This window comes from Dipodomys merriami, unplaced genomic scaffold, assembly GCF_024711535.1.
Source record: "Dipodomys merriami isolate MVZ:Mamm:240054 unplaced genomic scaffold, mDipMer1.0.p SCAF_5, whole genome shotgun sequence".
Taxonomy (NCBI): domain Eukaryota; kingdom Metazoa; phylum Chordata; class Mammalia; order Rodentia; family Heteromyidae; genus Dipodomys; species Dipodomys merriami.
The window spans coordinates 75,633,539-75,867,794 of NW_027206068.1; the positions used below are offsets into that span (position 1 = coordinate 75,633,539).

Here is a 234,256-nt window from a genome sequence, read left to right on the forward strand (position 1 = left end):
CGTCTCCCATTGGGGGTGGCGAGGGGGCGGAGCTGGAGGCGGAGTTGCTCTCCGCGGAGCTAAAAATATTCCCGTCCGCGGTCGCACCTCCAGGTGCTGGCGACGTTTGAAGGCTGGGCGCTGTCGGCGGGTGGGTGCGGACGGGCGGGGGGGGGGGGGGGGGGGGAAGAAGCGGCCCCGTGATTGGTCGGGGCGGAGCGCGGGGCGGGGCTGGCGGAGGTGATTGGCGCGGTGATTGGCGGGCTGCGGGAGCGCTTGGCGGACTCGCGCCCATCGAGCCCTTAAAAGGCGCGAGGTGCGTGGCCGTCGCGGGCTGGCTGTGGGTTGGCTGGCACCTTTTTTCTTTCCTTTTCTTTTTTAATTACCGTCTTGCTATATTAGCATTAGTTAGTCTGGCCTTGATGTGGGTGGTGACTCAGCGCCATCCGTGGCTGAAGACTGTGGGAAGAACGGGGTTGGTGTTCATTTAAAATGCCTGGCATTCCTTTAAGCACGACGCGAGTTTCCGGGTTTTCCCGCGGGCCTCGTTGACGGCCCACGGCCACAGCCAGCGCGGTCGGGGAGGAGGCCGCGGAGGGCGGACGGGGAGCACTGGCAGGCCCCTCGCGGAGGCCGGGCCCGACGGCCGTCAGGGGGGAACACGCAGCGGGGCCCTGGAAGTCCCGCTGAAGGGGTCAAGCCTTCCCCTCCCCCCGTGTCCTTCAGGGTACACTTTGACCTTGAACAGACAGGAGCACACGGTGGTGGGAGGCGCGCCCCGGGAGCCCGGGCACAGGCCTCGCGCTCGCCCGCGTGAAGACGTGCAGGTCAACTGTGGCACTGGAACACTGAACCCGAGGAAGACGGCCTCCAGCGTCCTCCTACGAGCCCTACGGAAGTCTGTGCCTTCTGCCTCTTCATTCGTTTAAGTATTACTGTTTTATTTATGTTGTACCGAACTTGGCTTCGGGCTCTCACTCAGCTTTTTCTCTCTAGGTTGGTGCTGTACCACTAAGCCACAGCTCCATTTCCTTTGTGTGTGTGCGTACCAGTGCCAGTCCTGGGCCTTGAACTCAGGACCTGGGCACTGGCCATGAGCTTCTTTGCTCAAGGTTAGAACTCTACTACTTGAGCCACAGCTCCCCTTCTGGCTTTTTCTGTGTATGTCGACCACTAAGCCTCATTTCCAGGCCCCGCCCTCCCCGCCCCCTTTTTTTTGTAAACTGGTTAATTGGAAGTAGTCTTGGACTTTTCTGCCTGGACTGACTTTGAAGCACAGTCTTCATATTTCAACCTCGAGAGCTCTGATCATAGGCTGAGCCAGCCGTGCCTATTGTGGTCCTAGGGATGATTGAATCTAGTGCCTTATACTTGCTAGGCAGGCACTCTACTACTGAGCATTTAGCCCTATTTAAGTATGCAGTATTTGAACCTCAGGTCTTCAAATGGACTGTCCAGAGTAAGGGGAAAAGGGGAAGAGGTGACATCGTCCAAAAAGAAATGTACTCGTTACCTGAACATCAGCTCTATAAAAACCTTTCTTTTTTTGTCGGTCATGTGGCTTGAACTCTGGGCCTGGGCGCTGTCCCTCAGCTCTTCAGCTCAAGGCTAGAGCTCTACCACTTGAGCCACAGCACCACTTCTGGTTTTCTGGTGGCTAATTGGAGATGAGAGTCTCATGGACTTTCCTGCCTAGGCTGGCTTTGAACTGTTATCCTCAGATCTTAGCCTCCTGAGTAGCTAGGATTACAGGCATAAGCCACCAGCCCCCAGCTCTTTCTTTCTTGATAAGAAAAAGGGGTGGAAGTTGGTCTCGGGTGGCTCAAATCTGTAAACCTAGCTATTCAGAAGCCTGAGATCTGAAGATTGCAGTTCAAAGCCAGCCAGGGCAGGAAAGTCTTGTGAGACTCACCTCCAATTAACTAGAAAACCAGAAGTGGTGCTGTGGCTCAAAGTGGTAAAGTACTTGCCTTGAGTGGAAAAAGCTCAGGGACAGCGCCTAGGCCCAGAGTTCAAGCCCCGTGAATGACAAAAGGAGGGGAAGGAGGGTTTGAAACAGATTAGCCCTGAATTTTATTTACAGCAACACACACACACACCACTTTAGAATAAGCCAGAATAGAAATAGTATACACATTAAGGGTAAGGGTATGGATATTGTATGTATTTATAGATATGCTATATATATAGTTTAATAAAATCCATTAAAATCCACTTCTTACTGTGCATTGCCTCAGTTTTGAACACTGCCCTAGCCTGGAAATATTATCCCAATGGAGAAGCATAGTTGTAAAGGACAAATTCATTCAAACATTTTCTACTTGCTTTCAGCCCCAAGAATTAAGAAGATCCTTTTATTCTGATTTAAGACATGATTCTCGTTACCTAAAATAACAGAAATCGATGGTATGAATTCACATAAAAGTAATTGACTACCACCAGATAGGAATAAGATGGGAAGAAATAGACACACTTTTGTATCCAGATAGCTGTGCTGGTTGCATTAACTCTTCAACCTTTTAAAGAGCAGGAAGGCCTCCAGCCTCCAGTGCGTGAGCTTCTCCATGGTCTGCAGTTTAGGACTGCTGTCTTTATGACCAGAACCTTACTTCTGCTCTGTGTGCTCTTCCACTCTGTTCCTTCTCTCTTGTTGCACAGAACTTGAGGTCTTCTTTTTTAAATTCTCAGAGAGAAGCTGGAACCAGTGGCTCACACCTGTAATCCTAGCTACTCAGGAGGCTGAGATCTGAGGATCATGGTTCAAAGCCAGCCCAGGCAGCAAAGTCTTATCTCCTCCAATATACCACCAGAAAATCAGAAGTGGCTCTGTGGCTCAAGTGGTGGAGTGCTAGCCTTGAGCTGAAGAGCTGAGGGGCAGTGCCCAGGCCCAGAGTTCAAGCCCTACCACACACACACACCCAAAAACCTAAAATTTTTGCTTAGCTAAGATATATGATGGTGGTTATGTCACAGCTGGGCCGGGAGATACGCGGCAGTGTTGCTATCAGAGCAACACTCCACCTAATTTTAGGCTTTCTATCCTTGCTGGAGTCACAGACACGCACCCCTGCATCCGGCTTCCCTCTCCTGAGACAGAATCTGACTTTTCAGCCTGGGCTGGCCTGGATCATGATCTTACTCTCCTTAGAAGCTAGGATTAGGCGTGAGCCACCATGCCTGGCCTAGTTGCCTTTATTTTCTGATGGAAAGCAGCTATCATCTATTTTGTTGTAGTTGTCTTTGCTAGTTCTGAGTTTGAACTCAGGGCCTGGATGCTGTCCTAAGCTTTTGTGCTCAAGGCTGGTGCTCTGTTACTTTGAGCCACAGCTCCATTTCCTCTTTTTTGGTGGCTAACTGGAGCTGAGTGTCACGGAGTCTCCTGTCCAGGATGTCTTTGAACCCTGATCTTCAGATCCCAGTCTCCTGAACAGCTACGTGTGAGCCAGTGTGCTCGTGTTCCTTCCCCGTTTCCACATCTGCTTTCAGCATTTTCTCTGACTGGTGTCCAGCAGTTGCAGGTGTATCTCTGTATGGTTTCCTCTGCTTTTATGCATCTGAGACTTACTAAATTTGTGAGTTGCTAGTTTTGATCCCATTTGGAAAATTTTCAGGCACTATTGCTGCAACTGCTTTCTCTGCCCAGCTTTTCTTCCCTCACGTGACTCCAGTGTCATGTGTCTTAGACAGTTTGGCAGTTTCCAACCAGACATTAAGGTTCTTCTCAATATTTTTTTTTCACCTTTGCAGTTCAATAATTTCCCCCCCTGGTCCTGGGGCTTGAACTTGGGGTCTGAGTGATGTCCCTGACTGAGCCTCTTTGTACTCAAGGCTAGTGCTCTACCACTTGAGCCACAGTGCTTTCTGAGTAATTAGTTGGAGATAAAAGTCCAATGGACTTTGCTGCCCAGGCTGGCTTCCAACTGTAATCCTCAGATCTCAGCCTCCTCAGTAGCTAGGATTACAGGCATGAGCCACCAGTGCCCGCGCTCAAGAACTTTTCTGGTTGGTCTGTCTTCAAATCTCAATCCTCAGATCTCAGGAGACTATAGCATTTTAGCCCCCTGAGAGGCTATAATGGTGGGTAGGAGCCACCAGAGCCCTGCTGTATCTAATAATCTTAATGGATGATATTTTGTAGAAATTCTGAATTCTATACCTTCTAAAATCTGTTAAGGTTTATTGAAGGTTTTTTTGTGTGTTTGTTTTGTTCAACATGTGAACATCTATTTGTTCTTGCATTATTTGTTGAAAATATTCTGCCTTCTACATAACTGTATTTGCTTTGCATCTTTGTTAAAATTTGTTGAAATGCAGTTATTATTCTCCATGTACATTATATAACAATTGAACTATGCAACTTGAGAGAAGCGATGGGAGGAAGAAATGGGGGAGAAAGATGAAAGGGATGACACTGATCGAGAAGCATTGTCTGCATAATCTCACTTACGGAGTTGTAACTTCTTTGTATAACTACTTAAAAAAAAAATCTGCCAGGTGCTGGTGGCTCACACCTGTAACCCTAGCTACTCAGGAGGCTGAGGTCCAAGGCTCCTGTTCCAAAGCCAGTCCAGGGAAGAAAGCCCATGAGACTCTTCTCTCTCGAGTTAATTACCCAAGAACAACAATTGGAAGTAGAGCTATGGCTCAAAGTGGTAGAGTGCTAGCCTTGAACACAAAAGCTCAGGGATAGCAACCAAGCCTGAGTTCAAGCCCTAAAACTGACAAAAAATAAAATTAAATTGAAATTCATTTGCCCGAAGGCTGTGTTTTTGTGTAGGTCCTGGGACTTAAACTTAGGGCTTTGCCCTCTTGATTTTTTGCTTGAGGTCAGTGCTCTACCACTTGAGCCACAACTCTAACTTCTGGCTTTTTGATGGTTAATTGGCAAGAAGAGAAAACTGGGCTTTTTTGCCCAGTTTTGCTTTGAACTGCGATATTCAGATCCCAGCCTCCTGAGTGGTTAGGACTACAAGTGTGAGCCTACGGTGCCTGGCTCCTCATTATTCTTGTAGTATCTGTGAAATCTAGTTAGAGTAACCCTCTCCCCCTTAGTAATTTGGGTCCTGTCTACTTTTTTCCTGGTTAGACTGTGCTGTCTAAAATCAACCTTATTTCTCAAGCTTGTTATTGTATTGATTTTACTTTTTCTTGTTTCTGCACTACGCTTTTATTGCTTCCTAGATCTTATTTAGTTTGGCTTAATCTGTGCTCCTTTCCCACTTAGGTAGAAGCTGAGCTTACTGATCTCAGCCCTTTCTACTTTACAATGTGTGCGTTTAGTGCTAGAAACTCTCCTGAACATTGCTCTGGTGCTACCTCACAAATCCAGATAATTCTGCTCTCCTCTGCTTCCTTTTCACGCAATTTAGAATGCATTCTAATTTTTCATTTCTTTTTTTGACCATGGCTTGTTGGGAAGTGCTATTTACTTTGCATTTAGGTCCCCTATATTTATGACTTTTTTGTCTTTTCTTCAATGGTAGTTTATGAGTACAATACATCTTGATTAATGTCATCTCTTCCAACCCCACCCATCCCATGAACTATCTTAAGAGATAAGCACTTGGCGCGCGCGCATTCTCACACACACACACACACACACACACACACACACACACACACACACACACACACACACACACACACACACACACACACACGTCTGTATATGCAGCCATTGAAATGAAATCTTGAAGTAAACTAAATGTGGGCTGAATAGTAGACCTGACAGATGGAAATTTTGTTGGGTCTGGGCTGGAGTGAGATGAGGCATATTTGGCATAGGATGGTTTGAGAGAGAAGTTTTCAGGAACCAAGTAATAGGGTTGTAATTTACCATGTCATATTTTACATTGTAACATTCCCCAGTGAATCCTGACACAGATTTGCACCATTTTTACAAGCATGAAGAGGAGGATAGCCCTCGAACAGTCCTGAAATCTTATTTTATTGAGGAGGGGAGAGAGTGGTATTGGGTTTGAATTCAGGGTCTGGGCACTGTTCTTTAGCTTTGTTACTGGAACTCTACCACTTGAGCCACACCTCCACTTTTGCCTTTTTGGTAGTTAATTGGAGATAAGTCTTATGGACTTACTTGCCTGGGCTGGCTTTGAAATGAGATCCTCAGACTTCTCCTGAGTAGCTAGGATTACAGGTGTGAGCCACCAGTGCCTGGCTCAGATTATCTATCTAGAATTTAAAAATTTTAAAGGAAGCATATATATATATAGATATATTTTTTTCTTTTTTGGTCAGTCGTGAGGCCTGAACTCTCTCAGCTCTTCAGCTCAAGGCTAGCACTCTACCACTTGAGCCACAGCACCACTTCTGGCTTTTTCTGCTTATGTGGTGCTAAGGAATGGAACCCAGGGCCTCATGCATGCAAGGCAAGCACTCTACCACTGAGCCACCTTCCCAGCCCAAGACTTGAATAATTTTTAACCTACACTGTCAAGGAACTGCAAAGTTAGAAATTGCTAAATTAATAACCCAGGTAATTGTTTTCCCAGAAGAAATAACCAAAGTTCTTTCTCTGAAACAGTAATTTCATCAGTGGAAGTAACATAAAGGCATACTTTACCTTTCCATAGAGTTAATCATAAAAACAAATATAATTTGGACTGTGTCCATACCCAAATATTGCAGTTCATTCCAGGCGGGTGGTGGAGAAGGGATTCAGTCTCAAGGGTGGGGCTGCAGGAAAACCATTAGTGTCTGCTTAAGAGAGGCCAGAGTGCCATCTTTCCCCCTTCCTCCCATGGCTGCATAGAAAGAGAAGTTGGCCACTTGCCACCTGGAAGAGAACCCTCACCACAGCTGACCCCAGGGTTCCAGAAGATTCCACATTTCCTCCAATTTCTATTGTTTGTAAGTCGTCCATTCCATGGTACTTCGTCATTGTTTTCTAAGGGGGTGGGACTGCAGTCCTTTGCAGACACGGGCCCGAGAGCATCAGAGCTCCACATCCGTGTTTGGAGGCATCTAGCCCACGCCTACCTTCCTGTGCTCACCACACCAGGATCTTGATGCTCAGCAGGTTGAAGAGTGGGCATCTAGCCCTGGAAATATGGCTGGGGCGGGGTGGCAAGCTTGGAGACCCGATGCAGAGCCCAAGTTGAGCTTGAACTCAGAGAGGGCCTGAGCACTGTCCGTGGGCTTTTGTGCTCAATGCTGGCACTCTACCATTTGAGCCACAGCTCTACTTCCAGGTTTTTGATAGTGATTGGAGATCAGAGTCTCACAGACTTTCTTGCTTGGGCTGGCTTTGAGCCATGTTCCTCAGATTTCAGTCTCCTGAGTAGCTAGGATTAGAGGCATGAGTGAGCCTCTGGCGCCTGCTGGACGCTACCTTGTCGGAGCAGCTGTGGAGCAGGTGTGGCGAGCACTGAGGAGGCGACTTGTCCACCCGGTGCCCATCTCACTGCCATTGCCTGATCTGCCCCAAGGACAAGACATCATTGCCTTGTATTCTCAGACTTTAGACAGTTGGATGCAGGGCGCCCGTGGCTCACGCCTGTCATCCTAGCTACTGAGGATCATGGTTCAAAGTCAGTTTGGGCAGGAAAGTCTGCAAGACTCTCATCTCCCATAAACCACCAGAAAACCAGAAGTGGCGCTGTGGCTCAAGTGGTAGAATGCTCGCTTTGAACTGAACTGCTCAGGGACAGCGCCCAGATCCAGAGTTCAAGCCCCATGACCGACAAAAATAAAGAAAGAAGACTGCTTTATTACTGTGAACAACGAAAGGCCGGCCAGCGTACTGGTTCATCTCAGAGCTGGCTACTCATCAGGGCAATGACTTCGGTTTAGAAAGATTGCTTGGGCTCAAGTTCCTAACCATTCTCTAATAACTTGCACACACTTGGGCAAAATACCTCACTTTTCTGTGTCTCTAGAACATTCCACACATCCCCTTGTCCACATTCTGTGGCCTTGAGTCTTCTCTCTCCTGGGACTAGACTCTGACGGTGTCATTGTGGCTCCCCACCTCTGACAGGAAGCTGAGCCTGGCCTGCGGAGGCCAGCTGACAGCTAGCGTTCCCTTCATGCTTTCCTCACAGCAGTTTCTTGCTCGCTCCTTGTTCTTTAATGTGGTTTTGCTAAAGGTTTTCATTCTAAGTAAAGGAACAACTTCCTTTTGATTGTGATGGAGGAAAGGTTAGCTACTTCAATCTCTTGGAATTAAAGCAAACACCACGCACACACATGAGAGGAGGATCCGATGCTCCTCAAGCGGAGCGGGAGAGCTTCCATCTGGGCACCTCTCCCGCCGCCGCCGGCTTCTCATCACTCCTCAAGGAGGGAGCCGACTCCAGGAGCTGGCAGCAGAGGACGGAAGCCAAGGCGCCACCCGTGGCTGGAGGAGGAAAGAGGCTGGCTGCAGGCAGGCGGCACACAGCCCTGCTGTGGCCTGTGTGGAGCCCAGGGCTCTGTGTCTCCCTTGCAACCCGTCAGCACTGACCACATCCGGGGACAAACAGGGAACTTGCACAACAGCTTGGATGTTTCAAAAAAGATAACCTGGAGCCAGGCGCTAATGGCTCATGCCTTGCAATCCTAGCTACTGAAGAAGCGGAGATCTGAGGATTGCAGTTCAAAGCAGGAAAGTCCTTGAGACTATCTCCAATGAAAGGCCAAAAAGCCTGAAGCAGAGCTGTGGCTCGAGTGGTAGAGCTCTAGCCTTGAGCACAAACACTCAGGGACAGCGCCCAGGCTCTGAGTTCAAGCCCCAGAATTGGCACAAAAGGAAAATCAGTGAAAACAGGAAAGATTTGAACGAAATAACAAACTTGTTTGTGGCCACCGAAAGAACAATGGAGAGCAAGTGCAGAGCACACACTGCCAAGCAGATATGAAAAATGTATGAGCATCGACTGTGTGAGCCAGGCCGCACGTCTCAACCAAGTTGCAAGGATTTCTCCCATCCGCCACTTTCTTCCACCGTGTGCAATTAAGTTGGGAATCGATAACAAAAACATAGAAAGCGCACCCCGTCCTGCAAGCCGGGAAATGTGCTGCTGAATAATTCACAGGTCAAAAAAGAAATCATAAAGGAAATTGAGAATACTTAGACCTGAATGATAAGAAGAGGCTTCAAATAAGCACTGTGCAGTGGAGTTTATGGGATGTTACCCAGGGACAGGGCTGATCTCCAGTGCCAGCTTCCATTATGGGAAAACGGCTGACCCCTCGCGTCCACGACAAGATCAGCATGAAAGGAAAGCCAGAGATAAGGAATAAGAAAGAGCTAGAAGAAGAAAAAAGTAATACAGTTATTGTTGGTACTGTGGTTGTTGCTTTGACTTAAGGTCCCACTATGTACTCAGGCTGCCTTCACACTTGCCATCCTCCTGTCTTAACCTTCCACGTGTAGGATACAGGCATGTGCGGCCATGCCCTGCCTCACTATGGTCAATAAGACACGATGTTGGTTAGGGATGGGACTAAATGAAATGTGTGTGCCAGTCCCTGGCTGGTGGGCAGGTTTAGGAGAGTTCTGTGTCCATATGGAATGAGGAAGGTGTGAGGGTTCAGGAGGGACAGCCCCAAGGATGGACACTGCTTCACAGCTAACCTCCTCCTTCCTTCCTTCCTTCCTTTTTTTTCTTTCTTCTTTTCTTTCTTCCTTTCTTTCGCTTCCTCTATAGCCACATACATCATTGTGCATCGTGACCTACTGGGTACAAAAGTTTTCTTGGGGATCAGAGGGACCTGAGGAGGTTTGTGCAATGACTATGTCCCTGGTTAGTGTGTGTGTGTGTGTGTGTGTACGCACACATGCATGCATGCATGTATATGCACATGGTACTAGGGCTTGAACTCAGGGCCTGGGAGCAGTCCCTGAGCTGCTTTTTCTCAAGGCCAGCAGTCAGTCTACCACTTGAGCCACAGCATCACTTCTGACTTTTTCTGAGTAGTTCATGGGAGATAAGAGCCTCATGGCTTTTCCTGCCCTGGCTGGTTTTGAACTGCGATCCTCAGATCTCAGCCTCCGGACTACAGGTGTGAGCCACCGGTACCTGGCCATGACCCCGTCATTGAAACCGCCCTGGATGGCAGGGGCTCAAGGCCACTCACAGGCACCAGGAAGGACTCCGTCTCCAGCCTGGCACATTCCCCAGGTGCTGCGACTGTCATTTGAGTGTCACAAACAGAAGAATGGAGCGTTCTCCCTCAGAGACAATCTGTACACAGAAGAGAGAGCACCCTGCCCTCCTTGAAAAGAATGCTTACACTTCCTAAAAACTCCACTTCAATGGGAGAGCTTGCAGGTGGGTAGGTATCAAGACTTCAGTACCAGCTATTAAGATGTCAAGAATCTATCGTTATTTTTGAGAGCTCAACTTTCTGCTTATAATAGCAGCACACCCTACTTTTTAATTTTTTTTTATTGTTGTATAAAGGTGATGTATAAGGGCTGGGAAGGTAGCTTAGTGGTAGAGTGCTTGCCTAGCATGCATGAAGCCTTGGGTTCCATTCCTCAGTAGGACATAAAAAGAAAAGGCTGGAAGTAGCACTGTGGGTTAAGTGGTAGAGTGCTAGCCTTGAGCCAAAGAAGCTCAGGGACTGTGCCCAGGCCCTGAGTTCAAGCCCCAGGACTGGCAATAAATAAAGGTGATATACAGAGGAGTTACAGGGTCATGAGTCAGGCATGAGTGCATTTCCATTGTTAAAATCCTGAAGCTGCCATCCCATAATTCCTTGAAAATTTACATTCACAATCTCCCTTTGACCCTTGGCCTTTTCTTTTTCTTTTCTATTTTCTGCTAGTCATGGGGCTTGAACTCAGGGCCTGCGTACTGTCCCTGAGCCTTTTAGGTCAAGGCTGGTACTCTACCACTCAAGTCACAGCTCCACTTCTAGCTTTTTGGTGGTTAATTGGGAAAGAGAGTCTCATGGACTTTCCTTCCTGGGCTGGCTTTGAACGACGATTCTCAGATCTCAGCTGAGTAAAGGTCTGAGCCCCCAGTGTGTGACTCCTTTCCTTTTTCTTGATAAAACAATTAGGATGGATCAATCAAGTGATATGTAAATTCTGGGTCTGTTTTGATCTTTATTGACATCTGGCATGGGATCTGTTTCCAGGAGAGACAGAGGCCCCTGTGGGGAGAGGGGAGAGGCTCTCTAGTCATCAGCTAGATGTGCTTCCCAGGTCCTACTTCTCAGTTATAAAAGTGTAAGCTTTGTTCTGCTGGGCGCTGGCGGCTCACACCTGTAATCCTAGCTACTCAGGAGGCTGAAATCAGGATCGCAGTTCAAAGCCTGCCCAGGCAGGAAAGTCCGTGAGACTTTTACCTCCAATGAACCACCAGAAAACAGGAAGTGGTTCTGTGGCTCAAAAGGTAGAGCGCTCGCCTTGAGCTGAAGGACAGTGCCCAGGCCCAGAGTTCAAGCCCAACGACTGACAAAAAAAAAGTGTAAGCTTTGATCTCACTTAATGGTAGAAAACATAAGAACCTCAGATGCGTCAGAAATGTACAGAAGAAAGCAGGGATTGGGGTTCGCGCAGGCATGTCAGCTTCACCATGAGGAAATGTCACAAAGGATGGAGGCCGAGCACCTGGAATCCCGGTGCCGTGTCAGCTGTGGGTGAGGGTCTGCCCCTGGTCCTTAGCCGTCTTCGCGTTTCTCTTCTTGGGGTGGCATCCCGCCTGGCCCCACGCTATGTGAGAGTGTCCACGTTTCCCTCTTAGTAGAAGGACACGAGCTGTGAGCGCCGGCCTCACGCCTCATCCCAGTGTGGAAGTAAGGCCGCGGTCCCGGGTAGCCGGGCCTGAGGACACGCACAGTTGGGCCCGCCATGACCATTTGGAGCTGGGGTTCAGAGCACAGAACCGGGAATTAGACAGCTCTGAAGGCCTGGGAGTCCCAGTGTGATGAACTCGGCCAATGTGTTAACACTTCCGTGAGAGTAAAAGCCACAATGTGCCTGTGATCCTAGCTACGCAGGAGGCTGAGATCTGAGGATGGAGGTTAGAAGCCAGCTGGGGCAGGAAAGTCTGCAGCTCCTCGCCCGTTAACCATCAACCATGCTGAAAGTGAGCTGTGACTATGGTAGAGTGCTGGCTTGGCACACAGAAAACTTGATGACAGCACCCAGGCCCTGACAAGCACACAAAAACCAAAAATGGAAGGAAGATGGCTTAGGGCAACTTCGAGGGGCTGGTGGGTGCGTCAGGATTTTAACGAAGGTCAGGCTCAAGCTCGTGGCTCTTCCCTCCCCCCAGAGGCGAGGGCCTGTGTTGACCCTCACCCCTTTCCATTTTCTCCTCCACTTTCGGGGTGTAGCTTCCTTCCCGTGCACAGCTCGGTGGCCCCTTCTCTGCTGGGGAAGCGGAGCGCACTGCTGTCTGTCACACAGGCAATCTGTGTACAGATGTACAGATGGACGTACACTTGACCTCCGCCTTCTAACTGATGTGGATGGGAGGGACGTTACCTCGCCATGTGGCAACAGGGAGGGAAGAGCCTGTGTGCAGGCCGGCCACTGGTTCTAATCCCAGCTGATCACTGTCCCTCACTGAACAATGAGCACACACCAAGGGGGCAACACACACACACACACACACACAATGAGCACACACCAAGGGGGCAACACACACACACACACACACACACACACACACACACACACACACACACGAGTGACCAGGGACTTGTTTGGAGAAACACATTATTGATGATCTTGCCAGAGGGTAGACACCCTGGGGTACTTATAGAACCTAGACGCAGCGACAGACAAGGCCTCTGCACAACATGGTGTGGGTTCTACTATCCTGTTTCCAGCAGCAGCAGCAGACGCATTCTGGAGGCGTCACAGACAGCAGTGCACACGTCCATCACCAGACGCCCCTCTCACCCCGCCCCGCAGCAAGGCAGGGTCACAGATGCCAGCGACGTCGGGGAGGCGTTGCCCTATCATCTCACCACACTTGCCACATCACCATGGTTACTGCATCCCTAGGCACAAGGAACTGGCAGCTCTGTTCTCATCTTCTGTGACTATGGCTGTGGGTGTGGTCTGCTGGCGGCCACGCCCCTGTCACACATGGCTGTGTAGTAGGGCCCCCCCCCCTTTTTTTGGGTCTGGTCGTGGGGCCTGAACTCTGGGCCTGGGTGCTGTCCCTCAGCTCTTCAGCTCAAGGCAAGCGCTCTACCACTGAGCCACCTTCCCAGCCCATTCCCCCTCCTTTTTTTTTTTTTCTTTTTTATTGGTACTGGCAATGGATTCAGGGCCTTGTACTTGCTAGCGGGAGCTCTACCCATTGAACCATGTGCTTTGTTCCTATTAGTTTTTTCTTTTTCATTGTTATTATAAAGGTGTTATACAGGAGTTAGAGTTAACATAACTCAGGTAATGAGTACATTTTTAAAGACAATGTCATCCCTTCCCTTGCTCTATTATTATTACTATTATGTATGTGTTGGTCCTGGGGCTTGAACTCAGGGACTGGGTACTGACCATGAACTTTTTTTTTATTTTTTTAAAAGTTTTTATTTTATTTATTTATTGTAGGTCATGGGGCTTGAACTCTGGGTCTGGGCTCTGTCCCTCAGCTCTTCAGCTCAAGGCTAGTGATCTACCACTTGAGCCATAGCACCACTTCCGGCTTCTTCTGCTTACGTGGTGCTGAGGAATCGAACCCAGGGCCTCATGCATGCAAGGCAAGCACTCTACCGCTGAGCCACCTTCCCAGCCCCTGGCCATGAACTTTTTTGCTCCAGGCTAGCACTCTACCACTTGGGCCGCATCATCATTTCCAGCCTTTTCTGTGAGTGTGGTAGAGGAATTGCAGGGCTTCATGTGTATTAGGCAAGCACTCTACCACTAAGCCACATTCCAGCCCCCCAAGTTTTTTTTTGTTCAAGGCTAATACTCTACTTGAGTCACAACTCCATATCTGGCTTTTTAAGGGGTGGTTCACTGAAGATAAGTCTTCACAGACTTTCCTGCTAGGGTTGGCTTCAAACTGTAATCCTCACATCTCAGCCCCTTGAGTAGTTAGGATTACAGGGGTGAGCCCCTGGCACCTTTGTTATTTTTGTATATGTGCTGCCAAACCGAGCACAGTCCTTTGTTATTTTTGAAATACGGTCTTGCATGAAGTGGCGCTGTGGCTCAACTGGTAGAGTGCTAGTCTTGAGCTGAAGAGCTGAAGGACAGTGTCCAGGCCCAGAGTTCAAGCCCCATGACTGACAAAGAAAAAAAAAGTAACAATAGGAAATAGGGTCTTGCATATATGCTCAGCTTGGCTGGGACTGTGATCACCTATTCATGATTTTTTTTTCCATAGCAAGGGTGACAGGTGAATGCCATGGCATCCAGCTACCAAGAGTTTATTCAAGGCTTACCTTGAACTATGGTCCTCCTGATCTCTGCCTCCTGAGTAGCTAGAATTATATGTGTGAACCTCTGGTGACCGGCTTAATCAATCCCTTTCAGAAACTTTACACGGAGAGAGGCAGGCTGAACAAGGCTGTAGTCCCCTAGTCAGCTGCGAAGCTGGATTCACCACTATTCTTTCCTGGCTATGTTGGGGACAGTGAGCTGCTGGAGCCTGAAGAGGGCCCCCCAGGGGGTATAAAAGGCTTCAGAGCAGTGCAATGATGTGATTAGGAGTTCGGTTTAATTAGGATTTCAGCTTAAAGCTGCAGTCTAGGAGATTTGGAAATTGGAAGGAAAGCCTTTTAAGGCTGATTTTTTTTTTTTGTTTCAGTATGGATTTATTTTAGTATAGCAGGATAAAGCAGGAAGAAATAGAGAAACTATGAAGCTTTGGCTAGCCTCAAACTTAGAATCCTTCTATCTCAGCCTCCCATGTGCTGGGATTACAGGAATATACCACCATATCTGGCTTAAAGTTGATTGATTTGAAGACCATGGAAAGAAAGCTTTGCTAGAAATCCTGCCATTTAGTGCCATTTCAAAGGAAAACAAGAGAAGGATATTAAAAAATCATAGAAGGGGCTGGGAAAGTGGCTCAGTGGTAGAGCGCTTGCATTGCATGCCTGAGGCCCTGATTTCGATTCCCCAGCACCACATAAGCAAAAAGAAAAAAAAAAGCCGGAAGTGGCACTGTGGCTCAAGTGGTAGAGCGCTAGCCTTGAGCTGAAGAGCTGAGGGACAGAGCCCAGACCCAGAGTTCAGGCCCCACGACCGGACCCCCCCAAAAAAATAGAAAAAAAAAATAGAAGCCGGGCGCCAGTGGCTCACACCTATAATCCTAGCTACTCAGGAGGCTGAGATCTGAGGATGATGGTTCAAAGCCAGCTCAGGCAGGAAAGTCCACAAGACTCTTATCTCCAATAAAACCACTAGAAAACTGGAAGTGGTGCTGTGGCTCAAGTGGTAGAGCGCTTGCCTTGAGCTGAAGAGCTGAGGGACAGCGCCCAAGCCCAGAGTTCAAGCCCCACGACTGACCAAAAAAAAAAAAAAAAAAAATCACAGAAAACTTACGGTGCCAGTCTCTCCACTTTGTACCACTGGTGGGGGTGATAGGAGGTCATGTTTGAGGCACCTGTGCAGAAAACGAGATGCCTGCAGGCAGTGTTGTAATCCTAGCTACCCAGGAGACTGAGATCTGAGGACTGCAGTTAGAAGCCAGCCTGGGCAGAAAAGTCCACGATGTTTTATCTCCAATTAATCAGCAAAAAGCTAGAAGTGAAGGTGTGACTCAAGGACACACACACACACACACACACACACACACACACACACACACACACACACACACACACACACACACACACACACACACACACACACACACACACACACACACACACACACACACACACACACACACACACACACGGCTATGCCCCTTCAGCAAGCAGGACTGAAGCCACCTGGGGCTGCAGGCAGAAGGCAGGTGTGGAAGGCCACCGCTCCGTGCTCTTGTTCTGACTCGCACTGCCCATAGGCTTCCTGGCCCTCCTTGGCTGGGCCTGAAGCACTCACCTTTCCTCCTGAGGTAGAAGTGGCATCCCTCTGAGCCCAGGACTCTGCTCAGGCGCTGGTGCTTGCCCCACTGGCCGAGGGGCACCGTGGAGATGGGAGTGGCCCAGCAACACTGAAGGGCGGCCCTGAGGCAGCTCCAGGCGGGAAGGCGTCTGGCCCAGCGCTCGGGGGAAACAGAAACCGGGCAGTTTAAGTGAACTCACGCAGGTGGGACGACTGGATGCAGGTCCTGGTGGGGGGAGGGCGCGGCGCTGGTGTGGACGCCTCGGGGCAGGGGAGGTGACGGTGGCTGGGCTCACCCCTCTTTCTGTGTCCAGTGGTGAGAAGGAACAAATGTGGGGAGCCATTCGTTGGCAAAGCTGCCCCACGCCCTGTCCCCAGAGGCTTTGTTCGCTGACCGAGTCCAGGCCTGGGCCGTGCGCATGGGCATTGGTGCATCTGCGCAGCTGAGCAGAAACCAGGTGATTTTTGTTGCTTGTTTTGCCAGGGAGGAGAAAAATCACACCCGAGACTAGAGATGGGGTTGGGTGACTTCTCGGGTCCTGAGCTAGCGGTGTGGAAAGCTGAACTTTCTGTGAGTCTTGGGGACCTGGTTTTCTCCCAGAAATCCCTGCAGAGAGGAGCTGGAGAAGCCCCAGAGCTGACAAGGAGAGCCGCCACCGCCTTTGCCAAGCTAGGCGGTGTTTAGTGCGAGAGGATAGAGTCCAGGGAGAGAAAAGGGTGGAGACAGGGAAATGAGGTTATTTAAATAAATATAACAAGGGTTAGACTTCCAAGTGGAAAGCTTGCAAGCAACTAGCAGAGCAATTAAGCTTCCCTCCACTTAAATGTTACAAGGCTTACAGACCAGAAGTCTAGCTGTCCTTTGACATGGTAAAAACCTGGCAGCTCTCCTGCAGAGTGCACACAGCTGAGGGAATTCATCTGAGGAAACAGCACAGCAGCTTCCTAAGGTCCCTGTTTTGGGTAGGTCTGGAAACATCACATTTCATTGTTTGGTCCGTCTTAAGTCTTGAACTCTGGGCCTGGGCGCTGTCCCTCAGCTCTTCAGCTCAAGGCAGGTATTCTACCACTTGAGCCACAGCGCTACTTCCTGTTTTCTGGTGGTTCAATGAAGAGTTTCACAGACTTTCCTGCCCAGCCCAGCTTTGAACCGCAATCCTGATTTCAGCTTCCTAAGTAGTTAGGATGACAGGCCTGAGCCACCAACGCCTGGCTTGTTGCCCTATTTTAGAGTAGTTAACACCCAGCCCTACCCAGAACTGTTGTGTACGGGTTGAGGGCCACTAGATGTGATCACCCCTAGCTCAGAAGGAATAAGGGCAGCAGGTTGAAGAGCTGCCATTTTGAGTCTTTAACTCCACTTTCTGCCTGGAGAGCAGGAAATGTTTTTCTCCCTCTGTTAACTTTGGGATACTAAACCCTTGCTGAAACGTTCCCTGGTCACTCTCCCTTCTGCCAGACACCTGGCCTGCTCGTCACGCCTGGATCTCAAGGACCTGCGATGGTGGACGGTGGGAAGCGGAATGATACGGTCCACTTTCTCCTCCCTTGTCTCCTCTCCTGGGCTTTGCATTGATTGCTTAGTGGCTTATGCGTGAGCTGCTCCGGCTCTTTCCATTGGCTGAGTGGGCACCCAGGGCATTATGGGAAGCATTTGAGGGGGAAGAAGCAATGCTGTGATGGCCACGTTATGTCTGCCATTTTTTATCCCTATCTAAAAGGTCTCTCCTTCCCCTTGGCAATCTCTCATCCACTCTACACCTCAGTACCCGCTGAGGGATGCTAGAAGCCTTGAAGGCCATTTTATGTGAAAATTGAGTTTTGCAGCCTGTTCTGTATATACGCAAATACAACAACTGACTGAGTAAAATTCTTCCTGAGTATTCCTAACCAAGTCCCCGAGGGTACTATTAGCAAAGCAAAATGCCCTTCAGGGGGCAAATGCTTGAGGAGTCTGTGGCCAGGGCTGAAAGTTCATTTCCACTGCCTCTGCTCCCTTCCCATCCCACAAACACTGCTTTCCCACCAGACAGTTTGCCAGTGGCTCCAGGGCCGCCTCCAGCTCCACAGCTGTCGCAGTCCCCACTCTCTGTGGTGACAGCCAGTGCTGCCTGCAGACAGGGTATCTTCTGGCTGGAAGAGGTCTGTGGTTTGGATGTTTAGTAAAATGCTGTAAGAAACTGTATTCAGTAAAATTTATATCAGGTCCCTTTCTTTGATATTAGAATGCAAAATAGTGTCTCCCATTTCTGGAGCACGTTTGGTGGTACTGGGATGTGAACTTCAGAGCCTCCTGCTTGCTAGGCAGATGCTGTACTACTTGGGCCATGTCCCTGCTTCTTTTTACATCAGTGGTATTTGCTGGAGACCCTCCTACCTCTGCCTCCCACGCAGATGGGACGACAAACACTGCGCACTGTTCGTCGGGGTGGGCGGGCCTTGAACCAGGATGCTCTTGCCACTGCCTCTCAGCTATGATCTGGAAAAGTTAAATAGGTTCCAATTTAACCAGAGACAGTTAAGGAAAGGTGTTTTTGTTGACTTTATTCTTGCTAAACAAGCACTTTATTACCCCAGCCCCTTGGAAGCTTTTTCTGATAGTGGGGCAAAGGTGCTGAGAATTTAGTGTGTGTATATGTGCAAGTGCTGGTTACTGGGGCTTGAATTCAGGACCTGGATGCCGTCCATTAGCTCTTTTGATCCAGGATAGCACTCTACCAATTGAGCTACAATTCAACTTCCAGCTTTTTGGTAGTTAATTGGAATGAAGAGTCTTACAGACTTTCCTGCCTAGGCTAGCTTCAAACCATGATCCTCACATCCTAGCCTTCTGAGTTGCTAGGATAACAAGCATGCGCCACCAGCAGCTGGCTTCATTGTGTTTTTTTTTGGGGGGGGGGGGGAGAGAATCTAAGTCCATGCAGTGATTTGATGTATACATGCGGAAACACGGCATTTTAAAGAACTTCTTTAACAAGCTGGTAGGTAGCAGGATTCATTTTAATTTTCAATCTGAAAAAAAATCAAAAAAAAAATCCCCCCCAAACAACAAAAAAACAAAACCCCAAACTCTTCTTATATATATATATATGTGTATACATACATATGTACGTATATATACACATATACATACACACATACATATATATATAGATATATACAGTGTCCACATTTTCAGAGCACTTACATTAGGAAACATCATTTTGCTTCAAATGTGACAATACTGTGTGTGCCACAGTAAAATGTACAGACAATCTCAGCAGTCATACAGACATCATGATTTTACAGTTCAATACACAAGAAAAAAAAAACCAATTCTCTTCCTGGCCCTTCGTTCCCCGGCCCCGCTTCCTTCCTACTCGACCGTGGCTGTTTCGCAGGTCAAATCTTCTCCAGGTACAAATGTCAATAATGACAAGTTTGCCATTTTAAAGCCACTAAGACTTTATTATTAATGGATATGGGGAGGTTTACCCAAAAGGTGTAAAAAAAAATGCCATGAATGTAAAAAATAAAGCTGTTGGAAAGTCAGCTTTGTTCACTAGGAAGCTCATTTTCAATGTGTCACTGCAGGTTTTTTCTGTTTTTATGTGTTGTTTTTGTTTTTTGGTGCTGGTACTGGGACTTGAACTCAGGGCCTGGGAATTGTCCCTTAGCTATTTTGCTCAAGGCTGGTACTTTACCATTTGAGGCACAGCTCTAACTCTGGCTTTTTGATGGTTCACTGGAGATAAGAGTGTCTTGGACTTTTCCTGCCTGGGCTAGCTTCAAACTGATTCCCCTACCTCAGCTTCCTAAGGGGCTGGGATTACAGGGGTGGGCCCCAGGTACCCACAGCTCACTGAAAAAGGGACTGCTTCTATGCAAATGGCAACTGGTTGACCAGTGTAATGAGAACAAGCTGGCTTGGCGAGGGTCGAGGCTGTCCACACTGGAGCTCACGGGGACTGGAGGCGCGCGCTGGGGCGTGTGGCGGGCGCGGCGGCGGCAGGCTGGCATATTGCTGTGTCCCGACATAAGGCACTGTGATGTGAACATGCCGTGCGCTCACCGTATGCCCATCACCTGCTCCATGCCAGGGGGTTCTTTGAAATGAAAAATAATAAAAAATTCAGGACACAGTGCGCTTTAATGACATACAGCATTTAAAATCCTTCAGATGAAGGTCTGAAAACTGTCTTTTAATGCAAGCCTGAAAGCTGCAAGCACACAAAATCGTTCTTTTTTAAGCTGACATCACTGGAGAAAAAAATACCCATCACTAACCCCTGCTAATACATTCTTAGCCACTTTATTCTCTTCTATTGCAGCCAGTGTTCATGAGGCAAAACGTGACCCAGAAAAAGTGTGTTCAAGTTCTCCTAGGAGGGCGGACGCGCATGGTTCTCATTCCGTCTCCGGCTCCTTCTGTTTGGCACCTGGAGGCACATGGGAAATCAGGGTTCAAGGCTCATTCGAACCGCAGAGAGCTCCGCTCCAGTGCTTTCTTCCGAACCAGCAGGGGGCGTGGGAGGATGGCCAGAAAGCTGTGGAAGAGGCAGTTCCACGCCTCCCCTCCTCTTACATGACCCACCCCCCTGTCCACACTCCACGCCTCCCCTCCTCCCACGCTACCCACACTGTCCACACTCCACGCCTCCCCTCCTCCCACGCTACCCACACTGTCCACACTCCACGCCTCCCCTCCTCCCACGCTACCCACACTGTCCACACTCCACGCCTCCCCTCCTCCCACGCTACCCACACTGTCCACACTCCACGCCTCCCCTCCTCCCACGCTACCCCCCTGTCCACACTCCACGCCTCCCCTCCTCCCACGCTACCCACACTGTCCACACTCCACGCCTCACCTCCTCCCACACTACCCACACTGTCCACACTCCACGCCTCACCCTCCCACACTACCCACAGTGTCCACACTCCACGCCTCACCTCCTCCCACACTACCCACACTGTCCACACTCCACGCCTCACCTCCTCCCACACTACCCACACTGTCCACACTCCACGCCTCACCTCCTCCCACACTACCCACACTGTCCACACTCCACGCCTCACCCTCCCACACTACCCACAGTGTCCACACTCCACGCCTCACCTCCTCCCACACTGCCCACACTGTCCACACTCCACGCCTCACCTCCTCCCACACTACCCACACTGTCCACACTCCACGCCTCACCTCCTCCCACTACCCACACTGTCCACACTCCACGCCTCACCTCCTCCCACACTATCCAGTGTCCACACTCCATGCCTCACCTCCTCCCACACTACCCCCTGTCCACACTCCATGCCTCACCTCCTCTTACACTCCATGCCTCACCTCCTCCCACACTACCCCCTGTCCACACTCCATGCCTCACCTCCTCTTACACTCCATGCCTCACCCTCCTCCCACGCTACCCCCCTGTCCACACTCCACGCCTCCCCTCCTCCCACGCTACCCACACTCCACGCCTCCCCTCCTCCCACGCTACCCACACTGTCCACACTCCACGCCTCCCCTCCTCCCACGCTACCCACACTGTCCACACTCCACGCCTCCCCTCCTCCCACACTACCCACACTGTCCACACTCCACGCCTCCCCTCCTCCCACACTACCCACACTGTCCACACTCCACGCCTCCCCTCCTCCCACGCTACCCCCCTGTCCACACTCCACGCCTCCCCTCCTCCCACGCTACCCACACTGTCCACACTCCACGCCTCACCTCCTCCCACACTACCCACACTGTCCACACTCCACGCCTCACCCTCCCACACTACCCACAGTGTCCACACTCCACGCCTCACCTCCTCCCACACTACCCACACTGTCCACACTCCACGCCTCACCTCCTCCCACACTACCCACACTGTCCACACTCCACGCCTCACCTCCTCCCACACTACCCACACTGTCCACACTCCACGCCTCACCCTCCCACACTACCCACAGTGTCCACACTCCACGCCTCACCTCCTCCCACACTGCCCACACTGTCCACACTCCACGCCTCACCTCCTCCCACACTACCCACACTGTCCACACTCCACGCCTCACCTCCTCCCACTACCCACACTGTCCACACTCCACGCCTCACCTCCTCCCACACTATCCAGTGTCCACACTCCATGCCTCACCTCCTCCCACACTACCCCCTGTCCACACTCCATGCCTCACCTCCTCTTACACTCCACGCCTCACCTCCTCCCACACTACCCCCTGTCCACACTCCACGCCTCACCCTCCCACACTACCCCCTGTCCACACTCCACGCCTCACCCTCCCACACTACCCCCTGTCCACACTCCACGCCTCACCTCCTCTTACACTCCACGCCTCACCTCCTCCCACATTACCCACACTGTCCACACTCCACGCCTCACCTTCCCACACTACCCACACTCCACGCCTCACCTCCTCCCACACTACCCCCTGTCCACACTCCACGCCTCACCTCCTCCCACACTATCCCCTCTGTCCACGTTACTTGGAATTCTACATTTGTGGGTATGGAAGCTGATGCCTGGAATTCTAGCTATTGGGAGGCTAAGATCTGGAGGATCGTGGTTCAAGGGCAACCCAGGGAAAGTTTATGAGACCCTTTCTCAACTAATAGCTGGGCCCAGTGCTGTGTGCCGGTCAGCCCGGCGATGCGGGAGGCTGCAGTCTGAGGCCAGCACTGGTCAAAACTCCTCCAGATTCCATCTCAGCACGTGTCATCCCAGAAGAGTGAAATAGGAAGACTGAGGCTCTTTTTAAAAACAACTACTACAAGAAAGGACTGAAGGGATGGCTTAGCAGTAGCGTACCTGCCTGGCAAGCACAAAGCCTTGAGTTCAAATCCTAGTACTGAAAATAAATAAAACAAAACGCATACTGAAAAAGCCCCCGAGTGTGTTTGCTCCAGTGAAGGCTCGCAGCACCGCGCCTGTGCATGCTTCCAGCACGAGCGGTCTGAGGACGGCGCTTGCCGTGTGAGCAAGCAGAGCCAGGGTGTTTCTGCCCAGGCTGGCAGGGAAGGCCTCCCCCACAGCAGCTCCCTGCTCTCTCACTAGTGTGTGCGCGCCAGTGCTGGGGCTTGAACTTAGGGCCCTGAGTTCTTACTTGCTCTTTTCACTCACGGCTGGTGCTCTACCACTTGAATCCATCCCACTTTTATTGGAGGCTAGCTAATTGGACAGGACAATCTCTAGGATTTGTCTGCTTGGGCTGCCCTTGAACCTCTAGCCCTGATCTAGGCCTCCCAAATGAGGATTATAGGCGTGAGCTGCAGCCCAAGTGCACGCTGCACTTCCCTAGTTGACCTCACCTCACATCCTGACAGCTCGCATCGCAGTGGCTAAGTGGGACTTAGACCAACATGGCCTCCCATGGGCCACATGTGCAGCCCGTGTACCCTCCAGTAAGAGTAGACACCCTCTCTTTCAGGGAGGGTTTCTATGGTAACATACATCCCAAATTCCAGCTGTGAAGCTAACTGCTTCACTGTGCTAACAGAGGTGGGAGGTGTAAGAATGACTTACAACTTTTTTGTGTGTGCTGGTACTAGGGCTTTGAACTCAAGACCTTGGTGTGTGTGTGTGTGTGTGTGTGTGTGTGTGTGTGTGCGTGCGTGCGTGCGTGCGTGCGTGCGTGCGTGCGTTGGTCCTGGGGCTTGAACTCAGGGCCTGGGCACTGTCCCTGAGCTTTTGTGCTCAAGGCTGGTGTTCTACTACTTAAGCTCTACTTCCAGCTTATTTTGGTGTTTAAATGGAGATCAGTTTCATGGACTTTCCTGGCCAGGCTGCTTTAAACTGCGGTGCTTAGATCTCAGCCTTTAGTAGCTAGTATTATAGGCGTGAACCAGTGCCAGTCTGACTTACAACTTTTGAAATAACAAGTCTAGATGGAAATCCAAATTCTCCCCTCCCAGCTTCCTCCTGCCTGTGGCATACAGGCTGGTGGGGACTGGTGGTGGGATGGCAGAGTTTGTTATGCTCAGAGTCTTGGCAAAGGGATGGATGAACGCTGCCATTAAGGCAGACTCTGCTGGACTGTGCACGCTGGCGTGGGCAGGCTGGGAGGGAGGACCCTGTCCTGCGTGTCTTGCTGTCTACCTGTGTGGTGAGGTGGTCTTCATCTGCATGAGGGTGTCACAGTTAGCTAGCGTGGAGATTTACACAGGATCATGCAGCATGCATTAGCGTGACTTTCAGTGCTGCTTGTAAGACCCCGTAAAGTCGAAGGTGACTCTGTTCACTTTTGGTGATGTATAATATTCCACGGAAGGAATGTAAACCAATTTACCTTTCCTTTTTCAGAGAGATACTTGGGTTGCTTTCAAGTTTTAGGTACTACAGATAGCTCAGTGAACAACCTCACCTTCACTTCTATTACCGATGGCTTTTGACCTATGACCAGGAAGCACTGAGCTTCAAGCTCGCTTCCAGTGCAAGCCTGCAAAGGCCAGCCAGGACCCATTGGATGTGGCAGTGATTTCTGACTCAGTAACTGTGGTGTGGTCCCACACAGATGCCTCCAACCAGTTCCAGGGGATGTGGAGGCTGCTGCCCACCTGTGATAACCGCTCGTGGGTCACAGCTCTGCTGGGCACCCCCTCCAAACTGCAGATAGGACCTGGGCAGACGCAGGGGCTGCTTTGGGATGGGGATGTTCAAATTGTAGAATACTCATAAGAAGAGTTTTATCTGGGTTTGACTTTTGAACTAAAGACAAATCAATACAGCAGCAACTGCACCACTTAAGAGTTCAAAGCACAGGGCCCTCACGTCCGGGCCTTGTTCGGTGGCCCTCATAGGCCGGCTGGTTTCCTGGTGCTCGGCCAGGTGACAGAGGGGTAGGAAGAATAAGGCAGGAGGAAGGGAGCCCTAGTGGTTTGAAGACCCCGTCTGCCATTGAAGTATGTGGCACCTGAGGCATTAACCCTTCTGTCTATAGCTGTAGCTGGCAGCTCACCCCTGTAATCCTGACCACTCAGGAGGCTGACATCTAAGGACCATGGTTTGAAGCCAATTTGAGCAAGAGCAAAGTCTGCAAGACTCATCTCCGATTAACCACCAAAAAGCTGCAAATGGAGCTGCGGCTCAACTGGTAGAGATGTAAACTTAAGTTAAAAAAGCCAAGGGAGAGAGTGAGGCCCCGAGTTCAAACCCTGGACTGGCATGAAGCCCTCTCCTTTGCTCTGAATATTTTCTACTGACTTTTATCACCCAAATAGAACATTTCAACTTGTGAAGCCGGGTGCTGGTGCTCATGCTTGTCATCTTAGCTACTGAGGAGACTGAGATCTAAAGCCTGCCTGGACAATCTGTGAGGCTTTTTTTTTTGGCCAGTTCTGGGGCTTGAACTCAGGGCCTGGGCACTGTCACTGAACTTCTTTTTACTCAAGGCCAGCACTCTACCACTTGAGCCATAGTGCCACTTCTGGCTTTTTCTGTGGATGTGGTACTGAGGAATAGAACCCAGGGCTTCATGCATGCTGGGGAAGCAGTCTACCACTGAGCCACCTTCCCACCCCTGTGAGACTACTTTAAAAATCCAGAAGTAGAGCTGTGGAGTGGTAGAGTGCCCAGGCCCTGAGCTGAAGCCCCAGGAGAGGTACAGGACAAACACAAAAAGAACCCCAACCAAACAAAAACACCAAGTAGAACATTTCGTTTGAAACTGCGAAGGAAAGAGGTTCACAAAGCAGCGTGCGCGCCACCTCACAGTGGAGGAGAGTGAGGCAGACTCCAGGGCTGCACTCAGGGACCTGCCTGCCTGCCACTCTTCCTAGAGCCCCAGCGTTGGGAAATTGGCACGGTTACCTGCTGGCGTGAGGATCAGAGCCTGCAGAATGTCAGACAGGGAGATAATCCCCACAATGCTGTCTGCTTCATTTACCACCACCAGCCGATGCACCTGCACAGAGGAAAAAAGCAGGTCCTGTGTCAGAATTCACGTACAGCACTACAAAAATGTCGCTTGTGCTAATATAGTAGCTACGTCCCACTGTGCACAGAAAGGCTTTGCCTCTAACCTGAAAATGTAAAGCTGTTTTGCTTTGACTTCTCTTAGAAAAACGAGCTATGTCTTGCTGAGTTTTCAAATTTCAAAATATCTACATGTGAAAGATAAAACTCAGAACAGGTTAGCTTAGCACAGGGCTGTAATTCTAGCTATCTGGGAGATTGAGGTCAGTAAGATTGGGGTTCAAGGTCAGCCCAGACGAGAAAGTTTCTCAGACCTTCCCTTCCCCCTCTCCCCCCCCCCCCAATAGCTTGGTACAGTCATAAGCCTGTCATCCTAGCTACATGAAAGGCTGGGGCAGGAGTGTGATGCCAGGCCGGTCTTGGCAGAAAAGCCCTGAAGAAGCAGGGTGCCAGTGGCTCACGCCTGTCATCCTAGCTACTCAGGAGACTGAGATCTGAGGATTGTGGTTCAAAGCCAGCCTGGGCAGGAAAGTCCGGGAGACTCATCTCCAATTAATCACCAGAAAACCAGAAGTGGTGCTGTGGCTCAAGTGGCAGAGCACTCACCTTAGGTTGAAGAGCTGAGGGACAGCACCCAGGCCCAGAGTTCAAGCCCCACAATCAACACCTCCCCCCCCCCCCAAAAAAAAAAAGTTCTCAAGACTCTTTCTTAACTGAAGGTGCTAGGAAGCTTTGAAAACTAGGAGGATCATGGTCTATTTGGGCAGGAAGTGAGACCTATCTCAAAAATAACCAGGGCAGTCCAGGCACTGGTAATCCCACTACCTAGGAGGCTGAGATCTGAGTATCATGGTTTGAAGCCAGCCCAGAGAGAAAAATCTGTGATTCTAATCTTCAACTAATCAGCAAAAAAGGCAGAAGTGAAGGTATGGCTCAAGTGGTAGAATGCCAGCCTGAGCAAAAAAGCCAAGTGACAGCACAAGGCCCTGACCTGCACACAGACGGCTCTTGATACAGTATCTGATTCATGCTGAACTGTCAGAAATCAAGTTATGGTTGCCTGTCAGAGGCCAAACCCAATCAGGTTCTTCGCTCCTTGGTCTGTAGTTCTGCATTTGTATCAGCAAAGCACCATTATGGATTTAGGCTGTCTATCACAGTGGGTTGTTCTGGAAGGTACAGAATAGCACCTTCCGTTCTTCTGTCCCCAAGAATAGTACTTGATTGGGTGGAGGGAGGAGGAGGGGTGAGGGAGGGGGGAATAGCATGGAAGAATGGTAAATACAACAGATGAGAGAGATGGGGGGGGGTGGGAAGAGGGAGAGAGAGAGGGGAGAAAGGAAAGACTGTGGCTCAAGGCCAGTCTGGGCACAAAAAGTCTTGAAAATCTGGTAGGATGGTTCAAATGGAGAGTACCAGCCTAATAAGCACGAGGCCCTGTGTTCAAATCTCAGTACCACAAACAAACAAAAAAAACCCCTCCAAGCTGTTGGAGGTGTAGTTCAAGTGTAGAGCACTTGTGTAGTGCGGTGAGACCCTGAGTTTAACCTGTAGTACTGGAGAGAACAAAAGGGGCCGGCGTGTGTGAGGCCAGACTGGTGCACGAATTCCATAGGCTCCACAATGACCCCCTATTTCCTACAGGGAGTTGTGCAAAGCGAACCTGAAAACCCCAGGAGCAGCAGAGACAGGCCGGAGGCCAGGGGAGCAGCGCCCCCACCTCGTCCACCACCCATCTCCACTGGAAGAGATTGACTGGTGGTGAGAAAATAGGACTGGTTTTACTGCTTGATTGCTCATTCTGTTAAGACAGTATGCCTTTTCACTGAGTTCCCAGACACTTGCGGAACTTAAAATAGTTCTTGGGGCAATGTTTTCTCATGAATATGTTTTGCAAACTGTGAACATACCTTACCTGTATTTTCAATTCAACCAAGGGATCAGGACTCAGTTCAGCCCAATGTGATCTCACTCCACAACCCCTGAGCCTCTCCTGTGGCTCAGACCCCAAGGTGCCCGCTCTCCTCTGGGGCCCTTGGGGCCGTGTGGCGTGGGCTGGGAGGGTAGGCAGGGCCGGCGCCTGGGGGCTCACCTCAGCTCTGACTATCCTGTCCACGATGGTCTCCAGTGTCTCCAGCTTACTGCACTTCACGACCCCTTCAAAGTACTGCGATCGGTGCAGCAGTGCCTGAGTCACGGTCACGTCTAGGTTATTGTACGTTTTCTCAGCAGCGAGGTTCTGGAACAGTGATACAGAATACCTCACACCCTTCGTGATAACCAGTGTGTGGGACACAATTCGATTGTTAAAAAAACTTTAATGTCATGCTGGGCGCTGGTAGCTCACGCCAATAATCCTAGCTACTCAGAAGAGTGAGATCTGAGGATCGCGGTTTAAAAAGCCAGCCTAGGCAGCAAAGTCTGTGAGACTTTATTTCCAATAAACCACCAGAAAACCAGAAGTGGCGCTGTGGCTCAAGTGGTAGAGCACTCATCTTGAACTGAAGAGCTCAGGGAGGACAGTGCCCAGGCCCAGAGTTCAAGCCCCACAACCGACAAAAACAAAACAAAAACTTTAATGTCTAATTTGGGCCCCAGTGTACTCTTTCTAGCTTGCATTAGGCCACCTGTAAGGTTATTCATCAATTGCCATTCAGGATTTCCCACTGGACGTATACCTTAATTATGAAGCCATGCTGGCAAGTTTTGAAAGCCCATCCTGCCTACCAGAATTTTTTCCATTCACTTGAACTGAGAGTGACTGAGAGAATTTCCGTGTGGACGGGAGCAGGGGCGGTTCCTGCTGGGGGAGGGGGGCCATGACCCCTGCAGCCCCCCCCCAACCCCCAACATCAATGACGAACAGGGCTGGGAAGGCCCCTGCATGTGAGCGGTCTTGGGTTCTGGTTCATTTGCACGGCTCCCCTTCAACCACGAGTTTAAGGAACATTATTTCTTTGGTGGCATTGCTTATATTAAGAGTCAAGACAGCTACCTAAATTATCTAATAATGCATCTCTTCCCTTTCTCAGAAAGCAGTGTAAAACTATGTTTTTGGATGACTGAGGGAATCTATCCTAGGAAAAGATGTAGTGGCAATGCTGAATCTAGAGGGATTCATATATGAGGCTCATCTTCAACTCGACTGAATTTGTAACGCCCTGTGTGTGCCCATCTGTTGCGGCCTTCAGTAGCAAGAGTTGCATCTGACAAAGGGCCATGGCTGCCATGGAGACAGGGCCCTTTAAGACTTGTGCAAAGGCGGGACTTGTGGGGTGGGACAATACACTAGAATACTAGTGTACAATCATATGTAATTCATCGCTCAACACATGACTATGAATAGGATGAATGCTCTAAGACTTCATAGAGAAAGTAGCAATTAATAAACAAGAACACATACAAATGAACAGGTTGTGAAATGCATTCTGAAGTTAAAGTTAAAAAAAATTAAAAGTACTTACAATTACATCAAATTTGGAATAAATATCTACAACTTTTCCTAAAAATGAAAAAATACGTTAGAACAACATTTTAGGATGGAAAAAAAGAAACTCTTAAAATCAGTCTTAAGTAGATAACTACTGGGGATTCAACAGTAATAAAGAATTAAATGAACTTGTCTATGTGGAAATGGACATGGACTGGGATCTCAGGGGAAGATGCAGGAAGAGGTTTTCACGCACGTGTGCTCTGGGACTGGGCATATGCATGTGCGCGCGTGGCATCTCCCCCGATTCGTGGGCTTGGCTGCCGCTCAATTCACAGCCAGCTGCTTGGAGGGGAGGGGAGGGGAGGGGAGGGGAGGGTACACACACCTGACTCATCCACCACGGGCAAGGCCGATATCCGTCTCTCCACAAAGATGTTCAAGGCCTTGATGATGGGCGTGTCCGGGTGGATGAAGGCGATGTTGTGGTACGTGCCTATGCCAAGCTCGTCTAGGTTCTGCTTCATGAAGGAGGGCTTTGGCATGTCAGACATCTAAGCAGGAAGAGAAGCGCACGGCTCACCCTCAGCAAACCCTTTGATGGCTCAAAGGTCCAGAGTGCAGCAAAAACCCCAAACCCCTATGTCCAACCAATGATCAGAGCATGTCTCATACACTGAGAAAGTGACTCCACTTATTTAGCCGGATCGCACGTCCATGCGAGTCCTTTCCCAGTAAGCTACTTGGGGCATTAACAGTGCAGCTGCCTTTATCTCCCTTACTGAAACGGCCGGGAGGAGAAACACTAGGTCTGTTTGGGTGAATTAAACTCCTTATTCTTAATCATTCACCCAAGATTGGACTTGCTACCAAGTGACCTTAAGAAGAGCCACATGACCCCAAACCTGACTGATGCACCTGAGTGGGCCCTAGCCCGGCCTCCAGCAGCTTGTATGAATTCCACCCACCGCCACACCCCATTCTCCTTAGAGACTCCCAGCGCTGTCTCTGAGGAGCAAGGAACAAGGCTGCCAGACAGAAGGAAAAGAACCTTCTCACACTCCCTGTCACCCATTGCTCTAGCGGAGGAGGCTAGTGGAGGGTTCCACGTGCTTGGCTATAACATAATGAACTACAGTTTCAAAGATCCACCTCATTTTATAAGGGGCACAGGTGATTCCATCCTCCTGGTGTACCTTATAATTATCAGGAAAAGATGAACAGTTAGGAGAAACAAAACGTTCAAGTCAAAGAGTTCATCAATATTCAAATCATGAGAATCCTAGAAATTTAGAGAAAAAAAAAAAGAAAAGATCCCTATTAGGTCGTCCAGTCCACTCCCACACAGGACAGCCCTGCTCCGCACGCCGCGCCGCGCCGCGCCGCCTTTGCTCGCTCTCCGAGGGCAAAGCGAGTGATCGCACAGTGCAGTGAAGAGCAGGCCCTGGAGTTTCTTTATTTAAATCTGGGATTTTTATCTGAGAATGTCTAACTGAATATTCTAGTAGCATGACTCTCATCACCACACTGGCCCACATATCAGGTAGTGCTGGGCAGCAGCAGGCTCGGTCTTTTTATAGACAGGAGGCAGCTCAGGATGACGCCACTCTTCATGGCCCAGATGGGGGGGCTGCTGTGGCAGAGGCCAGCAGAGATGGGGTCTGGGCTTGGAAGTCAGAGATGCCAGGACTAGGCACCCTACCGCCCACACAGGGCTGCTCAGTGGGAGCACTGGGGTGGCTGAGGAGGGGAGGGTACAGTTTGGCAGCTGGGATCAGTGCTCTAGTCATGCTGTCAACATGGAGACTGACACATGGGGGCCCTGAGTGTGTCCCCCCTACCCCCCGTCCTCCATTCCTGTGAAGCCTGAGCAGCCAAGGCTGCCACCATCTCAGATTACACACTGACAAGCAATACTGCCACATGCCCTTCCTGCTCCCTTCCTGGATGCTTGCTTTAGGCTTGGGTTTGTATTCGGGGCCTCATGGCTTGCAACAGGCAGGCAATCTACCACTTAAGCCACAACCCCATCCCTGTTTGCTTTAGTTACTTTTTGGACAGGGCCTGGAGCTTTGTGCCTGGGACCACGTGCTACACTTCTGCCTCCCGCATAAACACACAGTTGGGATGCCAGACAAGCTGCCACACTTGGCTTCTTGGGGTTCCATTAACTTTTACCTAAACTGGTCTGGAACCTTGATCCTCCCAATCTCCACCTCCCAAGTAGCTGGGATTATAGGGGCATATTGTCATGCTTGGCCAAAACATTTTCTGTTGTTTTATTTTTTTGGTTGGTTGTGGGTTTTGAACTCAGGGCCTAGGTACTATCCCTCTGAGCCTCTTTGTGCTCAAGGCTAATGCTCTACCACTTGAGTCACCATGACACTTCTGGTTTTTGAGTGGTTTATTTTATTTTTAAAATTATTTTATTTTATTTTATTTAAAAAAAAATTTTTTTTTTGGTCCGGTCGTTGGGCCTGAACTCTGGGCCTGGGCGCTGTCCCTGATCTCTTTAGCTCAAGGCTAGCGCTTTACCACTTGGGCCACAGCACCACTTCCGGCTTTTTTCTTTTTGCTTATGTGGTGCTGAGGAATTGAACCCAGGGCCTCAGGCATGCAAGGCAAGAGCTCTACCACTGAGCCACCTTCCCAGCCCTTGAGTGGTTTCTTAGAGGTAAGAGTCTCATGAGGACTGTTTTGCCTGGGCTGGCTTTGAACCACGATCCTCAGATCTCAGCCTCCTGAGTAGCTGGGATTATAGGCCCAGCCACCTGAACCTTTTTTAAAATTGTTCTTTTTTTTTTTAAAGTCGGTTATGGGGCCTGAACTCTGGGACTGAGCGCTGTTCCTCAGCTCTTCAGCTCAAGGCTAGGGCTCTACCACTTGAGCCACAGTGCCACTTCTGGCTTTTTCTGCTTATGTGGTGCTGAGGAATCAAACCCAGGGCCTCACGCATGTGAGGCAAGTGCTCTACCACCAAGCCACCTTCCCAGCCCCCGTGTCTCTTAACATAGTATTGCTTACACATGTACACTATTAAAACACAGGACTAGTTTGATTGCAAGGTGTTTCTCAATAACTAGACCCTCTGTGCCTCTGCAGTAAGGGTCGTGCACATTACGCCAGCGTGCCATTGTGCTAGTTCTCTGTGAGCAGCTGCAGAGAGGAAACCTGGAAAGCTACTGTGAAGTGGACTCCACCTACTGCTTCCTATGGGAATAGGACTTTCAAATAGCCTCTGGTACACTCGGTTTCCTCAGAACTGCTTTTAATGCTGCTCACAAGAAAGGTTCCATGTTTGGGATGATTATGAAGCTGGCTCATGACACAGGTAGTTGAGAAAGTCTACAGACAACACAGGCTGGATATGGACAAAATGGGCTTTAGGGCTTTTCCATTACTGCTAAGTTTGAAATGAAAACTTCAGGGATAGTTTTTTTTTTTTTTTTTTTTTAATCATGTTTCTAAAACCATGACATCAAAAGACACAACATGAAGCTGTTTAAGTCTTTTGGTGGTACTGGGGTCAGCTCAGGGCTTTGTGCTTGCCAGGTAGGTACTCTACCATTTGAGCCATAGCTCAGTTCTTCTCTCCTTTTTGTTGTTGTTGTTGATCATAGGGCTTGAAGTCAGGGCCTAGGCACTGTCCCTGAGCTCTTTTGTTCAAGGCTAGTGTTCTACCACTATAAGCCACAGCTCCACTCCTGGTTTTTGAGTGGTTAATTGAAGAGTCTCATGGACATTCCTGCCTGGGCTGGCTTTGAACGGCAATCATCAGCTCTCAGCCTCCTGAGTAGCGAGGATTATCGGCATGAGCCTCTGGTGCCCGATTCTGCTTTATTTTTCAAGTAGTTTTGTATTTATTACAAGCTGCCTCAGACCATAATCCTCCTCCTAACACCTCGTGCATAAGCAGAGCTACAAGTGTGTGCCACCATGCTGAGCTTATTGTTGAGATGGAGTATCTCATTTTTTGTTTGGGCTGACTTCAAACTGCAATCCTGATCTCTGCCTCCCAAATAGCTAGGATTGCAGGCATGAGCCGTCCTGATAGGCTCATGAAGCAATTTCCCCCCTAACCTTTGGCTGAGTTTCCTTTGTACAGAGGTCCTAACCTCATTTACAGGCTGCTTTAGGTGGCAGTGTGACCATATTTAGATGGAGAATTCTGTTTTAATTATCTTGATACTGTGTTGAAAGGTGATTGCTTTTTGATTAGAATCACTGAGGATGTACAAGTCTAATAGCAGTAAATTGAGAAAATAAAGGTTAGACATGGGGATCTCACCACTGACAATTCCTTTTGCTGCGAGTTCCAGGAGCCAGTGTACTTGAGACAAACTAAAGTCAACACAACTGGGTCTTCAGAAATGCTAGGAACTACTTACAAAAAGCTGGAGGAACTTGAGGATTCTTTTGTGGGTAAGAATATAAAGTGCATTTCCACTGATAGGATCAATAACTGGCAATCTGTGGATTTTGTTTTTGATCAACGAGTATACAGCATCGAAGAGGCTGCGGGAAAATCCATTAAAGCTGTTAGGAGGCTTCCAAGGAAAATCAGCATACTTTGGACTGCCCAGCCTTCATGCACTTCTGGTGTGGACCACCCCGCCTCCACGCACTTCCTGTGTTTCACACTCCATAAGAGGAGGTTAATCCAGCTGGGCGCCTGGAGCTCAGACCTATAATCCTGGCTACTCAGGAGGCTGACATTTGAGGATCACAGTTTGAAGCAGCCAGGCAGGCAAGTCCGTGAGAGTTTTATCTCCAATTAACCAGCAAAAAGCCAGAAGTGGAGCTGTGGCTCAAGTGGGCAAAAAATGCTCGGGGACAGTGTCCAGGCCCTGAGTTCAAGCCACCTGCCCTCCCCCTCCTTCTCTCTCTCTCTTTTTTTTTTGTGATGGGACTAGGGGGCTTGATGGGGCCTTGTGCTGTCCCTTAGCTTTTCTGCTTTAGGTTGATGCTCTACTACTTGAGCCACATCTTCACTTCCAGCTTTTTGCTGGTTAAGTGGAAGTAAGAGTCTCTTGGACTTGTTTTCCTCAAACTGGTCTGAACTATGATCCTCAAATCTCAACTCAGGAGTAGCTAGGATTTTAAGTGTGAGCCACTGGCATCTTGCTTGGCTGTGATTTAAAAATTTTATTCTCTGGTGTGTGTGTGTGTGTGTGTGTAAAATGTGTGTGTGTGTGTAAAATGTGTGCGTGTGTCCCCGCTGTGTGTGTGTGTGTGTAAAATGTGTGTGTGTGTGTGTAAAATGTGTGTGTGTGTGTGTGTGTGTGTCCCCGCTGTCCCCGAGCTGTTCAGCTCAAGGTGAGTAAGCACTCTACCACTTGAGCCACAGTGCCACTTCCTTGGCTGTGATTTCTAATGTCCCTTAAGTTATTAAATTTAGTATCTGATGTTAAGGAATCTGGTCCATCTAGACTAGAGAACATGTTTGTCATTATGTATCTACTGTAGTAATAAAATGCATAAATTACAATGAATGTTTTCAAAGGAAAAAAATGTTCCGTTTACCTTGCATCTGGAGATATATTCACTAAAGGCTTAAATGTTTCTTGTAAATATAGCTCTGTATTTATGGAAAGAAAACATACAGTTAGTAACATATTGGCTGTTTGCAGTTACTACATAAATTCAAATGCCCTTCCATTTATGGATAATTAAAAAAATTAAAAAATCCCCTCCAAAATTAAATACTCAAAACTACTGTATTAATAAGTTAACCAATGCCTCCTGTTTTCAAGATGTTCTTTGAATAAAAGCTAAATATTTAAAAGATCAATATTTCAATGGTTGTTTATAACATTAGGAAAGTATGAAGATATTTGTTGAAATAACCAGCAGAGACTGCTACATTCTGGCATGTTAAAATTACTCTGAAGAAATGAAGCATTATGAAATTGTTTAAAAGAAATTTCATAAGCTGAAAGGTATAATCAGCTACAGTCAACTTTGTTCTTTACATGTTCTTTTTTTAACCAAATCAATGCTCCAAAACCTAGTGTGTCTTGGGACTCTTTCCAACATACAGAAACTTCCTTGGTAAAGATATCAAGTGTAATCAATCTGCTCTATCAGGGTCTGTGTATGGAGAGGAGCTGAGATTAGTCTAGTGTTATTATCACTCCCAAGCACCGTGGCCGCTGTGCAGAAGGATTGATAAGAAGGCTATGTCATGGTGTCATGTTATATAATCACTTCCTAATTCCAAGTTGACTTAATTCATTCAGCTTGGCTTGGTTGAAGCCAAAATAAATCAAATGAAAAAGCCCTAATAAATCAAATATATCCTTCAATGAAGCTCCTAAGTCTATGGAATTCAGAGCCCCTTTGCAACCTCTAACAGAGGCTCCAATTTCCTAGCTAGCTAAAAAGGTAGCGTATCCTATCCAGTTTCTTATTGGCCTCTGTGTGTGTGTGTTGTGTGGATTCTGGTACTGAACTCAGGGCTCTGCTTCTGGCTTCAAAATGGTTAACTGGAAATAAGAGTCTCACACACACTCTTGCCTGGGCTGGCTTTGAACTGTGATCCTCAGATCTCAACCTCTTGAGTAGCTAGTATTACAGGCGTGAGCCACCAGTGCCCAGCTAAAGACTCGAAGTTCAAGTGTGTAACTTCCCTTCCCTTGCTTGGTCCCTCCATTTCCATCTTGGCTCTCTGAGCACTGACAAGGGGTCTTCTACCCTATCCGTCCCTACCCGTGCCTTCTCTCCTAGAGTCATCCAGATGAATACCTTCACCATCATGACTGAAAGTTGGCTGAGCTCTGGGAAAGGACACTGTGCTTGTGAAATGTGAATTTCAATAAGACAGATTCTTGACGCTATTTCCTTGTTATTTGGTCCAACCAATCACCAATCCAGTTCAAGCTTTACTTGCCCCATGTATGGCCGAAACTCGTAAGGAAACCATAGTTAGAACAGTGCTTACTTCCCACAGGACAGATGTCTGAGGGTTTTTGGTGCCCACCTCACCCACATTATTAGCCCTCCAACCCCATCCCTGGGCACTGTGAACATGCCATCACACCAGTGGTGACGTGTATATTTGATATGCTAGAATCACAAAATGAAGGCAGAAACTAACAATGTTTTTAGCCACCATGTCATTCGGCAGAGAGAAAAGGACCTGCTGTATTAACACACCCTGTTTATACTATGTGTAACATTTCTTACATCAGGAGTGCTTACCCCTCCATGTTTCAATCTTATGCTCCTCTAATTCATAAATCTGTACCTGCAAATAAGGAAAATTCTTACTTATGGATGTTAACATATACAACAGATAAATTAACTGGGAACTAACATAAAACATCGCTTTACTATAGCATTTTTCTGTCTCTAATTAGAAAATATGAAGAAAATAAATAAATGTTCCTACACATTTTAAGAAGAAGTTGGGCCACAGAACATTTTTTTTTAAAGCAACTTTTGACTTAATAATCTACTATCGAGATTATATAGGACTTGTTTCTTTCTTTTTCTTTTTTTTTGCCAGCCTTAGGATTTGAACTCTAGGCCTGGAAGCTGTCCCTGAGCTCCTTTTGCTCAAGGCCAGTGTTCTACTCTTGAGTCACAGCACCACTTCTGGCTTTTTCTGTGATTAATTGGAGGTAAGAGTCTCATGGACTTTCCTGCGTAGACTGGCTTTGAACTGGGATCCTCAGTTCTGAGCCTTCTGAGTAACTAAGATTACAGACATGAGCCATGAGTGCCTGGCTAGGACTTGTTTCTTTTTATCAGAATTATCCATTTAAATCATACCTGAAAAGGACAGAGGCCAATATAAGGACACTGTTTTTTTTTGCATTTGTCTTATTTTAGAAATCAGACATATCACATGACGTAAGAGACCATTCACAGTCTTTAGTAAAACTTCCTTCTAAGAATATATGCTATGAAGAAATTCATTTCTGCATTGCTATGTTTATTTATTTAATTCTGGTCCTGGACCTTGAACTCAGGGCCTCGGCTCTGTCCCTGAGCTTTTGCACTCAAGACTAGTGTTACACTTGAGCCATATTTTACTTCTGGCTTTTCATGGTTAATTGGAATGCTGGTTAATAAAGAGTCTCACAGACCTTCGTGCCTGGGTTAGCTTTGAGCCATGATCCTCTGACTCAGCCTCTGAATGTCTAGGATTGAGCCACTAGAGCCACACACATTTTTTTATTTTATGTAGGAATTAATTCTAGTCATGTGCCACATTCTATCTCATTGGTCAAGAAGGGACCACACAGACATGACTTGCAGCACTGAAGTTGGGGCCGTCTTAGTTTGTGTAACAACACTCTGCTAGGCCTGCACGGCAGTGGGATAAAAGGATCATACACCTCACACTTGCTAAACACCACATTACCATGCCCTATACCAAACTGCCTGATACTCCTAAACATAGTATAGGATCAACTTCTGTCTTTTAGGTATTCTATACTGTAGATGTTAAATAAAGTCTACATCTTGTCCTCTTCCATCTTTGCAAACAAACAAAAACACCAAGGTGACAGAATCATTATGTATGGTGTTTGATAAAGGTCTGGGTTTCTGGGCCAGTGTAATTCCAGCTTGACAGGAGGTAGAGGCAGGAGGATCGTGGTCTGAGCCTGGTCCTGGCAAGAGCAAGACCCTAACTGAAAACCAAGTAAAGCAATAGGGGCTGGAGAGGTGTGATTCAAGGGATAGAGTGTTTGCCTAGTAGTGTTAGGCTCTAAATAATAATAATGAAATAATAATAAGAAAAATAATAATAAGAAACTGGGAGCTGATGGTTCACACCTATAATTCTAGCTACTCAGGAGGCTGAGATTTGAGGATCATGCTTCAAAGCTAGCCTGGGCAGGAAAGTCTGTGAGACTTTTTTTTTTTTTTTTGGGGGGGGGGTCTGGTCGTGGGGCCTGAACTCTGGGCCTGGGCGCTGTCCCTCAGCTCTTCAGCTCAAGGCTAGCACCCTACCACTTGAGCCACAGCGCCACTTCCGGCTTTTTTCTTTTTGCTTATGTGGTGTTGAGGAGTCGAACTCAGGGTCTCAGGCATGCAAGGTAAGTGCTCTACCACTGAGCCACCTTCCCAGCCCATGTGAGACTCTTATCTCCAATAAACCACCAGAAAAAAAAAAAAAACAACAAAAAAACAGAAGTAGCACTGTGGTTCAAGTGGTAGAGTGCTTGCCTTGAGCTGAATCGCTGAGGGACAGCGTCCAGGCCCAGAGTTCAAGCCACACAACCGACCGGGGGAAAAAAAAAAAAAAAAGGCAGTAGTCTCCAAACTCTGCTCCCTAGTTCAGCTGAACCAGGTACGGGGGGGGGGGGGGGGGGGGGAGGGTTCGGCTACCAACATCAGCCAAAGCAACCTTTTCTTAGTTGGCAGGAAAAAGCAAACCTCGTTTCTTCCATCTTAACTCTTATTTCTTTTAAAACAATCATTAAACAGTTATCAATTTGCTGGTGTGACAGAACCTGGTTATTCTCACACTGCCACCTGCCCACATGAAGTCCTGTGCCCACCTCATCTGCAGAGATCCTGCTGGGCCAAGCAACGGATGCAGGGATGTGGGGCAGGTGCTACTCTACTCTGCCGAGCCCTGAGCTGCCTGGCCGTCTCCCAGGATAAAGCAGCAGGAGCCTGGTGACACTCACTGAATGGCTAGGGAATAAACAGGAATTCTGACAACCTGAATAGACCACATGACCACCTGTTCTGGTTACTTTTCCTGAGAATACCTTAAGTTTCTAATATATGATGAGTTTTATTCTCAGTTGATAGGGCTAGTAGCTTTACACTGAATTTCCTTATATATAGCATAAATATAAATATGTATACACACATACTATATATATATGGAACATCAACCAGCTTGACCACCATCATGTACTTTACTCCCCCCTTCCCACATACTAGAGCATATAGCTCCAACTGCTAAAATAAAATGAACATTCCATCACTTACCATAGGTGATTTATAATATCTATGTAGTATATTTATGAAGTCTGTAATTGTTAGCATTCCTGGAACAACAAAGAATTCTATGTTAGAACAAAACTACAGATATATAAAAGGGAAATTTCAAATAACAGGTGAAGATGTAATAACTGAGTAGTAAAGCTAACTAAATAGAAAGATTTTAAACACTCTTTTCATTTATTATTTAAAACTTCTAGTATACTGTCTACACTGAGCTGGGCACAAAAACCTAGCTGGAAATAAACCTGATTTTAAGGATGAGATTAATAAAGAGTATCTGCAAGATTAATGACAGAAAACATCTATAAACCCAGCTATTCAGGAGGCTGAGATCTGAGGATCATGGTTCAAAGCCAGACCAGGGTGGGAGGATTTATGATTTTCTGATTTCTAATAAATCACCAAAAAGCTGGAAGTTCAGCTGTGGTTCAAGTTGCAGAATACCAGCCTTGAGCAAAAGAGCTCAGGGACAATGCCCAGGCCCTGAGTTCAAGCCCCAGGACTGGGACCAAAAAACAAAACAAAAAAATTGTGGCTATTTGTAAATAATAAAAAATACTTTAATGCACTAAGTCCATGGGAGACAATGCTTTCAGGTGTACTCTATCAGGAAGCACCTGTATAAATGGTCGGGGGGCACTTGTAGTGGTCGAGCATGATTTAGCAAGATGGTGGACTGTGGCTATCTCCTGATGCCGGGTGTCCTGTCACAGAGGTGATGAATGATGACCAGCATGAGCACCCCACTGCCTGGAGCCAGCATGGCCAGTGAGCCTGTCTATAGTAGCTCTGCGGATTTTGTTCCCTGGGCTGGGAGAGGCACAGAACTCCTTTGAAGTGCCAAAAAGCTGCTAAATTAAAAAACTAAAAACAACAACAACAACAAAAAAAACCCAACCCCCCCCTTTCCCCCCAAATCCAATCAAAGCACAGTAGTGCTGTAAATTTCCTGGCAACTTGGCCTTGACCAGTGTGCAAAAGCAACAATGGAGTTTAATTGATTACACTGTGGTCTGAACTCAGGGCCTGGGTGCTGTCCCTGAGCCTTTCGGCTCAAGGTTAGGTCTCCACCAGTTCAGACTTTTTGGGTAGTTAACTGGAGATAACAACCCTTCCCTGCTCGGACTGGCTTTGTTCACGATCCTCATATCTCAACCTCCTGAGTCGCTAAGATGACAGGTGTGAGCCACCAGTTCCTGGCCAGAATGGAGTTTAATTTGGCAACATGAAGAATCCCAAAGCAGCCCCACAAGGGCCTGTGTCCTGAGGTCTCCTCCCGCACAGACACTCCCATTCCAGAGCTCACCTACAAAACTCTGCTTTTTACTCTCCCACAGCGGTGCTGCGCGGACCCCGTTAGCTACCAAGGCAAAGAAGGCCTTTTTAACCTGGAGAGAAATCAGAGAAACAAAGCAGAGCTTTAACACTAGGGAGTAAAAGAACTTCAAAGACTTTTCAACTAGATCTTACCAGTTATCTCCCATGATTAAGCATGACACGCTAAAAACAAGCACCTGTTTATTACACTCCTGAGATTGGAGATTACTTTTTTCAAATCAGAACAATGCAATTAGTTTCCATTTATCTAAAGACTAAAAATTAGGAAGTGGCGCTGTGACTCAAGTGGTAGAGTGCTAGGCTTGAGCTGAAGAGCTGAGGGACAGCGCTCAGGCCCAGAGATCAAGCCCTACATTGAACAAAAAAACACAAAACACAATGAAGTAAATTCTTTATTAAAAAAGAAGACTAAAGGGCTGGGAAGGTGGCTCAGTGGTAGAGCGCTCGACTTGCATGCTCAAAGCCCTGGGTTCGATTCCTCAGCACCACATAAGCAAAAAGAAAAAAGCCGGAAGTGGCGCTGTGGCTCAAGTGGTAGAGCGCTAGCCTTGAGCTGAAGAGCTCAGGGACAGCGCCCAGGCCTTGAGTTCAGGCCCCATGACCGGACCCAAAAAAAAAAAAAAAGAAGACTAAAGACTTGTGTACATATATACTTTATATAATTAAAAAACTGTGTGCAGTAATTCAATGTCAGTTGAATTTCTCCAATTCATTTGAAAACATAGAAGCAAAGACTTCATCCAAAAACAGAACAAAGAGGTTATATATCAAATTGCAAAATGAAAATTTGAGTTGAATATGTTGAATAACAAATCAAGTGAATGTTCTCATTCACCAAGGGTGCCAAAAAAAGGTATGAAGAGGCATCAGACAGCCTCATGCTGTTAAGAGATGGATCACTCGTGTCCCCATCTCAGCAGCTAAAACTAAGCCCTCACAGGGGAAGGCCATGGTGCTAACTCAGACTACACTGGGTAACGCTTTTAACACTTTGTAAGTTATCATGTTTGAAGACTTATTAATAAATAACAGCTCAATGCTAAAAATGATCCTCCAGCAAACATGAATAGGGAAAATGGTTCAATCTTATTACCAATCCAAGAAGTGCAAATTAGAACAAATTGAAATAATCATTTATGGCAGCTGCTAGTTTGGCTCTTGGATGATCCCCAAAGGCCCATGTCTAGAAGGCTTCCTCCTCTGCTCATGGCTCTATGGGTAATGGTGGGATGTTTTAGGAGGTGGGGCCTAGTGATAGGAAGTTAGGCACTGGGGCAGGTCCTCGAAAGGGCTGCTGTTGCCTGGATACACTGGGCTTCTGCTGGCCCAAAGCAACAGGGCCATGAGACCATGGCCTGAAGCCTTAGAAGCCCCAAGTCACACTAAACCTTTCCTCCTGGGAAGTTGTTTATCTCAGGTATTCTGTCACAGAAATGGAGGGTTGACTAACTATACAATAAGCCAACATTTTTAAGTTCTAACTCCTTCTTTAAGTGCTATTTTAAAACTACAGTGCTATTTAAAACTAAATATTTTTTGGACCACAGCTTGTATCAAGAATCACGAAACAGATGGGTGCCGGTGGCTCATGCCTATAATCCTAGCTACCTAGGAGGCTGAGATCTGAGGATCTCGGTTCAAAGCCAGCCCAGGCAGGAACGTCTGTGAGACTCTTATCTCCAATAAACCACTAGAAAACCAGAAGTGGCACTGTAGCTCAAGCAGTAGAGTGCTTGCCTTTAGCTGAAGAACTGAGGAAAAGCGCCCACGCCTAGAGTTCAAGCCCCACGCCTAGAGTTCAAGCCCCACGACCGACCAAAAAAAAAAAAAATCATGAAACTACTCTTGCTGTTTTTGCTGTAGCTTTTTCTCTATTAAACTCTTTTTAGAAGGGGAAACTCCAGCCCCCTCCCCTCAAAAAATATGGATTAATAAATCTTAGCCTGGAGCAAGGTTTGATTGCATTCATCTATTTTTATTTTTTATTTTTTTCTGTTGGTCGTGGGGCCTGAACTGTGGGCCTGGGCGCTGTCCCTCAGCTCTTCAGCTCAAGTCTAGTGCTCTACCACTTGAGCCACAGCACCTCTTCCAACTTTTTCTGCTTCTGCTGAGGAATGGAACCCAGGGCCTCATGCATGCAAGGCAAGCGTTCTACCACTGAGCCACCTTCCCAGCCCTAATCCATATTCTCTGAAGGCCCACAAGGAGCCTCGAGTTCCTTTCACTGCACAGCCACGCCCTCTCACCTGTTAGGATATTACTTTGCAATCTTTGCCAGCTCTAGGTGAGATCCAGAGGGCTGTCAGTGCTTCACCACACGGGTGCAATAAGAGCCAAATCACAAAGCCAGCTGAAGCAACAGAGGCACCTGCTGGCTTGAGAATTCATGGGTTTTCGCTTATGTTACTTGAGGTCTCCATCTATTCTTTCCTTTGGCCTTGAGTCTCATCGCAGATCCATTGTCTCCAGCTTCTACAGCATCATGAACAGTTCAACAATCTCCTGGCTAAGACCCCTAGTAGTTCAACTTGCATTTGTGCAGTAGGGCATGTTCCTATACTCTCCAAACCATCTTGCGCTTCAATTTCCTCTATCACTACTTATGGTACCCTTTCCTATATGATGATCACTTTCCTTGAGAACAAAAGCAGCACAATTTGAGTGGAGGGGTTCAATTAATTCATTTTCTCTTTCCACTCCAGCAGCATCTGTCTTGAACAAGACCACTGGTTCTTTCTGTTTCTTTTTGCCTTGAAAATAATTAAGCACCACTTCCCTCTGTACATCTCAGGTAAAATCCCAAACTGTAAGCAAACTGTGGGCAGTGCTTTTCTAAGTTGTGCCCTCCTATATTGACCTTATACTCTCCATTCTGTATTTTCCACAAGTCCGTTTAAAAATATAATGTTCTATCAGATGTGGTGACTCATGCCTGTAATCCTAGTTACACAGGCAGTGGAGATGGGAGCATCATGGTTTGAGGCCATTCTGGGCACAAAGTTCATGAGACCCTCATCTTAATCAATAAAAAGCTGGGCATAGTGGTGTGCACCTGCCACCCAGCTACTCAGGAAGTGAAAGTATGAGCATCAAGTTCCAGGCTCACCTGGGCATAAAGGCAAAATCCTATCTCAAAAATAGCCAAAGCAAAAAGTGTTAGGGGACATGGCTCAAGTGGTAGAGTGCCAGCCTAGCAAGTATAAGACCTTGAGCTCAAGCTCAAGGTGAAAGGTACTTATTTGGGTACTTGCTTGTTTCCTCTGGCATTATTTACGAATCATATCACGAGGCACAATATAAATAACTAAACTCAAATAGCACCAAACTACATGTAAGTACTGCTTATGAATACATGAGTGGAGTGGGGGAGAAGATACATCAGTCTTGTAGAAGGCATTTTAGCTAAGGCCTGGAAATGCTCTGTACTCAAGTGTTCCCTGCATTCTACCAGAGACCAGCCTGCAGAGAGCAAGGCGCAGGATGGCCAGCCTCAGTGGGGGACACAGCACTACATTAGCTACATGATCCTGACTGAGTGGCGAGTCACGTGATGTCACAGCAAGCACTCACAAGAAGTGGTTTTCCTCCCCAAAATTTGTACTTTAATGGAATCCGGAGTAAAACACCAGATTCATCTCAACAGAGAACATTCTATAACACACCTGACCAAGACTCCTCAAAAGTACCACACTGCCCAAAACAAGTCCAACAGATGGTCACAGCCCATGTGAGCTCAAGGACACACAAGAACACACAAGGACCAAACGTGGCTGAGACACAGGGACGAGATGTCAGAGAAACTTAGATGGGGTCCTGAGCAGAAAAATGGCTCCAGGTAAAAACCAAGGGAACATGAGCGTCCTTTAGTTGATAAGTCAGTAGTAGCAGTAACTGGGACAAACACACTACACTGTGGAAAAGCAAACTGGACATAGGAATTCTTGCAAAATTAAAATTACTATAAAATAGAAAGCTTTTTTGGTTGGTCATAAGGTCTGGGCACTGTTCCTGAGCTCTTTTTGCTCAAGCCATTGTGCCACTTCTGGTTTTCTGGTGGTCAATTAAGAGATGAAAGTCTCACAGACTAGGCTGGCTTTGAACCATGATCCTTAGATCTCAGCCTCCTGAGTAGCCAAGATTATAGGTGTAAGTCAGCAGTACCTGGCAGAAAAAAAATGTTTATTAATGATAAGCTGTTATGTATAAAGCATTGCTAAAAATGGGTATTACGACTGGGAAGAAAGGATTATTTATTTATTTATTTTTGGGTCCGGTTGTGGGGCCTGAACTCTGGGCCTGGGCGCTGTCCCTCAGCTCTTCAGCTCAAGGCTAGCGCTCTACCAGTTGAGCCACAGCCCCACTTCCGGCTTTTTTCTTTTTACTTATGTGGTGCTGAGGAATCGAACCCAGGGCCTCAGGCACACAAGGCAAGGTTCTACCACTGAGCCACCTTCCCAGCCCAGGAAAGGATTATTTAATTCCCAATGCCCCCACTAATCCTGAAATAGGATTTGACTATGAGATCTGATTTGCTCACAACTAAGTGTCACCACTTAGTTTCACCGACCATTCCCTTCCCTCTGCACCACTGGGCTTGCTTGCAGGGGAAGGGCTAGGACATTGGTAGAGTGCATCGCCGTTCCAGTTACTAGTCTCAGTTCCAAACCAACACCTTGGACTCCCATTTGTGGTACTGGGAATATGTACACCAGATTTTTGCATCTTCAGCCCAAAAATAGAGGAGGTAGTAGTGAGGGCATCAAAGCAGGAGAAGGATGCCCACTGTTGGTGGGAATTCCACCCACAGGAGCCTGCCTCACCATAGCAGCAGCCGAGTCCAGCCGGTCACATTTTCATTAGAGAACGAGTTTCCTTAAGCCCTAATTCCCACCCAGATACATCCAGACCCAGTCGGAGCTGCGCCCTTCTAATGCACAGCCATGGTGCTGTGGTGTGGAAATGGGTTCACCGGCCCTTACTCTACAGTGTCTGATTCAGTATGTTTGGCACAGGTGCAACGTTCTGTGATTTTGAAGCTGGTAATGTGGAGAAAGCTGCCTCTCAGGTTTTTGTTTACCCTTTCCACTCACCCCCCCACCCCACAGTTACCTACACCCATTTATGTTTATGTTCTAATTCAAATAACCAATGCAGCTTCTGCCTCCTGACTGGCCTCCAATGAGCAGAAAAACCAGCACAAGATGGGAACTGGCGTCCTGTCCTTGGGCTCCAATACAGTATGCCGTGTGCCGTGTCAGTGGGAAGCCAGACTTGCTTTCTCCGGGCATGCTGTGGTGCTGTGACTAAATGAATCACCCAGTGACTGTGAAGATGCCACGTGGGGCCCAGGCAGCAATGGCTGCTGCACCAGCCTCTGTGGCAGAGCCAAGGCCCACAGTACTTGTGTGGGAGGGAGCACTGTGATTCATTTCTTGCAGACCTGCAGCCACCGTCAGCCTGAAAAGAATCTTGTAGCCATGGGCTAATGCTTACAAACAACACACAAACGTGGTTCTATGTGATGGGGACATACCAGCTGACATCCACGCCTCAACAGTTCTGCTATGAAGGCTGAGTGTTGGTGTGGGAAAAGCGGGAATTCTGTACCAGGTACAGGGACATATGAGTGTTCTCTGGGTTAGACAGAATACCTGACAGAAACAACTTAAGGGAAGAAAGATTCACTGTGCATAATTTCAGATGTTTCTGTCCACCATGGTGGGGCAGAGCTGTTTGCTTCATTGTGGACAGGAAGCAGAGTGCAGCACTAACAGGAAGAAGCCAAGGGCAAGATACAGCCCCAAGAACACACTCAGTGACCTTTCTCCAATCATGCCTTACCTTCCATAGTTCCACTACCTGCCAAGTATATTCAGATTTTTAACCCATCAATAGATTAAACCATTCATTAGATCCGAATACTCATAATCTAATTGTTAGAGACAGTTCTAAGTGTGCTTTACTATTTCCTAGGTTGTTTCTCAACCCACTCATGTTGACAATCAAGATTGGCCATCACTCTCTTAGACAAAGCCAAGACTCCTGGATCCTAGTTATTCTCCACCTCCAGGGCAATGGAAATGGCTGGCTTTCCAGTGTGTGATACTTTGTTCGCTTTAAAGCCTGGTTACAAGTTTTCCTTGGCAAACATCACACTTACTCAGGACCATCCCAGGCAGCCCTGGACACCCTTGCCCTGTAACTGGGACAGGTTTCAGCACACCCCAGAGCAACAAACAGCTTTCATGCAGGAAGAACTGTAGGATAGTGCTACTTATACCTGCAGATATCCCAGGAGCAAATGTGGAGACAGGTTTTGACAGTGTTAGGTGGCCAGAGGGGAAGAAACGAACACTGATTGTGCAGAATGTACTGCTGTAGGTGGACTCAGCACAAGTTGTTCAGTGAACATCTGTGCAGCTGGAAGTGGCTCTAACAGCTTCTTGGTTGTGTGGGTTGGTTGGGGGATTTCAGAATCCACAGCTCAGGCGATGGGAGCTGTGGCACAGGTTCTTCATGCCCAATCTGAGGACTTCCCCTTTCAGAGCCTTAGAGCAATGCACAACAAGGGAGTCCCTTCCCTCGAGAAGCTCCACATGGGCTATGCTCTGTGGGTCTGTACATGGACCGGGCCAGCCTCACTGATTTTGGTGTGAATGACATCCCCTGGTAGCAGAGGGTCATCTTTTTTTTTTTTTAAATTGATTGTGGGGCTTGAACTCAGGGCCTGGGAGCTGTCTCTGAGCTTCTTCATACCCAAGGCTAGCATTCTACCACTTGAGCCATAGAGCCACTTCTGGTTTTGGAGCAGTTAATTAGAGACTAAGAGTCTCATGGAGACTTTTCTGGCCAGGCTGGCTTCGAACAATGATCCTCAGATCTCAGCCTCCTAGTCATCCTAGTAGCTAGGGTTATAGGCATGAGCCACTGGCACCTGCCTGTAGAGGGTCATCATGTACCAATGATTATAGACAGCCTGGGTACCCATCAGGAGTGAAGTGACCAGGAAGGCATGACTATCAGGATGTTCCTAGAGATCTGCATCCCTAAGAATGGAAGATACTTGCAGCCTTCTAGGATGTTACCTGAGCTACATAACACGTTCATAAGCAATGTTGATTAAGATAATGATGACTATCATTGTGATGATTAAAAGTATTTTTTTTTTTTCAAAAAGAACCAAAAAATCTGTCTGAAGTCATCCCTGGGGGTCTGGTCCCCCCATCTACATCCAAGCCAGGGCTACGTGTGACCACAGACTCATAGCCTGGGGCACTGGCCTTCTCTACACCTGACCGAAGGACTTACGGAGACTGGTATTGGTTCCAGATGGCTGGTAACTGCTAACACATAAAAACATCACTCTGGTCTGCTGGTCAAGATTGGAATCTGGTCATCAGGTGACAGATGGCATCTGAGTCACCAGAGGTACAGCAGAGCTTGTAGCCATACTCAGGTTAGCTCCTCTGTTCCTAAACATGCGATTCTGACCACTGCCACAAACCCTCCAGGGCTGTTTGACGCTGAGAGCGAGGGGGGTAGGCTGGGCTCAGAACAATTTTTTGGAACCTCCTCTTGCTACCAACCTAGTGAACCAAGTGCCCAGGTCACCCTACCGAACGACCCTACATGCCACCACAGAATCCTGGGCAAACGCTCACCTTTGTATGAGCTACTCTGACACGTACCAAGAGACTAAAGCTGTTTGTCAGAGGGGACGGGCAGGATCAGGCTGTGCAGCAAGGCTGTTCCTCCTCACTGGCTTTAGGACAGCAAGGTCACGGCTGGGGGTGGGAGGCAGGGGGCGGTGAGGCCTCCATTCACAGGAACAGCATCCCAACAACACTGCAACTGCTCTACAGACACCTGTTTTCCAGGAAGCAGTTCCTCGCTCACTATGGTGCTGTGGTGGAACTGAACCCACCACGGGATGCTGAGCAGCCGGACAGACTGGGCTTGCACCATGACCTCGGTGTGTGCTGGCCCGTAAACTCACTACTGGTGCAGGGTACACCATGGCCCTCTGCCCTAAGGGGGTGGGGCACTCGCTCATGGGCCCAAAGTGCACTCTCCCCTCCACCACGGCTCACCACTGTCTGCAGAGTGGCTCCAGGACCAGGAGGATGCCACTCCCCAGCGGGCAGGACGACAAACTGATCATTTAATTTCTACTTCCATAAGCCTGACCATAAGGACAGACTGCCATGGATCCTTCACTTAATCCCAGGATTAAACAAAGGAGAATTTCACAGAACCCAGTTGTAGGAGGCCATGTTGGCCTCTCCAGAGAATGAAGCTGGAAACAGAAAAGTTGTGGGCAGAATGTGATTGCTCCCGAGCTGGGGCAGCTGGGCCTTCCCCTTTCCCACCGAGAAGACATGCTCTGTCCCACTTCTATTCTGCATTGTGCCATATCCTGCCTTGCCAAACCACCCTAATCCTCTTGCCTTCAAGTGTCGCCATTTCTAGCTTCTTTACACATGGCTGACTTCCATTATACATGCCATTCTGGAGCCTACATTTTCTTTTTTTAAAAAGGAAATACTCTCAGAAGCCTTTTGTTGTTGTTGTTGGTAGTGGGGCTTGAACTCTGGGCCTAGGCACTGTCCCTCAGCTCTTCAGCAAGGTGAGTGCTCTACCACTTGAACCATAAGCCCCACTTCCAGTTTTCTGGTGGTTTATTAGAGGTAAGAGTTTCGAGAACTTTCCTGCCTAGGCTGGCTTTGAACCATGATCCTCAGATCTCAGCCTCCTGAGTGGCTAGGATTATAGGTGTGAGCCACTGGCACCTGGCTTAGAAGCCAAATTTTTATTCTTCCTAATGGCTCTATGGTATTCTATGGTAGGCCTGCTCCAGAATTGATGGAACTGACCTCTATGGGAGAGCTGCTGCAGGAGTTGGGGCTCTGTGCATACATACCCCAGGTCTGATTTCTTAGCTCTGAAGGGCATGTAAATGACCACTGCTGCAGTCTGTATCCAGAAAATACTCAGATCTTCAGATAGAAGCACGCTTTGCATGGCAACCTAGCTCAAGCTTTGAAGGGAAAGTGGCTGGGAGGGGATGAAGACACAACTTCTATTAGCACCAGAAGTGATGTCACTGGATCAGGCCCTTGGCATTCAGTTTTTGGGTTTTTTTTTTTTTTTTTTACCGGTCATGGGGCCTGAACTCTGGGCCTGGACGCTGTTCCTCAGCCCTTCAGATCAAGGCTAGCACTCTACCACTTGAGCCACAGTATCACTTCCAGCCTTTTCTGCTTATGTAGTGCTGGGGAATGGAACCCAGGGCCTCATGCATGCAAGGCAAGCACTCTACCACTGAGCCACCTTCCCAGCCCTTATTATTATTATTATTAATTTTTTGTTGGTTGTAAGGCTTGAACTCTGGGCCTGGGCACTGTCCCTGCACTCTTCAGCTCTAGGGAGCGCTCTACTGCTTGAGCCACAGTACCACTTCTGGTTTTCTGGTGATTAATTGGAGATAAGAGTGTCACGGACTAGCCGGGAGCTGGTGGCTAGCTACTCAGGAGGCTGAGATCTGAGGATCACGGTTCAAAGCCAGCCCGGGCAGGAAAGACTGTGAGACTCCTATCTCCAATAAACCACCAGAAAACCGGAAGTGGCGCTGTAGCTCAAGTAGTAGAGCACTAGCCTTGAGCTGAAGAGCTGAAGGACAGCGCCCAGGCCCAGAGTTCAAGCCCCACGACCGAAAAAAAAAAAAAAAAAAGAGTGTCACGGACTTTCCTGCTGGGGCTGGCTTTGAACCATGATCCTCAGATCACAGCCTCCTGAGATTACAGGAGTGAGCCACCAGTTCCCGGTGTGTGGCTAATTCTTAATTCCAAAGAAAGACTCTGAATAGCAAGAGAAAAGCTGGGCAAAAGTCAAAAAGACTTTTTCTTGCTTTATTTTTTGTTTCTAAATTAAATGCAGGTGCACATATGGGTGCAATGCTGCCATTGAGCGGGAGGTGAGGTGAAGGATGGCAGGGGCCAGAATAGCTCTGTGTGTTGAATCAATGCTCCAGAATATGGACAGCCCTGGGTTCCCTAGGGCTCAGGCTGAGGCTGCCCTCCACAGGCCTGGATTGAAATCACACTCTGGTTGGGACTTCCTGTAGTTCCTTCATAGACTACTTACAAGTTATTGGCTTAGTGATTAATTCTGGGGAACAAAACTGAAGACCCTACTTGGTAAGGGTGTCTGTATGTATGTGAATTCACATGCATACACTTCATTACATTAATGTAATTTGGTAATAACAGTGAGTGCCTTATTTAAGGCTTTTTTACCTGCGATTAGAAGTCATACTGATACAAAATGAACCACAATAAACACAAGCTTAATAGGAAAATAATCAGGTTCAAATTTTCTGCTACTATAGATCAATGAAGTTCTCTATCAAGAGATTATCTACTTTAATCTTTTAACCAATCTTATTAACTTTTCTTAAATTCACTTCTTTTAAACTAGTCTAAGATTAACCAATCTTATTTTGAATACTTATATTTGAATACTTATATTTCCCTCGCTAAAAAGTCCATCTGGCTACTACGTGGGAGGCAGGACAGCGTGGCTCAAATGAACTTGGCTCCAGCACCAGCGGACAGGCCTGGCCTCCAATTTCAGACCCTTTAGCACACCAGCTGTAGAGTGTGTGAACCCGCTGGCTGATGTTCTCACACTAGAATCAGAGTTTCCTCATCTGTAGATAAGAGGAGAGTGACAGTGCATCCCTTCTGAGGCTGCCACAGAGATGAAGAACTCCACAAACCCTGGTTGCAGGGCCTGGTATGTGGAAGGGTCTCGGGAAATGTTTTCTGGCATGCCTAGTTTGAAATGACCATGTTGAGTAGCCATGGAGAGCACACTGCACAAGGTCAGGAGCAGGGTACACACCTGTAAGGTGGTGTCCAGAAGTGGGGTACTCATTTGTAAGGTAATGTCAGGAAGTGGGGTACTCACTTGTAAGGTGGTGTCAAAGACAACGAGCTTGGAGCTGGTCGGAACGATATCGTAGCACTTGTGGGACTTCATGAATCGCATGTAAACGCCACTTTCTGAGTCTTCTGCTAAAAGAAAGTCAAAGTATTAGTAATGATAAAGAACTCACTGGGATATGCTAAATTAGACAGGATTCCAGATACACACAGTGAGCTCCAAAGAGGATACTCGTAGGAGAGAAACACAGGGCACAAAGCCTATGTGCCGCTTCATGTTTACATTGAGAACTATATATATTAAAACAAACTCCAAGATATGGAAACAAGGTATCTTTTTTAAAAATTTTAATTTTTTGATGATTCTGCCTTTTCTTTATGTATAGTGTATCCCTTTGGGAGGGTGGAGGAGGGTACAGAACTCGAGGGAAAAAGAATGAAAAATGTGCAGCAGTGGAGCTCACTGGACACTGATGAGAGTAAACGAGTTGTATACAACTCGTGGGAGGAGATGGGAGGTAGGGACTGGGAGAGAGTAAGGGAACTAAAGACACTGTACGGAAGGAAATGCGCCATTGTCTGACACATGTAATTTTTTTGGGGGGGGGGGGTCCAGTCGTGGGGCCTGAACTCTGGGCCTGGGCGCTGTCTCTCAGCTCTTCAGCTCAAGGCTAACGCTCTACCACTTGAGCCACAGGGCCACTTCTGGCTTTTTTCTTTTTGCTTATGTGGTGCTGAGGAATCGAACTCAGGGCCTCATGCATGCAAGGCAAGCACTCTACCACTGAGCCACCTTCCCAGCCCCTGACACATGCAATTGTAATCCTTCGGTATATCACCTTTACAATAACAATACAGTAAATTAACTAAAAAATAAAATAAAGAACTCCCTCTCTCAACTGATGAAGAGCCCTGTGGAAACACCCTATACCAATTTGCTGGGAGAGTATGAAGCGGCCTCTCTGAAAGGGCAGGGCTGGGAGAGGACAGAGCTCTCACTGACTGTCCTATGTGGCAGTACAGGTCTCTGCTGGCGCAATGGGCCAGGGAGAAAAAGGAAGACTACGGGTACTCCATGTGCATGTGCCAGGGCTTCTGCAGAGGAAACTGGGAACAATCTGGGCATCATGGCAGGTGGCCATCCAGGTCCTCTGGGGGCAATGTTATTCCTAGGCATTACTGCTGGCTCTTCTACCCAGAAGCCTAGCTGTCCAATGACCCAACAGATGCCTAAATAGGAGAACACAGGTTAGAGCAAGAGGATTCGGGCGTGGCAGCACCGGCCCCTGCCCCACGGCTTCCCCTGTGTGTGGGGTGCTGTCCTCGCTGGAGACACTGACTCTACACTGTCACACAGCCACCAAGGACAAGAGCATGTGTGAGGCAGAGGTAGCGGAGGATGGATGGATGGAAGCTGAGGCATTTATTATCTCTCAGAAAATGGGAGTCCCACCAAGGAAGAGATGAAACACGGAAAGCCCTAAGAATATGGGGCCAGAAAGTTCTGAGCATTTCTGCCATGATTATTACCATGTACTTTCCCCATAGCTGGCTCTGTGGGGGATTTGTACGTACACATGTCAAAGATGAGAGCAGCCTAGTTCATATTGCACTAATATTTAAGATACTGCCTATATTCCATTCACCTATATTCCATTCATTCCAATGAATGAAACCAAGAGGAAATCTAACCATGGGAAAATGCAACAGCCTATCTCACAGAAAGGGAAAACAAAACCAGAAACAAAAAAACCCACTTCACAAGCCATTTTCTCCTTGTCAAAGATATCCCATATTATGGGTGTCCTTTCTACTCTAAGAATATCTGAGATAAAAAATTTAAATACTACAAAGTAGGAATATGTACATTTTCACAAAATTAGTCTTGTGTTAGATATATTTTAAAGCATACCACACCTGGGCTGGGAAGGTGGCTCAGTGGTAGAGCGCTTTGCCTTGCATGCTCGAGGCCCTGGGTTCGATTCCTCAGCACCACATAAGCAAAAAGAAAAAAGCCGGAAGTGGCGCTGTGGCTCAAGTGGTAGAGTGCTAGCCTTGAGCTGAAGAGCTGAGGGACAGCACCCAGGCCCAGAGTTCAGGCCCCATGACCAGACCCCCCCCCCCAAAGAAAAAAAAAGCATACCACACCTTAATTCCTCTCTTGCCTTAAAAATATTTAAAGAAACATTGTACTATGACTTACAGAAAAGTTGCAAAGATAAAACAGGCCCTATATACCACATGCTAGCTTTTCCTTAGATTGAACTTCCTTAATTTACTGGTTTAGACTTTTTTTTGGCTAGTTGTGGGGCTTGAACTCTGGGCCTGGGCACTGTTCCTCAGCTCTTCAACTCAAGGCTTTCACTCTACCACTTGAGCCACAGCGCCACTTCGGGCTTTTTCTGCTTATGTGATGCTGAGAAATCAAACCCAGTGCCTCATGCATGCAAGGTAAGCCCTCTACCACTGAGCCACCTTCCCAGCCCCTAGACTTTTTATCACTATGACAAAATCCCCAAGGAAACAACTTACAGCATCAGGCCTTCTCTCAGTGCAGTGTGGAGGTTTTGGCCCACGGCAGGCTGGGCCTATGTTTCTGGGCCCATGGCAAGACAGAGATTTACTCATCTCCTGGCAAGTATGTCTTAATTGAATCAAACTGATCACTGAGATTAACCACCAGAATCTTCCAGTCTACTTAACACTCAAATACATCCCTTTAATCCCTAATATACTCCTCAGCACCCCAAAGGCTGTATCCATTTCAAAGTGCAAAACATACCCAATCCAGCTCCAAGAATCTCCAAAGTTTAACATTGCCAGCATTGACCAGAAGTCCAAGTTTAAAGTCCTTTATTTGTAAGCACTTGTAAATTTTTAAAATAATTTTTATTGAGATTAAGTGATTACATAAATCTTACAAATGTCACAGTATTGTGGGATAGTGATACTTAAAGTCACAAACACACTTTAACCTTCACAAGGCAAACTGTCATTATCATGGATTATAAAGTTTGTTAAGCTTTGACAATACAACTATTTCTTCCACATGGGGTGATATGTACATTTCTTTCCTTTTGCTCAGTGTCAGCTGTTCCCTCTTTCCCGTTCACTCCCTCCCTCCCATCACTGCCCTGGAGTTGCTTAGTTCATTTTCATCCAGGTCCAGTGCAGATGATGGGCCCCTCTGTTGTTTATTTCCCTCTGATTCTGTGCCCTCCTCCTACCTTCCCTCAGATGTGCACATATATATACACCATATATGAGGTCAAGAACATGGAGTCATTTAGAAATTATATGACAAATTAAGTAGATGTCCTTTGTTTCTCGAGTCCTGTTTACTTTGTCATATCTCCTTGCATTTTGGATTTAACAACCACATATCAGGGAGACCATGTGCTGTTTGTCTCTCTGCTCTTGGCTTACCTCACTCAACATGATTTGTTCTAAGTTCTATCCATTTCCCTGTGAATGCCATTATTTTGTCCTTTCTAATGGTTTCGTAACATTCCATTGTATATAGGTACAATTTCTGGATCCATTCATCTGTCGTGGGGCATCTGAGTTGTTTCCATATCTTGGCTATTGTGAACAGCACTTCTAAAATTTAAATAGCAAGTTTCATACTTCCAATCAATATACAATGGCACAGAGGGGAGGAATAGAGGCATAGAAAGGAGGCATGGGACTGAACAAAGGCCCAAACACAGCAGGGCAAACAGTAAACCATGTGGGGCATCAGGAACATGGGGTTGTGACCAAGATCCAACCAGTGGGGAAGCCCCGCCCCTTGGGCCTTGTTGCGTGCAAACCTGGCTGACCTCCCCAGCCATCTTCACTGGCGGCAAATCTGACTCTCCCGGCTGTCCTCACTGGCTGCAGTTTTCCTTGGCAGATGCTGCACGCCCCTGGCATCTCTAAACTTCTGGCATCTCCACCGAATCTTCAGTTTCAATCTCAGAGACATCTCCTCTCAGAGGCTGCCTGCAGGGACTCTGACCTTGTTTTTTTTTTTGTTTTGTTTTTGTTGGTCGTGGGGCTTGAACTCTGGGCCTGGGCACTGTCCCTCAGCTCTTCAGCTCAAGGCGAGCGCTCTACCACTTGAGCTACGGCGCCACTTCCGGTTTTCTGGTGGTTTATTGGAGATAGGAGTCTCACGGTCTTTCCTGCCTGGGCTGGCTTTGAACCGCGATCCTCAGATCTCAGCCTCCTGAGTAGCTAGGATTACAGGCGTGAGCCACCAGCTCCCGGCTAGGGACTCTGACCTTGATACACCGTCAGGTGTCCCAGGCCTTCCTCTGAGATCTGGGCGGAAGGACTTGCAATTCTGAATGCCTGCAAAACCAGCATTGCATAGATGCCACTAAGGTCGACCACTGGTTCCGGTGGAAGTCAGGCCTCCTTGGCCCACGGCTGTGCCTGAATGGCTAGGTATGATATGGGGAAAGACTTCCCTGGGTGGTTCAGGGCAACAGGATGCCCAAGAGTTCTCTTCTGAAGGCAGAGTCTTTCCTCTTGAGATAGATGTGGTCCAAGCAATTCCAGACAAGTGCTTGAGGCATCTTGCTATGTGTGGCTTCTTTGTAATGGCCTGCATCTCTTTTTTTTTTTTTGGTCGGTCGTGGGGCTTGAACTCTGAGCCTAGGCGCTGTCCCTCAGCACTTACAGCTCAAGGAGAGCACTCTACTGCTTGAGCTACAGCGCCACTTCCAGTTTTCTAGTGGTTTATTGGAGATAAGAGTCTCATGGACTTTGCTGCCCAGACTGGCTCTGAACCGTGATCCTCAGATCTCAGCCTCCTGAGTAGCTAGAATTATGGGCATGAGCCACCGGCACCTGGTGCCTGCAACTCTTCAGCAACCACATTTCCCTTGGTTTCAACTTTATCCATGCTTTTTTTTTTTTGGTCGGTGGTAGGGCTTAAACTCTGGGCTTAGGCACTGTCCCTCAGCTCTTCAGCTCAAGGCAAGTGCTCTACCACTTGAGCCACAGCACTGCTTCTGGTTTTCTGAGTGGTCTATTGGAGATAAAGAGTCCCAGGGATGTTCCTGCCCAGGCTGGCTTTGAACTGTGATCCTCACATCTCAGCCTCCTGAGAAGCTACAATTACAGGCGTGAACCACGTATTTTTTGTTGTTGTTGTTGTTTTTTTTTGGGGGGGGGCAGTCCTGGGACTTGAATTCAGGGCCTGCACACTGTTCCTGAGCTTCTTTTGTTTAGGGCTAGTACTCTACCACTAGAGCCACAGCACCACTTCCAGCCTTTTCTGTTTATGTGGTACTGAGGAATCAAACCAGTGCATGATAGGCAAGCACTCTCCCACTAAGCCACATTCTCAGCCTTAAGTTTCACTGAAGTGTGAGGGGGTAGGACCACCCAAGAGTGGGAGTTTACTGAATTACCTTTCATCTCCAGGGCCTGGCTTACTGGCCAGGGTATGTAGGTTGAAGATCTGCAGTCTTAGGAGCTGTTAGTTGACCCAGGTTGAATAGAAAGGAGGCTCTGAATCCTTAGGTGGTAGAGTTCACAAAAGCCCGATCTACTGTCACTGCATGACCTCGGTGGGCCACACACGAGGGGAGACAAGCTTAATGACAAAGCTGCTCTTGGAGACCCTGTGACCCCCCTGCCTCACTTCAAGTTTCCTTTATGTTTCCCCATCTCATGGCTAGCTGCTGCCTGTCAGTGGGGTGGAAAGGGGTACTGGGGCAGAGCTATTCAAGGCAGGCAGAAATGAGGCCGGGGGTAGGGGGATGGGGGAGGTGAGGAGGACAAAAGGCTATGCTTGTGCCTCTTTGCCTTTCTGTTCCATTGGAGGCACCCCATCCAGGGGATGTGCCACCGACTTTCAGGGATAGTCTCCTCATAGTTAATCCTCTCTAGAAAAGTCCTGGCAGACACACCCAGAGGTGTGCTGCTCATTCAATCTAGTGGACAGTCCAATTAACCATCCGTTACCATGGCAGAGTTATCACAAATAACAAACCAACACAGATACAATACTATTCATGGAAGCTCCTGTCTGTGAGTAATCCCAGTTATTAGAAAAGCAGCCAATCAGGGAACCTCTAGAACTTGCAGATGGCAAGATTGACAATGAAATGATAGAGAATGAGGAAAGAAGGACGTGACAGTCAATCTCTGGTGTTACAACCTTACCAGAAACAGAAAGGAGGCCCACCAATCCAAAAGCCATCCAGTTCTCACTATTTCACCCAAGGCCAAGCTCTGTAATAAGAAAGACAGAGGAAGATGGCCAAAGATGGCCCAAGATGGCAGAGACAGGCTGAGGTGCCATCTTCTTCAAGGCCCGCCCATGCCATACCTCAATTATTCTCTTGCCAAACATAAAGGCTGAGTTTGTTTAGCTGTCCCAAACTTTCTAGTAACCTATTTGGTGTGCTGACAGGGCAGCTAGGGATTTCTGACTTGGGCTTGTTGAATGGTTACATCAGGATCTCCTTAGTTCTCCTTCGACCCTTCTCACCGGGATCACCCGTGGTAGCCCACTGGTCATCTTACCTGCTTAAGCGCCTCGGCCTCAGACAGCCGCTCGAGCTTCCTTCTCTCTGATGAAGGTTCTGGAGCAATGTGTGTGTGTATGATGGTATCCCTTCCTCACATCAGGGGTACATTCTGCCAACATGACTCCTCATGTTGTCAGGCTGCAGTCTTTTTGGAAGTAAGACTACTAGAGTCCACTCCCGGGGAAGAGGGAGGCTCTACCGCCTGCAGGGCTGAGCATCTATGTGAATCACTGGAATGATTCTCTCCAGGAGTGTTGATTCACCTAGCATTTACTCGTATCAGTTGGGATGCATGGGCATCCGTTGTTGGTTTTGCTTTTGTTTTGGCTGGTCCTGGGGCTTGATTCTGGGCCTGGGCACTGTCCCTGAGATCTTTTGCTCAAGGCTAGTGCTCTCCCACTTGAGCCACAACACCATTTCTAGCCTTTTCTGTGATTAATTAGAGATAAGAATTACATAGACTTTCCTGCCCAGGGTGGCTTTGAACTGTGATCCTCAGATCTCAGCCTCCTGAGTAGTTAGGATGACAGGTGTGAGTCACAGGCGCCTGACTGGGCATCCATTTTCTACTCCGGGTTATCACGCAGTTCTGCTAGGGTTGCTGGGAAGCTGTGCTCAGCCATCCGGCACCTGCGCTCTGTGTGGGTGGTGCAGCTCATTCTAGGTTCTGGACAGCCTTTGAGTCCGCCAGGACTGTGACTCTCGGCCAGGTCCTCCAGAGCTGCTCAGGCTGCAGTCCTGACTCACTCCTGACTCAGCCTGCCTGTGGGGAGCGATCCCCGTGGATCTCTGAGCTTCCCCATCACAAGGAGGTGCGGAGCCAGGCTCCTTCTGTGCAGACTCAGCCTCCTTGTCACATGAGCCCGCTCTTCGCTCCCTCCATTAATATCTGCAGAGTACGGTACACTGCTTACAGCTAATGAACCCATAAAGGAATAATGAAGAGATTATTAACCAGAGTCCTCACATTATCCCAATTTCTTTAGTTTCCCCTCAATGTCCTTTTTTTTTTTTTTTTTTTGTCCCAGGATCTTACCAGGGTCCCATGCTGCCCCCAGCCTGGTCTCTTCACACAGCTATTGATGGTTGTGAAGGCACTGCCAGGTCCGCCAGGTGCGATGGGAAGCTGTCTGATGGCTCCTCAGCTCACACAGAGCTCTGGAGGAGGATCTACTGCATTTTTTTTTAATACAATGGAAAACCTGACCCAGTGAAGTCAAATATTAAGTACATAGAACGAATTATTATGCTTGTTGATTTGGAACAGGGACAGATTGTTACTGATATAATGAAATAACATCAATAACAAAGAAAGTATTAGCATTTTAAGTGAATAAAGCAAAACAAAGTGTCCTTCCCTTCTTATATGTCTTTTCCACAGTGAGTATAAATTTTCTGATTATATGCTATCGGTACTATTTTCATTATGGCAAAGGCTCAAATTGTACTTAGAGAAAGAAAGGCACTACAATGCAGAGAAAATTAGTGTAATTTGGAGTTAAATACAGAAAAGAAAAGAAACCCAAAGCATTGAACAATTGGCTGTTTGGAATGCATGATTAAAATTCCTGAGAAAGCAGGAAGTGAAGATTCTGCACATCCAAAGGTGCCAGGGCCAGCTATTACCAGTGTTCTGCTCTTGCTTTTGTTAATTTGCACATTACCATAGAGAAGCATAATTAGGGAGCATGGCTGACACTTAAGGAACTGGCCCACATAGGAAGACACTTGCTGTGGGTGAGGTTCCCTTACCACCCTTTAACTAGTGAGTAACGCAGTATTCTTATTCAAGAAGCTGCTAAAGAGTAACATGGGGGAAGTGGCAAGTATCTATCAAAGTGTGTAGTTTATAAAGGCTAATACAAGTTTCAAAATGCAACACACATAAGTTTAAGTGTAAACAAATCTAAACATTAAATGAAAGCATGTACAAATAAATATTTCCCTCTCAAATCCCATGGTGAGGGCTGGGCATGTGATTTAGTGGTAGAGTGCTTACCTAGCACACATGAAGCCCTGGGTTCGATTCCTCCAGTACTACATAAACAGAAAAGGCTGGAAGTGGTGCTGTGGCTCAAGTGGTAGAGTGCTAGCCTTGAGCAAAAGAAGTGCAGGGACTGTGCCTAGACCCTGACTGGCAAAAATAAAATAAAAATCTCATGATGCAACACCTCAGCTCAATGACTTCACTAGCTCCCCCTTCCTCCCCACACCCACAGTAGACCCACTTCATTCAGGCCGCCAGAAGCCTAGCTCCCACCATCCTGTGCAGCCTCCTCTCCAGCCACATCTCCTTCTCAAACAAAAGAAGATCCTTACAGAAGGAAAGGGTCTCAAGCTGAGATGGGGGATAACCCCCTCCTAAAGCCAGTAACAAACGTCTTTAGAAGAGAGACCCAGAGGGGAATGTCAGTAGAAGGCAGAGCCCAGAGCAATGCAGCTTCCGGCTAAGGGATGCCCAGGATGCTGAGAGGCTGGGGGAGCCGGGGAAGCCGTACCTCAGCTTCCAAAGGCCTGGGACTTAGCCCAGACCTCAGAATGCTCAGGGTCAATTTCTGTTCTAGTTCAGTTCAAAGGTCACTGCCCTCACCACTTTCCTCAAAGGCCCTCAAGTTGGGCCTCCTGGCTCCAGTCCTGATACACCCCATGGTGTCACCACAAGCCATCCAATTTATAGTGAAGAGGCCTGAGTTGTTTTTTTTTTTTTTTGGTCGGTCGTGGGGTCTGAACTCTGGGCCTGGGCGCTGTCCCTCAGCTCTTCAGCTCAAGGCTAGCACCCTAACACTTGAGCCACAGCACCACTTCTAGCTTTTTTCTGCTTATGTGGTGCTGAGGAATCAAACCCAGAACCTCATGCATGCAAGGCAAGCGCTCTACCACTGAACCAACTTCCCAGCCCCCTGACTTCTTTATACCCCAGGACCACAGTGAGTTCCCTTCATGCATTAGGCACTAGCCAATGTTTGCCAATTTGTACGCCACTCAAAGGGGCAGAGGTCAGATGAAGAGGATCAAGAGCAGACCCGAGGTTTGTGCGATGGTTCTGTCAGGGAGAAAAATGATAAGAAACAAATACCATTCAAAGATTACCAGGGAACCGATTATGCAATTGGCACAATGCAAAGATTTTTTGGGGGGCGGGAGGGGGGGAGGTCAGATAAATACTGCCCCAATGGATGAGCTAACAACTATCACTAAAAACCAAGTAAAGCAACAACCATATATCCTGAAGCTTTAACTTACTATTTTTCTTTTGGGGTGTGTGTGTGTGTGCGTGCGTGCGTGTGCATGTATGTACATGTGTTGATACTGGGAATTGAACTCAGGGCCTGGGTACCGTCCCTTAGCTTTTTGCTCAAGGCTGGTTCTCTACTACTTGAGCTACAGCTCCATTTCCAGCATTTTTTCTGGTTAGCTAGAGATAAGAATCTCACAGACTTTCCTGCTCAGGCTGGTTTTGAACCTCAGTCCCCAGATCTCAGCCTTCTGAGTAGCTAGGATTACAGGTGCCTGACAGACTTAAATGTTTGCATTACCATATACATATTTCTAAAATAGCCTGGAAAAAAGAGCAAAGTAGACAATGTCGTGTTTCTGAGATAATCATTCATATCACAAATTATTTTTTCCAACATCCATTAACACATTTAGAAAGAGCTGATATACACACACACACACACACACACACAAAATCATGTAGACAAAAAAAAATGTAATATTATGTGGTCTTTTGGGTCTTAACTGTATGAAAATGGAGAGAAGAGATTATTGCTCTAATTTGCTAGGCAAAAATATTCAAAAGGTAACAGTACGAAATAGTTTTCTTAGTAAGTTTTGCCCAAACTATGCAGGCTGGCCCATGAGAGAATAGCTTGGAAACGGACTTCAGGAGGCCTTGCGCAGAAAAGATTGCTACCACCCACTAATGCGCTCCTCACATGACCATCATAGCCTCTCCACACTGGGGGCCTGGGTAGGCAGTGAGTGAAGCAGAGACTATAGAGCCTGGCCCAGTGCTCTGTTCTATGTTCATCCAGTACTTATGGTTTCACCCTGCTTTTCACATAGGGTCGACCTCCCCGCAAAAGGGAAGGCTTCTAGTGTGGAGGGAAAAAGAGTGGCCTGTGTAGAAGACACATGGTGGCTACTGAGCTCTTTGCCAAGCCCAGAGCCGCAGGCCTGCGCCAGCCATCTCGGAACCAATCCTACCTCACTGACCTGCTCCAACACCGGCTCCCAGGAGGGCAGAGAGCAGCAAGCCATCACCACCGTGATCGAGCTGATGTCCTACATTTAAACACTCATATCGTGTACTTTGATCAAAGTCATCTATTTACATTACTCTTTCCCAAGCCCCTTCCCTCCTCCATGTTGCTTTTAAACTGTTTTTGTGGGTCCTCACGCGTATGTATGATATACTTGGATCATCAGGGCCTCACGTGCTTTGTTTAACTCTCCAAGGCAGAGGAGGGACAGAGAAGCAGTGCCTGGAGCTTGGGAAGGAGGTCAGGATGTTGGCTGAGGGTGGCTGGTCACCCACGCCTCTACTCCAGTGCCAGCTTCCAGGTGCCCATGTGCCCTCACCTTGTCCCCTTGGATGCACATTCCCTATTTAGACCACTGGTGTGGGGGAAGCCGGTATTTCTTGGGGCCCCGTGTGCTGTGATCTTTCTCTGTGGTCCCACAAACCGCTCTGTGCTTGACTGTGGATGTCGTATCCCTCTCATTGCCCTGTGGCTGGGGAGGGACTGAGTATGGTGCTTAGCAGGCTGGTGCTATGCCACTGAGCCATGCAGCTCCAAGAATTTCCTTCTGTCCCTACTTCACTCCGGGTCTTTAGAAAGGGACACTGGTATAATTTTAGTAATGGCTATTTCAGTATCTACTGAGATGCTAGCAGGTCTTCTCACACTTCCAGATTCTCACCTCTCAGGATAAACCTTGCTTGATTACAATACATTAGGCTTCCAATGTGGTATGTGACTCATGTCTATTTATGGGTTTGCCCGTATTTTTTACATGTATGACTGACTGACTTTGATCTGTGTGCCACCTTTCTCTGCTACTGATGTCAGAATCAAGCCAGCTTTAGAATACCCATTCTGTCTATCCCCAAAATCACTTCACCAAGGACATTAATTACTGACTATCTGAATTCATGGAATTCATTCGCAAATAGGCTACTAGGCCTCTTTTTTAGAGAAACTGAGACCTTCTAATTACTCTTAAAAAGTTTTATTAATATGTAATTCATATCTACATAGATAATTCTGTTCAAAGGGCACAACTCAACCATTAGAATTTTTTCCCATGGTGATTAAACCAGGGAAGTACACAGCAGTAATATTTGCTCAAGAAGTAAAAGTTCAAACACTTGCTGATATAGCTTTGGGTATTTTTTTCTTGCAGTATTATTTTTAAAAAATCTGATGACAGTCAAGAAGCCTCTAATTTTGATGTTTAGAAGTTTTGCTTATTGGGCTGAGAAGGTGGCTCAGTGGTAGAGTGCTTGCCTTGCATGCATGAGGCCCTGGGTTCGATTCCCCAACACCACATAAGCAAAAAGAAAAAAAGCCAGAAGTGGCATTGTGGCTCAAGTGGTAGAGCGCTAGCCTTGAGCTGAAGGGCTGAGGGACAGCGCCCAGGCCCAGAGTTCAGGCCCCATGACCGGACCCAAAAAATAAAAATAAAAAATACAAGTTTTGCTTATTATTTCCTCCCCCCGCTTCCTCCTTCTTCCTCCTCCTCTTCTTCTTCTTCCCTTGTTATTTTGTGTGTGTGTGTGTGTGTAAGTTTTAGAGTATGAACTCAGCGTTTTGTGTCTGCTCAGGGAAAGTGTTTACTCTACTACTTGAGCTGAACCACTAGCCCTTAATGTTTTGGTTACTTTTGAAATAGGGTCTTATTTTTTTGCCACGTCTGCCTGGTCTGTGATCCTCCTACTTATGCTATTTCCCTGCAGCTAAGATGGCAGACTTCTACCAGGGCGCCCAGCTTTTCACTGGTTGTGATGTTTGTTTTTTGTGAATTTCTTGCCCGGGCTGACCTTGACTCATGACCCTCTAAGAAGCTAAGATTACACATGTGGACCACAGCATCTGAACCTTCTCAATTTTTTTTTTTTTTTTTTTTTTTTGCCAGTCCTGGGGCCTGAAGTCAGGGCCTGGGCACTGTTCTTGAGCTTCTTTTACTCAAGGCTAGCCACTTGAGCCACAGTGCCACTTCTGGCTTTTTCTGTGTATGTTTGCTGAGGAATTGAACCCAGGGCTTCATGCATGCTAGGCAAGCACTCTACCACTAAGCCACCTTCTCAGCGCTCCATTTGTTCTTGAACAGACTTGACAGAGGTTTGTTTATCTGTGCTATTGCCTTCTCTGAGGACTAAACTTCATTTTTTCTGAGTACAACTACTTTTATGTTTGGTTTAATTGGCTTCTGTCACTTCAGCAGATTTCAGGAGGGAAGAGAGATGAATGAATATAGTTAGCAAGACATTTGAGGGTGGCAGATCAACTCAAGACAGTACTTACAAAAAGCATTCTACAAAGCTAGGTGCTAGGGGCTGGGAAGTTGGCTCAGTGGTAGAGCGCTTGCCTTGAACTGAAGTGCATGCCTGAGGCCCTGGGTTCGATTCCTCAGCACCACAGAAGCAAAAAGAAAAAAGCCGGAAGTGGCGCTGTGGCTCAAGTGGTAGAGCGCTAGCCTTGAACTGAAGAGCTGAGGGACAGTGCTCAGGCCCAGAGTTCAGGCCCCACAACCGGACCAAAACAAAAAACAAACAAACAAACAAAAAAACCCCCAAAAAAACAAAAAAAAAAACAAAGCTAGGTGCTGGTGGTGGCTCACACCTGTAATCTTAGCTATTCAGGAGGCTGAGCTCTGAGGGTTTTGGTTTGAAGACAGCCTTGGCACAAAAATCCGTAAAACTCTTCCTTGTCTCTAAACACCAAAAAAGCTGGAAGTGGAGCTCTGGCTCAAGTAGTAGAGCACTAATCTTGAGCACAAAAGCACCTAGGATGGTGCCTAGGCCCTGAGTTCAAGCCTAGGGGTGGCACCAAAAAAACAAAAAATGCCTCTGGGAAGTGGCGCTGTAGCTCAAGTGGTAGAGCGCTCACCTTGAGCTGAAGAGCTGAGGGACAAGCGCCCAAGCCCAGAGTTCAAGCCCCACAACCGCCAAAACATGCCTCTGCAGTTTGACACCTAAGAAAAGCAACTGTAATGAGTTCAACATGACCGCTTCTAGGGCTTAAACAAAACGCTGAATCTTCCCGCTGTGGGTTCTCTGCTGTCTCTTAATGTGGCATGCCATTGCTCTTACATATGTGAGAGCACTTGAAGAATTACTATTTTAAATTCAAACATAGAGCCAGGTGCCAGTGGCTCACGGGAGGCTGAGATCTGAGATCACAATTCAGAGCCAGCTCCGGCAGACAAATCCCAGAGACTCTTCTCTCCACTTAGGCAGCAAAAAGCTGGAAGTGGAGGTGTGGCTCAAATGGAAGAGTGCCAGCCTTGAGTGGAAAAACTAAGCATGAGGCTCTTGAATTTGAGCTGTAATACATTACGCATGCATACTTTGAGTTCAAGCCTCAGTACCAGCATGCGCGCGCGCGCACACACACACACACACACATACACACACATACACACGCACGCATGCAGGCACGCACACATGCACGCAGGGCAGTCATTGCAACAGGGCACGAATGGTGACACCTTTAATGGCTCACATGCCCGAGAGGCAGCAAGCCAGTCTGCTCCCTTGGGAACTCGTCAAGGATTCCAAGTTCACAGGGAGACAAAGCAGCATAAGTGCACAGAGACAGGACGTGGACCACAACTGTGGCACCTTCACTGTCACCTCAAGCAAATGAATCCTTCAGTGAGGGAGGAAACAAACACTTCACGATCAGCACACAGCACCTATGGGACCAAAGGCCGGGGAGCTGCGCCTCCACGCTGAGGGTGGGCTCTGGGTCTGCCTGTGGCTAACATCCGTGGGCAGTCCACTAATTCAGTTCAGTTCCGACCATCTACCTGGGGTGGCTTCAGGCTCCAAGTCTGTCCCCCACTCCTGACACCTGCTGGAAGTCCAGGCCTCTGGGAATCCACAGTGACTGCTATAAACAGGGGTTCTTGTTCCACAATTTGCTCGAGTGGCTCACAGAACCCAGGGAAGGGCTTAAGGATTTATCACCATAGATCCCTGGGCGGCAAGGAGGGGAGGCTCATGGAGCCGAGTGACCCAGGGGTTTTTGTTTTTGTTTTTTCTGGAAGCTTCATTACATATGTGTGACTGATTAAATCACTGACCACTGATGAACAACTGGACCTTCAGCCACTCTCCTCCTCAGAGACCTGGGGTAGGTCTAAGGTCTAAACCCTCGGCCCCTGACTTGGTGCTTCTGGCAAGCACCTGAACCCCAAATTTTGTCGGGGCCACCAGCCAGCGGTCCTGAGCACACAGACTTTTGTCATGGTAGGAGTTGGGAGAGGAGCGCAGGTTTGTATCTCACAATAGGGCTGTTCTCGGGAGCCTGAATTTCTTCGTCTGTGAAGTGGGGTAACATCATCCCTCCTGTAAAGGAATGGAGGCAGGCTCGAACACCACCCCGAAGCTGCCAGCTTGGGCGTGAGGAGATGCCCGCTGGCTGCCTGGGTGAGGGGACGGCTGTGGAAGGAGGGAATGCCAGTGGGGGCCCGGCTCAGAGAGCTGAGCTTAGTTATGTTCCTTATCCCTTCCAGGGCCTTTCAGGAAGGAAAGGACTGCGGCCTGCAGCCCCACAGGCACCAGAGCAATGCACGCTCCTGTTTGGTAGAAGTTAGGTGCCAGTGGTATTTGCAAGTCACACAGGAAGAGTCCAAAGCCCAAAGTCATTGCTCAAGGTCTGGGTGCTGTTAAACAGGAGAGGGACTCCGATCTGTGCTGGTAATTACATAGGCGTTTAAAAGGGAGCCATACCACATGGACCCGCCTCCAAGCTACGACAGTCAACACTAGGGGGCTGTGGTGCTGTGTGCGTCTTGACGTCGTGATGACTGGTAAGGTTCTCAGCTTCAAAGAACACGTCACAGAATCTACTCAATGAGTGCGACTAGCTCACCTTCCCCACGCACAACCAGAGGGGAACAGGAATCAGCCAGCACAACGCGCGGGACCTCCGTGCTGGGACACCCATTCTAATCCACAGAAAAGAGCTCAAAGTGGGGCAGAAGAAATCAGCTCATTACAGATTCAAAAGTGACTCCAATTCAGCCAGAAGGTTCCAGAATTAGCTCTCTTCTTTTACTCTCTGGGCTAAATGATGCTCCTTTCTCCTGAGGCTAGTCCAACAGAGCTTGCTGCCACAAAAGCAAGATCCTCAAGATGCTCTGCTCCCTGAGACCCAGGCTCAGGCTGCACGCAGCATGCCCTACCTGCTCCAGCCGCCTTCCTTCCAGTGGTCTGACCACCAGATGTAGTAGGTCCTGTCACACGGTGGCGTGCAACTCCTCACCTCTGTGACCAGTGCAGTCTTCAGCTGCCCTTTCCTCGGTTCACCATTCATTTCCACATGCTTACACAGGGCCTGGCCAGGCCTAAATTTCCAGTCTCTCCCATCCTGAGCTTGGTAATGGACTGCAAAGAAACCCGTTTCTTCTTCCCAGCACTCACTGACTGGGAGGGATCCTATGATGGGAAGTAAAGTCCAGAAGAGCTTACTGTTAGAGGAGCAGGGGGCCAAGTGGACAGGAAGAACACCTAGGGGAAAGGAACAGTGCGTGGCAAGTCCAGAGGGCCTGCAAGGAGCAAGTAGTAGCTGGACAATGTGAAAGAAGGCCAGAAGATAATCCTAGTTATTCAGGAGGCAGAAATCAGGAGGATAGTGAGATGAGGCCAGCTGGGGGAAGGAGGGCAGGAGTTAATGAGACCTCATTTTAACCAATAGTTGGACATGGTGACACCACTTATCCCTACTTCTGCATAAGGCTGAGACTGGGCAGATCAAAGTTGGAGGTCAATCCAGGCCCAAAAGTCTGTGCTCCCTTATCTCAACAGTAAAATCAGGGTGTGGTGGTAAGCGCCTGCCATCCCAGCTACATGGGAAGCATATATCAGGGACTCTAGCCCAGGGTGGCCTGAGCAAAAAGTGAGGCCCTATCTCAGAAGCAAGCAGAACACAAAGGGCTGGAGTATACATTAGATTAAGAGGTAGAGCACCTACCTAGCAAGTACAAGGTCCTGACTTCAAATCCCAGTACTGCCAGAAAAACAAAGCAAGCCAGAAGAGTTGGAGGGAAAATGCCTGGGGCAAGAGGCAGGGGCCCAAGGAGAAAGAGATGGGCAGGGCAGGGGCAGGGAGGCAGCAGCAGGCCACCAGAGACCCTGCTAAGCAATCTGGATCCTGGGCTTCAGGCAAAGGGAGACTGCAAAAAGGTTTGTAGACAAAAAGATGGCATGATCACTCCCATTTCTAATTTGGGCACTCAACACGGACTGGAGGGGCAGCGGGGGTCTGGAGAGACCAACTCTGTGATGGTTCAACGAAGACGGGGACACAGGGTAAACACTCGTGAGCAGGTATGGGTGCATGCCAGCGGATGAAGCATCACTCTTCTGACGTTGGTGGCGGGGGTGCCAATTATTGATCTAGGCTGGCAGAGAGAAGAAAAGGCAGGGAGGGGGAGGAAACTAAAGCAGAGCACCGACAGCCCGAGCTGTAGGACAGAGGCCTGGCTAGGCAGGACTAAAGGCTTGGTTTAAGTGGTTGAGCACCGGCAGTGAGAGAAAGCAAACAAACCAAATGAGCAAGCCAAGCAAGCAAGAGGCCCTGAGTTCAAACAAACAAAAGAACGAGAAGGTGACCCGTGGGGGCTTGAAGGGAAGATTATTTCATCCTGGCTCTGAGCAGGTGGCACAGGTCAGGAACCACCTTTCCGCCGCCTTGGACTAGGTACATGGTGCGTGGCTTACAACAGTGCCGCAAGATGGCAGCTATTATTATAATCATGGAGAAAATGAATATAAAAATCCTCCCACATTTCCCAGCACACGTCAAATGCTTTGTACCTTTAACAGCTCTCCCTCTTTATGAGTTGCACTGGGTGACGTGGGGGGCCTGGGACTCTGGTCAGCAAGCTGATGGGTCAGAATTGGGCCACGGGTGATGGGGCCAGAGGCTGTTTTCAACATGCCTGCTAAGAAGCAGGGAAGGCCTAGCATGGAGAAGCAAGCTCAGCGGGCCCAGAGCGACTGCCGTGGTTCTTGAGGACCAGTGCCACCTGTGGCTTTTTCTGCTTATGTGATGCTGAGGAATCGAACCCAGGGCCTTATGCATGCTAGGCAAGCACTCTACCACTGAGCCACCTTCACAGCACTTCCTGAGCATTTTTGCACAAGGCTGTCATTCTACCACTTGAGCCATCACTCTGGGTCTGGCCTTTTGCTGGTTAATTGGAGACAAAAGTCTTAAAGACTTCCTTGCCTGGGGTGGCTTTGAACTGCAATCTTCAGATCTGTCTCTTGAGTAGCTGGGATAAAAAGCATGAGCCAAGTCGGGTGCCAGTGGCTCACTGCTGTAATCCTAGCTACCCAGAAGGCTGAAATCAGAGGTTCACGGTTCAAATCCAGCCCGGCCAGGAAAGTCTGTGAGACGCTTATCTCCAATAAACCACCGTTATCTCCATAAAGTGGTGCTGTGGCTCAAGTGGTAGAGTGCTTGCCTTGAGCTGAAGAGCTGAGGGACAGTGTCCAGGCCCAGAGTTCAAGCCCCACGACCGACAAAAACAAAAACAAAAGTCTCATGGGCTTTCCTGCTTGGGCTGGCTTTGAACTGCGATCCTCAGATCTCAGCATCCTGAGTAGCTAGGATTACAGCGGTGAGGTACCAGTGCCCAGCTGATAGGACAAATTTAACTACTGCTATTTCATACAACTGTGAGTTGTACTGGAGTCAAGATTCACTAGGTCCAAAACACTTGCCAAAACAAGAGCACACAGACTCAGTGGCGGAGGCAGAGCTTGTGAGGCAATTGCATTACCAACAGGACCAGGCAGACCCTGTTGCCACCTCAAAGCTGTCACTGCAACCTCTACCACCAGAGGTCAGCACTCAGGGGTCAGCACCCCTGCGGAGCTCTGCAGCCAGGTGATGCCACTCCTCCCTCAAAAGGCCTTTCAAAAAGCCAACTTTCTTCTCTTCCCTACTAGCCTTTCAGACAGCTTTCCTCTCTACTTGTTCTACTCTCATGAACAGTACTACCACAGCTCCACTGTGTCTGTTCGTGTTCTGTGGTCCTTCGGAGCACCACAAACCTCCTGGATGTCTTGGAAGCTATGGCCGCCTTCGCTCACTTTAGCCCTCCCTTACCACCACCACCCACCTCCAGCCCGGGGGTGAGGGGCAGAACAAGAGGATCAGCAGAAAACAGTTTTCCTTTGCTTGCTCCTTTTGAGTGTCTGTGATGTGCTCTGGGGTTCTATTTTCAAGCTCAAATGAGAAGCAAGAGATCACCAGGTGCCAGTCCCTGGCTCTGCAGAGAAAACCAGGCTAGAACAGCAAGAAAGCGAAGCCCCGAGACCTGGTCGCTTTTCAGGAGAGTGCAGCGGCGCAGTTAAACACCTGGCCTGAGGCTGGAGACGCTGGGCTGAAAAGAAATGCGTTCCTCCCGCATAAGGTGGCCTCATCTCCATTTATGATGACCGTGAACGTAGCTGGCTGAGCTTCCTGTAGCCACGGTGAGTGGACATGAGGTCTGGAAAATGCTTTGCAGAACAGCAGTGAGGATGATGCAGGGAATGGGGTACAGGTGGTGCAGGTGACAGCAGTGGGGAGGCTGATGGCAAAAAGCAGGTGCCTGTAGCCCACACCAATAAAATCCTGACCTCATGGAAGACTGGGATTGGGAGGATTGCAATCCAAAGACAGCCTGAGAGAAGTACATGACACCCTCTTTTCAAAAGAGCACTCTGTGTTTGTGTGTGTGTGTGTGTGAGTGTGCGCGCGCATGAGAGAGAGAGAGAGAAAGAGCGCACACGAGAGAGAGCGCAAGTGCACACATGCTTATCATCCTAACCACAATGGGAAGCCTAAGTAGGCAGGGCCTGGCTAGCAAGCATGAGGCCCTGAGTTCAAACTCAGCCACCAAAAACAGAAGCCAGAGAAACCATCACCATGAACCAAATCCAGCTGTGGCTCCTTCAACAGTTGGGATGGCAGAAGGAAAGCCAGGAGTGGGTGTGTGAGTCCTAAACAAGGCTGAAGAATGGCTGGACACGGCCAAGCTCTAGCAGGCTTGGTCATCAGGAATGAAACAGGCGGATTGACTGGGTGCTTGCACAACACTTAGTGCTTCGTTCAGGGAATAAAAGCAAGTTTGAGAAGGTTAATACCGATAACCACAAACGGAAACGATGGGACTGGGCCCATAACTTAAAACTTTAAAAAGCAAATGCATTAAGTGATCGCTATGGGTCATTTTCTATACAGTGGGCTATTTAATGTTCTCTTCATTATAAAGTAGCTACAGGCAGTGCCACTGAACACCTACTACCACAGCTCAACAGTGGGCAGCGGAAGAAGAGACCAACGGAATAGACTTGCAGGTGTTTACAAAATGGCCTCAGGTTGCACCCTGAAGCCATGAGATTGGTAGGGTGCAGACACAGCGAGGGATGCAGGGAGCAGGGTCTGGTCCTCTGTCTGACTGCGCACTTGAACTGTTCTGTGAATAAAAGTCTTGTTGGGGCAGTCACATCCACTGTGCTTGGCCTCTAGCCGATATCTGGTTTCTTGCTGCAAAGTCTAGCTCAGTAGTTATGACAGGCCGATACCCTATCACCCACAAGTCTCAAATATTCTACTGGCCCCTTTGCTGAGTTTGCCAAACTGTGACCCGAAGCCTTGGTCTTCAAAGAAAAGCTGGTGATCCAGCAGTAGCATGGAGTTTGGCAGCAATGTGGTCCCATTCTAGATCTACAGAATTGGGCTTAGACTCTTAAAAAATGCTCTGTAAGGGCTGGGAAAGGGGCAGAGTGCTTGCCTTGCATGTTTGAGGCCCTGGGTTCGATTCCTCAACACCACACAAGCAGAAAAAGTCAGACGTGGTACTGTGGCTCAAATGGTAGAGTGCTAGCCTTGAGCTCAAGAGCTCAAGGATGGTGCCCAGGCCCAGAGTTCAGGCACCATGACCCTCCCCCCCCACACACACACAAAGTCTGTAAGCCAGGTGCTCATACCTGTAATCCTTGCTACTCAGAAGGCTGAGGTCTGAGGATGGAGGGTCAAAGCCAGCCCAGCAAGGAAAGTAAGTCTGTAAGACTCTTATTTCCAATTAATCAGCAAAAATCCGGAAGTGGAGCTTTGTATGGCTCAAGTGCAGGCTTCTAGCAGAAAGCGCTAAGTGGCAGTTGAGGCCTTAAGTTCCAGTGCCAGGACCAGCACACACAAAGGAAGGTGAAAACTGAGGGTCTGCTTAGTAGCCACCAAGAAGGCAAGCTGCTAGCACATTAGCTGGGGAGACATTTAAAGGTGTAATGTCTTACTGTTAGGATCAATTCCCCCCACCCCCCAAGCAAATGCATGATTCTGCTTGATACTCAGTTTTTCTAAAAAAATTTTTTAGATGATTTAGCAGTTTGAAGTTCCAAAGAAACAATGAAGTGTTTTTTGGACTACCACGCCAACACCACTGCTCTTCCAGCCTGGCTCACAGCTTCCAAGGCACTGTTTAACATCGGCCTCCTGAAAAACCTCGCGATGTTTGACAGGGTTATTTGTGGGATTCGGCATGCTTTAAAGCAACGACAGCAATACAGATAAAAATAGATGGGTGAAAAGACATTCCCTTTCTTAGATGTTTCGATTGAATACATTCATTACACAGACAGGAACAATGCTGGGGGGGGGAGGAGGGCTGTGTCTACTTTGAGAAATGCAGCATAATTAAATAAATAAATCTTAGGACAGGTTGTGGGGGAGGGGGGAGCCACCAAACCAACACTGAGAAGAATCTCTGTGTTATGATTAATACCAGCCTCGAGAAGTCCATGCATTTGGCACAGGGCTAATGACACTTAAATACAAATAATATTTACAAAGTGCTTACTATGTGTTTACCCTATACTGAGTACAAGGTTACAGATGGACGCATTTACTCTTCCCAACAGCCTGATATTAGCTCTGTCTTCTAACTATGGGAAAGACAGGGTAAAGTCACTTGTCGAAGATCAGATAGTCAACGAACATGTGGAGGTAAGATCTGAACCTGAAGTTGGGTCCTTTTTAAATTTGTGTGTGTGTGTGGGCCCATATGTGCCCCAATACTGGGAGGCAAGAACTCTGGGCCTCACATTCTTGCTTAGCTTTTCCACTCAAGGCTGGTGCTCTACCATTTGAGCCACACAATCTCATTTCTGGCTTTTTGCTGGTTAATTGGAGATAATGAGGCTCTCCCCAACTTTTCTGAATGGGCTGGCTTTCAATGAAGATTCTCAGATCTCAATCTCCTGAGTAGATAGGCTTACAAGCAAGCACGAGCCATCTTTGCCTGGCTTTGAGCCTTAAACATCCTACAGCTCTTCTGTAAGTGATTGCTGGCCAGTCTCCTGGCTTCACCCTAATCTGTGATTTAGCCGTTCAAAATCTGAATAGAAAGAGCATCCCGGAACACACGGAGGACCAGGGCCAAGACATGCCCTGCAGTATCCTTCCTGGGAAGCGCTCTGATGAAGTCACTGGCTTAACTTGCAGGAGGATGAAATGTAAATTAAGTCCTGCAGATTCTGAAATGAATCAAGTTAATAAATACAGAGGACCTCAAATGGCAATTTCTATGGATGCGTTACCTTCCAGCCAACACGTGTGAGACACAGCAGAGCACTTACAAGACCACGGGAACAGGCCTGAAGTGGAGGAAGGGCTGGCCGGACAAGGCTGATTTAAGTAATCGCGGGAATCACAGGGAACAGGGGGCACGAAGTTGGCACGAGGCCCCTCCCCTCTCAGGCGCGTTATCCACGCCACCGACCCGCCTGGGAAAGCAGGGAGAGACGTGAGTCGCTGGGTGGTGGTGGCACACCCGACGGCAGGAAGGCCTTTGAAAGGCTCCAGTTGTCACGCATCTTACATAAAGTTCGCGCTCCACTCGGAGCTGGCTCGCCGGGTTCCATCTTAAATAGGCATGCTGGCCGAGCTCGCTCCTGCCTCGCACGCCGGCCTCCAAGTGCGACCCGGTTATTATCTACCTGTGAGGAGGCTCGGCAGAAAATGGGGCAGAAGGGCCGGGCGCGGAGCGCGCGGCGGCGCTGACAGGGGCTCCGGGGCCGCCGGGGGTTGAACTTTCCCCAGTGCCGGGGACACACCCTGCCGGGCACGTCCCGCGGCGCAGACCGGCGGGCCTCGCGGCGGGTGCCGGGGTGCCGGGTCCCGGTGCGGGCGCCGCGCCGGCGCCCAGGCGGGGCTGCAGGACAGCCCGCTCCGCCGAGTCCGGGTGCGGAGGACAAAAGGGCCGCCCGCCCCGGCGCACGCCGGCGGCCGCTGCCCCGGCCCGAGCCGCGGCCCCGCCGCCCGCCGCGGGGTCCGAGCGGGGTCCGGGCGGGAAGCGGCGGCGGGCGCCACTCACCTTCCTCGTCGAACTCCAGCTTCTCCAGCATGCCGGCTTCCGCGGGTCCCGGGGCCGCCGCCAGCGCCGCCTGAGGGGGAGGAGGACAGGGATCAGCATGGGCCGCGCCGCTCGTCCCCGGCTCGGCGGGCTCGCGGCCGGCCGGGCGCTCGGGCCTCGCTCCGCGGGCGCGGGCGGGGAGGAGGGGCCTGCGGCGGGCGGCGAGCGGCGGGCGGCGGGCGGCGGGCGGCGGGCGGCGGGCGGCGGCAGCGGCAGCGGCGGGAGGGACGCAGGCGGGGTGAGGAAAGGAGACGCCCGGGGCGGGGCTGACGGGGGGCGGAGTCAACACGGGCGGGGTAGAGGAAGGAGACGCCCGGGGCGGGTCCGAACGGAGGGGCGGAGTCAACACGAGCGGAGGGCGGAGTCAACACGAGCGGGGTGGAGGAAGGAGAGACGCTCGGGGCGGGGCTGAACGGGGAGGGGCGGAGCCAACAAGGAAGAGTGGGGAAAGAGACGCCAGGGGCGGGGCTGAGCAGGAAGGGGCGGGGCTAACATGGGCGGGAGGGGGAGGAGAGGCGCCCGGGGCGGGGCTGACTAGGGAGGGGTCAGGCGAAGAGGGAGTCGCCCTCCACGCGGCTCCGCTGCCTCCGCTGGTGGGTCCGCCAGTGGCACGCTCCGCTCACCCTCCTGCGCCTGTGGTACGGCCCGGGAGGAAGCGTGGGAAGGGGAGCCCCGCACCGGCGTGCGCCCCTGCTCCGGGCCGCGTGCACGGCCAGACGCCCCTCACGGTGGCGCCCGGCCTCCCTCCACGCACGCCCCCCACGCACGCACGCACCGACGTACGTACGCCCCTGGCGTCCGCGGCCCCAGGGCGGGCAGGTCCGACCTGCGCAGGTGTGGGCTCGGCCCGCCTGGGGAGGGGGCGGTGATGGCCGGGAGCGGGGGAGGGGGGGTGAAGCCCGGGCCCCGGCCTCCCGCACCTCGCACCCCGCACCCGCACGGTCGGGCCCCGGCCTCCCGCACCCCGTACCCGCGCGGCTGGGGCGTCCCTTCAGGCTTCCCTCCTTCCTCCTTGGGTTTCGGGTTCCGCGGCCTGGCCGGGCCGCCGGGGAGGGGAGCTGCGCCGAGCAGCCGGCCGGGTCCTCCCCTCGCTCCGGGCCCCGCGGCCCGCCCGCGTTGTCTTCTCCGGGGCGCTGCCGCCAGAAGCTGACACCGCCCACGTCTGGCCCGGCGACGGCTGTCACCCCGAGCTGGGGATCCGCGCCGCGCCCGTGGCCAACCGAGGCCGGCACGCGGCGAGGCTCGGCGGGCGCGCGGCGGCCCACGCCGCCCCCACGCGGCCCAGCTCGCAGGCCGGCCCCCGCGCCCACCCGGGCGCAGAGGCCCTGGTCCCCAGCAGGAAGCACCGACGACACCGTGTTCACTGTAACTGCTGCGACGTGGGGCCAACCCCCACGTAAGCCCCCCCTCCCCTAATAAAGATGGGGTGAGCGGGGATCAAAAGACGGAACTGATTTGGTAAGGTGTTTTTCTGGTAAAAACCTGCAGCCGTGTCTGCTTCTCAGTGAAAGAATGAATACCTGTAAGTTGAGGAGCAAGGCCAGGTGGCCAAGGCTCATGAAACCAACCAAGGGCCCAAAGTCCTAGCCACTGCCAGAGACCAGAGAAGGGAATTAAAGGAAAGAAAGAAAGAAAGCCCTGCAAAAGAGATGGCTGTGCGTATAGGAAATCCTAGGAAATCGACAAAACCCAAGCCAACCGAAGCAACCAGAACTAGGAAGACCGGCGAGGTCATAGCATAGAAAGAAAAGATACCCAAATCAACTGCACTTCTGCATCCTAACGGTAAAGATGTGGAAGCAGAGAAACGGCATGGTTTATAATCTCTGCAATAAAAATGAATGCTCTGGAGTAAATGGAAGAAACTCACAACAGGATCGAGGCACAAAATGTGGACAAAATGAACGGGAGAAGCACTCACTTTCATGAACTGGAAGGTCCAACGTGAGTCCACTTGCCCCCCAGGTACATCTTTTGGTTTAATACAATTCCCATCAAAACAAACACCTTTGTCAGCCTGTAATACTAGCTACTCAGGAGGCTGAGATCTGAGGATCCTAGCTCAAAGCCAGCCATACTAGACTCATTCCCAATTAACCTCCAAACATCGGGGAGTGAAGCTGTGGGTCAAGTTACAGAGCGCTGGCCTTGAGCAAAAAACTTGAGGGACGGCGCCCAGGCCCTGAATTCAAACCCCAGGATAGACAAGCTTATTCTGAAAGTTATACAGAAGGGTACAAGTTCTAGAATACCTAAGATAATCCTGAAAATTCAGAGCAAAGTAAGAACACCCCTATTCAATGACAGCTGTAGTAAATGATAGCATTACCCCTACCTCTGGGCCTCAGCTCCACCCAGACCTGAGCTTGTCCCTGCCCTAGAGTTCCCTCTATGTACTGGCCACTCCCATTCTCCACCCAGACCTACCTGCGATGGACCTGGACCTCGCCACTAGCCCCAGGATTACCCACCTGGATAGGGGCAGATGCCATATTGCTCCCTCTCCTGGTGGAAACATGGCTGCTCTAATAAACCTTATAATAATCTTTCTCTTGTGCCTGCCTGCCTCTGCATGATCCCCTGGGATGGTAGACGGATTCTAACAGCAATTATTCAATTATTCAATTATTGCTGTGGTAATCAAGATGGTAATGTTGGCAGAGGCATAGATGAAATGATCAATACAGAACCCCAAATAGGCTTAAACGTGTTGTTTGGGAAAGGCAACTATATGGGACAAATTGGATATCCACAGGCAAGAAAGCAAACATCAGTTTGAGCTCAAGTCTTAGACAAAAATTAGCTGATATTGGATCAGAATTAAAAATTAAAAATGGTAAAAAAAAACCTTCAGAGGAAAAAAATAGGGGTCAATTTCTGAGACTTAGGACAAGTGTGAGACCTGACGCCAAAACCACTGCCATTAGAGAGAAAAAAAAAAAAAACCCAGCATTTCATTAAAATGAACTTTTGGGTTGAGGTGGTAGCACATACTTGTAATCCAAGCTGTGCTGGAGATGAAGGGAAGAGGATTTCAGTCTGAAACCCTTCAAGCAAAGGTAAGGAGACCCTATCTAAAGATAAGGGAAGCAAGAACGGGCATGGCTCCAGTTGTTCACCCTTCATGGCCGTCAGAATAAATAAAAGGTGCCAGTGAAGATGGAGAAAAACATTGCAGGTGTGAATAAAATTGAAACCTGTGCTCTGAAAAACAGTTGGGGAAATTAATCAAACTAGTTTTTTATAAGAAATAAAAATGTGGGCTAGGAAGGTGGCTCAGTGGTAGAGCGCTTGCCTCGCATGCATGAGGCCCTGGGTTCAATTCCTCAGCACCACATAAACAGGAAAAAAGCTGGAAATGGCTCTGTGGCTCAAGTGGTATGGCACTAACTTTGAGCTGAAGAGTGCCCAGGTCCAGAGTTCAGCCCCCAAGACCGACAAACAAAAGGGCCACACCGCAAAGGTCACATGCTATAGACGTCCATTTACATTAAGCTCTGAAGAGCTCCAGGGTTCAAGCCCCTTGACCGACCAAAAAAAAAAAAAGATGTATTACATTTCATACATGCAATTAAATCATGTTCTCTTGGCTGGGAAGGGGGGTACAGTGAACCTTACAAGCAGGAGAGAGACCCCTGCTGGCTGGGAATATGGCTTAGTGGTAGAGTGCTTGCCTAGCATGCATGAAGCACTGGGTTCAATTCCTCAGTACTACATACACAGAAAAAGCCAGAAGTGGCGCTGTGGCTCAAGTGGGAGAGTGTTAGCCTTGAGCAAAAGCAGCTTAGGGACAGTTCCCAGACTGAGTTCAAGCCCCGGGACTGGCAAAAACAAAACAAAAAGCAACAACAAATGAAATGCTTAGTGATGACAGAGGCAGAGGTCAGGGGTAGACAGAGGCTCTTCTGGCAATAAAGGGAGGCATGAGGGGCCCAGTGTTACCCAACTGTTCTGTACCTTCTCTGTACCTGTGTCCCTCTCCTGCTTGTGAGGTTCACTGTACCCCCCTTCCCAACCGAGAGAAAATGATTTAATTGCCTGCATGAAATGTAATGCATCTTTTTGGTCCGTCAAGGGGCTTGAACCCTGGAGCTCTTCAGCTCAAGGCGAGAGTGCTCTACCACTTGAGCTACAGTGACAGTTTTCTGGTGGTTAACTGGAGATCAGAGTGTCATGGACTTTCCTGCCTGTGCAAGCTCTGAACCGAGATCTTCAGATCTCAGCCTCCTGAGTAGCTAGGATTACAGGCGTGAGCCACCAACACTGGGCTACAGTGCATCTTCTTGAAGTTCATGGTTCAGTGGTTTTCAATATGTTCTGAGTTGTAAAAGTTTACAACATTTTTATTATCCCAAAGGAGAACCTCATACCCAATTATCAGTTACTTCCCAATACTTGCCCAGGCAACCACTAACCTACTTTCCGTCTCTACCGGTTTTCTGATTCTGCACGTGTCATATGCACGAAATCATATAATATGCGGTCTTCTGACTGGCTTTAAAAACATCTTAAGGCTTATCTATGTTACAACATGAATCAACATGTCTTTCCACTGCTGAGAATATTCTACTGTGGTGATCTACCAGGTTTTCTTCATCTATCCATCAGTGGATGGGCATTTAGGCAGTTTCCACCTGTTTTTTTGCCATTATGAATATTCATACAGAAATGTCTAGTTGTCTAGGTAGTAAGGAAGGATTAGAAAGAAGTTCCTGCAGCCATACCGACTGTGGTTGTACAGGATGCTGAAGTGGAAGGGTTTTGAAGTCATATGAAGAGAAAGCTCAATTACTGCCTAGGTTTCACTTAGCAAGAAGATATTCACATTTTTTTCATTAAAGGTCGGGCACCTGTGGCTCACACCTGTAATCCTAGCTACTCAGGAGCCTGAGATCTGAAGCTCACGGTTCAAAGCCAGTAGGGGCAGGAAAGTCTGTGAGACTCTTATCTCCAATTAACTACCAGAAAACAGGAAGTGGCGCTGTGGCTCAAGTGGTAGAGCTGAAGAGCTCAGGGACAGTGCCCAGGCCCAGTTCAAGCCCAGGACTGACAACTTAAAAAAAAAAAAAAAAGCCGGGCGCTGGTGGCTCACGCCTGTAATCCTAGCTACTCAGGAGGCTGAGATCTGAGGATCGCGGTTCAAAGCCAGCCTGGGCAGGAGAAACCGTGAGACTCCTATCTCCAATAAACCACCAGAAAACCGGAAGTGGCGCTGTAGCTCAAGTGGTAGAGCGCTCGCCTTGAGCTGAAGAGCTGAGGGACAGCGCCAGGCCCAGAGTTCAAGCCCCACAACCGACCAAAAAAAAAAAAAAAAAAAAAAAAGGCCGGCCTAGAACACTAGCAGACTTGTCAATTTTGGGAACTTTTTAGGCACATATAATATGTTCACAGGTCCAAGGAGAGACACACAGGCACAAATGATTTAAAGTTGGTGGTCATCCACTGACCTTTTATGGAGATGTTTGCTTAAAGAACCACTGACTTGTGCCAGACTTAATTTTAGCTGCTCCAGGAGGGCCGGAGGTGGGGGGAAAGGGGGAAGCCTGCAGCGGAAAGGGCTCAGGCACCGTCACTGGCCAGGAGAGGGGCTTGTGTTCAAGTCATCCCTCACCTCTTCCATCTGCACCAGTCCTGCCCGCAGCAGCAGCAGCAGCAGCAACCCCGTGGTGCCATTTCTCCCAAAAAAAACCAGGGAGGAGGACATGGTCTCATTATGGCTGAGGACTGGGGCGTCTTCCCGCTGCATGCAGCCGATCTGGGGCTGCCAGGCTTCAGTATGGTGGAAGGACATGCTCTGAATCACACTTTTGGAAGGAGGCTTGCGAGAGATGGAGCTGTTCCGAGTGGGGGATAAAAAAGCTAAATTATTAAGGTTTAGTGTGCATAGTTGTGCCTAGGTGCTGCAAAAATAACAGTATTTTGAATGAAAACTTCATCTGAATGCTTCATCAGTAAACAACTGCCAAAAAACATTCCCTAATGCACCAAGGTTGGATGGGAGTTTACTCTGCCTTTGGAAAAAAAAACCTTCAATAGCTACTGCAAGAAATAATTCAACTTTAAATACCAGATAAAGAGCTTGTGAATAATTTAGTATCAAGAAGCAAAGTCGCTCCATGTCATCTGCTGCTGCTGTCACTGAGTTTCACCCTGTTCTGCCAGGGAAGTCTCCAATGCCCAGTGACTGGGCAAGAGCTTCCAGAACATCCTATATTCACTTCCTGCCATCTGCTCCAGATGGCTGGGGTACCCCTGTGTGCCCCTCTCACCTCTGGGCTCCATACTGCTTCCTGATCATCTCCATTCGCCTGTCTGAAACTGTCCCTGTGTTTTCTCTGTCATTTTAGGGTTTTTTTCTGTGTTGGTTCTTGTCTCTACCCACCATGGTGCCTCATCAGGCTTCCAGACTGGGTACCCTGCACTAAAACCCTGTGCAGGCTTTTTGGGGCGTCCTGGAGGTTGCAGTGCCTTGCCCAATGGAGGCTTTAGGACGATCTGGCTTCTCCCCCAGCTCTCTCTCACTTGGCTGGTTCCTACCCGGCCCTCTCTAGGAAGCCTCTTCTGATTTCTCCCTTGCTTCCCTCCTCTCCTCCCTCCTCTCCAACTTGTCTGGCTAATTACTTTTCTTTCTTTCCTTCCTTCCTTCCTTTTCTTTTCTTTCTTTCTTTCTTTCTTCCTTTTTTTTAGGTCGGTTGTGTGGTTTGAACTCTGGGCCTAAGCGCTGCCCCTGAGTTCTTCAGCGCAAGGCGAGTGCTCTACCACTTGAGCCACAGCTCCACTTCTGTTTTCTGAGTGGTTTATTGGAGGTAAGGGTCTCACAAACATTCCTTACTGCCTGGCTTTGAACTGTGATCCTCAGATCTCAGCTGCCTGAGTAGCTAGGATGACTGGCGTGAGCCACTGGTGTCCATCTAATTGCTTCTCTTAATGCATGTATTTCTCTGTGGCATGAACGAGGCACACTGGGCTGGCATTTAGGACTCTTCTGCTGTCTCTAATGAGGGTTACCTTGTGGCTCATGCCTGTAATCCTAGCTATTCAAAAGCAGAGATCTGAGGATCAAGGTTCACAGCCAGCCTGGGAAGGAAAATCTGTGAGACTTTTTTTTTTTTTTTTTTGTGCCAGTCCTGGGCTTGAACTCCGGGGCTGGGCACTGTCCTTGAACTTCTTTTGCTCAAGGCTAGCACTCTACCACTTGAGCTACAGCGCCACGTCTGGCCTTTTCTGTACACGAGGTACTGAGGAATCAAACCCAGGGTCTCATGCATGCTAAGCAAGCACTCTACCACTAAGTCACCTTCTCAGTCCCTCTATGAGACTCTTATCTTCAGTAAACCACCAGAGAACTAGTGAACTAATGAAGAATTACGGGATTAGTTATCCAGAGAACAAGAAGTGGGAGAGTGTGAACTTTGAGGGGAAAAGCTAAGCAAGAGTACAAGTTACAGTGCTGGTGCATGCGCGTGAGAGCGCGCGCGTGCATGCACACACACACAAACAACAGTCTGAATCGCTCCTTGAAGGGCAAGAATGACTCCTCCTCTTGGTGTGGCCTGAACCTGCCACACAATAGGCATTCAAAATATTTGAGCAAATTGTTCATTATTAGTAAATCAATAAAAGCTCTGTGCGTAAACAGTTGATGTGGAACTTGGAAGTGGGTTGAGAGGTTATTACATTCGGTTTACTCACGCTTCCCTTGGCCCTCTTCCTATGTAGACATGATTGTCATCCCTTTCCCTGGAGTGCTGGAATTGACGTTTTGAAGGGAAAAGTGACTTTTGTTTTATGGATTCTCACCGTGGGCGGGAGGCCGCCGAGGCCACCACACCTGGCTGGCTGGTGGCTGAGCTTTCTGCCACCACCACCCAACAGTTGTGGTTTCTATTTTCTTTCTTCTTCTTTTTTTTTGGTGCCAGTACTTGGACTTGAACCCAAGGCCTCCCACCCTTGCTTGGCTTTTGTGCTCCAGGCAGGTGCCACTTCTGGCTTTTTGGTGGTTCACTGTAGCTAAGAGTCTCATAAACTTTCCTGCCTGGGCTGGCTTTGAACCATTATCTTCGGGTCTCAGCCTCCTGAGTAGCTGGGATTATAGGCATGAGACACTGCACCCTGTCAGTTTAAATTTCTGTAAAGAGAAAACAATTGGATTTTAAAAGGAGTGCAGAAAATGGAACTCAAAAAAAATACTCACACCCAGCATTAATTTGTCTCATTGATTTTAATCAATGTATTTAGGGAAAAGGATTTGGTTTATTTTGCTCCTCTTCCAAATAACTTCAAATTGCTCAAAAATAAAGCCAATTCCTCCCTAAAATGAATTCATGACTTCCTGTAAGGACTATTTCTTTTGAAGTATGTTCAGAGAGTGACACCCAATTTCTACTCTGTTATTGAAAACATATTTCCAATGAAGGTAATTATTCGAAGACTGGAGAAAATTAGGCAGCAGGCCTGACCCCACAGAGGGTCAGCCTGGTGGGTCTGAAATGAGTGTGTCCCTTTATCTTTCTGAAGTAGACCTACATTTGTGCTAGGCTCAAGTGGTAGAGCACTAGCCTTGAGTGGAAAAAGCCAATTGAGTGCATGTGGTCTTGAGTTCAAGCCCCAGTACTAGTATATGAACACAGGCACATGTGTGCAAACACACACACATACACACACACACAGCGTGAAATACAGAGAGATACAGAACCTCCTAATTACCTGCAGACAATGATCTAGGTCAATTCAGAATTTAATGGAGTAAGACTGGATCAGAAGGAAACAAAAGATGGTAGATGGTACCACCCACATTGGATTGCACAAGCTACATCACATGACTCTCTTAACTAGTGATGGCATTTAGTGACAGAGCGGTCAGGAGTAACCACACTAACTGCTCATGGTGCAGTTGGAATGAAGTACAAGTTGAACCTTTTTCTCTACATTGAACAAAATATCTTTGTAAGTGGCAACTTGATTTTCTGACATTTAGCGTAGGTAGCTTATCTAAAATGCAGTCTCTTGAGTCAGGCACCAGTGACTCACCCCTGTAATCCTATTTGGGAGGCTGAGATTTGGAGTTTCACAGCCTGAGGCCAATTCAGATAGAAAAGTTCTGGAGACCCCTTCTCAACCAAGAGTTCAGTACATGGCCTGTTATACTAGCTATAATGCAAAATGTGACTAGCAGGATGACAGCCCAGCTGTGTGCTCAGGACGTGCGAGAGATCCTATGTCTACAATAACCAGCACAAAAAAGGGCTGGAGTCAATGCTCACCAGTAGAGTACCTGCCCAGCAAGCTGCGGGCTCTGGGTTCAAACCCCAACACCACACATGTACACACAAAAAGAAGTGTCCACTTCTGTTATTTAGCACAGACTTTTAATTGTGTGTTTATTTTCTCCAGGATCTCCTTTCTCTCTCTCTCTCTGTGTGTGTGTGTGTGTGTGTGTGTGTGTGTGTGTGTGTGTGTGTGTGTGTGTGTGTGTGTGTGTGTGTGTGTGTGTGTGTGTGTGTGTGTGTGTGTGTGTATTCCTATTCTACTGCTGGTTTTGTTTTCTATCTCTCTGGACTTTCAAATGGACTTTGCTTTCCTGGGGTGCAGGTCCATGTTTTCTTCCGTCCCTCCCTTTTAAGTCAGGCCAACAAGGTTCATGCTCACAACACTTGGTCATGACAGGAGCAAGAGCCTCCCTGCCTTTCCACCTAGAGAGCAGCACTGGACTGGAGTCTGAGCTCCCGTGGTGCCCTCCATCACTCAGATATGTCGTCCAAGGCCTCCCAGGGACCCCAGGCTGCCCATGGACTGGACTTTTAGCTCAAGGCTAGCACTCTACCACTTGAGCACACCTCCACTTTTTGCTTTTTGCTGGTTACACAGAGACACAGACTTTTCTGCCCAGGCTGGCTTTGAACTGTGATCCTCAGCTCTCAGCCTCCTGAGTGGCTAGGGTTACAGGTGTGAGCCACGGGTGCTGGCTCAGGTCTGCGCTTTGAAGTGAGAGCCCCTCTAGTTCAGCAGAAAGGCCTGGCCGCCCTTGCTGAGCTTGCTCGGGTGGTGCATGATGACACGCATGCTCCCGCCTGTTGCATCTGAACCCATCAAACATACAACACGGGGAATGAGTTCCACGGCCATCCTGCATTTTGGAAGACAATAAACATGTGGGCAGGAAGCCCCCAGCTCACAGATCATCAGATATGGGTGGTTTGATACAGTCGGTCTCCTCCAGAGCTCAAGGACCAGTGTGCTAGGTAAAGAGCAGAGACTTAGTCTCAATAGTACTTAAGGGGGTGCCAGGATCAGGTGAATCTACTACAGTGGGGAATGCAAGGTTGAATCATTGTGGTCTCTTTGAGAGAGAGAGAGAGAGACAGAGAAAAGAGAGAAGGGGAAGAGGGGAAGGGGTGGGCGGGGGGGAGGTGAGAGAAAATGAGAAGTGGGGAGAAAGAGAGGAGCAGACAGACAGCGCACCCTCAGCAGACACGCGTGCAGCTCGGCCTGCCTGCGGGATGTCCTGCACTGTGTGCTGCCCGGGACTTGGCCAGAGCGGCACCTCAACTGGGGAACAGAACTAGGAACCACAATAATTTTCTTTTCATCAAAGATTCCCCAGCCCGTGTCAATACGTCCTAGCAGTGGGAGACACACCAATCCGGACCTCAAAGCCTCCAGTAGGTGTTCAGAGATCTCCAAGCCACATTGCTGGACGCAGGAGGAGAGGCCAGGATGAAAGCCGGCAACACGGGGAAATTTGCTTCCTTCTCCTGCTCTTCCAGCTCCTGATGAGTCTCGGACGATTTGTCTCTATTGCTTCCCGGGGGCTGACATGCACTCACTCACTTTCCTAAAGGAATACCATCCACTGACGCACATATCAATATGATCTCGGCCATGCTGGCTTTTGGTATGTTGTAGATGTTCTCTAGCCTCTTAACCATATTGACTCTCTTACTGTGTCAGACCTAGCATTTGACTTAATTTGAATAGCACACAAGACTTATTCAACACTAATGTCTATTACATTTTATGAGACGGAGGCCTCCAAACAGAACAAGATGCCTAAGAAACAAACCAAGTCAATTGAAGAAGCCAGCTGCCTGACTAAAAATAGCATCAACGGTGGAGCTGGGCAGGGTGGTGCTCACCTGTAATCCCAGTACTTGGGAGGTGGAGACAGGGGTACATGCATTTGAGGTTAAACTGTGCTACATAGAGAAATCCTGTCCAAACAGACAGAATATGTGAATGGCTAAGTTGTTGAATGAGCTCTTTGTGTATGTGTGTATCTGTGTGTGTTGAACTCAGGGCCTGGGCGCTGTCCCTGCACTTTACTTTGCTCAAGGCTAGTGCTCTACCACTTGAGCCACAGCACCACTTCTGGCTTTCTGGTCATTCTTTGGAAAGCCTTTCCTGCCTGGGCAGGCTTTGAACCGTGATCCTCAGATCTCAGCCTCCTGAGTAGCTAGGATGACAGGTGTGAGCCACAGGTGCCCAGCTGTTACCTGTTTTTGTGTCTCTATATAAAAGGACTAGAAAGGTTGAGCAAAAGCTCAACACTGCTTTTTCTGTTTGTCTTGAAGTGCTAGAATCACAAGTTCAAAATTTCCTCTTTATGTTTCTCCTTTTATAGTAAGGAATTTTGTACAAATTCTTTAGAATTTTTCTTTGTGTGCTAAAATACACATCTTAATCATTTTACCTCCCAGCTAGCACTGTCCTGTGTGCTCACAGCGTTGTGTAACCATTCTCTAGGTTTTCTGGAGGAAAAGAGGAATGTTCTTTATTTATTTAGTTTTGGTCAGTCATGGGGCTTCAACTCTGGACGTGGGCCCTGTCTCTCAGCTCTTCAGCTCAAGGCAAGCGCTCTACTACTGGAGCTACAGTGCCACTTCCGGTTTTCTGAGTAGTTTACTGGAAATTACAGTCTCATGGACTTTCCTGCCAGGGCTGGCTTTGAACCACAATCCTCAGATCTCAGCTTCCTGAGTAGCTAGGATTATAGGTCTGGGCCTGGCACCAGCAGGAATGTTATTTTTAAAAGATAGAATCAAGTCAGGCATGATGGCTTACAAATGTAATTCCAGCTACTTGGGAGGCAGAGATAGGAGGACTGAGGTTCAAGGCCAGCCTGGATAATGGGACCGCATCTCACAGATCAAGCCTGAGGTGGGTATATAGTGTCTCATGCTTGCAACTTTGGCTACTCAGGAGGCTGAGATTGGGAAGATAGTGGTACAAGGTCAACTTGGAGGAAAAACAAGTTGACAAGACCCCTTCTTCAATTAAAAGCTGGGCATGGTGGCATGTGCCTATTAAACCCAGCTATGTGAGAAAATTCACTAGGAGGATCAAGGTACAGGATAGCCCTGGCAGAAAGTAAGACCCAATTCAAAAGATAATGAAAGCAAGTGAGGTGTGGCTCAAACAATAGTGCTGCTTTCTGTCTGCCTAGCAGGTGCAAGACCATGAGTACCACCAGGGAATAGAAGACCAGGGGCAGCGGCGCACAGCTGGAACATTCAGTTCACAGGAGGCAGAGGCAGGAAGATCACAGTTCCAGGTCAGCCTAAGCAAAGAGCCTGAGACCCTATTCTGAAAAATAACTAAAGCAAAATGAGTTGGGAGTAGAGTTCAAGCAGTGGAGCGCCTCCCTAGCATGTAGAAGGCCAAGTACTTCCGCATCCCCCTCCCCTCCACCAAATAAAAGAACAGAAGAACTAACTAGTTCTCCAGATGGTTCTAATTTTTAAAAGAAAGAAAAGGGAAAGGCTTAATCAGACCCAAGCATGGTAACTGAATAGCCTTACCAATTGGGAAAAATGATTATAAGCAATGAGCGTTTAATGGAAAACCACAGGCAGAGATGGAGAAATCGCATTACAGCATCCCTGCGGGGATTCTTAGAGTGCTTTCTATGGAACTACCACCTCCATTTCCTCTGTGTGTGTGTGTGTGTGTGTGTGTGTGTGTGTGTGTGTGTGTGTGTGTGTGTGTGTGTGTGTGTGTGTGTGTGTGTGTGTGTGTGTGTGTGTGTGTGTGTATGTGTTTGAGGTTTGAACTCAGGGCCTGGACACTGTGTGTGTGTGTGTGTGTGTGTGTGTGTGTGTTTGAGGTTTGAACTCAGGGCCTGGACACTGTCCCTTAGTTTTTACACTCAAGACTGGTGTTTAGCACTTGAGCCACAGTTCCACTTCTGGCTTTGTTTGGGGGGGGGGGGAGGGGGACATGGGGGCTTGAACTCAAGGCCTGGGTGCTATCTTTGAGCTTTTTGGCTCTACCACTTGAGCCACAGCTCCTCTTTCAGATTTTCCATGGTTATTAGAGATAAGATTCTCACAAGCTTTCCTGTGAGGGCTGGGTTCAGCCTTCTGAGTAGCTAGGATTACAGGCATGAGCCGTCAGCGCATGGACTCCATTCCTCCTTTTTGTAATCATGCAGAAGGGACGGCTGTCACTTAGGACTCTGGACACCCATTTCCCAGGCTCTCAGCTAAGCCTCCAGACGAGCTGGAGGAAGGTATTACAACACACGGCCTCCCAGAGCAAGTGCCGGAGGCATGCGGTCATGCACAAACTGGGCAGACACGGGGACACTCCCAACAGTCTTGGTCTAAACTTTTCTACCACTTCAACACCTATATGGTTAATACCAGAGTCAGAGTTTGTGTCACCACTGTACCAGTGTCCCTCTGTCCGCTGAAGCGCATGCTTTTCTAAGTGCTGGGAGTTCGGGCAGCCCTGGTCCTGAGCCCCAGGAATTCTCATCTAAATGCAAATCAAGGCCAGCCGCTGGAGAGGCGGAGAGGCTTCAGCCATTTCTCCATCAGTTAATGTTCAGCGCTCCCCCACCCCCCATGCATGGCCACACAACTCTATTGGGGAGCAAGTCTCTCTTATTAGAATTTAACCCTTGGTTTTCTTCCCATCATGAGCAATTACATGGGTATTCAGAGTCCTGATTTCTTTGACTTCATACATGGTTAAAAAAAATTGGACAGAGAATCCTGTTCCTCACTTCTGAGTCTGCATCTGGACTTACAGGTCGGGGGCCTTGACGTCCCTACGGGATGCCCCAGAGGAACAAAGAGCAGTGCCCTAAATGGGACTGGCTTTTCCTCCCAGACCCCCTCCCCTCCGGCACCTTCCCAGTTAACTGAAGGACACTGACACTCAACCTTTTATGCCAGGAACTGGAGTGGCATCCTGGAGTCCTTTTGTGTGCCAACATACCTGGGGTTACCAAGCCCAGCCTGTTTATGCCATAACCTTTTCCTCTAAGTTTCCACTCCCTGTGCTGTCTCTTGCCAGGTTAGGCTGTGCTTTCTTTACTGGGTTCTGGTCTTCCTGGAGGAATCCTAGCAGAGGCGAGTAGGACCAATGCTTGCCTTGACCAGCTTTCCACCTCTATACAGAGTACCTGAGACCAGCAACTCATAAGTGGAAAGAGATTTTGGCTGACGTTTCTGGAGGCCCCTCGTGCTGAGTCTGTGGGATGGGAACACGTGGCAGCGTAGAACCACACGTACCACAAGCTGGACTGTGAAAAGGAAGGGGGTAGGGTCCCATTATCTCATTTAAGGGCCACACCCCCAAAGACCTAAAGACCTCTCTCTAGGCTCTACCTCTTAAATCCCTGGGGACCTGGGATTGGCTCTGTCTCTGTTGCTGCTCTGTCAACAAGTTGGTTCAGTTTACTGTTCCACGAGAGACAGAAAGGCCACACCAGTCCGGCCAGCTCCCAGGTGACGCGGTCAGTGAGCACACACGCTGCATGGAGAAACACGGGCAAGGCCGGAAGAATGCCCGCCTCAAACTGCACAGGATTGAGAGTTAACTTTGGGGGTCTGCTATGTAGCAGTAGAGAAATGCTTACAGTCTATAGTCATACAGGAGTGGGGTGGCAGGAGAAGAGCGTGCAGATCGAAGGGGTGGGGGCGCCCTGTCTTCGATCTGATGTCTCACAGGTGACAGCTACCCCAGCTGGAAGCACCTCCCGCCGCCCCAGTCATGCCCAGCGGCCTTGCTGTGCCTGGAGCACCGCATTTCCCCTTTAACACCATCTCTGTTTCTGCTCCTCCATCTCCTTCAGAGAGGATTCTCTTCAACAAACTTGAACCCAACCCCTGTCTCTGCCTCTGCTCCCAGGGGACATTGACTCGATCAAGACCCAGGTCAAGAGTGAAATTACTAGAAGTGCAGACACATGAGTAACACAGCCACGCAGAGAACTACCCGCGGTGAGTGCCACCCGCACGCCCAGCTTAGGCTCCGGCTAACTGCGTGGAGAGGGAGCAGGGAGGTGCTGTCACTCACGGTGCCAACCCACTGGGTCCATGGCTGACCACCCTGCGCCCCCAAAGGCTTCTGTTCCCCTTTCTCAGTTCTCTTTTCCAAACGAGAAAGTTTTGATATAGTCACATGACAAATGACAACTTGTGAAATTTCCTCTCTCCACTCATTCGGCCTATTTTCTTCCTATTCTAATCCATCCTACCATCTTTCCTTTCCCTCGTGCCCAAGTAAGCAGTTAGCCATCTACCCTTCTGGGTAGAGATGTGATGATTCATTTTCAAGTTTCACTTGTTGATTAAAAACAAAAAAATTTTTTGGTATGTGTTTGGGTGGGAGGAAAACACTAGATGACTAGATGACTAGATGTCTTCTAATCTTTTTCTGTGCTGGTACACTGGGGCTTGAGGTCAGGCCCTTGTATTATTGCTTGTTTATTTTTGCTCAAAGCTGGTGATCTACACCCCAGCTCTACTTCTGGCCTTTTCGGTGGTTTGTTGGGAGAGTCTCATGGACTTCTCTGCCTGAGTTTGAGCCAGGATCTTCAGAACTCAGCTTCCTGAGTAGCTAGGATTACAACCACGAGCTACCAGTGCTCAGCTTCTCAAATCATTCTTTCCAAATATACAAAATAAAAAAACCTCTGAATTCTTCAGTATCAAAAAATACCTTTATTTCACCCTCAAAATCCAATCTGGCTGGATAGAGGATTCTAGATTCAAAGCATTCCTCTTGCAGAAGTAGGGCATTGCTCACTGACTCCTAGCGTCTCAGACACTCAAGGAGGAGTGTGCAGATAAGTCTGACTCTTGTCCTCTCTAAGTTATTTCTTTTTTTTTTTTTCTGGATGCCTTTGTGGTTTTCTGTTTATCACCAGAATTCCAAAATGTTATCAAGTTGTGCCTAGGAATGAGTCAGTATTTTTATCAATTATACTTGGTATTTGGTGAGCACTGACAATCTCAAGACTGGAATCTTTTTTTTTTTTTTTTTTGGGTCCGGTCATGAGGTCTGAATTCTGGGCCTGGGCACTGTCCCTCAGCTCTTCAGCTCAAGGCTAGCACTCTACCACTTGAGCCACAGCGCCACTTCTGGCTTTTTTTTTTCTGCTTATGTGGTGCTGAGGAATCGAACCCAGGGCCTCATGCATGCAGGGCAAGCGCTCTACACTGAGCCACTTTCCCAGCCCCTGGAATCCTTTAATTCTGGGAAGTTTTCTTCAATTATTTCTTTAACTGTGCCCTCTGTTCCATTTTCTTTGTTATGGGTATCGGCACTTCTGAACTTGTCCTCTTTCTCTTACCTTACGTTCTTGATGATCTGCTTGGCCATTTGTACTGTATTTTTTTTTTTTTTTAATTTCTGGTGCCAGTCCTAGGGCTTAACCTCAAGGGCCCACGAGCTGTCTCTGAGCTTTGCTCCACTTCTGGCTTTTTGGTGCTTAATCGGAAATAAGAACCTTGTGGACTTTCCTGCCTAGGCTGGCTTTGAACTTCCAATCATCATACCTCAGTCTCCTGAGAAGCTAGGATTACAGGTGAGAGCCACTGGCACTTGGCTGCATTGTATTCCTAAGGAATTCTTCCCTTTGATATTCTAGGATATTTATTCTTCCTTCAGGCAAGTCTATTCAGCTACAGTGATCCACTGTTGAGTTTTTCACTTCCAAGATACCTGGATGGTAGTTTTTAATGTTTCTTTCCTATGTTTACATTACAACCTTCTCTTGTATCTCTGTAAACACACTGATCAAATTTCTTCTGAACTTTCCTTCTGTTTCCTGGATTAAGTCTGCTTCTTCCAATGCTAGCTGTTCTGTAGTTAGTCTTGTCTCTCCTCTTTTCCTTAGAAAAGTTCACGAGTGCCTTTTAAACTCACCACTGCTTATCTCTGGAGGCTCTGAGGGGCAGCTAGATGTGAGGTCAGACAAGGTGGCCCAGTTCTTTGACTTTTGGACATAGTGGTTTCCTCTTTTTTCGGGGTTTTGTTTACTGCCTGGCACTTTACCAACTTCTCAAAGTCCCAAACCAAACACTAAAAGTAATTTCATTATGGCCTCTTTTTTCTTAGGCTGGGAGGTAGTCTTTACCTTCCCTACTTTCTCTTCCTCCTCTGGTTAAATCGGTGACACTCATCTTCAGGCCATACTGGTTATGTCCTCAGTTTTGAGGACACTGAAAGGTTAAATTCTGTTGTTTTTTTAAAAAATTTTATGTAAGTAATGGGGCTTGAACTCAGGATCCAGGTTGCTGTCTCTTGGCTTTTATTACTTAAGGCAGGTGCTCTACCATTTGAGTTTCAGCTCTACTTCTGGCTGTCTTGGTGGTTATTTGGAGATAAGAGTCTCATAAACTTTCCTGCCCAGGGTAACCTCAAACTGTGATCTTTAGATCTCAGTCTCCTGAGTAGCTAGGATTACAAGTATAATCCACTGGTGCCCAGTTTTGAGTTCTGTGACACTAGACCTCTTCTCCCTCTTCCTGAGGAGGAAGACCTCTTCTCCCTCCATCCCTGGGGCCTCTTGTCTTTCCTCTTCCTCTATCTCTGAGCATCCTTCTTTTTCCCTCTCTGAGATGTCCTCTCTCCACTTCCTCTGTCTCTGAGGTCCCTTTCCTTTCTCCTCTAGTCTTGTGGCCTCTGGCTCTTTTAGCCTGGAGATTTCTTTTTCCTTCCATTCTGAAGACTCTTTGATGTCTCTAAGTTCTCTCCTTGGAAACACTTACCTCTTTGGTAAATAGCAAGCGCAAGCCATCACTAGCTATTTTATGGATTGGGTCATTTTGAGTTTGCCCCTCTCTGTGCCTTTGCCAGGAAGGGAACCAGTTGCTCTCACGGGATTCTGCGTTACAGCTGCTTCAGCCCCTGGGGAACAGCGGACCCAGCATGGAGGACCAGAGCAGGACAGGGAGGATGCCCCTTCTCACTTTAATCACTCCTTTCCCAGGGCTCCTCTCCGGTCACTTCCCCTACAGCACTGAGATCATCACCTCCATTCTCCTGTCACATCAAGATTCCTGAAAGAGAATCACACGAGAGACTGCCTCCTTTTTTTTTTTTTTTTTTTTTTTTTTTGTCAGTCATGGGGCTTGAACTCTGGGCCTGGGCGCTGTCCCTGCACTCTTCAGCTCAAGGCAAGTGCTCTACCACTTGAGCCACAGCGCCACTTCCGGTTTCTTGGTGGTTCATTGGAAATAAGAGGCTCACGGACTTCTCCTGACTGGGCTAGCTTTGAACTGTGATCCTTAGATCTCAGCCTCCTGTGTAGCCAGGATTACAGGCGTGAGCCACTGGCGCCTGGGGAGACTGCCTCTTTCACCCCGTCCACTCCGCCCACAGCAGATGCCTTCCTCCCTTGGTTATGTAGGGATCGAGAATGCATTCTTGTGAAGGTCACTGTGACCTCAGCCCTTCCGTCCCATGGCCAATGGCCAGTCTGTGCACCTGTGTTGGCAACCACTTCCTCCACGTGTGTGAAACACAACAACACCTATTCATTGTTTCTCTAAAGCTGTTTGTCTGTTTTTCTGTCTGGCCTCCAGAGGTCCCTTAGATGCCCACTTGTCTTAGGTCTCTTTTCAGTCCCCACATACTTCCTTCGATTCTTTTTCCTCTCCCATCATGACACCAATTATCTTTTACAGTTGGATGATTTCCAAATCAACATTTCCAGCTCTAGACTCAAATGCGATCACTCCTGGGACACCTCAACTGGTCTGTGTACACCTCAGAACTCTGCAGTGCCATGAGCGCTGGACACCCCCATGTATGCATGCCTGAACACACGCTTCCACACACCCACAGGCATGTCCCTTCTCCTCCTCCCTGCTTCTCTCAGGGCAGACTTGAACTTGGTTCTTCTTTTGTCCTCCCACTAGTCATTCACTACATTCCCAACGCCTTTCAACTGTTCCTCCGACCCAGCTTTCTTCACTGCTCCATTTCTTCTTGCCTTCAGGAGGCCCAAACTACATTCTACCACATCTCATCTGGGCCTGAGCTTTCCACACCCAGCCTGAGGGCTCAGCCTAAAATGCAGAGCTGACCACTGCTCTTTCCTGCTGAAGAAATTCCCCTCCTCAGGACTAACTCTCGAGCTCAGCATGGAAGACCTTCTCCCATAGGACCACAGCAGGCTGGCAAGTGCTGTTCTTATGGTTTACCTGTTGGAAGCCTTGGATAGCAAAAGTACTTTTCTTTGCTCAATTCATAGATATTTTCTAGAATCATCCAGGGAGATCAGACACTGTCCCTGCCCACGTATATCACTGTCCTCTCCCCTGGCACTGATTTGCTGATAGATATTGTCTGCTACAGACTAGCTAATCACCTCTAGCCCTGTCCAATGTAGAATAAAATTCAAAGGAACTTGTGCATGCGTGTGTGCACATGCTGGTACCGGGGCTTGAATTCAGAGCCTTGTGCTTTTGCTTGGCTTGGCTTTTGCACTCTAGGCTGGTGCTAGAGTAAGCTGCAGCTCCACTTCTGCCTTTTTGGTGGTTAAGTGGAGATAAGAGTCTCATGACAGCCGGGCACTGGTGGCTCACGCCTGTAATCCTAGCTACTCAGGAGGCTGAGATCTGAGGATCACGGTTCAAAGCCAGCCCGGGCAGGAGAGACCGTGAGACTCCTATCTCAAATAAACCACCAGAAAACCAGAAGTGGCGCTGTAGCTCAAGTGGTAGAGCGCTCGCCTTGAGCTGAAGAGCTGAGGGACAGTGCCCAGGCCCAGAGTTCAAGCCCCACGACTGACCAAAAAAAAAAAAAAAAGAGTCTCATGACCTATCCTGCCCAGGCTGGCTTCAACTCGCTGATCTCAGCCTCCTGAGAAGCATGAGCCACTGGTGCCTGGCTTGTGCTAATTATCACAGCCTGAGAGAAGAAAGCAGTATTTGGGAATGTTTGCATCTCTGTGCCAGTGCTTTCCCTCCTCACCCCTTCTCCAGTCTTTCCTGCGGCACAGGGTCTCCTGTCCCGGCAGGTCAGCCTGAGGCTGGAGGGCAGTGTGCCGGGAAGGCAGTGTGCCCTGTCCCTCTGCCTCTAAAGGCACCCATGGCCATTGGCTGCGGGTCCTCCCTGCCCGGCCTCCTGACAGGCAGCCAGGCTGTGGCCCATGGTGACTCTGCCCAATCCCCCACCCCCTCCTCGGACAGAGTTCCATGCCGCAGCCGCACGCGAGGCCTCTTCCTTCTCATTCCTGTTCATTCCCAGCCCGGCCCCCGTCACCATGACTCCAGCTCAGTGGGTACAGCTACTTTGGGCACTTATCACCAGTGTCCCCCTCCCCCTCCCTCCTGAGTGTGGTTTTGGCTTACAACTTGGCAACCTTCTTCTTGCTTTTTACTTAGGGGTCTCCCCTTCCTCCCCCCTACCCCCCCCCCACCAAGGGCTGCTGTGTGGCCAGCCAGACTTCACATTCTAGAAGGTGGAACAAGACCTCACACTTCAGCGCTTGCCAAACTAACGAATCCTGTGCCAGCACACCTTTAAGGAAGCCATGGTTGAATGGACAGGAAGAATGGCAACAGTATGTTCTTTGCCTGGTGACACATCCTCTCCCAAAAGATAGGGGTGGCTACATGCCGAACCCTAGCCCCTGGGGAGCAGGCTGGTGCTTTATCCCCCAGTACCTGGAAATGGGAACGTATTTGGAAATAAGATCTGTACAGATGTGATTAGGTTAAAGAACTCCAGTCCAATATGGCTGGCATCCTCTTGGGAAGAGGAAATTCAAACAGGTGCAGACGCAGAGAGGGCGGCCCTGGAAGCCGGAGGTCCCGGGCTGATGGCTGCCTGAAGAGGCAAAGCCTTGTCTGAGTATCCAAGGCAGTAGGGGTCTGCCGGAACTTCTAGAGGCTTTGGGCCTCCAGAATTGTTGGACAACAGTTTCTGTTGGCTTTACCTTCCCCTCCAAGTCTGGGGTACAGCAGCTTCTCTAAATCAACAGATTCTCCTTCCTTTCTTTGCTTCCTTCCTTCCCTCCTCTCTCTTTCTCTTCCTTCTCTTTCCCTCTCATTTCCTCCCTTTCTTCCTTTCCCTTCCCTCCTTTCTTTCCCCTTCCTCTTCCTATCTCTCTGTCTTCCTCCCTCCCTCCCTCCTTCCTTGCTTTTCTTCTTCTGCTCTACCTGGTAACATTTTACTTTAGCATTCCAGTCTAGGCAAATTCAAAGAACTCTTCCAAAGGATGGCCTGGAAACTTCCTGGCCATCTTCTTCATGGAGCGGAAGTTAGCGATTTCCCTTTGATTTCCATTTGCCCACTGTGTCCCCACCTTTCTTCCCCAGCCTGTGACTTAGGACAAGAAACCACACATGCCAGCGGTGCCCAGCCCCAACCAAAGGCAGGCTGGCACAGCGTGGAGAATACACGCCCAGCCTCCCTCTGACACCCTGCCCTGGGAAGAAAGGCCCAGACTTACGGTTCTGGGGGAAGCCTGGTGCGTCGGGGACGCCAGTGGAGGCCGCGTCGGGCTGTGGAAGGCCAGGCAGAAGCGCTGGGTGGCGTCTGGCGGGGAAGAGGAGGCATAGATGCGGTTTTCTAAACGCTCGGGCTCCTGCTTGTAAGACTCGAGAGGAAACGTGTGCTGCTTCGTCACTTGGGTGGGTGTGGATGGGGATGAGGAGACGCTGGAGGCTGTGGGGAGACACCAGAGCCGTTAGCAGTGCTGCTGCCGGAGGAGGGCAGAGCAGCGCCCTCTGCTCCAAGTACCAAGCCCTCCCAAACCAAAGAGCCGGATGATTACATTTCTGAACGTTGGGAAAAAGCTTAAACAAACTTAAAATTGTGCCTGCCATTCATCCTGGGCTGTCCGGGCATCATCGGGAGACAGGCCGCTCATGTCCCCTTCCCCACACTCTACCTCGCACAGGGTGTGCTCAGGAGACCAGGGTTATTGTTGTCGAGGATGATATGACAGTATGACAAAGGAAAGAAGAGGCAGGGGTCAGGCTCCCCTGCCCACATCAAGGTACATCTCATCAACATCTGCTGGGGGGCAGGGCAGTCAAGATCAGGGGAGATTTGGAGCAGGGGTGGGGCTGGAGAGGGGGCTTGGAAAGTGAAGAGGACTTAGATGGACCAGGAAAGGAAGGAGACCAGAGGAAAGAAAGAACTGCAAGGGAGTCCGGCCGTGTGGTGACACACACACCTGTAACCTCAGCTCCTCAGGAGACGGACATTGGGAGGATCATAGTTCCTGGCCAGATCAGGCAAGAAGAAAAAGTTCACAAGACTCCACGTTAATGGAAAAAGCTGAGTGTGGGGGTGCTGCCTGTCACCCCGGCTACTGAGGGAAGTGTAACGCGGGATCGTAGGCCAGGTGCGGGCCCTGTGGAAGAAGCAAGACCTTTCTCAAGATAACCAGTGCAAACAGAACGTCTAGGGGCCTGGCTTAAATTGGTAGAGCACATGGGAAATCCTGAGTTAAACCCCAGTACCGCCAAACCAAAACCATAACAACTGCAGGGAGACCGAGGCCATGGATTTACAGGAGTATAATTGTCCTCTCCACTTCCCAGGGCCCTGCATTCCAGGAGCCTGTTCCAGCAGGCAACTCTCACCCTACCCCCCTGTACTCCGGAAAGATACAAGGAAGGTTCCTGGGAAGGTTACCTTTTTTAGAGATAGGGTTTTGGCAGGTGAAAACAAGGTTTTGCTGGATCAGCATGGACCCTCAGACTATAATACCCTAAGTGTCATGGTAAGAGAGAAGGACAGACAGATGACAGACAGACAGACAGACAGACACACAGGTCTATGTGATGGCAGAGGCAGAGACAAGTTAATTTTTGAGTTAATTGAAGATAGGAGTCTCACAGACTTTTCTGTGAGACAGGCTGGCTTTGAACCAGGATTCTCAGATCTCAGCTTTCCGTGTAGCTAAGTTTATCGGCGTGAGCCACAGAGCCCAGCTTCCCACTCCTCTTCCGCACAGCCAGGTGCATGGGAACCCCAGGATATCAGTGGAGACTTTTGCCCTAGGGTGTTCTCAGAGGAGGAAGGCTGGGAACAGAGGGGCATATGTGGAGTACAGACTGCAGAAAGCCAAGACCAGTGGGCAACACCAGGAAGCGGGACCCGCTGAGGGACCCACGGCCCGCAGGCTTCACAGGCAGCAAAGCTCCGCCTAGGCCTTGATTTTGGACTTGTGTCCCCTGGAACATGAGAAAGTGAACTTCCGTTGTATAAAAACAGCCTGTTGTATGGCAAGCTAGGGAGACGCATACAATACAGTCACCCATTGCTGACCTGCTTTCCAAGGGAATCTGGACTTGGGCCCTATTTTATCATTAAGTGCATCCAGTTGGAGAATAAAAGTTGAAGTATATAAGTCAACTCACAGATGTCAGCAGCCACAGCCCAGGAACTGTCATTTGTTCTTTGTGACTTAGACAGGATGGATCAGTCACTGAGCCCTGAGTCAGGGTCTCTGCCACAGTCCGCACTGGGTCCATGCATGCCCCTCTGCTCCCAGCCCCGTTCTGAGAACACCCTAGGTTAGGGTCTCCACCTATGTGCTAAATACTTAGGAGACCTAGGCCTGAAGAACCTGGTACAAAGACAGCCCAGGCAGAAAAGTCTACAATATTCTTATTTCCAATTAACTAGCAAAAAGCCAGATGTAGCCGTGTGGCTCAAATGGTAGAGCCCTGAACTAAAAAGCCAAGTGGATCATGAGGTCCAGTACCAGCACAAAAAAACAGACAAACAAGAAAAGTGGGAAGGGTCCGCTACGGGGCTGGTGAGGTGGGTGGGCCACCGAGAAGGAGCCTGGCTCGGTAGGCTTTTGTGGCCCAGGCTCCCAGCTGGGAGACCTCAACTATTCCCATGATGCCCTCAGGTCATGAGGAAGGAGCTGCAGGCCAAGTGAGGGGTGTGGCCAAGGCTGAGGGGGTGTGGCCAAGACTGAGGGGTGTGGCCAAGGCTGAGGGGTGTGGCCAAGGCTGAGGGGGTGTGGCCAAGGCTGAGGGGTGTGGCCAAGGCTGAGGGGGTGTGGCAAGGCCTTCAGAGGGCTCTGCTGGGTGGGGCAGGGAGCCTTTTGTGCAGCTTTCTTTGTAGAGCTTTTGGCGGTGCCATCTTGCAGGGTTCCCATAGGGACCGTCCTCAGCAGGGCACTGTTCATGTGGCCAGACAGTGGGAAACGTCCCATCCATCCTCCCAACTCTCTCCTTCACAGGCCACAGAGTCCTTTCCTGGCATCCCTGGCAGCGTGCCCAGCCTCCCCCCCCCCATGGTGTGTGTGTGTGTGTGTGTGTGTGTGTGTGTCATGGGCTGGGTTAGATCAGGAGAGGTTAAAACCTGTACCTCAGCACAACTCAGCTGTAGCAGACCCTCCCTACTCTTCCCCTGCCATCCCCCTCCTCCCCAGCCCTACCTCAGTGTGGGCTCACATCCTAATGGCCTGTGGCAGCATCTTAAGCAAGCCCCTCTGAGGTCCCCAGAGGAAGGGGCTGGCCCCAGGGACTCCTGACTCCTCACCCCATGACGGCTGTCCTCAGCAGGGCAAGGCTGACACCTCCTGCTGGGACCTCACTCGGACCAGCTCCGAGTCTCTGGCCCGAACCGCACCTGCATGGCCCTGTCAGGCCCAGAGGAAATGTGTGCCTCTGTGGAATCACTCTGGTGTCACCTATCAACACTTCAGACACCCATGAGCATTTCTAGAACTTTTTCCCACAGACACATTTGTACCCTTACTGTGCATTTGAGCTGTGCATTACTGTGAAAGCAGAACACAGAGACCCAGAGGTTCACTGGCAGAAGGGGTTCATGAGGACATCCCTGTGAGCCGGGCTGGGGACTCACGCTGGTAATCCCAGCTACTTGAGGGGCAGCAATGGGGGTTGGAAGCCAGACCAAGACGAAAAAAAGTTTGAAAGACCATTGGCTGCCAACCATTGGTTTGATCTTTCGGCTTGGTCGTGGTGCATGCCTGTCATGCTAGCAAGGTGGGAAAGCACAAGTAGGAACATCACAATCCAGTTCAGCCCAGGCATAATGTGAGACTGTCTCAAAATAACCAGTAAGAACCCGCAGAACACCTTCCCAGCTGAGTGTAAGACCCTGAGTTCAAATTCTAGTATTGAAAAAAAAAATCCCCAAACCCCCTTCGTTGTGGTGGCCTGACACCGTGTAAGAACAGAACTGTCATGTGAGATAGAGGGCTAAGCAGAAAGTGCACGGCTACCTGCATAGTGTGATGCCATTGGTATTTCAGAAGAAGGGAAAAGGTTTTATAGATGCAGTGTTCAACCCTAAGGCAACAAAACCTTAGGAAATCTGGATGCCTACAGATCAGCATGCTGGCTGGTCCTGGAGAATGTGGGGGGGGGGAGAGAGAGGGGGTTCAAGCTTGGTGAATTGTCCAAATCCCAACCTCCAGTCTGGTTGGGGAAAAAGACACAAGAACACAACTGAAACTGAGCTGGACAAGGCCATGAAAGAAGCACTGAGTGCAAAATGCGAGTGGTATGGAACAGGAGGTGCTCAGGGAAGAGTGGGTGCTGGTGGAAGAGGGGGAGGAGGCCCCAAATGCACCCAGAGCTGAGCCTCCAATCCAGAAAGCAACAAGACCCTGCCCCACGCAGGTGAGGTTCCTAAGTGCCCAGACAGGACCAGGCAGTGACCACAGTAACCCAAGAAGTCTTGGCCAAGGGACTGGCGGGTCAGCCTATTTGGTTTCTTCCAGGAAGATGCCTCACCCCGTCCCCTGCTCTGCTTCAAGCTTCTATCGCCTGGAGAATGAACAATGCCTTTGATTCTCCCCGGCCATGGCCAGGCCCAGTGAATAGGCCCAGTGAGTGCCCAGATCCTGCCCCTGGCAGCCACGAAGAACACCAAGCAAGTGGCTCCAGACAGCAGGGAGCCATGAGCTGGTGACTTCACAGGGCCTGGCTAGCTGAGCTGGCCGAGCTGTGCTGGAGAGAAGGGGGAGCAGAAAAGAGGAGGGAGGTGCTGCTGGGTAGGAGCGGGCAATGGCCATGCACAGGTCTGGATTTCAGAAGCCTCAAGCTCTGAGCCTGGTTTGTACTACTAACTAGCTACGGACCCTGGAGCAAAGGTGCCCTGTGCCTCAGTACCAAAAAGGTGGTGGGGCACATGGCTGTGCAGGCGCTCAGTCTCCACCGCAAGAACAAAGTGGCTGGAGACACCATGGCGCCTGCCTTTTCATGCTGGAAGTCTGAAATGACAAGGAAGGAGCGAGGGCTTCATTTGCCATCTCCAAGAGGTCCAGAGAACAGCATTTTTCCAGTTCACACAGGACAGGGGACATTTATATGCTTTTTCCAAGTCAGGGCCTGGGTGCTGTCCTGAGCTTTTTTGTCCAAGGCTAGCATTCTACTGCTTGAGCCACTGCTCCATTGCCTGCTTTTTGGTGATAAGTTGAAGAGTCATAGACATTCCTGGCTTTGATACGAGTAGCTAGGATTACAGGCATGAGCCTCTGGCGCCTGGCCCATTTATATGCTTTTTAAACCACTAAGTATTCATCCCAGGAATGAGGGGCTGGTGTTGCCAGTCTGGGAGCTAATGATGACGGCGACTAAGGGGTCAGGGAGGGTGATGACCAAAGTGCCACAGAAGCAGAGTGACCCGAAGCCCTGCGGAGAGGAAGGGGAGAGGGCTACGACGAGGGATAAGCTGCCGGGTGTACAGGGATCACCCGTGGTGGCAGGAAGCAGGCACAAGGGAGGTGTGGCTGAGCACCAACCACGGAATACGTGCTTGCGTGGACGTCCTCTCTCCAGGGCCACATTCTCTAGTTTTCTGTTTGTTTCCCAGCTGTCCTTCTAGCTTGGTCAACCTCCACTTCTCCTTGCACTGCCCTTCACCCCTGTAGTGTCTGCCCTCTTTGCCACCCAGAGCCCTAGGCACTGTCCTTAGGTGCCACAGCTGCTTGGCTCCCTACCTCTCCTGCAGCTTCTGGTTGGAGATAGGCAGGACAATTATGTGGCTTACTGCCTTCTACCCACCACCCTGCTCTGGCCTTCTGAAATATTTCTTTCCCATGATTCCTCAGGCCTGAGCAGCTGTGGGCTCCTGCCATTGCTTGTTTAAGCTTTGCCCTCCTTTCCCGATTGGTCCTAGAATCCTGCCCTTCCTCTCTGAGAAATTTCTTGAGAGGCCCGGCCCACCTGTTTCCCACTCCAACAGGCGGCACCTGCAGCCTCCCTCCCCCCCCCCCCCCCCCCGCTCAGCTGGGCGCAGAGCAACAATCTGAGCCCCACAACCCCACGCCCGGGCATGCCCTTCGGCCCACTGCGGGACCTCGGGTGAGTTCTTCCGGCTCCGCATCTCGGATGGTGATTTGAACATAGGAGCTGCCACGGGCTTTCGGTGGCAATGAAGAGGCAGGAAGGGACGTACCTCAGAACACGAGGGAACACTGTGGTCCCCAGGGGGAGAGAAGGGGAAGGGCTTTGCGGGTCAGGAGGTAGCTGAAGTGCAGCTTGAAGCCCACCTCTGGCCAACTCCAGACCTGTGGTGCCAGTTCTGGTGCCGAGGGGTGAGAAACAGAAATCTCTTTTCTCCGGCAGGTTGCGGGGAGGGGGGGTGGGGGGGTGGGGTCCAAGCTCAGGCTGAAGCTGTTGCCCAGTCTCCTCTAGCCAGGGTCATCCAAGATGCAATATGGGAACCCTTAGGGGGCCCTGGGACAGGTGCTGGTTATCACTTATAAACTGATGGTTTAGATCATTGGAAAAGCTGCAAATTACAAATGCTTGGCCCAAAACCCACACACTAGCTCATGCAACAGCTTGCTCTAGGGTAACTATTGCCTATCATTGACATTCTGGCTGCATGAATTACTTGTGCACTGCTGTGACAAAATATCTGACAGAAACAGCTTGAGAAATTATTTCAGTCCTTGGTCCCATGGATTCTGGGCTTCTAGTGAGACAAACCTTCCTGGCAGCTGGCGCATGAGAAGGAAGAGGCTGTCTACCTCATGGCAGACAGGAAGCAGACAAGAAGGAATACAGGAAGGGGCGGGGACAAGATAAGAGTCTTCAAGGACACATTCCTAGTTGCCTATTTTCTCCAACTAGACTCCTCCTCCTACCTTTCACCACTTACCAATAATGCCATCAGATTAGGAATCCATCGAGGATTAATCCAGTCACTAGGTCAGAGCCTCATCATCTAATCTCTGCAAACAACTTTCTCAGATACAGCCAGAGGCATGCTTTACTAATCTCCTAGATATTTCTTAATCCAATCAGGCTGATGGTCAAGATTAAGCTCCACACTAGCCAAGGACATTGACTGTCTCTACTGTCCATTGCCAGGTGTCCCATGTGAGGTCAGACATCCTCTTGACTGGGACTTTAATCATTTTCCTTTCTTTCCTTCCACATATGAGTTGCTAGCTCACTCTTCAAGGGTGGAGGTATGGTATAATAACCTGAGTTCAAAGCCCAGCACTGTCAAAGACAACAAAACAAAACAAACCCCCAAACCATTGCTTCTCCATCACTTGGTCTGGCAAGATGAATTCCAGAATTCCATGTCCCAGTCATCCGCCACGTTGTAAGAGCTACAGACTGCAACTCTGGGAGAAGGCCAGACTTCCCAGATTACAGGTCCGAGCCACCAGTGCCTAGCCCGCACTGAGGCCTGACTCGAAGGTCATGCACGCTCACTTGACTTTTTCTGCTCATATCTGGCATTCTACCACTCGAGCCATGCCTCTAGTTTCAGCTTTCTGCTAGTTAATTGGAGATAAGGGTCCCTCGGACTTGTCTGCACAGGTTGGCTCTGAACCTTGATCCTCAGAGTTCAGCTCCTGAACTGCTAGTTTGGGTTTTTTTTGCTAGTACTGCAGTCTGTACTCGGGACCTAATGCTTGCCAAGCCAGAACTCTACCATGTGAGCCATACCACAGCCCATATATGTGTATGCATATATTATTCAGAATAAAACAGAGGGGCTGTATTTATTTTATACTTTTTGCAATATCTTTAATATGTTGCTCAATAGAAGACACTAGATGTGTGTGTGTGTGTGTGCGTGTGTGTGTGTGTGAGTGTGAGAGAGAGAGAGAGAGAGAGAGAGAGAGAGAGAGAGAGACGGCACTGACACTTGAAGTGAAGGCCTCAAGCACTTGTTTGTTTTTTTCACTTACAGCTTACGCTCTACTACTTGAGCCACACCTCCACTTTTGGCTTTGGGCTGTGTAAGTAAGACGTAAGTCCCTTGGATTTGTCTGCTCAGGCTGGCTTCGGGCACGAATTCTCACATCTCAGCCTCTACCTGCACCCAGCAACACTGGATTCGTCTATCTGCTTTTGCATTCAAGTTGGCCAGTATTTGGCTTGGGTTGAAATGCATATATATATATATATATCAAGCCTCATGCAGTTGAAAAGGGGAACCACCAGATTCTCTGAGCGAGTCTTGGGCTGCGGAGGATCCTTGGATCTCTCAGGATGGATGGTCTATCTTGATGACAGCCACCTTTTCCACCTCAGTGGCCCTCACAAGGAGGAGATCAAGAAGAGAAATACAGGCCACTTCCAGCATTATTTTCCTTTCCCTTAACCACATCCTGACACGCCAAGGGTGTACGAAGGCTTGCGTTTGGGTCTCTTGGGCCACATGGACAATTGTAAGCGTAATTACTATCCATTGCTTGATCACACTCCCTGGAGTGTTTGCAGTTCAAGGCACAACAAAAGGTGATCACAACAGAATTCTTAGCATGGTTCAGAGAAAGGAAGGTTTCCACCCCTTCCAAGCCCTGACTGGCAAGAATAAAACTCTTGTAGAGGGAAACCACAGACCTAAATGCCGGCTGCCCTGGCTGCCTCATGGTGAACAGCTTTTCACAGAACACTTTCCGGGCAGCAGGAGCACGTGAGCGGCTGGCACGGCCTAGGAAGCGCTGCTCAGAAGGACTCCCCCGCTACGCCCCCAATCTATGAAGGCTCGCAGGACCACGGGGATATCGGAGTCCAGGAGGTCTCATGTCAGACACACTCACTGGTTTTGCATGAACATCTCTGCGCTCTGGGGCCCGTGGTGGGTACCGCCCGTCAGTGCCTCAGAAACTTGGTAGTCTGCCCAAGACCGTCCTCAGGGAGTTTGGCACCAAGACTCCCAGGGGACTGTCGAGTCTTCGTCCCTGACTGGCCTCAATAAGAGAATCCCCAGGGGCCTGCCTGACGTCAAACTAGAATAGCAAGAAACAGACCCTCCCCATGGATGGGGGTTCCTGGGATGACCTCCACAGAAATCCTAAGCAGGGAGGAGCTGCTGACGCATGAGCATCACCTCACTCCTTTCTCTCCTAGGAATGTGTGACCTTTATCCATGTTCAGAGTTGAGATCAAAAGCAGAGGCCCGCTGGGTGCCAGTGGCTCACACCTGCCATCCCAGTTCCACGGGAAGCTGATCAGGACGATCACAGCTCCAGGCCAACCTGTGCAAACGTCTTCAGGGCTCCCACTTGCTAGAAGAAGCTGGTGTGGTGGTGCCCATCTCTCATTCCAGGTACCACGGGAAACCCAGAATAGGTGGATCGAGGTCCAACTGAGTGCCCAAACAGGAAGCAAGACCCTATGTCAAAAATAACTTACACAAGCCGGGCGCTGGCGGCTCACGCCTATCATCCTAGCTACTCAGGAGGCTGAGATCTGAGGATCACGATTCAAATCCAGCCCAGGCAGGAAAAGTCCCTGAGACTTTTACCTCCAATAAACCACCAGAAAACCGGAAGTGGTGCTGTGGCTTAAGTGGTAGAGTATTAGCCTTGAGCTGACGAGCTGAGGGACAGTGCCCAGGCCCAGAGTTCAAGCCCCATGACCAACAACATCAAAAAAATAACTAACATAAGAAAGGGCTGACTGCCTGCCCAGCAGTTCAATTCTTAGTACCATCAAAAAAATTCTAAAAACTAAGACAGGGAGCTGGGAATGTGGCTTAGTGGTAGAGTGTTTACTTAGTATGCATGAAACCCTGGGTTCGATTCCTCAGTGCCATATCAACAGAAAGAGCCTGGAGTTTAAGCATAAGACTGGCACAATTAACACACACACACACACACACACACACACACACACGAATAGCAGGGAAAGGAGGAGAAAGAAACCTTCTCTAAAATTAGTTATCCATCACAGAGACTCTATTGTTTCTCCCTCTGAGTCACTTTGCTCTCACTTTGTTTTATGCTTCCAAGTACCCTAACGGCAGCATTGTTTCATGATGCAAGCATTGTATGCTTTGCTTGCACTCAGCCTTTGCTGACATTTCCTGTTGCCAGGAGACCTAGTGACCAGTGGAACGCAAGACTGGGCAGGCAGGCCTGCACCGTGCCGCTAGGGCCGCGATGACATCAACTACCTGTTTGTTGACTAAATATTGCCATGGATCTGGCCAACCTTGTGCTACGTCTTCTGAAACTTTCCTCTAACTGGTCATCCACTGAGCTGCAGAACAAGGGCATTGCATTAGAAGATGCTGAGAGAAGGCAGGTGGGGCAAACATATTAAACCTTGGTAGGGTGTCCCACTTAATTTATATTAAGGCATCACGGCATTGTGTGTGTGTGTTGGTGGGGGGTCCTGGGGCTTGATCTCAGGGCTTCGATGCTGTCCTTAGCTATTTCACTCAAGACTGGTGTTCTACTTCTTGAACCACACCTCCAATTCTGGCTTTTTGCTGGTTAGTTGGGGATAAGAGTCTCGCAGATTTCCCCACCCAGGCTGGCTTCAAACAGTGATCCTCAAATCTCAGCCTCCAGAGTAGCCAGGAATGTAGGCATGAGTTATGGGTGTCCAGCTGGCATGATTGCATTTTAATAACAAAGTAATTGTATGCCTTTCTCCCAGTCACCTTGGAGACGTCTGTCTATATTGGGGCCTGTGTGTATCCATTGGTTATACACTGTAGCCGCTGTAGCTCCGTTCTCTCCAGTCAGAGGCCAGGGTGCCCTGCTCAGGGCTGAGGTCAGAGACACTGAAGGTTCAGCTCCTGTGCCCATGCATGGCTAGCCAGGAGACCTGGTCCGAGGCCACAGGGCACACCCCTAGCCCCACCAGCCTGGTGGAGGGTGTGGCGCAGGCGTACTTGGCAGGGAGGCAGCTGGACTGGGGCCAGGCTTGTACCCCAGGCACTCCGTGGTGGTCAGGGGTGGTGCTGAGCCAGCTGAGCAGTGGCTGAGTCTTACCGGGAATTTCAGGAGGCCACGGGCTCCCCTTGTGTGCCCAGCCCACGGCCTGCCTGGTGCCCCCTGGATGTCAGATGCCGCTAGATCCTGCCGGCCCTTAGGCAGGCTTGATGTTGAGGTCTGAGCTTTGAGGGCTTCTTGGTCCTTCAATCTCTTGGGACTTAAACTTGGCTTGGGGGGCAGTGTCCTAGTCATGGATGTCCGTGGTCTGGCTCAGGCCAGGCTGGTGACAGATCTTTTCAGAGTTCCTGAATTTTCTCCATTGACCTTTGGGAATTGTCTTCCATTCCCCATGGGAAGGTTTAGCTCAAAACCTTTGTGTCTCATACAATGCAGCCCGACAGACCAAGCAGGGAGAGCCAGAGGCGCGGCGATGGTGGGGCTGCAGGAGCCTATAGTTCCCATCCCCAGCTGGGCTGAAGGACCATGAAGCTCTGCAGATCTGCGTTCCAGGTTCTGGAGTCCTGGATTGGACCTGGGAATGGGGGTGGGGTGGGGAGGCGTATGTTCGAGTATGCTAAGGTTCTCCGGGTGGTTTAAATGCTTACTTGAGGTCTGGAACAATTCCTCTCTTCTCCCCTTCTTATTGTGCAGATAAGCAACATCTGAGATTTCTGGGTCCCCGTCTTCATGGTGCTCTGTCCCAGGGCCTCAGCCTTCTTCTCAAAGCTCCCATTTGCCAGAGAGCCAAATCTCTCTTCTCCTGACTTCCCAGTCCCCATGTTGGTCTCCGACGGTGCTTGCTCTTCCTGCAGCCAAGTGTGGCCCGTGGATACGCTGCCTGCAGCAACCTCGTCCCCGGACACCAGAGTTCAAGTGGTCCCAGCCAGCCCTCGTGCGTTGGCTACTCCTCCGCTGGCCGCGTGGAGACTCGCCTTGAAGTGCTACAAAGCCGCTACCTCTCCCTGCGGAGTCCCCCGCAGCCTGCCCCAGCCTCCACACCACCGCCCGCCACTGCCATCTCTGCCCCAGTGCCCTGGCCGTGGTTTCGAGCTTACTCTCATGTGGTAGGGTTGGGGGCTGTGAGGTCGGTTACAGACGCTTTGACAGTGTTACAGTCTTTTGTACTAGAACTATCCCAAAGTACCTTGAGAAACAGCTAAAGGGTCTTGGAGTGGAAGCAACATGGTGAGCCAGAGGAGAAAACATTCTCACCATGAACACAACCCGGCTTCCTGCGGGGTGCTTCCTCGGGTGGAGGTCCTCAGCCGGCGCAGCCCTGCTTGGTGCTGAGATTGGGAGCAGGAAGGGGCCAAGCTCTGAGATTTCCTGGGCTTTTCTTGTTGAGGTTCTCAGTCTCCTCGTAGGAACTCAGAAAAAAAAAATTGGCCCTGTACCCCCCGTAGCATTCTGTCCCTAGTTGTTCAGCAGCACAGTGGCTTTTGCTATGTCCTATGTGGAAGCAGAAGAGTGAGGCCAGGCGGAAATGTAGGTGTGTGTGGGGGGGGATCCCTGCCAGGGCCGGCTGGGGGTCAGGGTGGGCAAGCGACTCCGCCCTGGGTGGGCCGCCCTGGCCGGCAGAAGATCCATCTTCTCTTCGAGCTCCCCTGGAAGGGGGAGATCCGCCATGAAGCTTCGCTGGGGCAGAGGAAACAACACATGCGCATTCAGAGACTAGTTTGCAACTGGGTGTGGGGGGGGGGACCCACAAGTGGCTTTGTGAGGGAGATTCTAGAACAGGCCTTTTCCTGTATAAAATTCACCAATGAAGTGACATCCCAGGACCCATCCTCTGCGGAGTCGCCAATGTGCCCGTGTCCTTTGGTCCTGTGTTGAATGTGACCAGCACAAATAGTTGAGACTAGAGAGAGCCGCTGGCGGTGACGAGAGGGGGCGACCTCCTGGGCTGGTCAGCCTCACCCCAGAGTCCTTCCGGCTCAGTATGGGGGAAGGCTGGGAATGAGCCAGGGACGGCTTTCAGCCATTGTCCCCTGCATGTGTCTGAGTCTTTCCAGGTGAGTGGCGATCTAGGGGAACAGGCACACACGCCTGGGTGGGCATGACGGGGTCCTCACCCCACTGCCCTCAGTTTCCCTAGAAGGCCTCACTCAGCCGGGCGGGGAAGACAAGGCTAGGGGCCAGGGGCGCGCCTCCTGAGCGTCCTGCCAGTCCCCCTGCGGCTCACGCTCCAGGGCAGCCAGGCCCCACTAGGGAGCTGGCTCCGCTGCCCGCCGTGGCCCCGGCAGGCTCTCCTGGGCGCTGGTGACTGCACACATCATCTGGCTCGCGGGGCGCCAGGCCGGGAAGGCGTCCAGCTGTCACCTCTGCCCGCAGCGTGTGTCTATGGCTCTGTCCCAGGCCATCGGCTGTCCACAGTCACACTGGGAGGAAAGGGGGGGTGAGGCACACTGTCACCCCCCCCAGGACAACCACCAACGGGAGGGCTCATTTCACAAGGACAACGACGGCAGGAGTGGGAAAGTCCCTGTCCCCTTCCGTATCTCCTGGACCCACGGCCTTAATGGGCTGGCCGCCGCTCCTCCAGATTGCTGTCGCCTGGAAGTACTGTCACCCTCTGCAGCCAGCAAAGGGAGTGGCCACCAGAAGCTTCCATGGGGGGAGGGGCAGGCCTCCAGCTCTGGTTTCCTCTCTGGTGCTCGCGTCCTGGGTTTCTAGAAGTGGGGGAAGTAGGTATTTTGTTGTTGGTGGCAGGGCCATTGCTGGCCAGATTCTTCTTTGCAAGGCTTTTGCTCCTCTTGGCCATCTGTGTTTGCACACTCCAACACTGTGAAGTGATAGCATGTCTGGTGTTTCCTGAGTTATCTTTCTTCCTCCAGTTAGCAGAACCTTATCACCTAGGGCTTGTCCCCAAGCCTTCCGCATGGCACAGTGCCTGGCACGCAGCCCCTGTTCAGCAAATGCTGGTGGTGGTCACCACACGCCGTGTTCAGCAACATCACTAATGTTACCAACAGGCTGGACCCACGAGGAATAAACTGGAGGCGTTCAAAATTTAAAACTTCCGCTGCCCAAGAGATACCGTTATGAAAAGGAGCCAGTGCCTCATGCCTGTAATCCTTCCTGCTCAGGAGGCTGAGATCTGAGGATCATGATTTGAAGCCAGTCCAGGCAGTGAGATGCTGATCTCCAGTGAGCCACCAAAAAGCCAGAAGCAGAGCTGTGGCTCAAGTGGTAGAGTTGAGCAAAAAAGCAAAGGGAGGGTGCTTGGGCAGTGAGCTCAAGCCCTAGAACCACACAAAACAGAAATGGCAAGGAGAAAATATTTGAAAATTACACACAGGACAAAAACCTTGTATCCAAAATATCTAAAGAGCTGTTTAATCATGTATGAAAATAGATTAGGAAGCCTATTAAAATAGTTTGAAAAGGGGGAAGGTTGGACAGGAAAGAGTAATGTCATGGTGGTGGCCAAAGTACATTATGTGCGTGGAGAAATCTCACAGCGACATCTCAACACAATAAATAGATGCTAATAAAAAAGGTTACTATTTAACCTTAAAAAAAAAAAAAGAAAGACAAGCACGAGCAGGAAAGGCAGCTTAGCTCCCGGAGGAAAGAAGATCTAGGGATGAGAAAGTGAGCAACGAACAGCTGTCCCACGCCATGAATCATTGAAGACATGCAACTTAAAACCACAGTATTGTGAGCCACGCACCTGAGCACCAAGCTCTGGCGAGAATCTGAACAACAGATCTCTGGTGGGAATACAAAATAGTTGGGTCACTTTGGAAGGGCCAAAGAAGGTTCTAGGCATGTAAACATTCACGTATGTCACAACCCCACAAGGCCACACAGGGCGGGGGTGCAAGCCTGCCTTCCCACGCACCCTGAATGCCACGCCCCGGCCCTCGTCATGGCTGCCCCTTGCTGGGGACCTCACAGGGCTCCTTACATCGTGACACCCCCATAATAAAGAGAGATGTGTGCAAAACACGGGGATCCCGAGTGCATGGCTTTCTCCAGGTGGAGGAAGCCAGATCTCACAGCGACAGCCCACGCCTCTCACTTTCACAACATTCTGCAAAAAGCAGAACTGGAGGAGACAGACGAGGGGGCTGGTGTCTGTGGAGGGGGGGCATGCGGGAACTCTGGGCGTGATGGCGCTGTCTCGTGCATTGATGGTGCTGGGGGTTCTACACCTGTCTGCGTTGATCAGAACTCTCAGAAGTGCCACTGGAAAGTGGACTCTATGTCCAGTGCTCCTCAGCCAGCCCAGTTCTCAGGGAGAGGGTGACTGCCTGCCTTGCAAGTGGTCTTGCATTTTTGTTTTTTTTTTTTAAAGAGGGAAAGTGCTCTGCTCAAGCTGGGGGCTTCTCTCTGCAGTGGGGACCCGCGGGGACCCCAAGCTGCTTCTGTAGGAGACGCCTCTGCACTTCTGTAGATGCCCATTCCAGCCCAGACTCCATAACGACGGTAGCTGGGGAGTTCAACCCTCACGGGAGAGCGATCAGAGCCACCACTGAGGGTGTGTGTGTGTGTGTGTGTGTGTGTGTGTGTGTGTGTGTGTGTGTGTGTGTGTGTGTGTGTGTGTGTGTGTGTGTGTGTGTGTGTGTGTGTGTGTGTGTGTGTGTGTGTGTGTGTGTGTGTGTGTGTGGTCTGTGTTTATGTCTGTGTTTCTGTGTGTGATGTGTAAGTCTGTGTGTGCATTTCTCTGTGTCTATCTCTGTGTGTGGGGGGGGTCTGTGTTTATGTCTGTGTTTCTGGGTTTCTGTGTGTGTGGTGTGTGAGTCTGTGTGCATTTCTCTGTGTCTACATCCATGTGTGTGTGTGGTGTGAGTGTGTGGTGTCTCTGTGTGTAATGAGGTATGTGGGGTGTGTGTTTCTCTGTGAGTATGTGTGTCTCTGTGTGATGAGTGTGTGTGTGGCATGTGTGTATGTTTCTGTGTGTGTGTGTGTGTGTGTATGGGGTGGATGCATGCCTGGGTGTGAAGTTTAGGGTGTGAGGCCTGGGTGCTGTCACTCGGCCCCTTGGTCTCCTGAGAACAGGCCGCTCTGCCCACCCCGCCTGGTGACTATTAGTGGAGGGGGTGGGGAGAGCTCAGGTCTAGTCTGGGGGTCCTTCCTTCCCTGAAGTGGAGGCTGGGCCAGTGGGAGGTGCAGGCTGCCCCTTGGCTTCGTGCCAGGCTCCTGAGCTTCATCTGCAGTGTCCTCGGATCTGCCATGCACAGTGCTCCAAGGACAGTGCTCTCCTTCAAGCTGTCTGGCTGTGAGGGCGGCCCCGGGCTGCGGAGGGAGGGGCAGGCTCTCTTCTCCAGGGCTCTGGACAGAGGCTGGGAAAGCCCAGCCCTGTCCCACTGCCCAGGTCAGGCCCTGGTGCGGTGGAGGTCGGGGGTGTTAAGGGCCTTAGCCACCCTGCCGGGGACCCCCGGGGGGCTCGGAGGAGTGGAATCCACATCGTTTGCTCCTTGATGCCGGGGGCTCATTTCACTTAGCACCGTATCTTCAAGGCTTTGCCTAGTGTAACGGGTGTTAGAATTCTTTTTCCTTTTCAGGCCGCCTAATATTCCACAGAACACACACACACACACACACACACACACACACACACACACACACACACACACACACACACACACACACACACACACACACACACACACACACACACACACACACACACACACACACAGCGCTTTCTTAAAGGTCTTGCTGGCCAGGTGCCGGTGGCTCACACCTGTAATCCTGGCTACCCAGGAGGCTGAGATCTGAGGATCGTGGTTCAAAGCCAGCCTAGGCAGGAAAAGTCCATGAGACTCATCTCCAAGTAACCATCAGAAAACCAGAAGTGGCACTGTGGCTCAAGTGGTAGAGTGCTCGCCTTGAGCTGAAGAGCTGAGGGACAGCGCCCAGGCCCAGAGTTCAAGCCCCACGATCACCACCACCACCAAAAACCCAAAACCAAAAAAAAAAAAAAACCAACCAAGGTCTTGCTGGCTTCGCCACTGTGAGGCTATGGCTTGGTCCCTCCTAAGCGATGCCAACTCTTTTTTCTTGCGGTCATGTGCCAAGGACCCAGGGCAGGAAACAAGCTGGAGCTGCCACAGAGCGTTTGGTCTTAGCCTGTGCCAGCACTGCCCCTGACCTTCAGGGTGCTGGTCACAGGGCGTAGGGCACAGGGCACAGGGCACAGGACGCGTCAGAAGGGCTGAGGGGAGACCTGGGGTGGGAGGGGGGGGCAGTTGGCAGACATTTTTTTCTTCTGCACAGCCAAGGTTCCGAAGTGCTATCTGGGAAGCCCTGCCGAGGGTAATGTGACATTTACATGACACCTGGTGACATGCGGGGGGGAGGGGGGGGAGCCCGGGCCCAGAGCCCAGTCTGATGACTTTGTGTTGTGTCAATTCTGGTCAACTGTTCTCTCGGGTGTGACCACAAACTCCAAGCTCAAGCCGCCGTGGGGACGCTTCCACATTCCTTTCTGGTTCCTTCCAGAGGCCAGCCATGGGGTGGAACCCGAGGCGGCCGGCCCGCTGCCGCCGTGCCAGGACGTGTTGGCAGCAGACAGGCCCTCACTCGCAATATTCTGCCAGCTACAAACTCGCGCTCCATCGCTGAGCCAGAGGCTCACCTACCCCCAAGCCTCAGTCTGACCAGCCGGGAAGTGGACGAGTCTAATCTGAACCGAAGGACGGGACCCCACACCTGGTGGGAGCGTAGCTCGGCCCCAGAACGTGGGTGACGGTGGCAGCCACATCACAGGCCAAGCAGAAGCTGTACGGCGAGAGGCGCCAGCCTTGTTCTCAGCCCAGGCCCTGGCATCCCTGGCCTGCAGGCAGGCAGACCCTGGGCGCCTTCTCCAGGCTAACACTGCAAGAGCAATCCTGGGGTCTCCCAGGTGGAGGAAGCCGCCATCCTGCGAGTCACAGGACGCCAGCTCTTCAGTGACTGACGCTCACTGATGTGGGGCCCAACACTGTCTACTTGGGTTGCGTAAGTCTCCAAGGCCCAGGGGTTATCCTCACCCCAGAGCCTCCTCCCGGAGCCTCCGCGAGCCTGGCAGCCTCTGTTCTAGCTCAACCACTTTCTCCCCCGCCTTCTTTTTTAGTACCAGTCTTGGAGCTTTGCATTCTGGCTTGACTTTCTTGCCCTAGGTCTGGCACTCTACTACTTGAGCCACGCTTCCAGTCTGGCCTTTTGCTAGTTATTAGAGATAGATTCTTTAGGACTTTTCTGTCTGGACTGGCTTCAAACCACAATCCTTCCACTCTTAGCTTTCTAAGTAGCTAGGATTACAGGCATGAGCCACGATGCCAGGCCTCCTCCCATTCCCTTAACATGCACAGCATGACTCTGACACGAGGCATCAGAGCCTTGCTGAGCACCACCACGCAGCAGCCTAGGCGAGGGGCAGGCAGGCTTTTGGGGTGTTTTCATAACACCACAATTGGTTCTGGTTGGCCTCTTCCTTCCCGTCCCCAGCTGATTTCAGCACTGCGTGGCTGGTCCTGGCTGGGGCCTCTGGACCACAGCGGCTCTGAATACAAATGCTGAGTGATCTCAATTCTCCCTCCCTAGCCACACCCGCGCTCTTCAAAAAGCAGCCACGGGCCGTGTGTGGCTGTTTAGATTGGGTTTTTTGGGGGTCGGTTGTGGGTCTAGAACTCTGGGTCTAGGCGCTGTCCCTCAGCTCTTCAGCTCAAGGCCAGTGTTCTACCACTTGAGCCACAGCGCCACTTCTGGTTTTCTGGTGGCTTACTGGAGATAAGAGTCTCATGGACTTTCCTGCCCGGGCTGGCTTTGAACCATGATCCTCAGATCACAGCTTCCTAAGTAGCTAGGATGACAAGCGTGAGCCTCTGGGGCCCAGCTAGCTATTTAGATTGAACACAAAATAGAAACCAATGAAACAAAAAACCTTCAAACCAACCATCCACACCACTGCAGACAAGACGGCGTGGAGACAGGTCACACCGCATCACTACACCAATGCAGCGTCGGTACAGGGAATCCTGGACGCAGACCCCCGGGGGAGGGGGCCGTACAAAGCGGGCGTGAGCCAGCTGCTGTATGCCAAGGAGGAGCAGAGGCTGCTGGGAGCGGTCACCGGGGCAGGCCCAGCCTCCGCAGGAACTGACCTGAGGCTTTGATCCCAGGCCCCTGGTCCCAGCGCCGGCCTTGGGGTGAGGACAGCGCTGCTGTTTCCCTCCACCCTGTCCGGGCGCTTTGCCACGGCGGCCCTAGGCACGCACACAGCTGCCACGCGGCGCAGCATCCCATTGGATGGCTCCCAGGGTGCCTTGGTGAGAAAGCAAACAGCTGGATTTGCGCAGAAGGCTGCTGTGTCCGTCTAAGCTCACGTCACCTAGTCTTTATATCCTTTATATAGAGACTTTCAAAAGAGCATGGGGCTGGGCACCATGGCTCCTGCCTGCAATCCCAGCTGCCCAGGAGGCTGAGATTGGAGGATTGTGGGACAGGAAAGTCCATGATACTTGTATCTCCAATGAACCAGCAAAAAAGAGCTAGAAGTGGAGCTGTGGCTGGGGTAGAGCCAACCAGCCTGAGCCAATCCAGTGAAGCAAGAGCATGAGGCTCTGAGTTCAAGCTCCAGGGACCAGAGGCTGCCTACACTCACATACACGCCCACACACGCATGCGCGTGCACACACAGCACTGGGACCTTGTCAAAGAGAAACCAAAAGGCACTTAGAGATGCTTCTCCATGGCACTGGACAGTCGAGTTGGACACAGAGGCCCACGTGTGCATGGGTGTTGATGGGAGGTAGGCCGGGGTTGGGGCCACACGAAACCTGAGAACCTCATCTGCAGAGCCTCTTGCCCCCCCCCCCCCCGTCCCCAGTCTTCCATCTGCTCATCTTCCTTGTGTTTTATGCATGCTGGCCTCGTCCTTCTGCTGGCATGGTGTCAGGCCTCTGCCAAGTCCACGCTGCGCACAGGTCCCTGAGGCTGTGAGGTCTAACACTCACTTTATAATTCACCCCAACAGGTCCCATTCCCTGGGGAAGGATCCCAAGGGAGGGCGCTCTGCAGAGGAAGGCCGGTCAGCGGCTGCATCATATCACATCAGAGGCCCTTAGGGTAGCAGAGTTGGGATGGTTCTTTTTTTTTTTTTTTTTTTTTTAATCTTGGTGCCAATCCCAGGGCTTGAACTCAGGGCCTGGGCATTTTGTTGTTGTTGTTCGTTTTCCTCAAGGCTAGTGCCTTACCCCTTGAGACACGTCTTCACTACCAGGTTTTCAGTGGTTAACTGGAGATGAATCAGACATAACTGCCCAAGCTGGTTTTGAACTTCGATCCTCAGATCGAAGGATGACAGGTGTGAACCACAGTGTTTTGATGAAAGGAGTGGGGGACGATGGAAGGAGAGGACCTGAGCTCAGTGGGCTACAGACCCTGGGTGCCTAAAACCAGGAGTTATCCCCAGAGAATGTGAATAAAGCAAAAACAAACACCCAAATTAGCCTGAATAAGGGCACCGTTTCGATTCCGGAGATCCTTGGGCAGCAGGGCTCCTGCCACCTCTCCGGGGACCCCTCCTGCTGTGCGGACCAACTCCCTAACAGCACCTCACCTGCGCCTCCCTTCCCACCCCCGTCGCCTCCTGTGGCTGAGACGCCTCCTCTGTCTTCTGAGAAGGGAAGAACGGCAAGGTGGACGCCTGCCATCACGCATGATGCTCGTGAAGAGACGGAAGCGGCTCCGAGCAAGAACATCTGCTTTCAGAACCCCCCTGGCTGCTTCCTGGGGGGCATGCAATGGATCTCACCAGCCGGCCAACGAACGGGTGTCACCTACAACTCCCACTCCACCCCGCGCCTCACCCCTCCCGGTGTCTTCTGCTCCTAGCTCTGGCCGCAGGACTGGCAGGCTGCCCGCTCCCCTCTGCGGCTAAAGGGAGCCCAGCACACTCTCCCTGCCTACACGCACGGAAACGCACACATCCTCCGGTACAGACTGTGAGTGGACGCACGGACAGATCTAAGCAAGAGACTGGCTGCCTTCAGGTTCTCTGCGGCCACTCCCTGGGGCCAAGATCATCACCCGAAAGATTCCAACACATGAGCTTTGCCTTCTTTCCAGTCCCCCCCCCCCCTTTTGGAGTAGGGAAGGGAGGGAGACACTGTGGTTTAAACTCAAGGCCTGTATATCCTAGGCAAACACACTCCTGATGAAATACACCTCCAGGTCTGTTTTCCATTGGCTGTGTTTTAGGGAGGTCTTACTTCCATCCCAAGGCATGCCTGGATTGTGATCCGGCTATTGTAAGGCTTCCTGTCATTGCTGGGATGACAGGTGTGTACTCCCACACTCAACATCTTTCTATTCTGCTCAGGCTGGCTTCAAACTGCGATCCTCACATATGTGGCCATCAAATATCCATTATACAAATTCAGCACTGTGCCAGGCACAGTGGTTCATGCCTACAATCCCAGCTACTCAGGAGGTTAAGATCGGAGGATCTCAATCCAAAGCCAGCCAGGGAAACAAAATCCGTGAATGATCTCCAATTCATCAGCAAAAAAAAAGCTGAACATGGAGCTCTGTCTGACTCAAGTGGTAGAGTTACAACCTTGATTGAAAAAGCTAGGGCTCAATGTCTCGGCCCTGAGTTCAAGAAGCCTCAGTACTGGCACAAGAAAGGGAAAGAAAAAAGAAGTTAACCATGGTGGATTGATTATTTCCACTGCCAGAAAAGCAATGGGCAGTTTCTGCTTTCAGCTTGCTTTTATTTGACGTATTTATTCTGCCCCAAAGACACCGCAGGTGGGAGGGGCCTAAGTAGGCATGCGTAGGACCCGTGCAGTGTGCTGATTGGTCTACACGTACCCGCTCGGCAGGCCTTTACCACCCTCCTTGAGCTCAGGATGTCCAGGCTGGGGACTGGAAGTGGGCATTGCCCAGGCAAGGGACGTCAGTCATCAGCGGCCTGGGTTTTGAATCCAAGTGTTTCAACAATGCGGAAGCCTATGCTTTAGTGGTGAGATGATGACCCCGACCCGCGGCCACCAGCCCTGCTGTCGCAGCCTTGGCAACAGGAAACACGCTGTGGTGTGTCCGTGCAACCCCATCCTAGCTGACCTGGTGTCTCGGTCACGGGCAGCGTTCTGAGGAAATGCGAGGGTGAGCGATCGGGCCAAACCGAGAGCCATGCAGCGCAGGCAGAGCACAGGCGCCAGCGTCGGAGGCGCAGGTGTTCGAGTGTCTGCTGAGAGGCTTTGAGAACCCCTCCGATCCTACCACAGCTGGCTGGGGCCGGGGGCACCCCGTGCAGCCTACTGATAAGAGAAAGAAAGCCTAATTCCTTCCGAGCCACACCAAGAAAACACGGGGTGATCATGTTTGTTCCTTTGCTCAGTCGGGTTGTCTCACATACTCAAACATACACACACACATACACACACGGATGGAAGTCAACTCTGCCAGGAAATGTGGCTGGAAAGACCTAAGTCCTAGATAGCACTAGTCAGGCAGGTTGAACATACAGCCTCATCTCTCTAGAAACATCTGTCCACCTGTCACACAAGGCAGGGCTTGGGGACAGGACAGTGGCAGGGCTGGATGTCTTCCTCCTGAGTAGTGAGGATTACAGGTGCGAGCCACTGGCACCCAGTTTCTTTCTTTCTTTTTTTGGGGGGGGTCAGTCGTAGGGCTTGAACTCGGCCTGGGCATTGTCCCTCAGCTCTTCAGCTCAAGGCGAGTGCTCTACCACTTGAGCCATAGCACCACTTCTGGTTTTTGAGTGGTTTATTGGAATAATAGTCTCACAGGGACTTTTCTACTTGGGCTGGCTTTGACCTGCGATCCTCAGGTGTTGGCCTCCTGAGTAGCTGGGATGGCAGGCGTGAGCCTCCGGGGCCCCGCTAGTTTTTAAATTTTTATTAATATGGGACATGGCTATGTTCAGCCGAAGCCACAGGCGGCTGTCGGGGAAACCCAGACTTTTTAGGAAGACACGAGAGAGCACCTGCTCGTCCGCGCTCCGCTCCCACATCCAGGACTCGAATTCCTTTGTCCTCCCCGTCAGGTGTCCAGGTTCTCGGGTCCCCACAGGAGGAAGCGCCATGGGGAGATTGTGCTGCGGTGCTCGCCCCAGTGGCACACATCCACGAAGTGTCCTGCCGGGGCTGGCCTCCAGGGGCTGGCCTCCACGGGGGCCTCCGTGGCCAGCATTGATGCAGGACTGCTCCATTTGACCTTCTTACCCCCTGGACCTCCCAAGCTCAGTGGGACCCCCGGGGCCGGGGGGGGGAGGTCTCCTGCTTTCCAGGGTAAAGGGGAAGTGAGCTACGCGGGCTGTGCAGGACCCTGCCACACATGCCTTCGCGTGAAAGGCCTGCTAGCAGCCACCAACACTTGAGTGTGACGTGCCAGAGGCCGCGGGCGGGTGACAGCGCTGCCATCCCAGCCTCCTCCCAGGCGGGACATCTGGCTCAGAGTCCAGGGTCACAGCCCCGCCCCTTCCTGCCTTCACCCGGAGCCCTGAGGGAGGAATCTGCTCCGCGACCTCTTCGAGGGGGCTGTGGTCTCGCCCACCTTCTCTAGAAGCCAGAGGCGTGAGAGGGTCAGGCCAGAGCCAAGTCCCAGCAGGAAACGCAGGTCCCCACCAGAACCCCCCTCCCCACCCCAGCCTCGGGAAGGCTCCATGTCCAAGTCAACTGTGGTTTTCTAGAACTTCAAGCTGGAATCTTCTGTCTGTCTTCCAGGGAATGTGCTCAGAAGAGAGGTGCCAGCGGTCTGGGGTGTCCTCAGACAGGAAGTCAGCAGCCGCAGCCCCCCCTCCCCCAGGCAAAGCTCCATGGGGAACGCTCCCCAGCAGCCTCTGGCTGAACTGGCTCTGCCAGTTGCTACTGCCCCTCGTGGCTCCAGGAAGCCCGCGCCAGCTCCAGTGGCCTCCACCAGGAGGGTTTCAGGCCTTCACTGCCTCACTAACGCCGGCTTCCTACCACCCTGCCCGGTCCCAGGCCTGAAGGCTCCAGGTGCTCAGCGCCTCAGGGCCTTTGCACTTGCTGTTCTCCCCTCCCCAAACATCCCAGACCCCTCCTGTGTTTGCACTATTGCTTGGGCTCCCTTTCTTAAAGCCAGGTCTCTATAAACAACCAGGGCTCCACTCCTCTCCCACACCCAACACAGGCGGATGGGTGAGCCATCAACCCTGCTCTGCTCTTCTCACAGCAAAGAAACTGAGGCAAAGAAACTGTCAGCAAACCTGTAACAGTGCTAGCACAGAGCATGGACAGCTAGGTGTACTGTGCTCATGGTGCTAGGTAAGGAGTACTGACCGGGCACTGAAAGTGCTAGGCGTATGGTATTGACAGTACTAGGTGTACTGTGGTAGGTGGACTGTCGTGGGTATACTCTGCTCACAGTACCAGGTGTGCTGTGACCACAGTACTAGGATCACTCTGCTCACAGTACCAGGTGTGCTGTCCTCATGGTACTCGGTGCTGAGGCAGTAGTTACAAGCGTGAGCACTTTGGAAAGTGTCCAGTGAGCTGATACTGCAGGGGATGCACACGCTGCCCTCTCGAACCCTGGCTCCTCAGAGCCCCAAGAAGGAAGGGGCCGCACAGAGCACCCCTCTTCTAGGTGGCGAACTGAGGCACAGGGGGACTGAGCAGCCTGCCGAGGTTTAATCCACCTTTGTCCGGTGACAGAGTGGACATGTGGGCCGTGAGTGGACGAGCGGGCCGCGGGCTGGGACTGCTCCGTGGACAGCCCTGGCCTGTGGAGCCGCCAGCCGGTCTGGCCTCCAGGAATCACGGGGCGCCCTCCAGCCTGGAAATCCTCGCACCCAGGACCCACCGCCCCTGCCCACACCGGTGCCAGTGCACCGGGCCACGGGACTGGCCGTGGCACCAGCAGGTAGAAGGCCCCGTTCTGAGGTTGGCGGACCTGGCAGCAGCCCACGCTTCTTGGTGCTGGGCCGGGAGGGATGTCACTTCTCAGGTGACAGAGCAGCTGTGCCGATCAGATCGAGTGTCAGGTGTGATGTCTGGAGGTGGTGGCGCTGAGTGTCACCTAAGTGTCACGTGGTGTAATGTGACCCGATAGCTGGGCCCAGCCCAACCCTCCCGTGCCCTCCTGGCTATTTCCTGATGCTCCCTGCGCCAGGGCTGGCAGGCCCCCTCTCCTGTGACGGGAGAACCCATGACAGCTCTCCTCTCCTAATGGCTCCATGCTCAGCCCCAGGGGGCTTCGCGGTGACCACAGGGCCAGTCGGGCCAGTCCTCATTCTGCTTCTCTTCCCATGAATGCAGCTCAACTTCTCTTGTTGGCCCCATGAGGAGCTGACACCCGTGCAGAGCCACTGAGGACAGGAAGCGCCCGAGGCCTGACCTGACCCATGACCCATGACCCACAACCCACGAGCTCTAGGGTTCAGGAGCCAGGACAGAGCTGGGTGCGGTGCCTGTCATCCCAGCTACTCAGGAGGCTGAGATCTGAGGATCGTGTTTAAAGCCAGCCCAGGCAGGAGAGACCGTGAGACTCCAATTAACCACCAAAAAACTGGAAGTGAAGGTGTGGCTCAAGTAGTAGAGTGCCAGCCTTGAGCTAAAAAGCTAAGGGAGAGCATAGGACTCTGAGCTCAAGCCCCAGTACTGAAAAAAAAAAATCCAGTGAGGACCAGGTAAAGTTTGGTGCCTGATACCAAATGTGCCCTGTCCCCTGGCATGCGGCTGGCAGAGGAGGACCAGGAAGACAGACCAGTCCTCCACCCTGGTGTCAGCAGCGCTCTGGCGGGGACGCACACACGGCTCCAGTTTCCAGAGCAGTGCAAATCTGCTCCTGCCTGGGCCTCTCCATCGCTCATTTGCATACAGGATACAGGCAGCGCCATCCCAGCAGGCAAAGCAGACCACACACCCGGAGCGCAGGGTATGCTGGGAGAGTGGCTGTGCAGCAAAGCAGAGGGCGGGGCCTTCTGCTGGCCTGGGGTCTCTGCCTGGGCGCTGAACCAGTTTCTTATCCTCCTGTCTCTTGGGGGCAGATGACAGAATGTGTCGTACGTGTGCACGCGCACACACACGCACATACACAACACACACACACGCACACACACACACACACACACACACACACACACACACACACACACACACACACACACACACACACACACACACACGGAGAAGGAAAATTCAAAGGCAAAAAAAATCCCAGAAGGGCCCAGGGCCAGTGAGGAAGAATTCAGAGGCTGACATCTTAGAAATTAGATATGCTGGTTTGCAAACCTAAATCCCTTGAAGTGGCTGCAGGGAATGGAAGAAATTATGCACTTTGTTATCTTACGCTCAGGTTTCCCTGGGCAGATCCCCTTGTATAATGCTGGGCTTGGAGATGCACCTCGGCTGCCAGCCAGGCTGGAGTCAGCTTTCCAAGGCCAAGGGTAGTATGCTCCTATGTCTGTGGAGCTGGATTGCTTTTGTGTGTGAAAGAGGTGTTTTAGTTTTCGTTAGTGCTGGTCTTGGGGCTTGAACTCACAGTCAGAGCTCTGTCCCTTAGCTTTTTTTTCTTTTTTTAATGCAAGGCTGGTGCTCTACCACCTGAGCCACATTCCCACTCACTTCTGGCTTTTTATTAGTTAACTGGAGTCTCTCTCCAATTTGTCTGCCCAGGCAGGCTTTGAGCCTAGATCCTCAGCTCTCAGCCTCCTGAGTAGCTAAGATTATAGGTGCCAACTAGCAGCGTCTGGCTTGAGTCTAGAATAGCTTAAACTCAGGAAGATAACTAACTTCCCCTTTCCTTTCACTTAGCACCAACACTACCCACTGGTGAAGGTGGTCCTTAAGCATGGCCTCCACAGCATGGGCACAGAAAGCTCTTAAGAGTCTCGTGGAACATGAAGCTACCTGGCTTCCCTCTAGACCAAGAATAACACAACTGAGGCCTCAGGTCTGAGCATGTGTCCTTTCCCCACCCACTGTTCTAAGGGTTCTGAGTGTGCACCATGGGCTTCCCAGTGGGGTCAGAGATGTCTAGCTGGGGCCCTCAACCCTGTCCTTGAATATCTGGGTGACTGAACATGTCTTTTCTGTCTTCCCAGATTAAGACACTAGAAAATGGATAACCTAGGGCTGTGGAGACCAAGTCTGTCATCCTAGGTACTTGGGAAGAAAAAAAAAAAAACGAAAAATCACAGTTCAAGACCAGCCCAGGCACTAAGGAGCTGATGAGGTGGTCACCAACGGCTCACGCCTTTAATCCTAGCTACTCAGGAGGCTGTGATCTGAGTCCATAGTTCAGCCCTGATCAGAAAGTTTGTGAGACTCTGATCTCTAGTTAGCCAGCAGAAAGGCCAGAAGTGGAGCTGTGGCTCAAGTGGTAGAGTGCTAGCCTTGAGCAAAAGAACCTCAGGGACAGTACCTAGGCCCTGAGTTCAAGCCCCAGGACTGGAAAATAAAATAAAAATAACCAAATACGATCTGAGGTATGGGGGGAACATCTGCTAAGCAAGTGTGAGCCCCTAAGTTCATACTTCAGTACCAATGTGTGTGTGTGTGTGTGTGTGTGTGTGTGAGAGAGAGAGGGGGGGAGGGGAGGGAGGGAGAGGAGATTGGTCATTGATGAGTTACTCAAAAAACTGTAATTGTATGGCTCGAGAATTTGAGGCACACCCAAAACTCCATTCAAGGTGACCTGGGCCAAGAAAAAAGTTGCTGCATGTGTCTGCCACTCGGTCACTTGAGCTACAGCTCCGCTTCCAGCTTTCTGGTGGTTAATTGTGGAGATAAGAGTCTTGTGGACTTTCTTACCCCAGCTGGCTTTGAACTATGATCCTCAGATCTCAGCCTCCTGAGTAGCTAGGATCACAGGCGTGAGCCACCAGCCCCGGCATCTTTTATACCTTCCTGATACTTAGCTTCCACAGGCAGAGGGGGCTCTGACGCAAGAGTTCCCTAGAGACTGCCTTCCGTAGTCTCCCTCCCGTCCCCAAAGTGAAGCCTGCCCTACGGGACCTAGACTGATGGTTACTAGGGCTGACTCAGTCCCTGACACACGGAGGCAGGCACCACGCAGGCTTCCAGACAAATGTGGCTGACATTGTTGGAGCTGTCAGAACAACACTGGCAGGATGTCTTCCCCCCTCCCTCCCCCCATCTATTTTCTCATACTTCTAGAAGCTAGAAAGCCTGAGATGGAAGCATCAGTGTGATGTGACTGGAGTCCGGGGGGGAGTCTTTGCCCTGGCTTGCGCGGTGACTACAGTTTCACTAGGGGATGAAGGCATCAACTGGGGAATTTCAGGACAGACTTCAGCTACAGATGGTGGAGGTGGCGGGGCGCATGGGTTGTGGGGTCTCAAAATCTCAGTCTCAGCCTAGGGACAGGGCCCTGGCCTTCCTGTCTCTCAGGATGGAATCTGATCTTGAAAACCAACAACAAAAGCACTACTGAAGATGCGCACCAGGCCGGCGATGTCTGGCGAAGGCGCAGTCCGGGAGTACCCGGGGATGCCCCCCCCCAGCCCTCCCGAGCAGGGTGGAGCGGGGTGCATGGGTCAGAGGGCCTAGACAGAGTCTGCACGCATGGTGCCCAGGAACGGGCCTTGACTTAAGCCTTTGCCCAGTCCTGGCCCTGGCTGGCTGTGTCCTGTTTCTCCAGCCACAGCCAGTTCCCCGCGTTCGCTCCACGTCTGCCCAGCTGTTCACGCACCGGCCGCTCTGCACCCACGTCCTTTCCTGCCTGCTGCCCCATTGCTTGGGATTTTCTAGAACTGCTCTGCGTTTAGGGCTGAAATCCAGACAACAAGGTGGAGCTTAAGGTGGAGGCTGGGGCACAGTGCAGGGTACGGCACGGGGCGGGGTGTAGTGGGGCAGTGGTACGGGGCGCAGTGCGGGGCGCGGTACAGGGCACGGCGCAGTGCAGGACAGTGCAGGGTGCGGGGCGGAGGGCGGGGCGCAGTGCGGGGCGCAGTGCGGGGTGTAGTGGGGCGCGGTGTGGGGTGCAGTGCGGGGTGTAGTGGGGCGCGGTGTGGGGTGCAGTGCGGGGTATAGTGGGGCGCGGTGTGGGGTGCAGTGCGGGGTGTAGTGGGGCGCAGTGCGGGGTGTGGTGCAGGGCACAGTGCGGGGTGTAGTGGGGCGCGGTGCGGGGTGCAGTGCGGGGTGTAGTGGGGCGCGGTGCGGGGTGCAGTGCGGGGTGTAGTGGGGCGCAGTGCAGGGCACAGTGCGGGGTGTAGTGGGGCGCAGTGCAGGGCACAGTGCGGGGTGTAGTGGGGCGCAGTGCAGGGCACAGTGCGGGGTGTAGTGGGGCGCAGTGCAGGGCACAGTGCGGGGTGTAGTGGGGCACAGTGCGGGGTGTGGTGCAGGGCACAGTGCAGGGTGTAGTGGGGCGCAGTGCGGGGTGCAGTGCGGGGTGTAGTGGGGCGCAGTGCGGGGTGCAGTGCGGGGTGTAGTGGGGCGCGGTGTGGGGTGCAGTGCGGGGTGTAGTGGGGCGCGGTGTGGGGTGCAGTGCGGGGTGTAGTGGGGCGCGGTGTGGGGTGCAGTGCGGGGTGTAGTGGGGCGCAGTGTGGGGTGTGGTGCAGGGCACAGTGCGGGGTGTAGTGGGGCACGGTGCGGGGTGCAGTGCGGGGTGTAGTGGGGCGCGGTGCGGGGTGCAGTGCGGGGTGTAGTGGGGCGCGGTGCGGGGTGCAGTGCGGGGTGTGGTGCAGGGCACAGTGCAGGGTGTAGTGGGGTGCAGTGCGGGGCGCAGAGCAGGGTGTAGTGGGGCTGGGGTGGCAGCGCACCGGGCTTCCTCCTGTGCAGGGGAACGGAGCTGCTGATGGCGCCTCGGGCCTGCCCTGTGGCAGCCCGCACTGCCTGCAGCTCCAGCTGCCAGGCTGCTCTGAGATCTGAATCCCAACCTCCTCGTCTGAAAGGGGCGTTTGGCTTCTAGAACTCAAATGTCATCTCAGCCACAGAGTGCACCTAGCTTGCCAGTACGGAGTGGAGAGTTTCTCGAAGGTGTTAGTGGCCAACCATTCTCCCGCCCATGTCCCAGGGTCCAGGGTGACCATCCAAGCACTTCCCATCCAAGCGGATTCCCTTCCCACCCCACGCGGCCATCTCCTCCCTGAAGCCTTCCCTGCCGGCCCCTTCCCACACCAGCACCAGCTCAGAACCCCTGGAGTGTTGTTGTGTCTGCACAGGGCTGGCGGCAGCTCCCTGGTCCTGGCAGTGAAGGGGTGGGGCCTGGCAGGTGCTGACCCTGGCGCTTGGATCTTAGAGCTAGTTCCCTCCCCCCCCCCTCCCCCAGAGCCGCTCCAGGCCAGGCTGCAGACCTGGTCTGACAGAGACCTTGCTGGCTTGGGGAAGGACTTCAGCACAGGGCAGGTGGAGCTGCCAGGGCACCCCTCCTATGGAGCCCATCTCGGGGGACGCTGTCTGTCTTCTACAACCTCCTTCCCTTACATAGGGATCAAGAATGGCGATCAAGGATTGGCCCTGACGGAAACAGGTCAATCACAGAAGGCCACGTGTCGGATGGCTCCGTTTCTATGAAGCATCAGGAACAGCTATGGCCAAGCCACAGACACAGAAAGCTTAGAGGCTGCAGGGGTGGGGGACCAGGATGGGAGGAAGTGGGGGAGACACCTAAGGACCATGGGGTTTTTCCTTAGTGTGATGAAGCTTTCTAAAAGGACCGTGGAGGCAGACACACGCACAGCTCTACGAATACACGGAACACCAGTGCGTGAGCATGGGGAGCGGGTGATCGTGCGGTGCGTCCGTCGTGTGTCGACACGCTCAAGCCCCATGCTCTTCATGAGGATAGAGGCGGGCCTGGCATGTTGGGGGGGGGGCAGGGACTGGGAAGATCTTGGCTCAGCGCCACATTCCAGCCACGATGACCAGTGCCGCTGAGCCAGCCAGGTCCCTCCAGCAAAATGGAAGGGGGGGGTGAACGGCACCCTTGGAGTGCCATGCGTTCGCAGGTGGATGGAGCTGCGCTCCTCTGCTGTCCTTCCACACGCATTCCGGCACCCGTGGGAGCCAGGGACTCTCCCAGGCAGGAAATGAGACTAAAGATTGCATCCGAGGGGGTAGATGGGTAAACTAAGGACAAAGACCCCTTGCATGGGAAGGATTTCCGCTGGAGAGCCTCAGGCGGCTGGAGGGGGAGGAAGGGGCCTCCGCACTGGGTGGGACAGGTGCCAGCGGGGCTGGCGGCGACTGACAGGGCTGGCAGCTGAGGCCCAGGGCATGGTGTCCAGCCTTGGTGTCCAGGCTGATCACCTCAGCCACCCAAGAGCGGGAGCCACAGGTGTTCTGCAATGTCACAACATTTCTTAAATCAGAAGCAGAGAATGGCCGGCAGCTCCACCAGCAGATGCCTGGATGAGACGTTACCTCGCTGGCCTGCTTGGCAAAGTTGTCAGGATCAAAATGGAGTTGCTTATGTCAATCCCTAGCCAAACAACACTGACAAGGAAAGAAAGATGGACGATGATGAAAGAGGAGATCTCCTGATAACAAGAACCATCACAAGAGACTGCCGGACCCACAGCCCTGCACAAAACCACCGCTGCCGGTCAGGGAAAGGACATCTGTGGCAACATGCACCCAGACACTGCCTGCTCCATCTCTGACTCACGCCACCTCTGTCAGCATTCCTGTAAGCCAGAATCAGTGTTTCAAAATGCCAGATAACACTCCTCTTTATGTTGCCTTGGGAAAGCTCCCGAGATTCAGCCTCCTGGAGTACAGGTTAGTGTGGACCATGTGTTTCTTTTGTTCTCTGTTCCTAAGAAAACATTCATCTTGGGAGACTCTCGCTGGTGTATGCAGGCTTACGAGGTTACAACGCTGTAAAAAGCACGTAAAATATGCAAACAATACACAAAATAAATAAGACACTTGTGGACGCCTGGGGGATCTTTGAAAAACTACATAAGGGGCTCCTTACCTCCTTACCTAACAGAGGGACTGGGCTTCAGACAGGAGAGAGCCCTACTGTGAGATCTCTGATCACACACAGCTGTGACCTGCAGCCCGGGGCTCCAGGACTCTCTCAACCCCCACTGCAGCCTGTGGCCTGAGAGACTGTGCTGCAATAAGTCTAACTTAGAATCTGCTGTTCTGAAAAGCACTGACTCTTCACGTGGGGCCACAGAGTAACTGAACGCAGCAGGACAGCGTGCCAGCCCCGCCTCCACCTGCCCATCTCCCACACACCCGCTCCCAGGCATTCACCCGAGCTCTGGAAAGGACAGGACGGGTGTGTAAGTAGGAATAGCAGAGGCTCAGGAAATAGAGCCCCCTCAAGTGGGGATGATGGGCAGTGGGGGACCCATCTCATGGACTGCGCCCTTCAAGCAACGACAGCATTAACAGCTTCCCTGGAGCCAAGCAATAGCCACTGACCAGGACTGACTTATTGTTACGTACACCCCTCCTCCCAGTGAAGCTGAAGCTCATGCCCCGAAGATGGCCGCCTAAACACCCTCCTTCCTCGGCCCTTCCCACCATGCATCTCTCCATCCTTCCTCGGCCCTTCCCACCATGCATCTCTCCATCCTTCCTCGGCCCTTCCCACCATGCATCTCTCCATCCTTCCTCGGCCCTTCCCACCATGCATCTCTCCATCCTTCCTCGGCCCTTCCCACCATGCATCTCTCTATCCTTCCTCGGCCCTTCCCACCATGCATCTCTCCATCCTTCCTCGGCCCTTCCCACCATGCATCACTCCATCTGGGTATTGGGAGAGTGGCAGGACTGACTTGAGCAACCCCGGTCTAGAACTCAGGCTACAAGGCTTAAGGTTGTAAGACTGCAGAAAGTCCTTCCTTCTCCCTCCCCATCCCACTCCTCTGCCCTACCCACCCCACCCCACTCTTGTGCCCACTCATCTGCCCCTCCTCCTTCCCTCCCCTTTTTGACCTTCCACCTTGCCACACCTCTTGCCTCTCCCCTGACCCCCCCCTTCTCCCAGCAGATACAAGGGCTTCCTTTCCCCCAGCACCACCCCCCCCACAAGGATGCAATTCCTGTCACCCATCACCCATCACCCTCACCTCCCCCAGGGGTCCCCGCTGGGAGAGGTGGAAAGCAGACGTCCAAGGTTGAGGTGCTCTCCTGAAATACCTGTGCAGGGGCAGACAGGGCTGACACGGGGGCCTGCTGCGGCCCCCTGTGCGGGGACCCTGTCCCCCACAGCTCAACACCGTCGCGGGTGGAAGTTGCCAGTGCACATTGTTTGGTTACGGATGTGCAGCTAACACAAACCATAACTGATTAGATACTCACGGCGCCACCCGGCAAGTGCCATTCCTCACACCTCTAATCCCTGCCACCAGCCCCTTCCTCCCCCCCAGGGGAACCACAGAGCTGGGCTGGGGGCTCCCCCTTCCATATGTGGGTGGGTGACCCCAAGATTTTTTTGTCGGTTGTGGGGCTTGAACTCTGGGCCTGGGCGCTGTCCCTCAGCTCTTCAGCTCAAGGCTAGCACTCTACCACTTGAGCCACAGCGCCACTTTCAGTTTTCTGAGTGGTTTATTGGAGATGAGAGTCTCATGGACTTTCCTGCCAGGGCTGGCTTTGACCCTCGATCCTCAGATCTCAGCCTGAGTAGCTAGGATGACAGATGTGAGCCACCAGTGCCCAGCACTGACCCTGAGATTTTTTAGTGCTTCTGAAGTTCGAGAGGAGTGAAATGTTGCCTTAGCCCTGTGAAAATGGCCAATTTTATGCCTAGTTATCACTATAATAAAATAAATTAAAAAAATAACAACGTAGAGAAGAGGAAGAGGAATGGAAGGAAGAAGAGGAGGAAGAGAAAGAAGAGGAGGAAGAGACATCACTAGCAGCTTCTGGCAGCAGGGGTTCCACTGGTATGAGAAGCGTACCCCAGGAAGGCCCAAATCCAGGCACCCCAGTCCCCAGGCTGCCTTGGCCTCCCAGGCCTCTCAGCATTCCAAGTTCAGTCTCCAGATCCCAGCTGTCCGCTGGCGCTGAGGAGCGCATGGAGCGCTGTGGTGCCTGCGTACGTACGTCTAGCTGACGCTGCGAAGCCGCGAAGCCACGGAGCCACGGGGGAGAGCAAGGCGGGGCTGCCCAGCCGGGGCTGCCCGGGGCCACACGGCCTCCTGGCACCAAACCTTCGCAGTCACCACGGGAAGCGCAGCCACCCTCAGACAAGGCGGATGTGTGGAGTCTTTGCACCCCACGCGAGAGCCCCGTGAGATCGCCTTTCCTCCCCAAGGCAGCCATTTCTGGGACAATTTCCTGGCTTTCCAGTCATTCTGTGGCTTCCATTTACGACTTAGAAAATGCAAGTGGCTGCATGAGGAGCCCTTCCCTGAGCGACCCCGGCAGCGGCTGCCTCTCCTCCAGGGTCCCACAAAGAGCAGACAAGGAGGAGAGCGGCCCCTCCCCAGCCGGGCCGCTGTGGAATTCTGCAAGCCCCCCCCCCCCCCGCCCCCTGTGGGCGCACTCCCATTCACAACAGGTCCCAGCCTTTCAACTGCTTCTCATACCCAGGACTCTGAGTTCTCATGCCATCCTGCTAATTAAGTCTCTGAGCCTGGAAAATATTCATCATCCTGCAGACAGAATTCAGATGAAAAACCCTGAACAAACCAGGGTTCCAGCACCCTGGAGGCAGGGGGCAGGAGGACGGAGGCAGAAAGGCTGAATAAGGAAGGCAGTTTACGATTTACTATTTCATGCGGCTGCATTCAGACCAGAAAGAAGACAGTGAGGAGCCTGGCGGGTGGAGGGGGCGGGGGGGGGGGGAGGAGAGCAGGTCGCATCTCTCTGGCTCAGAGGACACTGGGGGGGCAGGGTAGCACCTGCCTGGCCTTCCCATTTGGTGGAGGTGGGAGTGGCTGATCCTGTGGGGGTGTGGGGAGGAGTCCCCCCTCTGGGCCCTCCCTGTTTGATCTTCTTTGGTCTTTCTATCCCGGATGAAGGTGATCTATTTTTAGTGCGAGGCTGGGGTAAGTCAGGGTTGTCATAGCGACGGCAAGTGGCTAGAAACTCAGAACTGCCTCCTGTTCCCAGCCATCCAGACGCTGGGCCCCGGCCCAGGCCCCGCCCCAGGGACACTGTGAGGTGGGGAGGCTCAGGCTCCAGGTAAGGGAGACACCTGCGTCTGCGCGGAGACCATGACGGGTGGAGCCGAGCGAGCATGCAGTGCCAGGCACGAGAAAGCGAAGGCTCTCCACCCATTCACTGCTCGCCTGGGTGGGGGCGCACGTCAGGATGCTTATGTGTGCGACCCCCACCAGTGGCCCTCGCTTATGTCCAACTGGTACCCAGATGTAAGCTCACAGCGTGCTGCCAGGTTCCACGTGGAACTGCCCACGTCTGCGGACAAGCCGGCAGGGCTGTGTCTTGGAGGATACTCAGGGTGATGAGAACAGCTTCTCCACGTGCTACAATGAACACACACCTCAGCTCTTCTTTGCTTTATTTATTGAGGTTGGGTCCCAGCTCTGTCCTGGGGGGCTCAGAACTCTTATTCTTCTCCTCACATAGTGGGGATGCCAGTCAGGCATTGCTAGGCCTAGCTATAGGCTGAGATAAGGTCTCACTTCTGCTCTGGCTGACCTCCATCTTTCACCCTCCAGACCTCGACCTCCGCAGTAGCTGGGATTACAGGTGCGAGCCACTGTGCAGTCTGGTTGTCTCCTTAAGTCAAGCGCAGAGCTGGGTTTGCTCCTTCCAGCCAGGGGACTGCTGAGCCGTGACTCAACAGAGTCCTGGTCACCTCTGTCATCGGGTGCGTGGAGCTCAGCAAACAGTAGGAGACCAGGGACTACGGATGCTGGGCCACAGAACTCTCCAGAAGGGCAGCTTCCTGCCTACATCATTCTGACAGCTGTCTGAGAGGAAATCTGCTTTCCAGATTCCACAACTCATTGGCCCACTAGTCAGGCAATGGCAACGGCTCCTGTCCCCTACCACCACCGGAGGGCGCTGTTCCCAGCACGGCCTGTCAGGAGGCCCAGGCACAGCCTGCCCCCAGCGCTGGGCTCAAGAGTCCCGCTGCCTGTCCCAGCCCATCTGCTCTCCCGTTCCTCCCAGGCCTCTGTGCAGGAGGCTCAGCGCAGCCCAGGGCATCTGGGCTGGGGGACACCAGCCTTTTCCTCCCACAGCCCCCACCAACACTTGGCTCCCTTAGGGAGGGGCGCTCTCTGCCGTGGGTGTGGGAAACGGAAATGCTGGGAAAGTAAACATAAAAGGGAGACAGAACTACAGGGACAGCATCGTGTGGAAGAGAGATTCTTTGGTTGATTTTGGGTCTCGGTGGCGGTACTGGGGCTTGAATTCAGGTCCTCATGCTCTTGCAAGGCTGGTGCAATACCACTTGAGCCACAGCGTTCCACTCCTGGCTTTTTGTGATTAAATGGAGAGAAGAGAGTCTCGTCGATTTTCCTGCCCAGGCTGGCTTCACACCTGATCCTCAGATCTCAGCCTTCTGAGTAGCTAGGATGATAGGCGTGAGCCACTGGCATCGGGCTGATTTTCTACATTCTTGTCATCCTCACATTTAGGCTGGGGAGGGACGGCCAGCCAGCCGGGAGGCCCGCCTTTCCTACACACACTAGCCAATCGGAGCCCTTGCTCCACACCACCTGCTCCAGGGGACCCGGGGGACCCAGAGGTAAGGACCTAAACTCGAGACAGCCCCGAGAGGAGCACAGCAGCCAGCCCTCATCTGCTCACACCACCTTGCCCCTTCCCCCTTTTCCTCACCCCTGCCTCCTGACCAGGGCACTTCCCGCGTGCCCACCCCACCGGGGCTGCCGCCGCTCAGCCATGCCACAGCAGCCCACTCCTGAGCTGCGAGCCTCACACGCCGGAATCGCCGTCAAACCTGCCCGGTGTCATCACCTATCATACCAAGCCGTTTGTCTTTGCTCTGCCCTGGCAAACACCCACATGCTTCCGTCCCCACAGGCAGTAAATCATGTGTCAACAGACATGCTCCAAGGAGACGCGCCTTCGATTCTGACCGTCCTGGCCCTCCTTTCTCCACAATGGAGCGCATTTCCGGGAATTCCTCCAGGGCGTAGGGTTCAGAGAACAGAGCAGAACAACTGACCAGGACCCCCCGGGAATGGTCTGGCCTAGGCTTGCCTCCTTTGGGAGGAAGCGTGTGCAAACATTCTCAAAGTAGACTACTGTTGGTTTGAGAGTTTCCAGATGGCTGTGATTGGCTGATGCGAGCACTGTGACGTGTGGTGAGATGGGACACTGAAGAGCAAGAAGCCAAGGTTAGCCGGGCGTGGTGGCACACTCAGTGCTGATCACACACCTCAGGAGGCTGAGGTTGGAGGATCCAGTGTTGAAGGCCATCTTGGAGTTCATACTTAGTGAGATTCAGGAAGGGGGTGGGTGGGGGAAGAGGATGATGATGATGATACTAACTGGGCTAACATGACAGTTATCTGTTATGTCCCACCCAATTTTAGGGCTGGGCATGAGACCACACCTGAGTTCTGAAGGAACCTTCCAGCTCCCTGTGGCCTGCCTGTTGTCTCTGGGGATTATAAAGAGCCGTGTCATTCACTCCCTGGGGCCCCGTGTCCTTCTTGGTGGCTTGGGTTTGTGTTCTAGGCCATGATCATCTGTGTTTTGGCTTGGAATCATCTCCTTTCTGATTGCAGGCTGGTACTGTCTCTTCCCCATCGATGGGAGCTAGCTGCGGTTTGAATTACACACAAGGAATTCTGGGGAGGCTGAATTACACTCAGGCAAGCCCTCAGTGTCTTTGCTGATTCTCCTTCTCACGTGGGAATCGCTATTCTCGGCTGAAGAGTTACGCCTCTCAGCCAAGAATCTCACCCAGCAGGCTGAAATCTGAAGATCGTGGTTTGAAGCCATTTTGAGGAGGAGAGCCTGCAAGATTCTTGTCTCCAGTTAACCACCCAAAAGTTAGAAGTGGAGGTATGGCTCAAGTGGTAGAGTACCAGCCTTGAGTAAAAAAAGCTAAGGTACAGCACCTAGGCCTTGAGTCTCAACTCCCACAGTACTTCATATACACACAAAAAGCTTCCTTATGACTGTGTTCCTGTGTGTGTGTGTGCACACGTGTGTTCGTGTGTATGTATGTGCTTGCACAAAACTTCCTTCTGAATCCACCCAGGCTGCCTCCTGGTGCACCAGGCTCTTCGTCTAAGCGGACACCGCCCAATCTACCGTCCATCCTGGTGGCCACAGGTCGATCCGCTTCTCCCTCGAAGCCCCCTTCACGGTGGACTTCTCCGGGGCCATCGGCATGCCTGGCGCTCTTCCGGGTGTCTCTGGTGAGGACGCTCCCCAGGGCCCGGGCCCGTGGGATGCGCTGGGCCAGGCTCAGGGCCAAGGACGCAGGGTGGTGCAGGAGGCCTGGCCCGGAGCTCTCACTGTTGACTTGTTCTCCCGAGTATTTACACTTCACATATTTTTTTCCTCTCAGTCACTCAGAAGATAAATCTCAGATGTCCGCACCATCTGAACCCTTGGTCGCACTGAAGAGCTGGGAGGGCAGATGGATGGGTGTAGGTGGGTGTCTAGGATGCCCAATACTCCCGGGGACCACAGACTGATCCTGAGTCAGGTCCCGCCCCGGAGGACCTGGGGGTCCAGCCAGGCACCCAGCCCCAGCCCCAGCCCCAGGGCCACGAGAAACGAACCCACCATGGTCCAGTCACCATTGTGAAAACATATCCCTTCCCAAACCGCCTTCTCCCCTCTGTTCACTCTGCCGGGCTCACAGACTTGCTGTAGGATCTTCGACCCCTTCAGATACCTGAGGTCCGTCCACGTGTTCTCTAGTGCTCAATTCTGCTCAGGGCTCAGCAACACAAAAGAGGTGCCCCCCCGCCCCCCTAAAACAAAACCCAAACCCAAACCACCTCTGCTCTGGGAAGCCTGGGTACACAGTGGGTTAGTTTTATCATCTGGGCAGGAAGGGACACGGCCTGGTGAGGCCCCAGGTGTGGTGACCATTGCCTGCCTGACTCAGGGTCCTCCGGGAGAAGGAATCCAGAAGGATCCTTGGCACGTGTGGCTTACAGGGGCCTTGTCCAGCCCCAGGGCAGCGGCTCCGGGGGAAACGCAGGCCAACAGAGGGCGGTGGCCAGCTCAGAAGTGGGCAGACAGGAGGTGGGCGGGGCCTCACTAGGTTCATAGTTCAAAGGGGAGCATGCCTCTAAACGTCTGAGTGTGGAGTATGGACGGTGCCAGTGCGAGGTTGTGCGCCTGCGCGTACACGCGTCTGCGGGCTGAGTCGGGTGCACGAATGTCCAAGAGAGACCGCAGAATACCGGCAGGAACAACACCAGGGGAACACCAGGCCCGCCCTGGGGGACCCCAGGGGCCAGCACCCTCCACTGAAGGTAGTGGGGAAAGAAAGGAGGGGACATTCCACACCCCTCAAGCAAGCTTTCCTGGGGAGGGAAGAGGCCTCACTGAGAATTCCTGTGTGACAGGAGCAGCTGTGAAAAGGACAAGAAGCTTCTGGAAGGAAACTGAACACAGAATCCTGCAATGATACATGCAAGAGAGGCAGAGCCGCCGGTGTACGTTTTTTTCTTTGTCTGTTTGCATGGTGGTGCTGTGGTTTGAATTCAGGGCCTCGCGTTTGCTAAGCAGAACTGTCGCTACCGCGTGAGCCACGATCCCAGTCCTCTTTGCCTTCCCTAGTTTTCAGACAGGGTCTCACACTTTTGCCCAGGGCAGCCTCAGCCCTCTGGCCTCTCTCCCAGGACTCCCATGTGGCTGGAATTCAGGCGTACACCACTGCGACTGGCTGCGGCAAAATGTGTGGTAGCCCTCACGTGTTCGGCAGGTTTACACAGGGCATGTTGGGGTTCAGACTGCCGCAAGAACGTCCCCTGGAGACCTGGTGCTTCAGAGGCCACACCCAGAGTGGACCGGAGTGGTTTTACCCAGTGACCTTCAGCCACGCCTGGAGAAGTGGATCAGGTTAACCAGGAAGAAGGGAGGAGGGGAGAAGGACTGGGGTGCTAAGGGAGGCTTGCTTCGAATTCCTCAACTGTTTTTCCTTCTCTCCATAGGTCCAGGCCAGCCCTAGGGAGGGGTTGGGACCTCCTGTCTGCCGGGCTCTGGGTATCTTGAATCTCCAACAAAAGGAGGAGTCAGACGGCCCGTCGGCGTGCGTCCCGCTGCCGGGCTCTCGACTACCTGAGGGTGGTCAGGTCCCAAGCCCAAAGCACAGCTTTCTACTTGCTCATCAAATCCCGGAGGGAGGCTCTCGGGCCTGGATTCCCCGGCCTGGGAGGCAGAGGGGGCGTTTGCATGCACGTCTTCATGGAGCTTGGTAGAGATGCAAATATTATTTTGATCTCAGCGTGTGGGAGACAGGATGACGGCCAGCACTTAAACAACATGGCACAAACCACTGTCTGGCACGGACCGGGCTTTAATGGTGGGTCTGTCTGCCCCTCCCACTAGTGAAACCAGAGTTTCACTTCAATAATAGGTTCTGACTTAATTCTACAGTGTTTATTTCTGTGTTATTAAAACAGAAAGAGTCGTTTTGGGGGGAGGAGGGGCTGTACTGGGGTTTGAACTCAGGGCCTTGAGTTTGGCAAACAGGTGCTCTACAACTGCTCCAGTCCTTTTCTGTGCTGTTTTTTTTTATTTTGTTTTGTTTTTGTTTTTAAGTCATGTATTTATTTTCTTGTGCCAGTATTGAGGCGCTGTCCCTGAGCTTTATTGCTCAAGGCTAGCCCTCTACCATGGAACCACAGCTCTACTCTGGCTTTTTGGTGGTTTATTGAACATAAGAGTCTCACAGACTTTCCTGCCTAGATCGGCTTCCAACAGCAATTCTCAGATCTCAGCCTTCTGAGTAGCTAGGAAGACAGATGATGTGAGTTATGGGCACCCGGCTTTGCATTGGCTACTTTCTGGGTAAGGTCTCACTTTGTGTCGGGATGTGCCAGGGCTTTCATCCTTGTGCTCATGCCATGTCACTGGGAGCACAGGACAAGCCACCACACCCAGCGCCGCGTGAGACAGTCTCATAAGCTTTTTTTCCCTGCCTAAGCTGGCCTTGAACCATGAACCTCCAATCTCTGCCTCCCAAGTAGATAGGATCACAGGCTTGGGCTGCAGTGCCTGGCTTCGGGGGTTTATTTCCCTCTAGAATACAATCATGGTTCCTATGCAGCAGAAACGCTTAATGGGTCTCTTTCTGCAGACCCTGAAAGCAGACGCGCTGCCGCAGCTTCCCAGAGCCAAGAAAGCGTTGCGATCCGCCCGCGTGACTCCCGATGGACAGAGAGCCCAGCCACACACGTGGATGCCAGGACATACTGAGTGAAGGCTGCTGGGCCTTCTACTCCAGCCACGGGAGTCCAAACCCCAAACCCAAGACCCAGAGACCCAGACACCAGCTCTTCCTCAAGGGACATGGCAAACCAGGTGCTTTGCTTCCCACCTTAACCCTGGATCCTGAGATCAGCACTCGGACACAGGGCAGGGTGGGGAGGGGCATGAGCACCTCTCCCCCTCCTTGCCAACAGGTATCCACACACACTTTCACCATCCCAAACCAAAGTTCCCACACACTCCTCAGGGCCTGGCACTCACTACCCCTGCCCAAGGACGGGGCTCTGCCATTGGAGCCACAGCCTCACATCTGGCTTTTTTGGTGGTTAACTGGAGATGGGAGTCTCACAGACTTTCTTGCCTCGGCTGACTTTGAACTGTGATTCTCAAACCTCAGTCTCCTGAGCAGCAAGTATTCTAGGCATGAACCACTAGCTACCAGCACCTGGCTTTCCCATAGATTCTTACTCTCCTCCAAATCCATTCATAATCTGAGCTCCACAGGGCCCAATGAGGCCACAGAAAGACAGCAGTCTTGGAAAGAGACTAGCTTTACAAAATAGCAAGGGGTCACTCCCCGCCTCCCCCTCCCCCCATTGCCCGGAGCACGGGGGCTCAGCCCCACAGCACAGGCCACCAGAGAAGCAGGCAAAAGGGCCACATCCTACCAAAAAGTCCGTGCGGTTCTGACTGGCGCCGCTGAGTGCTCCGGTTCTGGTCCTTGGATTTCCTGCTCCTGAGGCTTCCGAAGCGCTTCATGAGTAGCTGTGGCCGGGGGAGTGGCGGCAGGCGGGCATAGCAGAACCGGCGTCAGCCCCAGTTTAGCTGCCGGCACAGGGGATGGAGTGGGCCAGAGCCAGTGGGCACCTGGCGCAGACAGGGCCACCCTCCCTGACCTACGGTGGCCGCGCCCACGGGCGATCGGATCTCACCCAGGCGCAATCTCAGCAGAGCAGTTCCCACCGGGCTGCCCCTCAGCCAGGGAGCAGAGTGTCAGCGCCTGCCTGTCCTGAAGTGGAGGAGGCCGGCCCGGGGCACAGACTCAGCTTCGCAGGGGATCTGTTTCTGTGGCTGAGGTCAGCGGCTCACAGACATTCCACGGGTCGTTTTAGTTCTTGAACTGAAGGAGGGGAGCTGAGGAGGCGCGGCCTGCCGGCCAGTCATGTGCGGAGCTGGAGCTGTCCGATGTCTCTTTAAAAAGACTGTAATAGGAAACCACCCTGTGCGGACAAATCCTGGCACCCATTGGCCGGCACTCACTGCCATTACGAAATGACATCACAGGACTATTTTGATCGTGTGCTTCAGGGCTCCGCGGGGCAGGGGCTGTGGCTTGGGGAGAAGCCAAGGACCCAGGCTGGAACACGATGCTGGCCCCTGCTTCACCCAGCGAAAGCAAACACGAAGGGCTTCACCCAGGCGCAGGGCTGCCTACAACTTGGCAGGTCCTCTGCGAACCCGTCACCCGAGCCCCAAGCGGCTGGGGACTGTGCTATGGCTGAGAGAATGCGGACATCTCCTAGCTCAGCCCCTCCCATGACAGATGAGGAAACTGAGGCTCCGGAGGGGGCTGGAGCACAGCCAGGCCTAAGGTGCCCAGCTGCTAAACCAAACCTCCGAGGGAGTGAAACAGAGCCTTACCTATTTACTTTTTATGTGCTTTGCAACCAGAAACAGGTAAAGCATGAGAAAAGTAAGCTTTTGTGTTTTATTTGTGCGGTCCTGGGGCTTGAACTCAAGGCCTCCGTGCTGTCCCTGAGCTCTTCTGCTCAAGGCTCGTGCTCTACCACTTGAATCACAGCTTCACTTTTGACACTTGGGTAGTTCATGAGAGCTAAGAGTCTCGGGGACTTTCCTGCCCGCGCTGGCTTTGAACTGCGACCCTCAGATCTCAGCCTCCCGAGTAGCTAGGATGACAGAGGTGAGCCGCTGGCACCTGGCTTTTCTTCTTTGTTTGACATTCTCGTTAACCAGCTACTGACCAACTGACCAGCAACTGACCCTGAGGAAGTCGCTTCCCACGTCTGGGCTGGGCTTCCCCTGTGTGAGCTGGCAGGCATAGAGAGGATGATTCCAGGGTCTCCCCGAGTGCACTGCTCATGATGTGGATGGTGGGGATTCCCCCCCAGGACCGGCACCCGGGTCCTGCAGGACAACCAATGAACTCACGTGGAGAGCCAGCGTCGGGCAATGACGGGCTGGAGGGAGCAGATGAGAGTCGGCCACCTGCCGCCCTGAGGAAGGCCCTGAGCTGCCCTGGGAGCCATGGCGAGCCTCACCCGCCAGGGTGCCCCCTGTGGGGTGGGGGCCTCTGCCACGCAGCCCCAGGCCCCGTGCGAGAAGCCCGTGATCGCCCAGCAGGGGGAGCCGTGGCTCTCAGCTCCTGCCCAGCCCTTCGTCCCTACACAGCCGCCTGCAGGTCAGTCCAAGGGTGGGCACCCACCTGCAGTCTTGCACCTGTGGGCCTGGGCGATGCTGGCCGCCCCTGAGCCCCCGGCCCTGGCCTCTCACCCCGAGAGACTCACAGCCCCGCGCTGCTCTCAGCTTCTCTGTCTGTCTCCACCAGCTTCCTAGACAACGGTTACAATCTGTGCGTCTGGAGCCAGCCTGTCCTCACTGCTGTCCCCACCCCTGTCCCCATCCCTGTCGCCACCCCTGCCCTCTGGGCCTCTGCTCAGCCAAGCGGCCTGCTTTCTATCCTCAGGACATAGTCTGAATTTTCTACTTGCTTCCTGGTGTCCCTGCCTCCTAACCAGAACTGCAGACGCCCCAGGACTCTTCCAGGGCCAGAGGTCCTGGAAGATCAGAGGCCATCTCCCCCACATACACCGTGCGCCCCTCACCCCTGCCTAGGGGCCTTCCTCCTCGGGGGCTTTAGTTGTCCCAGCCTGTGAAGGCTGACTCAGAACCGGGTCACCCGTGCCTTGGACATCCAGCCGGGCGGGTCCCCAGGGGCGGCCACACCTTCCCAAGCAGCACCTAGAGCCATCCCTGTCCAGGCTTCCCGGTCAGAGTTCTTCTGCCTTCCCACCAGGGTGGAGACAGAGCTGAAGGTCCTAAGCCAGGGCGCAGGTGCGAACTCCCAGGGCAGGTCTGACTCTCGAGGGGCCAGAGCGGGGGAGTCTCACTGCAGGGAGAGGCACGGGAGGCTGGGCTGGGACAGGCAAGGCTGATGCCATGCCTGGAAACGAGGACCTGAGCTGGCGTTTAGGGCCCCAGGGCTGAGGAGGAGGGGCCAGGCCTAGCCACCATGGCCCAGCGAGGACTTGGCTCTCAGAAACAAGCCACCGAATCTATCGCCAGCCGGGGCCCCAGTAAGTTAGTGAGTTATTTATTCCTCTACTTAAATACAGTTTGCCGTATTTAAAGTTACTGCCATTAATGTTTTAAAAATGAAAGTAGATTTTAGAGCTTTATGTTTAAGATTTAATTTTGAAAATCAATTCAGCTTCGAACCAAAATTATACTGCTTACTAGATTTAAAAATAAGCTAGCAAGGCTGGGCATGCCCATAATCTCAGCACCCAGGAGGCTGAGGCAGGAGGATTGCAAGTTTGAGGCCAGCTCACGATAGACCAGTTCCAGGCCACCCTGGGTTACACAGCGAGAATAAACAAACACAATCACGTAAAGTGAAACAGGAAACGAAAGTGAAAGATGTAGAAGGAGCCAGGTGCTGTGGCTCACGCCTGTAATCCTAGACCCGGAAGATCACAGTTTGAAGCCATCTGGGGCTGAGAAGTCCTTGAGTCCATCTCTAATTAACCAGCAAAATGCCAGCCCAGAGGTGTGGCAAGAGCGATATAGGTATGAGGTTCTGGGTTCAAGTTCTAGTATCTGCATACAACTCAAAGGATGCATGAGGAAGAGCCGCTGAACACTTACTTATCTCAGAAAGGAAGCGGCAAGAGGCATATTTCAAGAAAAGACAAAAGCAGGAAGGTGTGGCCTGAGTCAACATGCTCTCACACAATTATATAATACATTATGTAGAAACAGACATTTCAAAGTCTGGCGCCTGACAGCAAGAGTTCAAATTCATATAACCAGCAGCGGAGACCGGCCTGCAGTCCCAGACTTAGATCTCTCATTCGACAAGACGTCATTAAACCTGTAGCAAAGGTACTCGATCATGGCTGTCCGAGGGGACTGGCGGCCGCCAATCATTCACAGGCATTCTTGTCCTCCAAGAAGTGTATTTTAATTAGCAAAATAATAAGTCTCATTTACGGAGTGCCTTCATGTGCCAAGCAGGCTGCTGGACCCCGACAATCAGCACGTTCATCCCCTCTCCTGACGCTGATGCTCAGGGGTGGATCTCGCAGCTGGCAGTGGAGGAGGTTGCAGCTAACACCAGTTATCCAGAGTCCAGCCCCTCCCACCCCGCCTCTCACAACCATCCACACAAAAACTCAAAGCCACAGCCCTGAGCACCCTGGGCTCAGAAGGGGGTAGGGAAGGAATGATTATCTCTGTGATCTTTATTTGATGTTATTTTTCCTGGTACTGGGATTTGACCTCATGCTTGCTATGCAGGCGTTTGTCCACTGAACCACACCTCCAACCTTCTCGACATTCTTTGTGTGTGTGTGTCGATTATGGGGCTTGAACTCTGAGCCTGGGCGCTGTCCCTGAGCTCTTCAGCTCAAGACTAGCACTCTACCACTTGAGCCACAGCGCCACTTGAGGTTTTCTGGTGAGTTATTGGAGATAAGAGTCTCACGGACTTTCCTGCCCAGGCTGGCTTTGAACCACGATCCTCAGATCTCAGCCTCCTGAGTAGCTAGGATGACAGGTGTGAGCCACCAGCACCGGGCTTCTCCTGGCATTCTTTACACTGATTTTTTAATCTTGAGGCTGAGAAAAACTTAAAGGCCAAAGAGAACCAACAATGCTTGCTAGGAAGTGTACTCATTACCTTACTCAGGTAACTGGAACCCCTCTGTACAGTATTTTTACAATAAAAAAACATATTTGAGAGAGAAAGAGAGAGAGAGCACGCAAGTGCGAGCAAGCACTTGCCCGCCTGACTTCTGGCCTTGATTTGCATCTTCATCTATGCCAAGTGGGAACGTCCGATGGCACGATACCCTTGGGGACACATTCAGGTGGCTGAGCACAGAAGAGGGCAGACACTTCTGTTTCCTCTGCCCTGGGGAGTGGGGAGGCGGGTGAGCAGAACTCCCCACCACTGCCCAGCCCTGGACTCTACATTCTAAATCTACTCCATGGTAATCTACAGTAAGTGGGGATGTGGCAACTTAGGAGGAGGGAAGGAAGGAGCCCCGGGATTCTCCAGGGTCCCCACCTGCCCCTGAGGAAGGAGACAGAGGACTGAGTGGCTGCGTCAGCCGCAGGGAGGTGCTGGGCTCTGGACTGGGCTGAGTCTGGGCAGTCCACGGCCCCTTTCCCTAGGGATCGCCATCACGTCCCACCTGCTCTTCCCAGGCCAGCTGTGCCCAGGGGCTGGTGAGGAACGCCCACTTCCAAACTCCAGAAGCAGCGGGCATTGGGAACTATTGACTCACAGCTCTCTGGGAGGCAGAGAGAGGTCGATGGGCGGTGGTTGCCAATTTCTGTAGTGTAAATTCTTCAATTCATTTTCTTCTTCTTCCTTCTTTTCCTCTTCTTTCTTCCTTTCCTTCTCTTCCTCTCCTCCACCTCCTTTCTTGCTGTTTTCTTACGTCAGTCTCTCACTAGATGGCCCGTTGCTAGCCTCAAGTCTTCAGTCTCAGTCTCCGGAGTGCTGGGATCACAGGTGTGCACTAGCAGGCCAGCCAATCTCGGTTCTCTCCCAGGTCCCCGTGCAGTACAGTCTGGACTGGCTTACAGAATTCCTGAAACCTTAACCATCTGCTCTCTCCCCCGTAGAGTCTCCATGCTGGAGCCACACAGGTGTGGAATTCCTCAACTTGGAGCGATGCCCTTTATCCCACAATTACAGACACTGCCGACGCAGCGGGTGGGCGGGCGGGCATGCATCACGGCGCCCGCCATGTGATGTCCCAAACCAACAGAAACAAGACTTCTTCACGCAGGTGTGACTCAGGGGCCAGAAATAGCTCCGATTGCTTTCCACACGGGAATTTTTCTAAAAAGGGGAAGAGTTGGGAGGGGGTGCCGGGAGGAGGAACTCACGAGATGGGACCGTGGTGGAAAAGGGCAATTCCTGGGGGGAGGGGCACTGGTGAACTCAGAGCCCAAAGCCCAGGGCGGCGGCGCTCCTGCCCACCGCCACCCTGCAGCGCTCCGACCCTGGACACGCTGCCCCGAGGTGGCATCCTCCACAGCAAGGCTGCGAGACCTGGCTCCGTTTATTCTGGGTTTTGCCAGATGTGCTGCCTGCCACCATCTGGGTTGTGAAGCAGACTGTCCTTCCGATGGCGGTGCTGGGGGCAGGGGAGGCAGAGGACAGGGGCAGGGACTCGCAGACCCCAGAAGAGGAAGCTCTCAGCGTTGGTGCCCGGGCAGGCGCCGGCCCACACGCCACGTGAGCATCTCAAAGCTCCTGGTGTGGAGAAGCCACTGTGCTCTGCCGTTCTGCTTTGCTTTTTGTCTCCTCACCCACACCCAGGAGTCCACAGAACACCCCAGGAGCAGTGCTCTTGAAGCCTGCCCTTCCCTCCGCACTTCCGGCTATATAAAATAGAATTCCAAGACTGGCCCCCGCCTCCCTATCAGTGCAGCCACGCTGGCACTGAGTTAGGTTGTGTTCACTGGCATTGTCACCAGACACCTGGGGGCGGGGTGGGGGGAGCAGCTGAGATTTGGGGTGGACTCTCCTTGCATTGCGCATCTCCGTGTGGCCCTACATGTTTCCCCTCCAGGGCATTCGGGACCCCAGGACGCGTCGTCTGTTATAGGAATGTTGGAAATGAAGACGTGCCAGCCAAAAGTCATTCTGGAACCATTGACGACCCCATGCTGTGCCTGAAAAGCACCCAGGTCCCAGCATGGCCAGTGTGCATTCAAAATCACAGGATGGAGGACACCCACTGCTGTCCAATCAAATCACAGGATGTGAGAGGAGCCCCACTGCTGTCCAATCAAATCACAGGATGTGAGAGGAGCCCCACTACTGTCCAATCAAATCACAGGATATGAGCGAAGGCCCCACGGCTATCCAATGAAAATCAGAGGATGTGAGAGGGGCAGGACCTGGGAGCTGGGGAGAAACAACTTGCACCTTGGCGCACACTGGCTTCCATCCTCCTCGTGGACACAGGACAGCAGTCATATTTTGTGGGAAGTTCTAAAGGTCACCTTGCACTTGACTCCCAGCGAGTTCCTGGGGCCATCCTCACGCCTTCCGCAGGGGCTCTGGCTGCGTCTGAGTCTCAGCGCCCCCACCCACGTCACCCCACCTCACCCTGGCACACTCACAGTCACGCACAGCCTCATGGCGCCCACGGGAGCTGCGGTCAGAGGCTCTCTGAGTGACAAGAGAGTGTTTTTCTTGGCAGAGACAAACCAAGTCTGCTCACATGGCTCAGCTCACTCCAGTGATTCCTAAATGCACGGAGAACTGGCGGTGAGAGGGCAGAGGAGAACCTTCACTGGAAAAACCCAGGGACGTGCCAAAGACCGTTTGCAGCAGAAATCCCCAAATCTCCATCAAATCTTTTGCTTTTGTGGTGCCAGGGCTTGGACTCAAGGTCTCAGGTCCGACAGGCAGGCACTTCATCTACCACTGGATCCTGCCTCTTTTTGTGTTGGTTATTTTTGAGGAGGGTTACTCTTTATGCTAAGGTTGGTCTCAAACTGTGACTCCCCCAAATCTCGACCTCCCAAACAGCTAGGCTTACAGGCTCGAGCCGCCACACTAGGCCTCCTTAAAGCCTTGTAGAAAGCCCTGGGGACCTGACTCGCTCCCTTCTTGAAGTCGCAGCGTCCTGCTCCGAACTCCAGCTTTTTTCTTCTTTCTTCCTTCTTTTGTCATCCTTGGGCTTGAACTCAGGACCTGGGAGCTGTCTCTGAGTTTTTTTGTTTTGTTTTGTTTTGTTTTTTGCTCAAAGTTAGTGTTCTACCATTTGAGTCATAGCTCCACTTCTGGCTGTTTAGTGGTTAATTACAGATAGAAGGCTCACAGATTTTCCTGCCTGGGTTGGCTTCAAACTGTGATCCTCAGCTCTCAGCCTCCTGAGCAGCTAGGATGCAGGTGTGAGCCGCCACTCCCGCTCCTCGGTGACCCAGAGGTTGACCCCTGGGCTTCAAGGAACACAGAGCCACAGTGTGCCAGAGCCAGCTTCTACTTTCAAAAAGCCATGCATTGAGCCGGGCGCTGGTGGCTCACGCCTGTAATCCTAGCTACTCAGGAGGCTGAGATCTAAGGATCGCGGTTCAAAGCCAGCCCGGGCAGGAAAGACCATGAGACTCCTATCTCCAATAAACCACCAGAAAACCGGAAGTGGCGCTGTAGCTCAAGTGGTAGAGTGCTCGCCTTTAGCTGAAGAGCTGAGGGACAGCGCCCAGGCCCAGAGTTCAAGTCCCACGACCGACAAAAAAAAAAAAAAAAAAAAGCCATGCATTGGATTTTCTGCTTACAGGTATCCCATTCGGTTTTGCCTGGATGCTAAGGAAAGAAGTGACACAGAAAATCTCACACTGTCTGATTCCACTTCCATAAAATGTCCACACCAGGAAAATCCACAGAGGCAGGAAGCGGACTAGTGTCTGACAGGAAGCAAGGAGCGAGGCGTGAGGACGGGGGTAGTGAGGATGGGTATGAGCTCTATTTGGGGGAGTGCTATGGCATGGATCTCAAATGTCCCTCAAAGGGATATGGGGACACTGGTCCCATTTTCTTTGCACCCCAGGACTCAAGAGGTGTCAGGTCCCTGGCTGCACAGTCTCAGCACAGGCCCAAAGCAACAGGGCCAAGCTCCCATGGACGGAAACCTACGAAACTGAGCCCAAAGAAATGCTTCCTACTTCTTGGTTTGCCACAGGAACTTTGTCAGAGCAACAGAACACTCACAGCACTGTGGCCACACAGCGCTGAGGATGGTACGGCTGCATCTATTGCAACTACCCACAATGCCACTGAATGACTCACTTCACAGTGGTAAGAACTGCACTTACACAAAACTCTATTCCACCACAATGGAAAGTTACACTCATCGGTACTGGAGGAAGACCTGTCAGATTCTTCTACAATCTGGACTTCTAGAGGTGGTTAAGTATACTCAGATACTTCCTAGGGCCTTCGTCGTACCTTTTAAGAACTGTGTGCTCGTGACTTTGACCATAGTGGTTCAGAGGTATGTTTTTTTGCAGCTACGTAGGACTCCACTATGTGGTGGACCTTGCTTTGCTTTATTCAAGTTTTCTCCTACTTGTTCCCATTAAGTTATCTCTCCAGGTTTTCTGCTGAGAGGCTCTTGGGTCAAAGACACCTCGGTAATAATTGTCACCCCCAGTACTGAAGTGTTATCTCTAAACACCATTTTCCACAAAAGTAACAAGAGCCCCTTGGAGTGACGGCTGAGTCCCAGGCCAGCACAGGTGAGTTACCAGGTGACGCAGGAAGTCGGGAAGGGCTGACAGCATAGTGGGGAAGTCAGAGGACACAGGGACCAGCCTGAAGAGATCATGCCAGCCAGGCCGAGGACAAGTGCTCTGTGTGTGTGTGTGTGTGTGTGTGTGTGTGTGTCAGAGGACACAGGGACCAGCCTGAAGAGATCATGCCAGCCAGGCCGAGGACAAGTGCTGTGTGTGTGTGTGTGTGTGTGTGTGTGTGTGTGTGTGTGTGTGTGTGTGTGTGTGTGTGTGTGTGTGTGTGTGTGTGTGTGTGTGTGTGTGTGTGTGTGTGTGTGTGTGTGTCCAGCCTGAAGAGATCATGCCAGTCAGGCCAAGGGCAAGTGCTGTGTGTGTGTGTGTGTGTGTGTGTGTGTGTATGAGAGAGAGACAGAGAGACAGAGAGAAAGACAGAGAGAGAGAGAGACAGAGAGAACATGAGTTACTGGGGCTTGAACTCAAGGCCATGGCTATCCTTTAGCTTTCTGGGTCAAGGCTTGGTGCTCTACATTCATGCAACACCTCCACTTCCAGCCATTTTTCTGATTAATTGGAGATAAGAGTTTCACAACTCTCCTGCCCAGGCTGGTTTCTAATGATGATCCTCAGATTTCAGCTTCCTGAGTACCTGGGATTAAAGGCGTGAACAACTAGTATCTGGCTGAAGGACAATGCCAACATCAAAAGACAACAAAGGAAAATTTCAACTCAACAAAATAACAGTGTGTCCTGGATACCCACGCAAATACACGCACATCTGGGAACAATGGCAAATCTCTTCCTGAGATCGAATCTCTCCCCACTAGCAAAGGAGAACTAGAAACTGTCACCCACTACCGAATAATTCAGGCAAGAATCACTGACTGATGCTAAAACGAGCAAGCAAGAGCTGGAGGAGACGGTATTCACACGATGCCCCGGCATGTCCCCCAGAGACACGGAGGAGTTACACAGGTTGGAAGAGGCCCGCTGGCGAAGTTCGGCGCTTTGCCATGCGATGTCCTGGGGACTGGCGTTCCCATTACCGCGAAGGTGCCCCAGGGAGTCGGCAGCTCCCGGCTGGTGTCCAGGAACAGGGCAGCAGACACGCGCCACGCCTGCCAACAGCTGAACCTGAGTCTGAGGAGGAACTGTCAGGCATGCCCAAAGTGAGGGCCATCACCCAAGAGCTGGCAGGGCTGGGCACGCCTGGCAAGGCCTGAGGCTGTGGAAGATGAGATGGCTGAGGACTGAAGAGAACAGACTGTGGAACAGTGACCGCAGAGCTGGCCTCTCGCTCCCAAAAGGATAGAACGCAGACAATTTGCAAAATGCAAATGAAGTCAGAAGATGAGCCAATAGCATTGCATTGACACTAATTTCCCCATTTTGATAACTATACTGTAGTTAGAGACACCTTGTTTTGGGGAAATATATATTGAAGTATTTGTTTACATGAACATACTGCAAAGGGAGGGAGGGAGGGAAGAAGAGAAATTGGATAAAAGCAGTATGGAAGGATGCTTGTTAGTAATGGAGAATTTGGATAACCAGTACATGAAAACCCTGTTACCGTTTTTAATATTGTCAAAAGAAAATGTTTTCATAACCCTACCTAGCAAGTGTGAGGACCTATAGTTTAGACCCTAGGCTGTTAACAGTGTGTGTGTGTGTGTGTGTGTGTGTGTGTGTGTGTGTGTGTGTGTAAAAGCATATATATGTATGTATGTATATATATCTACACACACACACACACACACACACACACAGCATGATGGCAAATGTCTGCCATCCCAGCTATGCAGGCAGAGTAAGCAGGATTCAGGCCCAGGCTGCCTCAGGTAAAAAGACAAGACTCTACTTCCAAAAATAACCAAAGCAAAGGACTGGAGGTCTGGCTTAGATGGCAAAGCACATGCGGAGCAAGCAGAAAACCCAAGTTTAGTATCTCCAATGAAATAAAAGTCACCTTAAAGAAAGGAATTCAATGATGTGCTCAGGACAAGGGTGCCGTGTTCCCAGACGCCGCCTCCAGCCCCACAGGCCCTCCAGGGCCAGCCAGAGCTATGATTTACCAAACCAAAGTTTTTCCAGACTGGTGCAGACAAGGGGACATGTGCACGGCGGCCACCAGAGGGCGCGCTCCGGGACCACGCCCTGTGCCAGGCTGCATAGCTGGGCCATGCGCTGGCTGCACTTTTCAGGAAACTTGAATACCACACGCGCTTTTCCTTCCTTTGTGAACGAGCAAGATGAGTCACATTTTTCCAAAGGCTGCCGGGCCCCAGCGCTCAGCCCTCACCAGCTGCCTCCCTCCAGAAGGTTCCAGCTGCGGCCTGCAAGCGCAGGTCCGGGGTGTGAGGTTGGCTGGTCAGGGTGTCACAGGCAGGGGGCGGGCGGCTTCCTGGCCTTGCCCGGGCTGTGCCATGTTGCCAGCAGCAGCCGGCAGCCGGGGATCGAGGCATGCATTCCTGGAGGGGATCTGGGGGACACCACAGGGGCAGGGGGCTTGGAGATGGGGGGGGGTAGTGGCTGGTGTGCAGGAAGTAGGCAGCGAGGAGCCGGTGTAGGAGGACCAGGCAGGCTGGGTTTCCAGGCTCTGAGAGGCTGAACCAAGGACAACATGGTTGTATCACAGTTATGGGGTCTGGGTTGCTGTTTATTTTTATTTTAGCAGTACTGGGGATTTTCGTGAGACTGGTGCTCTACCACTTGAGCCATATCCCTAAGCCTGGTTTGCTTTAGTTTATTTTTCAGAGAGGCCCTTAGGCATTTGACTGGGAAACCTTTGACCATGATCTTCCTATATCTGCTTCTTGAATAGCTGGGACTGCAGTATGTGTCACCATCTCTGCACCCAGATTAGAGTGTGTGTGTGTGTGTGTGTGTGTGTGTGTGTGTGTGTGTGTGTGTGTATACGTACAGTCCTAGGGCTTGAAGTTAGGGCCTGAGCATAGTCCCTGAGCTGCTTCTGCTCAAGGCTGGAGTGCTACCATTTGAGCTGCATCTCCACTTCCAGCTTTTTTTGAGTAGTTTATTGGAGATGAGAGTCTCACAGACTTTCCTACCTGGGCTGGCTTTGAACTGCAATCCTCAGATCTCAGCTTCCTGAGTAGCTAGGATTACAGTGCCTGGCCAGATTTGTGTGTTTTTAAAAAGAAGAGTTGCTGAGCTCACTGGCCAGTGTAGGTTTCATAAACATTGATGGGGATACAGCCATGTCTACTAGCCTGTGGTTGTCTACAGCTAAGTAGTTGAAGAGATAGAACATGTCTCTCTCCCCACCCAAAAAAGCCTGAGATATTTACTCTGTAACCTTCCACAGAAAGATGTGTGCACCCTGTTTGAAGATGCCGCTGTAGGGTGTCCGGGGGCTCCCAGTCCCCTGCTCCTCAGTCTCCCTACACTTCTACCTGAGCTGCCATGTATCTACCATTTAGTTGAGCGGTTGATTCTACCGTCTTCTGTGCTGTCAGTGCATGCTGAACAGGTGCAGCGCGCTGTCCCCACCGACCTTTTGCTCTCATCATTCAATATTTCTTTTCTTCTGCCACGCCCAAGAAAGCTAGTGATACCACCCGTGTCCCCCTGGCTCTGTGCCTCCGGTGTAACACCGCACAGGCCACGCCCACCGTGTCCCACTGGCTGTCCAACATCGCACAGGCCACGCCCACCATGTCCCACTGGCTCTGCCTCCAACATGCACAGGCCACGCCCACCGTGTCCCACTGGCTCTGTCCAACATCACACAGGCCACGCCCACCATGTCCCACTGGCTCTGTGCCTCCAACATGCACAGGCCACGCCCACCGTGTCCCACTGGCTCTGTGCCTCCAACACCGCACAGGCCACGCCCACCGTGTCCCACTGGCTCTGTCCAACATCGCACAGGCCACGCCCACCATGTCCCACTGGCTGTCCAACATTGCACAGGCCACGCCCACCATGTCCCACTGGCTCTGTGCCTCCAACACCGCACAGGCCACGCCCACCCACCGTGTCTCACTGGCTGTGCCTCAAACACCACACAGGCCACACCCACCGTGTCCCACTGGCTGTCCCTCCAACATGCACAGGCCACACCCACCGTGTCCCACTGGCTCTGTCCAACATCGCAAGGCCACGCCCACCATGTCCCACTGGCTCTGTGCCTTCAACACCGCACAGGCCACGCCCACCCACCGTGTCTCACTGGCTGTGCCTCAAACACCACACAGGCCACACCCACCGTGTCCCACTGGCTCTGTCCCACATCGCACAGGCCACGCCCACCATGTCCCATCCCACTGGCTCTGTCCCACATCGCACAGGCCACGCCCACCATGTCCCATCCTACTGGCTCTGTCCCTCCAACATCGCACAGGCCAGGCCCATGGGGCTCGCCCAACATGCGGCTTCATCAGGCCATGTCTCTGGACACCCTCGATGCAGTCTCAGTATGGGCAACTCCCAACAGACAGGTGGCTCACACCTGTAATCCTGGCTAACTCAGGAGGCTGAGCTCTGAGGAGCTCAAAGCCAGCCGGAGCAGACCCATCTGTGAGACTCATCTCCAGTGAACCGAAGAGCCAGAAGCGGAGCTGTGGCTCAAGTGGTAGAGCACCAGCCTCTGAGCAAAAGCGCCAAGCAAGCCCTGGTGCTAGCACTCAGGCATGCACACACGTGTGCACACACACACAGACTTGTCACTGTGACCCAGCCTTGGGCTCAGGCCATGCTCAGGGGCCGTGTGCATGCCCACCCGTGTCCCTGACCCCTCCCCTGTCCAGGACTGGCCCCCAACCTCCCGCAGCAACACTCAGGTCTTCCGGTGGAGAAGGGTGGCAGGTTGCCGGGCCCCCGACCCTCCCCTCCGCTCCCTCCCCACCCCCACCCCAGGTGGAGCAGACTGTTTTTAAGCCTGTGCCGCCTCTCAGACTCTCAGCCCTCCGCTCACCTTTCAAACCCCAGAACCCCAGAATGCAACCATTTCATCCGAGTCTTTAGACCAGGCCCAGCAGGAACAGGGTGGCAGGTGAAGCGAATGGCCGCTCCTAAGACAAGGCTCAGACAGGCAGAGAGGTGGCGTCCTGGCGGTGGCGTGGCCCGCGCCGAGCCGGCTGGAGTCCACACTCGCAATCAGCTTCCCACTCTGTGTGGGTACAATGGCTCCATTGATGGCACAAGGGCTCCAGCTGCCCGTGTTTGTTTGCGGGCAAGCCGGGGCAGGGCGGCTCGGCCCTGGGAAGCCCTGGGCATGTAAATGGAAGACGTGGAGACTCCAAATTAAAGTCTTCCCAGCACCAGTTCATTCTTCCCTGCATAGCACAAAACCTTTGCGTTTTATGGGAAAGCGGCCCTTGAGTGGAAAAATAAGGCCCCGTTGCTGGGCACAGCAGAAGGGTCTCAGTTTTACAAGTTAACTAAACCCACAAGCTCATTGGAATTTCAAAGCACCATCCTGGCTGGCAGCCCCCGAAGGTCCTGGGGCTCAGAAGTAGTGCTTTCTTCCTTCCCTCCCCCGTTCCCCGCTAGAGCAGCCTGGATCATATTGTCATTCCTGGTAAAATGGACTGCTCCCAATTAATGACAACCCCCTCCCCCCCACACACACCTTTTGTTGTGCCCATACTGGGCCTTGAACTCAGGGCCTTGGCGCCCACCCTGAGCTTTTTTGCTCAAAGTTGGTACCACTTGAGCCACAGCTCCACTTCTGGCTTTTTTGTGGGAAGAGGTGGGGAAGAGGGAGTAGTTTATTGGAGGTAAGAGTCTCATAAACTTTCCTGACTGGGCTGGCTTTGAACCACCATCTTTAGATCTCATCTACCTAAGTAGCTGGGATCACCGGTGTGAGCCTGGCTCACACCTGGCTGTGTGCCCAGCGTGAAGCTCCTTTGGGGCAATCACAGGGCGTGAGCTGGGTGTTGGCTGTGCACTGCTTTCCACAGCGGGAACTCCCCTCCACATCTCTAGGCAGAGCCCAGGGCTGTCCCGAACCCTGCAGCACTCTGCACGCTCCGCTGCGGGCTGCGTGCCGCGTGCCCAGACGCCTGTCCGGCATTCCAAGCTGCTCTGGCTGTCGGCTCTCCATCCACAGCAGTAGTTCCTGAATACTACCACCTCACCAGCCAAGTCAGGACACCAACCACACAAGACAGATGAAGAATGCTTAAAGAATAGAGTAGGACACTGAAGACACAGCCCAGGATAAATGCTTTTCATTCCAACTGCAGGTACAGGATTAGAACATCCAACACATTTCTTTTCAACTTATTATGATTCTTTTTTCTCCCCTTCCCCCTCCGCCTCCTCCTCCTTTTCCTTTTCCTTTTCTTTTGGCTGGTCCTGGGCTTGAACTCAAGGCCTGGGTGTAGTCCCTGAGCTTTTTTGCTCAAGGTAGTGCTCTACCATTTGAGACACAGCTCCACTTCCATCTTTTGGGGGGTTAATTAGAGATAAGAGTCTCATAGGCTTTCTGCCTGGGTTGGCTTTGAACTGTGATTCTCAGATCTCAGCCTCCTGAGTAGCTAGGATTATAGGTGGGAGCCACCAGTGCCTGGCCATCCAATCCATTTCTTAGCTGGCTATCATCAACAAGTTTTGAGTCAGGTCCAGGTGGCTCACACCTGCAGACAAATGAGGAGAAGACCAGGGAGAAAATGCAGTTAAGAATTCAATGCATCTTCTACAAAACCAAGAAAAGTCGGGGGGGGGGGCGGTGAAGAGGGATGGGTGAGAATGACCAAGATGCATTGTGCTCATAAACTGCTTTGTTGAATGGCAACTCCTTTGTACAACTACTTAGAAGACAATAAATGAAGGTAAAAGGCTTCCAAGGCACATGTGTATTTCAGAGCTGGATACCACAGGCAGGGTCTCTAGAGGAGGCAGGAATGGACACGGGTCTCCGAGGACCACAAGCCACCGGGTGGCTGGTGTCCAGGTCTAGCTCAGGGCCCCTTCCCCAGCCGGCCTCCGTGTCTCTCTGTCATGTCTCTGCAGAGTGGTGAGGGCCACTCGTGTTCCAGGCCACATCTGGTGGCTTCTGTGGTCTCCAGTGGTGGCTGCCTGGGATCCTGACCTCCAGCCAAGCACGAGCCTCTGGGCGGCCTCTGCCCGTCCTGGGTGGCCCACGCTGAGCGGCTCAGCACACGCGCACTGCCGAGCCCTCTGCCAGGCGTGGCATGGCGCAGCGCGGAGGGCCACACGCCCTGCCTGCACCAAAGACTCCCGAGACACCGGGCAGCACCTTCATTTTCTTCCCATAGTGCCCAGGTCCAGTCTATCCCCAGGGGGACAGGTGCACATGGATATGGTCGGCGCTGGACAACCTGGTGACAAGGCCTGGCCAGGCACTCCATTGGTCTGGACAGGTAAGAAAGCTGGGCAGAGACAGGGCTGGAGCTGCCTTGCCAGCCTGCGCTCACATGCGAGGCTAGGTCGCCCCCTAGTGGCCAATCGCCACAAACACAGAAAAACTCAAGTGTCACTGGCAGGCTAATCTCAGATCTGGTCTTTCACCCACATTCTCCTAACTCAAGTCAGATGTGAAAAAAAGAACTCAGAAAATAACACCGAGAATAAAATGTCAAGGCCGTCTAGTGTTGAGGGTCAGAGGGACTTAGGATCGAGTCTAGTAGATGGCTGACCTGTCCCAAAGGAGTTGAATACTGGTAGCAATAACAAGACGCTCGCTGCAGCCTCCTACCCCAGCCTAGACTGCGTGGGGACCCAAGCAAACATCTCTTCTTGGGAGTATACTGGAGTTTTTTTTTGGGGGGGGTTGTCAGTTGTGGGCCTGAACTCTGGGCCTGGGCGCTGTCCCTCAGCTCTTCAGCTCAAAGTTAGCCCTCTACCACTTGAGCCACAGCGCCACTTCCAGCCTTTTCTGCTTATGTGGTGCTGAAGAATCAAGCACTCTACCACTGAGCCACCTTCCAGCCCTGTGCTGGAGTTTTTACTCAGGGCCTCACACTTGCCAGGCTGGCACTATTCCATTGGCCCATGCCTCCAGTCCCTTTTTGCACTTATTATGTATGTGTGTGTGTGTGCGCACGCGCACGCATGCGCATACATGCATACGCCAATTTCACAGCCTGGGTGATGTCTCTCTGCTTCTTTTGCTCAAGGCTAGTGCCCTACCACTTGAGCCCCAGCTCCAGGTGTGGCCTTTCTTTCTGGCCAGGGTAGTTTATTGGCAATAAGAAGCTCATGGACTTTCCTGCCCAGGCTGGCTATGATCCTCAGATCTCAACCTCCTCCTGAGTAGCTGGGATTACAGGTGTGAGCCACTAGCACCTGGTTTGTGCTGAACACTTCTAAGATACAGTTCTGCTTCCTGTGAGGCAGGAATCCTCCTTTTTTTTGCTTCTAGGAAGCTGGTGACAGGTACACACCACCACACACTCTCCTGTTGGGGTAGAGTTTTGACTTTTCTGCCAGGCTGGCTACAACCATAATCCTTGCAAGTAACTAATACTACAGGCACAAGCCACGGGTACTTGGCTTCCAAAAAGCTTTTTTAAAGTGTACACTAAGCTAGGCACCTGCCTGGAATCCCAGCTATGAGGGAGACAGAGACTGGCAGGTTAGCAGCTTGAAGCCAGCCAGGCAAGAACGTCTATGAGTCTCTTAATCTTCAATGAACCACCAAAAAGTTGGAGTGGCTCAAGTGGTAGAATGCCACCCTTGAGCTGAAAAAGCTCAAGGACAGTGCCCAGGCCCTGAGTTCAAGCCCCAGGACCCTCCCACCCCCACAGAAGTGATACCTTGTCTCAAAAACAACTAAAATAGAATGGTCTGGGGGCATAGCTCAAGTGGCAGAGTGCCGGCCTGGCACATGTAAGGCCCTGAGTTCAAACTGTAGTTCTCCCCCCACCCAATTAGTAGGTCACTAGTTATTTTAATGATGCAAAGCTCACCAAGAACCATCTTCCTCACTCTGTGTGCTGCCTTTGTCCTGCGGTTCTGGAAGCCATGCCTCCATGTCACCTCTCACTCCTGCCTTTTGGGGAGAGGGCGCCCACCCGCTCCGGGCTGAGTCAGATCCCTCAGTGACCCTGAGTGACACCAGTCTCCCTCGCACTCTGGGCAGCGGCCTGAGAGCAAAGCTGTAGCAGGAAACAGGGAGCAGCTGCACTGGCCCGTCAGCCTGACACCACCAGAGCAGGGACCACGCCGTGCCCACGGCGGATGTGAGGGACCGTGGGGAGCAGAGGGCCCAGGACAGCTGGAGGGAAGCCGCTCACACACAGCGTCTCTCAGACTCACTGAGGTCAGAACAAACCCCAGGTCCCGCCGAGAGCTGGTGGCTGGGCACAGCGCTATCTTAGGGCACAGTTCCAGAGGAGACCCGGGGAAACGTGAGGACCTGTGGGCAGTCCAGAGGGGACCATCGGTGGCCGACTTCGGGTCACACAGCTCTGGCAGGACCCGTGGCCAGGCAGGACCAGGGACCTATGGAAAGCAAACAACCCGGTAGCCTAGGGGAGTGTGAGGACACTCAGAGACAGACGCCGGCTCAGGACAGTGACACCCCTTGCGTTGTGGGTCCCATCAAGTCCTTCCCGCTCAGCCTGCGTCAGCCAGACTCTCATTGCTGCGACAAGTATCTGTGAGCAGCAACAATTAAAATGAAGGATTTATTCCGGCCCATGCTCCCAGAGGTTTCAGCCATCATGGTGGGGAGGAGTGGCAGAGTAGCCCACCTCATGGTGGCCAGGAAGCAGAGGGAAGCGCTTCCCCCTTCCCTATTTCATTCCATCTGGCCCTCCCGACTGTGATAGGCTGCCTCACAGTCAGGCTTCGTCTCCCCTCCCCCGTGGCGAGCGCTCTGGAAACACCCTTGCCCCCAGGGGCATGGCTTCTGTCCCCCCTCCTCCCTGTCTTGCTCCAGTGACTCCCTGCAGCCCAGACTGGCCATCCCACATCCACCTTGTGTCAACACAAGATCCCACTCCAGCCCGCAAAAGGCTCAAGCCCACCTCAGGATGCAAAATGCACTCAGTCGTCCCCTGGAGGGCCAGGCCTTTTGTGCCAGCACTGTTCCGAAGTCCACGTGCAAAGTCTCCTCTGAGACCTGGGCCAACGGGCCCAGGCAGATGGTGACGCACTTCCAATACGCAATGGCACAGAATAAACAACCCCATTCCAAAAAGGAGATGAGATCAAACCACGGCCCAGACTCAGCAAGACAAACATTAAATCTTCCACTCAGCGCCAGGCATCCAGGGAACAGGGCGGGTGAACCACCCTTACGCTCCTGTGGTTGTGACCCTTGGCTCCGGATTGCAGACGTCAGCCTAGCGCTGGACAAGGTGAGGATCCGAGGGGCCTCTCATATGCGGAACACACAGCGATATCAGAGTTCAGCCAGGAACCACAGTAACAGCCATTTCCAGCTGCACTTGTTGTTCTGCGAGAGCACGCAACAGCAGCCCAGTGGGTGGGAAGAACGCTGGCCACACGGTGCTCTGAGCCCCACGCAGAGAAACCCGCACCACTCAGCCTGGCAGCCACACGGTGCTCTGAGCTGCACGCAGAGAAACCCCGCACCACTCAGCCTGGCAGCCACACGATGCTCCGAGCTGCACGCAGAGAAACCCGCACCACTCAGCCTGGCAGCCACACGGTGCTCCGAGCTGCACGCAGAGAAACCCCACACCACTCAGCCTGGCAGCCACATGGTGCTCCGAGCCACATGCAGAGAAACCCGCACCACTCAGCCTGGCAGCCACACCGTGCTCCGAGCCACATGCAGAGAAACCCGCACCACTCAGCCTGGCAGCCACACCGTGCTCCAAGCCGCACGCAGAGAAACTCGCACCACGTGCTCTGAGCTGCATACAGAGAAACTCGCACCACTCAGCCTTGCATCACATCACGGTGCTCTGAGCTGCACGCAGAGAAACCCACACCACTCAGCCTGGCATCTGCGGCTTTGTCCTTCCTTTGACCTTCGAGGGTCAGTGAAGATTACTTAGCGCATCTTGTTCCTCCCCACAGGAATGGGATGGAGGGAAAAGGTAGAAGAATTTGCTAGAAGATGGTGCAAAGAAGTTTTGGAGTCATCGGTGCTAGGTGGGAGGGTAAGAAGGTAGAGGAGGTGCGAGGGGAGGCCCAGGTGACACTCACTCAACAACCTGCAGTGAAAGACACGAGTTTCTCATTGAAGAGACAGAAGCCAGGTGCTGGAGGCTCACGCCTGTCATCCTAGCTACTCAGGAGGCTGAGATCTGAGGAACATGGTTCAAAGCCAGCCTGGGCAGGAAAGACAAGTGAGACTCTGTTTCCAACTGACTTCAGAAATCAAAGGCTGGAAGAGGAGCTGTGGTTGAAATGGCAGAGCACTAACCTTTGAACACAGAAAGCTAAGGGACAGTACCTCAGCTCTGAGTTCAAGCCCCAGGACTGGCACAAAAAGAAAAAAGAGGCGGGGGGACCAAAACAGTCAGGAAGAAGAGATCTGGGAAAAGCCAGACAGGCGAGTGAAGGTTTGGACAGCCATGGTTCTGATACAGAACAGAGCTGCTGGGGCCACTGGGGTGAGTGGCTCAGGACTCACAAAAGGGGGCGGGGGGAGGGGAGCAGGTGGCCTGCTGCCCACACTTGCACTGTTCAGGAAAGATGTCCATAGATTCCAAGTCCACTGACATTTGGAGCCGTCAGGGTGGACGCACCCTCCTGTTCACCTTCAAGGCCAGCTTGAGTGTTTCCACTTATCATAACAGCTCTTCCGGACCGTCTGGCCCACGGTAACTTCTTCCTCCAAGTCCAGCCCTGTAGGGATGTGGTGCCCTGTTTAGAACACTGTTTAGAAGACCAGGCATGGTCGTGGCTGCTCCCTGCAGGATCGCTGTATTCTTCCCAAATTGCTATGCTGAGATCCTAAGTCCTAGCACTGCAGAAGGGAACCCTCTGAGGGAACAGGGCGGCTGCAGGTTCCGCTGGGTAAGGAGAGGTCCTACCCTGCCATCCAAGATGACTGGTGTCCTGTTAACAAAGGAAATTTGGACAGACACACACAGGGGAAGCCAGACGACAGCGAGCACAGAGACTGGCATGATGTGACGACAAGCTAAGGAATGCTAGCAACCACCAGGAACTGGACAAGAACCTGGACAGAGTCTCCTCACAGCCTCAGAAGGAAGCAACCATGACCTCAGACTTCCAGGCTCCAGAACATGGGATAATAACATTCTGTGTTTATGCCAACAGAACAGTACAGCGGGATTGCTATGCACAAGCCACAGTTCTGGCAAGCCTGTCATGTGTGTTTTCTAATCACTCTTATTCACTCAAGCCTGAGGGTCAAAGACTGGCTCACTGTCGGGATCTGGGGCCAGCTGCGTTGGGTGTCAATCAGGCAGGACTTGTGGCCTTTTTTGGTCTTGGGTTTTCTGTCCTAGATCTCCTCCACGCAAGACTAAGCAGAAGCTCACGTTCCCTCTCACTGCAGCGCGGCCACCCAAGCTTCTTACTAAGCCACAGCCTCCACGGTGTTGCTGACAGAAAGCAGAGCCAAGAGACAAGGCCTGGAGACAGATGAGTGTTCAGCAGCTCGGGAGAAGATGCACTGAAGGGAGTTAATGGTGAAAGACTAATGGGAAAAACAGTAAGAGTGGATGAGCTCAGGAAGTCCCTGTAGAAGGTTCCAGAAAAGAACTACACATTCAGAAACAGAGTTGTGATCCAATCAGTCTGGAGTGAAAAAGCCAAGTTTAGTGCAAGGCCCTGAGTTTAAGGCCCAGAAGCACATGCACATGCACACATGTGTACACACACACACACACACAAAGAGTATGTGTGAAATACACCTGTAACACCTTCCATCTGTCTTGTCCTGTCCTGTGTAAAGGGCTTTCCTGCTCCCTTCAAAGGCTTTCTCTGTGAGAGGAGGCAGCAAGCTGATCGGCATGTCTTCAGGCTGCCGTTTGCTGAGCACTGTATTAGCTGAACCGGCAGCCAGCAGGTATTGTCAGAGTGAGGCGACTGGCCTGGACCACCCAAGCAGGGTGGGTTTGCACTACATGGTGGGCTGGAAAGAGCCTGAGGGAAGCCCAGAACAAGCCAAGAGCCACTGCTGTGCCATTGGGGAGAGGCACGCGGTCAGGGAAGACCAGCCCGCCTCCAGCAGGCCTATAGGAGACTGCATCCCACGTCACTGGCCGGCTTAGCTATCTGCTGGTCCCTAGGCCAGATGCAGAGGCCAGAGTTCTTATTTGTCCCCAGTGTCTACGGCTGAGTGACCCTCCGGTATGTCCCGGTTCCCTTCTAAATGACAGGCCAGACTCAGAGAGCACAGACTACAAGCAACAGAATAAAAGTAAGAGGATCGGGGCCAATAGTAGACTCCCCGGCACCTTTTGAATAAATGTGAGTCAAAGCTGTGTAGCAGGCAGTGCAGACAGAATCGGGCTGTCCATGATTTGTGTTGACTCAGGGTGGAAATGGGTCAGCTGACTAGACACTCTGCTGTTCTTGGTATGGAGACAAGACAGGACCCCTGGGACGCTGGGTAATGAGCTCTGTCCATGGGACATCCCTGCCACGCCCACAGTGGCACAGTGGGCTCCTGGGGCAGGAGGAAAGACCCTTTGCCTGGCTGCCTGCATTGCTCTCTCAATTCTGTAAAAATCAATCTGGGACAACTTACCGCCTGGGCACTGTGCTCCAGGAACAGATTCTATGCCATAGGGAAAGCAGATTCAGCTGTCTGCTCTCCACACCAGCACAAAAGCTTGCCACCCTGACGGTGTGGGACGGTGCGGGACTATGTAGGACGGGGAGGGGGGGGACAGCTCACTGTGGGGCCTCTGGTCCAGACTTGGCCTCTGGTACTAGGTCTGGGGCAGGGCTGGGGCAGTGATGCCTCTTTGGGAAGAAGCCATAAGACTATTCTGGTCTTAACACCCGGGTCCCAGGGGCTTCTCTGAAAAAGCAAAATTCCCCAGCTCTACACCCATTCCCACCAACATAGTTCCTGTCCATCTGAGCATCCTGGAGCCAATCACAGCCTCCTGAGCATGGTCTGGAGCCAATCGTAGCCCTCCTTAGCCCAGCCCAGAGCCAATCACAGCCCTCCTGAGCATGGCCTGGAACCAATCACAGCCCTCCTGAGCATGGTCTGGAGCCAATCAAAGCTCTCTTGAGTCCAGCCTGGAGCCAATCACCTCCCTCCTAAGCACAGCCCAGAGCCTGTCACAGCTCTCCTGAGCCCAGCCTTCCTGAGCACGGCCTGGAGCCAATCACAGCCCTCCTAAGCCCGGTTTGGAGCCAATTCACAGCCTTCCTGAGCCCAGCCCACGGCTGCCTCGGCAGATGGTGAAGTCTTGAGGAGCTCTGCTGGCAGAATGTGGGAGGCCCAGGCAGCAGGAGCCCCTGCCCAGAAAGCCGGAAGCCTGGCCTGTCTTCAGCGCCTAGTAACATTCTACCCAGTGTCGGCCGTGATACCCAGCAACCATGAGCCCCCGGGAGGCCTGCAAGGTGCACGTGGCCCTAACTCACCCCAGGCACCCCAGGCAGTGCCTGCCTTGCTGACTTGGGAAGAGGTAAATGCAGCTCATGGCAGAAACCGAGGGACACATTCATGCCCAGCATGTGGCCTGGGGGTCTGGAGTGGGATCCCCACTCCCAGCAAGGCTGTCCAGGCACCGGGAGGAGGACTGAGACCTCACCCCGTCCTCCAGGATGGACCCCTGGATGCGGTACACTCCTGTGCTCACCCCTACTCCTCGCCTGTGCCCAAGTCCACCTGTGTCACAGCCAAGAGCCAAGACTCGGCCACCCCATGTGCCCACCCACCTGTGGCTGGGGGCCACAGGGCCACAGGCCTCAGGCCTACAGCACGTCAGCCCAGATCAGAGCCACACTCTGTCCTAAAAAGGACCAAAGCAGGATAGGCCGGAGGCATGTTTCAAGTGACAGAGCGCCTGCCTAGCAAGTGTGGGACTGAGTTCAACCCCAGAAGCACCAAAATAAAGTAAAAAAGGTGTGTGTGCACACCCCCAATCCATACATGCACACACCATAATGTGTGTACATGCGTGTGCACACGGGAATGCATACAACACACAGTGCACATGTGTTACACACACCCCAATTCATATACACACATCATACGTGTGTGTACACATGCGTGCACACGGGAACACATGCAATGCACAATGCATAGGTGTGTACACCCCCAATCCATATACACACAAACAACATGCTTGTGCATACACACGTGCACACGAGAATGCATGTAGTACACAGTGCATATGTGTGCACACCCCAATCCAAATATCACACACATCATATATGTTTGTACACATGTGCACATGGGAATGCACACAATGCAGTGCATGTGTGTGCACACCCACCCAATCCATATATGCACACATCATACATATGTCTACACACATGTGCACACTGGGATGCACACAATGCATAGTGCATATGTGTGTGCATACATATACATGCAACACATACTTGTCATTCAGATATCATATGGAATACAATAAATATAAATATATATATAAATATATGTTCATATCTACACACATGGACACACGTGTACACAAAGTATACATTCCTATAAGTAGGTTCAAATGACTATAAGCGTTTCGTTTGTTTTCTCCACTCATAGTTTTTGCATATTCCCTTCTAGCTTTAATTATTATTTTTTTAATCTAGCTTTTATTCTCAATCAGTCTGTAAGTCTGCCAGTGTCTAAAAGAAGATGGTTGGAAAAGAATGAAAATCTACAAATCATAATGTCTCAGACAATAAGAAGGAATCCTTTAAGAAACTGGCGTGATTTCAAGAGGAGATCTTTTGGGACTCTGCTTCTGCTGGTCAGCAGCATTCCTCGGGGGACCCGGAGTCAGGGCAGGCTGGGCTGAGCCCAACGGCCCTCCACCGCCCAGCTCCACCCGGACCATCCGCCTGCAGTGACCCCCAGCACTCCCGTTCCTGTGCCTCCTCCTCTTCCTTCCTCTGTGCGCAGCCTCACAAACTCCCACACCTCCTGTAATCCTAGCTACTCAGGAGGCGGAGGTTGGAAGAATCATGGTTTGAGGCTAGCCTAGGCAAAAAGCTTTTAAGACCCTCAGTTCGGCTTAGCATGGTGGCAGGTACTACAGCAGGACATGTGAATAAGATCATTGTAGTCCAGACTGGCCCGAGGCAAAAAGTGAGACCCATCTCAAAACTCACCAAGCAAAAAGAGCGTGGCCCGCACAGAAGACAGCCTTCCTGAGTTCAAAACACAAGCACCCTCACAGAACAAAGCAAAAAGGAAAGGAAAAGCAAAGCAGAGACATGAGCTGTGCATCCATGAGCCACAGAAGCCAAGGATCTCTGCAGCGTGCCAACCACACCTGATTCCAGGGAAGGGGCCTGGGGAACACCTTTCCCTGGAGCGGACCCTGCTACACCTCCCCCGGGACTTCGGGTTGTTTCAAGTTACCTCCTCACCTCTGCCAAATCTTTCCAGATGCTTCCTCTGATAGCCTGGAGGAGAATCAGCCTGTTCTGCACCCCCAAAGGAGGCGAAGCCACCTTTTAAGAAACTTATGGGTGCCACAACACAGACCACAGCCGGCGGCCATCTGCGTGACCCACGTGAGTGTGGTCAGCCGCGTCCAACATAATCAAGAAGCGTCTGTGCTGGACACTTGTGCAGCCTCTTTTTTTTCCTTGTCATGACTCCCTAAAACCATGTATTGTAAAACAGCACTGTGCATGTGCATGTGTGTGTGTGTGTGTGTGTGTGTGTGTGTGCGCACGTGTGCACGCTCCGGTGTGTGCGTGAGCTCCCACTCATGCTGGCCCAAGGACTTGAACTCGGGACCTGGGCGTTGTTCTTGAGCTTTTTTGCTTAAGGCTAGCCCTCTACCTCTGGAGCTACAACACCACCTCCCTTTTTTTGTTTGTTTTTGGTTGTTTATTGGAGATAAGAATCTCTGACTTTCTTGGTTAGGCTGGCTTCAAACTGAGATACTCAGATCTCAGCCTCCAGAGAGCTAGGATTACAGTGGTGATCGGCTGGTTAACTCTTTCCACAGAATTCCTGCTTCCTTTCCTTTCCCTCCTCTACCCTCCCCTCCCCTCCCTTCCTTCCTTTTTTTTCTGTTGGCAGTGGGGGCCTGAACTCTGGGCCTGGGCACTGTCCCTCAAAGCAAGTGCTCTACCACTTGAGCCACAGTGCTACTTCTGGTTTTCTTGTAGTTTATTGAAGATAAGAGTTTCATGACCTTTCCTGCCCAGGCTGGCTTTGAACCACAATCCTCAGATCTCAGCTTCCTGAGTAGCTAGGATACAGGCGTGAGCCACTGGCGCCCGGCTTCCATAGCATTTCTGTACTGTTGGCTATTCTAAGCAATCAAGAGAGGATTTAAAGCCCAGGAGATGGCTACACAAACCATATGCAAATACTACTTTACAGGAGGGGACCTGACCACCTCTGCTGGCGTCTGCAGGGGCCCAGAACCCTGGGTGGACACTGAGGGGCGACAATTGTGTCTGAGTGTGCCACACTTCCTGGGACGCTGTCTAGAACATTCTGCCAGCTTTGCAGACAGACACCGGCTTTTTCCCAGTCCTGCTGACCTGGGGGGCCGCGGGGTCCCGCAGCAGCACCTCCCCATGGTCCTGTGTGCTCACAGCGAGCCTCACGCAGAGGCACAGAGCTGCCATTGCAGGGAGGTTTTGGGGGTACTGGGAGCAATAACCCCTCTCCCCAAAAACAATGCAATAAAAAGAGCTTTCTTCCCTCCCTGACAGCTTGGGAAGACTGAAATGCATTCTTGTTTAATCCAGCTGGGAGTCCAGAGCAGTTCCCGCATGCAAACACAGCGCAGGGAGAGGAGCCTCCCCCCTCCCACACCCCCGCCCCCCCCCCCCCCCGTCACCTGTCCCAGGGGCGCAGAAGAGAACAAGAAAGGCAAGAGGAGGAAACCAGCCCACTCCAGTCAGCCTTTAACTTCCACTGTAATCCACTAGGCTCAAAGGGCAGCACACATCTCCAGACCACAAATAAGTCCCAGACCTTGCCCCCCCAACCCCCACCCCCGTCCCCAACACACACCCAGCCCCAGACACAACCACGCTCCACTGTCAACACTACAAAGCTCAGAGGGCAAACCCTGGGTGGGGGCCACACCAGGCCGCCTGGGGGCCTGGGTGTGGTCTAGGTGTCTTTAGAAGCACCCAGAAGGTTCCAGTTAACCCCACAGACAGAGGGCACCCTACAGAAGGGCTGGGTGCACGGCCAGTGAGAGGGAAGAACGGGACCTGCAGAGCACAGCGAGCAGACCCCACGGCCGCAGCACCGCCACGCCACGCCATGCCGCCGGTGGCTCTGGTGCCACTTGGCGGGGTCCCCAGCAGCCCAACACCCACCTGAGACCACCGCACCAATGTCTTACTTTTTCTGGAGCGGGAGAAGAACCTGATGCCCCCGGGCGAGGTGGACGGGTTGGAGTTGGGAGAAGATTCTTTGGAGGAGGAGCGGAAGATGCCGCTGAAGCTCATGCGCCGTGGCGAGCGGGGCGGGGACTCCTGGTAGGAGAACGGGAACACGGTTTTGGGAGAGCCGGGGCTGGTCTTGGGCCGCACAGGAGCCGACACGGGGCTGGAGGGCTGGGGTCCCCTGGAGAAGAGCACCCGGGAAGGGCTGCCCGAGCTGAAGGGGCTGTCCACCTGTGGAAACAGACAAGCGTGAGGCCTCGGGCACTCTGGGTGCCAACGTCTGTCCTGCCCTGAACCTGTCCTGCCCTTAATGTATGTTATCATCACCATCATAATCTTTGTGCCAGTCCTGGGGCTTGAACTCAGGGCCTGGGTGCTGTCCGAGCTTCATTTGCTCAAGGCAAGTGCTGTACCACTTAAGCCCCAGCACCACTTCTGGCCTTTTGTTTGTCTATTGGAGATTAAGAGTCTCAGACTTTCTTGCCCATCTGGATTCAAACCCAGATCCTCAGATCTTAGCCTCCCAAGCAGCTAAGATTACAGGTGTGCACTGCCAGTGCATTACTGCTCTACTGAGCAATCTGGTCTCTCTTACACAGGTGGGCACCAACTGGGCTGGAGGATCAGCACTTGCTGGAGGACCTCCTGGCCCTGGCTGTCCAGCAGCTCATCCTGGAGACCCCCTGACCACCCTGGCCCCATCTCCGGAAAGGCCTTCCCAAGGCAAGAGGGGGCGGGAGGCAGGGAGTGGAGAGGGCGTGTTCAAATGCAGCTCCTTTGACTAGTCCCATGTCTCCCTCTGCTGCTCTCCCCAGGCCTTCCCTAGTCCCTCCCGGGCCTCACTGCACTGGGACAAGCTTTAGTCTTCTGCAGGGAGAAAGCTCAAGCGCCTGTGATCCAAAATGCAGTGAGCCTCACGCCCCATGCTGAGGGCTTCTGGAAGATGGTGGGTAATTCACTGCACGCCGCTGGGGCGTGTACATGGCATGCAGCAGACAGCAGTCACATCACCAGCGACTCCAAACTGTAGTCATGGTTTGAAAAGGGATCGGGTCCCGGAGCTTTGGTCTGCGGTTTGAGAAAACCTCACCCCTGCAGCCACATGGGGTCAGAGGGCCAGACGCTGCAGCCTGAGGCCTGGCTCTGACCTCAGCCCCGCCCCTCACTGTGCCCTCTAGGCCTCAGTTTTCCTCATCGGTACAGGGAAGACCACTGTCCATCCCCTAGCTGGCAGGGCTGGCAGGACGTCATCTCAGAGTCTGTATGGCCATCACTGAGCCATGCGGCGGCCTGCTCCGTCCTAGAGAACTCGTTACACTGGAGCTGAGGGGCCTCACGGACCCACTCAGCAAAGTGACTGTCACAGGCTCTGAGGACCAGATGGAGCCTGAAAAGGCTGCTCTTGGGTGGCAGGGCTGTCAAGGGGTGTCCCCAGAACTTCTACCCCACCCACAGTGCTGACCTGACCCGGGACACTGCAGCTCTCCCACCACCAGAGGGCGCTCTTGCCCTCCAGGCTGGCCGGCCGGGCACTGCCCTTGCTGGGAGCCAAGTACTGCCAGGAAGCCAGCCATGAAGGGCTTGGACCGCACCAAACAGAACTTGGTTCTATATTTGGAGTCTTAGTCAGCTACTCAGCCATCAGGCCTGAGGAAGCCCAGTAAGCAGCCCCTGCTTCCACTCACTCCTGAAACTGCAATAGCCATCGGAGTGGACACTGGGCCTCCACAGGGTGGCTGCCTGGGAGAGCCTGCGTGGGTGGGGGGGAGGGGGGAGGCTGACTGTCAGGGGAGAGGCGTGCAGACGGTGGGCGCCCCGGAAGCCGCCCGCGACAGCCCTGGTCCAGGCCATTAGGCCAGCCACAACAACATGATACTTTAATGAATGTGACTGGCAGATTCCTGGGGTGTGGCTGAGAATCCCCAGTGTGCTCCTGGCTCCACACACACTCATGGCCAGCCAGCACTCAGGCCTCTGCTTCCCGGACAGGGCCATTTGTTAGGAGGCCACCGGAGAGGAAGTGAGGCGTGGCCCGGTCCCCTGAGGCTCTGTCTCCTCCTTCCCATCTGAGGGAAGAGCAGGCCTGAGAGTGAGCAAGTCCCGTGGGGGCTGACAAGACAGGACAGCCGACTGGAGCTGTAGGGAAGAAGAAGAGGGCAGGGAGCCGGGGTAGAGGCAGCTCGGCTGGGGTGGAGGGAGCACGCTGCGGCAGGCACAGGCCAGGCCTGCAATCCAGCGGCAAATGCAGCCCCCGGGCAGCATGAGCACCAGGCAGGTGCCTGCGCTGGGTCCTAAGGGTGCCCTAAGCGCCGATCTTCTCAGGAGAGGAGCCGGGAAGTCTACACAGCCGACCACAAGTACGCATGCCAGGACATCTGGCCGAGGGAGGCAGGCGTGGAGCGCTCCGAGGTCCCTGGAGCTGGGTGACAAGCCGTGGCCGTGGAGTCGAATGACCCCGCTGGCCCTGACCTGCCTCTGCTGGCGCTGACCCGCGGCGGCTGCCCACGTGGTCAGGACTCTGGTGACTGAGTCACGTGGTGACTCAGGCCACCAGGAACTGCTGCCTCCTGGGACAGGGTGGAGAGGAGACCTGGGAGTCCAAGTGCGGCGTGGTGACGAGCCCAGTGGTGAAGCCGGGCTCGCCCAGCCCGAGCTGGCCAGTCCGTCACCACTGCGGGAAGGGGCAGCGTCTGGAAGCGGGTGGGGATCTGAGCACTGACCAAAGATGCAGAAGCAAGCTGGAAGGGACAGGAAGCATCCACATGGGGCCAGGCGGGCGCGGGTGCCTTCCGCAGGCTGCCCACCGGCCCGAGCACCCAGCAACAATGGAGCAGCCGCGTGCTCCACGGTTCTCACGTCTACCTCTTCACCTACAAATGCGGCGTCTGGGCTGCGTAGCCCAGGACCACGGGGAGGCAGCGGACGTGGGAGCCAGGGGGCGTGAAGGGGGCATTCCCACTAGCCGGCGGGCCAACCATGTGGGCTGGGCCTCAGTGAACTTAAAGCAGAGCGAGGAGCAGCATCTCGCCTTCCACAGTGAACTCTCGTGCAGCTTTGTGCCCAGCCACGCTTATGTGAGTGGAGCCCACGTGTGGGCTGGGTCACTGGGAGCAGTACGCCCACCTTTGGTCCTCAGCTCCACCCAAACCTGAGCTTCTCCCTGCCCCGGAGTCCCCCATACAGCTGGCCCCTCCCCCTCTCCACCCAGACCCACCCGAGCTCCCACCTACCTCCCTTCCACCCCCAGACCCCGCTGCTACCTGGATCGTGGAGGCTGCCATGTGCTCTCTCACTGGGGCAAATAGGGCTCCTCTAATAAACCTTATAATAATCTTTCTCCTGCCTGCCTGCCTCTGCGTGGTCCCCTGGGATGGATGCGAAGGCTCCCTTCACTCACAAGCCCAGCAAGGCCCGGAGAGGCAGACCTAGCCACGGCCTCTCCACCACGGCCCTCATCTGCCTCAGCCAGCCCCAGACCCTGGCTCTGCTTGTACAAGGTGCGATGCTCCCCCGTGTCTGTCTGGGGCTGTCGGTCTCTGTCTCCGGAGCTAAGTTCTCCTCTACCAAGCCCACTGGGTGGGCCAGGCCTAGTGTGGGGATACACAGCCCCCATCACCAGTGCCTCTGATATCCCCAAGAAACAGAGGAAGCAGGGTGCCATCCCAGCCTCCCCTCCAGGTGCGATTCGGCATCTCCTGGGTCTTCACGGGAGTAGCCCCAGCATTTGCTTCCTGCCGCTCCAGCCATTCCCCGTTCCCCGGGGCCGGGCCTCCTGTGGCAGGGCCACCCAGCTGGTTCTGAGGCCACTGTGCCGAGGGCCCTGAGGGCCTAACACAACTTGTTGATCCCATTGCACAACATTCATACGGTCGCTGTCTGCAGCACTGGAATCCCCGTCTGAATCCCAGGCTGGCTGGGACCCGGCGGCCACCCCGCAGGCAGCCAGACCACGCCTGCCCTCACCTGCACAGGGGTGCTGGGGTGGAGGGTGCGCTGAGGGGGGCTGGGGAGCTGGAAAGGAGGGGGCAGCGAGAGGGGCCAGCCAGGCCTAGCCATGGTGGGCGGGCCAAACTCTAGTTTGTGTCTGTGGTGGAGATCTGCAGAAAGCCACGCCCAGTCTCCAATCTTCTAGAGCTTTCTACAGCTTCTTTGCTACTTAGCATCCAGCTTGGCCAGGCTTCCTCTTTTCACTCTGCCCACTCTGGGAGGCAGGGGCCACGGTCCGCCCAGAGCTAGGAAGTGGTGGGAAGCCCCGAAGGGGCATGGCCTAGGCCGGCGCAGCCACGCGGGCCTGGCGCAGGTAGGGGAGGAGGCGCTGGGCGGAAGCGAGCAGGAAGCTTCGGGAAAGCAGGCCTTACCTTGCGAGAGGAATGCTTTTCCGTGCTCTCCAGCTCTCCATCCAGGAGCGGCATGGCAAAGGAACTCAGGTCCTGGAAGGAGAAGGGAGAACACGGTCAATGGCTGCATGCCCCCCGACATGCACCTGGTCAGGAGAGATGTGAGTGGGGCTTGGAGAAGAGGACACATGGCAGCCAGCCAGCCACCCCTCCCCACCGAAGCTGGCCTCTCCCCCCGTTCCCTTCCAGAATGTGCAGCCAAGTGTCCAGGAGTGGCCCGCACCCCCACCCCCCAGGGAGGGAAGACGGGAGGGAGGGCGAGGCCAGAGAGGCGGGTGGCATGGTGTCCGGGGCGCGGGCAGTGGCTGGTGACCAAACCTTCCATGCGGCCTCCCTGATATGGTCCAACATGTGTGTGCGCCTGTGTGTGTGCACGAGCACACGCACACACTTGCAGGGAGACAGCTGGGCTTTTGGGGCATCTTGGAGCAATCTTATAAAGCTCAGGATTATCGTGGCCACAGGAGGACAGGGGTTGGCGCAGATGTGGGTGCGCGGTGGCCACGGGAGGACAGGGGTCAGCGCAGATGTGGGTGCGCGGTCATGTGGTGGCTGTCCCCCAGAGGCCCTGCTCCTCCTCGAGCCCGCAGCAGCTCCCGCCAGCCTCAAGCAGACGCTGCCCTGTGCCCTCCATGTTCTTTGTTTCCTTTTATGCCAGTCCTGGGGCTTGAACTCGGGGCCTGGGCGCTCTCCCTGAGGGGTTTTGTTTGTTTTGCTCAAGGCTGGCTCTCTACCACTTGAGCTACAGCTCTACTTCTGGCTTTTTGGTGGTTAATTGGAGATAAGAGCCTTATGGACTTTCCTGCCTGGGCTGATTTTGAACTGTGATCTTCCGATCTCAGCTGGCTTGGGTTGCAGGAGTGAGCCAACAGCTCCCAGTGTAAAGTGTTCTTATAATTGTGGTAAAATACACATAACAAAATGCATCATCAAAACTTGAAAAACTCATTCCTTCTTCCCTCTCCTCCCCTTCCTTCCCTCTCCTCTTCCCCTCTCCCTGTTCTCTCCTTCCTTCCTTCCTTCCTTCCTTCCTTCCTTCCTTCCTTCCTTCCTTCCTTCCTTCCTCCCTCCCTCCCTCCCTCCCTTCCTCTCTCCTTCAGTTCTGGGCCAGGGCCAGGCTAGGCAATGCTCCCTTCATAAGGTTCGCCAGGTTATTTGCACTGCCTTCCTTCCTTGCTTCTGTCCGCTCCTGTCCCCTCTTCCCCCGTGGGGTGGTGGGGGGAGGTGGCTGCTTTTGGGAACGCGGCTGCGTGGCTGGGGGTGTGGAGACCAGCCTCGGTGGGGAAGGGGTGGGCTGGCCTGGCTCATTTGCGCGAATCACCACATCCATCTCACCATAGCCGTGCTCAGGCTGAAACTCCAGACTCATTAAACACCGGATCGGCACCCCCAAACCCCAGGCCCAGGCCACCACCGGCCCACCTCCTATGAATCTGACAACACCAGGCAGTATCTGCCCTTTATGCCATGGCATAGAACACCTCAGGGTTTGCCCAGCCTGGGTCCTGTTACAGCCCACGTGGGAATGACCTTCCATGGAAGGCTGAGTGCACGTCTGGTGTGTGGACAGCCACATTTGTTTATTCATTCATTAGTGGGTGGACAGGTCCTCCTGCCTGTGGCTACTGTAAGTAGTGTTAGGTGACAGGAGCCCTAGCTCACGGGGCTGCGTATATGCGTGTGTGTGTGTGTGTGTGTGTGTGTACGTGTGTGCGTGTGTGTGCTAGGGTTGGGGCTTGAACTCAGGCCTTACACTCATGCTTAGCTTGTTTATTCAAGGCTGGTGCTCTACTGTTTGAGCCACAGCTCCACTTTTGGATTTTTTGCTGGTTAGTGGGAGACAAGAGCCTCTGGGCTGGCTTTTAACTGAGATCCTCAGCTCTGCCTCTCGAGTAGCTAGGATTACAGGCGCCCAGTGGTGGGTTGTGACTTCCTAGATGTAGTTAAATACCATCATTATTCCAGTCACCAATCCAGCAGGACTGAGGTCTTTAGAAGGAGAGATTAAGCCCCACACCAATGCGGGGGGGGGGGGGGCCACAGGAGGGGGGGGTTCAAGCACATCCAAGGGAAGGCAGCTACAAGCCAAGCAAGAGGCCTTGAGGCAAATGGACCCTCGAAGCTACGCCCTAAGATCCTGTCTCCAGATCTAAGAGACAACCCATCCACCAAACCTTGCTAGCAAATCCCTCTTGCTGAGCTGTTTTCAGTTCTTCGGGGAAGATGCCCAGAAGCTGGGTTAGGGCACCTTTTGAAATTCCACTTTCCATTTTCTTTGAGAAACCGCAGTGCTGCTTTTGAGAAGGCCGGTGCCCGGAGCGTCCCCTGGCAGGGCCCAGCTCCGCTTCCCCGGCCCTTGCAGGCACTTCCTCTCTGTGCGCTTCCGTGGCCGCCGTGCCGTCCCCGGGGTGCGAGACAGGTCTCACCGTGCTCCATTCCCCATTTCCTCATGCGTACAGATGTTAGCCGTGTCTCCCGTGCTGAGCGGCCCACGGTGATCCTCTCTGGAAAAATGTCTGATCTAGTCTTTGGCCCATTCTTAATTGGCTGTTGTTGAGTTGGAGCTCTATGTGCAATCACAAGTATTTCCTTATTCTATGCTGGCCTCTTCACACCTCTGTGTCTTTTTGCTGCAAAGGAGCCTTTATTTGATGTGGTCAGTTCATCTGTTTCTCCGTTTGTTGCTCTGTGCTTGTGATGCTGTATCTAAAACTGTTAAATCCAGTGTCAGAGGCTTTTCGCTTGTGTTTTTAGTGTTAAAACACACTTAGGCCTTTGACTCTGTTTGGGCTCATTTCTGTGTGAGGTACAGGCGAGGGTGTGACTCCAGTCTTTTGCATTTGGACATCCTGTTCTTCCAGCGCCGTGTTTTGGAAGGACTGTCCTTTCTCCCAATTAAGTGGTGTAGGCACTCTGGTCAAAAAGCCACTTTTTGGGTGTGGTGGCACATGCCCATAATCCCAGCTAAACAGATGGATTGTGTTTGAGGCCACACCTGGGCAAAACCACAAAACCTTCTCCCCAAATGATTGGTGCAAAAGAGGCTGGGGGCGCGGCTCGAATGGTAGAACACAAGCCTAGCAAGGACATGGCCCTGGGTTCACATGCCACGATCACCCCACCCCACCCACAGAAGAAGTCATGTGGCTGTAAATGTGAGGAAGGCCTGTGACCATGAGACACCTCTCTCTCTCTCTTTCTCTCTCTCTCTCTCTCTAGGCCTGGGTGCTGTCCCTCAGCTCTTCAAGGCTAGTGCTCTACCACTTGAGCCACAATACCACTTCCTGCTTCCCGGTGGTTTATTGGAGATAAGAGTTTCATGGACTTTCCTGTCCGGGCTGGCTTTGAACTGTGATCCTCAGATCTCAGCCTCCGAGTAGCTAGGAGGACAGGCGTGAGCCACTTCTTTTAATGCCTGTCCCTCACTAGTCTTGAGTACTGCCATTTGTAGTAAGGTTGAAATCAGCAAGCATGTAACTTCCAATTTTTTCCTTTATCTTTGGTTGACTTGAAGCAAGGTCTCGTTATGTAACTCAGACTGGCAGGAAGATTATGAGAACTGAACTCGTAATCTTCCTCCTCAGTTTCCCTGGTGCTGGGATTACAGGTTTGTGCCACCAAATCTGGATGTTCTCTTTCTTTTTCAAGATTATTTTGGTTATTTGGGGTTGAGATTTCATGTGAATTTTAGGGTGGATTTTCTTCCATATTTATGCAACATTTTGTGATTTTTGGTGTGGCTTGGGCTGGAATTGCAGGCTGCTTTGAGCAGGACTGGCCTACAGTGTTATCCCATCCATGAACATGGGACCCCTGGGTTGTATCTACTGTCACTTCCTTCATCAGGGTTTGGTAGATTTCTGTGCAGCTAACGAGTCCTCACTCTGTCTGCCCTCCCCCCCTCCCCCCAGTGTCCAGGCCTGTACCTCCTCCCACTTACTTCTCCCTTGGGTGGGCCAATTGTTCTCCAAACACTTCAGCCTTCCCTGTTTTAATTCATCCTCAAAGTCTGTGGTTAACACAATCCCTGAAAATGTGCGTCAGCCCCTGCCTGGCGCCCAGGGCCTCTGCCACCCGCAGACCGGGCAGCCGGGCGCTCTGCGCCTCCCTGGTCTCCGTGGTTCTCAGACCTGGCTGCGCACCAAGGCCAGCGGCGGCTCTGCCACAGGACTGGGGTACGTGGGGTGTCCTGGCTCAGTGCACAGGCCTCCTCGCCTGTGTCTGCGTCTGGCAGAGCACCCCACTGCCGGCGGATGGCCCGGGGAGCCACGCCACGCAGTGCTCCTTCTGGGCTGCACGGCCCTACGCTCTCCTCCACTTCTGCCCTGTTATTTCCGGTGCGCTCAGCACGGCTTTTCCTCTGTGGTTTTGCGTACACGCAGTGTGTCCGTGGACGTTCTGTCTGGAGCGCCATGGCCATCCCTCTACAGTTCATCCGGGGCCTCTCTCCAGTGCGTGTCACTCCACTCCACTCCGCCCCACTCCACTCCAGCAGCTCAGGGAAAAGGCCCGTCTGCACCCCAGCTCCTCACAGGGGCCTGAGCCACGGCAGTGCACGGATGTCCTGCCCCACACTCCATGCCCAGCGGCATGGCTCTTGGTCTTCTCGTTCACCATCACCCCACATGCTGAGTCAGTGAACTCTTCTATGTCCAGTTCAGGCGATCTCTGGCTTGGCCCCACCCACAGGGAGAACAAAGTCCTCCCATTGGTGCTGCCAGTACTTCAGACGTGCCTCTATTTCAGGACGTGTGGCCCCATGCTACCATCATCTATTTATTTCTCAAAGACTGACTCTGTCAGGGCCAGAGGAAAACAATCCACCTGGTTATTCTAGGCCTTATGCTGTGCCCAGCTACTGCTGATTCCAAATGTGTGTGGTGTTTGAATAGGTTCTTTGATCAAGCGGCCCCCTTAGCCAGCAGCTAGCATGTGGGGGCTGCAGGATGTGCTCGTGGCCCGGCCAACAAACACTGGGGAGCACAAGGGAAGCGGATGGGTCTCTTTCACTGATTTGAATCACTACATCCTCTCTGGCTTCCGCCGAGCGCCACCCCCCAGCCTGTGTTCCACCACAGCAGTCTCACGTACGGCAGGCTCTGCACACACATCGTTCCTCACACAGCACAGCCTGGCGAGCCTGGTGCTCCGGCAACCTGGGCACGTCTCCAGGGCCCCCTGCAGCCCTGCTCCTCGGTGGAGCCCTGCATGGAAGGTCCTGGGTACGAGTGGCTAGCTTTTTCTGGAAGGTTCCCTGCCCTGATCTGGGTTCCCATCTCCCAGGGCATATGGCAATGCCCAGGGAGCAAAAGTCCCTTCTTGCAACACTGACAAGGTGTCGATTTGCTCCTAGAAGAACCGAGTCCTGAACCCCGCACACAGCGGATGGCCCAGAAGGCCCAGGTGCCTACAGCTTGCCCTGGACATGCAGATCCGGAGTTCTACTCCCACCAGAGCTTCTTGCTTTCCTAGCTGCCCCTGTCTACTCCTGGCCCAAACCCCTCCTCTTCTCTATGGCTACACGTGAGAGGTTTCCCGGGACACGTATGTGCACATGTATGTGTGCACATGTGTGTGCACGTGTGTGGACACATGTAAGTGGAGGCCCCAAGCTTGGATGCTGAGCTGTCTGCTCAGAGACACCTTCTCATCAGCTAGCTGCATGCATGTCATGACACCTGGGACAAGCTCTGGAGATGGTTATCAAGGTGAATGGACAAAGTGGCTTCTCGGGATTCGGAGGTGATAAAATCACGCATGAAGAAAACATTAGACAACAAGGGAACAGAGCTGGTTTTGAGCAACTCCTGGGGTTTGAACCAAATCTGCTCCTGGAATCCCACATCGTAACCTGCCTTAAAATGCAGGCGAAAGCCAAAGGTCTACCCTAAAAAGTGAGGTGTTCTAAACAGCTATCATCAGCTGGGCGCTGGTGGCTCACACCTGTAATCATAGCTACTCGGGGGGCTGAGATCTGAGGATCGCAGATCTAAGCCAGTCAAGGCAAGTCTGTGAGGCTCTTATTTCCAGTTAATCAACAAAAAGCCAGAAGTGGAGCTGTGGCTCAAGTGGTAGAGAGCCAGCTTTGAGTGGAAGAAGCCAAGAGCAAGAGGGCATGTACACACACGTACACACACACACACGCACGTGCACGTGTGTGCACATGCGTGCATCGGATACACATGCTACAGCCATCTTTAACCTGGCAATATATTGCTTACATCTCCCAGTTGTTCCTTCTTTGGGTCCTTGTGGTAACCTGTGTGGGCAAGTGGTACCATGCCAGTCTCCAGCTGAGGATACTGAGGGAAAGAGAGGCTTCCAGATGGGGATACTGAGGGTCAGAGAGGTTTCTAGATGAGGGTACTGAGGGTCAGAGAGGTTTAAGCCATTTGCCCAATGCCAGGCTGCCAGAGTATCAGACAGCCCAAGCAGGCCCAATAACTCACATCTGTCCACTTCCAGCTCCTAGCTCTGTATTGAATTGCTCTGTCACGTCGGTGCAGCTCAGTTCCAGGAGAAAAACAACATGAAGTCAGAGGCTGAGAAGATATGGAACTCTTCCAGGCAAAACCAGTGTCCTGGGCACTGCGCCGGCTCAGGTGGCTGGATGAGGATTTGTGCAGCTCAGTGACTCACCCTAGGTAGGTAGCTTAGGACACCAGCTTTCTCTTTAAGCTGTTCTCAGTAACTGCAAGTAACTGACTCATACGTCCAAGAACGAAAAGGCGTCAACATTCCACCACCTACAATCCCTGAGACTCCAGGTCCAGAGTCAAAAACAGTGCCCCTAAACTACCCCTCACCCCAACACTTCCCCACCAGTCAATAAACTCAGGAATGGTGACAGCTCCCTGGGCTGTGAGCCCTGCCTTCGAGGTCCCCAGGCTCATGTCCCAGCTGGATGGCAGGGGTGCCAAGCGCGATTGCGCACTGCACGCACACCGCTCTGCGTTTCTGATGTTCTGTCTTAACAGAGTGCCCTGTTATTACAGCTGGGACACCCCAGAAAGAGGACTGAAAAAGTGCTAACACAGGACAAACAGAAAGGCGCCTGGTGTGAGGGCCACACGTGGGGGGCTGGTCCCAGCCCGCTGAGTGGCCGGAGGGTGCCTGGCGCTGGCCTGGGCTGGGAGCCGGGGATCTGGCTCCCTCCTAGGCACCACCACCAGCCCTGCGCCCCCCAGGCACATGCGGACATGGACGCAGCCACTTTCAAAGATGGAGGCCAAGGCCAAGGTCAGCCTGGCTGTGCTGCGGGCTCTGGGACCTCGGGCATGTCTGAACCCCGTGGTTTTCCAGCTGCCAAATGACAAGGTTTAACCAGATCATTTCTCAAGGCGGTGTCTGTTTTTGTCTGTTGAGCTGAGCCGCAGGAAGGGTCAAGCGCGTTTTACAGGCAGGCTACGAGAAGATCCAGAAAACAAGCAACCCCCTCCCAGATCAGGAGCAGCCTCATCCACTTCTAGCTTTTTGCTGGCTCACTGGAGATAAGCGTCTGACAGGCTTTCCAGTCTGGGATGGTTGTGAATAGAGATCCTCGAATCTCAGCCTCCTGAGATTACAGGTGTGAGCCCCTGGAGCCTGGCTCCTAGACACTGTCACTGTTTCTTAATTCAGTCCTTCCCTCATCAGCACTGGGATTAAACTCAAAGCCTTGCCCCTGCTAGGCAGCCACACCTCCAGTGCCCTTCTGCTCTGGCGATACCCCGGCCTGCGCCGGGGCTTCCTACCATGCTTTGGTGTGTCACAGAGGTGTGCATACTGTGCCCAGCCATTGTGTTTGCCCTGTAGTGGGGGTAACAGGCTCTTACCACCGCCACAGCCACTGGTTAGAAAAGAGTCTCAAGAAATACTTTTTGTTGGGAGCTGGTGGCATACACCTGTGATTGTAGCCCCTCGGGGGCTGAGAACTGAGGATCACAGTTTGAAACCAGCCCAGGCAGAAAAGTCTGTGAGCCTTGTCTCTAATGAACTAGCAAAAAGCAGGAAGTGCAGCTGCGTGGCTCAAGTGACAGAACACACACACACACACACACACACACACACACACACACACACACACACACACACACACACACACACACACACACACACACACACACACACACACACACACACACACACAGCATGTCTTGATGCCAGGGCTGGCTTTTCAGTGTAATCCCCTGATCTCTGCCTCCTAAGTAACTGGGATTACAGGCGTGAGCTAATGGCTTAATGGACAGCCAAGGTTCTTCATCCTCAGGATTTGGGCTGTCAGTACAAACGCCACGAGGGTCCTAGTGGACACCCGGCGTGGCCCCTCAGTCTCCCGTGGACCTCTGCCTCGGCCGCCTGTCCCCCGTCCCCCAAAGGCACTGCCTGATGGGCGGTGGGCTGCCTGGCCTCACCCCGTCTCAATCTAAGCTGTTATTACGGCCCGCCTCCAAGGCCTCAGCAAACCCCTGGGGGGGGGGGATTTCCACATGTGCCAACCTTGTGCAATCTCTGAAGACCGCCAAATGGGCAGTTCTTTCTTGGTACTGGTGGGTGGCGGGAGGTGCAGAGCCACGGTCAATTGGAGCCTTTGAGAAATTTGTGTTATGCAACCACTCACAGAAAAATAAGGAACAAACGCCGCCTCACCAGGGCTGAGAAACCGGAGGGACTGTGGACAGATTAGGGAGAGCCCAACTTCATTCCCAGACAAGTTCCCGGATGATCGACCCTCCTAACGCACATTATGGTTTCTGGCTGCAGGCTGAGACACTTTCTGATGTAAAAAGGAAGGGGAACACTAGGCACTGGAGCGCACACCTGTGAGCCCAGTTACTCACCAGGAGGCTGAGATCGGAGCATAATGGTTTGAAGACAGCCCCAGCAGGACAGTGTGTGAGATCCGTAACTCTAACACACTATCAAAAAGTCAGAAGTGGAGGTGTGGCTCAAGTAGTAGAGCACCAGTCTCGAGGGGGAAAACTAATAGTCAAGTGTCCAGTCCCTGAGTTCAAGCACCAGTGCTGGAAAAGAAGGAGGAGAGGGAGGGGGAAGGGGAAGAGGAGGAGGAAGGGAAGGAAGAAGAAGAAGAAGAAGAACAACAACAACAACAACAACAACAAAACAACAAGAACAGACTCTACTACTTTTCACTCCTGTGGTTCGCCCTACCCCATTCACAGCTAGCTTTAGGGAGAGCCCTGCTGCGCGCCCCCTCTCCACACCACCATGGCTTTTCTGCCTCACCAGGAACAGCACCCCTCCCCCTATCCTGAAGCAGCTACCCCATCCCTAAGCCAGCGTGGCTGGGAGACCTCAGGGCCCCTCAGTGCTTAGATGCAGGGAGCAGTCTTAGTACCCGAGGGCCTAGTTTTTGTTGCTTTTTTGTCAGTCGTAGGGCCTGAACTCTGGGCCTGGGCGCTGTCCCTCAGCTCTTCAGCTAAGGCTAGCACTCTACCAACTGAGCCACAGCGCCACTTCCGGCTTTTTCTGCTTATGTGGTGCTGAGGAGTCGAACCCAGGGCCTCACGCATGCGAGGCAAGCACTCTACCACTGAGCCACCTTCCCAGCCCCATGAGGGCCTGTTTCTCCATCTGTGTATGGTCTCACCGGGTGGTGGCTGTGAAAGATGCATGGGAGGGAGTAGGACCCTGCAGAGGGGAGTCCCCCCCACTCCCTGTCCCCCAGGCCCTCTCAGCCCCCCAGGAAGACAATGGACTGGTCCCAAGCAGGGCTGAGTGGCGTCTCCGCTGTCTGCTGAGGACCGGTGACTTCTGTCCACCCAGCTGCTTCCAGTCTTCTTCCAGTCAGAATGGGGTATCGGGGCTCGTGCAAGCTTCTAAAGCAAGGATGGGGGAATAATAATGGGGTATCAGGGCTCACGCAGGCGTCTAAAGTAGGGTGGGGGGATATATGGTGGGAAGGATAGCCTTGGGTTCCTGGGGCTCCTTCCAGCTCTCACGTTCTATGGGTCAAAAAAGCTCTGGGTCTCTATGGAGGGAAAAATATGCACAAGGACACGGCAGACACCAGCCAAGCCTGCCCTGGGCTGGGTGCTGGGCTCCAGCAGTTCATGGGAAGGCCTGGAGATGGCGCACAGCCAGGCGTGAAGGGAAGAAGGACCTGACTCTATCAGGCAGAAATGGAGGCCCAGGGTCAGATCTGACGCTCTCCACGCAGGTCTCCCCACCCCTACCCCCCCACCCCCGGCAGAATAAACTCAAGTGGTTGTAGCTCCTTCCAGAAGACAAACGAGTAAAATCAGGCACCCTGAGAACATTGTACTAAGACCACGGAGTTGCTGGTGGCTTAAAGAGACACAATCCTGTACTCAGACAGACCCTGTGCCAGAGAAGACAGCTCTAATCCAGGACCTAGGGACATGTCATCTCCGCGCCGCCCCCTCTCCCCCAACTTGTGGCCTGGCCTTGGAGCTGACATCTACAATGACTTCCACCTCAGGACTCTGAGAACAGGGCGTGTCCATGTTTATAAAATGGCTCATGGGGTGGGGGGGTGGTCATGCACCTTTTTAGCGCCCAAGGCTTCCGTACATCCCTTATTTATCCACCTGCTGGAGCCAGGCTCAGAACAGCGGTAACGCGAGGAGAAAAGGGAGACCACCAGGCTGCGAAGGCCTCACACTGAACGCACTGGGAGAGAAGGGCATTGGTTTCCTTTCACCCTGCGAGACTGGATAAGCCAAAACTATTAGGCCACCAGTTTTCAAGCTGAGGGCCCCAAATCACCAGTGGCCATGCAATTGATTTGTAACAAACAAACAAATAAAGGCAATGAGCCAGGTGGTTCACACCTGTAATCTTGGCTACTCAGAAGCCTGAGATCTTAGGACTGAGGTTCAAAGCCAGCCCAGGTAGGAAAGTCTGAGACTTTTTTTCTTTTGCCAGTCATGGGGCCTGAACTCGGCATGGGCGCTGTCCCTCAGCTCTTCAGCTCAAGGGTAGTGCTCTACCACTTGAGCCAGAGCACCACTTCTGGCCTTTTCTGCTTATGTGGTGCTAAGGAATGGAACCCAGGGCCTCATGCATGCAAGGCAAGCGCTCTACCACTGAGCCACCTTCCCAGCCCAAGTCTGAGACTCTTATCTCCAATAAACTTCCCAAAAGCCAGAAGCAGAGCTGTGAATCAGGTGGTAGAGTGCCAGCCTTGATCAAAAAAGCTAAAGGATAGTGCCAAGGCCCCGAGTTCAAGCTCCAGTATTGGTAAAAAAAAAAAAAAAAAAAAAAAAGAAAAGAAAAAGTACTGACACTGGACAGCGGAGGTGGAGGTGCCTGCCACCGGCCCACGGGCCTGTCCAACAGCTCCTCCCCGCGGAGAGCAGGGAGCCTGTGACCTTGGCCTTGCAGCGCTCTGCTGCAGCAGCTCAGAGCCCATGGCCTTGGGCTCGTGTGAAGACAGGAGCCAGAGGTCAGTTCATCCCATGCTCACGGCTCTGGGTCCTTCTAGAAGGCAGGGGTGCAGACTGAATCTCCAGGCTGATGGGATCTCATCAGAGCATGGCGATGAGCTGCTGGGGGGAAATGAGTCCCACGCCGGCCCCACCCTCCCCTCCCCCAGAGGCCACGCACCAGCGGGAATGCTGAGGCCAGTGTGCAAGAGAGAGAGAGAGAGAGAGAGAGAGAGAGAGAGAGAGAGAGAGAGAGAGAGAGAGAGAGAGAGAGAGAGAGAGAGAGAGTGTGTGTGTGTGTGTGTGTGTGTGTCACAGGGACACTGCACAGCAGGTTAATGGTGGAGCTCAGCGACTTGCTTCCTGCTGGGTGGGCTCCAGGCTGGAAACCACGCTGCTGCTAATGAATCCAAACGAGGACATTTACTGGGGTTTTATTTTGAGTTTTTGAGTTTTTGCTGCCAACAACTGCATCCATCTGGATGGGGCCTGTTACATAAGGCAGAGAGAGGAGCGGTGGGGGTAGGGGGTGGGGGTGGCGGTCCTGTGGGGGGCTGGGGGAGGGAGAGGGACAAAAAGCAGGGGGTTTGTTGGGGTTTTTTTTCAAGGCAGAAAAGAAGCCTGCTTCTCACCCCCTAGGCGAGGGGGCGGGGGTCACCCTGGGCGTGGCGGTCAGAGGATCCGATCTTCCCAGATGCCCTCCCGGCGCGTTCAAATCCCCGGGCGGCAGCCGCATGACTGTGTCCAGGGCAAGGAAGAACCTTCCTGAATGTCCTCGGCATTTCCCATCTACGCCATTCCCCCTGACAAGCACGGGGCACACTGTTCACGGCGACATGGGAGACACCCTGGAGCTCGGAGGCGGGGGGAGGGGAGGGGCCCCCAGAACAGCTCTGCTTCCATTCTGGGTAATCAACACTCGCCATGGTTTGAACACACCTGCCAAATGTTCACCTGCTGGGAACTGAACCCCCAAATTCCTGGGACAAAGGTTTTCAGAGGCAGGGCCTTCAGGAGGCGGTTAGGATCAGAGCAAGCGATCACAGGGCGAGTCCCATCCTGGCAATGCTGGCTTTATGAAAGAGGAAGGGGCCATGCAGCCCCGTGCCGCCCGGGGAGGCCAGCAATGGGGTCTCAAACCTTCACAGCTTCCAGACCTCCAGCTCAGTAAACCTCTGTGCTTCCTAAGCCACCCGGTCTCAGGTCCTTTGTGACAGCCACAGAAAACAGAAGAAGACTCCAGTGGGTCCTGGAAGCCTCCTGACCACACACGACGCCTCTGCTTGCGCCCTTGATAACTTCAAGACCCACGGGACATCCTCCCCCATTTGTGCCAGGGACTCCGGGTCCTAGGCCTTGCGCCCAAAATGGGTGGACTCTGTTCTCCCAGAGCCTCAGGACCTACACACTTCTCCAAGGGCTGTTTTAGAATGCTTCTGGGACCACCTGGCTCCCCGCACTGCTCTATTCTCATAGTTTAAAGGACAGATTTTTTTTTTCTTATTTTTTAGTGCCAGTCCCTGGGACTTGAACTTAGGGCTTATGCGCTGTCTCTGAGCTTTCTTGCTCAAGACTAATGCTTTACCACTTGAGCCCCTTCTGGCTTTTTGGTAGTTCATTGGAGATAAGAGTGTCATGGGCTTTCCAGCCTGGGCTGGCTGTGAACCACGATCTTCAGATCTCAGGCTCCTGAGCAACTAGGATGACAGGTGTTTAGCACAGAGGGCAGAATTAACAGGCCATAATAGGTCACTGCTCCCTTGCTCACCGGCGTGCTCGGCTGGCAGAAGTGAAACAAGGGCTTTGCTGGCTAAACTCTTAGCTGTGTCTGCTGCCAGCAGAAGCTGCCACGGGCTTTCCTGCCAGCTCGCATACTCGGGACACAGCCTGGCTCACCTTCTTTCTCCTGAGTTAATCATCTCCAGCCAAGGGATCCACCCACAGCCCAGGAACAGCCTCTGGTCTCCCCTGCCCAGCTGCTGCCCTGCCGTGATCCTCACTACACCCCAAGTTCACAGTCATTGTGTAAAATCTATTTCAAAGCTAAGGGTTCAGAACCCCGAATTCCTTTGAGGGAATGATTTGAAATGAAAAACATTCTGGTGGCATGTATCATTTTGAAGTTCAAAGATAGTAAGTGCTCTGTCTGTCTGTCTCTCTCTCTCTCTCTCTCTCTTTCTCTGTACTTGGGCATGGACTCTGGTTCTCACGTTCTCACTCCACTTTTTCTGCTCAAGGCTGGTAGCCAGCTCTACCTTCTGAGCTATGCCTTCACTTCCGGCTTTTTGCTGATTTAGATATAATAGTCTCTGATTCGTTTGCTTGGACTGCGTCAAGCTGTGATTCTCAGATCTCCACATCCTGAGTAGCTAGGATTGGGCTGGAAAGGTGGCTCAGTGGTAGAGCACTTGCCTTGCATGCTCGAGGCCCTGGGTTCAATTCCTTAGCACCACATAATAAAAAAGCCGGAAGTGGTGCTGTGGCTCAAGTGGTAGAATGCTAGCCTTGAGCTGAAGAGCTGAGGGACAGCGCCCAGGCCCAGAGTTCAGGCCCCCACGACCGGACCCATAAAAAAACAAAAACCTGAGTAGCTAGGATTATAGTTGTCAGCCACCAGCACCAAACTAGAAGTTTCTTCTGGTCAGGGGGCCCTTTGTGGCCAGGGATGTTGCTCCACAGTAGACACCTTCCCCAGCATGGATAGATTGTGCAGGCAGATGCTTATAAAAATTAAAATACAATAAATGAGCCTTCTTTGTTTCCGAACTTGAGAGACCCAGGCTGCATAATGCTCTTTTACCTGGATGAAATGGAACCTTTTTTTGTGTGTGTGAAAATACTGTACAGAGGGGTTACAATTACATGGGCAAGATAACGAGTACATTTCTTATCAAGCATTGTAGCCTCTTTTGTTTCCCCTTCCCATCCCTTCCCATCCCCCCCCCACCAAAGTTGTAAAGTTCATTTTTTGACATAAGGACTTGTACATTTCATTGCTGCAATGGGTCCACCTGTATCCCTATTTAAACCATTTGTGGAACCTTCTTTTCCTGCCTCTACCTTACTTGTCCTTCAAGAACTGGGTCCATGGCTGTGGTTTTGTGTGTCTTTTCTGAAGAGTTCAGGTGAAGATAAGTCTGTCATCCCCTGCACCGGACGGACACACACACATACACACACACACACACACACACACACACACACACACACACACACACACACACACACACACCATACACACCTTAACCCTAAGAGTTTAAAATCGTCCCCCCACATGCCCCGCTGCACCTCGACCTGCTGTGAGCACTCCTGCGTCAACAGCTCCACTGCCCAACAAGTCCCACAAGAAGGAATGACATCGATTCAAAAGCCAGCGCCAAATGACAAATAAATGAGGAGTCATCCCCAACTCCCTCCTTGACCATCCATGCACTTCTCCAAAGCAGTCCCTCAGCCACGTCCAGCCAGGGCAGCTTTGCACAATGCAAATACAAGGGGCTTCCCTCTCTATCCAAAGGGCTCACTACTGTATCATATACTGTGCTCCAATCGTCACTTTATACATGCAAGAGGCCTTCAAACATCAGCACATAGATTGTGAGTGTGTGCACGCATTCGTGAGTGTACCCTTGTGTGACTGTGGCAGATTCTTTTGTGCAGACCAGCTCAGCTCTTTAGGTGACATACATTGGCCAGAACAATGAATGTTGCAATGCAAACTTTGCTTTACTCGCGAGTTCTAGACCTTGCTGCAAAGGCGTGCTTGCTGCCTCCAGTTGTGTATTATCTCTCTCTCTCTTTTTTTTTTGGTCAGTCGTGGGTCTTGAACTCTGGGCCTGGGTGCAGTCCCTCAGCTCCCTTTATTATATCAATACTGCTATACACTTGAGACATTTGCTCTCCTAATCCATTTCAGTGATGGCCGTCCCAACAGATTATAGTCAAACTTCTGGGTTTTTTGCAGGATCACTGAGAAATGATGCCCATGTAACCCTAAGTTTACACTGGGCACATGTGGTCTTCCTTGTTCCGTTACCACAACAGAGCCCCCGTGCCGGGTGGCATTCTGTGGGACCCTGTTTCTCCAACCACAGATGGGACAAGGGCTGGGGAGTCAACTGAGGTCAAACAAGGGTCTTAGAACCATTGCCCTAGGAACTTATTTTTTTGTCTGTGTGTCTGTCCAGGTCATGACGGGATGGCCCTTCACCATGGTTCACAAAGCATCAAGCTGCTCGGTTAGCATTTGGCTACACACAGCAGGCTGCTACCCAGAGGATCACCGTTAACCCTTCTCTTCCTGAACCCGCAGCCGTCTCCCACAGGAAGATGAGTCTGTGCTGCTTCCTCCATTCGAGTCAGAGGTTGTGACTGATGGAGACGCAGCAAAGGTAACATCACATGACATGGAGGACAGGCGGTACAGAGCCCACAGATTCCCTCATCCTGGGGAATGCAGCCCTTGAATTCATCTGCACATGTTATGGAGAAGCCCCCCGCCCTCCGGAGAGGCGCCCAGAGGAGTGGTACACCGGCCCAGACCTCAGCCATGACAGCGAAGGAGGCAAGGGAATGCCGCAGAAGCAGTCGCCACTCACAGAAGACACACGAAGGACCCGGGCGAACTGAGTCGCGAGCTAGGATCTGAAAGCAGACTTCAAGTTTGGAGTGGCCTGTGATGCAGCCATCCACCACCAGAACGCCGGGTGCTCTTGTGGAAGTGACTTACATTTTTACAGTTCTATTTAAATGAAGGAGACTCATAGGCATTTCTATCAGAAAATAAGTTAGTGTAGAAGTAATAAACATACCAGGTAACAAGTCCTCAGAAGTAGTGTTTGCAGAAAAGCACTGATCCTGACTTAGGCCAGGAATGAACTAAGCGCAGGAGAAAAGCCTCACGCCGCCACCTCCACTCCTGTGTGTGTGTCTGCTCAGAGCCATTCGCCTGAGTCACCTCGGAATCCACAAGGTCAGGACTGGTAACAAGTGACACGGGACGGAAGCTACCTGAGTATCAGTGGCACCTTCTCAGGGCACAACGCCCAATGGCCAGGTTATTCATCCTGACCAGAGATGGCCATGGTAACCAATTCTCCAGAACTGCTCCCCAAACCGGGGATGCAATGACCCAGCAGGCCACACTTCTACCAGGACTGCCTAATAATAGTATGCCCATGGCTCCCTCTCCCCCACTTCCTCATCTGGTTGAACCTATCGCTTAAGTCTGAACTGGAGGCTGATGATGAACTCAAGCGCCGTGTGGCAGTGGCTGTCTGTGCCACGCGCTAAAGCTGCTTTCTCTGCCTTCGTGGGATCCATTTGGCATACGGGGGTGAGTCGCTGGGCCTGACGTGGGATCCCAGGAGTTGGGGCCTGGAGTCCAAGACTCCGGTTTCAGTGACTTAATCTTGATTTAACCTAGAAAGAGATTTCTATGATGCATGGGAACCATTTGAAAAATGCCAGTCATTACTCTAAAACACTTGGGTGATTTGCGGGGCCAGAAGCTATCATTATGGAACCCAAAGAGTAGACATCAGCCCTGCTCCATCAGGGCTCTCATTAGAGGACTGAGGTAGACTCAAGCAGAGCCTCACAAACACACAATGAAGGGGCAGTGCCAAGACACAACAAGGGGGCATGCTGAACCCTTGGTGAACAAGGCAGAGACGCGCCAAACTCCCATCAGAAAGCCTCTGGGGCACTCGCTAGCCGAATCCTATATTGTGCTGACTCTCAGTTATTATAAGGAGAAAAGGAAGGAAGGTAGGGAAGAACAAAGGAAGGGGGGAGGGAGGAATGGAGGGAGGGAGGAAGGAAGGAAGGAAGGAAGGAAGGAAGGAAGGAAGGAAGGAAGGAAGGGGGAAAGGGAGGGAGGGAAGAAGGCAGGGAGGGAGGGAGGGGAGGGAAGGGAAGGGAAAGAAGGGGGAAGGAAGGAAGGGGGAGGGAAGGAAGGAAGGAAGGAAGGAAGGGGGAAGGAAGGAAGGAAGGAAGGAAGGAAGGAAGAAAAGGGGGAAAGGGAGGGAGGGATGGAGGGAGGGAGAGAGGGAGGGAAGGGAAAGAAGGGGGAAGGAAGGAAGGGGGAGGGAAGGAAGGAAGGAAGGAAGGAAGGAAGGGAGGGTTAAGCCGGCAGCTTCTGGCATGTCATGGAGAGCACCGAAAGCAACACTGAACGAAGTCTCTTGGTGATCCCCAGGTTTTCAAGGGTGGACAGGGTTGGAGGGGTGCCAGTGAGTGCACAGGCAGATGAGAATACCAGGTCTCTGCTCTCAGCTGGAATCTCACCAACTCTGCTCACTAGCTAAAACTGATCAAGAAGGCTGGCACTGGGAATGACTTGATGAGATTAATTAACACATGCTTGTTAAACAGTCTTTCAAAAGTTCAGATGAATGGGAAGAAATAGAAGTCCTGCCCTGAGTTCAGGCCTCAGCAACCAGCACGCCCCTCCCCCGCAGCTGTCTGTAGTCCCTGACACACCCAAGCATCAATCTACTGGGCACAAGCTGTGTGGGGAACTGGGTCTAGATTAGCACAAAGATAAGATGTGGACCTGCCCTCACAGGTCTTCAGGTAGGGGGGCAGACTCCAAAGGGGCACAGGGCTGGGGGGTTGGAGATGTTCTCTATCACGATGGGATGGTGGTCACAGGGCTGCGGACATTTCTCACACTTCATCGAATGGTATGCCTTGGCGGGCTTCACTTTGCACAAATCAGCCCTCAGTGAAGCTGACCTGAAAGGAACCAGTGAACCAATCCCACGGCTGTGGGGTGGGGTGGGGGTGGGAGGCGCAAAGCAAGTGGGCAGAGCATGGGGAAACCTCTGCACCTCGAGTCCGGGGACCGTACGCAGTCCTAGCCATGCCGGGGGAGTGGAACTTTCAGGAAGCAGTCATGCTGTGGGTGATGGTGACACTTCGCTCTCTTGCAAGTTCTCCAGCTCAGTTGGCCTTTTGGTGCCCAAGTAGATGCTGGTGGTAGCCTCAGGGTTTCCAAGGTAACATGGGCTCATGGGACTGAACCTCCCAGGAACTGGCAGGATGTTGGGCTGGCCAAGCTCAGAAGACCCTAGCAGCCCAGGAGACAAAAGCTCTGTTTCGTGGGGTGCAGATGGCCAAACAAGGAGTGCTTGGGGGAGCCTGGCAGCTGAGGTCCCAGTCATGTGAAGGTCCCAGGAGTTGGGAAAGAGCTGAAGGTAGGCCTCCCCCATCCACTCCCATGAGCCACCCCCTTTCCCTCTATGCAACAAGAAACGTAGAGGCCACAAGGGCTCTGGCAGACTGTGAACACTGAACGCGAGGGCCGGGACTGTGGCTGGTCCTCCTGGAACTCGCTCCAGCCGCAGAGACTCTGGGATGATCAATGTCAAGTGTGCTGCATGGTGTTCATCTCTGTTCCAACAACCCCACTCTAGATAAAGCAGGGCTGGTCGCGCTCCATCAGCACCACAGACCAACCACAGTACCAAGGCTTTGGAGAAACTGGAAAACACTCCGGCGGTTTTTTATTTTTGCCATAGAATGGTCATATTCTTGTTTCTCTTTGTAAGTGACACTGGAGAGAATAATTTGTGGGGAGGGCACTGGACTCAGTGACTAGCTGGGTAACAAAGCCCATAATATAGATCTTTTTATGCTGGTAAAGGGGCTTGAACTCAGGGCCTTGTACTCTTGGCTTTTACACTCAAGGCTGGCATTCTACCACATGGCCACACCTCCACTTCCTGATTTTTGGTGATTAACTAAAGACAAGAGTCTCCCAGATTTGTCTTCCCACCTGATTTGTCTTCAAACCTAATTTCTCAGATCTCAGCTTTCCAAGTAACTAAGAATGACAAGTGACAAGCGAGAGCCATGGGCACCCAGTCATAATCATCTCTTTAGAGACCAGAGCAAGAGGGAGACAGAGTGGGGTCTTGGGGTGTACAAGGCTGAGAAGCACAGGACAGTGGGTCAGGATGTCTACTCACAGGGAGAGTCTGGCACAGGAGGTGGGCAGCCGTGGGCAGACATGTGACTCCAATCTTCTAGCTAATGCCTTCTCCCCAGCTAAAGACGGGAAAATGGCTCTCACGGGTCAAGGAGGACTTTGAAAAGGAAGAGGTGAAGACAGGAAATAAAGCCCCCCCAACCTCTCCCCGGCCTCTCCTTAGAGCTAATGCCTGTGCACACAGCCACAGCCCTGGCTGCAGGCAGGCAGGCAGGCAGAGAGGCCGGGCAGCAGTGTCAAGAGCACCGAGGGTCTGGGCGAGACGCCGCCACAAGGTCCTCAGGTCTCCCTCCAGCCTGGGAGCGCAGGCCGGTCCACACTCCTCCTCGCTGCACCTCCAGGCCCGTCCCTCCTCCCAGCTGTCCCCCCTGGAGCGTTCATCCACCCGTGAGCACATTTCACGGCCATGGATGGGAGCTGGTGAGCATGCAATGACTCAGAAGGAGTGGGTGGTGACAGATGCCGCTGCCAGCCCAGAGCCAGCCTTGGCTGGGATCTGGGAACCAACACATGACATTAAAGGCCAAGTCCCACTAGGGCTAAAGGGCTCCACTCAAGAGAGATGCCCCTCCACAGCCCTGCTCTCCCTTCCGCAGCCCCCCTACCCCACCCCCTCCCCACACCTGCAAACATGTACATAGTCAGGGGTCAGGGAAAAGCCTGCCACCCTGCCACACAAATCCTGTGGGCCTGTGGGCCTGCCTCAGCCTCCCCCTCCCCCCTTCCACCTTTCCCCACCCTCACCAGCCACTTCAAGGAATGGGAATTCCCCTTTTTATTTCCTTCCTTTGGTGCCAGGACTATGGCTCGAACTTAGGGCCTGGGCACTGACCCGGAGCTTTCTTGCTCAAGGCTGGTGTTCTAGCACTTTGAGCCACAGCTTCACTTCCACTCTTCTGGTAGTTAACTGGAGATAAGCGTCTCACACACTTTCCTGCCCCAGCTGGCTGTGAAGCGTGATCCTCAGAGCTCAGCCTCCTGAGGAGCTGGGTTCACAGGTGTGCGATGCCGGTGTCCAGAAAGAACAAGGACCCCTCACTTCTCAGCCCTTTGCTCTACCCAGAGGACCTTGGTGCACCATAGGACCCTCAGCCAGTCTGCCCAGGCCCTGCCGCAGGCTGTGGTGGCACTGCTCCCGTGCCATGGTCTCCATGTGCCCCGCCAGGCCGCACTGGGGGGTGGCTAACCAGCAGAGGCCATGATTACCAGGCAGATGGCTGTCACCCTTAAAGCGGACATCAGTCAAATGCCACCGCATACCTCGGCTGCCAAGGGGAATCAAAACACAAAACCCCAGGACTGGCTTCATTTTACTGTTTTCTGTTTTTGTTTTTTTTTCCGATGACCCCTCAGCTGCAGCTCAGGGTGAGAGGTGCCAAAGAAAACCAAGAGGGGAATTGATGATTCTAGAAAGACAGTAACACAAATGAGCCACTGGTTCGAAGGTCAGAGTTGCAGAAACAATGGGATAGCAGGTGACCAGGAAGAGCAAACTTGACCTGCTTGGGACGGGTGGGGGGTGGGCCGGCGGAGCATGGGGGGGGCAGGAATGTGGTGGGAGAGGGGCGAGAGCAGCTGAGCAAGTGGAACCCAAAGCCCTCTCACCTCAGTTGCCGGAGGGACAACTGACGTAGGACCGAGAGGATTCTGGTAGGAAACAGTCATTCACGGTCCTGCTTTGGAAAGTATTTTCCCAGGCTCCAAAGAGCCTTCCCACAACAGAACCTCATCTCACTTGTGGAACTCACTATTTTTGTTTTTTGGTGTTGGTTCTGGGGCTTGAACTCAGGGCCTGGGCGCTGTGCCTTCCACAGTCAAGGATGGCGCTCTACCACTTTAGCCACGGCTTTACTTCTGCTCACTGCTGACTATAGCCGGCCCTTGGTCAACAACCTTCACCCCAACTCTCTGAGACAGGCATCATGATCTCTGTTTCTGGGAGAAAAACCAGGCCCAGGAAAATGAAATAATTTGCACATGAGCCCAGCTGCTACGCTGAGCACACGGTCCCTGGCCCCCACCCAGGGGATGGGACGGAGCGGAGTGGCAGAGCTTCTCAGCACCGGGATTAATAAGTCAACTGCTGATGGGCATCAGTGGCTCGTGCCTTAATTCTAACTGCTCAGGAGGCTGAGACCTGAAGATCATGGTTCAAAGCCAGCCTGGGCAGGAAAGTCCATGAGAATCTTTAACCACTGAAAGCCAGAAGCAGAGCTGTGGCTCAAGTGGTAGAGTGCCAGCCTTGTGTGAAAAAGCCAGGCAAGACTGTGAGGCCCTCTGTTTAGGTACCAGTACTAAGATAAAACTACTAAAAAAGAGTTGCATTTTACTTTAACTGGAAGTTCTGACATGGAGGCTCGATCTTGCAGTCACACCGAAACCTTAAGACGCAAACACCTCAGACACCTCAGACGCACCCACAACAAAGACCAGTCCCGCCTCACCAGGGTGTGGCTGGAAAGCTGGAAAGGGCTTCTGGGTCAGCACCCTCCCCCACAGTGTCAGGATGCTTGGAGCTGGGGACCGACTGGCCGCGTGTGGGGGCCTGAGCAGGTGGGGGAACATGGAGGCTTAAGCAAGCCCCGGGCCGTAGGTCCTACCTATATTCTATACATTCTTGCTATGGCTGCACAGGATAACTAGGCGAGATCCAAGATGTTTTGGGAGGTGCGTCCTTCATTCTCCTCAAGGTCCGCAAGGGGAGGCGGGGGCGGGGCGCATGGAGCTCCTGGAAAGCACGGCTGTGAGCTCTGCGCTCACCGGCCATGCCGTCTCAGATGAGGAAAACCTCCGGGCATCGTCATGAGAACGACAGCCCTCACATCCATGGAAACGTTAAACCTAGCGTCTAATAGTCAAATATTTACTGAAGCGTTTCATGGAAGCAGCTAATAGCAGTTCAGAGGCGCTTCAGAAAATCAGTCCTGTAAAGAACCCTTAGCTGATCGCTAGGAGTTACCAGTTAAATTAATCCATTAAAACAAACCAAATACAACTTAAAATTCAGTATATGTAGCACTGAAAGTATAGACACTCGGGGAGACTGGCCCCCGGGTTGGGATGCATGAGGAAACATGACGCAAAGGTTTGTAGAAGGGGAGGGACAGATGAGCGACGTCCTGTGGGACTACAGTCTTGAATACATTGCAGGGAAAGGGAAGGACAATGTGGAAAAGAGCAGCGAGGACCCCGCCAGCTACCAGTGAGGTTGAACTAAATCTGGAAATGAACGTTTGTATTTCCAGGAATCCCTGGCTGGCCAGCACGGGTGGCTGAGGAGCTCAGACTACGTGCCTCGCTTTGGGATGGCCAGGGATGGGCCACGGAACTCGGAAGCATTGGATTCAATACCAGCGGAAGGCAGGAGTCAGGTCTAGGGGCTCAAGGGACAAAGCCCAGCTCCAGGGCCTGGCCCTCCTGCTGTGCATCCACCACCCTGTCTTCTCTTCCTGCCCTCCTGAAGAGAAAAGCCCAGGCGGGGGCCTAGACATCTGGATTCTCTTCCAACACCATCAGGCAAGGCAAGGCAACCGTGTTCAAACACCCAGATGCTCCATTATGCTCCCTGGTGAATTAACCTTTTAACCCTTGGTTTCCCCTTCTATAAAAGATGTCTGTGGTCAGGCACCGGTGGCTCATGCCTGGAATCCTAGCTACTCAGGAGGCTGAGATCTGAGGATCGCAGTTCAATGCCAGCCCCAGGCAGGAAAGTCTATGAGACTCTTATCTCCAATTCACCACCAGAAAACTGGAAGTGGCGCTGTGGCTCAAAGTGGTAAAGAGCTAGCGTTGAGTGAAGAGCTCAGGGACAGCGCCCAGGTCCTGAGTTCAAACCCCACAACCTATATTTTAAAAAAGGCGGGGGGGGGGGGAAAGCAGCTACATCTGCCTTAAGGCCTAATGTTGCACTAAAATGTCCAAATCCCAAATCAAAACCAACCCCAAATCCTTGCCTTAGATTGAATCTAGTCTTTGTAAGTCATCTTGAAAATTAGAGATGAAACTGGCAAGCTAAGAGTTCACAGTGCCAGACCTCTTCGGGCAGTGAAGAAAACCACTGGGAGCTGCCCGGGGCGGGGGCGGGGCAGGGGCCCTGCCTCAATCCAGGTACAACTGTCACCTAGGATGCTGTGGTGTCCCCTGCCGGTACCAGGCTCCTATTTACCTAGCACACAAGCAGCACCAGAAGCCCTCTTCTTGTGCCTTCAGGGCCTCTGTTCTCACAGGTACCCAGGGCCTGGCAGAGCTGAGCCCAGGCCTCTTTGCCAAGGCCTGCCACCAGATCTGGCTCATATACACTAAACCTTGTCAAGTGCCCCATGCACACATGACTGGCTCACAATGCTTTTCTCTGTCAGGACCATGATAGCCCTGTGCTCCTGCACCCCCCCCCGCCAGCTGCGCCCAGAAACAGGACAGAAGCACCAGAGTCTCCGGTCCTACACGGGGGCTCCCCCAGGCATCACACAGTGCGGCTCGCTCGTGGAAGGGGACTGCAAAGTGGTAACAAAACGAAACAAAGCCAGGAGCCGGTAGTTCAAGCCCATCATCCTAGCTACTTCGGAGGTGGAGATCTGAGAATCGCAGTTAAAGCCAGTCTGGGCTAGGAAAGTCTGAGACTCTTATTTCCAGTAAACCACCAAAAATCTAGCAGTAGAGCTGTGGTTTAAGTGGTAGAGCACCAGCCTTGAGTGAAAAAGTTGAGTGCCCTGAGTTCAAGACCCAGTATCGGCACAAAAACAAATTCCAGTGGCTCGCTCTGGGTGAGGCGTCAGTGCCAGGCTCAGGGCAAGCCGCCGCGTCTCCGCCTCTGCCTCTGCCTGTGCCGCTAGGCAGCCTGCATCGTGCCCGGCGCACCCCAGAGGTCAGGGCTCTAGCTACTGCAGGACACACATCTCCATCATCTCTGTCTTTCCTCTCACCCTTGCCCTCTGTTTCTCCGGGGTCTTCCCCACAGGTCAGACAAGCAACAAGGAAGTTTTGGAGAGCTCCAGCCCCCAGCCCAAGTCCAGCCAATGTGTCCATGGCCAAGAACTCCAGGGGACACTGTGGATCAGATTCAAAACTCCCCCCCACCGTGATCCCCAACTTTTTCTACTGGGGTCACACTGACTCAGGAGAAGGAGAGAAATACCAGCCTCCCTATGGTTTTGGCTTCCGAAGGGAACTTCGTGGCAGAGGAAGCCGGTGAGGAGGAGACTCGCACTGGGATCCCAGCGGCGGGCAGCGCCTGCAGGGGGGACTGTGGCTGCACACGCGCCCACACAACCACCTTCACACCTTACTCTCTTTACATCACCGAGAAAAAGTTATATAAGGAGAAGAGGGGACAGAGACCCATTTGAGCAAAGGAACATTTTGTTCAGCCTTGGGGTGTTTAATTCAATAATAGAGGCTGCTGGAGAACCACGCACAGACAGAGGAGACGCCGCCTCCCAGGAGGACACACCATACACACGGGGTCATGCGATCGCCATGCGGTTAGGAATCCTGCTTACAGAGTCTGCTTACTCAGCCCGGAGGGTCCGAGGTCTTCCCAGTGCTGGTAAGAAGTGCTGGGTAGCAGCCGAGGGCCGGCAGACCGGCACTGGTGGATGGGCTCTGACCAATCCGCGGCCCCCTCCAAAGCGCCGGCCCGCAGGGGTTCCCAGCCTCTGCCGCACAGGTTTGATCGCTCACTGGAGGAGCTGCCTGTCACTGCGCTCTCTGCAACAGATGGGGGCCGCGGCTGGGCGTGTTCTCAGTCCCCGACAAGCGGCTGGCAGACGGCGCAGGCTGACCAGAGCCAGCCAGGCGGCAGGGCTGCTGGCGAGCGCCGGCTCACCGCTCAGAATGCAGGCAGAGCTCGGCACATACCCTCGCTGCGAAAACTGTCATTACCACCTGTGTCAGGACGGCCCCACGCCGGCAGCCGGCGGGAGGGAGGGCTGAGCCAGGCTGTCAAAAGACAGACAGGCTGCAGAACAAGGAATGAGGCAGATCAGAGGCCGATGACACAGCAGCCCCGAGTATCCGGGCCTCTGGGCCCCCAGCAGGCACAGCTCCCCGCACCACTCCTACAGAACTTCAGGCGAGAGCTGGCAGACATCAGAGGAAAACAGCTCTGTGCCTTCTATCCTCAGGGCTCCCAGGGCACCGCCGGCCAGGGAGATACAGACGCAGCTTTTTCTCAGGCGTCAGTGATGCAGTGGCCTTCCAGAAGCCTCTGCCAGTCAAATCCTCTCCAGGCCCCCTGCCTGCCCCCTCCCCCCCCCCACATCCCGACAACCTGCAAACCCCACAGGGCCATGTGCTCTGCAGTATGAACTGGGTCGCTTGCATTCTGATGCCTTGACATCTGGGCTCCAGATGCACACGTAGCCGATTCCTCACCTGCGGGCTTGCCTTCCCCTGAAACCAGCCAAATCGCAGCCCGGCCACACCCAGCCACCACACCTGGCCCAAATCATCCCAGGGTGCATCAGACTATTAGTGGCAGCTCTGACACCCCAGAGCCGGCCAACAAGGATCTGTCCAATCACAGGTCTGCTCACGTGCCCCTCCCCTCTTCCCACAGGCCAGGCCAGGATCCTGCCTAGCCTTCCCTCTTGTCTTTGGTGGATCCCGGCTGCCCAGGTGCCCAGGTGGTGTGAGCATAATAAACTGCTTCCTTTCTGACAGGCTTCCCCAGCTGTGCTTCCTACCACACCTGATGAAAATAAACCCTGGGTTTCTATTTTAAATCATGCTCTAAGGATATGCACTGACTGGGAAGAAAATGGATTTGATTTATTAAGAAGAGATTGAGAAATGAGATTGTTTTTTTTTTTTTTTTTCTGTGCAATGGCTTGAACTCAGGGTCGCTAGCTCTGGTGTAGTTTTCTTACAATTGGCTGGTATACTACCCATAGAACCACACATCCAGGCCTGCTTTTTGCTGGTTATTTTGGAGATGGGAGTCTTGTGAACATTTTGCATGTGCTGTTCTTGAATCCTGATCCTCTGGATCGCAGTCTCCTGAGTATCTACAGACACAGGCGTAGCTGCCAGCCCCTGGCTACAAGTCAACGTTTCTCTCATGGAGGGAGTGAGTGAGTGGCCATTGTTGAAGGTGAGCAAGTGAAGACTCTTCTAGGAGGGGCGACTTCAGGGATACGTCTCATGAACAGACATGCTGTCCATTTGGTGGGGGTGAGGCCCATAAGGGAAGATGGATGTTGACGGATGCTTCTCAGAGACAAGACGCGTGTGGTGTGAGGCTGTCCACCCAGGCTCACAAACCGCAGGCAACTGAGTGACAGGCTGGGACTGCAGGGACTTCTAACGCTGAGTGTCTGAGGTCTGTGGCTTTGGTGAGCGGCACTGGGGACTGCACTCAGGGCTCCATACTTGTTAGAAAAATGCTCCACCACTTGAGCCATGCACCCCGTTCCCTTTTTTATTGGTGAACTTCAAAGTAGAGTCTCACTTTATGCCCAAGCCATCCTGGGTTACAAATCTTCAAAGGACTGGGACAACAAGTATGTGCCACTGTGCCAGACATTGGACTGTCCCAGAGCTCACTACACACACACACACACTGGACTGTCCCAGAGCTCACTCACACACACTGGACTGTCCCAGAGCTCACTACACACACACACACACACACACACACACACACACACACACACACACACACACACACACACACACTGGGCTGTCCCAGAGCTCACTCACACACACTGGACTGTCCCAGAGCTCACTACACACACACACACACACACACACACACACACACACACACACACTGGACTGTCCCAGAGCTCACTACACACACACACACACACACACACACATACACACACACACACACACACACTGGGCTGTCCCAGAGCTCACTACACACACACACACACACACACACACACACACTGGACTGTCCCAGAGCTCACTACACACACACACACACACACACACACACACACACACACACACGGCTGTCCCAGAGCTCACTACGCACACAGACACACAGACACACACACACTGGGCTGTCCCAGAGCTCACTACACACACACACACACACACACACACACACACACTGGACTGTCCCAGAGCTCACTACACACACACACACACACACACACACACACACACACACACGGCTGTCCCAGAGCTCACTACGCACACAGACACACAGACACACACACACTGGGCTGTCTCAGACCTCACTGCACACACACACACACACACTGGGCTGTCTCAGACCTCACTGCACACACACTGAGCTATCCCAGAGCTCACTACACACACACACACACACACACACACACACTGGGCTGTCTCACAGCTCACTGACACACGCGCACGCGCGCATACACACACACTGAGCAATGCCAGAGCTCACTGAACGCACACACACAGTGGGCTGTCTCAGACCTCACTCACACACACACACACACACTGGGCTGTCTCAGACCTCACTGCACACACACTGGGCTGCCCCAGAGCTCGCTGCATCCAAACACTGGGCTATCCCAGAACCAAGATAACAAGTATACTACTGTACCCAGTCATTGGTTGGGATGGGTGGGGTCTTACTAACTTTTGTGCCCAAGCTGGCACTGAATCTTGGTATTTGGATCTCTGCCTCCTCAGTAGCTATGATAATAGGCTTAAGCAACCATGCCCAGCTAAACCTGTGGGTTTGACTGTCTGTGTGTGTGCACGCATGTATGTGTGCATGTGTCAGTACTAGGGCTTGAACTCAAGGTCTGGATGCTCTTAGTTTGTTTTTTTTTTTCTTTTTCAAAACTGGTACTTTACCACTTGAACTACAGCTCCATTTCCTGTCTGTGTGTGTGTGCGCGCACGCACGTGCACACATAAGCACATTGCAAGCATGCATGTGTGTTTGTAGGGTTAGAAATAAGAGTTTCATGGAGTTTCCTGCCTGGGCTGGCTTTGAACTGCGACCCTCAGACCTCTACCTCCTGAGTAGCTAGGATGACAGGCATGAGCCCTGGCACCAGGCTCATCTGTTGCTTTCTTAAGGTTACTTTCAGCCCAGCACGACAGCCTGTCCCCCTGCTGGAGAGCTGAGCTGTCACTGTGAACAGGAGCACTTCTGTCACCTGCAGCCTGAGTGATGGTCCCGGCTGCTGCTGGAGGTCCTCCCCGTGTGAGGTGTGGGATTCGGCACCCACACCCCAGCGCCAGCCCCTCACCTTCTAAAAACAACCTGAGTAGAAGCACTTTCCTACTTTCCTGTATCTCTCCCAGGGCTGCTGTTTGGGATAACAGAGAACAAACAGTCAAATGAAAATAAAAGCCAGCTTGGGATATGGTGGATTATTCCAGAACCAGAGAGAAGCACTAGCATAAATGTGAAGCTTAGCAAAAAGCTGGCTTCACGCAGTGCAGAGCAGAGGGCTGGAGTCCTGCAGCCGCCCGGGGCACTGAAGCGCGTGGCCAGCAGAGATGTGGCCAATCTCAATATTTTCTCCTGCTGGTTCTCGAACTAGCCTTGCTGGGGGGCGGGGGGGGGGGAACGAGGAGGGAGCTGGGCTTGTTTTATTTTTGGTGTGCTTTAATCTAAAACGTATAAACAAGACTGTGGGGAGGGGAAAGCCTGCTTCGTGCTACTTCGGGAAGCCGGAGGTGCCCGGGGGACGGGTGCCATCCTCCCAGGAGTGGGAGGTTCGCTGGAGTGCCGGGGGTGCCGTGCCGATGCAATGCCAGAGCGGATGCCAGACGCGGTGCGGCCTGAAGCCCCCTCCACGAATGCATCCATTGTTGTGCTCCCCGCCTCTCCCCACTGCTTGCTTAGACCCTCCAGGCTTCCCGCCTTTGGTTCTGAACCTGTCCACCTTCTGGACCATTCTGGAAGACCAAACTCAGCAGATCCTAGTGGAGCCTGAAGCCCACAGCCTGTGCCATGTTTGAGAAGGAGTCGTGGGGGAGGGCTCCCTTCCTGGGGCACCCCCACTTGCTACTTTCCCAAACAATGTCTTCAGTATTACTCACCACACCTCCCCAGCCTAGGAAACAAACCAAGCAATAACAAAACAAAGCCAGAGTCCCCCCCTCTCCCCCCCTACAGGCCCCAGTGGAACACGGCCACCTCCTCATCCTGGACACAGCCCTGGGAGGTGGTCCCCAGCCACCTTCCAACCCCTCAGCCTGGCCCTAGGCCCTCAGCCCAGTCCTCATAGCCCTCGGGGCACGCATGCGCCTGCAGACAGCTGCTCCCTCTGAGGAGGCCCCACCCATGCTCCAGGCCCTGTCCTCCTCTGGGGGGGGGGGGCAGCCCCTCTCCTGGAACCCACTGTCCTGCTGTCCTGCCAGTGGGGTGTGTGGGGAGCTTTCCCATCTGCTCTGTCAGTCTGCGGAGCAGGTAAATAGATGGCACATGGTCTGTTTGATCCATCGGGGAGCTGAAGCTCAGAGGGGCTGAGCTGCCCAGGTTACAAAGAGGTGGGGCCTCCAGGGACCCCGCCTCAGCCTGGCTGGGTGGTAACACCCCACACCCCACTGTTCTGACAGCCCCCCTCTATTTATGTATTGGTGCTGTTCCTATCTTCTGCTTTATCTGTCTCAGGCCCAGGCTGATTATTTGTGTGGTTTAAAACAGGAATATGCCCACACTCTCCACGTCGGGGTACATTGTGAATGCGACGCTGTCAAGTGTGCTCTGATCGAGTCACATGGTAGTGTTACAAAATTACACAACTCATCAAGGAGCAGCAACGTGGCATGGTGAAGGTGCAGGAGTCTCAGGTGAGCACACAGAAACACAAGCCTAAAAGCCCTGTCCACACGCGTGTGAGCGTGCCTTGCGCCCTCCGCTCGGACTGCAGAATTCTCAGCACCCCAGGGACCCAGCACAAATCCTCGCCAAATCTCTAGCCATGAGCCTACAGTCATCACCGCATGCTACGCAATCACTGCTGGGAGAAGACACTGCCACCAACCACCACAGCACAGTCCCATCTGTGTCCAGAGGCCTGTGGGGCCACCAGCAGAGGGGGTGACCAGCAGCAGCTCCCCAGCAGCCTGTCCTCCCTTACCCCGCCCACCACAGGCAGGGCACGGCGGCGCCTACCTTGCAGCCTACAATCCCCGGGCTTCGAGATCTGGAGCTGGTGAGGTCCCAGATGAAGAGGGGTCTCCTGGGCTGCATGCCCAGCTCCGGGCTTCCCTGGCCTCCACTCAGTCTCACCCAGATGCCAGGCTGCCAGGCGGAGCAGACAGAGCCTGCAGTGGGCTAGGGGACCCTTGGGGAGCATGCGACGGCCGCTGCACCAAGTGGGACACAGGCAGGTGACACGTCACTCCGGACTCCCATTCCCAGGGGTCTAGAGGGCAGGTGGCAGCTAGGGCAGGTGGCTGGAGCACGGGAGGCAACAAGCCAGGGAGGCTCACTTCCCACGCCCACCACCCGCCAGCCCTGCGTGCGACCTGACAGATGTCGGCAATACAAGCCTTGCTGGCCAGCCGAAGATGCGCGAGCAATCCTGCAGAGTGGAAGAGTACGGGTCAGGCCACCGGGAGGACTGGCCGGCCGGGCAGCTTCCCGAGCTGGTGGCCTAAGTCCCGACCATCGCTCCAGAGGCTGAACCCCGCCACTGTGAGAAGACCGGGTGCTGGCTCAGAGCCTCAGCAGACCACAACCAAACCAAACCAAACCACGGCCCACAGGGCATCAGCCGAGGTCACAGGGAGACGGAACTACAAGCGCAGTCAGCCCCGCTTCCCCGAATCATTGCAGGGATGTGAGCTGCTGGGTTCCTTTCACGCAACAGACCGCTCCCTCAAAGGTGGCGCAGTGGTAGAGCGCTTGCCTTGCATGCATTAGGCCTTGGGTTCGATTCCTCAGCACCACATAAGCAAAAAGAAAAAAAGCCAGAAGTGGCGCTAGGGCTCAAGTGGTAGAGTGCCAGCCTTGAGCTGAAGAGCTGAGGGACAGCGCCCAGGCCCAGTGTTCAGGCCCCATGACCGGACCCCCCCCCAAAAAAAAAACCTACTGCACTTACTAAAATGTGCCACGCGGCCACTCCCTGGCACTTCCATCAAGCAAGGCTGGCTCCCGGGTCAGCCCAGGGAAAAGCTCCTCACCTGCAGTGTAAGAGCCGGGGTCTGGGAGGGGCCTGTGCTCTCCGAGGAACCATCCAGGCCCTCAGGAGCCCCCTTCTCATGCCCGCCCCGTCTCTCTTCTCACATAAGTAGAACTGAGGCAGGCTGATCCTGCTGGTCTCGCGGCCTCCTCCTGGCCAACAGGTATCCGTGCCAGCCTTGCCGCGGGTCACTAAGCACACAGGAGACGTGGACCCCCCCCCCAACCTTGTGGACGTCAGTCCTGGCCACTAAGGAAACGGTGGGCACAAGGAATAAACAAGTAGGAGTTGACAGAGTCCCTTGGCGTGGGACATCCAGCAGCCATCCTAGAAGCTTCCAGAAGGAAGGGACAAGGCAGAGGCACAGGAAGGTCCTCGCACTCTGCGAGGGGCTCAACTCACTGCCAAGGCTCTGGAAGATTCTGGAAGAGTCACAGCAGCTAGGTCTCCCTTTTCAGCCAGAATCCAGGCCTGGGTCACCCATGACCTGCAGCCGCTGGCTGGGGCACAGGCTGGCGGCCGTCCGGCATAGCTGTAACAAGAGCGGCCTCCACGGCACGGAGGACCACGCCGTGGAAGTCCAGGCGGAGGCTGGGCCACCCCAGCCTGGACCCCGTGCCTGGAAGTCTCATCTTACCAGACGGGTGACAAGGCCAGCCCTGAAGGTGACTGCTGCACACTCACACACACCGACGGGCGCACACACTCATGTGTTCTTTCCTGAGTTGCAGCACTGCAATCCATTTCAGTGATTAATCAATTCTCCCCGAACCTCACTCAGGGTCTCGCCCGTGACGGTCGCCCGGGAGAGAGCCCCCGGCTCCGAACCGTAGGCTCGGTTAGCACACGCCTTTGGGCAGGACAGTGCCAGGACAAGACTAGGTCCAGAGCAGAGCCAGGATGCCCAGAGCCAGACTGTGTGCCCGGGAGAAGGGGGAGCTGTCACCTAGGCCTCCCTCAATCAGCCAACTAGCCAGACCTCGTGGACACGAGCCGCGCAAAGGCTCTGTGCGGGGAGGGGCTGGGGCCAGATGGGGCCCAGGGCTCCCACACACTGCCGGCAGCTCGTCAGCTGGGGGAGGGCAGTCCCTGGTGGCACAGGGCAGGGAGTTTCAGCCTCAGCAAGAGCTTGAAAATGGGGGCGGGGGTCAGGAGAAGGGGTTCACGGTCTGTGGGGCGGGGAGAGCTGGACGAGAAGACTGCCCGTGGCTCTCAGCCCTGGCGCTGCCTCCTGAGGTTTCGGTCAAGCTGGGTGCAGTGACCTGGTGGCCCTTGTGACCGGCTGGATGTCCCCAAGGTGGCGCGGGGGGGGGGGCCTGCCTCTGCCCTGAGGTCAGACTTCACCTCTTCCCACAAATGGCGCCCGTGTGGAGGTGACACCAAGGACCCAAATTGAAAATGACCAGCGGTGATGGGGAGCTCACCAGCGGCGGAGGCCGCCGCCAGCCTTCCCAGGTCCCCGCATCCCCGGGACAGGGCTCCTGCCTGTCTTGTCACGTGGGTCACCACCCTCGTTCGTCAGCTGCCCATGGTCCAGAGAAGGAAGCCGGGGACAGAACAGGAAAAACCTGTCCCCATTTTTGTTGGTAAAGGAATTCCATGGCAGTCATTTTTTCCAAATACTGAATCAACACGGGAATGAGGCTGAGACAGAAAACATTGTAACAAGTTTTTTAAAAAAGCCCGGCTGGCCACGGGTCACTCACTCCTGGAATCCTTGCTGCTCGGGGGCTGAGATTTGAGGATCGCCCGAAAGTCCAGAGACTCCTATCTCATATGAGGCAGTACAGAGTCAGGTGGGGGAGCGGTGGGAGAGCATAGCCTTGGCAAAAAAGCTAGAGGACAGTGCTCAGGCTTTGAGTTCAAGCCTCAGTGCCAGCACACGCACACACGCGTGCGCACACACACGTGCGCGCGCACACACACACACACATGCACATGCACACGCGCACACACACACACACACACTGCCTGTCTTTGCTGTTACGGGTTGATTGTACGACTGTTCCCCTAAAGATATGTCTGAGTCACTCGCCGTGACCCAGAATTCAACCTTAGAAACAGATGCTGGTAAACCTGGCCCGTGCCCGAGTGCCCACCATGTGCCGGTGCTGTGAGTCCGTCCAGCGAGTCTGGGACCCAAAGAGTGGAAGGCAGGCCCGGGAGCCTTGCCCCCGTCTCCCCATCAAGTATCAGCAGGTGCATCAGCTGTGCCAACGTCATAGGCCAGGGACAGAACTGGGGGCCTGATGTTCTCAGTCTGTTTCTAGAACCTTCCTCAGGACCAGGCACAGAGACAGGAGTCCCAAGGCCCACCCAGTTCAATAATTTGTCTGAGGCCTTAACCTGGAGGGGACCCCACCTGCCAGCCACCAAGTCAGATTTCCGGGGCTGAGACACACCCGAGATGCCAGGGTGGGCGTCCCTGCCATCCGGCTGCGGGGACAAGACACAGGAGGGAGGCATGACTTCCGGGGCCCCCCAGAGGGCAAAGGCCGCAGTCTGAGCTTTCCCTTTAAGAGGAAATCAGCTTCTTGATTTAAAGTGGACTAAGACACAGCTTGGACTTTGGTTCTCCAGGGGGAGGTGCCGTGAGCTCCCCCCCCCCCAGAATATTTATAATATTCTGACTTTGAAAGCTGCTTGGCTGGAAGTTTCGTAACTGGCTCGGGGCAAAGGTCTCAGTTCAGGCTGCGTTCTGCTCTACTTTGCTTTTCTGCTCGGTGTGGATCTGCCTGCCTTCTGGCGTCGGAATTCTGGGGCACACTGTGATTGGACTGCACAGCTGGATGGCCACCACCGTGAGTGACCCGTCCCGCAGGGAGCAGCACAGGGTCGGAAGACGTGACAAATCAGAGGTGGGTCATCAGCCGCTGGTGCAAGTGCACCTGCAAGGGGCCACAGAGTGCCTGGCCACGGGGCTTGCCCGTCCCGGGGGCGACGTGTGCCCCTTCCAGCAGAAGCCTGAAGAGTCTTGCCCTGCCATCTGGGCCTGGTGGCACATGCCTATAATCCCAACTACTCAGGAGGAAGAGGAAGGAGGACCAACATTCGAGGCTAACAAGTAAACTCATTGAGACCCTATTTCAAGAATGAAAGCCTGAGAGCTGGATGTGTCACTCAGTAGAACTCTCGCCTAGTCAAGTGAGAGGCCCAGAGTTCAAGTCCCAGCAAGGGTATGTGTTGGAGGAAAGAAATTAAAAATAGGAAAAAAGAAAACAAAAACAAGGGCTGGCCTGTGCTGTCCACCCATTTGTCCCTGGCAATGCAAAGACCCAGACAGGAACAAGACACAGGCAGACAGACATCAACTCCTGTCGCTGTTCACCAGTTACATCTCCAAGGGAACACAGCCCACGTGACACCGGCTCCCCCAGGCCCCTCCCTTCCCTGGAGCCCATTCCCTCACCTGCATCCCCCCCAGCCATTCCCCAGTCCACGCATGTCACCGCAGGGCAGGACGTCCCCCTTGGCCTTCCTGCCCTCCTTGCTGTTTGAATCAAGTTTGATTGCCAGAGGCCTTTGATAGGAAGCCCCACACCCACATACAACGCAATTCTTTTTCTCCAGCAAATTCATGTTGGCTTATTCTCTGATTACTAAGAATTTGAGCTGGGCACCAGTGGCTCACACCAGTAATCCTAGCTTCTCAGGAGGCAGAGATCTGAGAATCGTGGTTCAAAGCCAACCTGGGCAGGAAAGTCTGTGAGACTCTCATCTCCAGTTGACCTCCAAAAGCCAGAGGTGGAGCTATGGCTCAGGTGGTAGAGTACCAGCCTTGGAGCAAAAAGCTAAGGGACAGCACCAAGCCCTGAGTTCAAGCCCTTGTACTGGCATTAAAATTTTTTTGAGTGCATGTTTTGTCTCTTTAATGATATCTTCCACCGATATCTTAATCTTGGAGTAAATATTCATCACCTTTAACCACTGGGCCCAACTGCCACCATGTGCTTCCTCTGGGCTACAGTTAATTCAACAAACATATCCGGGCCATACTGCCTGTGTGCCAGGCCCTGCGTCCGCAGGAGAGTGACAGAGAGGCGGCCCCTGTGTGAAGGCCAGGCCTCGGTTCCGCAGGGCTTCTACCTGTCTGCACCGCCCATGGGCTCCATCCCATGGGGGGGTGGGGTGTGTGTGTGTGTGTGTGTGTGTGTGTGTGTCTGTGTGTGTGTGTGTGTGTGACCAACGGTGTAGGTAAAGGCCCAGCCAACATCACTAACTCGGTAATTGGGTCACCCTTCCTTCCGTTCCCAAGACCTCCACACTCCCTTTCCTGTCCCCCACCTGCCTAGGGATAAAGGTTAGCAAGTGCCTGGCAGTGCTCAGCACAGCACGCAGCTAGGGGCTTTGCCCAGGACCCCAACTCCTCAGATGGGGTGCACAGCGGGGCATCACCGCTCTCCTCCCCCCTGTCCTACCCGCGTCTACACCTCCCCTCCCTCTCCCTGCCTCCACTTCCAGAGCCACTCATTTCACCCATTTCCTCTTCACATTTTCCAGCCCATTGCAAGGAGGAAGTTCCCTCCCATCCGTCCCTCCCTCCAGCTCAATTATGAGTCGGAAATCTGCCCTAATCACTGAGTAAGAGGGAGGAATCTGTGTTTATCAAGGGGAGATAATGACTGCAAGTGAGAACTGAGTTCTAAATGAGACTCCACCTCGATATCGGGCTGATGCGGTCCAGCCAGGCACGCCAGACCGAAGGAGGGCTCAGAAACATTCCCAGCACCTTCTCCACTTAGCATTGTTTTCTTTCCATCAAACCAGCTCTTTCTTCATCAAAGAGGGGGGCTGAGCTTTATTGCACAAGATTAGCACTCTACCACTTCTGACCTTTCCTTTTTGTCTGTCATGGGGCCTGGTTGCTGTCCCTGAGCTCTTCAACTCAAGGTGAGCGCTCTACCACTTGAGCCACAGCACCTCTTCCTGTTTTCTGGTGGTTTATTGGAGATAAGAGTCTCACAGTTGTTCCTGCCCAGGCTGGCTTTGAACCCCAATCCTCAGATCTCAGCCTCCTGAGTAGCTAGGATTACAAGTGTGAGATACTGGCGCCCAGGATTTCTGACTTTTTGATGGTTAATTGGAGATAAGATTTTTATGGACTTTCCTGCCCAGGCTGACTTTGAATCTCAATCCTCAGATCTCAGCCTCCTGAGTAGCTAGGATAATAGGCATGAGCCACCAGCATCTGGCCATCAAATACCACTTTTGAGGTAAATAAAACATCATTGCAGGACCATTGTCTCTCTTCTTTTTAATTACTAAATCCATCCATTCATGCATCTATCCATCCACCCAGCTATGTACCCATCCACTCATGCATCTATCCAAGTACTTACCTTGCAACTGTGATTTCAAACCCTAGTACCTCAAAAAGAAAGCAAATGGACAAAGAGGAGGCGCAAATCACTGCAGGAAATGCCTGATGCTGTCAGTCAGCTGGGAAATGTAAATCAAAGCCCACTTTCCACAAAGATGGCCAGGTGAAAAAGACAATGGCAACCAATGGCCAGGACGGAGAGCCTGGAACCCTATACACGCGCGTGCATGTGGACATGTGTGTACATGTGCACGCACACTCTCACACACACACACACATGTGCATGCACAGTGGTATTATAAAGTGGCTCAGCAAGTTTGGGGAATGTAAGATTTCCTCAGAAGTGTAGGAGAGTTATCTTATCATATGACCCAGAAATTCCTCTCCTGGGCTTACCATGGGAAATGAAAACATATTTCCTTCTGGAAACTAGTACACCAGTGTTTATCAGCATTATGGATAATAGCCTGAAGGTGGAGATGACCGATGGTCTGTAACTCATGAAAGATAAATGAAACATGGCATATTCAGGCAATGGATTATTATTCAGCCACAAAAAGGAACAAAGGAAGCCGAGCACTGGTGGTTAGCACACCTATAACCTTAGTCACTCAGGAGGCTGAGATCTGAGGATCTCAGCTCAAAGTCAGCCTAGGCAAAAAGTCTGAGATTCTTATTGCCAGTTAACCAGCATGAAGTGCGAGTGGTGGAGTACAAGCCCAGAGCAGAAAAAGCCGAGTGAAAGCAGGGGGCCCTGAGTTCAAGCCCCAATACTGACCAAACAAAAGGAACAAAGAACCGGCATATGCTAAAACCTGCAGGGTCCCTTTTTTTTTTTTTTTCTGTCAGTCGTGGTTCATGAACTCTGGGCCTGGGCGCTGTCCCTGCACTCTTCAGCTCAAGGTGAGCACTCTACCACTTGAGTTACAGCACCACTTCTGGTTTTCTCGTGGTTTTTTACTGGAGATAAAGAGTCTCACAGACTTTCCTGCCCGGGCTGGCTTTGAACCGAGATCCTCAGATCTCAATCTCCTGAGTAGCTAGGATTATAGGCGTGAGCCACCGGCGCCCAGCTTGCATGGTCCTTTAACATAGTCTATGAGTAAGGAAGTCAGGCACGAGGGCCTCCAATGCCGTCCCGTGGACACCTGCAGACAGAAAGTAGACTGGTGGAGCGGGGCACAGGGGCAGACGCCACAGAGTGTGCAGGAGGGAAGGGAGGTCTCCGGGTGCAGCGGTTGCTCTCACAGAACCCATCCCAGGCCCCCCAGGTGTGGGGCCACGTCCCTGGGGCACTCCTTCCTCTCCGAGGAGCACTTAGCCTCTTGGGGGATGTGGGTGCAACCGGCACTCACGTGTGTATTCTCCAAGGAGTTTAACCAAGCGCCTGCTACTGTGTGCCAGGCGCGGCCAATGCAGAGAGGACAGTGCCAGCCACCAAGACCGCATTCGAGTAGAAAGTTCCCGATAAGATAATTTAATTTTGATAAGAGCTATAAAAGATAAAGAGGTGTCATAAGAACATTAGAGTGGTGTGTATATATATATATATATATATATATATATATATATATATATATATTTCTTTTGTTCTGGTACTAGGGCTTAAACTCAGGGCCTGGGCACTGTCACCTTTTTTGTTGAAAGCGGGCACTCTACCACTTGGGCCACAGCTCCCTTTTTTAACTTTGTAGTGGGTAAGTGGAGACAAGTCTCTTAAATGTGTCTGCCCAGGCTGGCCTCTGAGGAGTCAGGATTACAGGCATGAGCACCAGTGCCCAGCTGGCACCTCTTACTAGATGGTCAAGGAAGACCTCTCTGAGAGGATTTGGGGCCTAAACCCCAAAAGGGGAGCTGACAGCTTGGGAGTCAAGGAGACAAGGACTCCAGGCAGAAAGAAAGTAAGTGCAAAGGCCCTCAGGTATGTGACAATTTTGTTGCTGACTTCACAGGGCTCCGGGCGTGGTGTGGGGATGGACTGGGAGAGATGATGGGTTCTGTCTAGGTAAGCAGCCGGCGATGTGGATGTGAGGGCGCTGTGGCACCGTGGGTGGCCGTGCTCTGGGGAGCGGAGGGATGGCGGGGAGCCTGCAACACCTGCCAGGCTCCTCCGACCCTGCCCAGCCCTGTGGGGCTCACATAAAGGGGCACTGGTCAGAGCCATGCTGGGAACCCAACCCGGAGAAACGCAAGTCCCAGCTGAGGGAGAAGTACAGGCTCCCCGCTCAGGAAGCAGCCGCGCCCCAGGGTGCCAGGCAGCCCCCCCAAGAAGACTGCACAGGCCCGGCCCCCAGCCCGCTGGCTGGGGCAGACTGGGCGGGGCCGAGGGACACAGGGGCCGGGCCAGGCCACCCTTCATCACCATCGTGGAGCTGCAACTCGCAGGTGAGGCAGGCAGAGGAGCAGGAGGAGGCAGCAGAGCGATTCCAACTCCAGCTAAAGGCAGTGGGAATGCAGTGGGGGGGACGGGGAGAGGAGGCCGGGGGGGGGGGGGACGGAGCGGGGTGCCCACCCACAGTCAACAGGGCTGAGTCTGCAAAGGCAAGTCAGATTCAGAGATGGCATCAGGTCAACCACTGGCTGCCTTAAGACCCTTCCTGCTCCTGCAGACATTTCCGGTGCCCAGCTTCTTGATGAAGCCTGCGCCCTGGTTCTCTGCGTTTGAGGCGGAAGTTATGTTCTGTAAAGCTGCCACCAGCCCTGTACTGGCGAGGGTCGAGCACTGCTCCTAGTGACATCCAGGGCCACAGGCCACGGGCCACGGGCCACGGGCCTGCACAACACGCCCACGCATCACGTCCTTGTGGCACCTCTGTGCCTGCCACGCTTGGCCCACGGGCAGTGGGCCCTGTCACATGGGCATCCTTGCTTGTGCCCTGCTGTGTGCGTTCAGGGCTAACCGCCCCAACCTAGAGAGTCCCAGGCTGGAGGCTCACGCCTGCCATCCCAGCTACCAGGAGGCCGAGATCTGAGGCCCGAGTACAGCATGAAGTAATAATGAATAAGAGTGGCAGCGGGACTTCCAGGACTGGCTGTGCTGGCTGGAACGTGGACACCGAGAAGACCCTGGGCAGCCAAAGGATTGATGTGCTGAGGGCGGGGACCACGGGCCTCTTCCGGGTCACTGAAGACCTGAGTGTCCTGGACTGAGAGCTGGTGGCTTCAGAGAGCCAGAACTTACAGGCTCAGAGCTGGAGGCCAGGAGTGAGCAATGAATGGCTGAGCAGGGTCTGTCCTAGGCAGGCTTGGTGGTTACTGGTAGTCTGGCACTCCCTGGCTTGTGGGAGCCTCCCCTGGACCTCACCCTTCATTTTTACTTAGTGTCTGTCCATCCATCCACCCATCCGTCCATCTGTCTATCCTTTCCTTCCTTAGCAGTATTGGGGTTGGAACTCAGGATCTTGCTCTTGCTAAGCAGGTGCTCTACCACTTGAGTCAAAGAGCACTCAATCCCTCCCAAATCAGTTTACTTTTCAGACAGTCTTGCCTGAAGCTGGCTGCGGTCAGAGATCCTACCTACCTCTGCATCCTGAGTAGCTGGGATTACAGGCGTGTACTACAGTGTTAGACAACATAGTATGGTGGTATGACTGAAAGGCACAGGCATTTGACAGTAGGGCTCAGCGATTCCAGGCTGGTCACAGGTCTTGGCTACCCCTGCTGCAGCTCTGTTTCCCAAACAAGCTCCCAGTCATGGGCACGAGGGCCAGAGGCTGTAGCAGAAAGGCCCTGTCACGTCTCCGTCCGCCCTCTCTCCCCTTTGGAGGCACCCATCTGCTGCTGCCCTCCCCGGTTCTAGGCCTGTGACACTGCAGAGCTGGCTTCTGGCACTGAGCCCCCTGAGATCAGGGGCCTGCCCGCAGGAGGGAAGCGCCGAGGACTGTTTCCAACCCTTTCTACAACCATAGCAGCCGTGGTCCCTTCTAACGAGGCAGTGTCCCCCAGGATCTCCGTGTCTTCCTAAAGTGACGAGATACAGGGTGCCCTGGCCCACGTCCAGGAGTAGGTGCCACAGGCCCCTTGCATCAAGGTGTAGTCTGAAATCACTGCTCCTGCTAGATGAGAGGGCTGCTCAATGGACAGACAGACGCGAGGACAGCCGGCGGGCGGGGGCCCCAGCTCTGGGTGCTGGGCAGACGCGCCCAGCCTGCACCTCCCGCGGTGGGGGAGTGGCTGGCGGTGAGGATGAGGACAGCCGAGCCAGCCCTGCGGGGTGACGGGGTGACTCCAACCCGGAGTGGGGAGAGGGGCGCCCCAGAACAGGGACCAGCACCCCAGCCATATAGCCTACACACCTCTAACTTGGGGGACACACGAGACTCAGCCCACCTCACCCAGGCCCATCCTGCTTCTAAATGACCAGTTAAATGAACACCACCAGGGTGCCAGTGGCTCACACCTACAATCCTAGCAACTCAGGAGGCTGAGATCTGAAAATTGTGGTTCAAAGCCAGCCTGGGGTAGAAAGCCTCTTATCTCCAATTAACTACCCAAAATGCCAAGAGTGGCGCTGTGGCTCAAGTGGTAGAGTGCTAGCCTTGAGCAAAAGCAGCGCAGGGCCCAGACCCTGACATGAAACCCTAGGACCGCCAAAAAACAAAACAAAAACAAGAAAAGAACATCAGTGACAGCCACTCACAACATGAGTCTTATAGTTGAGACTCTTTGGCTCATCTTTCCTTTCCATAATTTTTTTTTTTTGGTACCAATACTGGGGCTTGAACTCAGGGCCTGAGTACTTCCCTTCGTTTTTTCACCCAAGGCTGGCACTTTACCATTGAGCCACACCTCCACTGGCAGCTTTTCAGTGTTCATTTGGGAATAAGAGTCACAGTCTCTCCTGCCTGGTCTGGCTTTGAACCTAATCCTCAGATCTGAGCCACTGGCGCTGGCGCCTGATTTCTTTTATGCTGTATCACTTCTCCCCATGAAGCTGAGGAGCTCTGGAGCAGGAATGGGGGGGGAGGGGCAGCTGGGTTGGGGGGGAGGGGGGCTTCCTATCCACCCCAGCACCAGCCTGAGGCTGAGCATTGTCTGATCGTGGGCCAGTGCAGCCACTGCGTGTGCTGCATTTTGATCTTGTATCCAGATCTCACGTGCTCACAATATGTAGGAGTGGTCCTCTAGGGGTGACTCTGGGTGCTGGCTTCATGAATGAATTAATCTGTTCAGGGATTATGGGATTAGCGCTCCATGGAGGGAGTGGCTTTGCTATGAGAACTCTCTTCACTTCACTATTGGAGCTGCCCGGGACTCCAGGAGGCCTCAGTCTCTCTGCAAAGAAGGCCCTTCCAAAGCAGGCAGGAAGGAACGGCGGCGGCAGCGGGCGGCGGCGGCAGCGGAGGGAGCAGTGCGGGGCCCATCCAGCAGTGGCCTGAGACCACATGCACGTGGCCAGGGAGGCAGACGTTCAGAGGACAGCCACGCAGTCACAGCTGCCTCAAACGGACAAAATACACGTCTGTTTTCAAGACTAGAAGCTGGGACATGTCTATTTTTCTGACGCCCGTAGTGGAATTTGAACTTGAGGCCTCAAGAGCTTAGCTTTTTTGTTCACGGTTAGTGCTCGACCATGTGAGCTTTCTGCTGGTTAACTGGAGATTCTCTCCAATTCACCTGCCTAGGTTGGCTTTGAACCTCAAACCTCAATCCTCAGACCTTAGCCTCCTGAGTAGCTTGGATTATAGGTGTGTACCACCAGTGCCGGGCTGAGGCATACCAAGGAAGAGCTATGAAAGAGGTGACACTCTCTACCTGACTCAGGAAATGGTACGTCACCTTTATGGTCACAATAAAAAAAAAATTTAAAAAGATAAACGGGTGACACGGATCAAAGTGCATTGTACTCATAAACTGACATGTTGAATAGCATCCCCTTTGCACAACTACTTAGCGATCAATAAAATGCAACGGAATGGAGGCTGCTGGGAGATGGACCGTCACAGAGCTGGGGCATGGCAGGAGAGGAGGGAGGGGGTGAAGGGGTGGCGGCAGGCACCATGGCGGTGCAGGGATGAGGCCAAGGGGCAGAGGCTGTTGTGGGAGCGGCAGGGGGAGCAGGGGAGAGGAGGCCTGCGCATTGTGGCCTCTCCCAGCTCCCGTGGATGCACTCTAGCTGCAGAGCTCCGGCTTAAGTGACTGATCCTCCAAGCAAGGTGGGAACGGGCCTTGGGGATGGAGAACGGTAAGCTGCGGACGCTCCCAGGTGCAGTTCTGTTCCAGCTGCCAGGAGGGCACTGCCAGTGTTCCCACGTGGATGCATCTGCTCAGGCTCCCGGCTGGGCACAGGCCGGGCACGGCCAGCAGGCAGGCCCTCTGAAGCCTGGCCAGATCGTGTCCGTGCCTGCACCTGTGCTCAGCACACACGGACAGGGCCAGGGAGCACGGGTGTGGCGCCTGGTATGACTCCTGAAACCCAGGCTGTCCCCGCCTGCCCCCCACCCAGGGATTGTGCTGCCCGCCACCAGCCTCCCAGCCCTGTGCTATTCAGAGTGCAGCCATTTTTTCCTGACTTGTTACTTGTTTTCCCGAGAGTTTTATACATTATGTCACCTTACACTGCTCGGGAAGGCAGACTTGTGGAGCAAAGTTGAAACCCTGGCTGGAGCTGCAAAGAGCATGAATGGAGCTTTGCCCGTGTGCTGCTCCTGGGATCTGGGGTTCTCTCTAGCCTCACGGGGTAGGCCTCTGTGCAAAGTGTGGGCAGGAGATTCTGATCCCTTGTTACCAAGGGATCAGAAATTAACCAAGTTAGTTCATTTGGAATCAGTTGCCTCAAATCAAGAAGACTTGGACCAGAGTCAAACACGTGCACCCAAAGCTGGTGCAGCAGGCAGCGGAGGGGAATCCTTCATCTTACATCTGTCTAGGGGCAATCACGACAGGAGGCCCCTCACCCCTTGGGGCCCACAGTCACCAACAAGAGCAGGAGAGCAACAGGCACAGCAGGAAGGCATATGACCGAGGCTGGCACTATGTCCTGTGCCCGGACCACAAGCTGCTTGGGATCGGGAGGCTCCGGAGGCCAGTCAGCCTGGACAGCAAGGCCTGTCTGCCAGACCCGCTCCTCGGGAAGGGAAGCCGAAGCTGGACCGGAGGCCCGTGTCTGCCATCTCTGCGGCAGCAATGGGAGCTGAAAGCAGTCAGAGAGTGGCGCAGGCAGACACCAGATGAGACCGGAGCTTCTTTCTCAAAAACAACCAGCGAAAATCAGGGCTGGGAGTGCGGCCGGCCTAGCGCATGTGAGGTCCCCAGTTCAAATCCCAATACTACCAAACTAAAGAAAAAGAAGCCACATCACCACGAATACTTGAGCAACACAGTATACCACTGACACGTGACAAGTCCAGGCCTGCTCTGGTTGGGGGGGGGGGGGAGGAAGTCTAGGAAGGAAGCAATCAGGGCGAAAGGATTCTGGGATCCAACGAAAGCCTCAGGACCTTTGAGGAAGATTGCGGTCCTAAGTGGGGAGCCACATCCAGTGTCCATCGGAGTACAGAGCAGCACCCTCCCCCACCCTCGGGGCCAGCCCCGCTGAGTGGCCAGCGTGGCACCACAGACGCTCTGGCTAGGCCAGGCAGCGAAGGGAGCCCCGGAGTGGCTGGAAGGGTTGCAGGCTCAGTGTGGTGAGAGGGGCTAAAGCCACACATCGCTAGACTTGTTCTCAGCTGGCACTGCTGCTTATGCATGCCAGGCTCAGCCTCGGGGTGGGGCCTCAGCCCTCAGCCCCCAGGCTCCCCATCCAGGAACTTGGCCTTCCCGCCGGCCCTTGGAGCCCGAGTCTCCTCGTGCAAAGCACCTGCCAGGGGTGGTTCCCACGACCTCAGCATCCCCTTCCCTTCCTGGGCCTAGCAGCAAGCCTCCCCTGTGCTCAGGTCTGCCCCACCCCGCCCCAGACCCCTCCTCCCGGCCCAGGCTCCTCAGGCTTTCTTCCACACTTGCTTGTGTTTCTTTCCTCTGGAGAAGACATCAAGAGACAAAGGCCATACCCACGAAAGCTCATTTTCAGTGGAGGAGGCTGGAGTCACCCACAGATTTCCAGGCATGGTGACTGGGAACAAGTCTGCCTGGCTCCGCCCACTGGCGTCACACTGACATCACATGGACAGTGGCGTCACTCCGCTGGTATGGGAGGATGTACACCAGGGCACCGGCAAAGCAGCCAGTATTAAGCGTTGACCAGCACCCCAGTGCCTGCAGCCCAGCCTAAGCCTGCCTGACCCACCCTTCGAGACTGTGAGGCGGAGGGACTCAGCTTTCAAACACAGACCAGGCGAAACGCTCACCTCTGCGTCTCCTCCGAAAGTCATGTTGGAACTTAGTCCCCAATTCACCGGTACTGAGAAAGTCAGAGGAGAGGTGATTGGTGGTGCTCTCATTGAGAGGCTGGAGTTACCGAGGCCGGCCCTCACCCTCTGCGTTTGAGACGCTACCTTGGAAGCAGACTTCGCCAGACACAGAAGCCTTCATCTTGGATTTCCCATGCTTCTGTTGTTTATGAATTCCCGGGTCTCAGGTATTTTGTCATAGCAGCATAGATAGACTAAGCCAGATACCATACATCTTTTGATCTGTCTAGAAACAAAAACACACATGCTTTGATCTCTCTAGAAATGAGAAAACAAAACAGATAATAACTAACTTTGAACATGAAAGTCTGCATGCACACGTCATCTTGAATTTGATCTTTGCAACTCAGAAGACCAACAAGGCAAGCCTCTTTCTGCCTTTTGCCGGTGAGGACAGGGGTTGGAAGTGGCTGTTCTGCACAGAGCCGGTCCGGGCAGGCCCAGGGTCCTGGTCCAGGCCTCTTACTCCCACGGTTCCTCTTCCCAGCAGCTCTGCAGGGCATTCTGCATAAACACTAATTACTGTTTAGGAAGTCCTGTGTGATCCTGGAACAACAGGCCTCCCTAGAAACCACAGGATCCAAATATGCCGGGCCAGGAAGGAACAGGGCGCTCCTCTGCCTTGGGGAACAGGTTTTCTCACAAATGTTCTGGAAGAAGTTTCTAGCTGGCTGAGCCTGCCGCTCTACCTGACTACGCTCGGGTAGTGCTATGAGAGCCCCTCCTCCCCACAGCATTCCAGGGAAGCCCATGGTCAAGACTTTTCATGCCTCAGTTTCTCCAAGTCTCTGCTAGTCTCTGTGTCTAAAGGAAAGAGAGAGTAAAGCACCAAAAGTGAAAGGAAGCAAAACACTGCTACAGCAGTGCCTGCATAAGAAAGCACCACTGAGCCGGCGCCGCTGGCTCACGCCTATAATCCTAGGCCGCTGCTCTCGGAAAGCAGGGAGCACCAGGCACACAGGTAGCTAGCTGTTCTAGGTTCGCCTCGGAATAGTCACATTGGATGGTGAGTCCTGTCTTGCTGGAGCGCTGAGAAACCATTGCTCTGGTGGGGAAACCTGGTCCAGGCTTACACATAGAGAAGTAATCCCAAGTCTCCGGGATTTCAATCCACTGGACCAGTCCCAAGCCCGGAAGTCCTGTTTCAATCCTTCACACCCAACTACCACCACTGCCCTGGGCTCAGGAAAGAGGTCCCTTCCTGTCACCCTGTCTCACCCAGTGTCTGCTGAGCCATGCTGGAGCGCCGCTGGGCAGGTGTGAGATCCGCTCCAGTCACTGAGTTTTTACAGAGCGGGTGGTGCCCAAGGAAAATAAAGAAGACACCCCCCAAGATCCAGCGCCACCTCCCCTCCCCCGCCTCACTGGAAGGCAAGTCTGACGGGATAAAATGAGACAGCTTAGTGATTTCTGACACAATTGACCTGTATGTTTATTTATTTATTGTGCCAGTACTGGGGCTTGAACTCGGGGCCTGGGCACTAGCCCTTAACTTTTTTGTCCAAGGCTGATCCTCTGCCACAGCTCTACTTTTTGGTAGATAATTGGAGATAAGAATATTACAAATTTCCTTTGTTTTTTTTTTCTCTGTTTGAGCTAGCTTTGAACGAGGATCCTCAGATCTCAACCTCCTGAAGCGCTAGGGTTCCAGTGTGAGCCACCGTGACTGCCCGGCTCAGCTGTCTACCTCCAAGTCCCAGGTGCCCGTCCTTCCTCCGGGACTTCTGTTCCTAACCTCACCCATGCTGTGCAGGAACTGAGACACCAACGCACACTCATGCCAAGACCACCTCGACCCTGGGGTTCCTTTAACACCCCGGGACAGAAACAGGGAAAAGCAAGCATGCCACCGTGGAGAAAACAGAAACAAGTCACAGCAGAGCTCAGCCGGTGATGACAACAATAAGTCGGTGCCTCTTCCTGAGACAGCCCCAGACCACAGCTTTCCGGAACCTGAGTGACTTTTCCTGTTGTCACAGCGCGCCTGGGCGTTTTGCTCAGAACGAGTTTTCCCTCTGTGCAAGTTTGGGGCTTCTGGCCCATAAGTGGCTTCTGCTTTTTCCAGGCAGCTTCCCCTTTTCTGGAACCTGGCCCAAGCCTCTGCAGACAGCTGCCGGGCTGCACTCTGACATACACAGAGCAGCATGCCCGCGCAGGCCCTGGGTTCTTTGGGTTGGGTTTGGCTGCCACCAGGAGAACCCAGAGCCTGTGCGCGGGACACACGCCGTCTGCCACTGAGCCAGGCCCGGCCTTGCGCTCGGTTCTGTGCAGTCTCTCTAGAGGCGTGGCTTGCGCAGACTTCCATATTCCTCGGCTCAGTAAAGGCTGTTGGGATCCTCAGCATTGTATGCCAACCCATTAACCACTAACCTGACACCAGTAAGAGGCTGTGCTTCAGCCCACAGCCCTGCTGCCGCTGAGGTCGGATGGGTGAGGGCTGCCACAATAGATGCTTCTAGAAAAAAAAAAGGATGGGAGGCCTTCCCCCCTGGCTACTAACTTAGCTCACTCTATCGTCCCCTCTGTAAAACCTGTGCACTCCTCTCGGCACCCCTAAAACACAACTCCCCAAGTGGGCTGGCAAGAGGAGGGCTGGCCAGCGGGTGGCCCACACCTGCAGTCCTACCTACACGAGAGGCTGAGGTCAGGAGGATCAGAGTTTCAAGCCAGCCCGAGCAGAAAAGTCCGAGACTGCATCTCCAGGGAGGAAGCCAGGTGTGGTGACCCGTGCCTCCCCCCTGCTGTGGTGGGAAGCAAAAAAAAAAAAAAGGAAGATCTTAGTCCAGATACACACCAGGGCAGGAAGCAAGACCCCATCTCGAAACTGGTGCAAAAAGGTGCTGGAGGTGTGGCTCAGCAGTAGAATGCCCGCCTAGCAAATGCTAGGCCCTGTGTTTGAGGCCCAGTATTGGGGGGGGGGGCGAGAAAAAAAGCCGACAGCTCACGCCTGTCATCCTAGCTACTCAGGAAGCTGAGATCTGAGGATCGCAGTTCAAAGCCAGCCCAGGCAAGAAAGCCCGTGAGACTCTTATCTCCAATAAACCACCAAAAATGGGAAGTGGTGCTGTGGCTCAAGTGGTAGAGCCCTCGCCTTGAGCTGAAGAGCTGAGGGACAGCGCCCAGGCCCAGAGTTCAAGCCCCACAACTGACAAAAACAAACAAAAAAAGACAAGGGAGCTGGGTGGGAGGACTCGTCCGGGCGGGGGACAGGGCCAGCAGGGACACAGCAGCCGCCCAGCAAGATGAACAGGGAAGCTTCGCCCCGTATCTCCCACGTCTAGAAGGAGGCTTCCCTCAAAGGAGTAAGCACCCCACCACCACCACAGGAGGATGGCCAGCTCTTCAGATGTCCATCCTATTAGCGTCCAGCCACCTGCCTAGAGCCCTGTGTGTCTAGGAACTGCTGAGACTTTGACCCCTCCCCTCCACCACCACCCCACCCCCGCACTTCCTGTCCCATGGCCTGCACACTGTGCCCCTCCCCCGGCAGTAGGAAGGGGACACCGGCTGTGCGGTGACCACGCTCTGCCCTGTGGCAGCTCCTCAGCCACCCCAGGCCAACTGCTCCAGCTCTCATGGGATGTTAATCCCCAGCCCCTCATGATGGAGCCCAGGGCCGAGCCTCCCAGGTCACTCAGCTGATTAGCCCAGAGCTCAAGACAAAACCCACTCCTTAGCACCCAGCCCAGCTTTTGTCGGCAACATCATAGCCCCGATGAGAGAGAGGGGCCTCTACCTGCCACGGTGGCCACTCCTGCCGCTTGGAACCCTAGTCAGGCCTTAGGTTGTTTTATTGAACCCTGGGACTTGGGAGCGTGTGTATCTCCATGGTCCCCTCCCACCCTCCCACACACGTACACACAGAGGTGTGAGGCCCGACCTCCACCACCAGGGCTGAGTGTGAGTCAAGCTGGGCTCATGGAGGCCCCATCAGGGCCAGGCAGTGGGGCTCCGGCCACGTGGAGCCCCCTCAATGTGAAGCACTGGACAAGGGCGAGGGATCAGCCCTTCTGGCCCTGGCCTGGCTCCGAGCACAGGGGTGGGCAGACTCAAGGGGCCCAGTTTTCAGGGAGTCCCTGTGGGGAGGCAGGCGAGGGTGGAAAGTTAGAGGTCTAGATCCAGGGCCACAGCAAGAGGAGCTGTCAGAGCAAAGGACAGCCTCTCTGCCTAGCCTCTGGTGACTGTACACACACACACACACACACACACACACACACACACACGCACGCACGCACGCACACGTCCAGCTCATGGTCTACACCCACACTGCTCAGGCAGACCCTGCGATGTTCTTACCCACAAGAGATGTGGCAGGTGCATGTGGCTGCACCATAAGGAAGGGGTGGGCGGGCAGGAGAGGGTGGGGAGAGACCGTGGGCAGAAAGCAGAGTGAGGAGAACAGGCCTGGGCGCAGGCCCAGAACCACACCCACACGGCCATATGGGCCCCACGGAGACGGCGTGTTTGCTTGCCTGGAATACAAGCTCCCAGGTCCCCGTGATGTTTATTTACACCCTATCTCCATCGCTGAAATGACGCTTGTGGGGCAGTAAGACGAAATCTCATTAAAAGAAGGAAAAACAGCAACAATGGGGAAATCAGGGGCAGTCTGGAGTTTGTTAATCTACAGAAAACCCGAGTCCTGTGCCCTCACCAGGTTTGGGCCATGCATCCTGATTTGGGAGTTCTTCAACAAAGATAAGCAATTTTATGGGCTCTTTTTTTAAGGGTCTTGCTCTATAGTCCAGGCTGGCTTTGAACTCAGATCTTTCTACCTCAGTCTCCTGAGTTCCTGGATTGTAAATGTGCACTATCTTGCCTAACTATGAAAGACAACTTCTTTTTTGTTTTTTGTGCTGGTCCCTGGGCTTGAGCCCTAGGCTTGAGTGTTTTGTTTTTTTGTTTTGTTTTTCTTATTTTGGTCAAAGCTAGTGCTCTTCCATTTGAGTCACAGTGCCATGTCTGGCTTCTTTTTTAGGGGGGAATGGGGAGTTAAATGGAGATGAGTCTCACTGATTTTCCTGCCTGGGCTGACTTTGAACTGTGATCCTCAGATCTTGGCCTCCTGATCATCTAGGATTTCAGGCGTGAGCCACTGGCACCTGATGAAAGACAACTTAAAAAAATTACATACCTGACTTACGTAACCATAACTCCTGTGGACGTCACCTTTATGATAACAATACAAACCATTTTTAAAAGTTAACAAAAAGTAATGTACTCAAGTCTGCTACATGGGCGGCTCTTCGTATGACCCTCAATTCTTATAACAAATCTTAGGTAAGAATTTGCATGGCTGCCTTACAGATGTGGTGGAACTTAGGTTCAGGGATGCCCAGGAGCCTGTCCAGTCACCCAGCTAGTGAGACACAGCAGGAGGAAGCCCACTCCTATCGAGATTGTTCTAGAAAGTCAGGCAGCAAGCGCTTCTGTCTGGGCCCTGCAGCAGCAGTCACTGGTGGGACTGCGCACGCCTCCCTTGCCGGTGGAAGCTTCAGAAACAACCCACCAGGTTCAAAGGTCAGCTCTGCCCTCGCCAGCTATGTTCCTTGGACAGTGGCTCGTTCCACCAGGACCTGTTTTTCCTGGAGCACTAAGGGAGCCAGGAAGGGCCAGGGTGGCCTCAGGAGCCAAACACCTGCAAGAGCCTGGCCCGGTGCCTGCCGAGTGCCACTGAGCGCGGCAGAGCCGGTGAAGCGCGTGTCTGGGTTTCATTTCATCAGCGGGGGCTGCCGCAGCGGGGTGCACAGCTGTATCCACAGCATGCACAGAGCATGCACACAGCTGCATGGATCCACAGGCAGCCCGACACAGCTGCATCCACAGCATGCACAGAGCTGCACACAGCTGCAGGCAGCCCAATACAGCTTCATCTGCAGCATGCATACAGCTGCACGCGGCCACAGGCAGCCCGACACACAGCTACATCCACAGCATGCACACAGCTGCATGAGGCCACGGGCAGCCCGGCACACAGCTGCATCCACAGCATGCACACAGATGCACGTGGTCACGGGCAGCCCGACACACAGCTGCATCCGCAGCATGCACACAGATGCACGTGGCCGCAGGCAGCCCAATACACAGCTGCATCTGCAGCATGCAGACATCTGCATGCGGCCACAGGTAGCCCGACACACAGCTGCATCTACAGCATGCACAGTTGCACACGGCCACAGGCAGCCTGACACACAGCTGCACGTGGCTGCAGACAGTCCAACACACAGCTGCACACAGCCACAGGCAGCAGGATGCACAGCTGCATCCACCGCATGCACACAGCTGCATGTGGCTGCAGGCAGCCCAACACACAGCTGCATCTGCAGCATGCACAAAGCTGCACACAGCCACAGGCAGCAGGATGCACAGCTACATCCACCGCACGCACACTGCTGCATGTGGCTGCAGGCACCAGGCCCGCCCCGGCCTCCACACCGCAGCGACTCCCAGGATGAGAACTGGGTCAGAAGGCAGGTTTCTCCAGCCTGATGAAATCTAGCTCTCAGGAGTCAAAGGGAGAACGATAGAAACTGGGCAGAGTGACAGAAGAACAAGACAAAGGAGGAGGAGGAGAATGGAGCACGGAGAGGAGCGAGATGGAAAGCAGATGACAAAAGCAATGACTCGACTGCCCCAGTGGCTCCAGCGCCCGTCTGTTTCCTCTAGCTTGGCAGAAAAAGCCGTTTTCTTGTGGGGCTCCAGAGAAAGCGTACAGTTTGGAAAGCAGTATTACAAAGACTCAGGTAACTTGGAATTCGCTAAAGAGGACCACGGAGGGACGCCGCCTTCCCGAGCACGCCTGGCACAGCGGCTGCACGCGTGAGTGACGCCAGGGTCGCTCCCGGCCAAGAGGCCAGGGAACAAAGCCAGTGTCACAGACAAGGTCAGGCACGCTCCGAGCCGGACAGAAACCGGGGACCCTCTGCCTCTCAGAGCTGCTGGGCAGACTGAAAAACAAAGCCAGCCGGACGTGTCTACAAGTCCAACTATAAAAACACTTGGGAATAGACACCCTCCTCCTTGCACACGCTTTCTCGGGCTGCCCACCTCCTTCTGGCACCATCTGTCTGCTCGCAGCGTGGTTCAGCATGTGGGCTCAGGTGCCAGACGGCTCCAGCTTGCGGCTGCCCTGCTGGGGGCGGGGGGGGGCAGTCCCCCATCGGCAGAGCGGACACAATGGCGGACACCTCCATGCCGCTGCAGATATGGGCGGAAGGCAGCCGCTCGCCTGTGACCCTGACCAGCCCCGGAAGCCCCAAAGCTCGCTCCTCGGGGCCACGGAGGACAAGCACCGTCTCTGCCTTCGCCACGGCACTGACCCCTTGCTTCACGTTGCTAGGAAGGAACGGGACGGAACAGACACAGGCTCCTCCTGCTGTACACAGGGCTCAGGGTATTATGATGTGCCTCCTTCCTACTTCCCTCTCCAAGGCTGCAGGAGGCACTGCCCTCAACTACAAATCCCCCAGTAGGACGATCTAAGCTAAGGGGCTAGATGGCCCAAGCCCGTGGCCTTGGCATGCCGGTCCCCAGCCTGTGGCTTAACTCTGAAGGGTGGGCAGAGCCCTAGCTTCTCCCCACCTCGTCCTGGGCCCAATCCCTCAACCCTCACGGACACGGCTGGAGGGACCAAGAGAGGGAAGGGTGGAGGCAGGAGCCACAGAACAGTGGACCTCCCTGCCCCGATCCAACTAACCAGAGAGGGGAAATATTTGAAAAAGAACTGCATCTGTACCAAATGTGCACAGACATTTCAGGGGCTCACTCCCTGTGCCGGACCACGGACAGTCAGTGTTCACAGAGCATTTGCACTGCCCTGCAAGTCGCCGGCCCCGGCACTCATGGTTATACATACGCACCACCCGTGTTCTTTTTACAGGGATCCCTGGGTCTGGGAACCCATCCTCCTGCAGACACAGTCTTCTAGGCAGGGCCTGCGGGTCAGAGTCCCACCCACCACCCCGACTCTCAGCAGTCTCCCCTCAAGATGGGACCTCAAGTTCCTGACCCACGGACCCATTTCTACTCTCTCCCGGATGAAGGTTTGGCATCTTCAGCCTTCAGGGTCTTGAACTTGCTAAGCAGGGCTCTACCACTAGAGCACAAGCCCAGCCCCTTTGTCCTGGTCGTTCTGGGAGCTAGGGAGTCCCTTTCATCTGGATCCTCCTATTTATCCTCCTGCCATCACTGGGATGACAGGCAGGTGTCACTACACCCGTAGCTTTCTGTTGAGGTGGGCTGTCATGCACATTTTTTGCCCAGGGTTGGCCTAGCACCAGGAGCCTCCCGATCTCCACCTAGGCAGTGAGGATTACAGGTGTGAACCTTTGCACCCAGCAACGGCCCTGTTTATGAGGGCATTGCATGAGTGCCGGCCGCATTCACGCCCGTCCCCAGCATGCGCCGCCCACTCTCGGCCCGCTCCGGGGACTGTGCGGGGACGCACAAGGGCCTCATCTCCTTCCTCCCTACTCATGAGTCTGGCTGCCAGGCCAGTTTCTGAACGACTTGTCTCCCTTCTGGCACGCTTGTCTTTTTGCTTGTCCCTTAGCACAAGGCCCACCTTACTCCCCCGGGGGGAGACAAAGCAGAAAAGCAAACGACGCACATCAGATCCTAAGAGACACCATTTGTCTGAATTTTCCTCTTTTCAATATCTGGTGTCCACAAAATTTGTAAGTAATCCGTTCACTCTGATTCTCTGGAAAGAAGCGCCTACCCTTGGCTGCGCGCGCAATCTACGGCCATCTGGGATCTGTTCTCGCCACCGACCTAGCTTGACTTCCTTACCAGCCCCTGTGTTGTGGGGGGCAGGTCAGAGGGCGGGGGACCCTAGGGGGTCGAGAGGTGGCAAGGAACAGATGATGCATGGCAAACTCCACAGAAGCCACGGCCTAATCAGAGACAGGTAATGTATCCAAAAAGAAAACTGATTGGAAGCCGAAAGAGAGGCAAGGCGGAGGCAGCGGCGGGGCCGGGCCGGGCCGGGCCCAAGCCCACACCTTCCCAGAGACGCGGAGTAAAGAGCCCTGGCACCCACAGGACAGCCAGCTACAGAATGTTCCAGACACCCAGCGGAGGCTTTGTTGTGACTGCTTCACAACTTTCTTCTCCCTGTCTGTTCTTCGCCCTTGTGGACGGGCGAGGATCGGTGCTGGAGCGTGACCCTCGGTGAAGGCCGCTCGGCGCCTGCAGGTAAAACCGGAATAGTCCACTGGGCCTCACGGCGTGTTTTCGAGAACAACGAGTCCTGGCTGCAGCCTGAGGGCTGGGCACCGCCGTGGACCACAGAAGAGGTGGCAGTGGAGGGACTCGGGCAGATCACTGGTGCCTGGAGCCCGTTCAAGCAGAACTGTGTTTAGGCGCCTCCTGACCTCGGATCTGAGACGCAGATGCAGGGCCAGGCCATTGAGCTCCCACCTGTAGCCTCGGGAAGGCTTTCCGTTGTCCCAGAGTCCCTGAAGCCCGGCCACTCAACCTCTCCAGGCTGGTCCAGGATGCAGCACCCCATCTTTCTGGCCTCCCGGGGGCCACCAGGCGCCCTCCGGGTCACTCCCCCTCCTGCAGTCCAGTGGCAAGTCAGCTGGCCGAGGCCCTCCCTGATCAGAACAGCGGTACCAGTGCGGTAGTGCTGTCCAGCCTCTCCCCGTCTGAAGCAGAGAATATTCTATTACCTGAGCCCAAGGTCACTGAAGAAACCTCAAAGGGCACTGGACAGGTAGAGTGGGGAAAAGACAAATAACCTCTGTTCTCCTGACGCTGGCTTCTCCCCAGGGGCAAACAATCTCAGCCATTCACTTATCTCGGGTGGCCCAGGATGCTATCAAGCACCCAGCTTTGGGGGGACCCCGCTTGGCAACCCTGCACCCCTCTCCTATCCCTGGGACAAATCACCATTCTCGAGGTGCTGGAGTCAAATGGAGGCCTTCACCTCCAGTCCTCCTTAAATGTACACACATGTGCACAGAGCAACAAATCACCCGTATCACTTCCACGGTGTGCAGTAATCGGAGGCTGCGTCAGTTCATGACACCGGTATGTATCCCTGCGTGGCATGTGCTGACGGATCCAGCGGTTTAGTTACTGGTTTGTGAACTGTATACAAGTCCTTCCCAACCTCAGCTGTGGTCTTCCGTGGCCTTCCGTGGCCGCGGCTCTTCCCATTCACAAGCATGCAGTCTGTTCTCTCCTCCAGCATCAGAGCCAACAGCCGGAGGAACACTTCCGTCTGAGACGGCTCTCCACTGCTGCCCAGGCTGGCCACCGTGGAGCCAGCGGGGCAGTGGGGATGGGGATGGGCAGGGGAGCAAGGACGCGCTGGATCCTCCACCCGAGCCGAGCCCCCGCATGGACACAGAGACCAAGTGTTCAACCAACACTTCCTAGCACAAAGAGCCAACGGTGAAGAAGAACACGCTGGCTGGTCTGATGATGTGAAAGTGGTCGCTGTGAACTGGTCTGAGGGTGGCTGTGTGTCCCGCTTGGTCCCGTGGCACCCGTCCGCCCACTCAGTATGACGGCACAGGACAGGCCTGTGTAAATGAAGGGGGACCCGGGTCCCCAGTAACCTGAGGGTCCGCATCTCCCGATGCATGCTTTAGGGATTCTTCCAGCATTCAGTCATTGTGAAGCAAAAAGTTAGAGAATTCTTCCTAGCATAGGACTCTGACAGTTATAGGTATATTTGAAATGAGAAGGGTCCAGAAACACCTACAAAGATCAACTACAAAGGGGCTGAATGCAGAGTAGAGAGGGCCTGGTCACCCCAGCAAGCCACCAGGAGCAGCTAGAGATGGGGAGCCCAGCCGTGGGAGCGGCCACCACGGTCAGGACCCGCTGACCCGCTGTCCTTGTTCAGCTCTGATGGTTCACAGGACACCAGACAGGGCTGCGCAGAGGTGGAAATGCAGGGAGCCGCAGGAACGCTTCCCTCGGCAGATGCCGTGGGAGTCACCAGGAACCTTGAAGAACCAGACCTCCCTCTCTCTCCTTCCTTCCTTCCTTTCTTCCTTCCTTCTTTCTCTCTCCCTCTCCTTCCTTCTTTCTCTCTCTCCTTCCTTCCTCCCCCTCCCCTCTTTTGCTGGTCCTAGGGTTTGAACTAAGGGCCTGGGCACTGTTCCTGAGCCTCTCTGTGCTAAAGGCTAGCACTCTACCACCTGAGCACCACTTATTGGAGACAAGGGTCTCACAGACTTTTCTAGCTGAGCTGGCTTTGAACCCTGATCCTCAGATCTCAGCCTCCTGTATAAGCTAGGATTACCGGCATGAACCACCATCACCCATCCAGACTTCTTCTCCTATAGTACAACAGCTAATAATATTTCGTGTATGAAGTCCAACCCTGGGACAGACTGACTGAAGAGACAAGGTGAGATGGCTTATATCAACATTCACATCTGGCCAATCAAAACTGCTCCATAATGCCTATCTAAACCAGACTAACAACAGTGACAGCAACAGTAGCTGATAATCAGTACTACATAGTAAGACTGATGAAATAAAGCTGAGCTGCGCAGAGGATAGTGCTCCCTGGGAAGCCTTCGCAGGCAGGATGCTGTTGGCCCAGGCCATGGAGCTGGTGCTGGCTTCAAACCCAAGACTGGGGCCTGCTGGTGGGACTGGTGCTCTGAGCACGTGGAGCCTGTCTGACCTTAGAAACAGAGAGACAGAACTGCCTTCCTGTCCCCACCTGTCTGCATCCCCGCCCCGGGACGGGATCAGGGGGAGGTGCTCCAGACAGTCACGGGCCTGGGGCCCACGCTTGCTTTCGCCCAGCCCCACCACACTAGGGAGCAGGAGGTGGTTTAAGGAAAGTCTGGGTCTTGCAGGAAATGTAGGCAGAGCTGCACGTAGAGGAAGCAAAGACCCCGCACGATGCCGTGGCCCATCATGTCAGGCCAGGCCAGAGCAGGCCCTGTCCGCACACAGCTCCTGAGCTCCTCCTCAAAACGCTGTGCCCCGGGATGGACAGACAGAGACAGGAACTGTGGACAGCTGCCCCTGTGTTCCCAGGGCAGGGGACCTGCTGAAGTAGGTTCCAACCAGGTGGCTTTCGCCGGCAGTTCTAGAGGCCAAGGTCAGGTCATCGGCCCCGTCTCCCTCCCTCCCTCCCTCCCACGGGAGAGGAGGATCCTTCCTGCTTCTCTCTCCTACCTTCTGGTCTTCCCACATTCCTTGGCTTGTGGCAGTATCCCTCCACTCTCTGCCTTCAGTTTCCACATGACCTTCTTCCCTCTGTGTTGCTGTGCCTGAATTTCTGTCTTACAAAGACATGGGCAGATGGTGTAAGATTTAGGCCTGCCCTAATAATCTCGTCCCAATGTCTGTCTTTATTCCATCTGCAAAGGCCCTATGCAAACGAAGTGGTGAGTTAGGACTCCCGCTTTGCAGAAAACACAATCAGCTCACTTCACACCTTCCACAGCTGCGACAGGACCCAGCATAAGGGCACAGACGACCCATGAGCTACCTGACCCACAGACATGGGGCAAGCCAGGAACATGGCCTTTCCAATTCTCCAGCTCTCCACCATTATGTACCCAATGAGAGCGTGTGCCCCTTTCCACAGCTCCTCTCCCCAGCAAGAGGCCACATGGCCACCATCCTCCTGCGGGTCCCCACAGGACAGCAGAGCGGCTGGGCTTCCCACAGCCGCAGGGGCAGACCTCTGCTTCTCAGAAAAAGGTTACTGAGAGCAAACTGGTCTCTAGAACATTCATCAGCAACTCTGCTGCCCAGCCTGAGTACACCAAATCACCGAGACTTTGGCAGAGGCCCCAAGGCCCAGAAACAAGCCGATTGGTCTCTGGCTAGCCATGAGTCTGGCAGAGAGGGCGTCCTGCCAACAGGAAGTAAAGAACGGGGATGAAATTATTTTCAAAGTAGGTAGTGGAGGGAAGAGATGAGGGCAATTCCAACTGATAAGCAGGCAGGGGCTGGGGATTTAACCATTTCCTCTGCCCTGGCTGCTGAGCAGGCACACCCAGCCACAGGGGGTCTCGGGTGGCTGAGCTTAAGGGAACACAGCCCTCCCTGCCCTGCCACGGCCCTCACCCCTCACGTGGCCCCTCTGATCCCTTAAGAGCGCAGTCACAGCTGGCTAGCCAAGCAAATGAAGGACTGTTTCAACTTGGCTGCTCAGCGATGTACCGGCCTCTGCTTGGTCCACATTGAAAAGATGCTGACGAGATTTGGGGGTTATCAAGATGGGTGAAAGAAAGAAATGGGAGACACCTGGTGTTTCACGGTGGTCATGTGTATGGCTCATTCTGGGGCAGAGTGAGGGCGGGTGGAGGAGCCGCGAGCAAAGAGACTGGGCTTGGGAGGACAGACGCTCCCCCAACCGGCCGGCCTGGTGAGAGGCCAGAGCTCCCCAGAAACAGAGAAGAAAGGTGCCCAGAAGTGGAAAGTCCCTGGCAGGGAGCTGAGCAGATCAGAGAGAGACAGTGCAAAGAGTAAAACAGCCAGGAAACAGCATCCTTGCAGTTATATGTTAGACATAAATAACAGTTATCTGGAAGTTTTAGAGAACACAGCTCTCTGAAAAGAGTTATGCACATGAAGTCCAAGCCGCTGAGAGAGACCGTAAGGAGTTAAGTTTTCCCAAATCATTTCTTCAGCTCACCTCAGGCCAGTCAATTAATTACCTAGTGTTTAGTCAACTGTGACTTACACAGGCCACGATGGCCAGGGGAGATTCTGGCCAGGAGGGATGGGAGCCGGGGAGGAAAGCCATATGCAAAGCAAACAAGCAGGGAAGACGGCTGCCTGGCTGCCTGGCAGACCAGAGGCCAGCCCTCCGGGAGCCTCAGCACAGAGATGGCCGCAGGATCAAGTGTCTGCACTCACCGGTGGGCAGCCTTCCCACCACCAGGCTCCCATGCATGGAAAGCAGAGCAGGGCAGCAACGGCTAGACGAGAGCAAGGGCGCACACTGCACGTGCACCTTCATGAATGGTCATCTGTGACCACCCCCCAAGTGTGGGATTCCGCAAACCCATGGCTTTGCATGTGCTCTGTGCTACTCTCCCATGTCCAGCCAGAGGAGGTCCACGCTGCCTGCTGTGGTAGCGTGGAAGGAGGGAATCACAGTGCCTCGTCAGCAGCCCTTTCCCTCCTGGCCTGTGCCCTCCACCAGAGCGCTCTGCCCAAGCTCTGGCACCACTCCACACCACGCCAGCTCAGCCTCTTCATGTTCCCAAGTGTAGTGTCCACGCTGCATCTGTGAACCAGAGCTCAGAACAGCCCTGCGGCTCAACCCCAAGCAGCCGGGCTCCCAGAGGTCCCGAGAGTATACTCTGGGCCTGACAAGAGCCATGGGGACACGAGATACTGAAGAGCTGGGTCCAGAACCCTTCCAGCGTGGCCTAACAGGCTCACGCCACTTGAGCTACTCTGTTTGGAGGCCGAACTGAGAATCTGTCTTTATGTGGAAGCCAGAAATAGCCTGCCTTTGTTGAGAAGTCTGTAGCCAAGCAGACCTCCTTTGACTGACAGCTAGAAAAGTACAGATGATGGTTAGAAGATGGAGAGATGATAGGTAGGGTAGACAAATGGGTAGATAGGCAGACAGATAAGTGATGGATGGATGAATAGACACAAAAAAGGAATAACTCACAGAAACAGAAGAAGTGGACGAGGCACTAGTAGGGGGAAATTGGAAATCACATGTTCCAAACACCAGTCGGGACAGAGCCGTGGGTCTCTCCCTTAGACATTCTCATTCAGTTGCACAACTATTTAAAGATTAAAGTTGTTTTAAGAAATTTTGATCCCATAGGTCTAGGCTGAGATCTAGGATTTCACATTTTAAACATTTAACATTTTACTTTTTTTTTTTTAACACACATTACTTAAGCTGCTCCAAGAACAGTGAAAAACAATGGAAAAACACTGCTTAAATTAGGCTAACCCAAACTAATTAAAGGCCCAAGATCCAAACTAGCCAAGGCCAAGGTCAAGGCTCACAGCTCTATGCTAACATCACCGCCTTTCCTTTCCCTAGAACTCCAGTCCCGGGTGTTCCCATGGGGTAAGGGGCAGGCAGGAAACACAACACCACACAGCTCCACCGGCATTGGCACCGGGCACCGGCAGGAGAGGCCGCGGACACCTCGCCCACACAGAGGTGGGCGTCTCTGCTTCGGAGTGAGGCTCCCGGTGGCCATGTATAGGCAGAGGCGAGTGAGAACAGTCATGGCTTCACACCTTCTGCTTGCGGGGCTCTCATTCTACTCTGTCTCCAGTGAGCCTAACATCTGCAAAGATTTCTGGAGCCTTTCTCCCAAGAGAGCCAAGCGTACATGCAGTCTATCACCAGTATCCTACCCAGTGGTGAAGGATCGGACCCTGGCTGCCTCAGTGTCCCCACAAGCCCCTGCTTTGCTCAGGTCCTTTTTCCTGATGCCCTCCCTCCCTACTCCCCTGGCTGCCAGCCCTGCCCCCAGCTTTCAGGCAGTACCAAGACCTACAACCTGGCATCCAATAGTCACTTGACTACAGCATGTCCACAAGACACAAGGGTTTTAGCTTTCATAGGGAGGCTGCCTTTTCCCAGATGGGGGGGGGGGGGCGGGGGGGGCGGGGGGGGGGAAATGTATGCTTGCTCTCAAAGCTGGATGCCACCCACAGCCACTGTTCCAGTGAATTAGCTAAAGCCATTCCCATCGCCCGCAACATTGCCATTATTGCTCATTTATACCAGGGGGAAAAAAAGGGGAGGCAGGGCACGGGCGTGCCACGGTGCCCATCACTGAAGCGCTGGCTCCGGTCCAGGCCCAGCACCACTTGACCTCAACGAGCCTCCGTGCTCTGCCCACGGAGCAACCCATGCTGGCGTAGGAAGAGGCTGATGTTTAGCCTGCAAGACATCAGCCAATGCATCCTGACCCAGGGGCCGTTTTCCCGTCCTCAGTGCCCAGCCGTCGGTCCTGTGCAGTTTAGAAGTGATTGAGCAGCTGTAGTCTCTGGCCAGCTACAGCCCCGCTGCCACTGGAGCAAAGAGAATAACCAGGGCAACAAGCAAACCCATCAGAGCCCAGAGCTACGTAGCCATTTCCCAACTCCACAAGCCACTGCTCTGCTGCGTGCTAGAGACGGCAGCCAAGGTCCAGCTGGACAAACAGACAAGCTACTCAACACCGCAGGCCCTGGATGACACCAAGTGACCACATCTTCCAGTCCCAACATGTTTCAGAGCGACTCCTTGGAATCCGAAGTATGCTCGGACACCACTGTCTCCCAACTCAGGCACGAGGAAGCAGATGAGAATCCTCCTAGGTGTGTGTAGCCCTCAGCACAAACACAACGGGTGTGAGGAAGCCCTGGTTTCCCCTCATACCATGCCTCCAGACTATCACATCCACGGTTTCTGACCCCAGACAGCAGCAGACCTGCTGTTCCAGGCGTCCCCTCGCCCTTCCTCCCCAGCCCCTGCCCTCCATATGAGCCCGCAGGCCTTCACCCCACATGGCTTGAGGTCAGCTCATCAGCACACCATCAAGGCCCTTACATGCCACTCTGCCCTGAGTCCAAATGGCTTTTCTGGAACATTATTGCATCATCTATTCATGGCGTCTAAGTTTAGACTCCATAGCTTAAGTCAGGCACCACCAGCAGCCCAGTGGGGTGTGTGGATCCAGGTGGCCCAGAAAGTCAGCAGGTGCACTCTGAACACAACTATGCCTCCCAAAATGGGGCTCATGGCTGCCAGCTACACCAACCACATCACCCATGGTGGAGAGCTGTCTCAGGGCACTAGACTAGCTCCTCTGGGGCCCTGCACTAAGCCCAGCAAGCCACCATGCCCAGGGAACTTGAGGCACAGAGAAACTCAGGTGAACTTAAACATGGGCCTAAGGAACAGAGCGCCCAGGGTCCCACGATGGGGATATACTAAAGGCTTCTCCGTGCTTTGGGGAGGTCTTTACTCCCTGGGCCAGGTGTTCAAAGCAAGCCTGCATGAGAGCATACAGGACACCAATTAAACCAACAACTCACACAAGTGATGGGACATTTTCTGAGTATAGCCCAAACACTGCCGGGGGCAGATTCATACTAAAAACATCCTATTCTTATCTGAAATCCCACTTCAATGGGACATCTTGTATTTGCAGTTATCATATCTGCCAACCCTGTTTCCAAGGCCTGCTTGGTCTGGTCTCCAGTCCTTCCTAGGACCTCTGTCCTTACTCCCTTCACAGGACATGGCTTTCCCCGCTCTGGAGGCGGCCACTGCATCGCTCCCTCTGGGTGTGAGGAACTCCGTAGCTCTCCCTCCTAACCCTCCATACAGCTGCTGTCCGCCCTGGTCAGCAAATGGCCTGGGATCACTGGTTAGCCCACACTTAGAATCCTTACTTTTCCAGCCAGGTTTAAACTCTCTCCTCTCCTGGCCCCATGACCAATGGGAAAGAATGAAGAGATGAAGCAGCCCCCTCATCCCACCAGCAACCGCAGCGGGGGAGGACAGAAGTCCGGCACATGGACACACCCGGATAACCACTGTGGAACAACCGAGTGACGACCCTTTGGGCAGAGGGCTGGGTCACGCTGAGGGGTCAGAGCATCCCACCCACAGCTGGCGCTTCCCACGTTCAATGTGACCTCTGTGTCCCTTAACTGGTTCTGAATTTTACCATTTCCACTGGCACTGCCCCCAGTGCACACACACAGCACCTGGAACAGGCTTTCCTAAGCATTGCCCACTCACTGGACAATGTCACATTCCCGTCCCCTCCCTCCCTTTTCAAATGAGACACTCTAACCTGTAGGTAATAGCCACACTTTCTGTTGTAAAGAGCTTTATGGTAAATTATTTTATTTCAGTAGCCCTGTAAAGCAGGCCGCCCAGGGACGTTATTTCTCCAGGTAACAAGCAGGACAGGTGGTTGGCTGGTGATTACAGACTTTGGAAGCAATGCCTCATTTTCAATGCATAAATTCGGTTTAAATGTCACGTATCAGTGATGTGATCAGGATTTTTTTTTCCATATAAAACCCTGGTCGCCGTATTTGGATAATGCTCATGGTGACCACACAGCCCAGCGTCCCTGGGCTTCCAGGGTGAGGGAGAGCTCCCCAACTTCAGACTGCTCCTCCAGGCAACCATCAGACGTCTGAGGGGTTCACCTCCCTCCAAAGCTCGGGTCTGCACCCCGGGGGAGCGGGACGGCCTGGGCTTTGCTGGCAGAGCGCAGAGAGAACGCGTCCGGCGTCCCTGCCAGGGAAGGGTCCCGCCCTGGGAGGATGTGGGGGTCACAGCGCACCCCGCTTTGCCCCCAGGCACGTGTGCGGCCCGGCGGGGACCCTCCTGCACCACCCAGCCCTCCGGGGTGAGGACCGGGCCTCCGGCCTGTGGGGGGCGGGAGGGGGGGCGCACGACCCCGCCCCGCTCCTCCTGCCGCGCCGGACCAGCTCCACCGCACACACCGATCGATCCGCGTCGCCAAAGTCCAGCCCGGACTGCTGGCGTGGCCGAGGCTGAAGTTCGCCCCTAGCCCCAGAGAGCACAGAGGCCCCAGGGAGGAGCCCCCGGCCCCGCGCGCGAGCCCGACGCGTCCCGCGAACTGCTGGAGACAGAGACGCATTCGGGGCGCAGCGACCCGACTCCCCCAGCCCTGTCCCGCCAACCGCAACCCCTGCTCGGCCCTGCTCGGCAAAACAAAACAAAACACGCCGCGCCGCGCCCGCGCCCGCGGGACCCCGGCTGCGCCCCGCCGCGCGCCCCGCTCCGCCGCGGCAGCCCCGGCCCGGCCCGGACCCCGGCCGCACGCGGGTGGGGAACGACATCCAGCTTCAACTCCAACGCCCAACTCGGCCCCCGTCGGTGCGCCCCCCCTCCCACGGCAGGCGCCCCGAGACCCCCGCGCGGAGCGCCCGCGTCAACCGCCTGGGCGTCGGCCCGGACTCACCGGGATGTGCACCCGCAGCGACCGCCGCTTCGGGCCGGGGTTCTTCTTCCCGCCGCTCCCGCCGGGGCCGCCGGCCTCTTTCTTCTTCTTGGCGTCCATGGCCGCGCTTCCCATAACTTTCGCCGGCAGCGGGTGCCGGCGCCTCGCCCTCGGGGTTCGGTCCCCTTCGCCGCCCGGGCCGCTGCCGTTGGGCGGGAGCCGCGCGCTCTTTGCCCCCCACCCCGCCCCGGCCGTGCCAGCCCGGGGACACCTCGCGGGGGCTCGGGCGGGAGGCGGGGCCGGGACGCGTGCGGCGCCCGGCGGGGACCGGCGCGGGGCGTCCGCCCTCCCCGACACGAGCCCGCGGGGCTCAGGCGGTCCCCCGCCCGCACCCGCACCCGCGCCCGCGCGGCCGAGCTCCCCGGCCGGGCCACAAAGTTTTCCTCCCCGGGCGGCGCGCGGCCACGCTCGCCTGGCGCGCGGCTCCGCCCCCGGCCTCCCCGCGGTGCTGCGCCCGGCAGGTGCGGTTCGCCGCCCGGATCTGCCCCACGGGCCTCACGGGGCCGCCCGCGCGCCGGGACAGGCGCCTGGGCCCGGAATCG

General features: G+C 52.8%; 1 protein-coding gene across 9 annotated transcripts; it reads right to left on the reverse strand.

Annotated features, from left to right (window-relative positions):
* Window positions 1–18,925: 18,925 nt before the first annotated feature.
* On the reverse strand, window positions 18,926–233,950 carry Prkag2 (protein kinase AMP-activated non-catalytic subunit gamma 2). 9 transcript variants are annotated; one of them, XM_069997114.1, is made up of 16 exons: window positions 233,676–233,882; window positions 169,604–169,675; window positions 165,203–165,476; window positions 96,388–96,602; window positions 74,655–74,724; window positions 51,551–51,657; window positions 40,551–40,632; window positions 39,230–39,288; window positions 36,476–36,521; window positions 34,799–34,853; window positions 33,664–33,790; window positions 29,664–29,829; window positions 29,310–29,347; window positions 27,938–28,084; window positions 25,741–25,834; window positions 18,926–20,028 (listed from the first exon to the last, which is right to left on the reverse strand). In XM_069997114.1, exons 1-16 carry the CDS (start codon window positions 233,787–233,789, stop codon window positions 19,991–19,993), a joined length of 1,704 nt encoding a protein of 567 aa, XP_069853215.1. In that variant the 5' UTR covers window positions 233,790–233,882; the 3' UTR covers window positions 18,926–19,990. The 9 variants fall into 9 exon arrangements, with proteins under 9 accessions (XP_069853215.1, XP_069853216.1, XP_069853218.1 ...); XM_069997115.1 differs by having other exon boundaries at window positions 51,551–51,654; window positions 233,676–233,881; XM_069997117.1 differs by having other exon boundaries at window positions 18,926–20,361; window positions 51,551–51,654; window positions 233,676–233,880.
* Window positions 233,951–234,256: the final 306 nt, after the last annotated feature.

Coding starts and splice junctions, on each gene's coding strand:
- Prkag2 (XM_069997114.1), bottom strand. CDS start 233,789: ATGGGAAGCGCGGCCATGGACGCCAAGAAGAAGAAAGAGGCCGGCGGC. Junction 96,603..165,202: donor CTTCTCCCGCTCCAGAAAAA/GTAAGACATTGG, acceptor GTCTCCCCACAG/CCTCCAGCGTCTCCTCATCC. Junction 36,522..39,229: donor GATATTATAAATCACCTATG/GTAAGTGATGGA, acceptor CCTTATTTGCAG/GTACAGATTTATGAATTAGA.